The following is a 288358-nucleotide window of genomic DNA, read 5'->3' on the forward strand; positions in this document are numbered from 1 at the left end:
AGTGTTTCCACCTGTGTGTAGTTAGTTACGCTCCTTTCCCAGGTGGTTTCTTTGGGGCTAATATCACCTACTCTAATGAATAGGGGTGTTCATTTAGGTTGTTTAGGGAGTAAAACATCTCCTATTCTAGTGTATAGGAGTATTTATTGAGGTTGCTTAGGGGCTAATTTCTCCCATTCTAGTGTATAGGAGTGTTCATTTAGGTTCTGTAGGGGATAATATCTCCTATTCTAGTGTACAGAAGTGTTAATTGAGGTTGCTTTGGGGCTAATATCACCTACTCTAGTGTATAGGGGTGTTCATTTAGGTTGATTAGGGAGTAAAATATCTCCTAGTGTATAGGAGTGTTTATTGAGGTTGCTTGGGGGCTAAAATCTCCTATTCAAGTGTAAAGGAGTGTTCATTGAGGTTGCTTAGGGACTAATATCTTCTATTCTAGTGTACAGGAATGTTCATTTAGGTTGCTTAGGGGCTAATATCTCTTATTCTAGTGTATAGGAGTATTTATTTAGGTTGCTTATGGGGCTAATATCTCCTATTCTAGTATACAGAAGTGTTAATTTAGGTTGCTTAGGGTCTAATATCTCTTATTCTAGTGTATAGGAGTATTAATTGAGGTTGTTTATGGACTAATATTGCCAATTCTAGTGTGTATGACCATTTATCCAGGTTGTTAATGGACTAATATCTCATTTTCATGTTTTTATGACGCTGTTTATGGACTAATAGCTTACAGCATGGAACTGAAGCTGGTCTGTGATTTTTATTTTTTAGCAAGGTTATGGCCATGGTGGTTCTATATCAGGCAGGTTTACCTGACCTGACCTTACAAATGACCTTACGCAAAAGTTTGGGTGCCCCTGGTCAAATGACATGTTTTGTTTCATAAGTGAAAATAAGTAATGCATCCTGCCCATTTTAATGCACAATTACTGTTTATTTGCTGAATTCAGCATAAAGAAAAAAATAAAACAAACAAGAAGTAGCCTGTGCAAAAGTTATGGCACACTTTCGTATTTTATCTTTTTCCAATACCATAAACACCACAAAAAATGGAAATTGTACACTACAATTTATGGAAAAATGCCATATTTAGGTGTGTTCTATGTAGAGGATGTGTTAACTTGTTTTCACTTAGCAAATCAACAAAACATGTAATTTGACCAGGTCTGGAATTCAACATTTCATTGCATAGATTTTGCATCAAGCAGGACACAAAGCATAGTACATGATATGTTTCTTTATTTCATAAACAGAAATGGTGTCTAGACAAAAATCCGTCATTTATATAACACTAGCAATTGAAATGCATGAAAATGAGTTCTGCACAATACCGTATTTACAATGGTTAAGTAATTTAATTCATTAGGGTCATGTAGCATTTAGAAATGAAAAAAAAACAAAACAAAACAAAACAAAAAAGTAAAAACTCTACAGAATAAGCAAATAACAGCTATCTCAAATCGACAATATTAACACAAAACAGTCTCCTAGAAAAGAGGGTCTAGAAAAACAAAGATAGAGAGCGAGCAAGAAAACGAAAGAAAGAGAAAAGAAAGAAAAAACGAAACCCGACTACGAGCCGAAGAGCTATTACATTAAAAACGATGCACCAAAAACCTACTAATACAATAATCCATATAATCTGTGTAAAAAGCATGTAGAAAAAACACCTGATGCGGTTTTGCTGATACAGTCATTGACCAGTTATGAGAGGTATGAAGGATTTTCACAGGTAGATAAGAGTGAGAGAGAGAGTCCGCTCTGCTAGTCGAGAGATGGGGGGCCCGGAGACCCCTGCATACACACATTTTCACGTCAAGGTGAACTATGGCCTCTGCAAGTTCTAAGGCAAAAAAGTTGGAGGTGCACTTCTATTCATCTTTACTCTGAAACATCCCCGTCGGGCGAAAAAGACGAAACTTGAGGAAACGAGCATAGTTATCAAAGGACTTTTCTTTTTCTTCTTAAAAACATACAAAAAACTAAAACAAAAGAGAGAGAGAATACTAAACCTATCTAATCCAATTGAAACTCACAATTACTATGTACATGGCAAGTTCAATACACTCGTAAAAACGTGACACCTTTTCTTTGTAAACATTTTTGCTTTTCTATTTTTTTTTCCTCAAATGAGTTTCAGCCTGCATATTCAGCCTGGATACCGAACGGTTTATAAAGTCGAGCAAATCGTCAGACATAAAAAAAAACAAAAGGCAAGGTCTTTCTCTTTTAATCCCACCGGTGAGGAGAGAGAGCAAGCTTTGGAGAGCCAGTGTCAATGTTTCAGAGAAGCAGCACGAAACAAACCGACCGAATAAAACAGCGACGTTTAACGTAAGCTTAAAAAACAGATAAGCACTTTTTATGTATGTCTTTGTATTTCTTTGATAGCATTTATATATAGTAACAAATACTGCAAACAAACAAAAAAAAAAACCCAAAACAAACAAAACTGCATTGTCGTATTATAAGCCTGCAGATTAAAAGCTTAGTAGAGGCATTTGTCAAATATTTTTAGAATTAATTAAATTTTTTAGAGAATCTGCAGCCCTTGTTGTTCCAAAATTCTGTGCAAATTTTTTCTCTATGCATCGATTCTTAGCTTAAAAGAATGATGGGTGGACAGCCCATTAGCTTTTCCTCAGAAGACACATTTTTGTATCAGATTTTAACTTATTAGCAGGAAAAAGTAACAAAAACAAACAAGAAACTTCACCAGCTACCAGCAAAAAAACATATATTGGGAGAGAAAAAAACAACAAAAAAGGTAGAAATAGAAAAAACTGTTGGCACGCACCCTGAGACAAGATACAAGAGCAAACGTGAGACTGTTTGGATGAAGGCGACCAAAGCTGGCCGATGTGGAGTTGAATGAAGAGAGCCAACAAGCTTATTCGACTCGTGAGGTTCGGGGTAACCAGGCGAAGAAGCTTTTAGTAGCCGTTCGCTGACTGATACAGCGCCAGGCCTAATACTATCACTGCATTCGACTTGACTCAGAAGCGGGAAGCTCGGGAATGACGTCATTTCTGGCATCCAGCTACGAAGTAGGAAAAACCGGGGGCATCTCCACGAAAGCGAGTATTGTTAGCAACAAGCTAGCCAGCTAACGTTAGTGATATGAGTGATACCTTTAACGTTCCTGATGAATTCTTCTGAAAACAGGAAGCTTTATAGTTGGTGTTATACAGTCATATACAAAAGTTTGCAAAATAACCCCAGTCAAATTACACTATGTTGAATTTTGAAGTGAAAACCGGTTAACACACAAATTTTAGCGCACAATTTACAATCTAGTTTAATAAAATAATATGAGCATTAAATACCAAATGTGCCAAAACTTTCGCACAGGCCACATTTTACGCTTTATTCTTTTCCCAATGTACTAAATTCAACAAGTAAACAGTCACTGTGCATTAAAATGTGTTTCACTGTGCAGGGTGTGTGTTTATCTTCACTTTGAAAACTGACAAAACCGGGTCGTTTGACAAGAGGTGCCAAAACTTTTGCATACGGCTGCAGATTCAACCGTCTGTTGTGTCTGTATGTTGATTAAACCTCATTTAAAGGTAAAGTGATACTTCATCACTGTTGACGGTGTTAGCAGCAGTCTTGGCGAGCTGGGGTGCCAAAACTTTTGCACACGACTCTAGATTTAAACAACGACCGTGTAAAGTAGAGGAGTGGTGCTTCCTTAATGTTGACGACTGTTAGCAGCCATGGTCGCTTAATGTCGTTCACTGAACTCAGAGTTCCTGACTTTTCCGACTTTTTCGGAAATTCCGAATTACGAGCTGTAGTCGAACGCAGCGTATGTTATACGTTCACATTACACTCATCACCCAATTCCGATGATTCGTTTGCTCAAATCTGATCTTTCTGCATTTAGGGTTCACATATGAGTTCGGAAGTGACCCAGATTTGTCGTTAGTGCCTTAGGCATCCTTCTCAGTAACGTCCACGTGCATCATGAACAACAACAACAACAAACGAATGAACTAGCAGCACAAGCCTTCATCGCAGAGATTAGCAGCACTGAACAGATCTCAGCTGTTTCTGATTAGGGTGAGAAGGTGATAGAAGGCCAGATACTTTTGCAGTGTTAACTGGCGAGCTAGCCGCTGCTGCCAACGCTGGATGATGATCGGGTGCATGCGCAGCAGAAGAAATACATGAATTCCGATCTGGTTTCTCAATAATGTCTGATCTACACACTTAAAAAAGATGGCTCGTCAAGCGTTCTTTAGTAAAGGGGATGGTTCTATTTAGAGCCATGAGTTCTATACAGAAACATTTCATACAAAAAAGGTTCTTTGCTTGGTGAAATTGTTTAGATTGATGGATAATGTGTTGTATGTGGTTCTATTAATCACCAAAAAGGGTTCTGCTATTGTTACGATGTCAAGCTTGTAACGATAGAAGAACTCTTTTTGGTGCTAATAGAACCTTTTTTAAACTCTATCAATCTGAAGCACCATTGGACCATGAAAAGAACCCTTTAAGCATGAAATGGCTCCATATTGAACTTCTCCCTTTACTAAAGAACCCTTGAATAACCATTTTTTAAACGTGTAAGATGCACAACACTGAAAGTGGCTCAGGTCTGACTCGAAAAGATCAGATTTTTTGTGTTCACAGCTCTGTCCGATCTGTGTCACTTCAAGGCAAAAGCATCGGATTTGTGGCAGTCTGGTAACGTGAACGCGGCCTAAATCCTTTCATGCCTGCATCAGAATGTGAAACTAATAATCCCTCGGCTCTTAAGGCGGAGCGAAATGAGCTGCGGGTGGGCTGGGGTTGGGGTGTGAGGCGACCGTGTCGCTACAATGCAATACATTACAACAACCTTAGCTGTGCGATCACGGCTGCCCGAGAAAGCAATAACAGCGAGACGTCTGTCGCTATAGCTTTGATTTTCTTCTGGGGAGACTTTATCCCCCTTGAAATGTCATAGATACTCAAGTGTATGACAGTGTGCTTGTCTAGTGGAGCGTCATGCTTTCCACTTCTTTACTTATACAACAAATAGTACGAAGGAAAAAAAAACAACTCGTTTATAGGGATGATTTGCATATGTGTGCACAAGAAAAAGAGTCCGTCCGTCCGTAAATCCATCCGGACCGATAAATTCTTTAGTTCCTGTTTTGTACCTGATCATAATTTTTCGAAAATGGCAAATACTGTTCGTGTTCTAGGAAGAGAAATAGAGGGAGGGAGCGAGAGCGAAGCGAAAAACGTCAAGAGAAGAAAAGCAACAAGTGAAACAAGAGCACAAAACTAGCAATCACGAGGCTAGATTCTAAATCCCTACAACAGAGCACTGCGTCCAGTATTACTGTGGGTTTGCATTGTGTTCGTGTTGTGTATGTGCAAGTGTGCTGTGTGTGGGTCGCATGAAGGGCAAGAAGGGGGATTGGGCCAAGCCTTTGAAGAAGATGGGGAAGCAATAAGATTCACACAAACATGCAAACACACTTGTGGAGACTTGTTTACATCTTGCATTAACATGAGTTTCATGTCCGGATCGTATTTGGATATGCTTTGGCCCGACTGCATTTACGCTTTGTCACTAAATTGTGTCCCCCGTGTGATCGGATGAGATCAGACTGAAAAAGACCAAGAAATCACAAACGTTACTTCCAGTACCGTTACTATACGCTGTGAAATGTTTGGAGGAAATCGTTAATTCTATCAAACCGAGTGTCTCGCTGGTGAGCCACTGCTGCCAGAGAAGTCAAGGCACATGCTTGTTCTTTACATATCAAATCAATGCAACAATAATGTAAATGATGCATTTCTGCTTGAGCAATTGTATGCGGATACAGTAAATGCGTTCCATTTACACTTGCATTGAATGCGGTCAAGATTCATCTCTGACCACCTCCAAATGAATGACCCAATCATAATCCGATCACAAGGCAACCTGGGTGAATTTCCACCTGTCTACTGAAACCTCAAAGTGATCCGACCATTAAAATTGCATCTTTACGCAAGGTGTAAACAGCCTCTACATAGTTATCTCAACCAAAGCAGAGTCTAATGGGAGGATACAGTTGTTAGTGCATCATGGTTTTTTCGCACAATGTACCAAGTTATTAGACGTCAATATTAACAATATATTAATAACAGATGGTAGCTGGGTTTTGCTGTAACACAGCACGGAGAAGCTAGCATGTCTGATCGATGTCCATATTGTTGGGCTAGATTTGAAATCTGATTGAGAAAATGGATGACTTTCGATCAATAAAAGAAAGACTGAAATCGTCTTTGAGGACTACACTTTCTGGCGCAACCAACGCCTGGGACAAATAGACAAACTCTATAAAATATACAGGCAGCATGCAATCCTATCATGGATATAAGTCTCTAACAAATATACAATCAGGGCAAATACAGAAAACTGTTAAATGACTGTTAAAAACCCATTTTAAGTCAAGTTAAAATTGATTTTTTTATGTACGCATTTTTATGTTGAACCAGAGCTCTGAATTAGCTTATTAGACTCTTAGGTTATCAAATTTGTGTCATATTGCAGCATCTAATTTTTTTTCTAATTTTGGTTTTGCGTCAAGTTCTTAGACAAAGTCTTTTTTATATGACTGCAGATGCAGCATTAGATTATTAGATTATGCATTGGGGGAGGGGTCACTTTTAAGTGCCCATGTTAAGTGCTTCAGCTTCAGACTTTTAGGGTCCTGAAAGTGAAACAGACCCTGGAGGAAGTGCTAAACGGTCAAAGAGTGCACCGAGACCAGAGAGCCAAAGGTCATGCCAGCTCAAGCTGTTAGCCAGACTCGCTGACCTTCATTCAGCGTCCACCAGAGGCAGCTTCATAGATAGGGAAGGGGGTCAAAATGCTTCAGTGCATCATAATGCGCACTGAAGTGCAGTACAAAAGTCAGAGACCTTCCTTCACAGCTGTTAAGTACAAGTTATTCATCATTAGTATTTTCTAGGAGATGTTTATGAGGAGATTAGATATACAATAGTCCAAGGAAGTCTGCATTTGCAACTTAAAAGTTATTCTAAAATAGTCCAGATTAATTTAATGTTGCTGTTAATCTAATATAAATGAACAAAGTAACATAGTAAAATAATCCAAATGAATCTTAAATACAATTACAATAAGTAAAAAACATTGTAATTAAATTGTGAGAAGAGGAAATTCAACCAACTTCTAGGACTGAACTTTGGAGATATGGAGAAATATCCCTACAAATTTCTTTCAAAAACTGAAAGCAAGGCTTGAGAAAAGAAGCTGTAATAAAGGCAAAGAGTGGACACACTAAATACTGAAAAACCCAATATTATATTTAGTTGTTGACACTTCTAATTTTCTGTTAAATATATTTTCTGCTTTTTTCCCTGATGTTGAAAAATGCCATTTTGACTGAAAACCAAACAAATGAAAATTCTGACTTTTGCACAGCACCATGTGTTCAAATTTGAGCCAAAATACATTTTTCAGGCTATTTCTAAACATAAAAATCCCAAAAAATAGTTTCTATTGTCCTTATTCCACTAAGATATAAGTAGCTCCTCCAGTCACCTTTAAAAATACAGTGTAATTTCAACACTGATTCAGTGAATCACACTAAAAGAATCAAATGTGCTTGATGATGCACTGAATCAAACTAAACAACTGGAATCAAATTGAATCTTATTGGTCAGAAGCTTACACCTCTATTATCTACCCACAGCCCTGATTAGTGGACGCTGCATGAAGAGTGGCACACCAACTTAGCTGACCTCAGGTGGGGATAGTAAGTGCCAAGAGCAAACAAGGGGTCAGGAAGTGTCCATTGACAGAGCTCATGCGTAATTTCTTCTATTCTGTCGGGAAAGCTGCTTTTTTGCTGTGATGTTTTAAAAACATAACACTGAAATTACTTAAAGAACGCATATGTGTTGTCCTTGTGGCACACATGCTCACACTAAGCACCTTTAAATACTGACAACAAAGAAATTTCCCTCCGAAAACGAAAGGAGGCGGGGCTTTCTTCACATTTCGAAAGGGTAAAATGGGCCTGGAGCTTGTTTCAGTCCAAATGGCATGCAAGGGGCTTTATGTCATTGAAGTGCGTGAGATGTATGAGTGAGAAAGTGTGATGTAGGGGTGAATGTGTGTGTGTATGTGTACAGTACTGTGCGAAAGTCATAGACCCTTTATTTATTTGATTGCCAGCAAAAGTGGCTATTATGTACGCTACTCATTTTTCAGAAGATGTTTCTAAGGAGGTTCATTATACTATAAGACAATCCACTTGCATAATGAAGGAAGAAGGCCAAAAGTAGACGTTTCCAAAAGTTGTGGACAAAATGGGATTCCAGTTGTTCAGCTGTTGAGATGTTTTGGGCTTTTTTAGACCCATTGTGTTGAGTTGCCTCTGGAAGGATGGACAGAAAGTACTGTTTATCTGACAGGGACAGGTGTGTTGGTCTACCAGATCCTGCAGGTTCTTGTTAGGAGCCTCCATGTATCGTAGCCATCCAAAGAATAGTAACTTTTCAGTTAATGTAAAGAGATTTTATTCCAAGTGATTTTAAGCATTTCTATTGGTCAAATCATCATGAAATTGTCACATGACGTAAAGGACAGCTGATGTGTTAAAATGATGTAGAAAAATAAAAATCGACACAAATAGAGATACACGTTTTTTTTGGACAGCGATGATGTCACTGCTGTCGGAAGAAAACCTCATATCTCCATTTTTGTCATTTTTCAGTTTTTGTCATAATCTGAAAATGTCTGTTCCCTGTACATTGTGTGTAAATGTCATGAAGAATGAACCGAAAGAAACAACTCAAAATGGCTTGGAAAAAAGTCTGGGTCCATTGACTTACATTAAGAGTAAAGTATGTTTTTTCCTTCTTCTGGAAAGTTGTCATTTTGGATATACGAGGTTTTCTTCCAACAACAGCGATATATTCCTCTGTATCTTTTAATAATTTTTTGAACTCCAATTTTGGAAACATGGAATTTTTTACTTATTTCCTATATATTCAACTGGACCATCTTATATCTAAACTCTCAAGAAATATCTAGTAAAAAAATTAATAACCTGTGCTTAAAGGCCATAACTGGGAACAAAATAAATGACGGGTGGTCTCTGACTTTTGCACCGCAATGTGTGTGATGTGTATATATATGTGTGTGTGTGTGTGTGTGTGTGTGTGTTAAGCTGTTTTCCTGAGTTTTTAAGCACACCCACCGTCATGGGCAATTCACTTCAGACAGGAAACAGCAAACTATATTTTTTCCCTTCGCGAACCAAAAGGTGCACAACGAAAAAAGAAAGAAAAAAAAGAAAAAAGCCCAGAGAAAAGAGAGCACACCTAAAGCACTACCTGTACAACGTCACCAATACACTCGCCATGCTCCGTACTATATACATACGTTCTGCCCAGCAAGCACTTTATACATAACCGTCGAAGAAACAAACAAACAGAAAAACCCATCCGAACGCAATGGTATTGCTGATGCGAGGGGGGGACGTTAGCCATCGGTACTCAAAGTCTACAATTCCAATCCTCTTTTGTTTTCCGACTTCCTTTCCATTGTTCATTCTTTCGTTTCAGTGCTGTAGAAGGCAATAGAGGAATGTTTTTTTTTTCTTTCTTGTAGATACAACCGTCTGTACAAATTAAGTGTTGTGGAGACACTACAAATGTGTAACACAGAAGACATTTCTTTTTTGCATATGAACATTTACAGTCTAGCTGTTGTAGAAAAAAATGTATCCTTATTTTTTTTTTATGAGTTACTATATCGAACATTCAGAATATTTCCTGAGTTTGAATTTGCTGTGACAAGGGCCACAAGAGAGAGAGAGAGAGAGAGAGAGAAAGAGAGAACAGAAAGATCCGAAAATCACCAGCATTACATTATGACTGTGCACTACACAGTGTAGACAGTTTGAAAGGGGAATTCCACCAATTTTTCTAAATAATTCAGTGAAGTGTATGTAGGATCATTCAGAATGCTTCATTTTAGACATGCCGGAATTGTTCACAGTGGCGGTTGTAGGAACCAGACATGTGAAACCTCTAAAAGCTAAACGCTTACAGAAAATTGCTACGAATTTGTTTCCTCATCAATGTTTTACGATAGTTTTTCGATCAGGTTTTGGCCTAAAACATGTTCATGGTGTGCATTAGGCAAAATAGTCCACAAAGAAAAACACAATTTTACCTTTATCATTACATATAAACACCCAGACCTGTGGGTTCCTTGCTTGTTTTTGATATATCCAATAATATATTTTATATTATATATTATAGTGGCCATATTTGTGTTGTAGATATCGCAACCACTACTGTACAGAAATCTGGGCATAAAGGAGCCTGTATGTTTCACATTAAACTCTGAATGACTTTACATACGTTTACATCTCAATGGTGGATTTACACAGAAATTTTAAAAATATCAGTGGAATTCCCCTTTGTAATTTAAAGGAATACAACCTATCTGCTGCATCTGTAGCATATGGCTGATTACAGAAGGCATTGATTTTGATGCACTTCCCCATAGTAGAAAAAACAGAAAGCATCTTGAATTATACCTATAATAGAGGCCTTATAATAGAAGCCAATGGGCAGATGCTGAAGATTAGCAGTGACTTCTATTATAAATTTTGCTGAGGGGAATTATTGTTTGTGAAAATCGACCTGATGCAAAAATGCAGCAGATAGAGATTAGGTAGTAACACTTTATTAGAACCTGCTCATAACATTGACATATGCATGCTATAAGCATGTCATAACAGATGACATATGCTGTCATGAGTTATAACAGATTATGTCCAGTAATATAACAGTATCATGTCACCATTCGTGCTTATTGTCATGGCAGATGCCATAATGTTTGACGTCATGACGGCTAACAAGCACACTTAGCATGTGACATAGACTCTGATGACATCAAACATTATGGCATCTGTCATGATAATTATAGGTAATGTAGTAATATAGCATGATACTGTTATATTACAAGACATAGTCGGTCATGATGACTCATAACAGCATAGGGCATCTAGCATGGAATGCTTATAGCATGGTTATGTCAATGTTATGTAGCAGGAGCAAATAAAGAGGCCTTTATGTTGAGTATGCCTTTAATTTAACACTGCTGGTTTTGCTGGGAAAGATAGAGGGAGAGAATAGCAGGAGGAGAAGGAATAATGAGAGAGAGACATAGAGATAGAGATAGAGATAGAGAGAGCTGCTGCTAGGTCCGTGGAGGTTTGAATGCGAGATGTGGTCAGAAACCCATCCCCTTGAGTGGACTGTAATACGAAGAAGACAGCGTTTGCACTGCGGAGGTCATTGGGGGGGGGAGGGAGGTTTAGCACCATCGCAAGAGTTCTGGGAGACGCTTCAGCCACTCTGCCATGGCCGAGCTGGAGAGAACCTGGAGTAACAGTATTGCTGCTGTTAAGACAACTGTAGTGTCAACCGTATTAATAAAAAGACGACAAAAGACATAAATATATATTAAAAAAAAAAAACAAAACAAAAATATATTCATAGAACACTGGCAGAGGCTGACCATCTCAACATCCCTCAGGTTCTGAGGGTTTGTCAGAAGACTAAATTAAATAATTAAAAAATAAACACAAAAAAAACATTAAAAAAATTAAAAAAAAAAAAAAACAACAAAAAGTGGAGAAACCACCGTCATTAGGTACAGTCCTTCCTCGGCTGTTCGTCAGTGGTACATTTATCCGTCATTTCCTGGCAGAAGTCTACTGTCACCGTCTGATTGGACTGTTCCAGGGAAAGCCCCGCCTCCAGGTAGGAGGAGGAGCCGGCCTTCGTCTCGTCCCGTTCGCCCGCGTGCTCCACCCCGTTACCCGCGCCCCACCTGCCAGACGCCGGCAGACCGTCTGGTTCGGGCGTGGCCGCTCCCGAGTTGGTGGTGAGGTCGATGCTGGCGGTGGGAGGGGCCTGGCTTCCGGGAGAAGCCGAGGAGGTGGGGTTGCCGGGGCGCACAACGGGGCAGTAATGGTGAAGCGACTGGACCTGCTCAGGACTCAGCTGGACGTCCCTGCACACCTCCTGGGACAAGCAGGAGAAGTTCTCCCACAGCTCCCCCATACACGCCTTCAGCTGGTTCCTCTCCGTCAGCAGCTTCTCCTTCTCACATACCTGAGGAGGAGGACACACGAAGGTCATTTCAGTTTACATTCAGTTTCTTTGGAGTTTGAAAAGTACAGTTTTTTTTTACTATTTTTAAATAGTTTTTTATTTTAATTCATTTTTATTTAAAGGAATAAATACATTAGTCAGCAATACAGTGGATCAGACACAGCAGTGCTGCTGGAGGTTTTAAACACTGTGTCCCCTCACTGTCCACTCTTAGACACACCTTATAGATGTAAAGTCAGAGACACTAGCTCATCTGTTGCTGCACAGTGTTGGTCATCCTCTAGTCCTTGATCAGTGGTCACAGGACACTGCCCACAGGACGCCGTTGGCAGGATGTTTTTGGTTGGTGGACTATTCTCAGTCCAGCAGCGACACTGAGGTGTTTAAAAACTCCAGACATGCATTGTGTCTTATCCACTCGTACCAGCACCACATCAGTGTCACTGCAGTGCTGAGGATAATCCACCACCCAAATAACACTTGCTCTGTGGGGGTCCTGTGGGGGTCCTGACCACTGGAGAACAGGGTGAAAGAGGGCTAACAAGGTATGCAGAGAAACAGATGGACTACAAAGTGTACTTATATGGTCAGTGGAGCTGATAAAATGGACAATAAGTGTGAATACAAGGAGATGTACTTAAAAAATGGCCACTCATTTTAAGAACATGAGTAAAATCATCAAATACACAATAGACAGACATTCTAAATCAACACTGTGACTGAGAAGAATGTGAAATGTGGACTATGTGATCCTATACTGTGCAGTTTACGTAAACGTGACCCAGATTGTTGCTGTTTGATGTGATTAAGGGTCCCCTATGCCTGCTCTACCCCCGCACGCATGCCTTCATGGCAGTGTCGTACAGCGGAATTCATCCCTGAGTGTCTTCAGGGAGTGACTGAGTTATATAGGGCACTCTACAGCACAGCGCGGAGAACACGTGACACTGTCTCTATACCATCCCTGCCAGAGACACTAGCGATACGCTCAGAAGCATATGATCATATTTAAACTGCAGCGGATTCTATAACTATATTTAGATTCTGTTAAAAAAGAACATTTCACATGAATAATCTGAACGCTTATCGTTTATGAGTCACTACATGGCCCAGGCATCGTATTCTGCTGGATGGAAAGAGGAGAAAGAGGCATTTTTCCAGCCACGTGTCCACTAGAGCTTGAGATATTTGTCCAAACCCGAAAGGACTCGACCTCAGACATTATTTTCCAAAAACATATCAGGCTTGTGTTTGGTTCACATCTCACCTCCAGGTTCCCACAGCCCACCTTACACTTTTAATAGATACCCCCTCATTTTAGATTTCCACTTACACTTTTTTTCCATTACTTTTAAATAATCTAATCTGATATGGTGGGGTCGCCCACTCATACTGCTGGCAGAATTTTGCACCGGTGGTCCATGAGACAAATGTGCGGGAAGTGAAACATTCAGGTGATTTGGGAAACAGATTAGTGAAGAGTCCTGCCGGTGGCATCTTGTATAAATAAAAATAATGTGGGGCCATGACTGAGTGAAGCGTGGGAATAAGATCCTAATGTGTGGCCACCACTTAGTAAGGCGTAGGAACGAGATAATTAAGTCATGGTCATGACTTAGTAAGGCGTAGGAACGAGACACTTAAATCATGGCCACAACTTAGATAATTAAGTCATGGCCACGACTTACTAAGGCATAGGAACGCGGCACTTAAGTCACGGCCACGACTTGGTTAATTAAGTCATGGCCACGACTTACTAAGGCATAGGAACGAGACACTTAAGTCATGGCCATGACTTAGTTAATTAAGCCATGGCCACCTTAGTAAGGCAGGAAAGAGATAATTAAGTCAGAGCCACAACTTAGTGAGACCTTATTAAGCTGTGGTCAAGGCTTAATTATCTCATTCCAACATCTTACTAAGTTGTGGCCATGACTTGTTTAGTATGTTATATGCAGCATGTTCTCTATGAAGAAATTGCTTTAGCATTAAAGTTAACAAGTTGCTATATTATTTATTTATTTATTTGTTTGTTTGTTTTATTTTATTTTTTCCCCATAATTAATGATGACTATTATCGTCACCACATGGTAATTCATGCAGCACTATCATTAGAAAGAAGGTGTTATTCTGCACTTTGGGTAATGAGTGGGCCGTTCAGGTCCATTTCCGACAGAGTTTTGTCGGTTTGGGTCAGTTTCACACTCAAAATTGATGATAATCAGGTTCTGGCAGAATTTTATCGACATCTTGTTGAATTAGGACTCAAAATTTGATGATGACATTTGGGTTGGGTTGAGTTTGGACAAAATTTTGTTGAGCTCAGGTCAGCTATGGACCCAAAACTTGATGATGTGGTTCAAGGCGGGTCAGTTTTGGACGGCTCAGGTTGGTTTCTGACGTGGTTGATGATGATGTGCTTAAGGTATGGTGTGGTTTGGACAGCATCAGCTAAGGCTGATTTCGGACTCAAAACTTAATGGTGCAGTTCAGGTCCGGTCAAGTTTGGACAGAATTTGGACAGGTTCAGGTCAGTTTAGGGCTCACAACTTGATGTTGTGGTTTGGGTCAGGTCAGGTCAGACTTTTTTTGAGCTTGGGTCCATTTGGGACTCAAGTTTGGACAGAATTTTGTCAGTTCAGTTCAGATTTGGACTCAAAACTTGATGATGCGGTTCACGTCAGTTCAGGCTTGGACAGAGTTTTGTCAGCTCAGGTCAAGTTTGGACTCAAGACCTGATAATGTGGGTCAGTTTCAGTCAATTTTTCTGTGTTGTTTGGACTCAAAACTGTGGGTCAGGTCAGACTTGTATAGAAACTGCTCAGGCTGTATTAGAGTTAGGCCTGCTTACAGCTGTAATCTCTGCTGACATATGTAAGATTGTATCGTGACTGTGTGTGTGTGTGCTGTTAGTCCTCCTACGACAACGCACCACAAACACACACGTGACAACACACTTCAAAAAGATCTAGCCCCTCCCCCTGGCATGGAAAATCCATAGGGGCTGTCCCAGTGACTGACAGCAGCAGCGCTGCCATGGCAACGGGGACAGGTGGGACGGCAGACTGGAAAATGGTATGGGGGAGAAGCCCTGCCCACTTTGGTCAGAGTTTTTTTAGATTGCCGAGGTCAAACGGACTTTCCCAATGTATTAATCAGATTATCTGATACTGATGCAATCAGTAAAGGACTTTTTCTGTAATTTATCAGGCTTTTTATACATTGACTACTGAAAATCTCAGTAGGAATGTTATTACCATAATGCATCATAATGTCTTTTTAACCTTTGAAAGTCTAGAGTTTAAATTCTCATTTCGCTATACATTTATAGCTTGATGGGGAGAGAGGCTGGTCCATTCTACCCACCCAGAGTGATCGAGGCCAATTATGTTGTTTTGGACTCCCAGCAGTGGATGGCTATACATTAGTTCCCATATTACATAATGATTATTGATATGTAATTATGTAATTAGTGTACATAGTTACATAACAAATTACATTTACATTCAGTGTACATGTTGACAGGTTTAAGTCCACAGTTCTGACTCTCTCCTTGAAACAATGAGAAAAACATAGCAAATATATAATATAAATATAATATAGAAGATGAAACGAAAGCCTAATTCTCGATTTTAAATTCTGAAACAAGCAGAGACATTCTGTCAAAAGTGCATATTCAAAACATTTAATCCATGAGACCTTCATGTTTATAAGTGGACAAGGAGATGTTTTACTGTTATTTGAATTTGGAAATTTAAACCATCCATCGCCATGGCTTTGTCAATGTTTCACATCAAAAGAAGTTGGATTACGTAAGTATGCAATAACGTAGGTTAATTATGTAGTTACATATAAATAGTTCTGTAATGTGAACCAAACATAAAGCCCAAAAACAACTTTTAAACAGTTAAATCAGCACTGATATTTTATATTCTTCATACTGAGTCAGATTTTCAGTAGGGGGGGTGAGAGTTCTGGCTAAAAATGAGAAATTAGAAAGAACACAGTGCAGATTTTTAAACAAGTCTATGTGTGTAAGTGTGTATGAGTTTGTGCAGTAATCAATCACTGAAATTAGAGAAGCACTGAAATGACAATTCCAAGCTGAAACCGGAACTGAAACTCATAACACTCCGAGCCGGAAACCGAAACTGAAAACTGAAAAAAAAAAACTTGAATTTGCCATTTCTTTTTCTCTTTTGAATAAACATGCTAAGCATAAAAACTACAAGATAATAAAAAAGTACACCGTTCTTACTGATCAAATCTCTTTTCAGTAGAACAATAATGACCATAACGAAAACAGTTTACATAAAATAATCATACTAATCATACTAAATTATTACAGTATGTAGGCTAAGGTATGAAATCTAATATCCTCAACAACACAGAATGATCCATCTTTCAAGGCAATGAATTCCAATTCCGTTTTCAGATAGTATCAAACCTGTAGCGGAGAAGTTCTTTAATGATGTGTCACCTCTTGATACTCGGCCTGAACAGTGATTATAAATCTCTTGTCTATTGTTCCTCATAGAAACTGCGAAAAAAGCTCCAGCAGCAGTTCAACCACTGTTGATCTACTGCTGCTCAAATTGTTTGAACGTGTCTGTGCTGACAGAAAGTGAAGCAAACAGTGTTTGTAATCACTGTTTCTCATTTTCATTAACATTCAAATGATTTTAAAAGTTAGACTGTGAAACGTGTAGTTCTAATTAGTCTTTTGGGTTTTTTGGCTCAAATTTTCAGCCTTTTTCTTTCTCTTCTGGCCAAAAACACAAAAAACGGTCACTTTTGAGGATTTTCAGTAAAATGTTTCCCACTTCACATGGTGTATAAGCCACTGCCGAACACTTCTCATTTCTGATCTTATGATATTATTTCTTATATTTTTTACCTCCTTATTATTGTTTTTTTTTAAACCATATATGGACCATTCTACTGACCTCAACAATGTATTCAAGCCTGTTTTTGCTCTGAACAATGTTGCCATCTGTGTAAAGCTGGTGCTGAACACGCTGTTATAAGAACTTTTAAAGAATTCATAGTTTGTCTCAGCACTGCTAGAAGCCCACTTTGTGTAGTGGACCAATCACAGACAGTGAACTCTCTGCTGTGTCATGGTCACCAACCCTGTAAAGAACAGATTCTGAGGTTTGGTTGGTGTAAATCATTCCCCTTAGCACATTTACATCATAGCTACATCCTACAGTTTGGCATCCCTGTAAATATTAATGAGTAAGTCAAATCAGCGTCGCTCTGGGTAGCGTAGGGTTAAGCAAAGTGGGCAGCAAGTGTCTATGGGCAAACCTCAGCTACTTAAGGTCAATGAAGAATCAAATAGCCTATGCTAAAGCTGGTTGGATAGCCTTGGAAAACAAGCTTTTCCACATAGTACACTATCCCGAATTTTATGATTCCAAACAATCAAACCTTCCAAAACTACCAAGGCCCAGCCAACAGTGTGTTCATACCAGTTTGCGTATCTCGCACTCCAGGTTGAGGATGCAGTCGAGCTTCCTCTTTCGGCAGCGCTGGGCGGCGATGCGGTTCTTGCTGCGGCGCCGCACGTCGTGGATGAACTCCAGCTGCTCCGAGCTCAGCTTGTGCATCTTCACCATCATCTGGAAGTCGTTCCGTGGAAGATTCGTGATTTGATCGATGGGGAAAGGAAGCTTGACCTGCAAAGAGATGGAAAGTGAGAATTTAGGACTCGATCCACCTGGATTAGCATTAAAAGTATAATAGTAATTTCTGTAGGCTAATCAATGAAGTGAAGTGAATAAAATGTGGGCTTTTTATTGCAGTAGCCCACCTCTGTACAATAATAGCCAATCGGTTTCAAATATTGGGTCAGTTCCGATAAGGATTGCTCCAGTATTATCTGCCGATACTGATAAGCCTCCAATATTATCGTGCATCTCTAATGCAAAGTAAAGATTTCATACTTCAGTGCAACAATGAGGCTGAACGTTTGAACCTGAATTTGAATGAAAGACCTTGTCGTTGATTTTTTCACCACTAGATGGCAGCAGTAGCTCATGACCATTGGCATACGTTGTGACAAAGAGAAAGCCGACTTTAAAGCCTATTCATCTCATTCCACCACAGGTAATGAGAGAGAGAGAGTGTGTGAGAGAGAGAGAGAGATGACAAAGGAAAAGGAGGAAAACATTCCCTCCATCTGTCAATGTGACTGAGGCAGAGAGCAGCCAATAACAGAGACAGCAGCATCGCTTCATTATTCCTCCATCCCTCCTTCAGATTCCTGTCGAGTGATTACTAGCGGGGATGATCATGCAAATCCGAGCTGTTAACGAGGAACCGTCAGCGCATCCTGCCTGACACGCGTACACATAAACTAGTAAACAAAACAGAGTGAACAGTAGAACAGCTCGACTGAAGCTGTGTGACGAGAAAACGTGAGGCCTTTTCTTTTTAGCGCTGCTGTTTCTGCTGCTGTTGTCAGTTCGCCTCCAGTTTTGGCAGCTGTTCTGATACGAACATCACACACTGATACCTACGGATATCTACAGAGAGAGAGAGAGAGAGAGAGAGAGCGCTGGAGGGAGAGGGGAAGGAGTAAATGGCAGGAGAAAAAAGGGAAGCAGTGTTAGAGACTGGGAGAAAGAGAAAGAGAGAGAGAGAGAGAGAGAGAGAGAGAGAGAGAGAGAGTGAGAGAGAGAGAGAGAGAGCAACTTATGTTACCCTTCAGATACACTTCAGGAATTCGGCGAAGAAAAAAGTAAAACAAGATGGAATAGGGTCTCGATCTCTCTCTCTCTCTCTCTCTCTCTCTCTCTCTCTCTTTCTCTCTCTCTCTGTTTCTGCTCTCTTTCAATGTCTCTCTTTCCATCTTTCTCTGTTAATCTCTCTGTCTCCCTCTCTCTCTTTGTCCCTCAATGTCTCTCTCTCTCTTTCCATCTTTCTGTCTCTGTTTAGCTCTCTCTTTCCATCTCTCTCTCTCTCTCTCTCTCTCTCTTTTCTCTCTGTAATTCTCCCTCTTTTTGCCCCCTCTCTTTCCTTCCATAATATCTGTCTGTCTTTTTCTCTTTCTCTCTTTCTCCCTCTCTCTCTCTGTTTCTGCTCTCTTTCAATGTCTCTCTCCTTCCATCTTTGTCTGTGAATCTCTGTTTGTCTCTTTCTCTCTCTCTCTTTCTCCCTCAATGTCTCTCTCTCTTTCCATCATTCTGTCTCTGTTTATCTCTCTTTCCATCTCTCTCTCTCTCTCTCTTTCTCTTTCTCTTTCTCTTTCCCTCTGTCTTCTTTCTCCCTCTTTCCGCCCCCTCTCTTTGCATCTTTCTGTCTGTTTATCTCTCTCTTTCCATCTCTCTCTCTCTTTCTCTCTCTGTCTTCTTTCTCCCTCTTTCTGCCCCCTCTCTTTTTCCTTCCATCTCTCTCTGTTAATCTCTGTTTCTTTTTCTCTCTTTCTCCCTCTTTCTTCCTCAATGACTATCTCTCTTTCCATCTTTCTGTCTCGGTCTATCTCTATGTTTCCATCTTTCTGTCTCCATTCGACTCTCTCTCTCTCTCTCTCTCTCTCTCTCTCTCTCTCTCGATAGAACAGTGGATGATGAGAGTATTTAAATGAAGAAAAAGTGATCTTCTAGGATTGGTGCAATTTTATCCACTAAAATAACGAGGCTAAAACTGACACTGATGAAAAAACCTCACAAAAAAACCTGCCTTTCTTCACTGGTGCTAATGAGCTGTTTTCAGAACAGCGTCTAGTTGATGCTTTTTACACTGAAACACTGTGATTGAACTGTGTACATCATCCCAACATGAATAAAATACATCATCACCACAGTTACTGTACAGCGTAAGTGAGCTGAGAGACAGAGCTGTGTTGATGTAATACATTTCTGGTGAAAACTGTGTTTTTCAGTGTACGTGAATGTTACAAAGAAGAAAGGGAAAAGTGATTAAGACTGTGATTTACACCCTTTGACCCTTGAGGTTTCTTTGGTCCAGCTGAATATAAAACATGCAAACATGAATATAGCAAGTCTGTTTCACTTATTTTTGTTTACTAGTAAATCATGCCTATACATCACTATGCATCATTTTATTGGCCAGTTTTTCATTTTTAACCCTCGTAAGTCTACAGTTATTATTCTCACTTTGCTACACATTTATGTTACATGTTTATTTAAGGGCCATTTCATAATGAGTTACATAGTCTTGTAATTAATTTAATTTAGAGTTGATTTATGTTCTGTATTGAAAGGTTCTAGTCTGCACTTTGGACTCTGTTTGTTTGTTTTGATGTCATATAGTAAAAAACACATGGGATGGATTTTCTTTGTTGCAGAACATGACAACAATTTCTTAACTTTTCTAACAAAACGTTCTCAACTTTTCATGTAAGTTAATGCAAATGGATTTTATTCTTAGTACTTTTGCAGCATTTCTATTGGTCCATTCATCAAGAAATGTTCCCACGATGCAAAGGACAACTGCTGTGTTCAAATTATACTTTCAAATCATAATAATTCAAATCTTAATTGCATCTCCTCTTCTAATCACACTCTTAAAAAGGATGGTTCTTCAAGGGTTCTTTAGTAAAGATGATGGTTCTATATAAAACCATTAGCTCTATCTAGAACAATGTGCATGCTTACGTGTTTCTTTGCATGGTAAAATGTTTCTTCAGATTGATGGAGAACGGGTTCAGCTATTGTTATGATGCCAAGAACTATTTTCAAAAAGGTTCTATTAAGAACCATATACAACACACACATACACACACACACACACACACACACACATACACACACACATCTTCTAAGCCGCTTATCCTTCTGGGTTTCGGGGGGAGCTGGAGCCTATCCCAGCAGTCATTGGGCGGAAGGCAGGAAACACCCTGGCCTGGTCGCCAATCCATCGCTGGCATATACAACACATTCTCCATCGATCTGAAGAACCATTGCACCATGCAAATGGTTCTTTGAATATTCATGGTTCTATATACAGGCACTGCCTTTACTAAAGAACCTTTGAAGAACCAACTTTTTAAGAGTGTATATAGAACCATTTCATGCTTAAATGGTTCTTTGCATGGGTAAAATGGTTCTTCAGGTCAATGGAGAATGTGTTGTATATGGTTCTACGTAAAACATTTATGGTGCTACACAGAACCTTTTTCAAAAAGGTTCTACACAGAACCATATACAACACATTCTCCGTCAATGTGAAGAACCATTGAAGCATGCAAAGAACCATTTAAGCATGCAAATGGTTCTATATAGAGCTAATGGAGCCATTGCTTTTGCTATAGAACCCTAGAAGAACCATCTTTTTAAAGAGTGCACAGACACTAATTTGTAGTTTAGAATCAGCATTTTCAACAGAATTTTTCCAGTTTATTGAGCTACAAGTGAGAAATAATTGGTATAAAATCCCAGCATGCTTTGTTTGTAAATGACCAGCTCCAAAAACCCAAATCCTGATCAATCCATTTAACATGCGACGAATTTGATATCTGACTGTTCAACATTGGCCTTAAACTGGCCCAACTAGCCTACTGCATCCTGTATGTAAGCCTGTTCCAGCAGAAGATCCAGACTGGTATCAGTAGGGGAGGCATTTAATTGCCCCAGGGAGAGGTGCAAGTCACACTGCTGATCTAAAATCAGCCCCCCAATCACCCCCCCCAACTCCTACCCCAAGCCCATTTAACGGAACTCCTGAAGAGACGAAACTGTTCCCAGATCAGTGATTTGACTGTGTGAAGCTTTAGGCAGAGAGATCAAAGCTCAGAGACTCTCTCGCTCAGACCCACACTTCAGAGCGGAGCTGGCAGGCCAGAGCTCAGAGCAGCGTGGCGCCTCATTAATAAGAGATGGGCTGCAGAGCCGGGGAGAGCTACGGGGGGCCAAGCACCCAGTCACAATGGCCAAGCCTAGATACACGCCAGGGTGACCACGGTGTCATCCAAACACTGCAGGGTCAGGCTCTGCGTGAATTCATTGTCATATATTTTCAGGACAAATAAAGTGTCCTGTAGGAATTTGGAAATAGAATATAAGATGTATAAGGAATGTACTTTGCTGCAGGTGTTAACATGAGAACAAACGGAAAAATAAACTACAAGTAACGTAAAAGACATGCAGTGGTTGATATGTACAGTAACATTATAAATATTGAAGCTGTTTACTGTTAGAAAGCACACATTTGCTGCTATAACAGAATCTAGTATTTTGTTTACAGGAGAACTTTAATGTATGTTAATGTAACAAGAAGCAACTAATAGATGGGAAATTAGGTCCATTCATTATTAAACTTTCATACTATGTGAAACAGAGGTAAGATTCACAAGATTTTCATAAGAGAAAAAAAAATACATATATAGATATATATATATATATATATATATATATATATTGCTTGTTTTTTTACAACTAAAAACAAGCAAAAAAAACACACACACACACACACACACACATATCCATCTGCAGGAAAAGACAGAGGAGATGGCACATTTCCTCTGTGACCTCCCCCCTCTGGCGAGACTGGTGGAGGGGGAGATGGAGGGATGAGAAAGGAGGGAAGGGGGCACGGCGTCGGAGGGACGTCTATATTTAGAAGCGGTCCGGCAACAAGGCGGAGATGACAGAGTGAACACCAGCGGCACTCATAAATTCAAACCTGCTCCGGATTCTTCACACACACACACACACACACACACTACACTCTCTCAATGGATCATTGCTCTGGAAACGGGTCTGGACTCAAAAGTAGGTCTCATCTGTTACTTGGAGCACACAGGCCCATCTCTCTCTCTCTCTCTCTCTCTCTCTCTCTCTCTCTCTCTCTCTCTCTCTCTCTCACTCTCTTTTTCTCTCTCACTCTTTCTCTCTGTATATCTCTTTCTCCCTCTCTGTCTCTCTCTTTATCTCTCTCCCTCACCATCTTTTTGTCTCTCTCTCTCTCTCTCTCTCTCTCTCTCTCTCTCTCTCTCTCTGAGAGATTGCAGAAAAGGACAGGAAAGCAGAAAGGTCAAAGGTCACCTGTGGAGATGGGCAATGACACACACTATTGAATATTCTAGAGCGTAAAGAGAATGAATGAATAAATAAATAAATAAATAAATAAATAAATAGAATTTTGCTAAAAATTGCTTTTTATATTTGGCATGTTTGAGTTTTTTTTTTCCTGTAATTACAGTTCTATTTTTTTAAATAGTCTAACTGAGCCCACATTTGCGCTGAGAGTGATCACTCTGGATTTTCAGTTTATTCTCTTTTTCGTGAAATTTGGTGAAATTGTAAGTTTAACTTAATGTAAATAAGCTACCATTTCATATAACTTGTGTTCCTGGCTATACATTTCTTCCTACAGGGTTCAGTGGTCTGTTTGAGCAGTCAATACAACAAACAGCTCATATTAAAGCTTAATAGTTTTTTTTTTAAAATAAACATTAGATCGCTACATCATCCCGAACCTGATCATCATTCATCTCAAAAAGCTTCAGTATCTGTAGTATCTGGAATTGGCCCACCTGCCTGAGACAGCCATAGTTCAAAAACAAGTGGAGTCCCTTCAGAGATGCTCACAGAGGGCCTCTATAATAGATGACCTGCTCACTGGCCAGCACAGTTCTGTTTCATGTGGCTCCTCAGTTCAGACTCTAGCCGTCTATGGGCCACATGTGTTCAGTAATGAGGCTCACTGTGACACAGATAAGGCAAAAGAGGGGCTGTAGGGGTTTACTCTTTCTCTCACACTCCTGTTGAAACCCCCTCCTCGTTCTCCTGCTCTTACGGGAGCTCTCCACGCTGGCTGACTAATGGGGAGCTAAATCTGAGCACATACACAAATGGAATGATGGACCTGCCTCTGGTCACCACAGGACTCTCAGTCCTCTGGGACCAAAGTGTCTATGCTCTAGTGTTTGTTGTGTTTGGGAGTGATGTATTGTCCAAATTCTGTATGCAGGTTGGCACAGGCTGGCGATGGACTGCTATTTTTGGAAAACGACACTTTTTCGAAAATTGAGAATGAACGACTCCTTTCTTCCACTCTGTTTGACCTGAATCCAGCATCGCAGACTTGATAAATGTGACGAGGTGGCCTGTGGATGTATGTGGTTGGGTATACAGCACTGTGTGAAAGTCAGAGACCACCTTTTATTTATGTAATTTCCAGGCAAGATGGCAATTATGCACAAGGAAAAAACAATATACTAACTAACTATATATATATATATATATATATATATATATATAGTTAGTCATCTTGTGTGTTTGAGGTGGTAGTAATAAATTCAGACTCCTGCAGATGGTGCTGCACAAGGATGATTGGGCTATAAATACTTGCGACAGGATTCATAGATTGAGAAGAGGTGGTACAGTGCAGCGAATGTCTCGTACAATGTGTGGAAAATCAGTCACAAAGTAGATGTTAATGATTAAGGACTCTTTCATTTCTACTGAATTGTTATCTTTCAACTTGAAAAATTACATTGTCCTGAGTCTTTCTGGCAGAACTGTTTCTCTGATGGTGACAGTTTTGGTGGTCTTTCATATTTAGCGGGTGGTTGTTAGGAGCCCTACAAAACTGCGCTATTAGAAACTCCTGCTGTTTTGCCACTCATTTTCTTATGACTTCCCCCTTCCTTATTCTAATCTCTTTATATCTTCTGAAAAATGAATAACTTGTGTTTACTGTCTGGTTTGACTCTAAATTAAATAATTGAAGGGTGGTCACTTTTTCACAGTAGATCAGAATTAGGCCTGGATTGCAGGCCCCAACCCAGATTTTGACTTCAGGCATTTGGTTTAGCTAAGGATCAGCCTTAATCTGCCTTCGGAAAACCGACCCTAAGTACTTCCCCGCACATTTTCGACAGCTCTACGATCTCTTCGCAAACCATATTTTCGCTTCGAAACTAGCCGTAATATACGAGCTTGTGCTATATTAGGGCGAGACGAAACAGAGATTCGCAGATGAAAACCTCGCTCAGAGCGAACCTCTCCAGCCTGTGCATCGTGTGGTTTTGCGATCTTACCAAAGACGTGTCGCACAATAATAACCAGACCACAGTCAGCTCATAGTGAGAACAATGTACAGCTTTCACAGCCGGAACCACTTCACAGCTCACTTCCTCAGCATAAAGGGTTAAATTATCTTGCACGGTGATGCTCAAGAGTGAAAGCAAGTGAAAGGAAGAGTGGCATCTGATTGCACCCACGCGTGCACTCAGATCAATACTGAGCACACATGCACAAGGGGGAGAGTGGACACTTCCAAAGTCCTTGAAACTGGTGGTTGGGTGGTGAGTAGGGGGTTCCATAATAGAAATATATAGAAAAATAACCTATGTGATCTCTATGTGACCAATTTATTATAAAAATGCAAAACAGAAACTAGAGTTCTGCTCTGGAGACTGTAATCATCTACATCATCCATTAATGTCTGTCAATGAAGTAAAAAGGCATGAAAATCTTTCTTCCTCTCTCAAATGAAGATGTTGTGTTGACCACTTTGTACGTCTGAATTGTGCATTAACACTGTATTGTATACTGCTAGCTATAAAATGGACAAAGCTACATTGCATAGCTCAAAACAAAGCTGTACTAATGGTCATCTTTAATCCTGTATTATTGTTCTCTGTACTTTTGTCAGCCTTTTATCAATAGCAGCATGTCATACACACAGTTTGAGGTAAGTGTGAGATGATTTAAGCATGTTAGTGCTCCACCTGTAGCCTCAGGGCCCTCAAGCACCCCTGGACGCAGGTAGCATGGACATTACGCCCAAAGACAGGCATGGTTAATCTACAGTTGTATGCAAGGAGTTGAATTACCCTGGTTAAATTACGGTTTGTTGATTTTGTAAGTAAAAATAAGTTAACACATCCTCTATACACCACCTAAATATGGCATTTTCCTGTACATTTTGGTGGACAAGATTAACAGAGTGGAAAAAAATAAAGCATAAAATATAAAACGTGCCTGACTTTTGCATAGGCCACCGTTTTGGTTCTGAATTTAGCAAATAAACAGTAATTGTGCGTTAAATGTTCCCTGTTGACCAGGGGTGCCCAAACTTTTGCATACAGCTGTATGCATGTAAGTAATGCAAGTAAGGAAATTCTTATTATATCAAAAAATATAATGACTACAAGAATTTAACTGTAATGCTTTACGCTTCTTTGTTACAAGTAAAAGTAGCAACATTACTGTAATGTCTTCCCTTGTACTGTGTTATCCCAACAAAGAGTCTAAAGAGGCTATTTAGAAAATCTGTCTGCTAATTTATTTCCCCCACAAAATACAGTACATCCCTGACGCCAAGCCTGCGTTCCACCAAACTATTCCTTTAAGAAGTTCAACATTCTGCCTCTTTTATATACTCCAGAAACACAAGTCGGCCTTAAATGATAAGTACTGGGTGTAATGTACTTTGCAGTGTAATCATAGCTCATTACGCTGGCTTACGTGGTTGTTCTTGGACAGGGGTCCTCCGTATTTAAACGTGTGTAGAGTAAGCAGTCCAGGGCTGGCCTTGTATATATGTGGTGTTCCCTAACTGCGAGGTAGGGAGCTGTATGGGTTCCTGGCCACTGTCCAGTGCCTCGACTCTTTAGGCTAGCACTCCGATTAGCCTACACTTTAACAACTTCCTTCCTTCACTGAATTGATTGTTTCCAGTGGTAGGCAGCTGCTAATTTTAAAGCGACGTTTCACTCGGTCCCCCGCGTCTCTCTCTCTCTCTCTGTCTGACTATTACTCTCTCTCTCTCTCTCGTGCCATTTGCTGTGTAAACACACAGAGGCACTAGGAGCGCTCTTCCCTGGTCGCGCTGTTTGTTTGTACAGTTGGCTCACTAGGGAGAGAGGAACGAGGGAGACGGAGAGAGAGAGAGAGATAAAGAGAGAGAGAGAGAGAGAGAGAGAGAGAGAGAGAGAGAGATGTGGGGGACTGAATAAAATAAAAATAGCAGCATCCATAGAGAAAGAGAGAAAGAGAAGAGAGAGAGAGAGAGAGAGACAGAGAGAGAGAGAGAGAGAGAGAGAGAGAGAGAGAGAAAAACAACCCTCAGGGAACGTGAGCAAGCATTTTCTATGAGGCAGCAGCTAAAGGCTAGACGGCCTTCCAGTCCTTTCATTAAAGCTAATTAGATAAGCCTGGACTTCGTAATGTAGGTAATGCAGGCTAATGGGCATGACAGAGTGAGAAAGCGAGAGAGAGAGAGAGAGAGAGAGAGAGAGAGAGAGAGAGGAGAGAGAGAGAGAGAGGAAGCGTACGACGGGTCAGGATGAAGTGAAAGAATCCCAGCCGCTGAGATTAGCGAATAGCTGCAGACAGCAGTGGATTAGCCCAGCTATTCATTTCAATGGCCGCTCTCTCGCAACATGGGACGCTAAATGCTGGAGGCTGATAGCTTGGCACCGGCGCTTCGTGTGCGGTGTAAGTGTAAGAGATCCTGTGGAACCAAAACAAAATGCTATAACAACATTAGCTTCTATCAGCTTCAAAACATCAGTGCTAAGAAAGAAATTTGACTAATCTAAATCTTAAAATTGGGTGTGAAAGCTGTGAAGAACACCATTAGGCCTGCTCCTCTGGTGAACTGCTGACCACAGCGTGGGTGTGGTCGTGTCTTTAGCGCCCACAAACACTTGACATAATGAAGATTTGGCTTCTGGTTGTTTGCCTAATATGTAGCTTTTTATGTAGAAGCTAAATGATTGGCTTTGGTACCTCAGGTTAAGGTTAGGGTTAAGTAGTATTAGTATTAGGATTAGGATTAGCATTAGCATTTTGCTACAGACATACACAAAGCAATGGAAATGTCCAACAAAGACAGGAATACAATTTTGGGCTAACACTAGCATTTAACATGTTATGTGTTGTGTTATGTAATTCTGTAGCGCAGCATTGCATCCCTCAGCCTCACCAGTTCAACAGAATCCGCAATTTTGTATCGGTTTTGTGTTTTTGTCCATTATGTACTCTCACTACAATACCCAGCATGCATTACGCAAATACATTATATGGGCAATTCTCTCCACTGTGGTAAAGAAACCTGACTGCTCGCGTAGCTACTGGTGTTGAGGCTAATAAATGCAGATGGAGCTGCAACAATGGAGCTGCTATATAGTATAATACAGTAGATATGTGTGTGTATTTTATATGTCATTATATATATATATATATATATATATATATATATATATATATATATATATATATATCATTACATATAAATATAATGTATTATATATATATAGTATAGTATAGTACATTATAGTATAGTATAGTATAGTATAGTATATAGTAGCTCCATTGATGCTTTTACAGTCTTTTTTTGTTTGGGTCCTTCTATACATTGATGTGATATTACTGGTCATTTTTCCTCCGTCTGTGACTCAAACTGCCAAAACTAGCTGCCTCATCTCCGCGGGCTCCCATCACCATGGCAACGCGCCAGTTGCCTTCACACAGCCCCCCACGCGCTGTTCGAGGTGAAACCTCTCTCTCTCCTTTTCATCTCCTCTGCCTTTCTTTCACAGAAACGCACCGCTGTCTGTCCAGAAACACGTCCCTCTCTTCCTCTAGCGAAGGGCCTGACCGGTTGTCTTGGCCTCTGGTTTCACAGTTGGCCTCCACGCCTCAGTCCAGCTCAGCACAGAAAACCCAAACCACAAACCTCACCGGGCACGGCGCTTATTCATCAGAAATTTTAATGCAAGAGGGTAAACCCCTATTCTACGCTTCTGCGTGTGGGTGGGGGGGGTGGGGAGTTGTGCTGATTCCTCGCAGTAAACAGCATTGAACCACAGTCTGTCTGGCCAGGTGGATTACTGCAGAATGAGAGGATTGGCTTATCCATCCATGTCAGCAAAGTTAGAGAGAGAGAGAGAGAGAGAGAGATAAAGAGAGAGAGAGCAAGAGAGAGAGACAGATATAAAGAGAGGGGCAGAGAAAGACAGAGAGATCTGCTACTATCATCATCATTAAGACAACAAACAAACAAGACTGTCATAATTTTGCTTTGAGAGCGGGGAGAAAATCAAGCTCCATTCTTGCTTCAGTTCTGAAAAAGCTCAATGCTATGAGTCTGAAAGGATGTGTAGCTGTAAAGAAGCCACTGCTAGGAAAAGAAAATAAACAAAGAAAATTTGCTAATGGAACAAAGCAGCTGCTGACATTCTCAGAACAGTGGAGTGACCAGTCCAGCCCTCAACATCACTGAATGTGTTTGGGATTACTTGGATCCTGAGAACCAGAAAATGCAACCAACTTCTAAGACTGAACTTTGGAGGTGTGGAAAGCTTAAAGCAGAAGCCACATAGAACTCCAGTCCTAAGAGATCTCTAGCCTCCTATAGACATACAGTCTCTTCTCATAGAAGATTGCCCTAAAGCCTGTGTGCACTTGTTTGCATAGCTACAAAATGGGCCTACAACTTGTCCACTAGTTTGTATAGCTAAAAATGGACAAATAGCTTATGTGCCCGAGTTTGTATAGCTAAAAACTGGCTAGAGCATATGTGCACTTGTTTGTATAGCTACAAAATGTGGTAGTAGCTTATGTGCATAAGTTTTGTGTAGTTAAAAAAATGGGATTATAGCTTATGTGCTTCCATTTGTGTAGTTAAAATGGGCCTATAGTTTATGTGCACTTGTTTATATACCCAAAATATGGGCCTATATTTTATGTGCACCAGTTTGTATAGCTAAAAACAGCCCTATATCTTATGTGCACTGGTCTGTATAGCTAAAAATGGGTCTATAGCTTATGTGCACCCATTTGTATAGCTAAAAATGGGTATATAGCATATGTGCACTGTTTGTATAGTCAAAATGAGCCAGTAACTTGTGTGCACGGATTTGTATAGTTAAAATGGACCTATAGCTTATGTGCACCAGTTTGTATAGCTAAAAATGGTTCTATAGCTTATGTGCACCCATTTGTGTAGTTAAAATGGGCCTATAGTCTATGTGCACTGGTTTATATACCCCAAAAATGGGCCTATATTTTATGTGCACCAGTTTTTATAGCTAAAAAATGGATCTATATCTTATGTACACTGGCCTGTATAGCTAGAAATGGGTCTATAGCTTGTGTGCACCAGTTTGTATAGTTAAAATAGGCCTATAGCTTATGGGTACAATGTCAAATTTGTTATGTATATTTCCACAAACATTAGACAAAGAGTGTGTAAATTTCCCTGTGACTGAATGTAGGAAATGCACTTAAACTGTGTACAAAAAATATTCAGGCTTTTTATTATTATTGATATAAAAAAAAACATTGATTAATTGATAATATAGCATAATATTATCTATACCTAATTAGCCTGCCTAAGCTTGAACTGTTGTATTTATAACTGTACAGGGTGTCAATGTGTTCTAAACTTTCCCACAAATTGATTCAAGCAGCATAATATGATGAATATTAATAAAGTTATGTAAATCACGTTACATTCATCGGAAATTACAGATATATTTATGCATTGTTGATAAACCCCCTAACACCCACCCTTACAAGCACACATGCACCCACCCTTACAAGCACACATGCCCCCACGTACATTTTGAGATGAGTAAACAAGCATGTAATCTCCAGATTATTGTTGGCCTCACTATAAGGACAGATATGCAGAGATGGAATTTACGGTTCAGTAGGTGGGTCTAAATATAGAGGGTAAATATTGTTATTGTAATTTTTATGGGTCATTCATGTACTGGTGGGCTACTATACATTATGCAAAAGACTACAGATCTTTCTCTCTTTCCCTGTACATCTCTTTCTCTGACGTCCGGAATGAAGGATGAAGCCCAGCTTGGCCTCGGCCAATCACAGCGCTCCGTTTGCCATCGCCCCCTTATTAGTGATGCCGCGCGTAGTCAACATGAGTCAAGCTTCATTCAGCCTGCTCCTCAGCATGGCTCAGTCACATGACGAGTCTACACTACCAGCAAGCGAGTTCACTCCCGCTAATGTGCTCCATTAGCTTATCACATGACCTGCCTTTCATACTGCAGATAAATATCTAGCAGCTCATGGACGAGTAATGATACAACCGTAAATCAGGCCTGAGCCGGTGCTCTGTACATACATTATTATGTTCATTGCCACACCGTAAATTACTGTGAGGGTCTTCGGTAAATCATTCTGTTCAGCGAGACCAAGATCCAGCGCCTGACTGTTGGAACTAACAGAGATTTTGTGGATAAATAAGGGCTCAGTGATTTGACTTGATTAGACGTGTCAAGAGCTTAATCTAACCTGTGATTGACCTCAATTGGGCTGCTATAGCTGACTTATTGACAGGTTAATTCTTAGAAGGAATTGCAGGAATGTGTGCTGTAATTTCATATTGTTTATTTTTCCCATTATATCTGTATGTATGGAATATACAATAAAGAATATGTTGCCAGCAAACCCCTTAAGGGTTCTTTGGTGTGATTAAAATGAACCTTGCTGTGCTTGCTCTGTTGGTGTGGTTTGTAATATTAAGTGAGAACGCTGCCATTTGAGCTCTGAAATGGAAAAAAAAAAATTGTGTGCGTTTTAAAATGGGACTAAGGCATGTTATACGTTGCTGTAACATACTCCATATACGTACAGTACTGTTCAAAAGTTGTTCTTTTTTAGTGAGCTTTCTTAGGAGATTAGATGTAAGATAATCCACTATCATAAGAGAGATCAAAAATGATTTAAAGCTACAGAGAAAAGGGGACTCCTAACAACCACCTGCCAGACCTGGTAGACCACCAAAACTTTCCCCACCAGATAAACGGCACTTAAACCTTTCATCTTTGAGAGAAAACAAAATCAAGCTCCACTTTTGCTTTCGATCTGAAAAAATCTGCAGGTGTTTCTGTCCATCCTTCCACTGTGGGAATGCTACGAGTCTGAAAAGATGCGTAGTTGCCAAGAAGCCCTTACTGAGAAAAGAAGCTGCTGGTGTTCTGAGAATAATGGAGTGACCCCACTAGAGTCCAGACCTCAACATCAATGAATGTGTTTAGGATTACTTGGAAGCAGAGGCAAATGCAACCAACTTCTGAGACTGAACTTTGGAGGTGTGGAAAAATATCAATGCCAATTTCTTTGACGACTTGAAAGCAAGTCCTTGTTTTACTTTTGTCTTGTCATATTCATGTCATCTTCATATTCTATATATGCATCTGTATCATATGCTCCCCCATATCTAAAAAAATGCATCAAAAAGAATGCATTCTGAAGAAGTTAATTAGCTGGAGCAGATGTTTCAGATTGTGGTCAAAACTTGATTCTGCAGGAAGGCACATCTCCAGGACCAGGATTGGTGACCAATGTTCTAAAGCTATAAGCTTTCGGAGGCAGTGTGTTGTGGTTTTTGCAGAGCCAAGTATAACCACTGTAAATATATATAGTAAATGGTGTATTTAAATATGCATATAAAATCACTGGCCATATAGATATCTTTGGTGTCCATATTTCAAACAAACCACACCAGATGGCGTCTCAGGGGGTCTCAGCCCACTTGTTTTAACATAATCAATTTTGTGTGAACACAGCCTTAGGATAAATTCAGCCATGCGACAGTAGCTAATAGTTTACACATTCGTGGGAGGTGCATGGAGCAGTGAATTATGCAGTTATGTAGTCATGTTATACCAAGATAACAATAAAGACTCCTGAGATTAAAATCGCCACAGTGAGAGAACACAGATGACTTACTTCTGATCCTTGCTCCTGAACATGGCAGGACTCACTGTCCCCTTCTGAGAAGGAGCCGGACTCGTCACTCGAGTTGGTGCCGTACGCCCGCTCACACTTGATCTTGGGCCTGGCTGGGCCGAAGAGTGGCGCATCAGCGCCTGTGCCGGACTCCTGTGGGTCGGCAGGAAGGCAGCGGCTCACGCTGGAGCAGGGCGATGACGAGAACTCAAACTGGGGCAAGCTGCAAGGTGAGCCACCGCTGCCATCCTCAGCATACGAATAGGAGGAGCAGGAGCTGGAGGTGCGTGTGCGGGTCTCAGAGGGTGGCGAGCGCGGACACACCTTGATGGGCACAGGACAGCTGGCATTGGGCCGCTGGCGGCATAGGAGAAGCGCTGGAGTTGCCTCACCCTGGGGGGCGCCTGAGGAGGAGGAGTAGGCAGCCTGTGAGCTGGGTAACGACTGGCTCCCTCCAACCCACAAGCCCTTGGGCAAGTGCTCAGGTGGAAGCTCCTTGTCCGGAGGCGAGTTGCCACCACCCGGATAGGAGTGGGCAGGCGCGAAGATAACGCTGCGGCGGTCCAGCTCTGTGTCCTGCTTGCAGACGCCATCGCAGGATGCTGACCTCAGCGACAGGCCCGTGGAGAAGCCGTCTTTGGCGTCTTTGGGGAAGGCCGGCCTGTGGTCCTTTTTGTGCTCTCCCTGAGTGCTCGCCTTGCCCTGGGCGCAGGCCAGTTGGCCGGCCAAAAGCGGCCGGGAAGTATCGGGCGCGTCTGGGAACCCCCGCTTGAAGAGGGCGCGCAGGCAAGTGGGCGACTTGCCACTGTCCAGCTCCATGTCGGCCACAGTTAGATCCTTGTCCCTGCCGTCACCCTCGTTGCCTGACAGGACCGGTTCATCCTCGCCCCGTGGCTCTTGCTTGATCTGCGCCACGACCGGCCCACCCAGCAGTGTGCTTGGGAAACCTGAGGTACTACTGGTGTTTGAGGAGCTGTCGTTGTCATTGCTGTCATTGTGCTTGCTGCAGGCCCACTGGTACTTCCTGTACTTGGGGCAGCGGGGCAAGTCCGAAGCGCCCTGCCGTCCTGCATCCACCCGGCCATCTAGGAAGTCCGGACGATGGCAGGGTCGCGGCGAAGCATCCCAGGAAGCATTGACCACTGGTGCCTCGGCTTGCATGCCCTCGTCCTCCGAGTGGTTGTTCTCAGCCTCCACCTTGTGGCAGAGCACTTGAACATCGTCCTCGCTCCGCAGCTGCGCCTCCAGGAATCGGAAGCAGGAGTCCTCCAGGTTGTGCATGCGCAGAAAGTCTGCGCAGCGGATCACTTCCTGGATGTTGTCGCGGCTGAGCAGCAGCTTGGCTGTGTAGGCGAACTGCAACAATGGAGCGAAGCCCCTGGCAGTGACCTGCGCACACACAAACAAAACACAGGGGAAATTGTCAGCGTTATCATCAGCAATGCCATTGTTCTGGGCACTTGGAGTGTGCAGAGGCAACCCGACAGCTCTAATGACCACTAACAAACACAGCAAAGTTTCAGTTAATCTTTTAGAGGATCAGCACTGAACGTTCTACATGGCATGAAATAAAAAGGCCAACACTGGTCAAGGCCAGACCACAGGTCATGATTGGTCTCTGCCCCCTGCCTGGTGCTGGTGGTATGACAGGGCAGGGAGCAGGGGCAGGGCACCATATGGAACTGTCTGTAGCAGTCCATCTCTTCATTTCTAAAGTGTGAAGCATCTGCGGAGACTAACCAGGTTGTAAGAGGCTGGGTAATCTCTGCTATCACCATGCAGAGCCTGGATGACAGAGGAGGGAAGGAGGGAGGGAGGAGAGCCTTCCATATGAGCCTAATGCTGGTAATTAAGTAAATGTCTGAGTCAGCAAATGTCTCGCTGTCCCACTGCAGCCCTTAGCTGTGCACGTTAGCGTGTGCACTAAAGTAGAAGCTGCATAACGGAGCAATTTCTCTCCAACGTGTGGAATTCCCTGAGACATGTGTGGAGCAGCTCACAAACACCATAAACCTTAACTCAACTCAGCACAGTCCTCGTCTCATCCTTCTCTCTCTCTCTCTCTGTCTCTCTTTCCCTCTCTCTCTGTCTCTTCTGACTTTAAATCTCTCCCTATTTTCTTACTTTCTCTCTCCTCATTTTCTCTCCCCTCTGTCACTCTCTCGTTCTTTCTTTCCCCATTCTCTCTCTCGCTCTCTGCCCTTCCCATTCATCTTTCTCTCCTTCTCTTCCTCTCTCAACTTTCTCTCTCTTTACGTATCTTTCTCTTTTCACACTCTCTTTCCCTTGGCTATTTCTCTCTCTCTCCCACTTTATCTCTCTCTCTCTTTCTCTCTACGCACTTTCTCTTCTTATCCTTTCTCTCACTTTCTCTATCTGTATCTTTTTGTCTTCACATTCTTTTTGCCCTCTCTTCCCGTTTCTCTCTCTCCATCTCTCTCTCTCCTCACTTTTAATCTCTCCCTTCTTTCTCTCCCCTCTGTCTCTCTCCCCATTTTCTCTCTCTCTCCTTTCTCGTTCTTTTTTTCCCCGTTTTCCCCATTCATCTTTCTCTCCTTCTCTTCCTCTCTCAACTTTCTCTCTCTCTGTCTCTCTCTCTCTCTCTTTCTTTATGCTTCTTTCTCTTTCCCTAGGTTATTTCTCTCTCTCTCTCTCTCTCTCTCTCTCTCTCTCTCTCTCCGAGCTATGAGTCACTCTCTGGCCCTGTGCTGTGACTGTGCTCCACATACTCTGCTAGGTGTTCTCCTCTCTGAAGCGCATGACAATGGCTGAACTTTGATCTAGGCCTGCATTGTTCCCCATCCACAAAGCTCCCTCTCTTCTGCCTGGGTGATGCAAAGTCTCCCGCAAGCGCCCCTTAAAGGTCCAGGAGACGTGAAGGAACAATGTGTTTTCAATGAGTGAGGGGAGGGAAAAAGCCCCATTTACTCACTGTTTAGATCTATTGTTGGCTGAAATCATATTCTGGCCAGCACTGTCAGCTCTACGGAGCCTGGCTGATGACATCCTATATAAATAAAAATAATGCATGGCCAAAACTTAGTAGGGCGTGGGAACTTAGTAAGGTGGGAACAAGATAATTAAGTTGTGGCCATGATTTAGTAAGGCGTGGGAACGAGATCCTAACACGTGGCCACGATTTAGTAAGGCATGGGAACGAGATCCTAATGCGTTGCCATGACTTAGAAAGGCATGGGAACAAGATAATTAAGTCATGGCCACGACTTAGTAAGGTGTGGGAGCGAGATCCCAATGCATGGCCATGACTTAGTAAGGCATGATCTTGTTCCCATGCCTGTGACCACAACTTAAGTACCTCCTTCACACACCTTACTAAATCATGGCCACTTATTAGGATCTTGTTCCCACGTGTTAATAAGGCGTGGCCACACATTATTTGTATTTATATGCGATGTTACCAGCGGGGCTCCTTACAGTTCCTTAGTATGTTGGCAGTTCTAAACTGTAAGGCCTTCTGTCTGGCTCCTGAAGGTCTAGCCAATGGAAAAGCTCATGGCTGTATCTACCCAGACACCACAGGCAAAAGAGCCCTGATTGGACAATTTTGCTCGGGTCTTTATTTTTTTATTTCCAATCAAAAAGTAACAATAAAATAAGCATATTGATACAATCATTGCAAGGTTTAAATGCAATAAGCATGATGATACAGTTAAATGAATAAAAAAAAAAAAAATAGTTCCCAGAAATCATTACACATCATTCTCTACGAGGCCTAGGAGGTCCTGAGGGTTCCCCCCACACAAAAGCAACAAAGATGTAAACCTCAGCGCTGCATTTTTATATGAATTTTCAATGAAAAGCCTCTGGATGCTTGTGTGATTTGATTGGATAAAGACACTCGTCTGTTTGTTCGATACAGCAGCAGATGCAGGATGCAGCTTTCTTCTTTCACCTGGACGAGACCAGCTGCATGCATGATGAAGAGCGAGAGCGTGGGTTGTGGGGGGTGATGTCATGGAGGAAAGATTCTAGCAGAACGTTCAGTCCTGTTTGTGAATTCACTTTGGCAAACTCCAGAAATTACAGAGCTCCCTCCAGAGCCCAGCAGTGAGTGTGAATATTTTCCCATTTGCATGATAATTTTTACATGCACATCAGCGTTAATAAAGAGCAGCGAGAGCAACGGGACTCTGTGGGTTCCAGCAGATAACTGCAGAAAGAGAGTGAGAGAAAGAGAGAGAGAGAGAGAGAGAGAGAGAGAGAGAGAGAGAGAGAGAGAGAGAGAGAGAGAGAGAGAGAAAGAGAGAGAGAGAGAGAAAGAGAGATGCAGACAGAGGGAGAAAGCGCCGTCGGCATCAGTGATCAGTCATTGTTGAGAGGAAGCTGCTGACTCGTAATCTCTGTGGGGGGATGGAGTGTGTGCAGGCGCATATAGGAGCATGTGTGTGTGGAAAATGGGGGGAGGGGAGAGCCTCTGACTGGACACGCATGATCATGGCTCAGAGGGAGAGACAGAAGAAAAGAAAGGATAAGAGAGCGAGAGAGAGAAAAATAAACTGTGGAATTCATGGAATTCATGGAAGTGCACGACTACTGTTGTAACAACATCTAGAAAGACATTTTTGAACATGTAACATTAATGTAAAGAGGTTTAGTCCAAGTAATTTTGGTCCCATGTGGTATGAAATGTTTACATAATGTAAAGGCCATTTAAGGCTGGAGTTGAATGGAGTTATGAGGCATGATTTTTATATGACAATGACAATGAAGTTAAGTAAAACTGAGTGGAGCTGAGTTGAATTGAGTGGATTAACTTGAATGGAGTTGACTGGACTGGAGTTGAATTGAATGGAGTTAAACTGAATGGAATTGAGTTGACTTGAGTGGAATTAACTGAATGGTGTTGAGTTGATTTGAATGAAGATGAGTTCAATTGAATGTCACTGAGTTGAGACGTTGAGACGAACTGATAGGAGTTAAGTTAAACTGAGAGGAGCTGAGTTGAACTGAGTAGGGTTGAAATAAATGTCGATGAGTTGAGTTTAATTAGGTTAAGTTGCATTGGTTGGAGTTGAATTAAATTGAGTGGAGTTCAGGTAAACTGAATGCAATTGAGTCAAGTTACATTTAATTGAGTCAAGTTAAGTTCAACTGATTGAACTTGAGTGGAGTTGAACCGAATGGAGTTGAGTCGAATTGAGTAGAGCTCAACTGACTGGAAGTGAGTTGAGACTGAATGAACTTGAGTTCAACTGAGCGAAGTTGTGGTAAATTGAGTGGAGCTGAACTGAACTGAGTGGAGTTTAACTGTTAGTTGAACTGACTAACTGAATGTAGTTGAGTGGCGTTGAACTGACCTGAGTCAAATTGAGTAGAGTTGGGTTGAATTAAATGGAGTTGAGTTGAGTTTAATTCAGTGGAGTTAAATTGAGTTGAACTGATTGGAGTTGAGTTAAACTGAGTAGAGTTCAGGTGAACTGAATATTAATTAATTATTAATTATAATTAACTGAGTTAAGCTTAACTGAGAGGAGCTGAATGGAGTTGAACAGAATGGAGCTGAGTTAAGTGGATTTAAGCAGAACTGAATTTATTTGAGTTGAAACTGAACTGAACTTAAATGAATTGTATAGAATCAAATTGAGTTGAATTGAGGGTTCAGTGAAAGAGGCTGAGATGAGGCTGATACAGGCTGGAGGCAGTGAAGCTCTATGCTGAAAGTCAGTCTGCTGAACAGCTCTCAGTGCTGAAGAACAGAAGTGCTGAACATCCTCTATCTGCTTTCAGCTGACATCAGCAGCTGCAGTACACACCAGCACAGCTTTATACACTCACACACCATCTGTGAGAGCACACACACACACACGCACACACACACAGGTACATATGCAGAAACATACACATAGACAAGTGAAAGAGAGTCAGTAGGGGAGAGCTGGATGTAGAGATTTGGAGAGAAAGAGAGAGAGGGGCAAAAGAGAGGGAGGGGGGAGGGAGAGAGAATACTATGAGTGAGAAAGGGAGGGAAGTTAAAGAAAGAGAGAGGTAGAGGGAGAAGGGAGATGGAGAGAGAAACAAAGACACAAAGCCATCCATGCAGTACTGATACTACTGTACAATCCTTTAAATGGGGGGAGGGGGGTAAAGGACAAAAAGAGGAGGAGGCGAAAACAGCAGCAAAACAAGGAGGAGGAGGAAATGAAAAGGTGTTAGTGAAGGTAAAGAGGAAATTACAGAAGTGAAGCTCATTAACAGAGCAGTTCTGACATATGGAGCATTTACTACACACACACCTCCATTAATCAGCATGATAGATCTGGGCCATTTCTACTAATCTCTCTCTCTCTCTCTCTCTCTCTCACTCTCACTCTCTCTCACACACTCTCTCTGTACTCTCTCTCTCTCCCTCTCCCTCATTCTCTCTCTCCCTCATTCTCTCTCTCTCTCTGTCCCTCTGTCTCTCTCTCTGCTAGCTCTCTCTGTCCCTCTGTCTCTCTCTCTGCTAGCTCTCTCTTCTCTTTTTTCTCTCTCTGTCTCTCTTCTTCTCTCTTTCGCTCTTCTTTCCTTCTCCTTTTTCTTGTCTTCTCTGTCTCTTTCGGTACTCTTTCTCCCTCTCCCTCTCTATCTCTACTCTTTTCTCTCCCCATCCTTCCCTCTTCTCTTCTCTCTGTCTCTTTTTCTCTCCTCGTCTCTTCTCTCTTTCCTTTTTTCTCTTCTCCCTCTCTCTTCTTTTCATCTCAGTTGTCTTTTTTCTTCCTTTCTCTACCTTCTTTTTCTCCCTTTCTATTGTCCCTCCCTTCTCTGTGTCCATCCATCTCTCTCTGTACTCACTCTTTCTCTCTTGCTCGCTCTTTTATCTTTTCTCTCCCTGTCCCTACCTCTATCTTTCTATCTCTCTCTCTCCTCTTTTTTTCTCTCTCTCTGTCTCTCTCTCTCTTTGTCTCTTCTCTATTCTCTTCTCCCTCTCTTCTCTTCTTTTCTTCTTTTTTCTTTTCCTTTTTCTCTACCTCTTTTTTCCCTCCCTTTCTTTTGTCTCTCTCTCTCTCTTTCTCGCTCTCTCTCTCTCTCTGAATAGCCGTATCATATCTGAGCTCCTCTCACATTCTGACAGCTCACAGGCAGGTTTCAGGAATTCTGCCAAAATAATCCGCTCCATAAGCAGGTCATGGAATGTTGTCAGCCCCCCAAAGCCCCCCCTTGTTTGAACTGTGTCTTGCACACACTCACACACAAATGCCCTCAACTAGCACTCTCTCTCACTCTCTCTCTCTCTCTCTCTCTCTCTCTCTCTCTCTCTCTCTCTCTCTCCCATTCTCACTCGTCCTTTCTCTCCGGTCCTATGCCGGCTTCTCCCCTCTCTATAGCAGAGATGGCTAATTTATGCAAATGGGCCCAGGCAAATTCCTGCATATCATGAATGTTAATAAGTCAGATGCATGCATGACAACGACAGAGCTCGAGTACATAAATGCAAACACACACACGTCCACGGAGGCTGGAGACGAGACGTCTGCGATATCAAATCTGCTGACTAACCTGACATCAACCTTCATGTCCAGACACAATGAGGCGGGCTGTGTCTCATTTCACCACTTAGGGGCGCTCCCTTAGGTAAATAAGGGCACTGCTACTAAGACCGGGTCAGTTCCATTCCACTACAGCGGGCTGTTTATAAACAACTAAAAATGAGTCATATGACAGTTCACATAATCCAAACAGTCTATCTGAGTCCTGAATGCTCTTTCATTTTGACCATCATTTCTCATAACACTTGCTGAGGTGAAATGACATCAGAATAGACAAAAGCATGCTGGGATAAGCATTAATAACATGTTACACAGGTTGATATCAGTTGTTATGAAGGACTTGTAGATGTCATGCAAAGCAAAGCAAAAGGACGTTAACATCATGATTAACTTGGTGATTTTGTTAAGAAGCCAGTCCCAGTTTATATGAAGTGTCTCTAATAACTGTGTAGTTACACATGAATAACATATGCAACAACACTGTAACTACTGATGATTTAGTCAATGGTACAGATGGATAACAGATGTACAGCCTATGTAATTACATATGTGTATCAACTTCAGTTTTGCCTCATGTAATTACACAACTGTATCTTCTACACAGACCTTTCCTGTAGTGTAGTGTTACACTTTAAATTAAGTGGACAGTTTCTGTGTAGTTGTTATGTAGCTACTGTGTAATAATGAAGTGGTAATATAGACATTGCTTTGGGGGAAATGCTGTACTGTCACACTATAGAATAGTTTAAAGTTGAAACTGGTTACAATGTCTCAGCACTAGCAACATAAATGCTAGCTAAATGTTAGGAAAGCTGGCAGATACAGTGTAAGCAATGTCTGAATGTAAGTTATTACAAACTTAATTTTACTGCTGGAAAAGAAACCTTCTGAAAACAACTGCTGTTCCAGTCTAATTACAAACGTAATTATTTTTGTCATTACCCTTGTGTAATTACATGAGGTGTACTTCTGTAATCCAATTGTAACACTGACTAAATCTAGTAGTTACATTGTTGTTGCATATGTTGTTCACATGTAACTACACAGTTATTAGAGACACTTCATATAAAGTGGGACCAGGAAGTCTTTAGTAAGCGTACATATAGAAACATGCTGGTGGGGCTGTGGGGGGTTAGTAGTGGATTAAATCAGATAGCGTAATGAATAATCCCTTCAGACTGCAGCTTACAGTAGAGCAGACCGGGGGGAGGACATGACCTCGTAGTCCAGGGACCAGGACTTCCACTCCGTCTGCGCTTCAAGCACAGGGTTTTCACAAGACATCATGCTCTGCTGTCTGAGAGAGGCACTTCTTTTTGGATTCTCCCTATTTTACAAATGAAAGCTGTTTTTGTTACAGTATTAAATACATTTTTCCCTTTAACAGTGCCATTTTTAATGTACTTTCACTTCAGTTTCTTCCCAAATAAATCACTGCCAATTCCACCTATTAGCTAGATCTTCCCATCACATGATGCTACCAAGCCGGAAGGCTAGCATGAGCTTTGTCAGTCACAGATCTTTTTGAACTGTCACTAATGCAACAGCACAACATGCTGGGAGGAGAATGCTAAGCAGGGAGAGAAAGTTAGGGTACTTATTGCTCTCCTGGACTTTCGGACACAGATGGCTGTGGCATTGTTGGGGATTGAACTCCAGATCTAGGGCCGTGGCTTATTTCTTAAGAAGTTTTTAACTTAATATTCAACTAAAAACATCTCTTTTCACAGTTAAATTAGCTTCCAACATTAAGCAATTAAACTAACTAAGTAAGCTAATTAGCCTAACCATAGCTAAATAGCTGTGTTCTTTGTGGTTTTCTTATTATTTTACCATATTTGGATATTTTGTTAGAATAACAAGCTTGGCCGCTCTTTACTAAGCTTTATGTTGTTGCTTATATGTTCTATTAAGCTGCTTTTCCACAGCATAGTACCGGTTTGACTCGACTCTATTTGCGTAATTTGGTTTTCCAGTAGGCAAATCTGGTACCTGGTTCCAGATACTATTTTTGGTACCAACTCCGTCGAGGTTCCCAGCAAGCTAAGCCGATACTAAAAGATTACTGATTGGTTGGAGAGAATCGCTAAACACATATGCTAAAGTTTGCTACCAGGTTAGTGTATCTTCTTGGGTCTCCTTCGAGCAACCAGAATCGTCTTGTCGTCTGGACTCTAATGTAGTTTGTAATGTTTGTAATGTAGTTTTCTGTTTTTTTCCACAGACTTTTGTCTTGCTGCCTCAGCCTCTTCTGAACAAAATTTGTTTCCTTAATGTCGTGACGATCTCATGCGGCATCGCTATGATGACCACTTACATAGAGGGGGGTTCTATATCTACAGTGAAAAATAAAATAGGTGGTACCAAAATGGAGTAGAGTTGAGTAGAGTCGAGCCATGCCATGCAGTGGAAAAGCAACCTTTAGCCTTGGGTACTTTTAAAGTCTTTATAGATTATGAAAAGACTGTCTTTATGAAAAGACCCATGCGAACTCACGCAAACTCGTGTCACTCGAAGACGCAAGTACACAAAGGTGGAGCTGCTGCTGCTGTTTTCTCTGCTGTTTGTGCTTTTTCGCCATTTTTTTCTGTTTACTTGCTGTATTTTCTTCTTTCACGCACTCAGTTTTCATTGGTTGTTGCAGGAATCTGTTCAGATTGAGTCGTTGACCAGTTTACACGACTAGATCATGCTCAGGTTGAAAAAATCAAACATGTTTGATAAACTCCGACTGGTCTGAAATGCAATTGGGAGGCCAAAAATCTAAGTCAGTGCCTTTTGGACGTGACTCAATTCTCTCTCCAACTGTCGACTCAGACTGACCCAAAAATCTGCAGACTAGAGCCAACTAGCACAGACTCGGCCAGACTGACAATCGGGGCTAAAATCGGGGGGAAAAGTTTTGTAGTGTAACCCCAGCTTTAGCTAAGTGATTTAGCTCATGAATGGTTTTTAGTGTATTATTTTCTGTTACGATTTTAAAAGACACCCAATGTGTCTAAAGCTAAAACAATCCTCCTTTTAATTCCTTCAATCTTTCTTTCTTAAGAACACTTCAATGAAAGCAATGCTTCATTCAAGCCCAATGATGTCTTTTTAGCCAAAACAACATTGTTCATCATTCATTCTGAGACCCTCCCTGACCCTGATTGGTCCATATGGTGTCCGATGGTTGCCTGCATCATTGCACAGAGTCTCGAGTTCAGCGGTAGTTCATATTGTTTAGTTCTTTCACCACTACCGGCTTTACTTTCTCCTCCTCTCTTTCATTCCCTCCTACACTATCCTTCACTCTTTTCGTGTCTCTCACTTTCTCTTCCTTCTATCTCTGTTTCTGTGTTTTTCTCTCTCTTTCACTTACTCTCCGTGCGTCTCTCCCTCTCCCACCATCTGCCTACGCTAAACGTGTGATAGTCTGCTGTCTGGTCTGAGAATGTTAGTGCTAGTGCTGTGTGCTGCACTCGTCCAATCCTTGGGATTACTCTCCTCGCTGCCAGGTCTCGACCCACTCGGTAACTTGTTTGTTTGTGTTGAGGGGTCACCTGTCAAGCGTAACTCCGCCTGAAGCGGACTCTCTTACAACTCTCTCCACGTAAGGCCGGTATGTCGGACAGACTGGAGAAAAAGGATTAGTCTTTATTTAGAGTTCCACAGAGACGTGGCCTCACTCTCCTCTGCAAATCACATACTCATGGCTTGTCATCAATACCAGCACTAAGCGCCCACATACCTCGGCTAATTACTAGCGGAGGCAGGGTGAGGTGAGGCTGCAGAGGGACCAGCTTAGCTTAGCTGAGGCATAACGCTAGCTGAGTTAAGCTAAAGGCCTTATAGGTAGGACTGTCCAGTGTGTGGCAGTCTTGGCACTGTCCTCGGGCAGTTATCTCCAGCCTTTTTCATGGGCCCTCTTCACTTGAATGGAGATCTTTAAAACTAAAATTAAAAGCTAACATTTCTAAAATGTTTATAAAGTCATTTTTACATTTGTGGTCTTCGACTCAAATAACAAAAAAAAAAACATTTTTTAGGTTGTTCCATTTGCGAGGGACTAGCTTAGCTTAGATAAGACATTATGCTAGCTAGTTCTGCACCCTTCTTTATTCTGATTCTCTCCTAGAAGGTAGTTTATTTTTCCTGTGAATCACAAATGCATAGTTTGTTATTAATACTAACACTAATTGCTCACCTATCTCAGATAAGCACTAATAAAGTCAGAAGTGAGGCTATAGAGGGACTAGCTTAGCTTAGCCGAGGCATACTGTTAGCTGAGTCCTTATAGGTAAGGCTGTCCACTGTGTGGCTGTCTAAGGCTACGCTTACACAGCAGATAAAAGTGGCCCAAATCCGATCTTTTTCCTCATATGTGACACAGATGTGTCTTCTGTGTGGCTGTGTGAACAGCAAAAAATGCATTGAATCTGACATTTTCAATTCCGATTTGAGACGCTTTCATATGTGGTACTGAAATCCGATACATATCCGATCTGCGGCAATGCGACTCAGTCTGAACAGTCAGATCGGAATTTATGCGACCTTTACGTCAATCCAACTCGGCATTCGTCATAATTTTGCGATGCTGGTGAAGACGAAACTGAAAGCTCCGGGTGTGACTATTGTTCGCTGACCATCATGAATGTTTACCTCTGGATGAGCCGCCACGTAAAGCATTGTTCTTTTGCGCATGTGGGTCGGTTTGGTAGCTGATCTGTTCAGACTGGTGTCGCATACAGGTCACATTTAAAAGATAATGTGAACAGCCAAACAAAAAAAATCGGATTTGGTAAGAAAATCTGATTTGGGCCACTTTTACCTGCTGTGTAAACGTAGCCTAAGTAATGCCCACAGGTATTTCCAGTCACTTTCATAGCTCCTCTCCACTTAAATAGAAACACATCAATAACTGCAAAACCAAAGCTACGCTAATGTTTCAAAAATGTACAAGTCATTGGTAACATCAGAAAATAATAGCATAAATAAATTATGATCTTTGGCTCAAATAAAACATAAACAGTATTTTTCTGGTTGATCCAGCTGCAAAGGACTAGCTAACTTTAGCTAAAACATGATGCTAGCTGAATTTGGCCACATTCTTTGTTCTTATACTTACTGAGAAGGTAGCTAATCTTTCCTGCCAATCACACATTCATGGTTTGTCATTAATACCAACACTTACAGGGCTAACATGTCTCATACAAGACAATGGTGAGGTGACATACGGACTAGCTTAACTTAGCTGAGGTAAAATGCTAGCTAAGATACACCAAAGTCCTTGTGGTGAGTCTGTCCACTCTGTGGAAATCTTGGCAATGTCCAGTTCCAGTCATTCAGGCTCTTCTCTACTTGAATAAAGAGACATCCAAACATGAGAAACTAAAAGCTTGGCTAACATTTCAGTCTTTGGCTCAGAAAACACAAAAGTGCTGTTCTAGCTGCAGTGGACTAGCCTAGCTTAGCTAAGACATAATGCTAGCTAGTTCTGCACCCTTATTTGTTCGTAATCTTTCCTGAAGGGTAGCTAATTTTTCCTGCTAATCACAGATGCATAGTTTGTCATTAATACCAACACTAAGTGCTCAGATATCTCAGATAATTACTAATAAAGACAGAGCTGAGGCTACGGAGGGACGAGCTAGCTTAGCTGAGGCATAACGCTAGCTGAGTTCCTCTCCATCTGAAAGGAAACACGTCAATAATTGCTAAACTGAAAGCTAAGCTAATGTTTAAAGTCACTGTTAACATCTGACAAAAATAGTCTAACTATATTCTGATTTTTGGCTCAAATATCACACAAAAAACATTTTTCTGGTTGTTCCAGCTGCAGGAACCAGCTTAGTTTAGCTAAAACATAACGCTAGCTAAATTTAGCCACATTCTTTGTTGTGATTCTTAGGAGTGGGACAGCTTATCTTTCTTGCTAATCACACATTCATGGTTTGTCATTAATGTCAACACTGGTAGCTGGTGTTTTAGCACATATATGTGTGTTTATATTGCATATGTATGAGAATGAGACACTTTGTAGGTCCATATGTGAAACCGTGAGAAACGTAACCACAGCTTTCATATGAAAAACTAAAAAGCAGCCAAAGATTTCTTTTCGGTTGCTGAGGTTAAGCTAGAGGACACGGGGTCTCAGCCTCCAGTGATACACAGTTCAGTGGAAGAGCATTCTTTTTCAGTGGTGATGGAATGCATGTGGTCATTGGGTTAAAGTATGTGGAGGAGTGGGACAGTCAGGAGACTCTCAGTTCCAGTGCTGAATCACAATCACACACACACACACACACACACACACACACACAAACAAAATAAAATAAAAAACACTGCTGAATCATAGTGACACTGCTCAGCCATTAAGCTTCAACTGCGGCACACCACACTCACATACAGATATATAGTCTCTCTCTCTCTCTCTCTCTCTCTCAAGTGTCTGAGATCACAAGTCACCCTCAGTTCTCTCACACACATTTCAAGCTGCAGATAGAGAAGGAGAGAGAGAGAGAGACAAAGAGAGGGAGAGACAGAGAGAGAGACAGAGAGAGAGAGAGAGAGAAAGGGAGAGAGAGTACTCGATGTACAGAATGTACAATTGAGTAAATCCTGTGATGCAAATGAAGGAATAAAAACAAAAATGAAGGGAACAGGAAGAGATAGAAAGGGAGAAATAGATAGAAATTTAGAGGCAGGTAGAGAAGGAGAGAGTGAGAAAAAAGGGAAAGAGAGAGATAAAGACAGATAGAGATAGAAGGAGAAAGAGATTAGGAAAAACAGGTAGAAGAACAGAGAAGGAGAAACAGACAGGATGAGAAGAGTAGAGAAAGAGATGGAGATGAGAGAGAAAGTGCTGGAAAGAGAGAAAGACAGGGAGAGAAAGATAGAGATGGAGAGAGAGAGAGAGATAAGAGAGGCTGAGAAAGAGACAGAGAAGGAGAGACAGAAAAAAGGTAGATATGGAGAAACAGAGAGACAGAAAAGAAAGGAAAAGAGAGAGAGAGAGAAACAGAGGGGGAGAAATAAGAGGTAGAAAGAGAGAAAGATGGAGAGACAGAGAGGATGAGGGGGTAGAGAAAGAGTGAAGAAGGGAGAGGGAAAGACAAAGAGAAAGAGATAGAGAAAGATGGAGAATGAGACAAAAAAAAGGTAGAGGTGGAGAAATAGAGGAACACAGAAATGAACAGAAGAGATAGTGTTAGAGTGAGAGAGAAACAGATAGAGATGGAAAGAGAGAGAGTGAGAGAGAGAGAGAGAGAGAGAGAGAGCGAGAGAGGGCAAATTCAACTGAATCTTTATAATGAACTGATTCGATGTTTTTAATAGATAGGACAGAGAGACGCTGAATCAGCTGAATAAGCTGCTTTGAAAAATTACGCTGACAGTTAATATTACTTGGTCTGGACTATGCTGACCAGAGGGAACCGGGATAAGTAAGAAAGAATATTGCTCTTGATCCACAAGTATGCATCTACAAAACAGTCACAATGTTAGCTATCTAATAATAGCTATCTAATTAGCTATTATTATTATTATTATTAATAACTAATATTCAATAGTGCTAAGAGCTAACAATGACAATGTAGGCTTAATAAAGTGTTCAATACGCTCGCAAAAAATGTAACGTTAAATAAAACTACTACATTATAGGCTAATAAAGACAATAACAGTCAATTATAAAAGCCCTTGATCCACCAGATGACAAGGTAAAAACACAGCGCGGACCCCTGTTCTACACCGATATGTAGCCTGTTGTTGTGAAAGGCCTGATAGAGTGAGGGTCCTGCGCACGCCAAGGCCCTGATCGAATCTCCTGACAGGCTGCTGACACATTGCTCTTTCAGGCTCATCCGAGGCCGATCTGTCATTTCTCTCTCAGTCGGTGGCGGCAACGAGGTTTAGAGGAATGTTTCTCTTATGATCTAGTTGTTTCTTGTGCCATGGGCTTATTGACACGGCCATCAGTCTGAGAGAACAAGTCATTCTGAGCTCTTCAAAGCAGACAAGAAACCTGACGCTACGAGTGGGCTTCTGTGTCAAAGGGCCGTTTGGTTCAGGGGTGTCCAACAGGTGCCATTGAGCGTCCATATAGACTGCATTGGCCAAATACATGCTGCATGCTGTTATGGCACATATTCCTACCTAAGTCATTTTGGGCCATTTCTATTGGTCCATTCATCATGAAATGCTCACAACATAAACATTTTTAAATGCTGTAAAAAAATGCATTTTTAAATGCTGTAAAAAATCTGGAGTGAAGAGGTGTTGATGTTGACTGGCCTCTCATGACCATAAGATTTTAGATGACAATTAATCACTGTAGAGTGTTCAAAACTACACTCTTAGAAAAGATGGTCCTTAAAGGGTTCTTTAGTAAAGAGAAGGGTTCTATTTTTCTACATAGAACCATTTCATTTTCACGTTTTTGAAAAATGACTCTAGCACCAAAAAGTGGTTCTATATGGAACATTATTCATCGCCGCCCTCTAAAGGTGTTATTAACAAACATCAAATAAACAAACATTACTCACTGCCGCCCTCTAAAGGAGTTATTTAAGCAATAGAAGACGAGAGGGAGGGTGTTATTGCGAAATAACATGGCGGCTGTGATTTGGTCGCAGGCACGAGCCGCTGCATAGCCGGCAGCTCGTTCTCCTGCTCCTTACACTAAATTCCCAAATCTGTCATCACCACTGAGCAGCGTTTTGTTTTTTTATTGCGTCAGTTTTATAGCTCAGTCTGATTTGGTCAGACTCTGAAGATCAGACTACACATTTGGTGAATGGTATTCGGTTCATTTCTGGCTGATTCCAGGTTGTTTAGCTGTTCTTCTGTCACAGCTGCTAACTGAAAAGCTGCTCAGTGATAATGACAGTTTGAGAATTTAGTGTAGTCTCATCTTCAGAGTCTGACCAAATCAGCTGTCGGTCAAATGTGATGTTAAAAGTGTCCATTTTCTGTTTGTGGCAAAGTAAGAAGTAAAAACTTTCAAATGGCTTCAGCGTCTCGTACAGCTGTCAAAGTCGTTGCTTAGCAACGGCGTCTCAGTGGAGTGATACAATGTTTGTGAAAAACCCATGATGTTATGGCAAAATATCAGCACGGTTAGAATGCCTCTCAACCAATCAGTTTGCGTGGCCGGAACTAACTGTTGTATCATAACTAACATCTAATGAACAAACATTACTCGCTGCTGCCCTCTAATGGTGTTATTAACGAACATCTAATGAACAAACATTACTCACCACTGCCCTCTAATGGTGTTATTAACTAACATCTAATGAACAAACATTACTCGCTGCTGCCCTCTAATGGTGTTATTAACTAACATCTAATGAACAAACATTACTCACCACTGCCCTCTAATGGTGTTATTAATTAACATCTAATGAACCAAGATTACTCGCTGCTGCCCTCTAATGGTGTTCTTAACAAACAGCAAATAAACAAACGTTACTCACTGCTGCCCTTTAAAGGTGTTATTAACAAACAAGTAAACAATTCATTATTTGATGAAAATGCACTCAGTTCACCTGTTTTTGGAATGTAAACATGTGATTGTGAAAACTGTGGAAAATAATTGTGATCAGACAATTATGTAAGAATCATGAGAGGGTTTTACTGGCAATATAACATGTAGCACCATGTAATGTACATTATATCACATATCATGTACATACATAACGTATGTAGGTCTACTGCATGGGTCTCCAGCTCTGGTCTTGGAAGGCTAGATTTCAGCAGTGTGGTTTGAATCAAGTGTTTTCCACTAAGTGAGAAGACATATTTCTTGGAACCACACATGAATGGCACATGGCGCGACTGGGAGACAAACAAGAAGGCCAGCAGTGAAGATTGCTGCTAAGCTAAAGTGTTAAGAGCTCCACAATAACGATGCTGGTTCTGTAAAGATGTTTTTGGGGAGTCAAAACAAAACAAAGCTTCAGCACTGCTTCATTCAACAACTTCAACTCGGAATGAAATTGAACCAAAACATCGAGTCGTTCCCATTCCGGCACAGGATTCGCACGCTGTCGGCATGAGGGAGAATTCCAGCTACGCTCTGGCACTAATGCCAGCTTTCCTTTCTCTTTGTTGAGGGGGAGAGCGACTGTTTTTCAAGCTTCTGTTCAGAATCGCACTCCTAACAAAGAGCCGATTAGAGCCTCTCTCTCTCTCTCTCTCTCTCTCTCTCTCACTCGCCCTCTCTCTCTGTCTGTGCTAAATACATGCTGGCTAACAGCGATGATGTCACTAACCCAATGCGGCCCCTTCCGTTCAACAATAAACAAGGTCATCATGGGGGGGAGGAGAGAGAGAGCGAGGGAATAAGAGAGAGAGAGAGAGAGAGACAGAGAGAGAGAGAGAAAGTAAGAGAGAGAGAGAGAGAGAGAAAGAGGAGAGAGTGAAAAAGTGGGGGGTCGTGAGAAGAAAGACAGAGAAAGAGTGGGATAAGGCGAAGGAGGGGAGGGGTGGTCTTTGTTTCACATTTCATCTGCAGTGTATTTTTTCCTCAACCGCTCCCCCTACCCTCCTCCACCCCAGCCTAGTGAGACCACCCCATCCCCACCCCCACCCACCACCTCCTTCACTTGCCCTTTCTAACACGTAGGTGGCAGTCTTCTGTAGGCAAGAGCGCAACTCACATATCTTTAGCCTCACTCCGCTTCTACCAACAGCTGTTACTCATTAGCTTCGCCCTACAATGGCAGAGCATCCTAAATGATGACATTTAACCCTAATAGATGCAGTTATTACTGCTGATAATGAAAGCATGGTGTAATTTAATATGAGTTACTTCCCATTCATGACTCACTAGAACAAGCTGGAGAAATTCTCAAGTGCGCATTCTCATTCTAAACCTTCAGTCAACACCACGTTTGTGTTTGTACATAGAACACTGTTAGAAATAAAGGTTCTGTACAGGTACATTGTGCCCTCAACGGCACAACAGTGGTTTTAAGGTCCAATTTTGCACTTTCAATGCGTTTTTCCAGGTGAAAAGTTCGTATTTGTACCTTTTCATAACCTAACGTTTTAAAACAGAACAGTAAAATAAAAGGCCTGGAGACGAGACGGGGTGTGTGGAGTCAGTACAACTTAGAAAATACAATCTCAATGGATTATGGTACAATTATGTTCCCTGACTAACGGTACTGAGATGTAACTTTGAGGGTCCCACCCCAGTGACAAGAGGGGCACTGCCCCAACATTAGTTTTATATCTTTTTTCTGAGAGTGAAGAGGAGAAATTTTTCGTTATATTTGATTTTACAGTCCCTTGAGTTCTAGATATTAACCAGATGAGTCCTGCAAAACAAGAAAGTGGATACAACAATAACTTTCCCTCATATTTTAATCATAATACAATTTTGCCAATGCTTTGTTTTGAAGTCTCGCAAGTTCTACATTCTTAAAAAAGATGGTTCTTTAGCAAAGACAACAGTCATATGCAGAACCATATACAACAGATTCTCCATCAATCTGAGGAATCTTTCATGATGCAAAGAACCTTTAAATCATGTGATACGTTGAGTGTTCATTAAAATCATAGTAAAATTTCAGTAATGCTTTCTGTCACAGTCCCATGAGTTCTAGGTGACTATAAGGTACAAATTCTACAAAGAACCTATATAAAACTTATGTCAAGCTTGCAACAGTAGAAGAAACTTTCTGGACCTCATAGTTACCTAGAACTCATGGGACTGTAAAAGAAGCACTGCTGAAATTTGATTATGATTTGAATTGGCTTTGACGTTATTGGTGTCACCACAGTTTTGTTTTTTAGAAAAAGATCCTTAATATTTTGGCATGACTTTCTTTCCTTGACATCAAAACAAACAGATGTTGGAAGTGCAGATCTGACACTACTGAAACAATGTACTTTATTATATAAGACTATGTAATTCATTATGTAATTACAATTCAATAATTAGGACTATGGAATATGACTCAAATGTACAGCAAGACAAAATTCTAAGAGGAAAGTCTTTTAATTCGTCAGTATCAAATCTCAATGTTGGGAAACCATCAACTGTGACAACAGGAACATGCAAAGTACAAAAAGACCTTGTGTTGGGCTCAATCCCATTTCACCCCTCGCCCCTACCACTTAGCCTTTACCTCTCTGTTTTGCGTGTTCATGTCTAGGGGTTGGGTGTCCTGAGTTTTGTTGAGGGGGCAGGGCAAAGTGTTAGAGCTACATGGGCCTCCAAACGGAGGTTTTTCAGAGACACACTCCAAACAGAGTGTTACGAGAAGAACAGAAAAACGGTGAGATGGCTGAGCGACCAAAGAAACCCACAAATGTGAGGATTTTCTCTGTTAAAAATGATGATAACCATTGTATGTATGAAGTAGCAGTGCTAGTAGTGGCTGATGTCTCGGTAGTTAGCTAGCTAAATCCCCCCATTTCACCTTAAATGGTGCAGCAGTTACATTCTGGCACCTCAGGCATCAGAACTTCTGTTCTATTTAAGGTGGAATGGAAAGATTTGAACAAGAAGCTGGCGAATATCTGACTTCAGCTTCATATCACTGAAGAATTAGGGGTGGGCGATAATAAAACAACTGTCACACCCCTTTATTTGAAGACATATGATGTCCTAAAGCTAACTAAAGCCCAGCAGTGAGGTTGCTGAACTTCACCCTCCTCTGCTATCACTGTAGACTGGCAAGGTCGCCTACAGAGCAGCGCTAGTAGCTGTTAATGAAGTAATGTTCTTTTTATTTGAGGGTCCCATTTTGTAGGGGGAAGATTTCCACCACTACCCCTTGTAACTTAGTGCACTCGAAACACTTGACACTTGAAAACAGGGGGTAGGGGTAAGAACAAGAAATGGGATTGAGGCTTAGTCTCACTTTGTGAGAATCAGAATCACTCATATGTACTCGAAACGTGTCTTTCTCGAATTGGCACTTACATAAACAGACAATACAGAATACTAAGCGAAAGCAAATAATGCAAATGAATAATGAAATACAGCCAGAAATGATATCATAAACAATACATTTGTGAACTAATTGTACACGCACCATATAGACTGACCTCCAGCAGTAAGAAGGCCTGTTCATTTAACACTTTCACTGACAACAGTAGAACGTCTAATGGCAGTCAGTCTAGCAGGAACCGCGTCAAGCTTCTCACCAAAATAACACGTTCTCGCCTGCACCAGAGGTGAGTGTGAGCGCTCAAGGAATTTTATCCCCCCCGTTAATGAAAGATGTCACTTTCTCCTGCCGTTCTCACTCACACCTGAGTGTGGGAGCGAGGGGTGAATAATTAATGAACGACGAGAGGGAGAAGTGGATCGGCACTGTGCTCTTTACCGTGCAGACATCCTGCGAGCTGACAAACATCAGACCCGGGTCTGACAAAGGAAAACGCTGAAAAGTGACGGCTCTTATCACCTCATAACTTTCTCTGTGAACCCTAAAGATGTTGAGAGTTACTACTGTCATTACACTGTAGGTAATATTTAAACTTCTTAACATATTTACGTCTTTTTTCTAACCCTAGATGTTAATTGGCATTTGCTATTCAATTTGCATTACATACTTAGTGAAATGTAGTTATATAATTCCATATTTAATTACATAGTTATTAACCAATTACATTTGCACTGTTCTGACAGGTTTTTACTGTTTTTCTCTTTGTTTCGATGTCAACAACAGAAAAAATCGGGCACATTTTGTCTTTTTTGTTCTTTCCACCAACTTAATTTGAATATCTTCTACATATAAACACAAATGAGGCATGGACTGAACGTTTAGAATCAGAGATATGGTTGTTTTTGCCATATATTTTAAATGTAATTACATTGATATACAGCTTGTTATATATTTAGGTAATTTAGCTTTAGAATCTGTACTTTCAACATGCTTAATATTTCAATCAGCTACAAGGGAGCAAAAATAAAATGAAATGTAAGAAGAGGGTTTCATGGTGCATACAGAAACTTAACATGTCTGGTGTGATTAATGTATATGGTAATGAGCTCTTCTGTCTGCAGAATGCTCCTGCAACAACGAGACACATGTGGAACATATATTTCATATATATTATATATATATTGCTAGTGTCGGAAGAAAACCTTGTATCTCCAAAATGATAACTTTATATGAAAAGGAAAAAAACTACTTTACTTTTAATGTGAGTCAATGGAACCAGACATTTTCGGCCGTTTCTTTTGGTCCGTTCTTCATATTCTTCATATATATATAAATATACACACATATATACATACATATACCATGTGCAATGGAGTATAAATATGTGACAGTGACACTAAGTAAAAAAACTCGAATCACTTCATTTGTGTGGATGTACATGGAGCGTGTGATAGTAAGGTGATAATTGATGATAGTAGTAAGGTGATAAGTGATGATTCTACTCTTGCAACAAGACATTTTTGCTATTGCGAGCCGCCTATACAGTTTGGGCAGTACTTGTCAGATCTCACCTTTAGTTGATTTTCTAAGCGAAAAGACATTAACACCGCCTCCGCATGGAACTTCAATTTGACATATGTAAATTTTAATGCACACTTACAATTTATCTGCTGAATTGAACATATTGGAAAATAATACATCACACGTTTAGGTTGAGCGTATTTTACTTATTAGGCCTCATTTACAATCCAAATGTGTGGACAATTCCAGAGCTTAACAAGTTCTGTAATTATTTGACTCTTTTAAACTTTTCAAGGTACATGACAGCAGTGGGCTCATCTCATGATCTAAAACTAAAGATAATAGACTCTTACAAAGCAAGATATGACTTCCTGTGTAATTTTTGCCGTTTGGAATGAAATTAAGCCATGGAAGTTGAGAGAACTGTTGAAGTCAAGACAAGATTAGGAATTATAGAACTGCTCATAGACTGGTCAAGTATGCAAAGCAAAACCCCCACATTACTGCCACGGGCCTACAGGAAGATTTGGCTAGCACTAGAATAGTAATGCAACAGTCCACTGCGCAGTGCTGTTGCAAACTTGTCGACATGGAAGAATCATCAGAAGGTAACCTTAACTGTGATCTTATCACAAACAATGTCTGAAGTATGCAAAACAACATCGAGATAAGCCAGAGGCAATCTGGTTCAAGTTCTGCGGTCTGATGAAACAAAAATCGAACTACAATCACCAAAGGTATGTTTGGAGAAAAAAAGAGAAACTTTAACGAAAGCACACCTAGCCAACTGTTAGGCCAGAAAGTGGATCTATTATTGGCCACCATTCTTGACACGCACTTAATGTCTTTTGATTGCTTTTGAAGGATCTGGACGTAGCAACATTTTTAGTTAAAAAAAAGCTGCTAACACACATCAGATAACAGACTATGACATATGTGTCTGACATGAGCCACCAACGAGTGCTATATGTGTCTCTGAGAGCCAGCTGAAGTGTTTGCTAGAATGTATGTCAGCACATATGTTCAGACCACATAAGTACTCATGTGCTGTTATATGACCATGCATTAGATTTCAACATCATACTGTTGTTTATATGTTGTTGACCACATTGAAGGCTGATTGTCATTCTGGAACAATAGGCACTGGAGAGTAAAGGCCTTCGCACACAGCCTGTGTAATTTATGCACAATGAATTTATACAATGGAAAAAAATTGGGGGGATATTTTCATATGATTTTCTCCCCAATTTAGACATGTCCATTTCCATCAGCTAGCTAGGTCACCACTGATCCACATGATTCCATGAGAGTGAAAAATAGCACACATTTCCTTCATGACATGTACAGGAAGCCTTTTCGAACTGCCACTAATACAACATCATTGGACGGCTCAACACGCTTGCAGGAGAGCACTAACTGCCAATTCTGTTACATCAGCTAATAGATCACCACTCTGTCTAGCATTGCACTGAGTGATGGAGAGAGAGAGAGGACAAATTATGTTCTCTTGGACTCACAGTCACAGATGGCTGTGGCATCGCTGGTGACTTGCAGCCTCATAATGCTTAGTCAGTTGCACCATTCAGGCACCCGTACAATGTAAATTAAAGAAATATGTGCTAATCTATAGGAAACTGCACAACTAGTCTGAAAATGCCAAGCACAAAGAATTTTAGAAAAAAAATGTACAAAACTACAAAAATGAACTAAAGAACAATAGTTGGCAATGAATTGTTCAATATGTTAGCAATTCAGATGATTTATATATCTGTCAACATCTTGCACTGGTATATAGACAGCACGGATGCTAAACTGGCTAACATGTGTATGAGCGTGTGTTGTCCCGTACCTCGTCAGGCATGGTGAAGACCAGCTCCTTGTCTCCGTGAGCCACCAGGCCCTGGAGGAAGTACTCGCTACAAGCGGCCAGTACGGCCCGGTGGGCTCGGAATTCTTTGCCCTCCACCTGCACGGTGACATCACACAGCAGGCCCTGCTGCCGCTGTTCGTTCAGGCCCAGCAGGATGTTCGTGCAGTGCACCGTCGACTCATACACGTACATCGGGGCTTCAGGCTGCTCATCCACGGACATACCGCTCTCACCCTATGGAGACATGAAGGGGAAACGTTAGCAAACAGCAGCAGCACAGCAGCAGGGTGGCAACAGTGGCAAGAGTGCACACACATGTTCAACAGTGCAAAAGTGAGGAATCACAGTTCAAAATTCTGGAATCACCATTTAGAATTCTGGAATCATCATTCAAAATTCTGGAATCACCACGAAAAAGTTTGTACTCGTCATTCAAAATTCTGAAATCACCATACAAAAGTCTGGAATCATGGTTCAAAATATTACAATCACCAATAAAAAGTTTGGAAATGTCATTCCAAATGATAGAATCCAAGTTTGGAAAGTTTGGAAGTTGTTCAAAAATCCTGGAATCACCACTCCAAAGTCTGGAATTACCACTCAAACTTCTGCAATCACCACTCAAAGTCTAGAATTATCATTCAACATTCTGGAATCATGGTCCAAAAGTTTGGAATTGCTGTCCGGAAGTTTTCAATCACTGTTCAACGGAATGACCAAAATTCTAGAATCACAATTCAAAAGTTTGGAATCTTCACTCAACGTCCTAGAATCATTGTTCAAAATATTGGAATCACTGCTTAACAGTTTGGAATTACCATTCAGATCAAGATCATCATTCAGAATTCAGGAATTACATTTTGGAATATTTTCCATCGGCCATCATGAAATGTTTATACAAATAATAAAACTGTGATAATATGTATAAAATAATTATGTGCTGCTGAAACTCTATAGTTTAACAAAATGCGTCATAGTGATGATTAAATATTGATAGGAAATGACCAAAAACAGAAAAATAGTACATTATTATTGAATAAAATAACAGCGATTATTAATATGACAAGTGAATCCAAACTTTTGAACAGTACACACACACACACACACACACACACACACACACACACACACGGAAACACTACCCTGATCCCTGATCCACTCTATCACTCAGTGTTGCTATAGCAGCATGATTTAACATCTCACCATGACCACCCCCTCACAGCTTTAACCATGCAGAGAGGAAACAGATCAGACACACACACACACACACACACACACACACACACACACACACACACGCACGCACAATCTCTTCTGGAGCAACATGAAAACAAAGCCATGAATGCCTTCATACTTCATCTGAGGATGCATACACACAGTCACACACATGCACGTGCACACACACACGTGCACACACACACAAAATGTTACAGTGAATTAATAACTCGCAGACCTTCACTGTAAGACACATAGTGAATATACAATGTGAATGTGTTTTTATCCTCGCTTATCAAAGACACACACTGCGTATTGATTTTTCTTTATGTCTCATGGCAGTGTGGGGAGGTGTTCATCGTAAATGTGTGCTCTTTTCTTTGTGTGTACTTTTGCAATTCTGCTGTTTGGCTTGGCTGCTCCCACTTGCTGCCTTCACACACACACACACACACACACACACACACACACTGTCCCCTTAACTAAACAACTACCGTACTGTTTTCTCTCATCAACAAAAAAAATATTTTTCTGCTTCACCTGCAAACAAACAGTGTTTGGCTACTCTAATCAGTACAAGTTGAATGTAGAGCACAAAGCTCAATAAGAAGAGCCGAAAGCTCAGACTTAATTCTTCTTTTGAGGAAATCTCATTTACAACCACATTCAGTTACAACCTTATCTCTCTGGATGACCATCAAGCCAGAAAGAGAGAGAGAGAGAGTGAGAGAGAGAAAGGGCAAGGCAGAGAGATAAAGGGAGAAAGAAAAACAGAGAAAGAAAGGAAGAGGCTAAGAGAGCAAAGAAAGAAATGCAAAGACAGACTGAGTGAAAGAGAAAGGAATAGAAAGAGAATGAAAGACCTCAACAGATTTAGAGAGATACTACATTACAGTAGAGAGGCAGATTGAAATTCCTACCGAAGCTAAATGATCTCCACTCTCAGCCTCTGCCAGCCTTTTCCACAACACACCGAGCTATTTACATCATGCGAGGCCAATTTCTGCTCCCGACTCGGTGGGATCAGTGCATGACTAAACAGTTCCTACACTGAGTGCCCAGCCGAGCCAGGGCTACACTTTTCTTCCTACCCGCTCTCCCACAGCCAGCACTGAGGCCCAGACTAGGGCCCCCCAGGGCTGGAGATATATCCTGCGTCCTGTTCTTACAAACCGGGCCTAGATGAGCTTGCTGCAAACCTCACTAGGACCTCAAAACTCCATACAATGTTGTTGTTATAAGCAAACATTGTTTCTCTGAAATAGTGACTTTGCAAAGGAAAAGATGTTCATAAATTTTATTGTAATTTAAGTCATTTTGGAGCATCTCTGTAAGTTAATTTGTCATGAACTCTCCTCACAACGTAAAGGGCAGATACTGCTATCAAATGATGTAAAAAAGTTTCACGATTTTAATATGATAGTGACTGCAAATCATTGGTTTTAATTTAACATTGACTGTCAGTTTACATAGTCTGGCAGTTCACAGTGGAAATGGTGAAGTATTTCCACAATACTTAAGTACTTCAGGCTTTGTTTTTTGCAGAACAACTTTCTGGACCCTCTTCTTGCAAGCTAACTACTCACAGCCATTGTCCCTGACTAGTCAACAACTGCCAACAAGAAGATATATTCTTTGAATGATCCAGGAGTTCCTACCTCTGCTCCTGGAGTGCCCCGTCATGCATATTTTGGTATTTTCCCTTCCATAACACACCTAATCCAACAATTAAAAAGCCCTTTCTGAGTTAAAGTGGGTGTATTACATTAAGACAAACAACAACATGTACAGAACAGAAGATACTCCAGGACCAGGACTGAGAACCTTGGCCTTGTCAACTACGCAATCCCTAAAAGAGTGGTGTCAAACTCAGGTCCTGTAGGGCATAGCAATGCACAGATTATTATTCTCTCTCTTCTAACACTCTAGATGCAACCACTGAAGGCTTTTGGACTTTTTTGAGTTGAATCTAAAGGGGCAGGATGCTACCCTCTGCCATAATAATCATCCGAGGCCACGTCATTGCTGAAGGGGTTCTTGCTGTGGACCTTAGTCACCTTGGTACTCTCCCTGCTTGCAGGGAAGTGTTGTGGCAGGTCTGACTGCAGATTAGTGGCAGAAGACAGCCACAGAGGACCCTCTGGCCGTCAAACACTGCTCTAGGGTTGAGAGGACCAGTAGTTGTGTGATCTCGACCTTGTGTAAAAGATGGAAAGTTGTCCTGGGGTGCTGGAAACGTGCACTAATGGAAACTCCAGTGCCAAAGAAAGGAACCAGTGGGCCAGCAGCCAGTTCCTCCTCTCACACTGAGACTAGCCCTAACCACAGAGCCGAGAGCTTGCAGGCTGCTCCGTGTGGGTGTTTGTGTGAGTGTGTATGGGGTGGAGGTGGGGCCTTGTGGTTATACTGAAAAAAAAAAAAAATAGGACAAACACAAGCAGAAGTCTTTGCGGTAACTCTATTTGCAGCCACGACTGTGTTTCTAGAGCATGCATGCAGAAACACAGAGATATCAACCAGTCAAACCATTTCTGCTGACTAACCCGCTGGCCAAACCACCTTATTTCAACTACGACAGCTGCTCTAAAGCAGGGCCACTCCACAAGAAGCTCACTTTTCAAAGTGTTATCAATCAGTCTGCAACCATTTGTCAGCTTTCTGCACTTTCAAGACATGTCACTGATTCCATGACATCATTGTTCTCTCGGCTTTGGCTACCACGAACACTCTGTAGACACTACACAATTGCAAGGGCTTAGCACCCCTACACAGTTCCATTACACAGATTTGCTGCTGTTCGCACATTTTAACCTTTTAAATGTAGATCTCTGTAGGCCTGATTCTGTGTCAAATCATATTCTTTTGCAGTACACTTGCCACTTTCAGTGCACAGATCAAATTCTAGTGACTTCGCCTCAAAAATGTCTTCTGAGTTTTGATTACATCACTGTGCATCAGGCGGTGGGGATGAATAATATTAATAATACCATGATTCACCTCCCCCTCCCACCACCCTCACCTGTCATTGAGCAAAACTCTCAAATACCTCAGAGACTCTCCCTAAGACTCTCGCGTTTCTTTCTGAAATACATCCACAGTAATGAAAGAGAATATGTTCTGATCCATGTTGACTTCAGTACCCGAATGATATAACACAACTGCTAATGAGTGAAACATGAACTGTTTGTACTCGGTTGCAGGATGCCATAGGTAGAAGGGAAGGGACCACCAGAGGCTACCAAGATGTGAAATGGCCAATGCACCAGGCAAGATTACTGCTACCCTGTACAATTAAGAGTTGTCTTTGTCCTTCCATATTTGGGATTTAAAAAATGGTGGTTAGTTGATATGGTACAGATGATATTCCAACATGATTCAATGATTGTGTACGTAATTTGCCAGTTCCGCTTAGTGCAAAACATTAGTGTTTGATTTGAGACAATCCATCGCTACAACAATCCAGACAGTAGACAGCGAAGTATGTATTGCCTGGTTTGAGACACAGGGAGTGTGTCACAAACAGGATCACCGCTAATCAGAGCAAGCTCTGCATCCAGACGTCCGCAGCGGTCGTCCGTCTGACCGCTCCAATTTATTGTTTTTCACTTCATGTTTTTCTCCTCTCTGTTTTCCCCACTAGCCTCTGAAAGTTCCTATGCTGGCTAAGATGGATAATGACCTGTCTTCCAAGAATAATGTTTCCAGATGTGGTTGCAAGGTTCGTAAGAATCCAAACACAGTATTTCAGCCTCGGAATGCGCTTTTTCCATGCCGGAGCGCTCCGATGTACGAATGGCATTTTTTCACGCTTGCACACAAACCTCGCCGCAAAATGACTGGTTTGGGCTGCGTTCTGATTAGAAGTGCTGAGTGTTGCAGAGCTGTCTTTTCTCTCTCTCTCTCTCTCTCACACCCCCCTCCTCTCCCTTTTCTCTCTTTCTCATCTCGTATATTCTGAGGGCATTTTTCTCCTTCCCTGCCAAGCGTAGCAGCTAGCTGGCTTTGTGAGCGGTGCTCCCGCACGGATCAAAGCTGGATAGTGTGATGGATTTTGGACAGCCGGTGCTGCTGTTTCGCTACTCTGGCTCGAGGGGCTGGAGGACTGCGGCAGTATTATCACTGATCTGAGACCAGCATTGCGGGGTGGAAAAGGTGTAAAGCAGCTAAAACCTCATTGAAGTGGGCTGCTGGTGTGGTTCTTTCAAGCTAATTAGCACAGTGGTTTCCAAGCCTCATCCTGGAGTACCTCTGGCTTGCATATTTTGGCTTTCTATTACACGCAATTCATCTAGTCAAAAACTGCAAATCAGAAACCACTGAATTACCAATGCTCTGATTTAGATGTTCAAACATTATGAATGTTTGTGTAGAGTGTGCTGGCAACATGAATACTGCCTAGAAATTCTCTACATATAGCTTATAGCATAGAAATATAGCAAATAGATATTATATTGTGCACTGGCTGTGTATTGTATACATCGGTGGTCTCCACCCGTGGTGCTGGAGAGCTACCTTCCTGCAAAGTTTAGTTCCAACCTGTATCCAATAAGCTACACCGCCCCTTAACTCTAATACATCTGATCCAGCCAGTCAGGGACATGGGAAGAGGTTGATTAGCTGGAGCAGATAGGGTAAACTGTGGTCAGAACAAGGCTCTGCAGGAAGGTAGCTCTGCCGAACCAGGGTTGCAGGACGGAGTACATAAGTCTACTGTAGCCAACTCTATGCATTATCTGTGTTGAGTGATAGCCTTGGATTGAGAGCAACTACATCTACATAACTCACAGAATCCTGTAAAGTCTGGATAAATACCTCATCGGAATTTGGAGAAAAGGGCTACAAGTCTTCTACAAATCAAATGACGTATGTATCCGAAGCATTCCAGAGCCAGACGTCACTGAAAACTATGGTGTCTGGACTTCTTAAGACTCGTTTATGAACAAGCTTCACCCTGACCTCGATGTATGAAAGCAATATGCTTACACACTTCTCTCTCGAAGAATCTCAAGTGAGTCTTTTTACCAGCATAAATGCAGCAATGGTCTCATGTGACATGATAAACGACACAGCTGTTATCTGATACTGTTATCATATTGTGGCAGTTTCTGCCTGTGAGCAGAAGGACAAGGAGCCAACCGATGGGCAGAGAGATCACAAGCACTATTGTCCATCTTGAATAATATCAACTGCATTCAATAAATATTCTATGCAACACTTTGGCACGCAGTCTCCATAACGGCGATCTTATATGTAGTACCTTTACTTTTCCATGATAATGTCAGCAGCCTTTCATTGGTCATAGACATACTTAACCTGGGAGTCGTCTGGCAAAAAATCTCTAAATGTAGTTGGTCAGCCAGACCAAAATTGCATGCCTAATCATCAGGCACTTGCCCCAAGTTCTACAGTAATCTCAAATAGACTAGTGGTTTCTGGCACATACTGCTGTCTATAAGAATACACAGAAGTACGGCCTAAATTCAGGCTTCATAATGTTGGCTACAACTGATTTAGCTACAGAAAGTGCTTTTGTTCATGCAATGGAAAACTGTTTTAAACACCCTGTGGTATTTCAAACAACAAAATATCGAACCAGCCAGGAGACTGTCTATAAAAAACAAAGAGCTGTAGATGTAACAGCCAACAGAAATCCCAGAAAATGCTTTCCGAAGTTGCTTTGTTCCCACAGTACTTGTTTGGAATCAAAATCATGGTGAAGTCAAAAAGCTCCCCAGAACTCTACAAACACAAACAAGGCCCTGTCTTCGGGAATGAGTGTAAATGCACCATAAAACAAATCGGCTTTAAAAACGTCAGGCTTTAAAAAGCCACGAAGAACAACTCACAACACTCCAGCAGCACCAGCACCAGATATGTGTTTACTAGAAGAGGATGTGGCAGACATGCGTATTTCATGTCTGAGCTGGTGTTGTCCAGCAGCAGCAGACTCGCACCGTGGTTTATATGCCGGAGTGCGTCTGGTGTCAGGTCACTACTAAAAATTGAAATGTCATCTACAACGACTCCTATTTGAGGCTTTAAGCTGTTACGATGAGCCACCGTGGAGTAGGACGTCTCCCGAGAAAAGTGTGTGCGTGTGTGTGACAGAATCTTCCTCCCCCCACTCTCAGCGGACCCCGAGTGTGTGACTGAGCAGAGTGCTACTGACAGAACAAAGCAGCTAGCGCTCACGCACACACGCGCGCACATACAGAGTCCATCAAGCACATGTGACATCACTTCTCACTCAACCCCACCTCCCATTATGGGTGCCATGACAACAGCCTCCTCGGCTAAATCTCTGCCCACTTGAGTGCACTAATGCAGGATGGCTCAGCAGCCACTCTCGCTATTGCTCCTCTGTACACACATGCATACATACATTCATACATACATAAATACATGCAGACATATGTACATACATACATATATACATACATACAATCATATGCAAAAAACACCTCAGTCAAATAACATGCATTGTTGATTTTCTGTGTGAAAATAACATCTTCTGCAGGGAAGACGGTTAAAAAATTTAAATTTTCTACAATTCTATTAATTTGCTGAATTCAAATTCATATATATATATTTTACAAAAGGTGCCATAACTTTTGCACAGGCCACATTTTAAGTTTTTTTTTCCCTCAATGTGTTAAATTCAGCAAATAAACAGCAAACAAATACCTACTTTCACTAAGAAAATCAAGAAAACGTCGTTTGACCAGGGGTGCCAATACTTTTGCACCCCAAGCGCATATGTGAAAGCCACTTGAATGTGAATGTGTATATTTCGAAAGCCACTTGACAAACATTCAAAATAAAAACAAACAGACAAACAAACAAATATGTTTACTATTTATTATTATTATATTATTATTATATATTATTATTTATTTTTTAGAAAGCCGTCTGATATACATTTACTATATACATTTACGTACATAAATGAATAAACGTATGTCAGATAGCTTCTGAGGTCCTGGTAAGACCAATACTGCAGTAAATTTATCTAATTAATTAATTAATGAAATCCAGGCTTAATACTTACTTATTCATCTTTAGACTTACTATGCAGTAACAATTATGAATTATTCAGTGATCACTATGAAGTTAATGTGTAAGTGATGTAGCTACAAGAGTGTGGAACTTAAGTATGGACCTGTATACACACACCTTAGGGTTTAAATAAATAATTAAGTAAATAAATGTCTTCACACTCTTAAAAGCTCATTGCCTTTTCTAGGTCCTCGCAAAATTCACACCACAGTTTGCTTGATTAATTCTTTCTTTAATTGACCCCCTAAACTGCAGGCTTATTATTCAGTTTTTAATCCTAAGGCTTATTATCTAGTATCTACTATTTGTTTATTTAGTAACTACTTTAAAACTAATATGTAGGTTGTACAGTTATACGAGAGATGAGTTAGAGTCTGTAGCTGCCTGTGGTTCCTTGGAGTTTAAGGGCATTCATTTATCAAACAAACAAAAAACAAATCAATCAATCAATCAATCAATCAATCAATCAACATATTAAAGTGTGAGCAATCTCAAAGGTACATCAGATGATTTTACAGTCTGTATAATTGATTAATTAGCTAGTTCATTAACTAGTACAGGCGGTTTTTACTGTGCCTTTAAGACTGATATATGCAAATGAGCTCTGTTCTGATTGGCTGTATTGCACCTCATTCAAAAAGCAGTACGAGCTGAAACACTATTCAGAAATTGTGCACTAAAATTTAAATGTTTAAGTTTGTAAGTGTTAGCTTATTTTGACTTCAGATGTACAAAATATAATGTATTTATGTAAATATTTAGGTTTTTGTGACATCACAGCACCAATGAATTCAAAACACAGTTTTCATATATACACTAGGGAGTGTATAAAAACTTTAACAGTGTTTGTGTTCTACATCAAAATCTTTTACTTAAAAAAGCAAGGAAAATTCCGTTTCATGTGATACGGGCACCTTTAATCAACAACACAAACAAACATAAAACGTAATTGTGTGGACATACACAAAGGTGAAAAGTCTGGCAGCAGGGGTGCTGGACAAAACCTGTGAATTAACAGTAAAAGTATGTTTTCTCAAAGATGGTAAAAATCTGTAAAATTACAGTCATTAAATTTTTTTTAGAAATACCGGCTTTTACTGTAATTCAGCAGTTTCTCTAGTTCAACTTTCACTGTAAAACTGTAAATTTACAGTGTTGATTTTATAATAAAATGCTGGTGTGGTATTTTACAGCATCATACTGTAAAAAAACTGGGCATTTAGAGCAGTGCACTGGTTTACAGTACCATACCAGACAACTCAATTTACAGTAATTTACTGGCAGCAGAGTTGGTAGTAAAGTACTGTAAATGTACAGTAAATAATTGTAAAATAATATACAGAAAAATACTGTAAAATATTTACAGTAAATTTACCGTCAACTCTGCTGCTGGTAAATTATGTTTTTTTGTGAATTTACATTCTATTTCTGTAAACTAACAACAACAGTGTTAAAATAAAGTATCTGTATGGTTTATTTTCCCTCAACTTTTTTCTTTCAAAAAACGGGCATTGACCATTAAATTTGACGGTGCTTTGACAGTGAAAGTTTCTTTTACGTGTACATTAGGTTGTTTTCGGCCTATGTGTTGACACACAAGCGCACACACACCAGATTTTTGCAAAGGGAAACACCCCACCCCCCCCGCCCTGAGTGTGCGGCGATGTGATCCTGCAGTCACTCTCCTGCCTCTGAAACACACTTAATGGCTCATTACATCCCAGCGCTGCCGAGCATTAATCATCGCTCTCTATGACTAATCCTGCCGCTTCGCACACTCACACACTCGCACACTCGCACACTCGCACACACACGAACGCTGGCAAAAATGCACACTCACTAATGGTGGCCTTTTAACTGCTCCGCCTCGGCGTGCCGGAATGATTATAATGGACATTCATCCGAGCGCACGGCTGCGCGGCTCTTTGTGTGTCTATTAGCTTACGGATACTGTTGCTCAAACGCTTTATTAGGTGAATGGAAGCTAAAAGCTTTCTAATAGTGATATCTCCTCATTGAGAGACTAAAACAGTAGATGATAAGGTTATTTAGAGCGCTGCATCAGTTGCTTGTCTTGTAGCACTAGACGTTGTGGATTTTACACGGTTAGGCTGCGGAGGTTGGTGGGGGGACGAATTTTACTCATGACACCTGCTCTCCACGGTAGTAATGAAAGTGGATGGTCCTTAGGCAGTGCACACACACCTTCTCCCTCTCTCTTATGCTCCCAAGGCACTGAGTACACCTCTTTGTTGCAGGAGATGAACACTATCACTCATCTACAAGTGGCTAACACTGTCGGTTTTACGGTAAAATGGAAATCAGCAGATTCACAGTGAGGAGAGGGGGCACGGTTCGTTTTTTGCTTAATCATTTAAAAAATGTTTTGTAGTACAAACAACATCTCAGCTACACATTAAAGTCTATAAAAACTTAGTTTATAAGTAGGGTTAATTGTAACAGACTGAGGGGCTTGTTGCTATAAAAGTCTGACAACTCAAAACAAAACAGAATAAGCTTGTTTGATATATATATAACCAAGGAAATGTTTCCTCATAATTCTATTATCAGATTGTCACCATCACACTACCACCACCATGTTTCACTGTTGGTATGATGTTTATACTGTGGACAGTACAGTGTGTGTAAAATGAGCTGCTAGCAAGCAATGATGGACAAAACAGGAGGAGTGAGAGCCCCTAGTAGCTTTCTTGATATCTAAAAGCCATGTAAATAACATTTACACACAATGCAAATGATTTTATAAATGTTAACTTGTTATAAAAATGAAAAACCTGCTCACTCTCCAGTTTTATGAATCACGTTTCCATCAAAATATTCTCCATCAATGCATAACTCAACTGAGGGATGTCCACAAAGGGGAGATTGCATGTATATTTAAAAAAAAAAGAGTTTGAACCAGACCAATTTTCCAATATAAATCCATAAAATACATGCATCAAAACAAATATGATAAGTGAAAAGAGGCTGTTTCCATTTTGGTACATTTATACATGTCTACAGAGTAAAATAGCACACTAAAATTCAAATTTCATTCACACCTATGCACATTTTTAATCAGTTTTAGAAAAACTTCCAAAAATTTGCTGTTTTGCGCTTCTCTTATCGGTTCCTCTAGGAGGCTTAGTTGTAGCACTGCATTAAAGCTAACCCCCCGTGTGGAGGCCGTACTTTAGCCTGGCTAGCTCTCTCTGTGAGTTATTTACATATCTCAGAACAGTGCTGTACCAGAGCCACGAAGAATAAAATATAGGTGTGAACTCAAGAAGACAGCAGATTCACAGCAGGGATGAAAAGTTACTTTTGTGGTTCAACAAGACCTCCAGGGTGAGTCTCGAGAAATGTCTGTCTGATTGCTGCCAAAATTGGCAGACGAGGTTGCTATGGGAATCTGAGAAAAAGGACTAAAACCATCTTCTACTTGAACATGTTTAACTACACAATATTCCCATGGTTACATGTTAACTCACATGAAATTGTGCCCTGGTCTCCCCTACACTCCTGCCACCAATCAGGAAATAGACACTGTGGCGTATATCACATTAGCACCTCTAATCACTCCTTCATGCAAAATGACTTCACTGCATGACTGAGATAACTGCGTGAATGAAAGCAGTGCTTATTTGAATTCATATCTATCTTCATTACCCTATTTATCTTCTATTATCCTATCAACCTTATAAAGGCCCATTAATGATGCTCAGTTAAGGATATGATGTCGCCTACATGCAACACAGTTATTCATAGAGAATAAGGTACAGTAGGAAAACAGTATTGTGAAACCAATGGCAACTGGAAGTTATTTGCTTTTGGTGTATCATTTCTTGAATGAAGACTGCTAAAGCTGATACATGGATACGACTTACGCCATATTTTAAATATATATACAAACTTCCCAATGACTTCTGTTCTAAGTGGGTTTTGGGGTTTTCCAGGGATGTGGGAAGTGATTTCAAGATGCAAGGTGTGACGTGTGCTTGTAGGATAGAGTTTGCATTATATCATTTTATTTACCTATTTTCAAAATCGGCAACAGTGTGACACCATTTATGTTTTTCAGGAAAAAAAAGCACAGCATTTAGCCGGGATGTCCTGCATTGTGCAAACTGTAAAGTTTGGTGGAGGAGGGATAATGCTATGAGAACCCTTAGTTCCAGTGAAGGGAAATCTAAATGCTTCAGCATATCAAGACATTTTGGACAATTAAATGCTTCAAACTTTGTGGGAACAGTTTGGAGAAGAACCTTTTCTGTTCCAGCATGACTGTATCGTCGATAAAGGCATGGCTGGGTGAGTTTGGTGTGGAAGAACTTGACAGGCTTGCACAGAGCCCTGACCTCAACCCCATCAAACAGCTTTAGGATGAACTAGAACGGAGATTGTGAGCCATCATTGAGTGTGTACATATACATACACACACACACATATATATATATATATATATTTATATATATATGTGGCAAAAGTATTGGGACACCTACACATTACACCCACAGAGTCCCCCCTGTATATATATATATATATATATACAGCTTTTAGATGTACCAGCATCGATAAACTTAAGCAGCAAACCCAGACAGAGCTCTTGATACCAGATGTCTTTAATTACTCTCAGCGCGAGCGTGCAGGTTTTTTCAATTACTAAGGTGACAATATGCGCAGACTACTGCATAATTATTGCTTAAATTAGACTAATAATTGCAACTGCTTAGTGGATATGACAACACAGTGTGGGAAGGAAAGGACTATTCAATCAGTGGATGTCTCTTTCAGTGCAGTTTCCAGCTAAAAAAAGTATAGTGGTAGTAATGAGTTCTGTCAAATACTATTGATCAAGCGGTATTACACTTGGCTTCTGTGTTAACATTATTTGCTAATTAATAAACAATTTAATGTTCTTAACTGCTGCTGTAATACTGAATGTTATAACTTCAAATGTGATTTGGTTATTTGTGTAAGGCTGAAGCTAAAAGAGTCTGCTAAGAATCAATACTTCATGACATTTCCTTTTGAGACTACATGCTGACGTAAAATATCGATACAGAATGTTTGCTTTAGGAAGCAACTGTAATATATATTTTCTAAGTGTAGTGTATATTAAGTATAGGTTATTTAGGTATATAGGTTAGTATTATACATCACACCCACGGGAGCTTTTATGACAGTGGTAACAGCTTCCGCTCTTCTGGGAAGCTTTCTACAAGGTTTTGGATGAGCAGAAGAAGAGGTCGGACACTGATGTTGGACGAGAGGGCCTGGCTCGCAGTCTCTATTCTAGTTCATCCCAAAGGTGTTCGATGGGGTTGAGGTCAGGGCTCTGTGCAGGCCAGTCAAGTTCTTCCACACCAAACTCACCCAGCCATGACTTTATGGACCTTGCTTTGTGTACTGAGGCTCAGTCATGCTGGAACAGAAAAGGGTCTTCCCCAAAAATGTCTTGGTCTGCTGAAGTATTAAGATTTCCATCCACTAGAACTAATGGGCCTAGGCCATCCCCTGAAAAATAACCCAATAGTATTATTCCTCCTCCACCAAACTTTCTAGCAGGACAGACAGACCCTTCAGTATGACCCATTCTACTGCCAGTGATTGTCTATGGAGACTGTGTGGACATAAGCTTGAATTTTATCCACTTGTTAGCAATGAGTGTGGCTGAAACACCTGAACTCAATTATTAAGAGGGGTGTCCCGATATTTTTGTCTATGTGGTGTATATGTGCACACTTTTTGTCCACATATATACTTAAATGAAGTAAGTAAACTGAGTACTTACACATAGTAATCATGTTGATGTAAGCTATTTCTTTTATATGGAGCCAATGTACACGTTTAAACCTACCAAGTTCTTTTAAGACACCTTTTGGACCTCTTGGTGATCATTCTGTAGCCAGAAGATGTTTGCCTTAAAAAAAGAGCAACACTTTCATATTCCTGCTGAGTGAGCTTAAGCGTTTATTGAGTGTGAGTGTAAGAATGTGAGTATATGATGTTCATTGCTAACTGCAGTGACTGAAATCATTCTACCACTCATCTCATTAAAGATAGGGAACTGATCACAGCCACTTTATCTCTCCACCGTTTCCTTTCTTCAGCAGCTGCACCGCCCACATTTAACATCCTTGCCAGATGAGCGCTCTACTTTTCTTAAAGGTCAGGAGAGTTTACAAGATCAGGGACAGGAGACTGGAACTTTTACAAAAAGTTTCAAAATTTGTCAAAATTTTGAAGTTAGTTGTAAGTTACAGGCAGAGAAATTCCGCTGAAAGTGCAGATTCGAAGCTTTCAAACAAGGAAATCACATTTGTGTTTGTAAGTAGAGGAGATTTTTATTATGATTTGAATTTAATGAAAAGTTATGGTCAGGGTTATTGTCTGGTTTCTTGGAAAGGAAAGTCACCCTTTTCATTTTCCTGTGGTTTGTCATTAGTTGACATTTAAAGATATTTTTTACCCTCTATCTGAAAATGTAATTTATTATGTGACTGTAATTAATTGTGTAATTATGTCCTTGCATTTAAATGACAATAATAACTCTGTCGACCAACCTCATAAAGTTGAGATGACCTTGGCCTGTTGAGATGTCAAGCCGTGAATGTCCTTGACCACTGCTGCCCCATATGAAGTCACTGTCCACCCCTCAGACTGTACAACTTATAGGAAAGCATTTAACAGCTCTTTAGAGTGCTGAGCTCACTCTTGCTCTGTGTTTGGGGTCAGAGAGGAGATCTATCTCCCACATAAATCTACTACGAGGCTAATCAAAGGCTAATCAAGCTTCATTAACTTGGCCGGGTCTTATCACACTAATTCATAAACGATCATTAAAGCCCAAATCAGGAGCTGCTGAAGCCGCGCTGTGGCAGCCCAGGGGCCAGTGCTGACTCAAAGAACATAACATGATGATAAGGAAGTGAACTGTTCATTTTAGTGGTTTATGTTTACTGTGCTGTTGCTATTGTGGCTCTGGAGCTTCTGGTTCTGTGATGTTGTAGGTCAAAGTTCCACCACACCAAACGAACACTCGGCCTCATTAACTGCCTCTTGTGAAAGCGCACCTAAACCAGAACGGCTTTCGATCCTTTTAACTTCCTAACACTCCACTTTCAGTATTAGCACAAGCATGATGTGTAATAGATGGATAGATAGGTAGATAGATAGACAGACAGTTGGTTGGACAATTAGATGTCCAATTACAAATAGACATTCAAACAGATAGATAGATAGATAGATAGATAGATAGATAGATAGACGGATGGACCGTCGGCTGGACAATAAGATGTCCAATTACAAAGAAACATGCAGATAGATAGATAGATAGATAGATAGATAGATAGATAGATAGATAGATAGATAGACGGATGGACCATCAGCTGGACAATAAGATGTCCAATTACAAATAGACATGCAGATAGATAGATAGATAGATAGATAGATAGATAGATAGATAGATAGATAGAATGATGGATGCTCACAGAGACTGAAAAATGGACAGATAGATAGATAAAGTGAGAGAATTATATGAATAGATAGGTAATGAAAGAAAGATACAATATTAGAGAATTAAAGAAAAGAGAAAAAAGAAAGGCAAAGGAAGAATAGAAAAAAAACAAAGAAGACTGACAAAAAGACAATAGAATCGGAAATAAATAAATAGACGCCGCAGAAAGGGAGAGAGATGCAGTCATGATACTGACAGAAATAAATAGGCTGGCATTGAAAAAAAGCAGGAGGAAATGATTTACTTGTCTTTCTTATTTCATTGGGGATTTCCAGTGTTGCCACAGAAATAGCAGGTGAGACATGTGCGTATATCTTATTAGCAGAGTGTTAGCACTGCCTGGCACGCTGATCTGAGTCCAGCTTTACTGTCTGTGTTACCACAGGCAGGACTGAGAGTCTGGACTGAGCTTGGAGAAGCTGATTTTAGACTAGCCTGCGAGAGCAGCTTCCTCTCAGAGCCTTCAGGATCACACAGCCTGATCTCCAGACGCCTCGAAGAGGCCGATCACATCCAGCTATTGATCGGGAGATGATTCCTGAGCCAGGCGGTCGTCCCCCGGTGCCATTCAGCCTTCTCACCGAGCGTCTTTGTGCTGAATGCACAACTAGCTGCTGTAGGCTGAGAGCGCGTCAATCGAAAAATGCTTATCAGGCTGAACCCGAAAACCCCAAGTGATATTTCACGATTGTCAACCACAAGTGCGTAAAACGGATATTCTGGCGCTCTGTGATTGCAAGACGTGCCTGTTTGACCTTATTGTGAGATAAGCAGGTGGCGTTGAGAGATTTTCCAGTTGAAATTTTATAACTTTCCACCCTAAAGTGAAAAAAAGGTCAGGATGCACTGCAACTACCTTCTCATTGGGTTGCAAGATATGGGCAGATTACTCCACTGGGCCAAAAAGTGAGATACGCAAGTCTGAAATAACCTCCACATAATGTAAAGGTTCTATACTAATCAAAGGTTTAAATAGAACTGTACATCCTAGGAAAGAACCTTTTAGGAACCTTTATTTTTAAGAGTGCAGAAAGATTAAGAATGCACAGCAGAACTGATGATGTGAGCCAGTTAAAAATGACCATATTATATACTATATGATGTCTATACTGTGTATTATATACTACATATACATAACTGCACTTTATATTATTGTACATAGAGTGTAGAAAGATTATATTGCTAGATATTGTGATAAAGATATATAAAATAAGCATGCAATTAAGAATGTACTGCTGAACCAATAATGTGATTTTACATATATATACTATATATTATATGCTGTATATACATTACTGTACTAGATATTATAAGAGTGTGGAAAGATTACATTGGTTTTGATACGCCTTGCAGTATGTAATCAAGAATGCACTGCTGAACCCATAATGTGAGAAATATGTCTGTATGTTATATACTGTACATATATATTGCATATACTGTACATACATGACTGTACTGTATAACGTAAGAGTGTAGAAAAATTGCATTGTTTTTTATTGTGGTTTTGATATTCATTGGAGTATATAATCATGAATGCACTGCTGAACCAATAATATGAGACGGCTAAAAATGACTTGTTATATACTGTATATTATATATATTATTGCAATATATACAGAATGTATATTAAACACTGAATACAGTAACCATGGGCAGGATGCTCAAACCTCAGCAAAAATGTGATTAACCAATCAGCAGTCTGATTTGCATATTGCAGCCTCTTACAATATTAGCATCGTTAAGGCCAGTATCGTGATTCAGAATGATATATCGTACGCGCCCAACTTAATTATCATTAGACCACTAATCAATATTGTAGCCTTTTGATCCAAGTTGTTAAGCATGTAGCAGTTGACCCCTTTCACATCAAAAAGACACTGGTGAGCTCATTCCTGACCATTTAGACGCTTTCGCTTGAAGGCCACACGGCTGAAAGGATAACAGGGAGAATGCGTATGTGTGTTTATTAAGCCCGGCTTTAGCTCTAAATGAATCCCGTGCTGCTTCTCAGGGCAAAAAATCAATAAGATCGTCTGCCTCCACCACCTTCCTCGGGGTGAGCAAGCACAGCGCATTAACTCTCTCTCACTCTCTTTCTCTCTCTCTCTCTCTGTCTCTCCCTGCTGAGACGGCATTAATTATTCATTGTTGCGACTCCATTTGCCCCTCGCTGCATGCGCACGTTACATATTCATGCTCTACTATATCAAAGGTGATTAGCAGAAGGCTTTGAATTGGTGTCATCATCAGATTCTTCTTAGACATTACTGTGACACTTCAGGTCAGGAGGAAACAACTATAGCTGGTAAGATGCATAAATAAATCATATACAATGAGAAAATCACATACAGTGATAACCAGAATGCCGAGACCATCCTTTCCTTCCTGGCCATTATAAAGGCCGTACAAGTTATTCATTTTTCACTTTACAGTTTTCTTTGAGCTCCCACCAAAAAATAGCCAAATCAGATATTTCTGAGATCTGATATAAGATAATCCACAATCAAAGGAAAATACGTCAGAAAACAAAACTGAAATTGAGACTTGGGACATCTAACAACCATCCAAGACCTGGTAGACCACCAAAACTGTCACTCTTGCTTCAGATCTGAAAAACATCCACAGTTTCTGTCCATCCTTCCACTGTGAGAAGATAACTCAACGCTATGGGTCTAAAAGGATGTGTAGCTGCCAAGAAGCCTCACTGAGAAAGGGAAGACCAGAAAGAAGAACCAGAGCACCACAACATGTAAGATGTTGGGCAAGGTTTTATGGACCAATGAGTCTAAATTTGGGATTCCTTGGAAGGAGCTGTGAGAAGTAAAAACCAACTTCAAAGACTGAACTTTTAAGGTGCAGAGAAACATACCAGAAGGTTTCTGAAATTAACAGAAGCTGTAATAAAGGCAGACTGGACACAGTGAATATTGATATTATGAGCTTTGATATTATATTTGGTTGTTGAAGCTTCTGTTTAATATATTTTTATAGTTTTCTGCTTTTTTCTTGATGCTAAAAAATGAATAATGTGTATGTAATGACTGTTTTGACCGGAAATTTCTTAAACGAAAGACTGGCCTCTGAGTATTGTAAGTTGTCAACATACAGTTGTATGCAAAAGTTTGGGCAACCCTGGTCAAATTATATGCTTTGTTGATTTTCAACTTGAAGAACGTTGCTTATATTAAAATTGGCCTGTGCAAAAGTTATGGCACATTTTATATTTCATGTTTTATTTTTTCTCCCAAGATGTTAAACCCAGCAAATGAAAAGAACTTCTGCACTAAAACTTGCAAAAAATAGCATATAGAGTTTGCTTCAAGTAGATGACGTGTTCACTTGAAAGATCAACAAAAAATGTCTATACACTGTAATATAAAATTCAATACATAACAATACATAACTTTTCTAGTGTCAAAATCTCTTAACGTGGAGTAAATCCCATCCAAATCAAAGGTCCTGGTGTGGGACTGCATGCCAGACACATGACGTGTGTGTGCTAAACCCATCCGACTGAATCAATAGCTAATACGCATGAGATTATCCATCCAGAGATAAAAAACAACTATGAAAAGGCACTAATCATCCGCACTGAATCTCAAAGACGACGCTTAACCCAGCTAAGCCTTAAAACGCTGAATATTTCAGCACATCACTCAGCAGCCATGATCAAAACATGGGAGTCAAACAAGCATGTCAGGTCAACCACATTTCAGTGCCTTCCATTCAGCAGGGAATCAACAGTGCTATGCAATTCACAGCATGTTGATCACTACTGCAAGTCTAACCTTGGAACTAGATGCAATTCAAGTGGAATTTCAGCAACTACTCAACATTCCTGTTTAACTCCATCATTAAGATGTAAATAAAGGCATTCTGAGTGTTTTGATGCAATATTTTTCATTGTAGAGAAACGTACAGACTCTAATTTCTTTGCAGTGTTGCTGATAAGAACCTGGGGTTGCAATGTCTAAAGTGCAAATGTAGCCATTTTTTTGCTATTTGAAACAGCCAGTGAACCTGTATGTATCTTCTGAGTTTTTATATGTAATGTTGATGATGGTAAAATCATGATAAATCTGAAAATATAAATATTTATGGGTACTATTTTGCCTTACAACCAGCTACAAGTACCTCTCCACCCAGAGATATTGCCACAAAAATATTAGGCCAAAAGTTTATTACAAAACTATTTAACTATTACTACTTAAAACAAAGATATCAGTCAGTTTATGTAAAAAGTTTCCATGAGGGAGCTTTTAGAGACAAACTCTTCAGACGTCTGGTTCCTATCATCACCACTGTGAACAATTCTGACTCAGTAAGTTCCCCTAAAATGCTACATTTCACACCAAAACTACTCTGAACGATTATATTAACAAGTGAACTATGCTGAAATTTTGAAAAATAGGTGCAATTCCCCTTCCAATAATTTGCTACATCTAATGCATATCCAGTTGAACTCTGCAACAAACCCTGTACATTTACATATGGATAAATGTGCCATTTATTAATTATGAGTAAGAAAAAATGTGTAGCATCCATATCCATGTGTAGCATGCATACGTCATGGCCATATTAAAGGGGAATTCCACTGATATTTCAAAATTTCAGCCTAATTCAGTCACTGAGATGTGAACAAGGTCATTCAGAGTGGTTTGATGTGAAATGCTCCATTGTAGAGATACAGTGGAGTACAGTGATGTCTGAAGCGTCTAGATATCACCTCACAGAAAACAGTTAACAGATAATCTGAAATTATGCAGAATATGCTGAGACTCCGGAGACTCCTGTTTGATGATAGTTTTGAGAGAAAATTTTGGCCTTAATGTGTTTTTGAAGTCCATTCATGGCAGAGAGGCACATGCAAGGTGTTATAAGAAAAACATCTAATGTAGGTTCTTATGTACGTTCATAGTTGCTTTGTATTGTAAATGATATATATTGTGTTTTGCCCCCTGGTTCAAAGTAAAGAAATCAGAGTTTGTCTAGAGCATTTCACCCCAAAACACTCCGAACAGCTTCACATCTCAGTAACAGAATTCCGCAGAAATTTTGAAAAATTGGTGGAATTCCCCTTCAGAGCTTTCTATGGTCAAAACTATTAGCAAAAGTGATTGCATCATGTTTGTTTTCCTGCAGTGATGCCTTCCGAAAATGTGAGAACGGAGTCACGCAATCACGGCTGTGAATGATATTTTCTGCTTGCGCTGAACTCTTATTAAAAACAAAAACAAAAGCAAACAAAAACAAAGTTTCGACACCTTAGCCTGCGGCAAATAATCCTTCTTTAGCACACAGGATACCGAAGAAACGCAAAAGCCACTTCCTTTCCTTGCTGCCCTTACAGCAATACAAACAGGTACAGCCACAGACACAGACAGACAGACAGACAGGTGTATGCATCATTACCTCAGAAAGCTACAGTATCACTCCATCTCATTCTGCTTGGTTGAAGTCAGGGCTTCTGGGAAAGCCAAGAAACTTCCATATCTGAGCATTGAAACAGTCCATATTGTCTTTAATCGAAGCAAGCAGTTCAGTGCACGCGAAGGCCCCCACGGAGAACAATGACAAAAGTCTGCTGGTGTCATAGAGTATGTTTATGTGTGGGGTGGGGGGGTAGGGCCAGACAAGCTTGAGTATTTTTGGGCCCAGGAACATTAAACGCAGCTTGGATGAATCATGACTTCCCACATTGTAGGTCAGAAAGCAGCATGACTCACAGGCTCTCTCTTATATGCTAACAGACAGAACATGTGACGCACACACACACACACACACACACACACACACATATGAGCACACATACAAAGACTTATCTGTTAGCCCTATCTTTTTTTGGTCACAGCTCATATATTTTTGCACTGCTGAGTGTAAATACTGGGCTTCAAATCACGCTGCTATTTTGACACTGCCCATATGAGCGCTGCGAGATAGACGCAGAGCAAGAGTGGCTTATCTGAGCCAGCATGCATGACTCAGAGCGCTGCTATCCGCGCAGGCACAACCAAGGACAGCTTTGCAGCCGCTAGCCACTCATTTTATGACCACATTAGCCAGAAATATATCACTGTTATGAACCTAATATACTCCTAGACGGCTCTTCAGTATGTACCGCACTGATTGATCAATGAATTTCAGATTTAGGAAGTTACTCAGATCGGAAATGCCGGCAGCTCTACGCTAACAGAAATGTGCTAGCAATTCGAAGTACGCTAATCACTCATCGCCACTCATTTTTGGACCACATAAGCCATAAACATCACTGTTTGCAGTGTAGTAGCTTGCTAGCTAAGACTATACAGATTGATCAGTCAGATTTATGAGGCGTCTTGCACTTTGACGCTAATAAAATCGTGCTAGCCAGTGTGGACTCACTATATGTACTACGATCTTAAGCTTGACAGAAGATTGATTATGTTCAATCCACATTCTAGGACATCCACATTAGCCAGGAATAGAGCTGGCAATGATGAACTCACATTGCTACATGTTTTTCAGAGTAGGCCCATATCATGGATATTGTTACCCTGCTAGCATGGCTGGTCACCAGCAAAACCAGCATAGGTTGTGTTTTGGATGCTGGTTTTGCTGGTCAACCAGCCTGACAAGGCTGGGTGACCATCAAAACCAGCATCAGACCAGCATAAACCAGTTTAGATAAACATGTGCTAGCATTTTCTCTGGGTGGAGAGGTACATGCAGGCGGTTGTAAGGCAAAATAGTACCCGAAAGGATTTCTGATTTGCTATGATTTTATCATTATCAATGTTACATATCAAAACTCAAGACAAGTGAAAGCTCATTGGTCATTTTAGAGCATAAATAAAATGGCTATATTTGCATTGTAGACATAGCAACCCCTGGTTCCTATCACCACCACTGTAGAGAAATCAAGAGTCTTTAAGTTTCTCTACACTGACCAGTTTCATTACACGGAGAGTATAATTAGCCCTGTTTAATTGTATTTAGCGCAGTGCAGGATGTAAAGTGTAGACAGTAGGTTATGTCACATACTTGATTAATCAGTCAATGTCAGATATATGAGGATTCTTGCACTTAGAAACACATAAATAGAAACATGTTAGCCATTGTGGCTGACAATGACACAGTGGAATTCTTAGCATGTTACTCACTACTGCAAGTTTAGATTCAGATGCTTAAGATTTTCTGACCTGTCCATCCCTGATGCTGCCAGTGTGGCTGAAAACAGGACTTTGCAATTCCCAAGCATTAATCGGTACTGCACTTTAACCTTCAAAAACAGAATCAGAAGAGGCTAGCGTCCAGCTGCTAGCCACTCATTCTAAGACCATATTAGCCATTAATGTTAAGCTATTTGTTGCATCTGCTGATTCATCAGTGACTGGCAAAAGTATGGGACTTCTTGCACTTTTCACAGTGCTAAACACCTACACTCTTAAAAAGATGGATCTTAAAGAGTTATTTAGTAAAATGAATGGGCCTGTTTAGAACCATGAGTTCTACATATAACCATCTCATGCTTAAATGTTTCTTCGCATGGTGAAATGGCTCTTCAGACTGATGGAGAATGTGTTGTTCTATATAAAACCTCGTTCTATGTAGCACCAAAAATATTCCACTTTTTGGCCCTAAAAACTTCAGAACACCTTTATAACTACGACATTATTGACCTGCTAGTGGGTTTTGAGGCATTTGTTTGTATCTGAGTAGTTAAGATGCTTAATTCATCCTGCTGGTGATGCGGGCAGCCACTTCATCAATGAAGACATGTGAGTCAGTTCCACTGGAATCCATACATTCTCAAGCACGGACACTACCTCCATCATGTTTCATAGATGAAGTGGGGTGCTTTGAGTCATTAGCAGTTCTATTTCTTTTCTTCATTATACAGAAAATAGTTCTATATAGCAGCAAAAAAGGGTTCTTCTATTGTTACAAGCTTGACATTGTAACAATAGAAGAACCCTTTTTGGTGCTATAGAGAACATTTTCAAAAAGGTTCTACATAGAACCATTTAAACACATTCTCCATGAATCTGAAGAACAATTTCACCATGCAAAGGACCATTTATGCATGAAGTGGCTCTATCTTGGTTCTAAACAGGACCATTCCTTTTCATTTTAGGAGTGTGCATAACTATCATTCCATAACTACATTAGATATAAATATTACAGCTATGAGTCTAACATACTTGTTATGTGATTGGTCAGTAAATGTCAGATTTATGAAGACACTGACCCGTCCAGAACCGAAATGCTGCACTTTCTGCTGTACTAGCTACTGCCAATGCTAGCCACATTCCGACTATGTAGCCACTAATGTTACCGTAATGAACCTAATACAATCATTATTCATAATTCATTATGCATTTTACTAAGTCATTGGTGAACGTCAGATTTATGAAGCTACTCAGATCTGATCTGAAATGCATGCTGCTTACGCTAACTGAATTTTCTGCTAATACAAAACAGAAACGCACATGCCGGTGTGGCATTTTCTTGCAAATTTGATTCGGGGGTATGCTGGTGCTGCTCCTAAACGTTCTTGCCTCAGGGCAAGCAGACAGGATACAGGCTAAATCTCCTCTTCAAACCAGGAGGAAGCAGCTTTTCATACGTCTGGCACTGTCAGGGGACTCCTGCCAGTTATCACTCCTGCCAGTTATCAACAAAGCTAATCCTCACCTGGAACACATTCATGCACACGAACACAAATTCACTCACAAAGAGGCACACGCAACCACAGCCTTTCATAAACGTACGAACGCAAGGACGAAGACGAAGACGAAGACGAAGACCCTAGGTGTGCCTGCATGGCTGTAGTTTGTGCCGAATTTGGCGTGTTATGAGTGCAGACAAATGTGGTGTGGATACATGAAAAAGTAATATAATTTTCCTGTGCATATAACCTCAAACCCAGCACAGGAAACAGACACTGATGGAAAATCTCCCCATAGGAAAGAAGTGACACATAAAACCGCCTACATCTACACTCCCACGCTTTGTGTGTGTGTATGTGTATGTGTGTGTGTGTCTGTGTAAGTGTGTGTGTGTGTGTGCATGCATGTGACAGCATGATAGCGTGCGTGTGCATTTAAGGATCTTTGTGTATGAAGGAGACTAATAGACGACTAAGAAAGAAATAAGATTAAGGCAGTTCGGTGACTCTTTACTGGAGGGCAGTCATAAGGCTACGTGTGCAATTTGTAGTACGCTAATCACTCATCGCCACTCACAGCCACTCATTCTCTGACCACAAAAGCAAGTAATGTGACTGATTTGAGTCTAATATCCAGCAAGTCTGCTAATTGTTACATACTACACCAATTAATCAGTCAATTTTAGAGTTTTTTTTAAGCTTTTTTGAACTTTTACACTAGTAAAATGAGCTAGCCAGTGTGGCTGAAAACAGAACCATGCAATTAGTAGTGCATTTCCCAGCAGGCAATCAATAGTAAGTAAGCCACTCATTCTATGACCACATTAGCCATAAACATATCCCTGTTATGAACCTAATATACCAGTTTTACGTTAACAAAACTGCGCTAGTCAGTATGACTGTGAAATTCACAGTAGCCTGTGCTAATCACTTATAGCCGTTCTCTGACCACATTAGCCATAAATGTTATTGGTTTGAGCCTAACATGCAACTAGTAGGCTATTTGTACATACTGTGCCTGTTGATCAGTCAGTTTCAGATTTTTGAGGCTTCTTGCACTTTTATGCTAATAAAACACAACAGCTGCAGTTGAAAACAGGATCCTGCAATTCTTGGCACATTTCTCACTGCTGCAGTTCCAACGTTGCTAAAAGAATAAGAGAGAGTAAGTGGCTCGTGTTCAGCTGGTAGCCACTCATTCTATGACCACATCAGCCATAAATATGTCATTGTTATGAACCTAATATACTCCTCAGATCTGAAATGCTGCCAGTTTTATGCTAAAAGAGATGTGCTAGCCAGTAGAGCTGTGAAATTCATAGTAGCCTATGCTAATCATTCATAGTCATTCTCTGAAATCATTAGCCATAAATGTTACTGCTTTGAGTCTAATATACAGCTCGTACGCTATTATATACTCTTCAGATCGATCAATAAATGTCAGATTTATGGGCCTTCTAGCATGTTTAAGCTAATAAAAACACTGAGGCACAGTTTGCCAATTCATGCTTGTTTAACCGAGCATTTTCTGAGGTAAAATGAGTTTCATTTTACCATTTCTAACACTTAAGCTAGGTCAGTCATTAGCATTATGCCATTTTGATGTACAATTAGCTAGAAAACTCAGTTGTTACAACATGCCATGTGATTTTACCCACAAAAGTGTCATGACACAAACCAGTATCAGAAAAGTCTGGACACTTGACGTGGGCCTTATATCAATTTGACATAAAAGTTGATAAGCCTTAAAGACAGATGAAGCTCATTGGAATAAGCCTTTATAAACATTTATGTAGGTTTATATCAGTTTTCATGAAGTGTCATGTAACCTTATGAACACGGCCAAACAGTAAAGTGCTATCAAATATTTTAATGTTAGTCAAAGTCAAATTAACCCACAAAAATGCTGACAGTAAGCTACCAAACGTGGCTTAGCTAACACTAATAACCTGCGTTAAGCAAATAATACCACTAATAACAAGTATAAATCACAGCAAAACACAATTGTAAGGTCTACGGTGTACACTGGTGTAACTCCAGCTCACCACAGCAGGTGTTAAACTAACACTGCTGACGTTGCCGTCTACGTACAGCGGAAGCTCAGGCTCAATAAAGGGACTGATATTACGGCCTTCAAAAGTCCTAAACGGTGCCTTAGAGACCGGTAAAGCACCTTAATAATCATTTGGTTATAAATGGTGCACTCATCTGTGACATGGTTTTTAAGTGGTATTTTATCAAGGGCTTAGTGCGTCTTTGAATCCTTCTTCTGGAAAAGGTGATGATTCAAATACCAAAGGTCATTCATCGCTACAGAGACTCGATACATGGAATCAGGCTCGATGATGCAGTGTCTGATTCCTTGTTTGTGAACCTTGTTTATTGTCACCCTGTGATTCTCAAGTTGGTGCCTTGGCTTGCTTGCTAATCTCTGCCACAGTAGGCTGAACCACAATGGCTGTCCACATGGGTGTATTGTTAACACCAATGTCAGGGTACCATTACTGTAATAGGTTTTTCCCCGTAGTGATTAATACATAAAAGCAAGAGTCATAGGCCATGACAGGTCTGTTAGCATATTAGGAAAAAAGGTGTAACACTCAGCCTATCACATCATATTAAACACTTAAATCAGTGAAAACTATGATGTTTTGTACATTTATACTTCTGACGAAGGCCTCACAGACACCATGGTTTTAACAAAATAGTATTATGTGACTGAGTGAGTCTTATGCTTTATTGTTTTTGGGCTGTACCTCACTGAAAGTTGGTTTAAGCTCTGGGGTAAAGTCTTCTCTGGAATAATGTCTTTTAAAGCATTGGCTAAAGCACCTCATTTTAGCATAGCCAGCAGCATTTGATAGGCCTATCTTCAAATTTGTTGGGGATATCGAAAACTCTTAAAAAATGACATTGAGGTGCTTTGAGAATAAGCAGCCTAGGTGGATGAACGTTTTCTTCCAAATCCAAACTCAATTTTCAAATTTGACAGCTCAGCGTCATGGCTAATAAGACGCTAACTCAGACGGAGGCGAGAAGGTATGACCACAGCCCGGCAGAGGCTCAGCGAGGTTGAAGACGGTCAGAAAACGAACACAATCTCTAAGGATCAAATCACTCGCTGTTAGTGGCCTTGACAAAGCGTCAAGAGCTAATTTAGGTAGCATGATGCGCTATGTATGTGCATGTGAGAGAGTTAGCAATGCACAGTCCACAAACAACAACAGACCATCCTCTCCAGCATGAGTCACAGCTGTCTGAGAGGCAACAGACCAAATTAGATCCAGTTTATTACCAGCTCAAAAAAAAAAAACACATCACAAATGAAGACCACTGTCAACTAAAAGGTCAGATGAAAGGTTGCGACGTCACACATTAAAGCAAAATATCGCACAGATATTTGGACAGAACAGATTTTCCCCCACCCACGTGCTAAATATTGCTAAAATATAGCCCACAATCTAATCTGAATGCATGGCCTGTGTGTACCCCGAAGAAACATCAGCAACTGAAAGGTTATGAATTCCAACGTGCGCAACTGAAAAACACTGTGGGTTTGGGGTTTTGGGGCACGCACACACATCCACACACGAGTATGACTCAGAACGAGAGAAGAAAACTCTCTCTCTGTCACACACATGCGCACACACACAATGGAATATTCAGATAAGCGTAACCTTATTGACTGCAAAAGTGATGTGAGCCTGTAGGAGGTCCCTGCCCACTGAAAGCTTTGTTATGGTGACTTGTGTGTTTCCGACTACAAAAAAAAAAAAGTTGGGCACATTTAGGATGAGAGCGATGAAGATGGCAATGTCTTATCTTATGCAAATATGACCCCCAGTTCATGCAGCATGTACCCATAAAGGTTTTTACCCTTTCTGAGATATTACTGATATTTTGCTATACTGTTTAAATGTATTTACACAATTACATAATTAGCCTGATTTGAAGGTGATCCTATTTACATGAGGTCTTAGGGTTATTTCTTCTTTTACAGGTACTGTGATGTTATTTCCACATGAATCTGCCATTTACCTATGAATTACAACTTGTTTTTCATCAAACTCAGCGGTGATATGATTTGTAAATTTAAGTACCTGAAAAACATCTCCAGGTAATTGTTGCCTCACATTGAAAAAGAGGTTTTTGACAGCCACTGCTTACCATATTTAGTCCCCAAGCATGCATGGCCATGTAAAACACTAAGCAATGCATGCTTTGTCTCACAACATTTACTTGGTCTGGAAAGTAGAACCTCTAAGTAAGGTCTAAAGTAAGGTCCCATAAGCGAATCAGAGTGATTATAACATCAGCTACAGGTGTTAAGCATTACTTTTGATTCACATATTCACAGTATGGTTGACATGTGAATGGAGTGTGATAATATGAGCATTTTGGATGCAAACATCTGGGTTTGTGGAAAATACAACCCACTAGGAACGCAAAAATACAATGCACTGTTGCAGCTGTTTTAAGAAAGCATCTCTGAAAATAAAACTTTGTAGAAGAAAGAAAAAATGTTCTTAAGGAATTATGGACCATTTTGTTTGGCCCATTCGAAATGGTTTTAAATGTGAAACAAGAGCAATGAAAACTTCTGGTTCCAAAATTTCCTGGCTAAAGGTGACTGGCTCCAAAAGAATCTCACACACACATAGACCTGCCCAGACTTGCTGTGTATCGCTATAGAAACAGCATCTGTTTCAAAGGTCATTATGCGGAGACATCTGTGGAATGACTCAGTGACTCTCCCCGCTGCGGAGAAATCGATAAGCGTCTCGCAGGATATCAATTTTATCTCGATTAAAATGCTGAATCTTAACTGGGAGCAGAGTGCTTGACTGAATTGCATTACTGCTGATGCCTTCCAGGAATACAAGCTGTACACACCTGCACAAAAAAAGAAACTGCAACTACCCCCATCTGTAGGGGAAAGTGTAGAGGAATTCACTGGCTGATCGCAGCACTTAATGCTAAGGCAGTAACATTCGTTTCTGACTTTTAATCTGCTCATCTTTAACAAGATTGATCAACTAGTGCAGCCTTTTTACCAGTGTGGACCAATAAACGCCCCACAATGGTAAGGCAGCTGGTGGACATGATTCATGGGTGGGGTTGGCTGGCTATGATGCCATATGAAGTTCCATAAAATGAAAGGGAAGAAATGTTTAAAATGCTAATATAATGATAATAACCATATTAATGATTATAATAAATTAGAGGATATTAGCAGTTATCTAGTGCTAGTATCTCCCCACTGCACACTGCTGCATTGTTGCGGCCCAGAATCAAAAACACACCCAGTACTGTCAATGGGCGAGTGGTTGGGATGTATATGCAAAAGTATTTGGACAGGGGGTTTTCTTGGATGCATCCAGATGTCCTAGCTAAGCACATTGAACCAAACAATTAAGTGGTTCTTTGAGTGTTCATAGTTCTATAGCAGATGTATGTACTAAGGAACCCTTGCAGAACCATTTTTAGGGTACCACTCCAATGACGGTGTCTAGCAAATATCAGGCAAATATTAACCAACTATAATAGTTTAATTACCTTAGAATTGACTACTTTTACATTTTGAATTAAATTTTAAGGGCAAACCCTTGACAGTACGACCCCAGTCACAGTGTATCCAAAAGCAGTACAGTTTAGCTTCACTATCCCATTACTTAGGGAGGCCACAGTATTTCAGCACTGAAAATGCACCAAATATGGCCAATACACTGCTGACACAGGCAAATACCAACCAGCCTAAAACAATGAATGCACCGTGCAAAGAACCATTTATGCATTCAGATGGTTCTTTGAGTTTCCAGAGCTCTATATATAACAATTGCATTTATCAGGGAACCCATGAAGAACCATTTTAGGAGTGTACCCTTGAGGGTACCACCCCATTTACAGTGTATCCAAAAGAAGCACTGTTTAGTAGTGTATACAACCAAAATGACCTCATCCCATTACTTATGGAAGCCACAGTATTTCAGCACTGATAAAGGCACCAAATATGGTCAACCCTCAGCTCTAAACCTATAAAATTAGCTACACTTCTGTACTGAACTGATGATTGGAACAACGAGTGCCCGTATCTCCCATCAGTATTGATTCCCAGCTGCGATTCATTCTTAAAAAGTGTTCAACACAGATCACAGACCTGGCTTTTGCTCAGAGGTTGTAACACTATGCAGTGATTTCGAGAGTGTGTCAAATGTCAGTTAGTTATTTAGGGAGTCTGACTCAAAGCCTACAAACTTCTTTGATTACAGCCTGCAGTTCTCTATGAGTCACCATGAGTTCAGGAAAATCACGATTCATTAATGTAATTATCCTGAACAGGTATGAACAGAATGGAGCAAGCAAAGGTCGAGCTAACTGAAATCATCGCCAGCCCGGGTGAAGATGTTCTCAATATGAAAGTCTGCTGCTGCACTCGCATTAGAGACGATTAGAAACCACTTCCTGAGACACCTTTTTTCAACTCGGTTGTAAAGCTGCAAGCTAAGGTATGACGTAGAGATGCACAAGGCGCTGAGCTGCTTTCATGTGATTCTATCTCTTGCAGTGAATGCATTTGTACATATGGTCACAAGCAGATGTGCAGACTTGATAGACAAGGGCAACAGCCAAATATATCTGTTGTTAAGGCATTTCAACTTGTTTTGTTAGCAGTATTGTAACCGTAATGAATGATAATACTACTAATAAATAAAACTACTAAAAAATCTCACATGCATTACACAGAAAGATAAAACACTGCTGTGAATGAAATTAGCAGAACAATTATAGATCACCGGTTGAAAATGAGCTATGATCTTCTGTGCATATGCTAATCTATCCTAATCTATCTACCTATTGAGCTTGCATTCCTAATATTCTCTGGCATGCTATATAAAAGCTATAGAAGAAAAGGACCTTCCACCAACTGAGCTGTAAGAAATCCTATAAGCAGTAAACGTCAGCTGAACAAAGGCTACGTTCAGACTGCAGGCAGATCTTTTGAGATGACAGTCTGCACTGTTATTTGCAAGTGTTCGGATCAGATTTGTGTGTCCAGACATCACCATCCTTTCTGCATGGGTTGCTGTGGTAACAACATAGGCATCATTAACCACATAGTGATGCTGGTGACATGGATTTCAAACACAAATGCAGGAGAGATGGAGGTGCATCATCTTGCCTTCCAAACTCTTTGAAATTCTCTGGCCTAAGCATGAATTTTTGGTGTTCTTCTTGAATCCCAGCACTTTCGTCACTCTGGATTTGACATTGTCATTGTTTGGCGTGTTGCGAATGACATTGAAAACACTTTGAAATCTGATTTGAGCAGCCACAGTGTCCAGACTCTAGACGTATCTAAAAAAATTCAATTGGAATCACATTGGAATCGCCAAGTGTGGTTTGAATTTGATTTTGTGTAATTTTTTGCTGTCTAGACTATTAAAAATCAATCCAGATACATTCCGGATATGCCAAAAATTGGATTTGGGTTGACACTCTGAACAAGGCCTAGTGGTCTAGACAGCCTATAACATTTTAGCATATCAGAGCTTGGCCAAAGTGAAAAAACAACAAAACAAAAAAATGGAATAATATGCTGTATTTGGAACTTGTTGGGGCCTAGAAATACAGCAGAGCAACCAGCCAGTAAGATATTACAACAGTCTAATCTAGTAGTCCATAAACATGGACTAATTTATTCATAACTTGTAGGGTTAGCATGTGTTTAATTTTCAATGTTTCTCAAGTAATAAAACACAGTCTTAGAGATATGACTGATTACTCAAATGATAAACCACTATCCACTGTTACCCCAACTAGCTTTTGGTTTGAAGCCATCAAGATCAAGGATAAAAGATAAAGAATTACTACCACTGTCAATGGAAATGATCCCAATATCACCACCTTCAACGATAAGAAGGAGTCATGCCAATAAAGCAAAAACTGAATGCAATTTATAGGTACTGTTTATACTCATCATTAATATTTGATTACTGTGATCTGTTTGTGGTGATTGGATCATGACCCAATCAAGATACACCACGTCTTGGCTGCTTTCAAATACTGGTAGGATCTCTTTTTCCCATGTAATATTTAATATCTAAGGTCAAGCTGTAGAAAAGTGAGGTCAAATTAAAGCCTTAAAAGCAGTTATAGCCAGTGACTACCGCATGTCATAACTTTACATGGTTAAAATTTTGAAATGCTGGACAGAAAATGATCCAGTTCGGATTATTTGCTTTTTGGTGTCTAGGTAGATACAGCCAAGGTCTCCTAATGGTTAGACTTCAGAAGCTGAACTGAAGGCCTAATGCTTCAGATTAACCTCCTGTATGATTAGGAACCAATCCAGTTTTGATTTACCAAGGGTTGGACTAGTTTTGTGAGAAAAAAGTGCTTGTAAGTTGTCTAGAAGACCTCATCATACCCATACTCATGTCTTTTTCAAGCTTCAAACGTCCATTCAAACAGTCATGTTCTTGTTAATTGCCATTAGCTTAACACTAAGGTACTACTCGAATCCCCTAGGGATGCTAGCAGAAATTAGCATATTCTGTAAGTGTAACAATTAATAAGCCACCTCATTTGTGTGAGGATCCTCCTGATATGACTGTGCAGTAGCACCTGCGTGCAGTGCGTGTGAATTGGTTGAATGCATTTTCGGGCTTTCCCTTCACAGCCTGTGGAAGGTCATTATTTGCTTGTCTGGCTCATGATCTGCATATGTGTGCAAGTGTGCTAACTAAGCCAACTCAGGGCTTTCCCTGCACTATGCTTGGACAGTCAACACTCAGTGGGCTGGCTCATTATCACTAGGGCTAACCTAATTGGTTAGGCTAATTGCTAACATACATAAATGTTAAAAACAGATCTATTATGGAAAATGATTCAATCAGGATTGTTTTCTCTTTGGTAACAAGTAGATATAGCCAAGCTCTCCTAATGGTTAGGGCTTCAAGAGCTGAACTGAAGGCCTAATTCTTCAGGTCCACCACTAACATACCATGGGTGGGACTAGTTTTGTAGCTAGTGTTTAATTGGTTTAGTTTAGGCATCAAACACCTGCCTCAGAAGCTAAAAGAGCAAAGACGCCTAAGAAATCAAGTATGTACTTTAAATTATGGAACACTACGAAAAACATCTGATGAATCATCTCAATCTTCTCAAATATGAAAGTATAGTGACACTTCTCCGACTAGGCTGTAGAGGGGGCGACGCTAAAACGTGGGGCTCAAAGCTTCAAACACGTTTGTTGTGGTGGGTTTTGGCAGTGGATGAGGAGGGGAACGTCGGCAGTACTGCTGCTGTATGTGAGGTGGTCCTCCTCACGTTCAAACAGACCTGTGACTCCAAAAGCTCCTCGTTGGTCCGCTCCAGTCTTTGTAGCCGTGACTGAGCTCAAGTGACCCTCATGGCTGCTTTTCATAATAAAAGACTGACAAACTAGCCAAATACAATAACTTGATCATGTAAATAAAAGCAACAACCTAAACCAGAAGAGAACATGCGAGAAACATTGTGGTTTAAAGGTGAATGCTCTTTTATTGAACAGGAAGCAACAGAGAACCACTATTTAGTGCTAGCCAACACAGCTGTCACTTATAACCATACAACTCACCTTCATTGTGGACCCTTAACCCACCTGACTAGCCCACAACCCGGTGCTGAACAGCAAGAGCAACACAACACTTCATTAATTTTATTATGCACTTCTATAACCTAAGAACAGCTCAACCAGTTTGCATTGAAGTCCCTGTAGTTACTGAATAATAAGCCTTGTATGCAATAAGTCTGGGATTTTCAGTGGCTAAGCCAACAACAACAACTTCTTTACACTAAACGTCTCTCCTAGTGCGAGGATGGAGCTTCCCAAGAGCCTGTGCGCATGGCCACTCTGCATGGCTATGCCTCCAATGCTAACACAGCAGAGCGAGCCAGTAGTAGGACACTACAATATGTAATAAAATGTAAACATTAATAGATTTAAGGATTCTAAGAAGGAGAATTTGAGTACTAAACAAATATTCGAAGCCTAAATGTCACTGTCTATGTGCGTGTGCTACAGGTGTGGAGCTACTTTTCCATATAACAAAGAAACAGAACTCGAGAACAAGGAAGAGTGAGATAGATGTGCAGATAAAGACAGTGAGAGAGAGAGAAAGAGAGTAGGAGAAAGGAAGAAAAGCCCTCTCTGAGGACGCTCAGTGTGGCAGGAGGCCTCTTTGTGGTGAAACGGTTCACGCAGGCCGCTGCTATTTGAGGATGGCCGAGCAGGCAGTTTGAGACAGTGCGTCTGGCCGGCTCTGGCTGGTCCTGTCTGAAACCGCCTCCGTTCTTGGAAGGCGAGGAGCAGTAACCGTCACGTTTACATAGAACTAAGCGTTTCAGTCAACGCTGCAGCTTCCCTACGCCTACACTCTGGACACTGCCCTTTAACCCTTACGAGTCTAGAGTTACCGCATTTCTATGTAATAACTAGGGCTGTTGAAGGATTAAAATAATCGCAATTTATGACGTTATTCTGTGTAGTTAATCACGATTAATCGTGTATGTTTTGACCCTAAACTAAGTTTATTTCCAATTAAAAACCAGTGCATTTTTATAGCTATATGACTGGACAAAATATGTGTATTCAGATTCATGTATGAATCTAAAAGACTTCCATAAAGTGCAGACAGTTTGAAGTGTTCATAACCTATGTCTAGTGAGAGCAACAGCGGCTGCATGTTCTCCAACCTTCGTCCTGCCCTATTACGGACGGTTCGAAGGGTCAAATGAGGAAAATATGTTAATGGAATTAACACATTGGTGCCCCTAATAACATCATCTCAATAGCATGTTATTAATACATTATAAACATGTTATTAACAGTTTGGCAGCCTTAGTGATTAGATAATGACAAGATTCCAAAGTTGAGTTAGATCTCCATCTTCATGTAATTTGTATGTTCACCAAATTTGTTCTGAATGTCACTAGAATAACCAAATGTAATTGTGGTAAAATTCGAGATTACATGCATTGAGTCATTCTGAAGAAACTGGAATAGAATTGAATTGTCTACACTTCTATTAATGACACGTTTGAATCTGCACTGTATTGACCTTTATTGACCAGGATGTTTTGATGCCATGGTAACATGGTAAAAATGAAAGGATGGCTTTTCTAGCTGCAAAACAAGACTGTACACAACAATAACATTCTATCAAATTCAAATAATAATAAAACATCTCCTCGTCTACTTACAAACACAAATGTGGCCTCAGTTAAAAGTTTAGAATCTGGACTTTTCACAAAACATCACTTGTTTCAACAAGCCATGAGTGAACAATAATCAATATACAAAAATATAACATGGTTTTGTTATGGCTGGCAACAACTGCATCTTCTAAGGGTTAAACCAGCCGTCCACCATCCATGCGTGTGAGACTATGCCCAGCTGCCAGCTTTGGAACAAGTGGACTTGTTGCGCCGACAGCGTCCGACCGAGGTCAGTGTCCCGCAGGCCACAAATTACTCCCTGCAGTCAGGGGCAGACGGGCCAGCCCGGGCCGGCCGCGGCCCACTGCACACATCCACACTCGTTTGTTTGTGGAGGAGGAGGCGCGCTAAGTCCAACTCTGCGTAAGCTCCTATTTTTAGCCGCCTTAATCCTTCAATGGATTTGTCGTGGCTCAGACTACACAGATGAAGAAAAAAATGACATAAATAACAGAAATAGAGGGATGGGGAGCTTGATGTCAAAAGTGTGCTGGAGGTTTTTGTCTAATCTCTTATTATTTACAGGGCTGAAATATAAGGGTGGGTTTTTTTTCTCACAAAAGGCACAGGAGGTCTTAACGTGACACGTGTTTTCGTAGGTTCACAACTATGTCAAATTTAGAGTCTTAGCATTTTATTATCTGACATAAAACTAGTCCTGGGGTATGATTAGCGAGCATATGAGGGAAAAACACTCATTCAGGGCAGTGAGATGGAAAAAGCAAGGAAAAGAGAAATTGGAAAAACATGGAAGCAGCTACTTTCCATCTATGTGGCACAGGGGTGGGCAATATTGATGGAAATCTGAATCACGATCGCTTGACATCAATATCTCAGTATATTGATGGAAAATAAATAATTGTCAATAACTTTTCTGTTTACAAGTCAATAGTAATATAACAAGTGACAGATTAATGATATTCATTCATAATATAGGTTATAGAATTCTTGGCTTATGCTGATATCTGATATTTTTCATGTACATGTCCATCGACAAGGATAGGATGCTGACATACACACAATTATGAGATGCATAAGTGAATTAACATTACAGAAAAATTGTATCACTTTACAATAAGGCTTAGTTATGTATAAATAAAAAATAGCTCATTAATAGTTATTAATTAGGTCATAAACAACCAACACCTTACTGTTGTGTTCATAAGACTGCCTGACACCTACATAAGTCCTTCATGCCAATTGACAAAGACCTAAATGTATTCCAACAGTGTTTTTGTCACAAATTTCCATATAATATTAAATGTTGATAATAACTGTGTTGTTACACATTAACAACACATGTAACAACATTGTAACTACTGGTGATGTAGTCACTGTTGTAGATAAGGTCAATGCACATGTGTATTAAGTTCAGTTTTTACTCAAGTAATTACACAAATGCACCTTTATAGTTGTAACAGCATATTTTCTTCTATGTAATTAGACGTGTAATAAGCTGAGAGCCATTATATTTGTATAAACTGCTGTTTCTCCAACAAGACTTTTCTCATTATAACTGTTATATACTGTTACAATGAGAAAAGTATTATCGGAGAAACAGCAGCTAATGCAAATGTTATGACCCTCACCTTATTACACGTGCATCAACTTCTTTTTTTACTTATGTAATTACACAAATGCATCTTCATAGTTGTAACAGCATATGTTCTCTAATGTAATTACACGTGTAATAAGGTGAGGGTCATTACGTTTGTATGAACTGCTGTTTCTCAAACATGATCTTCTGGAGTACAATGAAAACATCATCAAATATCAGCTTGAATATTGGTCAAATAAATATTAAAATATTAAATATATATAAATATTTGTTCACGTTTTTTTAAACAATGATCTGCCGATGCCAATATGATTCTGATATCATCCTTCATTCTTGACTTGAGTTGACGATCCACTGGTGCACCGGTTCAGCATCTTCCTTTAACTCCAGTTAGCTTCCACTAAGGACTAGCTGACATGCTAAATTTGTGCTAATCTGTTTGCTCTTTGTTAAACAGGGACAGGAATTCCCACTGTAAGCATTATCAGGTCTTCATGCCATAATCAAAAGTGCTATTCCTCTTACTATTCCTCCATGCACACTACACTATTAAAAAAGCATTTCATGCTTAAATGGTTCTTTGCATGGTGAAATCATCCTTCAGACTGATGAAGAACGTGTTGTATCTGGTTCTGTATAGAACTTTACTTAAATTAAGTGTTCTGCTGTTGTTACAAGCTTAACATTGTAACAATAGAAGAACACTTTTTGGTGCTATACAGAACCATTTTCAAAAAAATGCATGCAAAGTTACGATGCATTTTTCCATTCATTCATGCATCTTAAACGCTTAGTCCAGATAGGGTCGCAGTAGCAGTTGGGAGAGCAGAGAATCTCAGACTACCCTGTCCCCTGCAACTTTCTTCCAGCTCATTCCGGGGGACCCTGAGCCACTCCCAGGCCAACTTGAGGATATAATCCCTCCAGCAGGTCCTAGGATGACCCTGCGGTCTCATCCCAGTAGCATGTGCCTGGCAAACCCCCACCGGGACACATCCAGGCGGCATCCTGATCAGATGCCCAAACCATCTTGACTGGTCAATGTGGAGGTGTAGCGGCTCTATTCTGAGCCTGTCACCCTGCAAAAAAAGCTAATTTCTGTCACTTCTGTTCACGGTCTCATTCTTTCAGTCATTACTCACAGCTCATGACCATAGGTAAGGGTTGGGATGTAGGCTGACCGGTAAACAGAGAGCTTTGTCTTATGGCTCAGCATCCTCGTCAGCACTACAGCCTGGTACAGTGACTGCATTACTGCTGCCGCCTGTCTCAGCCTGTGGCCGATCTCACAATACCTCTTCCCATCACTCGTGAACAAGACACTGAGATATTTAAACACCTCCACCTGGGGTAGGTCCTTTCCCCTTACCTGGAGTGGGCATGCCATCCTTTTCCGGGCTAGGAGCATGGGCTTGGAGGAGCTGATCCGCATTTTTCCAGTTTCTATTTATTTGCTGAGTTTAACATGTTGGAAAAAAATAAAACATAAAATGTGTCATAACTTTTGCACAAGCCACAGTTTGATTTTCATGTTCAGTACAGCGAATAAACAGTAAATGTGCATTACGTGTGCAAAAGTGTGTTCTCTGAAAAGGAGGTGTTAACTTATTTTTACTTAAAAAGTCAAACAAAACAGATCGTTTGACCAGAGGGGCCAAAACATCCTGGATTCATGGACAGTTTTTCCCCACTGAACTCACCATATTCTAGAGGATGTACATTGCTGACCAATTCATCAATTCGTCAATCGTAAAGCTTGTCAACATGGTTAACAAGTGGATGTCCAGTTCAATAAATTGCAGAACCTGCATGGTCCATGGCCATAAGCGCTCAATAATACATTACATGTGACTCTATGCTAACACGTGTCACGGCCATGACATTAGTAACTCGTAGCCGAGGGTGAGTAGGCCAGTGAACTTGGCCTGCAGGGTACAACTGGAGTTCAAGTCGTTCCAACTTCAGTGCCAAGTTCTTAAATGACCTGGGCTTCAACAAAAGCAAGAGTGTGTGTGTCTCTGAATGGAATGCTGAGAACAGGCATGCCGACCGGAGGCTTAGTCACCCAGCATCGGGCTATGACTGGTGTTTTTATAATGAGCGGAGCTTATTAAAAGCGCCGCTTTCACAACCTCTCCACCTGTCTGAAGTGTTCCTACGGTGAGTCACCTCACACTCTCCCTGAATGAGTCGCTGGGAACTTGCTGCAGGTCGCCTGAGGAGAACTGTGACGCAGACCCAGGTCTCACAAGACAAGTGCCTACAAGATGCTCTTTAGATCCCTGATCAGAAATGGCATCTATTGGTTTATTGCTGGTCAAGGATGTCCATTTCCTTGACCATCTTGGCTGTAAACATGCTGTAGTTGCTTTTCTCACATCTCTGACAGGAAACTTTTCTACAAAGGTAAAATGTCTCTCAATGTTTGACTTTTTATGAGGGTGAAGTCAGCTTCTTGTTTGCCAGCTACTTGCTCGAATTTTCCTGTTTCACCTTAAATGGTGCAGCAGTTCCTCAGGCACCATTTAAGGTGGAACAGGAAAGTTCAAGCAAGAAGCTGGCAAACAAGAAGCTGACTTCAGCTTTGCGACTTTTTAGTGTTTGACAGTTTCTTGTTGCAGATTAAACGTATCAGGAAACCAGCTGGACTGATTATAAATGCAAATAAGTCCATTTGTCTCCAAATTATTGTTGTTCATCTTAAATCTCTCTCTTTCTTGCCTTTTCGTTAGCTATTAGCTAGGCCAGACTATTGTCTGGATTGCTATGTGACCAGCAGTCTGCGCGCCAACCTTCAGGGTTTTATATTAAATCCAGCGTCAAATTCTGCTGTGGAGCCGCAGCAGGGCAGCAAAAGAGACGCATGTTGACCCCTGACCCCTGGGCTAGGGTAACCATGCTACGTCACAATGACATAACCAAGCCATACCATGTCATGGTAGATGATATAACAGTGTTATGATACCATTAGCGTTAAATGTTGTGGCATGTATCATAAGTTTGATGTTATGATGGCCAACTAGATCATGCTTACCAAACATTAGCATAATCAGTCACATAAGCCATCATAACATTAAACTTAAATAAATAAAATTTATGGCATCTTTATCTGTCATGGCAGTTACTCATATTACTGAGCAAAATTAGTCATGACAGCATATGATATGAATAACACGGCTAAGTCCATTAAGTAAAGGGTTGACAACTAGGGCTTAATAGCACAAAATGCTGAGTCATGCTGGAGCATTGAAATATCATTGTCTTCAATAGCAAAGCCATTTCAGAGAAAACAATGGACCGATGATGTCACTAGTAGTGCTTTCACACCCAAAAACTGGTACAATACTGGCATACCTTTCCTGGTAATATTTGAGCTTAGCATCATTTAGGCCCAGCACCAGAGCTAAATCATGGGGTATCTGAAAGCCATAAGTGGGCGAGGCTGGGGGCAGCACATCCCAAAAAAAGTAAAAAAGGAATATATGGAGCAAGAAATCTATATACAGCAGTGATTCTTAATGTCTTTTAAACAGGAATCAACAGGAAAGCCACATTTACAGTTAGTCACCAAAGGTCCAACAATTGTGGTAATCCATTAGCTAATTTGTCTTTCCACAGTGCGCAGTGAATCACTAAAATGCAGCCGATGCAAAGTAACGCATGCAAACCCTCCTTTGTTAAACAACGTGGCCTGAACAATTATGCAGCTTTTAAGCTTAAAAAAGAGTTTAACAGTTGTTAACTTATAATCTCAAATTAAATTAACCCGGTTACTCGCTTTCAAAAGCTTTAGAGGAAGTTTAAAAGCTACATAATGTTTAAACACGTACCTTTTACCTGCTGCAAACGGTGCAGCTGCAACAGCGTGCATGCTTGCGCTTGACTTTAAATCTTTTTTGACGTCCATCACTACAGAAGCCTGCACAAAATAGTGGGTTTAGCAGGTCATGGTGATTCGTGGTGGGGCGTTGCCCCACTGAATGACCCCCTGATGGCTAGCACCATTTAAGCCTTCAGGCTGGGATGCACACATGCATATCTGGAATGAAAGACCCGTTAAACAGGACGACAAGAGCTCCTTCACTTCTGAATCATGTACAAAGTGCACGCCTGAAACCTGAAAACTCGACTGTAAAAACAAAAGCGTCAAAGAAAAGTTCGGTGTCGCTGATCATGCTGCGTTGCTTTTGAGAGAGCAGCCAGGCATGCATAAAGGAACAGTTGACTTTTTTACCAGAATAATTTTCCCTTGTGAAACCTGAAAGCTCAACGGTAAAGCTGATACATTGCTCAACTTTCCAGGTAAGGTTCACACACAAGCCCTTCGCAGGAATCGAGCTGGGTCTCATGCAGGTAATTGCTGCGTCAGTAGTTCCGGGATTTCGACTGCAGCTTGTGTGCACAATGGAAGGGTAAGTGTGAAAGGGGCTTGGTTCTTTTTTTTTTAGCACTTTCAAGAATGCATGGTCTATTCACTCCCATTCAGCTTATTCCCGTCAAACTCACAGGTGATTCAATATCAGTCTCAACAACTAGGAATACAATACTAACCACAGTAGTTGAGTGTTGGAGAATATTATATTTCCCAATAAGGTAAATGCAGCATTTTATAAACATGTTTCTGTGCTGACCAGTCAAAGCAAAAGGAAGGTGGACCTTCAGTGATTATTCTTTCCCCAAAATGATAAATTCACCAAATGAACAGTAATTGTGCATTAAAATCAGCAAAACATAATTTGACCAGGGGTGCCTAAACCTTGCATACTAAATATGTCAGCACCCCCAACTTAGCCCCTTAAATTTCCATGCTTATTACATATTAAGGCTCATTTTTCAGTAACGACAGAGACTTCAGTGCACACTGGCCAAGCTATTCTTAGGTCATAGAAGTGTGTAATAAAACTTTGGGCTTGTCGGTGGGCCTGGCCATTTAAAACGTCTTCCCCTGTCCCTGTCAGGCACTCCTACAACCATCCAAGCATTCGCCACAACATTGTGTATGAACCTCAATGATGACACAGCCATCCTCAAGTTGAGAGTCCCAGCTTGTAAAATTCTATATTGTTTGCCTAACCGAGATGCAAAGTTTGAAGAACTTTATCATCCTTTACACGATCACAGTTGCCTGAAACCAAATTGCACTTGAATGCAACTCATTGGAAACTCAACCGCAACAGTTTCAATTGTCTCAACTTCATGAAACAACTTTCAAGCCAATCAAAAGGCTGATAAAGCATCATGTGGTCTTTTAAAATGACCCTATTTCAAAGGATCTTCCTGCTTTTTGATAGAGCCATTTTAAACAAAGACAATAAAAGCTGGAAAAATTATGCAATGATGATAAAAATGCTACTATATATTCATATGCACATAGATTACAAACGATACAAGTTCATGGAGTAACTAGTAACTAGTGGAGTAACTGAATTTGTTGCTTGCAACTTTTTTACAAATTGCTTTGAGATTAGGTTGCAGTCAACTCACAACATGCAACTAGTTGCATGAAACTTTCACCGTGTAAGATCAGTTACAATGCTCCTGTTGCTTAGCAACAGGGAGACATGCAGCCAGAAGCAGCCATCAGAAATCACCCCCCCTCCTTAGCCATGCAGTTGACCTAATGCTAATTGGGATACATAGGTTCCCATTACCTGTTAGCTACATTAGCCTTGTAGCTCTAACACAAAAGTAAAGCTGTAAACTTTAGCCCAAACTTGTCTTGGCTGACCAACTATGTTTGGGCTAAAATTGCATGCATTTGATTTCTCGCCACACAGTTCCTTTAGAGTGGACAGGCTGTGCGTAAAGCAGGGTCTCGCACATAATTAGGACCACAGCCCTCGTTCAAAGAAGCTCATAAACGCAGCGCACCCACCAACATACCAGGTCTGAAGCCAGGAGGCGGGAATACTCATGCTCATAAACGCACCGGTGCACATGGAAAAACACACACACACACAGTAAGGTAAGGTGGGCTTTAGGGGGGCCAGACTAATATTTCATATAAACCTGTATGGGTTCACGGAAAAAAGCAGACGCTGGTTACAAGCGTGCAACAAATTCCAAAACAGATCCAAACACATGCTCATAAATACATTGTTACTCTGAAAAAGGTAACAATTTCACTGAAAAGCACATCAACACATATGTTGTTTCTATTTTACTTCCATTTACTAAAGTGGTTTATTGAAATTTTAGTTTGGGAAGGTTTATTTAAATATGGTCTTGAAACGAGGTCAAACTCCAGCGTAGTGCTTCATCTTTGCCATTTTATCAACAAGAAAAACAGAAACAGCGCCCCCTTCTGGATGTTTGCAGTTGTAAGCAATCAAATTCCTACATCATTCTTCCAGCCCTATTACTCATAAACAGATCTGTTTGGGTTTTCTTATAATATCTAGTAGTTTAAGTAACAATTAACATTTTAGAAATATATAGACATATGCAAAAATGTGAACACCCCTGGCCAAAAAGTGGAAATTAAGGAAGAAGTTAAAGAGGTTTAACACATCATCTAAAGGGAACAAATTTAAATATGGCAATCTTCTTGCAAATGTTAAGCATACAATTTCTTTTTGTTTGTGTAGATATTAAAAAATGAAATATAAAATGTGTCATGATTTTGGACAGGCTACATTTTATGTTTTATTTCTCCCCCAATAAGATTAATTCAGCAAATAAATGGTGATTTCCCATTAACATCAACGAAACGTAATTTGACTGGGGTGCCCAAACTTTTGCACACTTCAAGTTTCAGCACCCCCAACTTAAAACACCTATCCACGTCCCTGCCAGGCACTACTGAGTGGTGCAACTGTCCAATTATTCACAATTATTCATTTGACCCAAGTGATGCCACTGCCATCTGTAAGTGGGAGCCCATGAGGATTGCTGTGTGCTGGAGAGTCCCAACTAGTGAAATCAAAAACAAGTTCTACATTGTTTTCCTAAGTGAGATGCTGAGTGTGGATTAATCAAAGAAGTTTGAACTTTAGCATCTTTCACGCAATCTCAGTTACTTGAAAGCTACATGAAACCAAACTGCACTTGAAATGCAACTCATTGGAAACTTAGCCACAACAGTTGCAACTGTCTCAAAGTTTGGAGAGCTTTTGACTAACCGAAGAAGTCTGAGTTGGGTGCACTTTAGAATAGTTTCACACAATCTCAGTTGCTTGAAACCTACATGAAACCAAATCCCAATACAACTCATTGGAAACTCACCTGCAACAGTTGCAACTGTCTCAACGTCATGGAACAAGTTTCAAGCCAATCAAAATGCAGATAATGCATCATGCGGTCACTTCAAACAACCCCATTTCAAAGGATCTCCCTGTTTTCTGAAAGAGCCATTTTAACCCCTAACAATCCAGGTTTATTTTAGACAAAGGCTTATTATTCAGTAACTACAGGGACGCCAATGCAAACTAATGGAGCTATTCTTAGGTTATAGAAGTGTGTAATAAAACTTTGACTATGACTTAAGGGGTTAAACGAAGACAACAAAAGTCTCAAGTAAACTCGAGAAAGCTCCGCTATAATTTACCTTATATTGGCTTTTGTTTGTGGACATAGAAAGCGCACACTTTACACTTGTGCCGAAATACGTCGATTGTGGTTTGTAATCCGATCATTCTCCGATCGCAGCACGTCCTGGGTTCACACCTGCCTTTTCATGCGGTCGAGGGGAATCCGAACGTGGTCCGTTCACCGAAAAGTGCACTCAAATTGATGCAAGATGCAGACAGCCTGTTAGTCTTGATGTTAGTAAATTTAGTGCATCGCTTTTTCCAGTGCATTTCCATGATTATCTCTCTTGCAGATGGAAATCTGTGAGCTCGTTTCTCTCCCCCACCCCACTACCACCCCTCCCCACACACACACACACAGACAACACAGAATCAAAGAATGCTGTGAAATGTGTGTGCCTCCTGCTCTGAGTCATCGTTTTGCAGCGGATGCCAGAGATGAGTCAGAGAATGTTCCACAACCCCGACAGCGCATTCACAATAGGACCGCATGAATGATTCTCCACGTTACTCTACTCATATTTCTACCAGCTCTGAATCAACAGCCCTGCACTGTATTCGCACTGTTTTCTCTAAAGAAACAACTCTGCGCAAGAAAGAAAAAGAACGCTGCCGATCGAACTGAGTCTATTTTCGGTTTCTGCGCCACGGGCCTGTTTCGCTGTGCCACGTGCTCGTGCTTACTACTGTATCAGTGCTTCACAGCTCAGAGCTTCAAACAGTATCGCTCTCCTTTGTAGGCTAATAGACGAGCAGAAACCCTCGACGTAAGCGTTTCTCTTTCGCCTCGTTTTTTCGCCGGAATTCTGTTCTGGGAGAGATACTAATTGGCTTTTGCGGCCGAAAAAGAGAGAAAGGCCTTGTTGAGTGCTGGGCGTTTCGTCGAGAGTGTGGGGGAACGCGTGTGACATCAAAGAGAGAGGGAAAGCGAGACTGAGAGAAAGAGAGAGAGAGAGAGGTGCTAATTACAGCAGGCATTCCCCTCTGCCTCAGTGCAGCTGATGAGGAGGGCGTGGCCAAACATGGGTCCAAACTGCTCATGTATTCAGGCCTGTTCCCCTGACTGCTGCACACGAGAGAGCGCTTACTAGGGTGAGAGAGAGAGAGAGATACCGAGAGTGACAGTGAGAGAGAGAGAGAGAGAGAGAGAGAGAGAGAGAGAGGAGGACAAAGAGAGACAGTGACAGACAGTTACAGTTAAAGATGGAGAGATACAGAGAGAGAAAGAGATAAAGTGAGAGAGACAGATTAAGAAAGAGAGAACATGAGAGATAGAGAAAGCTAAAGAGAGACAGAGAGTGACAGTGAGAGAGAGAGAAAGAGAGATACAGAGAGAGAGGTCGAGACAGCAAAACAGAGGGAGAGAGAGCTAGAGAGAGAGACAATGACAAAAGCTAGAGACAAAGAGAGACAGAGAGACTAACAGAAACCCTTGACGTAAACGCTTCACCTCGTTTTCGCCAGAATTCTGTTCTGGGCGAGATATAAATTGGGAGACAGTCCTAGGAAACAGTCCTGGGAAAGAGAGACAGTCACAGTGATACAAAGAAAGAGAGACAGAGACAGTTAGAGAGAGAGAGCGACAGCAAAAAGAAGTAAGAGAGCTGGAGAAAGAGATGGAGAGGCAGACAGAGAGTGACAGAGAGAGAGAGGGAGAGAACTAGAGAGAGAGAGAGACAGGCAGAGAGTGACAGAGAGAGAGAGACAGATACAGTGAAAGAGAGTCAGAGAGAGACAAAGTGAGAGAGACAGATTAAGAGAGAAAGAAAGTGAGAGACAGAGAGAGAGAGAGAGAGAGAGACGGTTACTCTACAACAATGGAAGCACACCTAATTCATCTCAAGAAGGTGTGGCTAATTAGCTAATAACAGCACTAATAATACCACTCAGACGTATCAGAGCAGCCAAATCACAAAGCTACAACAGTGGTTTAAGGTCCAGCTGTGCACCTGTGCGAATTTCATGATTCATCGGCTGTCGTTTGCCATGTAGTGTGAGAGGGGAAAAGATGCCCGATTAACTGGCCAAACGAGCCCAGATTGAGCAGTTGGACAATTGGATGGATTTCTGACGTGAGAAATTTTGGTCGCTTGTCTCACAGTCTGAGCACAGAGGCAAAAAAGTCCACATCAGTGTCCATATATGCTGACTTTGCTCCGTTTGACTGAGTTGAATTGTGAGGTATAAACACAGTGTTTGTTGTCTTTGAACTGTCTGTAGACCGCCTGTTCTTTAGCTTCAGTGCCCAGTGTGGCACAAGTTAGCAAAGCTGTTGTAGCGGTTTGTCAATGGCTGAAGTTCTGACTTCTACACCAAAATAGTTCACTGTTTATCCAGCATGGAATTGTGCACACATGGCTGAATCCCAAAAAGCTATTTATTAGACATGTGATCCATTGTATGGGTGCAGGGGCAACTATTTTAATATGTGGTGCACTTTGTAGGGAGCAGGGAGGAATGTGAGATTCAGCCAATGTGTTTGTTTGGGAGGTGCAGCATGTTGTTTTGAATGAAACAGCTTTATTGGAAACTGTAGACAGAGCTGACTGTAGTGGCTGCGGTTTACGCGCAGTGTGAGCACCCATGTCACATCATGTCAGTCGGACTCAGTGTTTTTATACAGTGTGAGTATATTAATAGCAGGCTTTTGTCGGTACACGATAGGTGATTCAAACGTGCAGTGTGAGTTGTCACCAAAGAGCAAGATTCCTAAAATCGTGCAGTGCATTCCTGGCTTTAGATTCTGAAGATTTGAGGCAAATCGGGGTTTAAAATCGGGCAAAAAAATCGTGCAGCGCAGGCCCGGCTTAAACAGACTCAAAAACAACAGTGTATGGTTGGTTATTTTGCATGTCAGTCAAACGGCTTTTGTCAATGTATGCAGTTCTTGGTCGTGGCAATGTATCAGACCCCCTGACGACAGGCAGAAGTCTGGCTTGCAGGACTTCTTGTTAGCTACACTATTCTCGAAGCTCCGGTGCAAAACTACAGAAGTAGAAACATGCTTACATTCTGAACTACTGCTAGGAATAATACTGAAGACGTGAAGGGGTCTTTTGTTCAAATCAAGGGGAGCCGTCAACTGGGTGTTTCCCTAGCGGCCACTTGAAACAATGCAGACTTTCTTCAGGAGGTTCTACACCTCGCGACGGGCAGGACATTCCTGGAATAATCCAAGCTAAACATGAAGTGAAAAGGCATAATTCATCCTCGTCGCTCTGCTCAGACAGATGTGGGGCTCGTCCGGGCACAACCCCAACACCACCTCCAGACCCCCCCTCCTATCCGGAAAGTTGATGTCTTACGCAGGGCTAAAGGCAGTCTGGAGGCTTCAGCCGGGCTTTAAGAGCTACTAATCTCCAATGATGGCTCAGGATTATTCCCAGACAGGCAAATTTACCGTCTCTGTGCTCTGCACCACGGCGCCTCCAGCGAGATGTCATCTAGTCAGATCCACTTGTTTCCTCTCACTCTCTCTTCGCTCAGCAATAAACATTGATTTACACTCACTGCTGGGGGACACCAGTGGGCCCACTTGTGACGTCCATTACCAGTCAAGTGTTTTCAACAAAATGAAATCAATGTGTTTGCGGATGCATGTATAAAATGCTCTTATTATGAAAGACCTGCTCCTTACACAGATTTCCAATAATTGGAACCTTAATAAATGATACATTTTAGCTGTTTCCAGAGTGAAGAACAGAGCTGTAGATTATTCTAAAGTGAGCTGTGTAACACTGAGAGTGAAGTGAAAAAATAATAATATCTATTATGCCTCATATTTAAGGCAGATGACTTGAGAAAAATATTGTAAAAGGATAATTCCGGTGTATTTTTTATCATTTCAGATTTTCTTGCTGTTCTTAAAATGCTTGAAATAGCGAAAAAAAACACATATAATAACTATTTAGGCCCAGTTTTGAGCCCAATTGTGTTATTTATGTACATAAAATTAATGTGTAATAACATTAATGTACAGTTGCATTTTGTGCAAATTCAGCAGGCCCGAAGTGGCATGTGACCCCCATTTTTTAAAAATTGTGCAAGTTAACCTTTGTGGAGTCGTAGTATGGTTGTCACTGTGAGTGTGCAGCAGTGCTTAGTGTAGGAGGTAGCCTAGCAGCTAACTTCATAACCTTTTTATTTGTATCAGCATTATGTGATTACTGTCTATCCTCATTACAAAGCATCTAAATATGTAATTCAATAAATAAAACGGTATTAGACAACATTAGAATATGCTTAATCTGTGTACCTAGTTTTATGCATCAAGTCTGCAACTTTTCTGTGGTGCTAGGCTATAGCCTCTCAGTGTTGCCTCACAATACCAATACCTGCACTTCAGTATTGATTCTTGGACGACAGTTTTCTCGAACGCTTCTTTGAAATTACAAACAAAAAGTGAGCGTGGCTTAAACCGAAAAAAAAGTGAGGCGGGTAGATTTATAGACCGCAACAGAATATAGACGAATCAAGAAGCACTCACAGATGCTAATGCCAACTACTTAGGTACTGAAATGTGGTACTAGATCAAACGATAGTACGAAAGTGCCAGAAAAATGACTGAATTTCAATATACAACCTTACAAATAATGCAAATAAATGATATAATATTGCTGAAAAGTGCATTTGTCAGTGCAATCAGTGAGCCTCCTCCAACAGCAGCACTAATTATGAAATAGCTGAATGCAGCAAAGATAGCGATTCAGTGATTCAAAGAAACAGCCATGCAACAACCTCACAACCATCCGTCAATGTCCAAAACGAACTTCGTCGTCATATTTTAACAGCAGCTCAAGCCCTGCCCACCCTACTCCCACCCACAGCACAGCAGGGCCTACAATGGAATTTGGCCAGGACACTTTCTTAAGCAATGCCTCTGTCCAGGATAACTGGCATCAACTGGCTTCCATACAAAACAGGGTTTTATATTGCGCCGGTCATACGTTAATCACAAACTTGCATTTGCACAGGGGTTCAACTTGCTAAGTCGGCCACTTCCACCTGCACAAAGTGTCAGATTAGTGTTAGTTAGCAGCGCCTCGTTAAGTAAATCTGCCCCATAAGGGGAAACTTAAGGGATGTAATAAGCCTATGGAAACATACCGATTATCACTGCAAACAGACACTTGCACATGAAATAAAACTAAAGAAACACATCATTTGTTCGTTATACAGCCTCACCCACAGCCATGTTTTAAACCCAGCATGACTACATACACAGCTGCAAATACACCGAGGCAAAATTTAGTGTCTTTGAAATGGGGCTAATTTGTAATGGGAAAACACGCTCCTACACGGCCAGCGCAACCTACAGTTAACTTACAGAGTTTAGTGTGTCGGTGGGATTTAAAAATGAAGCAGGGCCATTAAAATGCCAAGACATTTTTCCATTCCCATTGAAATGTGAACTCAATATGGAGTGTGCGCTTAAATGACTCAAAGACGAAGACACCCGAGCACGCGGGCATGGAAATTCTGTGCCGCCCTCGGTAACATTTAATGAATTATGAGAGAGAGAGGCAGAAAAAAAGGGAGGAGAATTCAAAGTGGAAGTGTGGGCTGTGGCTCACCCTCAGTGTTTCCATGAGGGCGATAACAAATACAAAACGGCAGCTGTCTTAAACTGCTGAAAATTTTATCTAAGAAAAAATCGCCTGGGGAAAACGTGGCAGACGAAAGCACAAGGCCAGTCGCGCTGCTTCAGTGATGTAACAAGCATGTTAATGATGAGGAAAATCAAGGCTCATTCCTGTTTAGTAAAGTGGATAATCCTCAGTGGCACTATTTGAAGGCAGCATTAGTCTTTATTGCATACACTGATAAAAGTGTATCTGAATGGAGGATTCTCACTCACTGAAGGTTTCTTTCTATGTAAGCAGTCACTTATGGCCCAAGCCATGATGTATAATTAAGTGGATATATTTAGTTGGCTAGAAAAAGCCAATTTACTGTCCTCTTCTTCTTATTATTATCTAGTAAAAAACCTGCAACACAGCTAGAACCTTGAAACTGCAGGATTGAGGCACCTACACCTCAGCAATAGGTTGCTTGTGCTTTTTTAACCCCTTAAAATCCCTGGCTTATTACATACTAAGGCTTATTATTCAGTAACTACAATGCAAACTGGCTAAGCTATTCTAAGCCTATAGAAGGCATGTAAAAACTTTGGGCCTGCCGGTGGGCCCTGGCCATTTAAGAGGTTGACTGATTTTTTTCCATAGGAATGAACAGGGGAATCTCAACATCCTGAAACTGTCATTCCATTTATACAATATAAAATGCTGCTATCTCTACTTCATATTCAACAGCAGTCAGTATACATTGTGTTTCCAAATGTTTTGGACACTCCTCTTCTGTCACTACCAACCTTTTGGCAAACACCTATAATAGCAGTGGCCTAGCAACACCTTAGCAACCACCTGGGAGACCATAGCAATGGCCTAGCAACACTTGGCAACCACCTGGGAGACTATAGCAATGGCCTAACAACAACTTAGTAACCACCTGGGATACCATAGCAGTGCCCTAGCAACACCTTAGCAACCACCTGGGATACAATAGCAATGGCCTAGCAACACCTTGGCAAGCACTTAGGATACAATAGCAATGGCCTAGCAACACCTTAGCAACCACCTGGGATACAACAGCAATGGCCTAGCAGCACCTTGGCAACCACTTAGGATACAATAGCAATGGCCTAGCAACACCTTAGCAACCACCTGGGATACAATAGCAATGGCCTAGCAACACCTTCACAACCACTTAGAAAACAAAAGCAATGGCCTAGCAACACCTTAGCAACCACCTGGGATACAATAGCAATGGCCTAGCAACACCTTAGCAACCACTTAGGAAACAATAGCAATGGTCAGCATGCAAACCATGTAGCAACACCATAGCAACTACCTGGAATTGCTATATAAACCCAATTAAGTTGTCAAAAACAATTCACAATGTTCTGCCACTGCTTTAACATTTGAAACATTATTAGCTATGCAATCAGGTCAAGCTGAATCAAGAAACACACCATTAACAGCAACTCAAAGGCTAACTGGTCTGGCCTTTTGTCTTAAGTGTTAAAAGCTAAATTTGTCACAATTTCTTGAATAAATTGGGAATAAAAGAGATTATTCAGCCAAACAACACTACCATGCGCTGCTGATCTCCATACCTCCAAAATGATAACTTTACAGGAGAAGGAACAAACATACTTAACTCTTAATATAAGCCAATGGAACCAGTCATTTTGGGTGTTTCTTTTGGTCCATATATCATGAAATTTACAGACAACGTAAAGGCCAACAGGCACTTCCAAATTATGTCAGAAACTGAAAACAACAAAAATGGAGATGCAATGTTTTGTTCCCACAGCAGCAGATGGCTATCAATGAATGAAAGCTAGAGTTAGCAGTTAGCATCACATCGAGGCAGCTAACAGCATTAGCTTTTCATCAACATGTAAGTACTGTTAGGTTGGACCTTTCAACCCCCAATCTATCATATTTTTCAGTTTGTAAGTAGAATAAGTACAAAAGAATTTGAATTTCATGAACAGTTATTCTTGTCACCACAGTTTTGTTTATTGTTGTCACCACAGTCTTGTTTGTTGTTATCGGCACAGTCTCGTTTTGCAAAAAGAAATAGCATCTTTTACACCTGTTTGTCATTTGTTGACACTGAAACAAAAGCAAAAGTGTAGAAAGTGCAGACTTGAAATTGTCAGTCTGGGACATAAATTGATGTAAATGTAATTCATTGTACAATGAGCTACGTAATCATGGTATAAGTGTGTAATTACATTTGAATGCTACAGCATATTGATGATAATTCTCGACAAGGGTTAAAGATGGTAAAATAGTCATCTGTGCAGAGCTCTGGTCCTCTAGAATCGGAGCCGGAAGCTGCAGGTTTGGAATATGCTGTTCTGAGTGAGTGATGGCTCTGGGGGACCATAGCTAAGCACCGCTGGGTGACCGCCCTTGCGGCGCTGGACTGTCTGGCCTACTGCCCGATTATCGTCTGGCTGAGTGTCCTCTTTCAGGCTGGGTGGTGACATCATGCATGCCCCAAGGACACTTCTCCTCTCTCCTGCCCTTACTTCTTCCCTCCATCCATCCATCCATCTGTCCATCGATGCAGCCATCCACCCATTCTAGCTCCCATTTCAAGTAATGGAAGGCGTAGTACATGCAGAATTGGTCTGGCGCGTCACACGATCCGCGTTGCTAAAAATATCCCGCGTGAGCCCTCAGGCGCACGTGCATGGGACGCCCGAGAAAGAGCGGAGGGGAAAGGATTTCATCTGGCGTACCGAGCGTGGAAAAAAAGAGCAGTAAATACGATACATATCCGAATGAACCTGGGAGCAACAACAATGCTCAAAGACGCAACTCGAACGTCACCAGAAACCTGAGCAGCACCGGAACCGGCAGCGAATTTATGCTTCAGCCAAAAGGAAAACATTGGGCTACCTTTCTCACGGACTTAGTTACAGACTTGTGGAGTTTTTTTTTCAATGAGTTGACCTCATCGTATGATGCCATCCATCAACTGGAGAATGAAATTACAGCGCAGCCTGTGACATATATGAATAGTTTGCGGGTTGTGTTATAATTCCTTTCTGAAATCCCATTCAGAGCAATGAGCGCGTCTAGATTATAGTGCTTAGCTCTGAAACAATTTGCACAATCATGGATCTTGCCTCTATTTGTTCTTGTAACAATTTAAAGAAAACAAAAGCACCCCCTCCTTGTTCCCCCCTCCCAAAATCTAATTACTCTAACCACCAGTTTGTCTTGGATAGGATATTTCGCCTTGCATAATTGCTGTGTTGTAATCGAGGCAGTGTGGAGATAAACACCCTCTTTCGCTCCGTCTGGGGCTTGGCTGTGCAGAGAGAGAGTGTATAAGGGTGAATAAGAGAGAGAGACAGAGACTGTTGCATTTTCCCACTGTCTTACTGTTGGTGTAGGTAATGACTGCCATGCCCCAAGGTCTGTTAGGAGCAGTGTATGGGCCGGCCTATGCAGGAACCTGTCAGGCGTGATCCTATCTCCACTGTCTTCGTTTTTCTGGGCGCAAACTCAAGCTCCAAACACGTCAGCCGAATATTTGGGCTGATATTTTGCAGGAGGCGGAGGGGAGGAAAGGGTCACAGAGCAGTTCAACTGAAAAGTGGTGGTGGCCTCTTTATGGCCTTGCGGAGCTAGGAGCATGTGTGTGGGTGCATGTTTGTTTTCGTTCATTCTCAGGACCAAAAAAGTCTTGTTTTTTTTTTTTGTAAAAACAGACAAAAACAAGGCTAACCTACAAGAAAAGTGATTATTAGAAAAGCTGTTTTGAACGTTAAGGTGAGGTTTAGGGTTAGAAAAGCTTGTTTGCATATAGACATTCACATACATAATATTTGCATAGGGAATGTTACTATTACGCATAGAAGTTACACACTGTAGCTGTCCACAACAAAACATGTATCTCCAAAATGGAACTTTAGAGGAGATGGAAAAATGTTCTTCATTTTTAATTTAAGTTAACCCCTTAAAATCCCAGACTTCTCACACTAAAGCTTATTATTCAGTAACTACAAGGACTTCAGTGCAAACTGGTTGAGCTATTCTTAGGTTATAGAAGTGTGTAATAAAACTTTGGGCCTTTGGGCATTTCAGGGGTTAAGGTAACAACATTTTATTACACACAATTTTGGACCTTTCCTATAGGTTTATACATCATTAAACTTTCACACAAAACAAAGCTACTGTGTTGAAATGACATGGAAAATATAAATGTTTCTTTTTGGATAGCGACAATAAATGTAATAGAAATGGGGCATTTTAATATATATATAAGTACTTAAATATACATATACAAAAAGAGTTCTTTATAGTATTAAGAAAGGTTCTGTATTGACAGCAGAGTTTTTTGGTGCTACATAGAACCATATTTAAAAGGGTGTTTAAAGAACCTTATACAACAAGTTTATATTTTATATTATATATATTAAGTTTATATTATAGAGAAGAACCATTTAACCACGTATACACACACATTTTGGAACATATTGTTTTATTTAGGTCCTTACATATAGATATACTATATATGTACTTACATAAATATAATTCATATAGTATATATTATTATATATATTTCAATACTTATATAAATAATATATATCACTATACGTGTGATCCCATGTCCTCACATTGTATAAAAACAAACTAATGGTGTGTGACCTGTCACCCTCAGTGTGGCTGACTGTGTAAGTGTGTGTGTGTGTATGTGTGTGTGTGTGTGTGTGTGTGTGCACTCGGGTCTGCCTGGCTCTGGTAGGAACGTATGTCAAACAGGAACTGAGTGTTTAACGTCTCCTGTGCAGCGGACTTCCTGAAGCAGGAGGCCTCAGCGTCTGTGTGCACGCCGAGGTGTGTGTGTGTGCGTGTGTGTGTGTGTGTGTGTGTGCGCAGAGAAAAAATGCTGCCTCATACTTCACCTCTCCACAAACCTCTCACTGACCTACCTTCTCATAAACACAGAGGAACAGCAAAAACACGTCCTGGCAAACCCAAACAACAACAACTCTACGCGCCGCTGCCAAGCAAAAAAGCACCTGCCTTCAGCAATGTCCTCACAGCAGTAATAAAACACACCTTCAGCTTCCATTACGCTTTACAAGCAGCAGCTCTGTGTTCATTCGCTAAGTGAAAGTAAGTAAACACAGGAAACAATCTTAAACATGGCGTTTTCTGCTAATATGAGCACACAATTTATTTACCGAGCTCAACATCTTAGGAAAAATCCACCACATCAGAACAGACGGAACAAAGTTAGTGCAGACTCAAACGTTTCAATACAGAATGTGAATGTAATTCACTATGTAACTAACAATGTACACTGTCAAATAAATGCTTGGAATCACTTTTCATATGAATATTTTTGGTTATTTCGCATACAAGTGCATATTTACATCATATTAATAAGTATGTCTTTCAGAATTATGCATGACGTCTGACATCATAACAAGCAGGTGTACATACACACACAGCAAAGTGACAATACAGAGCAAAACAAGTGTAAACAACTTGCTTCAATGCAAAACGTATTTATTTCTATGAAATGAACTTCTAAATATTCATTGTTTCAAGATATCATATCTTTTAGAAACTACACTTCCAAAAAATGGCATCTTTGCAAGCGCAATTATCTTAAATTGAGTCAATATATTCATTATTTTTCATTTTGAGATGGTTGTTGCCTTATCATAGGATTATCTAACTAATTTCTATATTTTTTTCTAAAATTTGTTTTCAGTGATTCTGAGAAACAATTTGAGAAATAATTTGGCTTGTTTCACAAATATTTCTTACAACAAGCAAAATTAGCTTTCAATACAGTGACATACTTTGACGTTTGTCAAATTATTTTTGGCTTATAGTGACTAAAATCACTTAAAACGAGTAAATAATGTCTAGAAATACATTACCTAATAGTATAATAAGCTTACAACAATCTTAAAATGAGAAATATCACACATACTGACTAGATTTAGGACTATTTGACATGCTAAGCTGCCCTTTTTTGCAGCGTACACAATCTGCACCCTCAGAAATGTGTGTCACTGTGTCAATTTAAAGCACCCGACTTCATTTCCTGACCAAACGAGTGCATGCTAAACTGTTTCACTGCTGCAAAAAGCTTGAAGTTCCTTGATTTCATCACTGAGTCTACACATACAGTGTGGGGAAGGGAATTTCTGTGCGTTTCTCACTCTATGAAGTGTCTTACTATGAAACACGAGTGCCTTAACAAGTCACAGACATGACTGAGAAGTCTGTAGTAACGTGCGGATAAGCTAACCATGATAGCTGACGTTGTAGAAAAGATATATATAATGGATATATAATGGATGCAGCAGAAAATAACATTATCTTGTGTGGCAGACGACCCCAGCCTCTCATCTAACCTTAAACTGTTAGCTCTAGTGTTAGCTCATGTATTGAGCCACTCATAGTGACTAAAAAGATTTCCTTTTGCTTTTGAACGGCCTGAAAAAGTAATGTTACAGCAATTTTCAGATGAGAAATGATACTCAATTGGATGAAAAACTGGCGTATGTAAATATTAACTGTTTATCTGAAATTGAGTGAACGTTTTAACTGAAAGTATTGGTCCAACACTTACGTATTCATCGGTTAATGGTTAATTAGTCAATTGTGAATATCCCTAGTACAAAGATAGGGTCACTGTCTTGTCAACAGCATCTATGGTCACTATGTTGTTAACACCTCGGCCTTTTTTTGCATTTTTTTAAACTATCTGGAACGTCCACTGTCTATTTACATTGTGTGAACATTTCATGATGAATGTACCAGCAGTATTGAGTTAAAGTGACGAAATTCTTTTTAACTTACATTAAAGTTAGGGACGTTTTTCTGTGTTCTGTAAAGTCACCATTTTAAAGATATGAAATATTACAAGAAATTGGCCCACATCCAACATTCATCTGTAAATGACCTCGATTCTCACCAGCCTCGTATTGCACCTCATTCGAAAACCAGACTGGGTTGAAACACTACTTAGAGCTTCAATGTGAATAAAAATGTAAATTTTATGATGAATGGACTGAAGGAAATGACCCAAAATTTCTTGGAAAAAATTTCTGATTCCATTGACTTACATTAAAAGTAAAGTAGGTTTTTTCCTTCTACTGTAAAGTTACCATTTTGGAGATACGATGTTTTCTTCCGACAACAGTGATACATGGATGTATGTGATTTTTTGTGACATCAATGATTCAAAATGTGTACAGAGTGGTACGTTTTGGAGCTGTCTGCTTATCCATTATACAGGCCATTTCAAGATGTTGCTACATTTGGCCCATGCTCTACGTGAAGGTAAATCCTGCATGCACAAGCTTTATTTCTTCTTTAATGTTTGTTCATCTGGAGGAATAACTTCTTCAGCATGTTCTTTGCAGCGCTAGCGACGGGATTTGTTTGGGCTGCAATCATATGCATTACATAGCTCCAGCATTCAAGCATGTAGACCTCCCACAATGTTTCAATGTCAAAGAAAAAAAAAAAAACACAACATAGGATCAGGGATGAGTTTTGGCAGGTTCTTCTTGATACGACACGTATCGCGATATGCTGTGCAGCGCGGTGTGATAGCATCCAGATGAAATTAGATTTCAAAGGCGCATGGCCTCAGACCCTTTTTCACTCTTCTGTAGACGATAAAAAAATCAACTGTAGGGTTTAATCCAAGACGGCTGTGATTCTGACGCAGCCACGTCAGCGCCGCAGTGAAATGAATGGCCATTTGATGCTGTAAACAATAATGCAAAGATCTAGATGATACACAGGCCTTGCTCATGCCTTTAATTAACTTCAGAAAGTCTAGGCTGTGGCGCATTAGAGGCAGCGCAGACTGAACCGCTGCATTCAGCACATATAGCTACACTATAGGCCAAAATTACACTATACACTATAGGCCCAAAGCATGGAAGCAAGCAGTGAACTTGCTACCATTTCACAATGAAGTCAAATTGCATGTTTGTTGACATGAAGTTCAACCCTCTGAAGGGGAATTCCACCTGTTTTTCAAAACATCTGCATAATTTAATGAGAATGTCATTTAAAATGATTTGATGTGATGCTCCTTCTGTCAGAATTGTTCACAGTGTGTAGATCACTGGTTGTTTTGGGTAGTAAATAAAATAGCTATATGTGCATTGTGGACATGGCAACCCCTGGTTCCTATTAGCACCCCTGTAGACTGTATTTCTCTACAGTGAACCGTTTTACACAAAACCACTCTGAACGAGTTTGTTTACATATTCATTACTGAATTGCACAGAAAATGTAAAAATGTCTACACAATAAGTACTTTGGCCTTTTTATCTCAGAAACTACCAATAATAAAGGCAGCATAGAGCTTCTTTGACATAGTGATAGAAAACATAGAGAGAGAGAGAGAGAGAGAGAGAGAGAGAGAGAGAGAGAGAGAGAGAAGGTCAGGGACGAGATTATTCAGGTTAAAGGGTGTGGGGGGTGGGTTCGTAGGGGTTTAGGGGGGCCAACCTTTTCTGGTGGAAAAAATAAACCTAAACAGAAGTGGGTCGCTGGTGGGTCAGTTTTGCTTTCCGCTACTGCCTCCTCTCACTCAGCCTCTTCACTGGATCTGGTTCTGATCCAGTCTAACATGCAGATATTGTTCCATCAGCCGCTTCCAGCACATGCTGAACATGACCTCAGCTCATAGCGGAGGCAGAGAGGAGGAGGGGTCAGCCGGGGGCACAGGAGGGGAGGGGCTGTTTTTGACACTCAGCCAGGAAACATGAGCCAATCAGATGCATTCTCAATCACTGTGGTGGTTTTTTTTTGGAGGCGAGGGGGCAAGAAGCAGGAAGGAATGAGAGAGAGAGAGAGAGAGAGAGAGAGAGAGAGAGAGAGAGAGAAGTGTGTAAATATCCAACAGGGGCGTAGATCTCACAACGTTTCGTTTAGATTCTGATTCATTAGGAAATGATTCAGTGAATGACTCGACTCTGTTTTGAATCGCTTAAATACGATTCAGTATTCATTTTAAAAATACACTGAATACACAATACTGATTCATTAGTGGAGCCATTTACAGTAAATTATAATTAATAAGTGATTATTTTTACATTTGAAAATTGACAGATTTTTATTTTGGCCAAAAGTGAGCACATGCTTGATAAATGTTCAATATTATTACAGTGGATTGGCCCACCCAGAGCCCACTTAATGTGTTTAGGATTACTTGGATTGTGAGAAGCAGAAAATGCAACCAACTTCTAAAACTGAACTTTTAGAGGTGTGGAAAAATGTCCAGGCAGATTTCTTTCAAAAACTGAAATATTAAGTCTCCCGTAAGGAATGGAAGCTGTATTAAAGATAAGCTAAAAACAGGGTAAAAGTATGATATAATTAATGAGGCTTCTGAGTAATATTCTGTTAAACATATACTTTTTTTTCTGATGCTGAGAAATGAATACCTTGCACTTTCTGACTCTTGCACTTCATATATATCTGAGAGAGAGAGAGAGAGAGCAGAGAGAGGACGAGGCGGAGAGGCTGGGCCACTGGTTAGGAAGTCGCTGACTCAGGCACAGTTCAGTGAGTGCAGTGTGTAAATAAGTGACTACATCCAGCGCATTCCACAGCCTCTCTCTCTCTCTCTGTCCCTCGCTCCCTCGCTCCCTCCTCCCAGCCAACAGCCGGCCCCGCCATCCGGCTGCCTTCTTCAGGGTGATCCCTGCTCTCCCTCCCCCTCTCTCTCTCTCTCTCTCTCTCTCTCTCTCTCTCTCTGTTTGTGTCAACATTTCCAGACTCGCTCACAGTCTGAGGGCTCTGGCCACTGACTGTGGCTTTTATACTGTCCAGCAGGAGGGTCCGGCTCTAGCACGGCGTGGTGTTTTCCCTGCTCAAACACACCTGATTTGACTCAGTTAGTAGCAGTTAGTCGCCAGGTTTAATAGGTGTAAACCTCAGATTGATCCAATTAGGATTTCTATGTTTTGTGTTGTTCCTTCAACATATGACTAGCTAACTTTAAAACATACAAACATGCAGAAAAGAAGAGGCCTCAGGAGTTGGGAACCTTTAGTGGGCATGTTTGTGACTGGATCGGAAACGTGGCCTGAATTTGTGGTTGGGATGTCACGAAAACCAACATATATCCACCTATACAGGCTTCAAAAGTTTGGCCCCGCCCATTCACAATGAAGTTATAAGGAGTGTTTCAGCATGGACTGCATTTCGAATGAGGATAGATACAAGGCAGCCAATCAGAACAGGGGCAGTTTACATATCGGCACTGCTGTGACAAAGCCTTGAATGTCTAAAATGGTAATTTTACAGGAGAAATTCTGTAAAATAAATTAAAAACAACAAAAATGGAGATACAAGCTTTTGTTATGACAGTCTCACAGGGAAAGTAACAAAGAGAGCGCCTTTAATTTTGGGGGTTAAAGAAAGGTTGGAGAATGGCTACTTTTAGTACATAAAACCACACAAATGTTATAAAACTCAAGAAAAATGATCTTTAAAACTGATTATAATTGATTATAACATTCCAGCCATCGATATGGGCTTCATATTAATGCATCACAATCACAAATACATTATTTCTTTTCTAGTCACCAAACTGTCTTAAACTAACTCTGCCCTCCTGGACTGGAGCTGGACGCCCCCACTACAGAGCGTCCCTCTTACAAGGGGGGAGGGGCGGGGTCTCAACAAAAACATCCTGAAGAACAGGCCTGCTCCAGCCTCCACCATGGGAAATGAGGAAACAACACCAGACAATGTATTCGGTGTGAAGAAAAGAGGACGTTCTTTGTGAGCACTGCAGTTGTGGAAGAGGTAGCATCATGCTAACCAAGGTATATAAATAGCACCAGCCTGCACCACCAGAACAAACTAGCAACATAAAGCAAGTTAGATGAGGCTGTAGGGGTGGTTTAAATGCAGACTGCAGACCCCCAAAGCTAGGAGGAGTCTAGCTGCACTGCCATCTGCCCCACCTTCCGCTAATCACTTCAAGCCAGATGGGTTAGTAGAGCTTTTCGGATGGTTGTTTTTAGCGCCGCTGCTGACATAGCTTAAGGATATGCTGGGTGTGAAAACGCAAGGATTATTTGCTCTCTTTAGCTTCTTGTCTTTGTTTCAGGGGCAGGTGTCGGTTTGCATTGCAGCAGTTTAGTCCCTTCGATCCCTTGAACAGCGAGTTACAGCTCCGAACTGAATTTTCAGTGATTTGCTAGCAAACGTGATTGATTTACGAATGCATTTTCTCCCATTTGAAGTCCATAAAGAAAGCACTGGCAGTGGGCCTTCATCAACTTTCAGATCCATGTTTCTGAGGTCACTACCCTCTGTGGTGTGCGTGAGTGTGTATATGTGTGAGTGTGTTTGTAGGGCACGGGGTCCTTGACTTACAGCCTCTGCATTCTACTCGCTCTCCAGTCAATAAGTCTGGGTTGAGTCATCACCGGCCAATGGCGAAGCCCTCCAGCCTGAGGACTAATTTAATTTCAAGACTGAATGCACAGAAACGGGCGCCGCTGAGGAACGTAAAAGCATCTGCTCACAGAAAGCTCCCCATCATGACCTCTGAGCCTCAGGGAGTCTATATTCCAGTATACAGTACAATGCACTACTGTATGATAATGCTTTACTGCCAGAATTCACATCCTAGCTACATTTCACATACAGTGCCAGTCAAAGTTTGGAACACCGGACTGAATGTGTTTTCCGTAATGTAGTTTTTGCTTAGAACTTTAGTAAAAATGTTTGGAATCTGGGTACATCTTTAGAAGGAATACCGGATTGTCTACTTCTCACAGTGAATGAATATTGACTTCCAGGTGAGGAACACAGGGTATATACTGGGGAAAGAGAACAATGAGCACCTGGAAACAATCAGAGAGCACGGCAACCGACAAGACACAGGTGAAAGAGATGATACAAGAGTGGAAAGGCCAGAACAGGAAAAACAAAACAAAAGCACGTGGCCAAAGACGTGAAGGAGGGTAAATAAGAAGGGAAAACAGACAAAGGGCCAGGCAGGGAAGGATGTTAAAACGAACAAGCATTGAAAAATTCCATACAATTCACTAACAAATTTCCTAGAATTGCCTGTCTAGTTTATGCTCTGTCCTGTTATTAGCGCTGGTGCTTCTTGTCCATTGCGGTCAGTAAATGTATCCACTTCCAGCACCTCCCATTCATTTCTGGTTTTAAAGGGGGATTCTGAAAACTACCATTTAATGTCTTAGTATTGCATCCCTCACTGGTTTTGGCAGAATTCATGATTTTATAGCATTTTCAGATTTTTGGTTCACTCCATGCCAGCATACATTACACAAATACATCATACAACATATGGGAACTAGGAAAGATATCCTAATTTGTTGGCATAGGCATTAATGCATCTTAATCTGGCTTCCTTTTGGATTAGCCAGCTAGTGGAAAAGTTTAAAAAAAACAGCCTGACCTCAACTATCCACCTAAAATTGCTTGTGGATTTCAAAGGATCATACCACCTTCAAGATACACCACCAGAAAGGGCTCTCCTAGTTGTTAGACTGGAAAATCTTGCTCCCAAGACACTGTCAGAGTATTTTTTTTTCACTTTAGCAAATGTATCTTTAAGTCACACCCACTTTAAAACTGCAATCTAAAAGCAATTGGTATCCAAGTTATTGTACGCACAGCCATCAAAACAGCAGAAGCACCCCGTAACCCCACCAGCCCAAAACTTCTGCCCTCATCTACCTAATGAAGCTCAGTTGAGCAAATGCCCATCGAAGTGAAGGCCTACGTCAACATTCAAGCTAAACACACATTCACTGGCCAGACGTTGTGGAGAGTCAGTGTGGACGCGTCTGAGCGCTGTTGCACGGCCTTCTCTTCAGAAAGGAAGTGGAGCGAAGTGAGCTTAATTACAGAAGGTCTGACAGGATCAGCGTTGGGCCTTTAGAGACTGCTAACACGTTCTCGGGTGAGAACTCCGCCGCGGCTGCCAGTTGCCACATATAGCTGTAACCATGGCGATCCTGACTTCAGCTCCAAGACGGCAGCCATTAAAAATAAACTCAGGGAACAATGCAATCTCCACATTAGTTTGCACCACCAACGCAAGAAAGAAAAGGGGTACTGTACATTCGTCACAGGAAACGGCAAAGAAATATTTTCCATCACGTCTAATTTGTAAAGCAGAAGTTGGGAGGAAAGGAAAATAGGTTTGGTGACCGTACCGTACAGTACACAAATAAAGTGTTATTAATAGATCTTAATGCATGATGGAGTGCCATGTGAAAACTCGCTCACTCCGTCCAAGTTTGTATTCCAGGCGTCTTTTCTTTTTTTTTATTTACATTCCCAGTCTCTTGTTGAGCTGTCTTTACCCTTGTGTGTTGGCTCCATCCCCAGAGGCTCCTATAGCTCCTTTCCCATGGGAATCCATCCATTCAGCCCCAGGCTTTTCAGCACGCAGCAGGACTTGACAAGGCTCATGACATCTACAGCATGGCCACTTCCACAGAAAACACTGTTTGTCAAAAAGCACGGCGCTCATACTGATGAGAGCGTTGATGGTAATATGGCATTTATCACATTGTTATAACTTTACAGCGTATATTCACTATTCATCACCTCTGTGTATCATTAAAAACCTGTTTTCTCCAGAAGAGTAACTTCACGGGAGACTTTCAATGGACAGTCATATGGAAAAGTCTGAACACCCCTGGTCATGCACAATTATTGTTTATTTGCTGAAAAACAGAAGTTATGGCATATTTAATATGTTAAGTTTATTTTTTTCCCCATATACTCAATTCAGAAAATAAGTATAACTTGTGCACTAAAATTAGTAGAAAAATGCAGAAAAATGTTCTTTTCACTTAAAAAACAACAGTGCATGTCATTTGGTCAGGGGTGCTCAGACTTTTGCATATGACTGTAGCTTAAAGTATTTTTTTTTTATTCCAGCCATTTATATCAGTTAATTTACCAAGAATTTTTGAAACATTATGAATGGCAGCTATCATTTTCAAATTATGTAAAAAAATGAAAAATAACAAATATAAGGATGCTGTTCTTTCTAATAGCGATGATATGTTTATGTATATATAACTACTGGGATAAAAAAAATATAAACATGATTCTATAAATAACTATATAGATATAGAACTTTAAGGCCACAATCAATTTATTTATTTATACATTTATTTATAGAGATATATAGTTACAACAATGATACAGTTTCTAAAAATAAATGTAATACCAATTTCAATTATATATAATTATATATTTTAATTATTTAAATGATATATTTTTAATATTAAATGTAAATAAATAAACAAAAAATACATTTACAAAAATATATTTAATATAATAAAATATTATAATATTGTAAGCATAATATAAGATTAAGTTGTTATTGTTATATGTATACACTGTACAAACTATTTTATAAATAGAAAGCTTATACAATGTGTTTTAAACATTATAAACTATTTGCCAAAAGATATTTTTAGACATTTTATGAAATATTTTAAGAATCTCTGCAGTTATATATGCCTTATCTACGCTTTTATAATATGACAATTCTGTAAAATGAATTATATAATAACTTAATACTCAATACTGTAACATTTGTCCTTTTAGAATCTTCTACAGCTCTGTTTATCATTCTAGACACATCTATCCTTTCTTCATTTTCATTTCCAGCTTTTTAGTGTCCTAATAATTATGTGCAATGTGATGTAACACAGCATTAACATGTTAGAATTATTTTACACACTTCTCCACAAAATTCTGAACAGTGATTCCAAACTTTTGAAGGTTACTGTAAATATATATATCTACACACACACACACACACACACACATATATATATATATATATATATATATATATATATACACAGTAATATCTGTCTGAAACTTGCTGTTCCTTTGGAAACCGGGGTATGCAAAACCAGTATTTTATCCACCCTCGATATCTGCATATCAAATCCACTGAAACACACAGCTTTACAGCCTGCGGTGTCAGAGAGAGTCGAAAAACTTGAGATCTGTTTGTTGTGAACATTTAAAAGTGTTGTTGTTTTTCTGTTCCTGCATGATTTCTTTGATGTGTGTCTTTGGAACTGCTCCAGCAGTCTTGGTGCTCCTTACGCGCCCGGCTGTGAAATAATTGGCAAATAAATGAGTGTGGAGCGGCCGAAAGCAGCGCTCTTCACGCTTCTGCTGAATCAAACCTTATCTAACCAAAAACCCAATAACAGCAGGAACGCACGATCGATAGGTTGGAAGTGCAGGCATGGAGCCAGAATCGTACTACAGCGGAGGAAAAAAAGCAGAAACAACAGAAAGAAAGGGGGAAGGGGTTAAAGCAGTGAGTGAAAAAATGAAGAGGAAGTGTGAGAAAAGGAGGAGAGAAAAAAACCTCCTTGTGTAATCTAAGATAAAACTGCAAAATTGTACTACTTTAAATATGACTCTTATTTAAAGCTGCTCTACTTTAATCATTTCAATACGTGCTTAAACAATAAATCTGATTCAAATTTTGTCAATGTATCTAATATTTCACACTACGAGACCGTCCTAAGAATTTTATACGATTTTTTAACCTATTTCTGTACAGGTTCACTACTTGAAAGTCATTTTTTTTTGGTGAAACGGTCTCACTCTAGTTTCACAAATTAATTCTTGAAATAAGCAAAATGATCTGCCAATGGAATAAAACACTTTCACCTAATAAAATGACCTAAAACAACAAAACTGTGTAGAAACAGGTTAAACAATGGTATAAAAATTCTTAGAACAATCTCATAATGTTCTCTCATAACGTAATATTAAATATATTGTCTAGACTTAAGCTCAGTTCACTTGCTTAGATATAATTTTTGCAGTGTTCTCTGGTTTGCGCTCAAATAAAGCCCAACAAGCTAGTTTTACTGTGTAGTGTAGCCGATGTCAGAAAATATTAGAAGAACTTTGACAAAATGCTGTGTTAAAAATATATAAAACAGAAATTAAGATCGAAATTGAGCCAAAATTTGCGCCAAACAAGAAATTGGCCAATTTATTATTTTCTTTTTTTCGGCTGATCTGTGTTGCAATTCTATTAGACTAACTTAAATATGGCATTTTTAAAATGTGCCATAACTTATGCACAGGCTACATTTTATTTCCCCCAATATGTTAAATTCAGCAAATAAGCAGTAATTGTGAATTCAAATTTGCATAAGTGTGTTGTCTGTGGAAGATGTGTTTCCTTATTTTTGCTTAGAAAATCAATAGAACGTCATTTGGCCTTTATAAAACTTTTGCAAAAACTTTTTAATACAGCTGCAAAAATAGCCAATTGTGTCACTTCTGAAATAGCACCTTATCTGATTTTTGATATTTAAATCTGCAAATTTTAAGGTTTAAGATTTAATATGTCAGTTTGGCCCTTTAAAGAGCAAATACTGTTATTTATGTTTGTGATATTGACTCACAGACAGCTCTGGAAATTTGCGAGTCTGTTCACTAAGCCCACACAGTGTGAATGCTGGGTATTAAAAAAAATTAAATAACAAAATTTGGTAACACTTTCTATGAATGTCACCTTTGTAAGCATCTATAAACACATTTATAACATGTTATACTGTATTCATAAGGCATTATAAACATGGTTATAAGTATTCATAAAAAGAATTACACTGAATTACACTTTATAGTCATGTTTATTACACATTATGAATTGTCAATATAATGCATTATAAATAGTGTTAATATGTTATAATGTCAGTGCCAAAGAAGTCAGTCCCAGCTTGGAGAGCGTAAAGTAAAGACAAATATCAAGCTAACGGTGGTGTACATTACCTTTCCCACATTGGGTAAAGCACTGATGGCAGCACTAGTTTAAACTCTGACATTTGAAGCCTGTAATGTGCTTTATTGTGTATGTTTTAGTGTTTCAGTAAATCCTTCAGTAAATACTTCAACTTCAAGCCTCACTCTTAACACTGGAGGAGGCTTTAGTACAGTACGCTTCACTTTACTTAGAGTGGACAAATACGATTTATGAGCTCTTATAATTTGATATGATCAGTACTTATAATGTATTAACAATTCATAATGCATAATAAACATAGCTGTAATGTATAATGCATTTTTATAAATAATTATAGCCATGTTTATAATGTCTTATGATTGCATTATAACATGTTATAAATGTGTTTATAGATGCTTACAAAGGTGACATTCATAGAAAGTGTTACCCAAAATTTTACCCAAAAAATTTGAGAAATCAGAAATTGGAATTTTTAGCTCCTTAAAATGGATATTAAAATTTTTTTAAACATGATGATTTTTCATTAAAATTAATATCGGAGCGATAAGAACATTTTCAATACCATTTTTAAGGAGCTAAAAATTCCAATAACTGATCATTTTGGCTGATATCATTTAATACGTCCAAAAATGAAACAGCCCAATAGCTTTGGTTAAGCAGTGCTTTCCTGCCTGTAAATACCAATATATCCAGGACTCCCCAGTATCGGCTGATATGTCACCTGATATATCGGTCAAGCCCTAGTTGAGAGATCAACCACATATGATATTATACAGCCTCATGTTTTATTGAAGTACTGTAACCTAGAAACATATTCAAGTATCACCCCACTGTGGTCAGATGGAGCTAGATACAGACACTCCTGAATGTCCACAGCTTGTCACAACCATGGTAGAGAGAATGCGACTGGACACCTACTGTCACTGCTACAGCATCTTAACGCATGCTCATGCCCCCTGTGGGCTGTTTTCTGACCCTTGCTGACCCTAACATCATCATTCAGACGAGCTGTGAGGAAACATGGCTGATTTGAGTTGAAGGTGGAAACAGTAGAGTGGAGAGAAATATCACAACACATTGAGCCACATAGAGTGTAAAGATGCAAATAAAGCTGGGGGAGACCACCAAGACAAGACAGTCATAAAGCAGAGTCATATCTCAAATTCAACCGCCACAGAAAAGCCCAAGATATCTGCATAGGCAGGATTTTTCCAGCACAAGGAGCCAGAGAAACAGGACTGACGATTGACATTTAGTAAGCATTTCACTTTTTACATTTTTCATGAATTTAGTTTTTTTTGGAATGGGCTGTGATTAAGAACAGAGCACTGTGATTATTAACCCATTTAAATAAGGCAACTACATTTCTGTCGAGAGTGGTCAAGATCTGTCTCTGACCACCTCTGAATGTGAGTGATCTGATCGTAGTCCACTCTCAAAGAATCCTGGGTGTGTTTACACTATGTATGTGCAGATGTGCTTGAATACTTGAAGCGCCAGTATTTGAATACCGAAATCAGCAATCAGGTATCCTTCATTAAGGGAAGACTGAGGCTATGATTTAGTGAAACGTGGCAGTTTTGCTCATATTTGTGAGTAAATATGTTGTTATACTTCACTACTCTAAAATGAGTGCTTTAACATGGGTGCATTGCAAAAGATAAGACTGAGAAAGCTGGTCTAACTGATGTTAGCTCGGTCCAGAAGCAGTTCAAACTGTTGATGTCTTCCACTAAGAAGAAAATAAGACGAATCCTTACCAGAATCCAGCGTGACACTGGTTAACACTGTTAGCTCAACAGCTCATCTGAAGAGGCAGCCTCCATTATTCTTTACTCAGTGCCAAACACAGAGAGAAGAAACACAGCCTCTCCAGTGCAAACAGCTAAAAACACAGCCCTCTACTCCGAAAAACCCACTACTGTATCCATATTCAAAAGCTATGGTTAACCCATGCATGCATTGTGCTTTTATTCCTTAGCCTGCTGCTAAGAGAGGCTAGTGGTCCTGGTAGATGGAGCAAAGCCTTGCTAAGAGAACCACAGAGCTACGTGGGGAAAGCAGCTAGCCTGGAGATTCGGATTTTACAGCGGATAAGGCTGCGGATGTGGATGTACATCCGAAAATTGTGGTTGGAACTGGGCTCTGCAAGAAGGTCGCTCTCCAGGGTCTCCAACAGTGGTCCTGGAGAGCAACCCTCCTGTAGTGTTAAGTTCCAACCTGTATCCAATAAGCTCAATCAAGGACTTGGGAAGAGGTTAATAAGCCAGAGCAGGTGCGGCAATTCTGGTTGGAACAGGGATCTGCAAGACAGTAGCTCTCCAGGACCAGGCTTGGGGAGCAATGCAATGCAGTCTGACTCTGTGTATCATCTAAACATTATACAGCATTACAGAGTGATTTTCCACATTGATATTTGTTAATAATGAACCATTACAGCCATTAGGGTTCTCAATGCGTTTCCCATAATACTTCCAACCAGCAGTAATGTCTGTTTCTGCTGTGGTTTAATGGTTGCACACTATGCATGATGGAAGAAATCTTGACTCACAAGGCCTGAGTGTAAATTTTGTTCGGTAATATATTTGGTTATTTTACTCAGATTTAAATTGCATACATCCTTTCCCACACCAGAATGGCTGTGGCCAATGCACAGTTATGGAAACTGAGACTAGAAATGACTCGATGCATTTGTCCCATCATAAACAGAACCATCAGACATGGTGCATTCCAATGACACGGGTTTCATTTGCCTGGTAATTTTAACTCATATTTAAATCATGGAACTCCTTCCCCTAAACAGAATGGCTTGTTTCCAGCTCACTGGTGTGACATTATGTAAACCAGGGCTAGAAATGACTAGATATTCATTGTCCCATCCTTAAGAGATCTCTCAGATGCAGTGCGTTCCAATGACGTTTCAATCGCGCCTCGAATTTCACAACCTCTAGAAGACTTGTGTTCTTATCTTCGGCACATACAACTCTCCAGCACAGTTTCACAATGAGGATCTGGAACAATTTCACTCAAGAAAACACTTTAGAGACTGCATTTGTTGCACCACTAAACCAACACCAAAATATGCACCAAGAAACTGAAGAACCCTCTGAATATTTCTATCATCAAATGTAGAGTAGGTCCCTCTTGAGTAAACGGGTTTGAAGCCAGCAGAAATTCTTTGTAGGAAAGTATTTGTACCTAAAAAGCACAAACACAAGCAATCAGTATTCCTTCAGCCTACATTCCAAGGTTCTAAGGAATCATTCCAGTACTACCATCCATTGGCATCCCTTGATCAAATTTAGACCACCCCTACTAGGCAGAAGTGGGCTGTGTGGCTCTGACCCATTTCTCCTTAACCCGCTTTCACGTCCTAATGTACCCAGAGACGAACGCTTGTAGTTACACTCGCCTGCTCCCACACGCTGTGCGTCTAGGGAGCTCCCATGTCCTTCTCAAGGACGTATCTAGAAGCTACCTATTAAGCGTGCTCAGAACAGGTGCATATTGGCAATCCAAGACCCTGGCGGCTGCAATGCAGTGTATATTTACAGCCATTCGAAAGTGGGATCTTTCCAGCTGTTTCCAGGTTTGAAGTGTCTGAAATACTGCTTTAACCCTCTGGGGTCTAAGGGTGTTTTCTCTTCTTAAATTCGCCTTCAAAGGCGCTTGCATATAAGACAATACCCTTCTGTTTCATATCAAAATGCTTGTTGCTAGTTTCCAAAGCCAGTGCAGCAAGTTCAGCAGCTGTAAACTCTTTGCAAGGATTTCACGTATCAAATGATGTCGACTGAATGAAGAGCGAAGGCTTTCCGACATGACGAGTTAGTCCTTATCGATTTCCTGAGCGTTCATTGGTCGGTTTCGTACAAAATGTTGACACACAAATCCACCAATTATACACGGTGAGAGGCAGATGATGTGTATCTCTACCCCTCTTCGTGGCCTAATAACTCCAGATGTGAGTCACATACAATCTCGCAATAAGATGGAATCGGAAGGGCAGGCTCTACAGATTCGGGAAAAGTTTGAACTATATTTCTGTGCTGTATTATTACAAAGATAGACAAGCATATATAGAGACATCAAATTTGACGAAAGGGGGGAAAATTCGTCAACTCCAGAGGTTTAACGCATACTATCAGGCCAGTTTTATTAGTACTTAAGGTATGACAAAAAGAAAGTGATAGTATTGTGCAAATGTCCACTTCATTTATTTAACTTCCAGTCAAAACACCCATTAAATTCAAGTTATTCATTTTTCAGCTTCAGGAAAAAAGCAAAAATCATATTTAACAGACAATTTCATAGAAACCTCAATTAAATGTACGGCACAATTTTCACAGCTTCTATTATTTTCAAGAGACTTGCTTTCAGACTTCCAAAGAAATCTGCAGGGATATTTTTCTAAACTTCCAAAGTCCAATTTTAGAAGTTGGTTGCTTTGTCCCAGTATTCCCAAACAATATTCCCAACATGTTGAGGTCTGGGCTTTTTTGTCTGTTTCCTTTTCTCAGTAAAGGGTTTCTTCACAGCAAGCCGCCTTTAGTATGGCTTCTAATCTTTTCGAAAGACTTGCTTTCAGGCTTGCAAAGAAATCTGCAGGGATATTTTTCCAAACTCCAAAAGTCCAATCTTAGAAGTTGGCTACATGGTCACAGTATTCCCAAACAGACTCCATCATGTTGAGGTCCGGACTCTGAGGTGGTCAGTACAATTCTCTGTTGCAAATTTAAATGTTTTTCTTTTTTGTCTGCGTCCTTTTCTCAGTAAGGGCTTCTTGACAGCCATGCATACTTTCAGACCCATAGCACTGAGCTGCCTTAGAAGGATGGACAGAAACAGCTCTTGGTTTTTCCAGATCTGAAGTAAGAGTGGAGTTTTGTGCTGTTTATCTGATAGTGACAGCTTTGGTGGTCTGCCAGATCTTGCACACACATCAGAAGGTTCATTTATCTACAACTTTTATCTAATATATTAAACTCCAGTTTTGGAAACTTCTATTAAACCACCTCATATCTTATATCCCCTCAGAATTTCTCAAGAAAAATGAACAACTTGTACATAATGGCTGTTTTGACAGGAAATAAAAGGTGCTATCTGACTTTCACACAGTATGTTGGTTGACGATGGCTTGAAACATTCTTCGTTGATTTTGACCTGGATGGCCTTTCAGAAGAACTCGGTGCCACCTGGAAATTTCAGGCTCTTATTTGCATAAGAGAAAGCATATCTTTTACTGGGAAATTGTCCTTATTTGGTAAAGTTAGCCACCTACAATGTGCAATTTTACTGGTCTGTTGAAACTCAACCATCATTTCTCTCAAAATCTCTTGAAACTGAATCTTGCAATTTAACCTCAACATGCTAAAGTACATCTAAAGCAGAATCAACACACATTTAACCAGAACTGCACTTCCACTGATTGATTTCTCTCATGCAACCTGTAAAAGAGACCCAACGCAGATAAAAACACACATATTGCATTGCATGACTCATCTCACTGTAGCGCGCTCAGAGTAGCTTTATTTACCGCGTGGAAAAGAATCCACAGTTGGACGGAAACGTGACGCTGCAGCTCAAATGACATGAAGCCATCTTAGGGGCTCCGGCCTGCTCCGCTCAGAGTCCTAATAGCACCTCCATATCTGTCCGCCAGGGTTTTAACCTCGCGGCCAGCACAAACGGCTTGGCTAGGCTATGCCAATGCAAAGTGCAGCTAAGCGCTTGGACGTTAGCATGCAGGGTTAATAGGTCAAAGTGGGGACGCACACTTGCCTCTCGGTGACTGTGCTTTTTCGGCTCGCTCAGGCTTTGCTTTTTTGCTACGTTCCTGCTCTGCTGCGAATGCTGGACTGGGTAGGTGGGAGAGAGAGAGAGGGATAGAGAGAGAGAGAGAGATAGAAAGAGAGAAAGAGAGAGAGCTGGCAGTCACCTCGCCCCCTCCCATGCCCTCTGCCTGCCTGGTGTGTGTTAAAATAAATCGGGCGCACACGTCCCTCCCCTTCACGCACGCTAGACATTACCTTATACAAGACCCACTGGGGAGCATGCCTCTGCTCTCTCGCCCACTCTCTCTCTCTCTCCCTGATCTGTCTCTCTTAGTACGCTGCCCTGACCCTCAACTCGCCGGACTCCGCCCCCTCCCTTCATCTGACACCCTCTCTTTTGCTATCTCTCTTACTGTCTCTCTCTCTCTCTCGGAATGCAGAGTTGTGTGTACATGAGCTCACATGACTCAACAGATCTGGAGGGGGGACACAGTTCACAGTCTTTCCCAGAGGGGGGGAGAGAGAGAGAGAGAGAGAGGAGAGAGAGAGAGACTTGAAGAGCAAGAGAGGGACAGATAGAGAGCTAGAAGAAGAGAAAGAAAGCTGGGAAAGTCAAACAGAAACTAAAAAACAGTATATGAGAAACAGAAATCTATACACAATAAATAGATCTCATTTTTATCAGTTATTCACTGTTACTATGGTTATTATGATTACTGTTATTAACTCTCTGACTGCTATCAGTGTCTACTACCTGAGAGACAGAGAAAGAGAAAGAAAAACATAGAAAAAGAGAGAAAATATAGAGAAAGAGAAAGAGAGTGAGAAAGAGAAAAAGAGAGAAAGATAAAGAGAGAGAGAGAAAGACAAAGAGAAAGACAGGGAAAGAAAGAAAGAAAAAAAAAGAAAGAAAAAAGTAAGAAAAAGTAAGAGAAAGAGATAGAAAGAGAAAGAGAAAGAAAGAAAGAGAAAAGGAGAAAGAGAGAAAGAGAGAGAGATAAAGAAAGAAAAAGAGAATGAGAGAAAGAGAAAGACAGAGAGAGAGAGAGAGAGAGTCACAGAAAAAGACAGTGAGAGAGACTGAGTGAGGGAAGCGGTGGGGGGGTGATGGTGGTCTGGAGCACTGGCCCAAATTAGCCGCTTGTCAGGTCTGATGCATTTGGCTAAAAATAAAAGAAAGTGGGGTCCCGCCACGGCTGGATGAATGAACCTCCCCCAAAACACCCAAACAGCCACTTGGGGTCCCTTCTGCTCCCCCTATTTTCTTTCACTGCACCCTCTCTTTTCTTCCACTTCACTCTTTTCTCCCTCTGCACCCCCTCTTTTCTTCTTCTGCACCCCCTCTTTTCTTCATTTTTTCCCATCAAAGATGTTCGGATGCCAGGCACGACCCAGAGGGGCGCATTCCAGAAACAAACGCTTCCATTCTCCGGAGAGAAAGGGGACGCCGAGTGAAAGGAGGAGTGAAAGAGTGAGAGAGAGAGATAAAGAAGAGAGGGGATGGAGGAAGGGGGGCACAGAGGAACACAACGCATGCAAGAGCGGGAATCCCTCCACTTTCACTGACTTCCTTCCTCTCCCGGGTCACTCTCACAGAGAGAGAGAGAGAGAGAGAGAGAGAGAGAGAGAGAGAGATTGTTGAGATACAGAAGAGAGAGAGAAAAATGGAAAGAGAGAGAGAGACAGAGGGAGAGAGAGGGAGAGAGAGGGGGAGTCAGTCTCAGGTAACTGTGCTTGGTCATGGTACGTGTGCTGGACTGTATACAGTTTCAGCAGTTAAACCGTGTCACAGTGAACTGTGTCTTGCTAATCCAGCGATCTGTCCTGAACTCTGGAGCTTCCTCAGATATTTCCTCTCTGTCGTTCTATCTACAGCAGCACTTATACTAAATATTTCCTCGCTGTTCTGCAGATGTGTAGGCAGCGTGTCTGAGCTGTGTGTGAGCATTCCGCCAACACATCTGGCTCGTGTCTGGGGCTGCAGCTCCAGCTGTGCTAGAGACACCGACCTGGGCTACACTGGCCTCTTCCACAGCCTGCTAGAGGAGGGACGTCCTGACCTGAGAGGGGTCAGCTCTGACTCAGAAACCTAAAACGCCTCTCGTGTGCAGTTCAACAGCGCATTCTTTTCAAATCCTAACGCAGAACCCCTGTTAGTGCTGACGTTTCATCAATAAACCAAACCAAACATGTTTAAAACTCACACACCAAACGTTCTGCAACACAGAGAACTGACAAGCCAATAGAACCAGAGTGAATAGCACGAGAATATTCTAGAACAGTACGAATGGGGTGAACGTTCTACAACAGGGTGTACAGGGTGAACACTGAATGAGGCATGACATTCTAGAACAGTGTGAATAGAGAGAACCGTGTGAAGGAAGAAAACTTTTTAGAACAGTGTCAATGGGGAAGAACATTTGAGAACATTCAAGTGTGTGTGAGCATGATTGAACATTCTAGAAACATGAGCGGGGTGAACATTCTGAAACACTGTGTGAATGGGCACAACATTCTAGAACCATGTGGAGGAGAATATTCTATTCTAGAACATTGTGAATGGTGAGAACAGTTTAGAGCAATGTGAAAGGGGAGAAGGTTCTAAAACAGTTTGAATGTGGAGAACATTCTAGAGCTATGTGAATGCGGGGAACATTCTAGAACTTTACATATCAGCGGAACATTCTAGAACATTGGGAATGGGGAGAACATTCTAGAACAGTGTGTTTGGGTGTGTATATTATAGAACAGATCGAATGTGGAGAACATTCTAGAGACGTGAGTGGGGTGAACATTCTGGAACACTGTGAATGGGCAGAACATTCTAGAACCATGTGGAGGAAAACATTCTAGAACAATTCTAGAACATTCTAGAACATTACACATGGGAGAAACATTCTAGAACATTGAGAATGGAGTGAACATTCTAGAACAGTGTTTGGGTGTGTATATTATAGACTGAACGGATGAACGTTCTAGCACGTGATGAAAAAGGGAGAAGATTCTAAAAAAATTTGAATATGGAGAACATTCTAGAGCCACGTGAATGTGGAAAACATTCTAGAATACTGTGAAGGTGGAGGACAATCTAGAACCATGTGAAGGTTTTGAACATTTTAGAGCCATGCGAGTGGGGTGAACGTTCTAGAACACTGTGTGGACGGGATGAACATTTTAGAACGGTGTAAAAAAGGGGAGAAGGTTCTAGAACAATGTAAATGTTGAGAACGTTCAAGAACCATGTGAATATGGAGAACACTCAGGAACATACATTGGAGAAACATTCTAAATATTGGAAATGGGGAGAAAATTCTATAACACTGGGAAGGGAAGAACATTCTAGAACCATGTGAATAGGGGTAAATATTCTAAAACATTTTGAAAGGGGGCCAACATTCTAGAACGTTGTGTATATGGGAGAACATTGTAGATTCACCCAATAATCAAACACCGGTACACCAACCAGACATTTCAGGTTGTTTCTGTTTGTGGTGCTCAGGCCAGTTTTCAGTTCCTCACTCTCACAACTTACAGATTAGTTTCATCGTAGTTACTGAATAAGAAACTCTAAGACTAATAACTGAATAATACGCACAGGTTTATATCATATAGGCTTAATATATAAAGATAAATCAGTAAATCAGTGGAAAGATCAGGGGTCATTTCTTCACAACAATATAAAGTATTTTCTCATCGGTATTTGCAAAGGTTGTTAATTTAATCTCTTTAATTAAAGGCTTATTATTCAGTTATTAATCTTAAGGCTAATAAATCTGTATTATTCTACAATTATGGTATTATTCTACTAATTTTTCAAATATTCTGCATAATCCAGTCATTGAGATATGAACAGTCATTCAGAGTGGTTTATAGCCATTTTTAGAATAGCTATTTTATTTACCATCCAAAACAAGGAATCTACATGTATTTCCTCAGTTTTTATATGTAATGTTCACTCTCAAAAAAGATCGTTCTTCAAGAGTTCTTTAGTAAAGGTAATGGTTCTATTTAGAACCAAGAGCTCTATATAGGACCACTTCATGCGTAAATAGTTGTTTGCATGGTGAAAAGCTTCTTTAGATTGATGGACAATGCCTTGTTCTATATAGAACCTTTTTGAAAATGGTTCTATATAGCACCAGAAAGGGTGTTGTGAGAACAAATCTTTATATCTCCAAAATGGTAATTTTACAGGAGAAGGAAAAACCTGCTTTACTTTAAGTCAATGGAACCAGAATTATTTCCAAGTTCTTCATAAAATTTACAAACAATGTAAAAAAAGGACAACAGGCATTTTCGAATTATGTGAAAAACTGAAAAACGAACTCCACAAAAATGGAGATGCGAAGTTTTGTTCCAACAGCAGTGCTATACACACATCTGAAGAACCATTTCACCATACAAAGAATGACTTAAGCATGAAATGGTTTCACATAGAACTCATGGTTCTAAACAGAACCATTGCTTGCAATATGGACAGCAAAAATGGTCAATATGTTCATCTGTAGCCGTTAGGGAGGAGCGGAGAAGCAGGCCTGGTCTCATTTGGCCCCAACAGCTACCTGAAAGCAACCCGAGTGCCCCACTCTCCCCTGACAAAAGACCAAAACAGCAAGAGGCGATACGTGATATAGCAGGGTCAAAAATAGACGCCTCTCTCTCTCTCTCTCTCTCTCTCTCTCTCCTGGCGGATGTGGCTGGTTTTTTATGACCTCTGCGCTCAGAGCTCCAGTTACAGCCCCAAAGACGCAGCAAACCCTGGGCGCGGGTGAGGGCAACTGGCACCCACCATGCACCCAGAAGGGACAGAAGGTGGTGTCACGTCCTTCTTTTTCTCGCAGGGCAGGTAACCAACTGCTGTTATTCAATATGTCAGTTTTACAAGGCTTTAAATAACAAAGCTGACCACAAAACGAGACCATTTTGACCATTTCGAACAGCAAACCTTTATTTAAACTACATTTATTTCCAGTCAATTTCCAGTCAAAATGGCAGTTAAGCACAAGTTAGTCATTTTTCAGGAGACGTTTTTGAGGAGATTAAATATAAGACAATCCACTTGCATGAAAAACAGGAAAGTCAAAGAGTTTCAAAAACTGTAGGTACAAAGACTGTTGAGGAACCACCTGGTAGACCACCGAAGCAGCCTCCATGAGTTCTATCAGTCCTGTCATATTTGAGAGGGAGGAGAAAATTAAGCTCTACTTTTGCTTCAGTTCTGAAAAATCCACAGTTTCTGTCCATCCTGTCTTCCACTGTGACACGACAACTCAATGCTATTGGTCTGAAAGGAGGTGTACTCAATGCTATGGGTCTGAAAGGATGTGTAGCTGTCAAGAAGGCCAAGTTGCAGCCAACTTCTTGCTGCAGTCAGAACAAAAAAACTGTATCTTCATTTTTGTCGTTTTTCAGTTTTTGACATAATTTGAAAATACCTGTTGCCCTTTACTTTTGTGTAGATTTCATGATGAATGGACCAAAAGAAATGGCCCAAAATTACTTGAAAAAATGTCTGGTTCCATTGACTTGCATTAAAAGTAAAGCATGTTTTATCCTTCTCCTGTAAAGTTACCAATTTGGAGATACGAGGTTTTCTTCCAACAACAGCGATGAGTATTTGCCAGGCCATTTCAGAAATAAGCATTGAACACAGCACTTTTCTGAGCACATGCTTTTGCACAGCACCGTACATGACTTTGCACCATCAGATGCTCCAATATTCCTGTTTAAGCACTATGACCATTACATCATCACGGACAGGGAACCCCTGAGGGCCGAGGAATCCTTCGCTGCTGGACTTTAATCGATCAATGGCCTCTGAGCCAGAAAATCGAGGCGAAAAAAAAAACAGGCTCCTGAATGGCGCTCATTGTGTCGGGGAGGCGAAAGCAGAAGTCTCGAGTGAAAAAAAAGGGAAAAAAAGCTACAGGCCTGTGAATCACACTCTGGAGGTGGTCCTTCTCGGGCACAAAAACAAGGCCTGTCTGAGTCACGGTGCCGAGCGGCCCTGCTGCTTCTGGGAGAAAACGAGAAGTAGCGCCAACTTCAAGAGTTCGCTGTTATGATGGACAAATCGCTTTTCCATTAGCTTCTCTCTGAGCCCCCCTACACCTCACCTCACCCCACCCCACCCCTCGCTGCTCCATTTAATATGAACCATCTGCGGCTCCGACACGAGCGGCACTCCGAAATCACATTAGTCAACGATAATAAATAGGCGGGTGTTACGTAGTGAATGTAGCACCGAGGTGAGCCCCCCCCCCAACCCCAGAAACAAAAACAGAGTCAGCGAACGACTTCGCTGCTTTTCTCGTACCACAATCCGCTCATTCAAAGGCATTCCTGGAGCATGATGGGGGAAATTCAGCCCACTCAGACTTATAAGTGCATGCAACATGCCTCACTACAACATCTACAATGGCCTCCATTCACAGGGAACGACCCCCTCCCCTTCCCCTCCCGACCCCTCGCTAGTCCTGGAGCATGCTGGGAGATGGACAGGGCAGACCGCTCACACACATGCCATGTCACTTTAGCTTTTACAGAGTCACATGTTTCGGGTAACTCCGTTCATATGGTACTACTTACACCTTCGCCACACATTCAGGATACATTCACGAAGCCTTGGAGAAATGATTATTAACGGACACGGCAACTCATTCCAAGTGTGGAGCGTCTATTTGAAAGTTAGCGGTGACTCTCCGATTAAAGGGGGCTCCTTAAGATGTATGCATAATTATATCGTTAGGATGTAAACAAAGTCATTAGGAGTGGTTCGAGTCTGGAACGCCCCAAACTACACTCTCAAAAAAGACTCTATATATATAAGGGTTCTTCTATTGTAACAATGTCAAGCTTATAACAACGTTGATATTGTAATGATGTCAAGCTTTTTTTCAAAAAGGTTCTATGTAGAACCATCTACAACACACTCTCCATCAATCTGAAGAACAATTTCATGATGCAAAGAACCCTCTAGAAATGCAAAGGGTTCTTTGAGTGTTCATGGTTCTATATAGAACCATTTTATTTACTAAGGAACCCATGAAGAGCCATCTTTTTAAGAGTGTAGAAAAACAAGTCAGAATTGTCCACATTGGTGGTGAGAAGAACCAGATGTGCGAAGCTTGATTGGTCTTAATCACCTTGTATGTCATTCTGAGACCTACCCCAGCTGTGATTGGTCCTAATCACCTTGTAGTTCATTCTGAGATCTCCTCCTGACTCTGATTGGTCTGAATCACCTTGTCGGTCATTCTGAGACCTCCTCCTGACTATGATTGGTCTGAATCACCTTGTCGGTCATTCTGAGACCTCCTCCTGACTATGATTGGTCCTAATCACCTCGTCAGCCATTCTTAGATCTCCCCCTGACTGTGATTTGTCTTAATCACCTCAATGGTCATTCTGAAACCTCTCCCTGACTGTGATTGGTCTTAATTACCTCAATGGTCATTCTGAAACCTCTCCCTGACTGTGATTGGTCTTAATCACCTCAATGGTCATTCTGAAACCTCTCCCTGACTGTGATTGGTCTTAATTACCTCAATGGTCATTCTGAAACCTCTCCCTGACTGTGATTGGTCTTAATCACCTCAATGTTCATTCTGATACCTCTCCCTGACTGTGATTGGTCTTAATCACCTCAATGTTCATTCTGATACCTCTCCCTGACTGTGATTGGTCTTAATCACCTCAATGTTCATTCTGATACCTCTCCCTGACTGTGATTGGTCTTAATCACCTCAATGTTCATTCTGATACCTCTCCCTGACTGTGATTGGTCTTAATCACCTCAATGGTCATTCTGATACCTCTCCCTGACTGTGATTGGTCCTGATCACCTCGTCAGTCATTTTGAGACCTCCCTCTGCCTGTGATTGGTCCTCATCACCTCATCAGTCATTCTGAGACCTCTCCCTGACTGCGATTGGTCCTAATCACCGCATCATTTGTTCTGAGACCTCCGCTGACTATGATTGGTCCTAATCCCTATGTAATTAATTCTGACCTCTTCCCTTGACTTCAACCGGTCAGACATTTACAAAGTTCTTTTTAAATATATATTTCAACAGTTTGTTCAGCAGTAATTCAGTTTTAGTTCTTTCATTGTTTGAAGTATCCTGCTGGCCTGATATCTGAGAAATTGTTTCATGACATTTTTGAGAAAAGCTTTTGGTTTAAGGCCATTCATGGCGGATGAGTTAGTACTCAAAATAGTACCCAAAGAAAACATCATTTTTCAGATTGACCGATGTATTATTATTACTATCACCATCTAAAATCTCATGATATGTGTAGATTCAGCGGTCATTCTTGATAATAAATAAAATGGCTACATTTACATTTTAGACATCATGACTTCTGGTTCCTATCACCCCCACTGTAAAGGAATGTGAGCAGTGTTCTTTTCCAAACTACTGTAAAAACAAGTTTTGGCCCAAAAGTGGTTTAAACACTGTAAAAGCTTAAGTGCTGAATACAGGATCATATTAAACAAGGAGATGTTTAATATGTCCAGTTGCTGCAAAGAACACATTTTGATGAGCTAGATGTACCCAAACTTTTGACAGGCAGTGCATCTGCCAGTATGAATGTGCTCTATTGCCATATTACAACCTGCTGGACCAAGATTCTAAAGTTTCTGCCTGGTTCCTCCGTTTCTCAGGATCTGTTATTCAGCAGTGAGTATACGGATCAGCCGAAACTTCAAGGAAACACTCGGGCAGCTCTTGCTTTCAAGTGGAGTAACTTTTCACAGCCTGCCATTTAACTTCCACTTTACGGCTGATAGTGAAAGAGGAGCTTGTATCCTGCTTCTGTTCAAAACGGGTTCACCAGACCAGCCTCACTTACTGTCCAGATGATCTCTGATCTAATGCTACCAGTCAGATTAACAAGCTAATAACAAACACATCATAAGTACCAATAAAATGAAGCTGGTAGTCTGAAAGAATATTTCACCACTGTAGGAACGAAACCTCATATCTCCAAAATGGTAACTTTACAGGAGAAGGAAAAACATACTTTACTTTTACTGTAAGTCAATGGAACCAGACTTTTTTCAGGTCATTTTGGGTCATTTCTTTTAGTCCATTCATCATGAAATTGCAAACAATGTAAAGAGCAACAGGTATTTTTAAAATATGTCAAAAACGTCAAAAATGAAGATACAAGGATTTCTTCCAACAACAGCAATATACCACAAATTTTAGTTATGGAATGTAGTTTACATAAAAAAAAACAAACTTTGAACTTTGACAGAAAAAAGTGTATTTTCTTTTGAGATCACCATCGCGTACCTGAAAAAATACCTGCAATTTGCCTGCATTTAAAAACAAATAAACAACAACAAAAAAACTGCCAGGTGTTACTTTAAAAAGAAGTGTCATATCCCTAAAAAATGTACTGAAATTAGATAGAAATTAAAAAAAGATTTTGCCAAATGTCATTTAAATTAAAAAAATACTTTAAATTAAATTTAAACAATATTATTGCAGAAATGTCATTTTCAGACCACAGTACTTAGAAAATGTCAAATTTACAAGCAATTAAAAAATGGAATATTTTGTTCTGAGATCATGTCTTTTACCTGAAAAATGTTTTAGAATTTGACAGATTAAAAACACTTTTGCTAAATATTATTTTAAGAAGAGTAAAGAAGAGTAAAATCCAAATTTTAAGAACAAGCCATTTAAAATTGAAATTTGCCAGTGAAAAAAAACGCTAAATTTTGTTTCGAGACCAGTGTCTTCCTGAAAAATGCTTTGAAATTTGCCAGTCATGAAAAAAATAAATAAATAAAAATGCTTTTGCCAAATGTTATTTTAGGCCCACATTAATATTACCTCAAAAATTGTTTCAGTAACAATAAAAATTGGTCATTAATAAACATGTCGTTCTGCATTCACTGAAAAACAACCAAACAATGGCTTCAAAATAAGCACATCCTCTACAGAGGATCCTCTTCAGCTTTACTTCTCTTCACTGCTTCTATTTGTTCTGGCAACCATACATGGACACACACACACACATCCTTAGTTGCCCCGCAGGTGGATGACTTGGCCGGAATAGGCCGATTGACTGCGTGCTGTCTGGTGTGACCTCAGTGACCTCTTTGACCCTTGGCTCTGAATGACCCCAGCTGTACGTGACCCTCGCCGGGTGAGCCTAACTTTACCTGCCAGCTCTCGGGTTCCTGTCGCAGCCTCGTCAACTCTAGCCTTCCCCCTTTAGGCCTGCCAGAGCAGCCCTGAGACACAGCTGGCCTTTGTGCTCCTGTAACAGCTCGCTAATCACAACGGGATATGAGGGCTGACTTTACGTCCACTCACACCCACATACGCATGTTTTGCTCTGGGATTTTAGAGTCTTTCGAAAGGATCAAAACCTTCCTCTCCTCCTTTCGCGGCCTTAGCGAGCGCTCTAGAACCGACTGTATGGAATAGACAATTAGCTTGAAGGAGATTAATATCATGAACCTTAAAACTGAAAGCACACTCAGGCTTTGTTCCATTTGACGCTGATTCAGTTACTCTGCGGGTTAATATTTATTTGTACGGTTGATATTGTACCACCTGCAGAGGAAGTCATGAAAAGGAAGCCTTGTTTCCTTTGTAAACGTTAATAGAACCGCTGTTATTAAGCAAAATAGTGCTTTTCAGAGTTGAGGCCTATATTTCGAGCTCCATTTGCGCTCAAATGGCCGAGCTTTGGGACGGCAGACGTTCCGGCCATGATCGGACCCCTGTGACCCATTCGATGGAGAACTGCTGGCCATAGCTGGGCTCAAGGTCTTTGTTCTCATCTTTCTGGGGGAGGTCACATGACTCTTGTTAAAGATTTACCTGTCATGGGCAGGCCTGTTGCCGCTTGGCTGAATCTGATCTCTGCCGTTCGATGCTTTTAACCAACCTCCCCAATAAGAATCTGCGCAGCCAAAAGGCCGAGCTGCTCTCGGACCACGTACGCCAACAAGAAGAACCCCTATAGGCCCATAATTCTCAAGCAGCATCGCCTAGCAATTAAAAAAGGTGCCATAAAGTGTTCTTTGAGCGATACCATAGAAGAACCACTTTTGGTGAAAAAGAGAGTTGTTAGTCTGAAGAACCTCTGAAAGGTTTAATTAGGAATTCCATGACTTTTTCTGCAGAATTGAGTAGTTGAGAGGTAAAAAAAAGTCATTCAGAGTGGTTTGGTGTGAGTGGGTTCATTGTACAGGAACTTCAGATTTCTTTACAGTGGTGGTGATAGGAACCAGGGGTCAAGATACGTAAAACACCAAATATAGTCTTTTTTTTAACTATCCAAAGCCACCAATGAGCCTGCACATCAGTTGCTATGTATAATGTTGATGATGGAAAATAGAGGGTTTTCTTTTGTAATAATAGTTTTCTTCTGTGACAGTTTTCCTTAGAAAGCCCTGCATGTAACTCTTTTTAAGAAATGCATTTTAGGCCAAAATCTTACCCAAAAAATACTGTAAAAGAATGTTTTAGGCATCAAGCAGCATATTTATAACCATTTCATGCAATGGTTTTCTGTGAAGTAGCTTGACGCAGTTGTGAAGTAGGCTTCAGACGTCTGGTTCCTATCACCACCACTGTAAACAATTCTGACTTGGTAAGTTCCCTAGAATGTAGCATTTCACGTCAAACCACCCTAAATGACTTTATTTACGTCTTAACCATATATTTATGCATATAATATAAATCATTGGTGAAATTTGCCTTTAAAAACCTTCCCGAAGTGTAAAGGTTTTATACCAATTTAAGGGTTCTTCATAGAAATGCTTTCTATTGAAAGCGTCTTTAGTGACGCAAGAATGGTTCTTCTATGGTATCATGCAAAGAACACTTGTTAGCACCGTTGTTTTTAAGAGTGAAGAATACAGATCCAAGATCAGGTCCACTATCCGTGTAATTACATCGTTTTTTTTTTTTAAGTTTTTGTCATTGTTTTTATGGAAAAACACAACATTTGCTGATAAATGGACCCATACAAATGCACCAAAATTACTCCGGCCTAAATTTTACACAAATTTATCTATCTCTTATAAACGTACATTTCAGATAAAAGTTTTTCTCACGACAGCAGAACGTAAAGGCCTAAAACTGATCCTAGTTCAGCCGGGATGCTTTAGAGCCCACTGACAACAACCATGTAAGTATGTAAAAGCCAACTATCCTTCGTTATCTTTAAGGCAAACACGATACACGTGGTCAGAGCAATCAAAATGCTGAATAAAAAGCGAAAGTAATAGTGGTAACTCACAGTGGCCGCTCTGAGGGGTGCTCTGAGTGACAGCTCCAGCAGCACTAGCACGTGTGGAGATGCACCTCAGTGTCTGTTTGTGTATGTGTGGTGTTCATGACTGGCAGCTTGCGAGTCTGACCTGGCTGAGTGTCACAGGTCTCGTCTGCCGGGAAGACGTCTCTGATCTGCAGTTCGGAGCTCCACCTCTAAGACTCACAGCAACAAAGCCCCCACCCCAACCTCCATCTACGATAAACCTCGATCATAACTTCCTTTCGTCTTTTAATCAAGCGCGTCTGTGCTCATAAACTGCGTATTTGTCCCCTAAATGACTACAGAGATCACACAGTAGACGGGTAATTCTCCACCTCCTGAATCCTTTGTACATCATATTAAAACTGAAAAAAGAATAAGTCACCTGTTTATACACACGTATTCATGCCCCTGGTGAAGGCATCATTAGTTTCCTTCAGAGTAGGGGTGGAATGATTCGCAGTCATACTTTGATTCGAGACAATACAGCTGTGTTCTGAAATGACATATTTTTCAATACAGCAGAATTAAGGGTGGTGTTCACATGTTAACATGAAGAGGCCTATATCTTACGTTTGCCTCGTCTTTTTCTTCTTTTTCCCTCTGAGGTCCATTTGCGATCTGTGTATGGTTACACGTACCAAAATTAATTTGTACATGGCCATTTTCAAGCTCTTTTTATCCCACTGAATCGTTACTGTACCTCTAAGACCACTATGTATAAATGAGCTCTGTTCTGATTGGCTGCCAATTGCCTCAGGCTGAAACACGGCTTACAACTACTGAGTAGGTGGAGATATGTGTGTATTATATACTTTTAATGTGAGTCAACGGAACCAGACTTTTTTCCAAGTCATTTTGGGTTGTTTCTTTTGGTCCATTCATTATGAAATTTACATACAACGTAAAAGCCAACAGGTATTTTCAAATTACGTAAAAAACTGAAAAACGATAAAATGGAGATGCGAGGTTTTGTTCTGACAGTAACATGTGCACTAGTGGCATAACAATGGGCATATTTTCAGGCTAACAGATGTCCACATTGGCTAGCACCACCCTCAGTGATGGGAAGAGGGAGGACCATCCTACCCACGCAGAGAGAGCGAGGCCAATTATGCTCACTTCTAGACACGGATGGCTGTGGCGTCACTGGGAATCGACCTATAATCTCCCAGTGATAGTGCCAACGCTTATGCTGCATTCACATGTTTGCGGTAGATGGACGACAGAAAACTAGATATACCATTGTTTTCAACAGAGCCGCGACAGAAAGTTCTGACGATGCATGCAGCAGCGTTCCACAGGCTGCAGCGATAAGCAGAACCCTCCGTTAAGAATTCAATGTTCCCAACTTTTGCCATCGACCGCAGCAGTGAAATAAACCGGATGTTGATTTTTTGTGTCGAGAGCCATTTTGTTGTTGAGTTCCAGACGAACCCAGTATTATACAAAAAGAGCATAGAGGGTGCTCCTTCATTTTTCCACCTCAAATAAACAATCCACACTGCAAAAGGTCTCCTCTGATAATCATCTGTCTTCTCCAGCACTGCAGTCACCATGCTGTTTACATGGCTTCGTGCCGCCGTCAGCCACGTACCGCTACGAGGTGCTGAATGACGTTTTTTCAAGGCAAACACGTGAACGCAGCATTAGACGGCTTAGAGCAGGGGCGCCCAAACTTTTTTTCTTGGGGGAATTTTGTCTTGTGGTGGGCTTTGTACAAACAAAGAAGGTACAAACTGAGTTTTCAATCATTTCATTTAGATTATTACACTAGTTTGTTGCTAAATTACTTACAAATAAAATTGGAAAAGAGTTAAATCTACAAGATGGTTCTTCAAGGGTTTTTCAGTAAAGGATAAAACAGTAAATGAGTTCTATATAGAACCATTTCATGCTTAAAAGGTTCTTTGCATGGTGAAATGGTTCTTCAGATTGTTGAGAATGTGTTGTATATGGTTCTATATAGCACCAAAAAGGGTTCTTGTATTGTTATGATGTCAAGCTTGTGTGTCAAACATGTAATCATTCCACAAAGAACTCACAGTGCTCAATAGATCCCTTGAAGAACCATCTTTTTTAAGTGTGTAGTCTAAAAATAGTTTTGTTCTCTCAGCGATGGAGGGGGTGGGGCTGGGGTAACTGGTGGGCCCTACTTTGGCAGCCCTTCCCTAGATGGTCTCACTTGGGAGGCCTAGATTCTCACATATTGTCATTGTACTATATGAGGTTTTAAATGAGGCAGTTCAGGTTGTTGTCTTGTTTACAACTCAGTTACAACTATTTTATATGCTGTACCTAATTACATTCTATAGAATCAAGACTTTTCAAACAAATATTGAAAATCAAATGGAATCAGAATCGTACTGAATCTGAAAACGTGTATCGTTACGCCCCTCAACTGTAAAAACTGTAAAGACAAAACCTCCACCTGGAGTTGAAACGATTATGCTTGACGTTCAGCTCAATAAACGTTACTTTGCAGTGATTTATTTATTTCTACATATCATTCTTAAATTCTTCTTTATTTAAGCAAACTGGACGTTGAGAGGCTATCAAAGCAAAGGCATAGAAATAATAGGCATTAGGACACACAAACAGATGCAAAGGTTATCACTCCTCAGTGTACGAGCACTATTTGCTTTGGGGAAACTTAAACACAGGTGGAAAGGGTTGCTCTATTGCAAGTCTGCATCAATATTAGTGGACAAATGAACCCTGTCCGTTATCTACGATCTTTATGCACCAGCACAAACAACGGCCCTTCCTGCTGCATATCATCACCAACAGTTCCAACAAAGAAATTTCAAAATATCACCATGCGAGAAATATGAGCCTGCTGTAATCTGAACACTGAGAGAAGATGGTTATTGGTTATTTATTATTAGTTTATTAGAAGATGTTTAGAAGTTGTTTGTTAGGGGTCCAAGCACTTGTTCTAGTTATTATTAATGGGGAGGTATTTCAAAGTAATACATTGAAACTGCACTAGTGAAATATGTCAATCTTGAATCCTTTTTTTTTTTACATTTTTAATCAATTTTAATTATTTTTAGTAATTGAACTCTATTATGACTTATGAACTTTCATTTAGTAGATTTTAAAAATATCTGTTTTTCTGAATGCTACTTATCTGCTTACATTCAATCTTCAGTACATGCAGTATGGAGTATTAGCTATGCAGCTAATTTTGAATTCATTGTTTCTGTGATGTCACCAAAAGCTCATTTACATACACCCCCGGGCTCAGCCTATAGCAGTGTAGCCCCACCCATCCACACTGAAGTTCTAAGCAGAATTTCACCTCTGAATGCTTTTTTGAATGAGCTACAGCCAATCAGAACAGAGCACATTTTCATATATCAGTTTTAAAAGCACATTAACAAAAACAGCCAGTTCTTCCAGATGGATTTTTGGACCCTAAGGAAAAAATACAGTACAAAATATAGGATATGAGCTCATTTAACCTCTAATAGTACATTAACAGAACAATAATGTCCTAAAAGGCACTTCATTAATTAAAACACCAAATGTTTTATTTTTATACTGCAGCAAAATGTAAACACTTAAGGTGCTAATTCTAACCTCTATGGTCTAATTTTCCTGTGATGTGGGCAGTGGTTAAGCCTTTTGGGCGACAAAGACAATCTTCAGTTAGCTTGGACTTACTGCCCTCTGGGCGCTGGCCCTTGTTGACACTAGCCTGAGGTCAGAGCGATTGACTGGGGTGCGTGTCTACCCCTCTATAAATCCGCCCCAGCCTCAGTATGAGCCCTCTCCTGTCAGATAAATCACCTCTCTCTCTGAGCGCTGGGCGGTCGGATGCGTTTAAAGATCCATTCATAAAAGCTCGGTCACTCTGACCACTGTGGTCACTGTGTTCTGTGACAAGACATTCTCCAACGCTGAGGTCTGCGGTTCAGGCCATTAGAGTCTCAGGTTGAGGATCCCTCTCTCTCCTCAGGCAAAGCAAAGCAACATTCCATACGTCAAGCTCGAGCTGTGCTTGCGGACTCAGTCCCACAAGCCTGCAAAACAAAACGAACCAGCGTTTCTCTCGACCTCACAGCGCGTTCTCTTAATTCTATTCGTTTTTCTTTCCAGCGAATCACTCAGAAAAAAGAGAGACAATGCGACTAATGAGCACTAACCACAGTGGTCTGCTGCTGACAGCAAGCAAATACAAACAGGATGCCTTCAGCTCAAAGAAGAGAGATCAAATCCTTTGTTATTATTTTCAGTCATTATTTTGTCCTTTCTTCACTTTCTTCAACTTATATGTCGATTCATCAAGATGTTTTCACCCTTTTTTGTTTGTATTAACTTCCTGCATAAAATAGACTGCAAATTTTCTCAAGAAACAACTGCAAGTGTCTTGGGAGTAACATCAGACCCCACACGTTTCTCCCACTTGTTGTGATGTCAGCATTCATCAGCCCCTAAAACCGGTCAGACTCTTTCACCTTTAGGCCCAGCAGTTTCAATATGTTTCTTTAAAGGTTAATTTTTGCATGCAATGTCATGCACCATTCTAGACTTTGTTCACAATGGTGGTGATAGGAACCGGACGTCTAAAGTGTTAAAAGTGTTGAATCCCTTTAATGGATTGGTTTTTATTGGCTTTTATTACCTAAGAATAGCTTAACTGCTTTGCACTGAAGTCTCTGTAGTTACTAATTAATAAGCCTTAGTATGTAATAAGCCTGAGATTTTAAGGGGTTAATGCTTCTAAAAGCCATCTTATAGAACGTTTTTACACAAAATTGTTCCAAATACATTCCTGACTGAGACACTGTTTTACAATCATTTTAAGGTGAGATTTTGTATTTTTGAAAGATGTAGTAATATTAGTATATTTTAGTATATTAGTATATTTTATTATACATCTTTCCTTCTTCTATTCATGCATCTCTAAATAGTGCACGGCAATACTTTTGCTCTTGTTTTGCTCTTTATTGTACTTTGTGCTGCTGTAATAGATGACTTTCCCTCTGGGATTAATAAAGTGATCTATTTTTCTCTCTATCTCTCTATCCCTCCTTAAAGAGTCACCATTACATACATAATATATTTATATATGTGTATATATTATATATATACATAATATATATATATATAATATATATATATATATATACACATGTGTGTGTGTGTGTGTGTGTATGTTTCTGTACAATAAACCATTTAACATTGAACCACTCTGAATAACTATACCTCAACAACTGTGTTATGCACAAGAATGCACTGAAAAATCTGTGGAATTCTTCTTTAGCAATAGTTTCTAAACCTCCATTTCAAGGAAAGCGCTTTGATGCCTGTGAAGCCAAGTTGTTACAAACCAACAAATGAAAACATGCCTATTAGTATTAAAGCATTTTAAAAAGCTACATGTCCACAAATTATACAGTACTGTGCGAAAGTCAGAGATCACCTTCATTCATTTAATTTCCAGCCAAAATTGCCTTTAAGTACAAGCTATTCATTTTTCAGCGTCAGAAAAAAGGAGAAATACATATTTATCAGAAAACTAAATATACTTTTTCAGTCTTTAATGTGTTCACTCTTCACCTTTATTACAGCTTCAGCTCGTTTCAGGAGTCTTGCTTTCATTCTCAAAAAATCCTGATATTTTTCCACACCTCCAAAGTTCAGTCTTAGAAGTTGGTTGCATTTTCTTCAAGTAATCCCAAACATGCTCAGTGGGGTCTCCATGAGGTCTGGACTCTGGGGTGGTCTGTCTATTGTTCTGAGATCTCTACCAGCAGCTTGTTTGTTAGATTTTCAAATGTTTCTCAGTAGCTACACATCCTTTCAGACCCATAGCGCTGAGTTGTCTTCTCACAGTGGAAGGATGGACAGAAACACCTGTGGATGTTTTCAGATCTGCAGCAGTTTGATTTTCTCCTCTCTCTCAAAGATGAAAGCTTTAAGTACTGTTTGTCTAATGGGGTCAGTTTGGTGGTCTACCAGGTCTTGAATGTGGTTGTTAGGAAGCTTATTTTCTCTATATCTTTAATTGTTTTAAACTCCACTCCTGTTTTTTTTTTTTTCTTCCAAAATTTCTTTCCTCACGCAAGTGGATTATCTTATATATCATCACTTGAGAAATATCTCCTGAAAAATCTGTGTTTAATCAGCATTTTGACTGGAAATGAAATAAATAAAGGATGCTCTCTGTCTTATGCACAGTGCCGTACATACAAAACCTCTGCATCGTATGACAATAACAAGAACAAAGCAGAAGAAGACATGCTCAGCGACCCACACCACGTCAGATCAGCCAATAGCAGCCGAGCTGAGGCAGCGCTGAGAGCGCACTTGGATGCGAGCCAAGAGACTTACTGTACTTCAGAATCAGGAAGTGGTCATGAGCCTCCACGCCTGCCTCTAACCCCTCCCCCCTGCCACCTGCGCCAGTCCCACAGGATGCATGCACACACACACAACACATGCACACAAACACCCACCCACCCACACGCACACAAAGACATACATGCAAAGACCCCCCCACACACACACACCTCCAGCTGCAAAAAGAGTAAAACCGCACAATGTGCTTGTTTTTGTTCAACCCCCCCGCCACCCCCCTCCTCACCACCGCTACCTCACAAATCACCAGTTTACCCAAAACTACAGAAACAGCCAGAGATCATCCGCCACACACACACACACACACACATACACACACACAACCTGCCACAAAAAACACGACCTGCCACAAAAAACACGACCTAACCTGAAAGGTTAGTAAGTTCATTTTTAATCGTAGCAACATTTCAATTCATATAAACACAAACAGGCGAATGCAAATGTTTGAATGACATTTTCTGTTGAATTTCTTATTGAAAAAAAGTTCACATAAGCTTTACAAGGAACTGAAATAGAACATTTTTTCAATGCAATTTCTGTGCGTTTGCTGAGTTTCACATATTGGGAAAAGAAATAAAACATAAAATATAAAATGCACCAAAACTGTTTGCATAAGCATCATTTTATGCTAGATATTTTTCCCAATATGTTCAGCAAATAAACAGTGACCGTGCATTACAGTGTGCAGATGTGTGTTCTGTGTAGAGTGTGTGTTCACTTATTTTCACTTAACGCAACAAAAATATGTCGTTTGACCAGGGGTGCACAAACTTTTGCACAAATGCATTGTGTAAATGCATTAAAGCCCTGATTGTTAAACTATCATCACTGTCCCTAAAAACCTTGTAGATCCATTTTTTTAACCCTTTTTTTTTTTACATTTTTACATCTTTTTTGCACAGTTTGAGAAGTCCAGTTACTCTTTGAATAGTGTTAAAATTTCATGCTGGACAGACGAAGAAAGATGGTCCACAATTACTTGAAAGAAGTCTGTTATCTTATCTTCCCTTGCAAGTTACAGTCTCCTGTAAAATTTCCATTTTGGAGATGAAAAAAGCGACGATAAGCAACATCAACACACATTTACAAGGACAGAAATAAAAGGAGAATTAAAGGAAAACTCGTCTCTCAACCTAATCTGTATCTGCTGCTGACATGCGGTCATTTACCATGGACAAAGACTTTCCAAGTTTTTCCCTGGACTTAGAAAAGAACACAAACCTGTTGACTCAAATTACACCTATAATAGAAGGCAATGGGAACCAGCAGCTGCCCATTGGCTTGTATTTTTGCATTAAGTGCCGTTTGAGTCATTTTGAACATTTTTTCAAGTCAATATTTTATAAAGATTTCTGTATTATGCAGGAAGACGGTTATGTTTCTTTGGAATGGAAGAATAGAAGAAGCATCACAGCCTGCCACCAAAAGCCATTATCAAATAAAAAATGGAAAAAATCAGAAAATGAAATATTTAAAAATAAAAATATTATACAGAAAACACAGTATTAGTCCAAAGTTTGGACACAACTGATTGAATGTAAGGTTTCTATTTTGATGGAAAACTTGAAATTAGTTTCTTAGACAAACACAAAGAGTGACGCAGATGACTATGCATGAATTTATTTCCAGAAAGCATATTTTTTTCCTAATATGTTCAGCAAATGAACAGTAACTGAGGACATGTTCACTTAGTTTCACTTAGCAAGTCAACACAGCATGTTAATTGACCAGGGCGCACAAACTTTTGCTTATGTACCACAGCTCCTGCTCTGCATACACCAAAACATCCACCACCAAACTCTCCCTAACAAACCCTCCCAACACACCTCCCACACCTCAGTCAACAGTTTTTTTTCTGTTCTTTTACTAAATATATAGAAGTGCATCTGATTCACTGTCCATGGTGATCGACTGTAACCTGATACAGCAGATAAACAGTGGTGTGTTGCTTTAAAGTCAAATCTCACTCTATACAGTAGATTCACTTCCAGGAATGAGTCTGTTGTATTATGAGATCAACCAAGTAACCTTATTAGCTGTAATGTAAACAAACCTTTTCCTTCTAATTGAATTAGTGTGATTGTGATGTCTTTACCACATAACTAAACCGTAACAGCTGATTCACTCAGTATTTCCTCAGTACTCTGTCAGAGAGATCAGTAACAGTAACAGTGTTGACTTGTTTATTCCAGCACTGACCGAGTTTGTTATTCACACATGATTCACTGTAAGAGTGTCTGTATGATATTCATAAAGCCATTCATCACTCTTCCTCTCACTCTCGCTTTTTCTCATCCTTTCCCTCACTTAGTAATCCCATCTCTCTCTTTCTTTCTCATCCTCTCTCTTTGTAATCCTATCTCTTACTCATCTTATCTCCCATTCTCTCTTCATCGTCCTGTCTCTCTCTCTCTCTTCCTAATCTTATCTCTCTCATTGTCTTTTTTCTCTTCCTATCTCTTTTACTTTCTCATCCTATCTCTCTTTCTCTCATTCTATCTCCCTCTCTTTCATTCTATCTCTCTCTTTCTCATCCTCTCTCTTTCTTCTTTCGTCCTATCTCTCTTTTTCTCCCTTGGCGTCTCTCTTTCTCATTCTCATCCTATCTCTCTTTTTCATCTTATCTCTCTCATTCTCTGCCTATCTCTCTCTCATTCTCATCCTCTCTTTCTCTTTGTTTTTCTCTCTTTCTCATGTTATCTCTCATTCTCCCTTTCTTACTCTTCCTATCTTTTTCTTTCTCATCCTATCGCTTTCTCTCATTCTATCTCCCTCTTTTTCATGCTATCTCTTTATTTTTCATCATCTTTCCTTTTCTCATTCTTTCTTTCTCTCTCTTCTTATCTCCCGAATCTTATCTCTCTTCCTATCGCTCTCTCTTTCTTATCCTATCTTAGATTCTCATCCTATCTCTCCCTCATCCTATCTCTCTTTCTCATCCTATCTTTCTTTCTCTTCCAATCTCTCCCTCTTTCTCATTCTATCTCTATCTCTTTCTCTTTTCCTCTTCCTCATCCTATTTCTCTCTCTTTCTTGATCAACATCTTGCTCTCTCCCTTTTCTTTCTATCTTTGTCTCTTTTCACACTTCCTTTTATTGTGTTTTTTATTGACTGTTATTGCTGTCTTTCTTTCTCTTATTATCTCTCTCTTTCTTCCTACCTCTCTTTCTTAAACTGTTTCACTCTTTCTGTTTCTATCCCTCTCCTCTTCTCCTTCTCTCTCTCTTTCTATCCCCTGTCGCTTCCTATGTGTCCCTCTCTGTCTACTCCCATCTCTCTTTCTTGTCCTATCGCTTTCCCTCTGTTTTCCCTTCTCTCTTCCTATCTCTCTCTCTTTTGCTTTCTATCTCTCTCTCTTTCTAATCCTATTGCCTTCTCTTTCTCTCTCTCGTCTCTCTCTCTCTCTCTCTATCTGCAATTGTCTGCTTCGCTTCACCTTTTAACTCCCTTTGATTTTAAAACAACACAAGAAACAAAACTCTAAGAGCTCAAACAGATGACCATCCCTCTCTCTCTTGCTTCTCTCTCTCTCTCTCTCTCTCTCTCTCTCTCTCTCTCCCTCTCTCTCTCTCTCTCCCTAAAACAATGATCTCACCCTCTTACCAGGAATCCGCTGATTGTTTTAAATACCTTCCACTCTCCATTCTACTGGACTAGAGTGACTCTTTCCCATCGCCTCCGGAAAGAAAGAGGCGGGGGGGCAGTCGGGGGGGGGTTGCACAAAAAAGACTAGGAAGAGGACTGGGAAAAAAGTGGGAGGGAGGGGGAGGAAAAAGAAAACGACCTTGGCACAAAATGTCACGCTGATGTCTGGAGCATAACTGGGACCCGCTTCACCCAGGCTTGTTTTAAATTAGCGGTGGGCCGACCGGCGCGGGACCCCTGTAATTCAATCTGGAGAGAAAGGGGAAGACGGATCACGGGGGAAGAAAGGAAGAAAGAATGAAAGAAAGAAAGAAAAAACAGATCTGCACATTTGGGCTGAGTTATTGCTGGCCACGGACCGAAGAATCCGATGATGAAACGGGTTGCCAAGGTACAGGAATACGTGGAATTTTTTGTTCCCTTTTTTTTCCGAGCTCAAGTGCTTAAAACAATTTCTCTGGCAAACGTGAAGTTGACGGAGACACTGACTGCATAGCTGTGGTATGTTCACCTGGGATAAGCCTTGACAGAGCAGTCCATGTGACGCAGGCAAAAAACTAACAGAAAAAAAAGCTTACACCTGTAAAAATCCCCCACTGGCTGAACCAGGCAGGTGGGCATTGTTCAGACAGTGATAAACGGGTGTAAATCTACGACCTCACAAAAAATTTAACTGACGATTCTTTAGAAAATGATTCAGCGCATCATGAAATCTTACAGTTTTACTTGATTCAAATACGTGTATCATTTCTGAATAATGAATAAAATTTTTTACCCCAGCACAATTATGCCAACTAATAGATAAAACTATGTTGATATACATTTTATTTATTTTTTAGATTTTATACCTCTGAGTCAAGTTGAATTAACTCTTTTTCAGTACAAGGTAGGGCTGTAGTCAAGTCCAATACTACAACTAGTCAAGACAAAGCCAAGGCCGAGATCAAATGAGATCAAGACCCCCAAAAAGTCCTTATCAAACAAATCATTTGGTGTGTTTGTTTAAAAGTGAGCTGTAACCCTTATGGGACAATTCTAGGACAACTGGGACAATTCAAGAGTCATTTTGCTATGCTGTTTAAATTAAATGAAGTAGTTACATATGAATTACATAGTTATTATAATGAATTACATCGGAATTTAACTTACATTCTCTATAAACACTTTTGAGTCTGCACTTCTGACTTTTTTTCTGTTTGGTTTGATGTTAGGGATTAATAAACATGGCAAAAATGTAAACAGTGTTTTTTTTTTCTGCAAAACAATCAGAATAAAATATCTTTTTTTACCATCCAAATGGATTAAAACATAAACAGACACAAAGATTTGGTACTGAGTTGCTTGAGGATGAGCGAGTGCTCATTGGTAACAGTCAAAAGAAAGAAAACACAAATGAATCTAAGTGTTTAAATAGTAATTGATCTCGGGACCGATGGCTAAGACCAAGACAAGGCCAGACTTGACTACACCTCTGCGCAGTACTCAAGTCTGGATTCAAGACGTTTCTTCTACCACTCAAGTATCTTAGCGAGTAAAGGAATCTACTTTTTATTCAGTTACATTTTAGCCATTCATATTTTTTACTTACTAATTGCTTTTTTTGTGTTTAATTTCATTGTGTTTATCGGTTATAACATCGCTACTGCTTTGAGATTAGTCACATCTCTCACTTTGGGTCTTTAGCTTTTTATTTTAGACCAAAAAAAAACCAAAAAGAGAAGGACAGAATCCAATATGCTTCAGTTTCTATGCTGATAGAAGCTAAGATGCCAAGATGCTAAGATTTACTAAAAGTTCCACTGCAGTTGTAGAAGTCGCTCAGCTCTTAAGTAGCTTTTTTGTACTTCTGCTCCAGTTGTTTTTGGGAAAGACACATTTTAATTTTTACATGAGCCATTATTTTACCTTTAATTGAGTATTGATTTAGACTACACTACCCACATTTGGTATTACAGGGGTGCAAATCTCTGAATCCCTAAACATTTTGATTTGTTAAGAAATGATCCAATGCACCATGAAACAAATCAACTGGGTTCAACTGAGTTTAAAAACAGACTGAAGGAACAAATGTGACGAGGAACTATTTACACAATAGTGGACAACAGACAGCAAATATTATTATTATTATACAACTGATTAGAATCAGTTCTAACATTCCAGACAGATGCAGTTGTATCACCACCTTCAGATGCACTGATGCATTTTACACCCGTTGCACTCAATAATTGATGCAAGTTTCACCAGATCCTCAGCGCTTCTGACTCCATTAGGTTGGATTTTTAATAAGTGCTCTGCTGAATGTGCAACACCGTCAATTTGTTTCCTGTCAGTGTGTGTATGAGAGACTGTGTGCTTCAGTAGTCTGAGCAGTGCAGTGTGTAGGTTATATTTAGACTAAACTCAATATCAACAAGCCAAGCTGCATATGACTCATTTGTACCAACACGGGCCAGTGACACCCCTGCTTCCCCCAAAGATTTCCTTATGAACTGTACTGTGTGTGTAATGTAATGCTTGCTCGGTTCAGCTTGGTTTCAGGGCTGTTGTGCATTGATACTTTAGGCTGATTATACAGCACAGTGTAGTACATTATAGTACTACAACGTATACTACAGTACAGTAGAGTACCACATACACTACATTACCACATAGTATTCTATAGTACATTACAATATAGTACTGCATGGTACACTTTAGAACTACACAGTATACTATAGTATGGTACAGAATCACACAGTACCATACAGTATAGTAAAGTACACTGTAGTACCACAAAGTATAATACAACAGAGTACACTATGGTACCACATAGTATACTACAGTACAGCACAATATATTACAGTATGGTATACTATAGTACCACGCAGTGTACTTGAGTACATTAAATAAAGCACAGTACACTGTAGTTCCACACAGTATACTATGGTACAGCATAATACAGCACAGTATACTATATTTCCACACAGTGTAGTACGTTAGACCACAGCACAGCACACTAGAGAAGGACTGATCAGTGTTTTTGTGGCTGATATCATTCACCGATCACCTTTCAGCGCGATCGGCTAGAAGTCAATACCGATCAAGGGTGGGGCTGAATGCCACATTTAAAGGCAGAAGTGATTCGCCAACGGAAACATAACAATACTGACCTACAGATTCTATGAAACAGCAAAGATAAGTTAATATTAGCCACCTGTCCAGCAGAAACAGAGCAACTCTTCCCTTTTCAGTCCCTTTTTAATCTTTTCAACTCTACAGGTTCAAACAGCGAGTTTACAGTGTAACAGAAGCCAAATATGTAATAGACTTCAGGAAAAATGTTTTTCGCTAGTGAAATAGATATGACGAGGCTGAAGTTGGCTTCCTATTCGCCAGATTCTTGTTTGAGTTTTCCCACTCCACCTTAAATGGTATAGCAGTTACATTCTGGCACCTGAGGTGAAATATGTCTCGTTTTACGTCACTGATCAGCTCTCAGGATCGGCTAAGTTAGAGAAAAGTTTGCATATTTTGTCTGAAAATCGTCCAATACCGATACATAGTCGATCATTCCTTCCATCTCTACAGTATCACACAACATACTGCAGTATGGTAGAGTTTGTTTAAAAGTGAGCTGTAACCCTATGGGACAATTCTAGGACAACTGGGACAATTCTAGAGTCATTTTGCTATGCTGTTTAAATTAAATGATGTAGTTACATATGAATTGCATAGTTATTATAATGAATTACGTCGGAATTGAACTTACATTCTCTATAAACACTTTTGAGTCTGCACTTCTGACTTTTTTCTGTTTGGTTTGATGTTAGGAATAAATAAACATGGCAAAAATGTAAACAGTGTTTTTTTCTGCAAAACAATCAGAATAAAATATCTATTACAAATATAAATGAATCTAAGTGTTTAAATAGTAATAGATCTCGGGACCGATGGCTAAGACCAAGACAAGGCCAAGACTATGAGTACTGTATAGTATAGCACCGTACATCATAGTACCACACAGCATACTGCAATACAGTACAGTATAGTTCAACACAGTACAGTACATCCTGCCACACTACCCCAGTACCACAGAGAACGCTACTCCCAAATTACTCCAGCATGACTGTCCAGGCAGCTTGCTAATGTAATTTGCTATGGACAAAAGCCCCAAAGCTGAGAGAGCAACAACGAGTAGAGTGCAAGAAGCTGAATGAGTGTGTGGTTCTTACTCTTTTTAGGTTGAGTAGCATGTGTGCTACATTTGTGCTACATTTAGCCTCTGGACACACTCACATACGCACACACTGGGCTGTTGTTGGACACTTTGTGGTAAAGGACTACACACACTCTGCTGAAGAAGTGAGAACCTGGTTAGGTGTGAGGCAGAAACAACCTGCAGCACCAACACACTCCCAAAAATAACCCGGTGACTAAGCCCACCCCCACACACACACTCACAAATACAGAATATAACCCGAAATAGAAAACTGACTAACTGTGCTTTTGTGTTATCTGATCAAAATAACACTGGCACTAACCGCACTTTAATTCCACCTAATGACATTCTTACAAGCTGTAATTTAAGCCAATTAAAATGAAATTCTTACTCTACAATATTCTCATGTCTTGCATTTAGCTGCAAGAAACAATGCTTAAGTACGTATTCTGACTTTAATTGGAAAAAAAATGAACATTCTTGTGAACTGTACTGTACTTAGCGGCTAACAGCACTTGCATGGAAATTCCACCAACATTTCTTTTTGATATTTTCAAAATTTCTGTATAGGTATATCATTAAGATTAATACATAAACAAAGTCATTCAGAGTGCCTTGATGTGAAATGCGCCATTGCAGATAATCTTAGCCAGACTTGTTCACGTCGTGTTGGTGGTGATAGGAACCAGACGTCTGAAGACTTTAACACCCTTAAAAAGCTACCCATCTTAAAGCTTTTGGCACAAAATGTATATTTTAAAACCATTCATGAGGTACATAGCATGGCAAAACAGCACCCAAAGAAAGCTTTCTTTTTTTTAGATTTACCACAATTTTACCATCGTCAAGCCTGTAGGTTCACTGGTCATTTCGGAAAGCAAATAAAATGGCTTGTAGACATTGTGACCTCTGGTTCCTATCACCACCACTGTAAAGAAATCAGAGTTGGTGCCACTCTGAGCGACTTTGTTTACATCTCAGCAGTTGACTTCTGCAGAAAAAGTGGTGGAATTTCAATTTAAACCTTTCAGAGGTTCTTCAAACTAACACATCTCCTTTTCACCAAAAGTGGTTCTACTACAGTATCACTCAAAGAACCCTTCATTGCGCCTTGTTTAAAGAGCAATGCTCAGAGATGCCGCTTGAGAATTCTAGGCCTGTAGGGTCTCTTCTTGTTGACGTATGTGGTCATATCAAACCACTCTGAACAACTCTGTTTACATTTTAATGACTGAATTAGGCAGGAATTTGGAAAAATGCTCTATTTCAATAGGTACAGAGGATATTTAAACTCAAGTTTTCCTCACTTGCAAACCTCTAAATGCTGTTTTCTTTCTAAATTCCACTGCATCGACAGTTCTGAATTTTGGAAAGTGGAAATGAAACGTGCTAATTGACTGTAAGAGCCAACTTATGTATCAACAGCAATGGTTATGTAGTCTCTGCTCCAAGAAGCTGGTTTAGCTTGGAAGCTAAACACTTGGAGTGTGAAAATATTGAGTGCTGTTAATCAGAACGCGTTAACAGCCTACATTAGCACTAGAACTGTAAACTTTAAAGGCATCTACACAGATCCGTCAGGGTGTAAATCTTTTGCCTTGCGGCTAGGGATGCACGATGATGTCAGAATCATATCAGTACCAGCAGACAATAACTTAAAATAATGATATGAGGTCGATGCTTAGATTTGACCACTACTTCAAACTGATATTTGATGATGTATTTATTGTAGTCTGGAATAGCAGAACGCTTAAGTGATGTTGGGCTACTACTGGGTACTTTCCTTAACGTTAACTCTAGTGGATTTAGTCCCAAAGTCTACATTTTATAAATGTTTATGCATCGATATCTGCAGGTATGTATGAAAAAAAGATCTGATATCGGCACTGAACTCGCATATTGGTGTAACGATTCAATTTGATAATGATTCTTTAGGACAGAACTGAACAATTCAGTTCGATTTGATTCTTTTTTTATTTTTGAATCATCTGCAAAAGACTGACTGCATGAATGTGACTGGGTAAACTTTTCACACATTACTGGATTGTAGAATATGATGACGAACAATAAACTAAGCTTTGTTTTTGCATTGCATCTTGCATGGTATTCAATATGAGCACATACTTTGTTTAATAGTTTTAAAATGTTGGAAAATTGATGCCTCAATGCACTTTTGAACTCCTAATAGGTACAGAAAGCGAGAGAGCTCAGCGTATCAAAACGGCAGCTGCACTGTGTGCAAGCAACAGATCCACACACACACACCTGTCCATGCAAACGCATGTTTCAATTCTAAAAAAAAAGAAAAGAATGAGCAAAACATCCATCCATTGACAAAAAGGTAGATGAACAAGTGTTTGTTTTAATATCCAAGAACTAACGCTCTTTTGGAAGCCAGCGATCACAGCATTGTTGTCCTTATGGCTGCTGTCGGAACAAAACCTTTTATCTCCAATTTTTATCGTTTTTCAGTTTTTGACAGAATTGGAAAATGCCTGTTGTCTTTTGTATTGTGTGCAAATTTCATGACCAATGGGCAAAAAGAAACGACCCAAAATGACTTGGAAAAATTCTGGTTCCACTGACTTACATTAAAAGTAAAGCAAGTTTTTTCCTTCTCCTGTAAAGTTACCATTTTGGAGATACGAGGTTTTGTTCCGACAGTTTTGTTCCATAACACATAAGAGACCAAAGACTGGCCAATAAAACAGAAGATAAGGAGATACTGCTCACCTAAAAAACTAAGTACATTTTTGCTTCTGTAAGACTGACGGCTTTGCTTCCTCTTAGCGAGGACTGTCAGCGGCTTATTTTTAGTACTGTTAGCATCCGTACTCAATTACTCGTTAAAGAAGGCATGCACAGCAAGATTGGAATTGGCAGATTTTGCTCTAAAATGCAATTAGCAAGCAGCCATTTATTATTTATTTATTTTTTTAGAGAAGTAACTAAGAGGAGAAAATAAGTGCACGTCATCGACACACGTCTGTACAATTTAATGCAAAATTACTTGTTTATTTGCTAAATTTCACATATAAAAATTAAGACTGGAGACTATCCTAACAATGCACTGTGCCTCTGTTTTGCTCTCTCTCTCTCTCTCTCTCTCTCTCTCACACACACACACACAAACACATACACGCTGTAACTCCAGTGAGCTGTGTTTAACTGGGACTTGTTTGTAAGTAAGTCTGAGACTGATCCTTTCACGCAATTAGACACTAATGAGTGGGGGATGAGCCTCTGATAGGCATTAAGGGAGAGAAAGAGAGAGAGACAGAGAGAGAGAGAGGGCCATACACACAACACAATCTTCACCTCTCGCTCCAACAGGATTTCCAAGACTGATCTGACATATATTTCACTTTTAAGGCATAGTTTAATAATTTTGTATTTTTATTGTATATTATATTATATGCATCATATCCTTAACAAAGGAAGAATATGTATGTTGCTGCTGTCGGAACAAAACCTTGTATCTCCAAAATGGTAACTTTACAGGGAAAGGAAAAAACATACCTTACTTTTTATGTAAGTCAATGGAACCAGAATTTTTTCTAAGTAATTTTGGGACATTTCTTTTGATTATGCATAGGTACCTATAGAAATGTATATGTGAGACATAATTATCTATAATTACATATTCAATATACATTAATTACATATGTGTGAATAATTAATATGTAATTAATATATAATTAATATGTAATTAATTATATATTAATATGTAATTAAGACTATAAATGACCTTGTGTCCTGTTGCTGAATAAAAACAAACTGCTGCACACACAGCTGGTCCTGGCTGGTGATAATAGCGTCTGGTCCCGAGTGGTGACTGATGATGCCAATGGGCATGAGTGTCATCCCAACACGACGTAAGGGAGCAACAACAAAAGCCCTGTCTGAACTTCAGGAGCTCCAGCGCACACACTCCGCTCCCCCTCTCCCTCTGTCAAAATCTGGAGCTCAGTCAAACATGCCTTTGTGCTGACGTGGGACGGCTATGGGAACATGTTTTCATACCCTGGGCTTGTGTTCTGAGAGCGCACTGGTGGGCTTATTCAAACAAGCAGGACGGGACAGAAATTATGCCTTCAGCATTCGCAGCTGCACTGTAGTGCACTTAACTATGGCACATGGTACAATGCAAAGAAAAATGTCTTCTAAAACGATGCTCCAGCTTGTGCAAACGTGGAGATCTAACAAAAGATAAGCCTCCAGCACTGAGTCGTGTGACGTGGAACTCACACCACCGCTTCTCCTTTGCTCACTCATTCATTATAAAGGGTGTACAAATATCAGCTCTTCGCCAGGGGAACGCACATACGACAGCACTGACGTATTAAAATAGCATTATTTTTGTCCTTAATAGATCAGTTTCAAAGGTGTATTTGTGAAATGATCATGCTAAAATGAAAGAAGGAGCCAGACTGATGGACGGACAGATGGACACAAGTATGCGTTAAGCTTGTTCTCTTTGCCGTATTTGTTTATTTATGTTTATTAACTTAAATGACTAAATGTTGTAAATCGCTGCTGTCTGAACAAAACCAGCGTCTCCAAAATCGTAACTTTACAGGAGAAGGAAAAACATGCTTTACTTTTAATGTAAGCAATACATATATATATATATATATATATATATATATATATATATATATATATATATATATTGCTTAATTCCAAAATACAGTATATTATATATAGATATATTCCATAGGCTCGATAGATAGATAGATAGATAGATAGATAGATAGATAGATAGATAGATAGATAAAGTGCATCATAACATGCAAAAAAACTTAAATGACATGAACATTAAAAACAAATAATTTTTTTTTTATCATTTATAATTAAAATATAATAATATAATTCTTATTAGCTTATTTTAAATGCCCTTATCTGTTCATGCTTATACATTTTCAAAAAAACAAAAATAACGGCGGTTGAGTTCTGTCTTTCTGCGCCAGGCAGACAAAGGAATGCAGGCTGGAACGCGTTGTCTTATTTCCCCCCACCCGTTTTCCGACAAGCCCCGCCTCCTGCGCTATGACTGGCGGGCTGCTTTGTGAGTATTCATTCCTAGCCAATACTATCCCGCGAGGCGGGAGATCACCCGCCAACCAGGAACGCTGTGTACGAACTATTAGCCAATCCCTACGTACGGAGGGGCGGGGCTTCTCCGGAATACGGGTGGTGTTGGGGGAAAAATAACGCGGCGTAAAATGCTGCATCACCGCATTGGGGGTGCACAATTTTGGATGGGAACCGAATTTCGAACAACACCAACGGCTCCCGGAGAAACGTTTAACCCACAAACGCGAGCTGATAATCGGATCAAGTCGTGACGAGAGCAGCGCTAGCGAGCACTGTATCAGCACAGCAGATGTTGTTGTAGCTCTCGGCAGCGTGTGTGTAAAATAAGGGCTAGCGGAGGCTAATGCTACATTCATTCTCTCAGCTGAAGACAAAGCCAAGTCATTCATAACGAGCGAGCTCACTGTTTACCACTGCAGGCAGCACAAACAAAGCGGCGTAGCGCAGGTTTGATTCATTCTGGCGAAATAAAATGAGGTTTGAGCTCATTTTTCGCGACGTTCGCTACAGTAGGAAGACTTAAAGGGGGATTCCACCAATGTTTTCAAAATTTCTGAATAATTCAGTCCTTGCGATGTAAACTGAGTCATTCTGAGTGGTTTGATGTGAAAGGGTTCATTGTGGACAAACCTGCCAACTCAGATTTCTTTACAGTGGTGACTGGAACCAGCTGCCTCAACGTCTACAAGACAAATATAGCCATTTTATTTACTATCCAAAACCACCAGTGAACCTACATGAGTTCATGAAAAACACAACTTTATTTTGGGGACTATTTTGCCTTACAGCGCCCTGCATATACCCCTCCACTGTGAATGGATGAAAACAAATGAGTTAAAATACATTTTGAGCCAAAACTATCATAAAACAATGTGTCAGACAAATGTGTACACATTTTTATGTAATAACCTTCTCTGAGGGAGGTTTTAGAGGAGGTCAATTCTTCGGATGTCCGGTTCCTATCACCACCACTGTGAACGATTCCGACTCTACAAGTTTCTCTAGAACAAAGCATTTTACATCAAACCACTCAACATGACTTTGTTCACATTTTTACAGTCTACTCATACAGACCTTTGGAGAAATCAGTGGAGTTCCCCTTTAAGCTGCTCGGTGCACTTGTTTACAAGCGAGTCCACGCTGACTCCCACACAGCTCCGGCTAATCACACGCCTAATCTGATCACCGGTCATCAATCACATGTGATTTTTTTCCTCTACGTTCAGCTCATCGCAGGAGAGCTTTTTGTTATTTGTGTCACATTCCGACAGATGGACCGAGGAGAAAAAGGGGTCTCTGCTGCTTTAAATGGCGCCCTCGGGCAACAGAGCTGCTGCAGCCCCCCTTACACAGCAGATATTTCTGCTGATATTTGTGTGGATTAATGGGGAGGGGGGGATTGTAATGCGGTGGCTCCGGGTTGGAGAGCACTGTGCACGGCAGAACAAAGCCAGGCAGAGAGCTGCTTTTCTGCTGCAGCAGGATAAGCACATTCCCACAGCAGCAGGCTGCCTGGACCGGGATGCACTTACACAAAACACAGTGACAGACTGTTCTCCATGTGTACAATAAGGCCAGCACTAATCAACACTGAGGATAACAGTGATGATAGCAGCAGCAACAATAGCAACAATACTAATAACAGTCTTAAAAAGGCTGGTTCTTTAGTAAAGGCAGTGGTTCTATATAGAACCATGAGTTCTGTATAGAGCCATTTGCATGCTTAGAGGGTTCTTTGCAGGGTGAAATGGTTCTTCAGACTGATGGAGAATGTATTGTTACAAACTTGAGATCGGTGCTGTATAGAGCCACTTTCAAAAAGGTTCTCTATAGAACCATATACAACACATTTCGTTCTATTTACAACCTTCTTGAAAATGGTTCTACACAGCACCAAAAAGCGTTCTTCAGTTGTTACTTGCTTGAGATTGGTGACATCTAGAACCATTCCCAAAAAGGTTCTGTATCTATCCATATACATGTTCTATGTAGAATCATATACAGAAAAATGGTTCTATTTACAATCTTTTTGAAAATGGTTCTATACAGCACCAAAGTTCTTTACTGATTCATATGCAACACTGTATAGAACCATATACAACATATATGGTTCTGTATAGCACCTTTTTGAAAATGGTTCTGTACAGCACCAAAAAGTGTTCATTAATTGTTACAAGCTTGGGCTTGGTGCTATATGGAACCATTGTCAAAAAGGTTCTATATAGAACCATAAACGACACATATGGTTCTATAAAGAACCTTTTTGAAAATGTTTCTGTAGAGCACCAAAAATGGTTCTTTGATTGTTACAAGCTTGATATTGGTGCTCAGGGGGTTCTATATAGAACTGTATACAGCACTATAGCACCTTTTTGAAAATGGTTCTGTACAGCACCAAAAAGGGTTCTACAGCTGTTACAAGCTTGAGATCAGTGCTATACAGAACCATTTTCTAAAAGGTTCTATATTGATCCATATGCAACACATTCTATATAGAACTATATAAAACACATATGGTTCTATAAAGAAAATTTGTGAATATGGTTCTATACAGCACCACACACAACACGTTCCTCATCAGTTTGAAGAACCAGTTCACTATTTAAGCATGCAAATGGTTCTATATAGAACTCATAGTTCAAAACAAAACCATTGCCTTTGCTGAAGAACCATTAAAGTAGGATCTTTGTTAGGTGTGTAGGAGAATAACAATAACAGCAGCAGCAGTAATAATAATAATAATAACGATAATGATAATAATACTCATACTGCTGCTACTAACAGACTTAATAAGCGTCCACTTTAATGTCACGTGCACTCTAGAACACCTATCTTTGATAATCTACGTTAACATATCTGTCTGAAGGCACTGCAGAAAGTGGACCACAGGGCTCTGTTTGTGCCCCCTCGGGTCGGTCAAGGCTTCAGGGCTTCCGCGAGTGACAGCTTCTGTTCCCTCCGCGAAAACAAGAGCCATGCCTGAGCCCCCCACCTCCCCCCTCTCCAAAACACACACACACACACACACACACACACACACACACACACACACACACACACACAAAAACCCTCCACCCTTCCTCCTCCTCCTCCTCCTCCTCCGGGATGGCAACGCATCCAACTCCTTTTGCGAAAACAGCCAGCCGCTCTCTGTATCGCTGCACAGCACAACAGGATGCGGCCACGTCCCAGTGCGCGCGCGCCGTTCACGTGCACGGTGTTTGGTCAGTGGTCAGTGCAATGCATTAGAAAATACAAGAAGAAGAAAAGGTTCCCTCAGAGCTTTAACCCCCCCCCACACACACACACAGACCACCAGCACCTCCTCCTCCTCCTGCACGAGCCCCGAGTTCCTAACTGCATTTCTGCGTTCGCGCTCAGGAGGCTCCACTCGAGCTCCACGCTGAAAGTGCAGTGCACGCGGAAAGAGCGCAGAAACAGCACGTACCTTCAGAAAACTCTCCTCTGTTTACGTCCCTCGTAATCCAGCCCGCTCTGTCCGCTCGCGCTCTCACACAGAAATCAGTGTCTCTCACATGATGACTTCCTCGCAGACTCCTCTAAAGCCTCCGCGCAGGAAGATCAAAGCCTGCAGACTCACTCTCTCTCTCTCTCTGTCTCTCTCTCCCTCTCTCTCTCTCCGAGCGCGAAGTTCAGGACTTCTTTAATTTTCTCTCTCCTCCTTCAGGGTGCATGCGCGCGCGTGTGTATATCTCTCTTCTGTTGATGTGTGAGCGTGCGCGCGCGCGCCTGTGTATGTGTGAGTGAGCGAGTGTGTGTGTGCGTGTGTACGTGTGCGCGCGCGCGGCGGTGATCCCGTGCAGCGTGCAAGCTCTCCGTCTCTCCTGTGTTTGGTACTGAAGTGCAACGCCTCCCCTCTCTCTCTCTCTCCTCTCTCTCTCTCTCTCTCTCTCTCTCTCTCTCTCTCTCTCTCAGCCAGGGTTGTTGACATTCGCGAGTGACGTCACCTCCCCCTGCCCTCATTCACACAAAGCGGCGCGCGGGCGCCTGCGCCAACCAGCCAACCAAATAAATAAAGAAAATAAATAAATAAATAAATAAACAAAACGGACGGTGCGCGCGCGTAGACGTCGTTGGTGAATCGAGAATGGAGAGCGCGCAGCGGTTCTATAATCGGCGCGAGGAGTTCACTACAGCGAGGCAGCCGGGGGGCGGGCCACAACGCGCGCAAACGAGGTTCGAGAATCAGCGTAGCGCTGCAGAGCTGACGTTACTTACTATAATCAGCAATAATCACAATTATTATATATATATATATATATATATATATATATATATATATATATATATATATATATATAAACAATAGTTACATAATTATGATGATAGCACTAGACGAATTAGCCATATATAATATATATATATATATATATATATATAATATATATATATACATATAATACAATACAAACCATACAATACTTCATTATACTATAAAACTACTGTAGTTACTATGTAATAACAAAAATAATTATTAATAACTCTCTTTAAAAAGACTAACGTTCTCTAATGGTTCTTTAGTAAACAAAATGGTTCTATAAAGAACCATGAACATGAATGTTCTGCATGATTAAAGGGTTCTTTGCATCACGAAATGGTTCTTCAGAATGATTTAGAATGTGCTGTAGATGGTTCTATACAGAACCTTTTTGAAGAGGGTTCTATATAGTACCCAAAAGGGTTCTTCTATTGTTACAAGCTTGACATTGTAACAAGAGAAGAACCCTTTTGGGTGATATATAGAACTCTTTTCAAATAAGGTTCAATACAGAACCATCTACAGCACATTCTGAAGAACACTTTGCTGATGCTAAGTGTTTTTTTGTTTTTTTTTAATGTTTATGGTTCTTTACAGAACCAATTTCTTTACTAAAGAACCATTAACGGACCACCTATTTAAGAGTGTATATGTAATAATTATAACTAATTATTTGAAGTATTATTATTATTACTAATCACAATAACAATATTACTACCACTACTACTAATAATAATAGTTATTATTATTATTTATAATTTATTGTTATTATTATTATTATTATTATTATTAATAATAATAATAACAATTCTTCTGACAATGTTTACTTAAGATGATTAGTTATTAAAAAAGATTGTCTTTGTATTATTGTTCTCATTCTTACTATATTATAATTATTTCTTAACGATCAACAACAACAAGAATGAGTGATAATGACATGTTGTAATGACAGTTGATAATAACAGTGTTTATCAAATGATTCCTATTAATACCTCACAATAATTAGGCTGTTTATTCATAGAAGATATTAATATTAAAGTTTATATAAACATATTGTGTTTTTCACAGCAGTGAAAAACAAACAACATTACAGAAGAGGTAAAGCTCTGAACACAGTGCACTCACTGAGCACAGACTCGCTTTGTTCTGCAGCAGCCCACACACTACAGCAGCTCCGAGGGGGAGAGCTTCGTTTGGAGTGGAGAACTCTCCCCCAGAGGAGTCTGCACACAATCGGGAACCATCACACGGGACTGTGTTCGCTTCTGCACGAGAGTCTGAGTGTCCTCTCGCTGTCAACGAGGGATGGAAGTATAACAAGCAATTCATCTCACAGAATCAGATTATAGTCCCAGAGCAGGAACAATGAAGAACCAACGATATGGGGCTCATTCTGTTAGTGTGGAGAACATGATTTGGAGTGCAAAGTTGTTTATGCTTCATATTCCACTGTATGAACTGAATTTCAACTACAATCACATTCAAATGTGTACATATATGTCCATTATATCCAAAGGTATCCAGACACCACTTCTCACATAGCTTGTATAATCTCCAAAGAAAAGAACTGACCAATAGAAACTCTCTACAGCAGTCGCACATGAGCTTAAGGTGGAGTGGTGAAGCCCAATTCATACCTTTGGGATGAGTTGGCATTTGTGATCCAGAAGTAATCATCCAACACCTCACTAATGCTCTTGTGGCTGAACGCAATCAAATACTCACAGCAATGTTCCAACATCTAGTGTAGTTTGCCCAGAACAGTAGAGGCTGTTACTGCAGCAAAGGGGAAACAAATTCTCTATTAATGCCCTGAATATCAGAAGAAACATTGTATGGGCAGGTGTCTACAAACATTTGCACACAGTTTTCCCAAATTTGGATTAAGCCTAGTCTTAGACTGCACAGCATTTAGAAGGAAGCTTCTCCTTTGAAAGGGGAATATTAACTGAGGTCGTGTCAGTGACAGTGTGAACTCAGTAGAGAAGCTGTGTTTAAACCAGGCTGATTACGGCTGTGAGAGCGACAGGTCCCATTCATGCCTCTCTGTTTGTTTTCCACACAGAAATTCTTCTATCATTACCTTCTTATGGATTAGTGTACATGAGCACCGATCACTCAGGAGGATCAACACCACAGACACACACCTTTACCCAGCCACACCTACCCACACACACACATAGCTGAACAGTTGAAGTGGTCTTTCTGCACCCTGTACTCGGTGACCTCTCCTCTGGGGCATTCCCTCATTCTCTCAAGTGGCCCAGCCAGACTGAAGAAAAAACAGATTCATACATGTGAGAGAGAGAGAGAGAAAAAAAGAGAGAGCAGAGGGAGAAATGTATATATATATATATATATATATATATATATATATATATATATATATATATATATACATATTTACAGTAAACAATAATAAAATGCTATAAATCACAGAAACATTGCTGCAAAAAGTAGTATGATATTGTTTTTAAAAAGCTGGTATTTTAAGATACTTGATTATTTATATTTATATATTCATATTATGTATTTATATATTATCTATAGTTTTAAGGTTTAAATAGCTACTTCTGTTCTAATGTTCTGAATCTATTTGTTTTTCTAAACAAACATACACTTACTGCGAAAATGAATGTTTTAAAAAGTTTCTGAGGTGCCAAATACTTTTGCACACACACACACACACACACTACAATATATCTGTACATATGATATCAGATGTACTGATAGAAGATGGAACAGTTTCCACTGCTCTATTAAACCTGCTGCTCTGTTGACTCTGGTGATGCACTGTAGTTTTAAAGTGTAGAGCATTTTTTTCTCCTTTATTAAAAGATTTATCCAAATGCACAACTGGAACCTCAGTTCTATTTACTTTTGATTTACTTATGCATTTAAAAGTATTAGTTTTTAGTAAAGTGACTCATTTGTGTTTATTACGCTTCAATTTGTTTTGCTTTGACCAAAATGAAAAGTAAAATTAATGTCAGGGTTTCTTTTTTACATTAGTATTCAAAATGTATCGTACAGTGGTGCCAAAACCACAGTACACTATATTGTGAAATGTGTGTAAAGCCCAGTGTGTGTGTGTTTAAGTGGTAGGGGAGGCAATGGTGTGTGTGTGGCAGTTTTATTTTCCCGCCCACCGTGCTGGACAAACACACACGCTTTGAGTCAGGAAGTGTAATTAGAGTTAATGCAAACAGCATGCACTGCGTCTGAGGCTCAGACAGACAGAGAAAGAGAGAGAGAGAGAGAGAGAGAGAGAGAGAGTGATAGAGAAGAATAAAGGAAGGAAAGAATTGAGAATTGAGAACGCTCAGACAGACAGAGACAGATGCACTTCCACACTTGCAGCACATGCTGGACTTCACTGGCCAGCCGACCTCCTGTACAAATTGCACAACACAAACACATTCATCTCCACTGCATGACCGAAAAACGAGAAAAAAGCACTGACCACATGCTGTTCATTAAAGCATCAAAAAGGACCATGTTTAAAATGTTATTTAATGCTTATTCACGTGTTACAACATGCCTGTGTGTCTCACCTTCAAACGGTGTCATTAAAACTATTTAAACATGATTATTGATACAGGTTTTTGTGCAGACGCGTGTTCTCTGTGGAGGACGTCTTCACTTATTTTGACTCAGAAAATCAACAACGCAGGACATGTGCCCGAGGGTGCCAAAACTTTTGCATATGACAGTATGTTCATGAGTGTTCAAAAGTTTGGAATCCATGTTTTTATAGTTGGTTGCAGATTAAAAAAAAATCTAACACATTAGTCCTTCACTAACTTCACAGCATTCAAAGAATTCATAGAACAAATCTAAAATTATAACACAGTTAATATTTAGAATTTGTCATATTTCAGAAGTGGAGATCAGAGCTGAAGGTTAATATCTTGTGCGTATTATTTTAGAAATACTGAACAAAACATGTAGAAAATCCCTTTGGTGAACAGTCCTCACTGTAGAAGTTATTATCATACCTAAAATACATTTTTGTATTGTTCTTTTTATTTTTTAATAATTTATTTTTTAATATTTTACTTTTTTATTGTTCCATTATTGCCAGATTATTGTTTAACATCTTTTATTCCTTTGTTTTATGCTTATTTGATCTGTTATTTATTACGTTACTAAATTGTTGCAATTTTAATGGCTTATTGATTTTTGACTTTTCTTAATATTAAATGTACTATTATTGTTATTATTGATTTTTTTTTAGCATTTAATATGTTTTTACTAATCCAATTTTTCAACCCCAGTTTTCTGAGTTGGCTTGGCTACATTATAAATGAGGGTCTCCCTCAATGTACTCCAAGTCTAAATAAAGGTAGACTGATTATTTGATTGATTGATTGATTGATTGAAAAAAATAGCATTGAATATAACAAATAATCTAAGAATATAAAAGATGCATTAGGGTGTGAAGCAAAGTTACAGTCATATGCAAAAGTTTTGTGCTCCTGGTCAAATAAAGTTTGAATTATAAAGTGTGAAAATAGACACACAAATGTCTCCAAAATTTTGTGCATAATTTCTACTCATTTAAACATCTTGAAAAAAATAAAACAGAAGACATTAAAAGTGCTATAACTTTTGCACAGGCCATTTTTCTCCAACATTTAAAACTCAGCAAATAAACAGTGATTGTGCATTAAATTGGGCAGAACTAAAACAATACATTTACATTCACTAAGAAAATCAACAGAATATGTAATTTAATCAAAATGTGTGCACACGACTGTACATAATTATTATGCACAGCTAAAGGCATAAGCAGTGGATAAATATATTATGTAGAAATAATATTCCATAATATTATATCGCTGATGTCGGAACAAAATCTCGCATCTCCAAAATGGTAACTTTATAGGAAAAGGAAAAAACATACTTTACTTTTAATGTAAGTCAAGCAATTTAGGGTTGTTTCTTTTGGTCAATTCTTCATGAAATTTACACACAAAAATGAAGATACAAGGTTTTGTTCCGACAGCAGTGATATGTTAGTGCATTTATGCAGCTAATTACGAAAGAGGACGCAGCAGTATATAGCAGGAGAGAAAGAAAAGAAGGGGAAACTGCGTCCCTCCGGCTGGAGGTCCCAGGGTGAGTGGACATGTAGAGACTTGAGCATGGTGTAAGTGAGCCTCGTCATCATTTTTAGCGTTTTCTACACTTTGCTCCCTCCACCACATTGAGGTAAAATGCAAAATTCAAGGCTGGGAAATCATTATACATTTCCATCTTCATATCATAGGAATTCCTGAAAGAGAAATTTCAAGGTTTCTCTCACACTTCCCAGCTGCTTTCTAAGAATCTTGGATCAGGCATGATGCATATTCTCTCCGAAGAAGAAAACATTATTTATAGATTTCTTTCTAAAGGGTATGCACTCAGATTTCATTAGGCTAGCTAAAAGTTTTAAAGGAAAAGTTCAGTTTTCCTCTTCACTCTATGTCTTAGAAGGTGGTTGCATTTTCTGTAGCTGATACTTGGACAAAGCTTCCTAGATTGCTGCTAATATTGTGTTTAACTGAGCCAAGTTCTTTTGTCCGTTTTTATAGACCACAACGTCAGAAAGTGTCAGAAATCCCAGGAAGTGGACGTAACTTGAAACTTCTTTTCAGAAGACTTGCTTTTAGTTTTGCAAAGAAATCTGCAGGTGAAACTTTTCCACTCCTCCAAAATTCAGTCATAGAAGTTAGTTGCATTTTCTGCTTCTCCAAGTAATCCCAAACATGTTCAATAATGTTGAGGTCTGGATTCTGGGGTGGTCTGAGAACACCAGCAGCTTCTTTCTTTGATTTGCTACGGCTTCTTGACAGCTACACATCTTTTCAGACTCATAGCGGTGAGTTGTCTTTCCAGATCTGAAGAGTGGAGCTTGATGGTTTCCTCCCTTTCCAAAATGAAAGTACTGCTTATCTGATGGGGACAGTTCTGTTGGTTGGACTTGCAGGTGGTTGCTAGGAGACCCATTTTCTCTGCAGCTTTTACTAATTTTCAAACTCCAGTTTTTTCCCCTTATTTTGCTTTGACTTCCCCCATCCTTATGCAAATGAATTATCTCATATCTAATGTCCCCAGAAATATCGGCTGCAAAAAAAAACCCAACTTGTATTCTCGATGGTCGTTTTCACACTGCTGTATTTCTAGGTGGCGTTTGTAAATTTGCTTGCATATCTTGCGGCTCGCTGCTCTCCTTCACACAGCAGTGCCTCGACAACTCATACAGCACATGTCAAATCCTGTAGCTGCCGAAAGAGTTGACTCATAACACTCAGGCTCGGCGTCAAATCAAAACAGCCAAACCCCCCTCCTCCTGAAACAAGGCAAACGCATCCCCGTCGGTCACGGAGTCATGCTTCAGCCGCCGATGACTCATTTGGTGGGGAGATTAATTGACATTGCGGTCGCAACAAAACAACGGCGTGCCAAGAGAGAGGGGAGGCAGGCCCCGGCAAAGGCCCGAAGACGCAAAAGGCAGCGGCGGATGCCGAGGCCTGCCAGCATGGGTTTGGGAGCCAGAGACCGTGATTACGTCAATGAGCGCAGAAAACCCCCAGAGGCGCAGAGCGCTAACCGCCATTCACAACACAGTCAACCTGCTTCAACTCAGCCAGCTCGGGTTACCTGTAGTACAAGCGGTTCCCTTGGAATCAAACAGGTGTGAGCGTGCACACCTACACACACACACATGCGTGGGCTTACAAGGGTGTTTCACAAAATGTAAGCATTAGCTCTGCTCAGTTAGTCAGAGTTTAGAGTTTAGACACAAATCTAATTTTGCCCTTTAGCCCAAATACAGTCAATCAGCGAAGACAGATTTGGTGTCTAAAGTTTGCTTCCTTAGTTTTGCACCAGAGCAATATGGGCTGATGTACACAGCTACAATAGATGGGTTCCTTAGTAAAAACAATGGTTCTATTTAGAATATGAGTTCTATATGCTTAAATGCTTCTTTGCATGGTGAACTGGTTCTTCAGACTGATGAAGAATGAGTTGTGTATGGTTGTCTATAGAAACTTTTTGAAAATGGTTCTATGTAGCACCAAGAACCGTTTTGGCATGTAAGTAACAGTTCTAAATAGAACCATTCTTTTTACTAAAGAACCTTTGAAGAACAATCTTCTCTAAGAGTGTAGATCTTGGAACATTGCTGTGAAGATTTGGGTGCATTTAGTCACAAGAGCACTCAGGAGTGGCACCACAACTGCAAAAGTGTTGGAGCAAAACTTGCTGCTTCCAATCAATCGATCGATCGATCAATCAATCAATCAATCAAAACCCAAAGTGTGCTTATGGAACATGGAAACTGTGGCTGACTGTGGTCCACTGACTGACAAAAGGCAACAAGGTCAGTGACTAACTAAAACTCAAAGAATCCTTTGCATGATTATTGGGTTCTTTGCATCATGCAAGCGCTCTTCAGATTGATGGAGAACATGCATGGATGTGCTATGACGGTGCTATATAGAACCTTTGTGGAAATGGTTCTATATAGCACCCAAATAGGGTTCTCCTACTGTTGCAAGCTTGACACCGTAACAGTACACAAACCTTTTTGGGTGCTGGAACAAAATGGTTCTCCACTGAACAATCCACAGCACATTCTCCATCAATCTGAACCCTCTCATGATGCAAAGAACCCCTTAATCATGCAAAGGGTTCTTTGAGTGATCATGGTTCTATATAGAGCCATTTTCTTTACTAAAGAACCCTTAAGAGTGTACAACTACAGACTGTAGTCCATCTGTTTCCATGCATAATTTGTTATCCCACCTTCATCCTGTTCTTCAATAGTCAGGACCACCACAGAGCAGGTACTATTTGGGTGGTGGATCGTTCTCAGCACTGCAGTAACACTGATGTGGTGGTGGTGTGTCAGTGTGCGTTGTGCTGGTACAAGCGGATCAGACACAGCAGTACTGCTGGAGTTTTTAAACACTGTGTCCACTCACTGTCCACTCTATTAGACACACGTACCTTGTTGGCCCACCTTGTAGATGTAAAGTCAGAGTTCAAAGTCCAAGTGTTGCTATTATCATTTGTTGCTATTGAGGGGCTTTATACCACTCTAGCCGACGCTTGGCATTGCAAATGTAAGCTTAGGCTCATGTGTGGCTTCTCCAAAGCATCTCCAAAGCATCCCATTCTATTAGCAATGCTTTTCTATGGAGGTTATACAAACTGGGTCAGCAATGGATTCACTGAAAACTAGCCAAATTAAGTAATTAGAAGCAGAGTTGGCATAATTTTGTCTGCTAATATGGATAAAAATCAGTTCAGAACCATGACTATGAGTGCTAGGCCTTCAGTCCGGGCCCAAAATGTGAAAAAAAAAACAGTAAATGATGCTAATTTCTCTCAACAGGATTCTAATAGTATGTTAGCGCTAAGCTAATGCTGGTGCACGTGAACATTTGGCTGTTCCTGACTAAAACACAGACATTTGCAACTTGTAAAAGACATTCTATGTTTTATTTGAAGCTTGTAACTGACATTAGTATATATTTTACCCCATACATTGCAGCTTAACACTGACTCTTTCAGTAAAAAACATTGGAAAGAGTGATTGTGGCTGTTTTCTGTTTCTAACAACTGACTTTTTGGTTAGACTACTAATAGTATTCATAGTCAGTGACATATCCAAGACTTCTAGAAGGCCTAGAGTGAAGTTTTTCCTCACAAAATAAACTTATGTTGGCACTTATTCTGACACATTGGGCCTTTAGTTCAGCTCCTTAAGGCCTAACCAATGGGACAGCTTAGCAGTATCGGCCTTGATAACATACAGTTAAAAAATTCCTGATTGGATCATTTTCCATTGAGCAGTTCAGGGGTTTAACCCATTTGTTTCCAACCAAATGTTAATGGTGAAATGAGTAGTACAATATAATTCAGATACCGAACATGTCTTGGCTGAGCAATTACATCTGGAGTAAACTGTATGAGTTTGATATTGGCTTAACTATCACTTTAAGCTAGAAGTCATCCTTGTACGATGGCAGGAGAGGCCGGACATAACAGTCCTGACTTTTAGCTTGAGTTTGAAATCCTGCATTGTGCAACAACCCCCAGGTCACATACCCAAAAAACCTGCAAATCAACATAAGAGCCGGTTGTCTGCATTCAAACGTAGGATGACAAAAACTGACAAGACGTACTCTCTCATTCTCTCAAACACACACACCCGCACACAGTCTCACGGGATGCTGCACCCACACACACACACGCCAACCCACACACACACACAAAACAAGAGGTCAGATGTTCAAACGTGTCCTTGATGACAGGTGAGTTAAGTAAGTGTCAAATGTGAGGTGTTTAGAGAGCGGCAGGCTTTGGCCCGTCTCACCAAAAGCTGTCATGGAGCTATGATGGTGCAGACCTGTTTACACTGCATTCTTCAAGCTCTTGGTTCTGCAAAACATTTACACACGGTCCCTCTCACCCTAAATGTAGTCAATCAGCCATGCTTGGTGTTTTGTTTCTTTAGCGTGGCATTGGAGCTATGAGGCGAATGAAGTAATAGAGTAAGAAAACAGATTAAGCCTTCAGCAACTGTGTTCGGTTTTGTCTACAAGTTTGGGCACCCCCCAATCAAATTTCACGCTTTACACATTGCTTTTTGAAGTGGAATTAAGCTAGCACATCCTCTACAACTTAAACATGGTATTAGTCTGCAATTTTTAGGGCACAGTTGCCAATAATTTGCTGTGTGACATATTGGAAAAAGTACAGAAGGTGCCATAACTTTTGCACAGGCCACTTTCCACCAGTTTACGTTTACTTTTGCCTTATTGCTCAAAAGTTGGCAAGCGAACAGTCTGCTGAATAGAGACAGCGCCTCGAGTGTGTGGTCAAATCAAGTGGTCCGCCCACTTGGATACGCTATCATATGACAGTAAAAACATACAAATTCCATAAAAAGTGGGAAAAATAATCCAGCTATTTGGAATAGCACACCTACGGAGCCCTGCTGGTGAAATCCCATATAAATAAAAAATAATGCGTGGCCTTATTAATGTGTGGAAACGAGATTCTAATGTGTGGCAACAACTTAGTAAGGCATAGGAAAGAGATAATTAAGTTGTGGCCACGATTTACTAAGACATGATCTCGCTCCCACGCCTTACTAAGTTAAGGCCACACATTAGGATCTCATTCCCATGCCTTACTAAGTCATGGCCATGGCTTAATTATCTTGTTCCCATGCCTTACTAAGCGGTGGCCGTGCATTACTTTTATTTATACAGAACGTCACTAGCAGGGCTCCATACGCAGCTAAAAAAAAGATCCACAACTGAGATCTTGTTGAGAGGGCGATGCCCCCTTATACCCCCCGCCACCTCCCCCCATGGCACCAGGCCTGTGTGAATAACTGAGGTGTGCAGTCGAGTTTGGGGGCCTTGGTCAAATTCCATGCTTTGTTTTCACTGAATTTAACATATTCAGAAAAAATAAAACAGAAAATGTGGCTTGTGCAAAAGTTAAATTCAGCAAATAAACAGTAATTGTGCACTAAAATCTGCAGAAAAATGCCATATTTGAGTTTGTTTTCTGTTAGTGTTGGCAGAATGTGGGCCAAGAACCTCCAACCTTTTCAGGACGATGCTGTTTGACTGGCACTCAAAGCGACCGTTCACAGCCAGCTGTTGTGGCACACTGTGTCGGGGGAGATGACTGTGAAAAATCCCATGGATATATGAGGCTCTAAAAGGCACTAAAAGGCTCTAAAATATTTTATCTCGATGTGCAGTGCAGGCAGCTGTTCGCTTTGGCAGAGTAGGATTTAGCGGGAAAAACAAAACTTGCACCATTGTGTGAAACCCCACCAGGGTATTTGGTGGGGTCTCATGTTTGCTGGCTTCTCCAGCATTGGTGGGCTGCTACCTCACTCGCCATAGTGGCACTGATTGGTTTAACACACTCCCTTCTGAAAATGCTCTTTTCTAGTTTGGTAATGGGGTCTTTCACGCATTAATTGAGATTACAAATCTCACTCTTTGTCTTCGGAAATGAATACAATTCATTTTTCCCACCAATCTCTTGGGAAACTGGGCTAGTTTTGGGATTTACAAATATACTGTGGCATACTGTAAAATTTTTCACAGGTATCCCGAGCATAGCTGCAGTTGCTAGGATATGAAGGAACAACTTGGTGAACCAGTATGCTACAGCGCCCCCCTGAGGCAGACAAGTACTGCATCTTTATTAGTTAAAAATATCAAAGACAAAAGATCTCTATTTTTGATTTTGAGACATTCATGGGGTCCAAGAGGTTAATTAGGTGGTCCCAGACCCCCCAGGACCCCCTGCATTTTGCCTGCAACAGATATGAAGGTTGAGACTTGTTCTCTGTAGATGAATCAACAATACATGTAATTTGACCGGGGTGTTCAAACCTTTGACTGTAAGCTGTAAGCTAATTAGCTAAACTAGCCTTGTAGCTCCAGTGCGGAACTAAAGAAGCAAAATTCAGACACCGAGCAAGTCTGACTGACTACATTTGACGTAAGGGGAAAATTGTGTAGGTTCGATTTTTCACCAAAATATTGCTTTAAGGGGCGTCTCCAAATACACTGAACGCAGCTGACAGGCTGTTTGACGCTCTTGAACGGAGGGCAAGCGTAGGAGGTGCTGCGTATGTGTCTGCGTGCTTGTTTGTGTGGAACTTGTAGGCCTTTGTGTGTGTGTGTGTGTGTCTGTGTGTAGGTGGGTGGTTTAAAGAGGCTTCAAGCCAACACTAAACCAATTTTGGTTTTGGCGCGTAAGAACGAGTTCTTCAATCAAGCCACTTTTGTCTTATTGTTGTGTTGCCTGTTAGCAAAGCAGAGGAACAATGATGTTACCCAATTCACAGCCGATATTCGCGCGCTGATGTGGGTGTGTGTGTGGGCGTGGGTGTGTGAATCTGCACTGCTGAGCGATTTCCAAAGCCGGCTGCCTCACTTTGAAACCCGTAATCTGCGAATCACAGTCATAATGTTAGGATTTCCGCAGCAGAACGTTGGATTTATGCTTCTGAAACCAGAAGAACCTCCGGTTTTAAATGCACACATTAGCACACAGTGAATTTAATTCAATTTACTGAAATGTACATATCATTTCCACATGAATACATATAAACCATGCCAGTGCAGTTTCGATGAAACATAAGTACATATAAAGTAATATAGTTTTGTATTCATGTAGAAGTTATGTGCACATTTGAATCAGGTACATTCAATACATTACCCTATTTCGGTGTGTAAGCTTAAAGGGGATTTCCACCCATTTATCAAAATTTGCATACATAAATAGAGAGGATGTAAACAAAGTCCTTCAGAGTGTTTTGAAGTGAAGTGCTCTGTTTTAGAGAAGCAGAGTCAGGATTGTTTACAGTGATGGTGATGATGGTAACCAGACGTCCGAAGCGTTTAATGCCTCTACATGAAAATATTGCAAGAATTGGTTATGAATATGTTATTTGATGCCTGAGACATCATTTTATGATAATTTTGAGATAAGGTTTTAGACTAAAATGTATGTTTTTAAAGGCTCATTTCATGGAAAACATGAAATGAAAAAAAAACATTTTTTTTACACATTTTATTTATTTGTTTGTTTATTTATTTGTATAAACTTTGATGTAGTACATTGTTAAATATTCAAAACAATTCACTCCAGTCCATAAAGTCCACTAAGCTAATTCTGAATTCCCTGTTTTTGTGATGTCACAAAAACCAACACATCACACACACATCTACCACAGCAGTTTAGCCCCACCCACTTTCAACAAAGTTAAGGAGTGTTACAGCCGAGAATTCTTTTTTGAATGAGGCGCAATGCAATCAGAACAGCCAATCAGAACAGGGCTCATTTACATACATGAGTACTAAAGGCACAGTAACAAAAGCAGCTGGTTTAATTGTAAGAGATAAAGAAAAGTTGGACATTTTTATATAAAAATGAATTATTTTCTCCTTTTAGTACATAAAACCACACAAAATGTCGGGGAAAAAAAAATGTAGGATATGAGCCCTTTATTTCATTCATAGTGAAAAGAAGGCAAAATAGTACCCAAAGAAAATTTTTTATTATTATTAATTTATCTGATTTACCACCGTTTTACCATCAAACACTCAGAAGATGTGTGCAGGTTCACTGGTGGTTTATATAGTAAACAAAATGGTTGTATTTGAGTTGTAGACATCACAACTCCTGGTTCCTATCACCACCACTGTACAGACTGTACAGAGTCTGCAAGTTTCTCTACAATGAACCACTTCACATCAAACCACTCTGAATGACTGTTTACATCTCAGAGATTTAATTATGTGGAAATAAAAAAAATGGTGGAATTCCCCTTTAAGGCGCTGGGTATATCACAAGACTTTCATTTACTTGGAAACTTACATGTCTTTAGGACTGCGGGGAGTGCATGAAACAATCACTCATTTACAATTACTTCAAGCTTAATTAATTACTCTGGAAAGCCCTTAAACGAGTTTAATCCGTGCACTTTGCTTTAAAGGGAAATTCCACTTTTATTTTCAAAATAATTAGCAAAATTCAGCAGCTGAGATGTAAACAGTCATTCAGAGTAATATGATGAGATGTGGTTCTTTGTTCTTTGAGAAGCTTACCGACTGATTTCTTTACAGTGGTGGTGATAGGAACCAGGGGTCAAGATGTGTACAGTGCAGATATCTGTTTTATTTACTATCCACTATGTTTCAGTAAACCTACACAAGCCTTCTGGACTTTTCTATGTAAAGCTGATAATGGTTAAATGGTAAATTCTGAATAAATAAGGGAACTATTTAGTCTTACGGCACTTTGCATGTACCACTTGTTCATTAAGGGGTTTCAAAAACACATTTCAGACCAAACATTTACTCAAAACTATCAGAAAACATCGTCTCAGGCATCAGGCAGTGTATTCCTAACCATTTCATGTAATAAGTTCCAGTGAATCTTTAATATCTTCGGACATCTGGTTCCTATCCCCTGCTCTGAACAAGTCTGACTCAGCGAGTTTCTCTAGAATGGACTAATGTCATGCCAGAAATTTTGGAAAGTTGGTAAAATTCCCCTTTAAAGGCAGCAGCCTGGCTCCCACAGTAGGTTTATTCCCACTGAGTCAGTCTGAGCGGGATTAAAAGGGATGAATTCCTGCATACATGCTCTGTAATTAGACTTCTATAGGAGGTACCATATAGCAGGCAACATAGGTGTGTTTACGTGTGAGTGAGAGAGAGAGAGAGAGAGAGAGAGAGAGAGGGCGAGAGAGAGAGAGGGCGAGTGTAAAGTGAGCAGGGTGTGAGAGATGACTCATCGTTTTTTGGAGGTCTGTGAGGTCGGCAGGCTCGAGTCGAGTCTGAGGCTCATCCGCTTCGCCAAGGGCCTCCTGTCACCGCAGACATACTTCAGCAATTACCTTCACGCCCACACGCTGCCTTTCTCCCCCTCAGACACACATTGTATGACAGCTACGGGGCTAATGTAGCTAACAAGTCATCACTGCACTTCTCACACGTTCGTGTCAAACCTTGTCGAGTCAAACAGACTTGCTTCTATGGTTTCTGACACTGTGTGACCCACTGTTATATATAAAAGTGGACAAAAAGAGGCACATCACGAAAAGACTGTCCATAACCTTTGAGCAGTATATGTGACAATTTTTTGCAGAAATCATATGAGCAAGGTGTGGCACTGTTTTTGACCTTTATTTAAAATGAAGAGGTCAATAAAGTGTGAATAAAGAGTAGTTTATCTTTTTAAGTAAAAGATTGTACAACATAAAATAGGAAATAAAGTAACTGATAATTCAAAACATTTTTGCAAACTAGTTTTCTGTATAATTTGGACTATATTCTACCCCCATTACATTGTATGCAAATTTCACGATCAATGGACCAACAGAAGTGCTCCAAAATTGCTTGTATTAAAATCCTTTTACTTTAACTTACATTATAAGTGAGGAGAGTCTTTCCCCTTTCCTGTAAAGTTTCCATTTTGGGGATAATAATCTGAGTGAACTGAATAATCTTAATTTTAACTTGAATTGCAGAATTTCTTAGTATTTGTCCACTTTTTGGCTTTACTGACAGCGTGCACTTGAGCTGGCATGGACTATCAGTGAATAAAGCCTCTGATCATCTACTTCAGTGGAAGGAAAAACAACAACAACAACAACAAAAAACCTGATCTTGTGAGGTTTTCCCGGTCAGCAGTGATGAGTTCCTACCAGCGTACGGCCCTTCATGGCAATGGCATTCCCCGATGGCAGTGGCCATAATGTTTTTAGGCTCATCAGCCAAAACATTATGTACAAAACATTATGTATATATATTTATATATACTGATATTGGTCACAGAAGGTGTGCTATAGTTGGTGTGGTACAGTCACATGATTTACTTCATGGTATACTGTATATACTGATATACTAGTATACTGATGAGCCAAAACATTATGGCCACTGCCATCAGGGAATGCCACTGCCATGAAGGGGGGTGTACGCTGTTGCTACATATATATATATATATATATATAATATAACAGAATGTAATACAAATGGCAGTGTCTATTTATAATAAGTGAAAATAACTGGGAGAAGCTGAGTTCAAGTAGGAATTAGAGAGCAAACTTATTTAATATTAACCAGAACAGAAGTGAGTGCAATTTTCCATTCAATCTACATGCATATTAAATAAACAAATCAATAAAATATCAATCTAACAGTAACAACTGTGACGAAACATTATCTAAGACAATAGAATTATGCTGGCTGGTGTAGTGTAGTGGATAACACCACTGCTTGTCTTGTTTAAGACTGGGGTATGATTCCACATCTGGGCAAAAAAGGGCTTCTGCACACTATTTTCAATAATGTCAAGATTGTTTTGGCATTATAGTTTGGCAGTTAATGCTTTGGAAAATTTGAATTAAAGGTAGTTTATGTCAAGAGAGGATGTTTGCGTTCTTATCAAGTTTCTAAATTATTATACTGTCTATTATTATTATTATTGTAAAAAAAAACACAGTTACTCCTTCAGATCAACTTAAATTGTTGAAGTCAAAATAAAAATGTACTTATTCTTGTCACTGTTCCAAAGAAAAGTATCTAAAACGGCAATTTTACAGGAGAAGGCTAAAATGTTCTTTACTTTTACTGTAAGTTAATATGAAAAGGTTTTATTCCAAGCTTTTTTTGGTCCATTCATCATGAAACCTTCACACAATGTAAAGGACAGCTGCTGATGTACAAAATCAACAAAATTGGAGATACATATTTGTCTTTGGACAGTGACGATATTAGATTAGATTATTAGATTAAATTGGATTTTTTAAAAATGCTCATATACAGATGTAAGAGTAGATCTAGGCAAAGGCAAACAGGGACAGCAACCCCAAGAGAATGTAAGAGTAAATGACATGATGTTATGAATCCTACACTAAGTGTACATAATAACATAATTCTATTTGCATTTCTATCTAAAAAAATTGGTGTCATTATTAGTTAATCGATAAATGTGTTAACACCACTAGAGTTAACATGGTTATTGATTTAACATGCTTAATTATTTGCCCCATTATTTTTTAAGTAATATTTAAAAATAAATGTATTTTCCCAGTTTGACCCTTAGGATCATCTGTGGTTTCAAAGCTCCCCCACTTCTGATAAAGAGAGAATACTTTACTAACTTTGTCCCCACTTTTCCCATTGACTTTTCCTTTTCCAGCCTTCCACCCTGTTTCACCCATCCGCCTCTTTCGCAGCTTCGCTCTTATCCACCTCTTCATCACTCGCTCTCCTCTCTTTCCCCCTTGGCACATCTGCTCTTTCTTTCTTTTTCACACTTTTTCTCCTCTTCATCTTAAGCCCTCCCCCATCCTCTGACACCTGCTCTTCCTTCACTCTTTTATATTCACTCCTTTTCTCAGTCGCTCTCTCATCCAATTATCCCTCCATCTCACCTGGACTTACATTAGCTCAACCCCTATTTTAGATCTCATTGCTTCTCTTTCTTTCTTTCACCGTCTCTTTAAAACCCTTCTCTTCATCCTCCAATATTAAAGCAGTCTACGACACTCTTACCTCTGTTTACCTTCTTTTATATCTCTCTCTCCCTTCCTGCTTCTCCATAGCCCCCATCCTCACACTGGGACACCATCGCTCAGCAGACACCCCCCTCGAAGGTCCTGTAGTGTATTTCAGTGTTGACCTGCACACATTTTGGGATTCTTTAATCAATACAATCGATTATATAACTGTTCAACAGAGCATGGCATAATTTTTTGGCCAAACATTGAAAAAATGAGCTTTTGGCCACATTTTGAGTATTTTTAAGAATAATTCTGAATCTAATCAACTATGAATGGAAGTTGAAAAGGAAATTCTTTTTCAAGATTTATGCATATTCAATCGCTAAGATGTAACATTCAGAGTGGTTTGATGTGAAATGTACTGTTCTAGAGAAACTTACCGAATTGTTTACAGTGGTGGTGATGGGAACCAGACGTCTGAAGAGTTTAAAGCCTCTTAAAACCTACCGCACAGGACGTTCTTACTTGAAAAGGTCATGAATACCATAAGCTGGTGATGAAACACTTCTATACAATCATTTTGAGGTCAAGTTCTTGTGTTTGGACAACATATTCAGGGTGGAGAGGTACATGAAGGGTGTGGTACCCACCGAAAACCAACTTTCTTTTGGATTTGCCTCTATTTATGTGCATGATAAGCATTATGAAGACTAAACATTAAAACTCAGAAGACTTGTGTAGGTTCACTGGTGGTTTTGGATGGTAAATAAAATGGCTACATCTGGGTTGTAGACATTGCGACTCCTGGTTCCTATCCCCACCACTGTAAAGGAATCTGAGTCGGTAAGTCAGTGAGGAAAATTAGACCAATTGGTGCTATTTTAACAAGACTTTGACCCCCAAAGTAATTCTGGACTACTTGTATCATAACATTTTTACACAGTGTAAAAACAGAGATACAAGATTTTGTCCCAACACTGATGACACATTGTTACTGTCATATGAAAACCTCCAAATGGAAAACAATGTTTGGGCCATTTCTACGAATCCGTTCATCATGAAACGTTCACAGAGCATAAAGAGGAGCTGGCCCGACCAAACACTATGAATGGTAGTAGAATGAATGGTAGTAGAAGCAGGATGTATGATAACAAGTAGGAGGGCTGACATCAACAGCCACTTCAGGAACACCTGATTAGACTCTCACTGAATTGATGCATCTTCCATGAACTCATGAATGACAAAGGCATTAGCAGAAGACATGAGAAATAACAAAGGCAGCAGCTCGTCAGCGAGAGGTGTTCTCTAGTCAAATAGATCATCGCACTCACACCTCCACCGCGCACATGGCTGGGTGTGAAAGCATCACAGCGCAAGCAAAACACAGTTGTTTCACTCACACAACCCATGCGGGGCGAGAAAGAGCGAGTTTCACGGCTTAAACAGCTCACGGCTTCAACTTTAAACGACGGGCCACCATGGATTCAATGAGTCCGCCGAAGACAATACACTCATAAGTCACTCGGACAGAATGATTTAGACTGTTTGGGAGGAAAAGTGCGGTACGTCTCAGAAAGGAAGAGAAACGTTTAGTCATTACAGGGAAGAAAATGAATCATAAATATGAAGCGGCCATCTCTACAGTGCTGTAAGTTAACAAAGTGCTTCCAGGGGAGAGATTTCCACTCTTGCCGTAAGAAAGAGTGACACCTCCGGCGCTAGGAGCTCTTTGTCTCGTACGCTGAGCGCGTGTAGGAAGCCATTCATCCTGCAGCTCCTCGGTAACGGCCCACAGCCACGTCTCAACGGCTGGCCGGGGATTCATTCTGATTAATGAAATAACAGATCTGGAACACGGTGCAATTTATAGAGCGATATACAGATATTCTGACCCAAATTCTGCCCATTGCTAAAAACCGCCACCGTCTCGCTGCCACTGCTAGCCTATTTCCAGGCAGTTGCCATGGTTACTCGGAGAGAAAGAGAGATAAGATCCAAACGCAAATTCCAAGTGAACTTTTCCTCTCCCGTGGAAGATGATGGAGGGAGATGATGATGAAACCTTCTAGAGCGGTTTGAAGCGCGCCATGGAGAACAAGGGTTCTCTACGCCACAACTGACGCTCAACTACAAACACAAAGCAAAACACACTATTGTCTCGTGGTCCCACTGCTTACCCAGTGATTGCATCATTCCAATCAATATGAACTGTCCTATTGCACCGTGCTGGCCATTATAGGGGTAAATAGTGAGACACTGAGATGCAATGTTTATGATCGTGAAAGTGAGGCTAGCAAGACAAATATCAGGTCCAATAGGCCTCATCCCACACAGTTTGGGCGCCCCTGGTCAAATGTCATGTTTTGTTGATTTTCCAACAGTTGATGCATCTTCTACAGTCAAAAAATGAACCACTGGGATCGTTTGACTGCCAAACTGAAAATATGTTGACAGCATAAATGCATTGTGTTGACTTAAAGTTATTTGTTTGCATAAAATGGACAAAAGTTACATTTAAATTAATGATACAGTGGATCCAAAAGTCTGAGAACATCAGTGAAGCCCTTTCAAATGTGTAACATTACAAACAATCTGAGTGAACAGTTGAATGTTTTGAAATTTTAACATGAATTTCAGAATTTCTTAGTATTTATCCCAATTTTAGCTTTAACGGCAGCAACCATTCAAGCTGGCACGGCCTCCTCTGATCATTATCAGTGACAAAAGTCTCTCATAAGCAGATCAAATCCACCTGAGACTTGGTTGCTTCAATGACAAGAAGAAGAAAAAAATCTTTTTTTGTGCATGATCAGTTTCACAAATTTGCTTCAATTTCAATAGTGACCTAGAAATAGAGAAGAATTTCTAATCTTCTTCATTTTACTTCGCTTTGCTTTCTTTCAGTTTTTCAAAATTAGAATATTTTCAGTTCTTTATTTTGAGGATTAAATGAAAATATCTCAGATTTTCACTGTGATCTCAGATTTTTTAACTCATTTCGATCCCAAGAGAATTCCATTCCAATGAAACCCGACTTAACATAAATTTCAATTTTGTTCTATCAGCGATTGAACTTCATGTTAAGGTAACTAAGTCTGTACACACTGACTCTATTTGATTAAGTGGAAATGTGTGGCATAATTCAATTAATGTTTTAAATGTTTTTCGGAGTGTACAGAGAACAGCTCTTCATTCGCAATTACTGTCCATTCACAAACAAGCAAATTTACCATATTTGGGAAAAAATAAAAACAAATTTCACCCTAACATTCGCAGAACATTCCATATTTAATGTTCCTTGTAGAGCAGGGGTGTTTGGTCATGCTCCAGGGCATGTTAAGTATGGGGTTTTGAGTCATAAACAGCTCTCAGAACAATCAGATCAAGCTTTTGACCACTCTTCTGGTCACTTTTTTTTCTTCATGACATTTGTGACATCAACGATGTAAAGAACAGCTTTTTAGCAGAGGAAGAGGAAGCAATAACTCCTCCAATGAGCACTAACATTGCTTTTTTAATATCAGAAATGCTTTACTTTAAAAATATTTACATAGATCTCTTTTCTCTGCTCATGTTTCACAGCGACTGGCTGTTCGTCGCACTTTCACGTGCACGTGATCACAACCTGGATTAACAGAGAAAGCTGTCAAGTGTCGTTGTGAAACGAGTTAACAGTGTTGAAACTTAGTCAGGAACTCAAGTTAAACTTGGGTTGTGAGACAGGCCTCAGGTGAGCTCCAGCTTGTTTGGAATGAAAACCTGCAGCCACACATCCCTGTAGAGAAGGTGTGAACTTATTTTCACTTAGAAAATCAACAAAACATGTAACTTGACCAGGGGTTTTAAAACTTTTGCACAAGACTGTGCAGAGTAACAGCACCAGGTGGTTTTACAATTATTGACTGTGCACTGGGTACGAACAATGTAAATGTTCCCTCAAAGGTACAGCAGTGGTTTAAAGGTCCAATTGTGAACCTTAAAGAAGTTTATCCCAGGTTAAAAATACATATTTGTTCCTTTTCATAAACTAATGTTTTAAAACAGAACAACAAAATAAAAAGCCTGGAGACGAGACGGGGTGTGTGGAGTCAATACAACTTAGAGAATATAATTTCAATGGATCATGGTACAGTTATGATCCCCGACTGAGGTACTGAGATGTACCCTTGAGGGTCCCACCCCAGTGACAGTTTCGTACCTTTTTTTTCTGTAGTCGCCCATCTGTTGTGGAGCAATATATTTATCAATTTATAACTGATGTCAATGGGCAGATGCTGCACCTTTCTGTCCTTTTATTAAATGTTCATTTAATATTAGTGAGGCACCGCAAAAATCCTTGAACAGAACCAAATCCGGAAAAAAAGCATACAATACATAAAAAAAACTTAAAATTATTGTAAGGCTATATAGGCTATGGTATGTGCAATGAAATCTAGTCTCCTTGACAACAGAGAACATCACCTATAGCAGTGAATCCCATTATATTTAGGTATTTTTAGCCATTATTTTTAGAGGTGAATTACTTTGGCAAAAGCTGTCGGCAGGATTTTTCAGATTCTTAGGTGTTGCATCTCCTCTTGAAACTTAGTGTGAACAGTGATAACAAATCACTCTAGCGCCCTTAACAGGAACCATGAAATAGTTCCATACGGCTGATATTTTCACTGTTGTTTTGCTGCTGCTCAAACTGTTTGAATGCATCTGTGCTTTTTCGGTCAAAATTTTAGGCCTTTTTCGACATTCCAAAATTTCTGCGCATCACTATTCAATATTGTCATGTTATGTAATATCCTGTAGCGCAGAACTGCAGCCAATTGGTTTGACAGAATTCACGATTTTGGACTTTTTTTGTTTTTGTCCATCCTACGGTACCCAGCATGCACCATGGAAAAACGTCATACAGCCACAGCAACAAGAAGTCCTGACTGCTAGCATAGCCAGTGATGTAGAGGCAGATAAATACAGATGTGATATAAAGTTTGCTAGAAGCAACATTAGATGTTTCTGCCCCAAAGTGCCTGTAGTTTTTCCCACCAAGTTTGTCCCACCTTCAAGATACATCAGATGGGGGTTTTCCCAGTCTTTAAATTGGAAAATACTGCTTTTTATACTACCGCGGGACGTGAATAGGCATGTTTACAACAAATGGAGCAATGGCAAAGTTTGTCATTGGGACTGGAGTGTCTCTTTAAATGCAGGACATGTTGAAAATGTTCTCCATGCTGATTAACCACACGTTGCAAATGCAGTAGATAAAGATAACCTGGAGTATTCCTTTAAGATGACCTCATCTTCAGCAAATTTGCCCTTTGGGTGAGATATAAGTGTGACTAATGTTTAAGGTTAGAGTTTGGGTGGGGGAAGCCACCAAGCCAACGTTTCCTCACTTCTACAATGCCACCACACATCATTCTGAGAGAGTCCTTTCAGCTTTCAGCTTGAGGATGACAACATCTCGTGCAAAACAATGCACACTCTTCCCTCTCATCCTCCGAAGACAGAACGAGCCATAGAAGACAATAATTCCCTAAAGGGGAGGAGGGAGCTTACATCATGGGTCCCTGAATGGGGGTTGATTCAGAACAGAGTCACGATGACCCGTTATTGTGCAGGTGAAAGCAGACAGCTCATAGAGCAGCAGTCGTCATATTCGCCTGAAACATACACCTGGGTTTCCCCCCCGTCAAAGGCCATGCGCTTCTATTATTAAAACTCAGGTGCAGCGGATCACTGCAGGGAGACATGAGATGATGCGCTCTGCTCACAATATGATTTATATCCTAACAGTATAACTGATGTTTACAGCATGTAAACATATTTAGTGTTTACAGCGAACAGTGCAAAGTCAGAGACCACCTTCATTTATTTAACTTCCAGCTAAAATGGCCATTAAAGACACAATTCATTCATTCATTCAGGAGATATTTCTGAGGAGATATCAGACATTCCTGACTTGCGTAAGGAAGGGGAAAGTAAAAAAAAATAATTAAAAAAGAGGGGTTTCCATAACTACGTGCGTAAAATACACCGATCAGGCATAAAATTATGACCTCCTCCTTGTTTCTACGCTCACTGTCCATTTTATCAGCTCCACTTACTATATAGGTGCACTTTGTAGTTCTACAATTACAGACTGTAGTCCATCTGTTTCTCTGCATACTTTGTTAGCCCCCTTTTACCCTGTTCTTCAGTGGTCAGGACCCCCATGGACCCTCACAGAGCAGGTACTGTTTGGGTGGTGGATCATTCTCAGCACTGCAGTTACACTGATGTGCTGGTGGTGTGTTAGTGTGTGTTGCGCTGGTCTGAGTGGATCAGAGACAGCATTGCTGACAATGTGTTTGGGATTACGTGGATTGTAAGAAGCAAACAGTGTAACCAACTTCTAGGACTGAACTTTGGAAGTGGGGAAAAATATCAATGAAAAATTGAATGCGAGTCTCCTGAAAAGAGTGGAAGGTTCAGTAAAAGCAATGTGTGGAAAAAAAATGATATTTAGTTGTTGAGGCTGTAATTTTTGTTAAATACATGTTTAATGCTTTTCCCCCGATGATGAAAAATAAATAACTTGAACTTAATAGCTGTTTTGTCTGAATATTGAATAAAAGATGAGTGGTCTCTAACTTTTGCACATTACTGTAGCTGGTGTGGTGGAATACAGCCTTAACAAGGTAAGCCTTTTATTCACACACCATTAAAAATAAAAACAAAAAGCCATATGCACCAAACTTCACTGCCTATAAGCTTTAACAAGACATCATACAAAATGGCAATGCAATAAAATGTAGCTGTTTTGCAACATCACACATTTTCACCCGCAGCTATTCGCTATGAAATTAGCAAAATACCTGAATATTCTGCATTTTTATGACTGTGATTAAAAGATAATGCATGTCCTAATTTAACTGACTGTCCTGAATATTGTTCAAGACCTCACTGAGGGACAGTACCAGGTTTCTTTGTTTGAGAAGCTGCATTTGGTCAGATTCCTTTAGTGTGAAGCAGAAGTCTCTATCGCCCTCTTGTGGTTACAGCAAACATTACATACAAGGCTGTACAAAAACTGCTCCACTTTGAAGAAACGCTTGCAGCTCGTATTTCCCAAACTCATTTACATCAGTCCTACAAAAACAAAACCCTGTTTACACGTTTCAAATGGAGATGACTGAGTATATTACCACACTGCTCTGAAAGTCCATGTCTTAATTTCCCCCCAACAAAATCAGTCGGAACACTTGGCGCTATTAATGTTCCCTTGTCTATAGTAAAAACCACAGCCTAATATGTTTCCTATGAAATAAAGGCACCATGTAGGCCTCTGTTATTACATAATCGACTGATCAGACTTTCCACAGTGATGTGTGTTCATCACAACAGTGTGGAATGGGGGTACATTTTCATTCGTTGGGTTGAGCAAAAATAACTCAGCAATCCACCTTATTTTTCGCTTGACCACTGTGTTTCGAGATCTAGTTAGGGAACGGAAGCGTTGTTTATTACCATAAGTGAAAGAAAGTGTGTTTACTTTTTAATTGCAGAGCTGTATCCAAAACTGTGCCCTATTCAATACAGTACACTCTTTTAGAGTGGTGTCCAAAAATATAGTGCAGAATATCCAGTGCACTCAAACAATCCATAATGCACTGCGTTAAGTAGTGGACAACCGATATAGGATACCCATAATGCACCAACTTGTTTGTTTAATATCATCACAAATTCTGTTCCTCATACAGTGATTCTGATTTTTGTATGGTGGGTCTCACGATTAGGCGACGATTTCAGACACAGCAATTATTTTATCTCATTAAATTAAGTGTTTCTGGGACAACTTGCAGTTTGCGGCTGTCACTACAGCCGAGTGAAGATGAAATCATAACAAGAATAGCAATGCAGTAGACCATTCTCACTCGTCCATGCTCGTTAATGTGGAAGCTGAAATAGTAGCGTTTAACAACTTCCGGTCAAATTGTAAACAATAGCTGAGACTACTGCCCGGAATGAATGCTCCATTCCTAAATGCACCAATAATTCAACCAAACAGCCTTTCCTCACTTTTCACTCAATCAAGTTGAAACAATGTTCAACTTAGGCAGTAAAGCTTCCCTCGTCAGGTGTCACTTTTAAAGGTGTGATTGAATGGAAAACTGTATTTACATTAGCACAGCTAAATAAGAAGGGTTCAAACACGGAACTGACGTACCGTGAACCTCAAACCTTTTTGTCTCGGCTGTCAAATACAAATCCTGCATTTGTAAAAGAGAGCAGTAAAACGGGCCAATTCCAAAATCCTAAACTGTTACATAACAGTCTTGACTCCCCTAAAACTTACATACAAGAGCCCATGTTCTACATCTTTTAAAAAGATGGTTCTTCAAGAGGTCTTTACTAAAGAAAATGGTTCTATAGAGAACCGTGCGCACTCAAAGAACCCTTTACAATGATTAAAGTGTTCTTTGCATCATGAAAGGGTTCTTAAGAATGTGCTCTAGGTGGTTCTATATAGAACCTTTTTGAAAACAGTTCCTCTATTGTTATGATGTCAAGCTTGTAAAAATACAAGAACCCTTTTGGCGCTATACAGAACCCTTTTCACATCTACAGCACATTCTCAATGAATCTGAATAACCCCTTCATGACGCAAAGAACCCTTTCGTCATGCAAAGGGTTCTTTGAGTGTTCATGGTTCTATACAGAACCATTTTCTTTACTAAAGAACCCCTGAAGAGCCATCTTTTTTAAGTGTGTAGTCCAACAGGACACAAGGAGAAGGGGGCAACAGCAGTGGGAACGGCTGAGCACTTGCAGATATATACTGTTTTCATTCCTTTCCCAAGGAACTGAACTGTAAGGGGCATCGTTGATGATCATCGTTAAACGAGGCTAAAGTCGGCTTCTTATTTGCCAGCTTCTTAATGTTCCGTTCCACCTTAAATGCTACAGCCTGTACAGGTGCCAGAATGTAGCAGCGCCACCATTTAAGGTGGAACGGAAAATTCTCAAAACAAGCCGGCAAATAGGAAGCCAACTTCAGCTCCAACGTGTTTAGCTCCAACTTTATTAGCATCTCAACCCCAACCGCAACCTGCAAGTAGCAGCCGTACTGTGTGATTTTATCCACTTTTTGACGATTGAAGCCAGATCATCTGAAATTGAAAGTTTCATAGCGAGCTAACAACTTAACAAATTTACTTTGTGTTGTCGTCAAGATCAAAAACAAGTAGCTAGCCAGTATAAGTAAAGTTAGCAACTAGCAAACTCCAAGTAACAAGCACAGCGAACTAAACAGTGTGATGACCTAGCTTATTTACATGGAGGTTAATTTTATCTTCCAGCCTGTTTCTATTTCAACATGTTGCTTCTGTGTTAGCCATCGTGGTGACTTGCTATAACCAGCAAATCAGACAAGAGTTTGTTAAATTATTCATGAGCCTCCAAAAAAGGGAAAACAGCTTGTTTCATTCCAGCGCCAAATCATAGGGTTAGAAATGGGAGTGTAAAACTGCATCTGAGCATTTTTTGCCCCATCCAAAGCCACATACCTTTTATGTAGACATCAGAAAACAATTTAAAATGCTGAATAAATCCATTCTATGGCACCTTTAATGAGGAAACCAATCACAAAACAGGCAGTTAAAATTGAATGCGAGTCTGTACAGTAGGACAGATTTGCTCACATCTGTGATTAAAAATGCTGAGCTTGAAGTTAAATATTAATTCACTGATATATGCACCACTCTGGAAAATGGTCTCACTGAGGTTTGCTTAACAACGTTAAGAAACAGACCTCTCACCACCGTAGTTTGGTGAATAGCTGTCTTTAATGTAGAAATACAATGCTGTGTCTCTTGTTGTGGTGTTCAGGGCACTCGCTGACATTGCTAACGTCCACATTACTGGGAAGAATTAAACTTGGTGGACTTTTTCTCCTCCTAAATGAGTTTATCTGTCTTTAGGGATGTGTAGTGTGGAGCTGAACATAAAGATCCACTCCACTCCTTCACTTTTCAACAGATTTTTTGCAGAACACAGTCCATCTGAACGCAAGCTACTTTGACACTGAGTGCGTAAAATTGACAGATGCTTTCAAATGCATTATTTACAATGGAAGAGACGTCTGATCCTGAACGATCCTGAGCTCCGCACAGCAGAAATGGAGCACACTCCCGCAGACATGCAGGGTCATACAAAGTTCAAAAGTTTTCAGCTTTTGCGTGACGTGCTTCAGCCAAGTCAAACTAGCCTTTCTTCCATGTTGGAGGGAGCTACCAGACACGCCAACTGCTGTACTACTGGCTGCATGGAGGCTGAAGGAAGAGAGGTTAAAACCGCTGACCCTCCATTGCTGCCCTGTTATAGGTCGCAGACGGAAGTTCGATAATGCTTCTATTTACAGACGGATGTGATGAAGCAGTGACTGTGAGAAAGGTATATTTTTTAAGGTCGAAATCAGTGCCCATAACATGCAACCAGATAAACTGCCCGTTGAACATCGCCGGATTCTCTTTAACTGGTTTCAACTTTATATTGTCTTTATAACTGGCTATATTCTGCCCTCATTAGATTAGGCTAAGCAGGTCAACAGAAAGCAAACCGGCCAACAGGCTACTGTATGACTGTTAATAACGCCTTTAGAGGGCAGTGGTGAGTAATGTTTGTCTACTTGAGCTCCAGCTGTTTCTACTGCGAGTTGGGATGAGAAGGAATGAAATAAAGCTCACTTTGAGTTTGACTTTTGACTTCATGCTCGTGTCCTAATGCCTAAAACTTTGCTGCCGAAAAAACAGGAACTATACAAGTAAGTTTTCTTTGCTTTTTTAGTGAAACACATCCTTCCACTTTCCAAAATTAAAGGAAGGTCCTGGACAAGTGGTTAGAAACTATTGAAACTTTTTGTTTTTAGCAGTTAAGTTCCATTCACCCCCATTTATTAAGGACTCCCTCATCTGCGCCATCTGGTGTTGTGCAGTCATGTTTCTGATATAATGGGAGAAACAAGAAGTAGCCAGGCTCCCCTTAAACTGGCTCTGGCTACTTAGTATGAACAGCTTTGCTGTGTTCGGAATCGTTTCCTATTACAGAAATAGTGCACTATATAGTGTGTCAGCCATTTTGTAGTGTTGCTCAAAATCTCAGTCAATTTCGTTGCCTGTATAGTTCACTTTTGAAGATGAAGACGCAGATGCAGTGCACTTTTTAGTGTACAGACAACAAACACTACAAATTCCAAAGTAAACCATAATGCAACGGAAGGAGATGCATCTCCACAAGACAATGCGCACAGACAGCAGAGGGCGCAAGACATTCTTTACTTTCAACGTAAGTTAACGTATAGAAATTTTTCTTCTGAGCAAATTTAGAGCATTTCTGTTGGTCCATTCATCATGGAAATTTCAGACAATGTAAAGGACATCTGTGCTAGAATGATGTAGAAAAGTAAAAATTGGAAAAAAAAATGGACATACTTGTTTTTCTTTGGACAGCGACGATAAGTCCATGTCTTTTTCACTTTTAAAACAAAAACCTTTATTTGTTAATCAGTGATGCATACTCCACATTAACATTTTCTGTGAAGCTGCTTAAAGTTTTGGAGGCATAAATTACACAGTTTTAGCAAATTTACGCCAGCTGCTCAGCTAACGTCTTTGCTTGCTCACTCTAAAGTTACCCCGCTGTACTGATATTCTTCTAGCTGGCTGTCCTCTGATAGTCAAAACTGCCATCCATGTATCATAAGAGCCAATCACGATCCTGCCTCTCTAACCTGTCTCTAATATCTCTGATTTGTCCTTTAATTTTAGCTCCAATTTTAGATTTGTACCTCATTCATTTTAACTTTAATAACAAACGCCTCACTGTTCACTTCTCTCATTTACCAAAAATATCTGGGATTGAATAATCTTTACAAGGTAATTATGAATTCTTTCACATACTGACATAATTGGGACAAATCACAAGCACAAACAGCTTTCCACTAACAAGTCCTTCCACAGTGCTGCATGCTTACATTTTTAGATGATTGCAGTTCCCAGAGGAAATATATCTTTGAGATCACATTACAGTCCTTGTGCACTTGGACTTTTTCTTGACGCATTCCGCTGATATTTCAGCTCGCCTTTGGTGGTCGTTTCCATGTTGTTATGGAAATTAAGGAACTGTACCGAACATATCGGAAGCACTGAACAATTTGATACACTGTTTGCTGTTGCAAAGAGTCTTACAATGAAACTAAAATACACACTTTTTATGATTTTATAATTTTAGAATGCACCCATCACACATACAAACTAGAACGTTCACTTGCTCAATCTCACTAGCAAGCTAGATAGCAAATAACCTAGATTTAAATTTTGCGTTGCAGCTCAAACCATGTGAATTTCATCCAGTCGAACGTCTTCTTTCCAAATCTTCACTGTCAACAGTTATAAGTATAAAACCGGATATTTTCATAATGATGTTAACTGTCATTGATTGAAAGAAAGAGAGAGAGAGCAGTAGTTTCCGTTGTGTACTCTCAGAGAAAGTCTTGTCTACTGCTGCCTGATTGGCTAAACGTAGTGCGGCGGCTGAATTCATTTGCATAAAGTTGAAAAACAGTGAACAACTTCACAGCATCACAAACCACCATGCTCTGCGGGAGCTCTCTATTGAAATGAATAGGACAAGGCGGGTGAAGTTGCAAAAGGACACTTGAACCGTTGATAAAAGAAAACACTTTGGATCCTCAATTTCTGAATTATTTCTCTTGAACTCTCCTCAGGAGAAAAGAGGGGCTTCATAAGTTATGGAGTACATTTTCTCATTTATCATCTTCTACACTGTAGATGTTGAAAGATTTCTAAGATGTAGAAGAGAGCTACTTTAAAAAGAAAATGACAAGCTGACCTCTTGGCTCTTAGAGACGTAATACTTGAACAGTGTGTGGCAAAACAGACGGAGAGAACAGTTTAATCACAGGAAACCAGTTAGCGACGATGAACTACTGTGTAGCTGGTGAATTACTAAGCTCATGACAAAATCATTGGAATATCAACCACTAAAAATACGTTATCAATAGATCTTGTACATGATTTTTGGTTTTAAGTGTATTTTCAGCTTGATGTGGAAAACTCTTAATACCAGCTAGAATTATCAAAATCAGAAATACAGTTTAACAGTTCATAGGACTATTGCATGTATTTGATTTGTTTATGCGATAGACGCATTTTTTTTTATAGAGCAGTGTTTCTGAATGTAGTGTCAGAAAAGCCATAGTCAGTTCTTCAGAGTAGTAAATGAGTTAAGGAGTAGACTATTCTGAACGCAGCTTTAGGAAGCAAGATAGCTAATCAGCCAATTTGGCCACTTTAGGTTTTTACTTTAATAGTTACATACAATTAACAAAAACAAGACAATTACATTGTTAATCGTAACTATTTATACTCCAATTACCCATCAGCTGAAATTTCATGAGTGTAACAGGCCTAACACCATAAATAAGGCATATGCTTCACGAATGGCATGGATGGCCAGTTTTTCTGCCCATGGTCACAGCATTATGCAGTTTTTCCACATCCAGAGCCAATTTAAGTAATTACCCATTAAGGAAACTGGAAGGAGCCAGCCAGTTTGGATCTAAGGAACGCGTTTCAGAGGTTTTGCTGAAGTTCAAGCGCATATCAGCAGCAAATGACAGAACACAGAATGGCCTGACTGAAAATGTACACACTTAAAAAAGATGGTTCTTTGTGGGTTCTTTAGTAAAGAAACTAATAATCTACAAATGGAGGATGTGCTGTAGATGGGTCCATATAGAACCTTTTTGAAGAGGGTTCTATATAACAGCAACAAGAGTTCCTCTATGGTTACAAGCTTGATATCATAACCCTTGAAGAACCATCTTTCTTAACAGTTTAGATCCAATTATCTTTCGCAAAAGCGCTTAAGCAATTGATAAAACAAATACATTGACATGTATAGTAATGTACTATCGTCACGTCTAAGCTCTAGTTTGTCAGTAATTAAACCATTTTCGTAACCACTGCAGGGAACTATTTAGGTTCACAATAAAGTAGAACGGATCTATTTTGGAAGTTTTCTAGAGGTGGTCATCACTAATAATCAATCAGAAAATAAACGTAAGCATGTCTAAAGGTATCCAGACAACCATTCAAGTAAGTGAACTCAACTACTTTTGCAAACCCATTGATAAAACCGGCATCAAAAAAGCATTGCCAATAGAAGGGGGCGCTCTGGAGCAGCCGCAAAGAGCCCAAAGTGTCTGTGATCTAGAATGAATCATCCAACATCAGTACCTGACCTCACTAACACTCTTGCAGCTGAATGCATTCAAATCCTCACAGCTGTTCCAGCATCCAGTCAAAAGCCTTTTCAGAAGAGTAGCTCCTGCAGCAAAGTGGAGACAAACTCCATGTTAATACCCTTGTTTTCAGAAGAAACGGTGGATGAGCAAATGTTTGGATATGTAGTGTAATCCAGGGGTGCCCAATCCTGGTCCTGGAGCCTTCACACATCAGGTATGTTAGGTTAGGCTTGGTGCAAAACTATGCTGGATGGCATCCTGTAACTCCAGGATCAGGCATCCCTAGTATAATCAATATGTAATATAAAATAGTAATTTTGAGTTGTGCAGCTCTAATACGAAGCCAAGAAAGACAGACAGCAAAGAGACCAAGTTGCAATGTCCACCTGTCCGTTTTATTTCAAGATGCAATCTTCTTCTGTGTAGTCCCACTCCCAATAGCTTAAGAAATCAGACGTCTTATGTACAGCACATAGTACAGAAACTCATCATACAAATGGAACTCCAGGAAGAAACTAAACAAAACAGTTGGTACACAATCATACCACTATATTGCTCGAAAACAATATAATAATTATAATAATAATAATAATAAACAAGGAGGAGGAACAAGTAATGAAAACTAAAGGTCACGAAGCATTCGTATCGATCTTTTCCTGTTCAGGTACCTCTCTGAGGGTGAAACTAAGTAATCGGAGGGGCAACAGGTGAACGTGCAAAACGAGGCAGGGTGGGACATTTTAAATTACAAACTCATGAAACGTATTGTGTAACACAGACAGCATCAGAGGTGGGACGTAACTAAGAAGTGACTAAATTAATAGGCATGGGGGGGGGCGACAGACATAATTGTGCCTCAGTGATTTCTGCAGCATATCGACAACGTTAACTTGGCCAGATAAACGTCTGGACGCTTCAGCTTCCTGATTCTGTTCCTTTGCATATGCAAGCCTTGCCAAAAAAATGGAGGAAAAAAAAACAAAAAACAAACAAAAAAACAAAACAGCCACTCGTGCACACCAGTTAGTTAGTCTGTTAATTACAATGAACGAGCCCATCCTAGCACAAGTAAACGCCTCACTTTCCATAATGCAACAAAATAGGTCAAGTAAATGCAAGCAATTTAAACTCTAAGGCAACATGTGAACTAAGAATACCCAAAACAGAGCAGGCAGGGATGAAGCCTGCGTGATACTACAGCTTCTACCTATCGACACCTGTGTGGAAGTCACTGTATGACGTTACTGAACGATAAATAAACAAACGCCCAAAGAATACTGAAGTCTTAATAGCCTGGTCGGCTTTACAATCACGTAACCTATACTGCAAGTCTTCCCTTGTTTCGTCGGCTGCTCTAACTGGCCTTTAAAGCTGGGCAGATGGGGGTTAAAATAAAGATAAAATGTATTAAAAGCTGAGTGACATATTGCATCTTCTTGTGAGGCTGAAGTCATTTTTATACATAAGCACATCTTCCCTTATTTCTTCATAGACAGGGTCGACGCGCAAGGCATACGCAAAATACATCCCCCTTTTTCGAACGACGGACATTAAAACGCCTTCCATCAGCAAGAATGAAGGTAATATCTTCAGAAGATATGTAGTACTTTTTTTTGCATAAAGTTAAAAATGAAAATACACTCAAAACTAAGTTTGCAAATATGAAGCAAATACGGAGACTAAAACAATAAAATTAGTTTAGAATCTATGTAACTTAAAACCACTTTGCTTTCACATTCTCGAGGATCGACAGCCTAAGCTGATCCTCCGGGGGATTCTAGGATGTCAGAGGAGTATCGAATACATAAGCAACATCCCGGGGAACCATTGGGATGAAGACAGACATGCGTCAATGTGTTCCTTCCTGACCTTTGATTGGACACTCTTACTTAGTGCCACTCAAGACAAAAGGGACCCCAACACCTTGGCCTCAAAACTAAGTGCCCCCACTTAACTTGCGAGACAAAAAACTGAACTTTGGTTCGTTAGGATCAATGGGGCACTACACTGAGCACAGACGGACTGCTCTCTTATCCCAGAATGGGCCACAGTGACTGATCTTGCAGAGCAGTGGCCACTGGGCAAAGGTAGTTCTTTGACCCACATGCTCCAGACCCCGTGCTGGACGCAAAGACGCAAGAGGCAGCATGCTCGTGCATGGGGCAAGGGGGGGGGTTAACTCTGAGGGTCGAGAGGAGAAGCGTGGGGAACCTGCGATTCGGAAATAATACGGGCTCATACAGGTGAAATGGGATATATTAGGGTAAAAGGAAAGAGAAAATGGGTATAAGAGAGGCAGTCTGTCTGTGGGTTGGCTTTGGGAGGGGGCGTCTGGGGCGCATCACGAGGTGCCCTGTCTCTTCTGCTGCTGCGCACGGATCAGCTCCAGCTGCTTCTTGCACTGCTGGTAGTAGGTGGACAGGCTTTTGTTCTCTTCTAGAAGCTTCTTGTGCTCCTGGACCAGGCGAGACGTGTTCTGCTGGTCCTTCTCGTCCTGATCGAGCTCGGCTATCAGCTCGTTCCTATACGCACGAACACAGACAAAGGTGGCTCATGATTAAAAGGCTGGAAGAGAAAGAGTCTTAAAGCAACACTTCAGCAAAAAAATCTAATTTAAGCAAATGGTAGTTTCTTTAGTTTTAGTTCACTGGAGCTACAAGGCAAACACAGCTCAAACCATGTCATGTTAACTACTCTGCTTAAACAGTACTAGCAGTTCTCTCAAACCCTGAATTTCACCCCTATTTATATAGAAGCAATATGTGAAAAAACTTAGTATCTTCAAGTAATTCCTTATGTTCTCAAATTTGATTGATTGAGACACCAAATCAAAATTTACTGTTCATACACAGTGACTTATTTTCTGAAATTTTGACAAAGTAACTCAAAATAAGTTACTTGTTTTTCTAAATTTTAATAACTTCCTTGCTCTAAATTGTGACTTTTCTCAAAATTTTGACTTGGTATCTCAAAATAATTACTTATTTTTTCTAAATTTGTACTTAGAATCTTACAGAGTCCTGCTGGTGACATTCTATATAAATAATGCCTGGCCTTGACTTAGCAAGGCATGGAAACAAGATAAGTCGTGGCCACGACTTATTAAGGCATGGGAACGAGATCCTAATGCGTGCCCAGCAGGGTGAAGAATCTTGAAATAATAACGACATTTTTCATTTTTTTTCAAATTTAATCACTCACAGTATGTTGAAATTTTGTCTTAATAACAAATACATAGTACACAGGAAAAGTAAGTCAAAATAAGTCTAGATAAAACTTTGAGTAAATAAGTCGTTATTTTAAAATACTAACACAACACTGTATGCAAGTCTGTGACAAACCAGGCATGCATCTTGCACAATGCTAATGAGTAAGTATTAGCTTTCATTACTTATTAGACACATCAGCCGTGTAGCTCAAATTTAAAACTAAAAAAGAAAACATCTAACATAAAACATGTTGGCTGATCAACTACATTTAGGGTAAGAGGGAAAACTTTGTAAATTAAATTTTTCGTCAAACTATTGCTGTAATTTTACTCTAGTGGCAACTGAACAGAAGAACCAATTAATTCAAAGAAAATGTCAGATGACTTCTAGAAAGGCAAAGAACAAATCAGTTTGTTAACATTTCTTAGATTTGCACAACTTCTGCATGTAATGTGTGCTGGAAGCATTTTGATCAGAGTGTGAAAATGCTTCCACACGCACGCACACCAGTAGATTCCTTTTTCAAGTCATTCTCTATAAATACAAAATGAGCTATTCAGTCTTAACTCTGCCAGTTGCTTCACTACCGCCTGTTTGGGCTGCTTAAAGACTCAGGGAGTTGGTGTTGATGGGGGGGCGTTTGGGTGTGTGTGCATATCCTGCTTAGTCTCCACTTCAATTGTAATGGAGATGACTTCATGACTCTGTTACTCTGTCCTAGTTCAGAAACACACTTCAAGCAAAACTGCAAACGCAATTGCTTTGAGCCAACATTTGCATGTTATGTTCTAAAAAAAAAAAAAAGTCACGATGTAATTCATAATGCAACGCAAGCACAAGATGCATTCTGAGCACTGCAGTAAGGGGCACTAGAGTTGGGTAATATGACAATATTTATTGTTATCATGATCAATTATGTCACATTTTTTCACAATATGCTGTCCTAGCATATCGTGTATATTGTCAATACAAATAGGGCACAATTAGTCATCTTCAATTAGATTTCTGCAGTGCAACACAATGGAAGTCGTACGTTTTTCCCGAAAGTATTTTTTAAGTGTGGCACTACTGTGTCAAGTCTGGTCAACTGTCGCGTACCACCAGCATACTTTTGTCCAGTTAAGTAGTTACTGTGACAAGTAGTAGTACTGGTTATTTGTAACCCACTAAGTAAACAGTTATTAATGCTAATGGTACCATTTATCAATGTGTGTTACATAACTATTGAAAGTGACTGATAAACTATTAGGTAATAAGTTACTGTTTATAAGGTTAGAGAGCTGTCTGTAGCAGTACTGTAAGAACATGGGTCGAGTGTGTACAGCAGGATCATGCGTTCGAATGCATAGATTACACAGATTCTTAAAAAAAAAACAAACAAACAAACAACAACAACAAAAAAATAGAAAACAGTCCTCACTCAGTGTCTCCAAACTTTTGACTGGCACAGTGATTTAGAAGATGGTCAAACTAGACTGTAATCAACTGCTCACTGAGTTGTTAACTGCGTGTGTGCTTGCGAACAATGCTTCAGGACAAGTGCAAAAGAATGTGTGTGTAATCAGAAGGCATGACTCACTTCCTCTGGATGAGCAGGGCGATCTCTGTCTGCACTTTCAGATACTCCTGCGCCATCTTACAGTGCTGTTCGAACACTGCCATCGACTCCTTTGAGTTCGGGCACGGGGCAAGGGGCTGCAAATCACACACACCCACCCAAGATTACCCATACGCATACACTCAATCATTAATCAGCTTCGGAGCTTAAAGCTCGTTAGCCTGCAATGCAAAATGTGTATTTATATCAGAGATTGTCTGCACTTTTAAAAATACACGCCAGAAATAGCAAAACCAGTGACCAATGCTGCATCCAGCTATTTGCCCCTGCGTATTTATAAGAACATTCCGTAATGTAAATAGCATCATTTTCTGAGTCAGTAACAAGCCATAATCCTGACTTGATTGAATTTGAAGCCTGTTTTCCATGCAATTGGCATAAGAGAGAGGGTGCCTGAAGGAGAGCACACCAGCAAAGTCGCAGAGAACGGTGTGGATCAGCGTGAAGTTAGATTAAAAATGTTAGATGCTGCATTAGACAGTTCTTGCTTTCTTTGCTTTAGAATGACTCAACCAGCTCACATATGTGTCTTTCAATATAAATCAATGAACAATTTGAATGGTAAGAATAAGTGGAAACACTAAACTACAAAGTGCAGGGATACTTTAAGAAATGCTTAAACAGTCAAGGTCTGAGCAATTTCGAAAAATAATAATTGCCACAATATTTATGAACATATGGATTACACTGACATATACACATGGTCCGGTGCAGTTTTCTATGCCATCTGTAGCTTACACGTTTTTCAACTTTAAGTAATTTAATGAAAATCTTTCAGGGAAAACATACAACAAAACATAACATGTTGTGGAAATAAACTCCACCTCCAGCTTGTTTTGAAAGCTGCAACTGCAAAAGCTGCAAAAACATGCATTTGTGTATGCTAATGGAACCTCCTGCTGGAGAAACTTCAGACTGCTAAACGTGCATGAGTAAAGTAGTGATTTCCAAAGCCACGTCCACATACTTTACACATAAACAGGTCTTTTCTGTCATTATAGCTGAGGTGCTCTGGAATTCAGCTACAGTAAACTATAAAGATAAAGGGTTATATTTCCCTCAGACAGTATGTTGAACTGAGAGAAACTAGCAGAGGCAGTGGTGACTTTTATCTACTGTAGCTTAACGGCTGATTAATGTCTTGACACAAACTACTGTTTTAACTAGTTCTCTTTCCTGACACTGTGATTGTTGCCCCTGAAGCATCAGTTTACTTGTCACTCGTCAATGATTACACCGCCCTATTGCCCAGGCCTCGAACTTTCTTGAAACTGTCTGTCTCCTGTCTGTAGGCCGCATCCTTTACATAAGCGTATCACATATATACATATACATATATGTCTATATATGCACATCACTGCAATGGACATAAGGCCAAGACTGTTGAGTGTGTACCTGTAACTGGTGATCCAGTGTCAGATAGGCCATGGGGATGGAGTTATCAGAGCCATTAGTGTCTACAGGAAAGACACAGAAGAACAGAGAACATTCAGGACAAAGAGATAGTAGGATGGCAGTGCTGGTCCTAAATGAAATGGAAAAAACTTGAGGAAAACATTGCGTCACAACTGAGAACTGAAGCTGCAGCAGCCCACACTGTTATTTATTTCTTTTATTTTCTGCATTTTACAGAAGACCTTATTTCTCTATCTACAGCAGGTTACCACTCATATCTCTGTTTCGAAGTGTATGCAGTGCAGAGCTGTTTCTAGTGGCCCCAGATAACCACAGACAGTCTGTAAATAACCCAGGCTCATCATCGTTAATGAGAGAGAGAGAGAGAGAGAGAGAGAGAGAGAGAGAGAGAGAGAGAGAGAGAGAGACTAAAACGCTGATGAGGCTTACGTAATGTCTGCACCGTCTACAGTACTGCTAGAGCTGCTACACTGAAAAGACACTAATTCTCGCACTCGTACAGCTGAAGAGGCTATTCAAGGCCATGCTGACGAGTGAGTCTGAGGGGAAAAGAACGTTCTAAGGCTTTCTGTCAAAATAATTCCTCTCGGAATTAGAGAAGACATACTAATGATCACATCCTGCAGCCATATTCATAATACATTTCTATCAACACACTCAAGGAATTCATACTGGTAGGGTTGGTTTGAATGTGTGTGTGTGTATTTTTACCTGTAGGGTCATCAGGGGAGAAACTGTAACCTCTGCTCGTCTTATCAGACGTGATCATCCTGACGCTGGGACTAGACGACCTGCTGCTGTTCCTGCTCTCCTGCAATTGACAGTAAACATTCAATAACAGGTCATTTGCAAGAATGAGTAGGAGATCTTTACAATGGCTCTGCACTACAAAAAATTAGGATGCGCCAACATGGAAACTGTGGGCTGATGCCAGTACATGAATATTTATAAAATGCAGAAAATGGGACTATATCTAACCATTACAGAGAAATCTAACATTTATTTTTACAGGGTTACAAATGCAGTAAAATTAATAAAATGCAAATGTTTATTTACAACAAATCTGTCATCGAATATCGATTATTGGTCAAATCTACACTTGTCAGATTCAAGAATCAATCTCATTGTGTGTCAAGTGATCCTGAAATCTTGAACTTATCTTAATCTAATCACCGTAATCTAGCTTAAATATCAAACATTTCTCATTTTAAGATGAGGGTGTAAGAAATCATTAAGATTTAATTTAAGTCTTTTTACAGTATCTTTAGCCAGTTAGTATCTTTATCCATTGGCTAATTATTTAGTTTTTTCTTATAATATTCTTGCTACAATCTAAACATAAGTATTTGTTATTTTGACTAGACATGAGATGATTTCATCTGCCAAGCTCAAGCTTCTTCAAGCAAAGTCCACAGCCTTCTGGAGCCCACAAAGACTGAAGACAGAAGCAAGTAATGTATATATTGGAAAGTTGGTTTCCATTAAGAAAAAGACAGCATCTCTCTCCCTGAGTGACTCCTTGGGTAGACCACTTCAGACCTTCAACTTCATCTCCATACCTGACAGACAGACTGTGTTTACTCTCTAAACTCCCCAGAGCACATTCAGCTGTCACAACTCTGCCAAAAGCCGGGAGACGTCTCTGAGACAGACGCCTTGAATTCCATAACACGGGAGGAATACAAATGGAGACGTAATCAATTACGCACAGTTCTGTGATTCTGATGTCTTTTAGCCAAACTGAAATCAAAGGCACTTCAAAGTCCATTTTCCATGTGCTTTGAAAGCCGTGCATCATCGGTATGCGCTTGGTTGCAAATATTGTCATGACACCAGAATATAAAGTGAGTTGCATGTTTGATTAGCCTGCTGATGTAAAGCCAGGCAACACCCCAGCTCACGGACCACAGTCAACCTGCAACTCCTCACCATGTTCTACCACGCCTCATGTGGCTCAGCAGTTTTCCTTTTGCCATGTTTTAACCCTCAGAATATATAGTTTTACATTACGTGCAAATTTTATAATGGAACGACCAAAAGAAGTAGCCCAAAATGACGGAGAAAAGCCTGGTTCCATTGACTTATAATAAAAGAAAAGCATGTTTTTTCGTTTTCCTGTAAAGTTAACATTTTGGAGATACAAGGTTTTGTTCCGACAACAGCGATATGAGACACAAGTTTGGAGTCACATATTCTAACTTTATTCTTAAATGTTTTACAGCTTTTGGAATCATCTATAGCTCTGCATCATGTACGCATCTAAAATTTTTCTTTGTTGTTTTTACAGCCTCCTATAAAGAATGCAGAACATTAGAATCACAATAGAAAACCATATTACTTGCACCTACAGCAAATTTAGCTTTGTATTAAAGAAAACATTATTACACATAAAATGATTCCAAACTTTTGAACGACAGTGTATTTTATTATGATCTAAATGTGTCGTTGTTCACACAGTCTTCTTTTTGCAGGAGGAGAGCGTGAAATGCCAATAAATTGCATCTACTGTGATTCATGCCAGGCGATTTAAATGTCAATGCCATCTGGAGCTTTTTGATGCGGAAGTGGTCACATAGGCCTCATGATATCTGATTTCATTTAATTTGTAGTTTATATCAGTCTAAATATGCTATCCAGCTTCAAAACATTTTGTATCAGCGCAAAACAGCATCTTGTACATTATCTTACAAGCCTATGTTTGTCATTTTTTGACCCTGAAACAAATGCAAAACTGAACCTGATGATACGGAATGTAAATCAAGTGTAAATACCATAGAATATGCAACAACGTCATTCACTATGCATTTATGCAACTCCATATAAACATTATAACCAAGGGTAGCAGCTCTACTTCAGCAACTTTCGAAACTAATACATAATGATGACTACAAAAAAGCAAACAAGTACAAATTAACAAGTACAAACTGAAGTACAAAATTCGGGGAGGGGGGGCATTGTGAGGGTCTTACCTGGCCTGACTCCGTCCCAATGGCAGGGAGGTCCTGAACTGACCTGCGTCTGTGAGGCTCACAGGTGGCTAAAGTGAGAAAGAGGGAGAGAGAGAAATGGAAAGAGTCTTGAGGGCCGAGGTTTGTCTGAGTTCATATAGGGGGTTGTAGCGGCGTGTGTGACACAGGGACAGCTGCACAGAATTACACCAACTCCCAGCACGCTGACACGTCAACAGCATTGGCTCAAACGTGGTCCGAACGTGACCACAGTCCACCACTACAAACACACACAGCTAAAAAGGCACAGACACACATCACCACTCTGATAGGACCACATGGGAGGCTTTACTTGCATTGACCACACAGCTCCTGCCACAGTTGACTGCAGTCAAAAGCAGTTGCCAGCAGATAATGTCTGCGTGCATGTGTAGGGGATCATGAGAGGGATTGACAAGAGCTGTAAGTTCCACGCATACTCCCAAAAATGGCTTTATTCCACCAAGACAGGAAAATGAAGTGGTATGACTCTCAAAGCTCCATTTAGCCCAAATTCTATTTAAAGGGGTAATCCATTGATTTTTCTTGCTTTTTCCAATTTCTGCGCAGTTCAAAGATGTAAACAAAGACATTCAAAGCAGCCTGGTGTGAAATGCTCCATTCTAGAAAAACCTACCAAGTCAGAATTCTTCACAACAGAGGAAGCAGACATCTAAATTGTTTAAAGCCTCTAAAAGCTACCTCACAGAAAGTTTTTCAACAAAATGTTTACAGGACGGGGACATTACTTTTATGACAGTTTTGCAACAAGATTTTGGCCTAACATACATTTTAGTAGGGCAAAACAGTACCTAATAAAAACATTTACTCCAGATTTATTGCTATTTTACAAGTATTAACATTACATATAAACACTTAATGCACATGCAGTTTATTTTGGATGGTAAATTAAATGGCTATATTTTTGTGTAATCCTGACCTTTGGTTCTTATTACCACCACTGTAAAGAAATCAGTGTTGGTAGGTTACTCTACAATGTACCACTGTCACATCAAACCACTCTGAATGACTCTGTTTACATCTCAAATTTTGAAAAATCAGTGCAATACCCCTTTAACAAACTAGACTGCAAAATCTACAAGGTGAAGGTTAACCACAACCCAAGAAGGAAACACTGCAAACACAAGCTAACTTGTCATGAACTGTGCACATATTAACACACAACTCATGTCCAAACACTCATTATGAGATAACTCTATAACCAGTAAGTACACTGTATTCACTAAAAAGGTAAATTCTGTAATTTCTAACCTCAACTCAAGGGATGAAAGACTGAAAACTTGTTTAACCATACGCAGCACTCACAGTCAGTGCTCTACAGTAAAACTAATTCCATCTGTATCTTAAATAAATAAATAAATAAATAAATAAATAAATAGCTATTACTTACCAACAGAGGTGGATGTAAGCAGTTATATTTTCTCAGTTCCACGTACTCAAGTGAAACTGGGACAGTACTTTTTTCATATCATAATTGCCTGCACTATTCAATATATAGTATTGTGCAGAAGTCCACCCTTCATTTATTTAGCTTCCAGTCAAAGTGGTCACTAAGTATAAGTACAAGTTCAGACATTAAAAAATAATTAAATAAATAAATAAAAACAAATAAATCAGGAGTTTCCAAAACTGGAGTTAAAAAAATAATTTAAATACACAGAGACAATGGGACTCCTAACAACTGTCCCCATCAGATAAACGGCATTTAAAGCTTTTATCTTTGGAAGAGAGGAGAAAATCAAGCTCCACTGTTGCTTCAGATCTGAAAAAACTCCACACGTGTTTCGCTCCAACTTTCCACTGAGAGAAGAAAACTCACCGAAAAATATTTACAAATGGACTGGCCACCCCACAGTCCAGACCGCAAAATCATTGAATGTGTCTGGGATTATTTGGATTGCGAGAAGCAGAAAATGCAACCAACTTGCAACCAACTGACTGGAACTTTTAAGACTGGAACTGAACTTTGGAACTTCTTAGAATGTGACAAAAATGTCCCTGCAGATTTCTTTGAAAAACTGAAAGTAAGTCACCTGAAACGAATGGAAGCTTGACTCAAATGGTGGACAAACTAAACATTGAGAAAAAAGATATATTAAGAATACTGAAGCTTGTTTTATTTTCTGTTAAACATATACTTTAACCTGACACATTACTTACTTATACAAACTGGCCATTCTGACTGGAAATTAAACAAATGAAAGGCGGACTTTTACACGGCACCATATGTGAGGAAAGTAAACTACTTTTTACCAAGATACATATAAGAGATGAACAGAACCTAATAAACTTCAGATTTCCTATGCTGATGGATACTTGATGACCTCAGCCAGCCCCATTCCCCAGTATTTCTTATCCACAATTGCGAAATTTACCATTATAAAAAAAAACAAACCCAGAAAAGAAATACTACTCCTTACCCATGTACCACAGCCTAGCTATAGTAAAAAGTGCTAGAACTGAAGGGATTCTCATGTGAATATACAACTGTCAACAATAATGAACTGACTGATGTTGAGGTGAGTAGTGTACATGCACAGGTAAGTGATGTTACTGAGAAACTGAAGCAACCTGCACAGTTTAATATGCCTTGGTAAGAGTGGCCTTTTTTCCTTTAACTCTGCCATCCTTCAACGTCCCCATTTCTTTCATTTTTATCAGGGATGGAGATAATAATAGCAATGACCTTTCAATGTGAAATAAATTAATCAAAAGGACTTCTGCAGAGTTAATGAATGTGTGTGTGCCTGTGAGTGTAAAGGGACAAAAACCAGGCAGCCGGGGGTTTGGAGCCGTCCTTCCTGCATTAGAGAGCAGACTGCAGGCTGAGAGGGAGGGCGCCGAATGCACAATCAGTGCCATTATGATGCCAAGCACTGCTCAATCGGACAGAGCAATCAAACAGCACAGCACAGCACGGTGAAGCTGGGCGATAACCAAATTTGACACTAATATTTCATCTAGCCAATATGATTTTTATTTAAACTCAATACTGTCAATAACTTGAGTGCAGCTGCAGTATTAACTCTGTGATTATCAATGAAATCGCTGACATTGACCCAGTACGAATCTTTTACAAGTCTGCCAGTAAAAAGTTCAGGACGTCCAGTTCTAAGCTCCCTCAGTAATAGGGGTACTGTTCGGGCTGCCCTCATAATAATAATGCCCATATAAGGAACGGTTTTAAACTGTTCCTGTTTCTATGCGTTTACAACATAATTTATCGCATCTCTTTTTATCAGGAGAAAAGGTTATCCACCTAACGCAGGCGTACTTGTATGCAAATGCTGGCAATATTATTAAATATTTGGCTTTGCTGGATAAAAATACATGCATGTGAATAAAGCTAGTGAGAACATATGCGGCATAAAAACAAAATGCTGTCATGCTAAGCTCAGGCAGAAGCCAGTCATACCACGAGCACCTGCGGCGAGACAAGACAATTATCTCGCGCACTTATTCACTGCATGATGACCACTTACTGACTGTATGTCACAGCAATTAATAGTGCCTCCTTTCTTCTCTTATGATGACATTTGCCGTTATTGCATAAAACACATTTTTTCCAATCACCCAGCTCTACAGCACGGCACTGAATTACATCACACAGCTCTGCATTCTAAGCCAAATCCTCTCTCTTATGCTGCGTTTACATGTTTAAAAAAAATTAATTTGCACCTCATAGCAGTAGGTGGCCAACAGTGGCATAGTGACCGTGATGCTGGAGAAAAATGATAATTATCAGAGGAGAACTAAAGCAGCATATATTCTCTATTTAAGGTGGAAAAAGGCAGGATGAAGCTCTGTACTCTTATTCTTTGTTGTGTTAGCCTGATATTCAACAGTGAGATGTTTGGCATCCATGGCTTCTCAAAACACACACCATCCAGTTTGTTCTGCTGTGGTTGAAGGAAAAAGTTGGGAAATTTTAACTGTTAATAGAACGTTCCACTTACTGCTGTAATCTGCGAAATGTTGCCACTTGCACTGGCAGAATTTTTTGCCACTGTTGCATTGAAAGCAACGGAATATGTTTGCTGTTGTCCGTTTACTGCAAACATGTGAATGCAGCATTAGTCCCTCAGTACCTCACTGCCCTGTGGTCAAATCTTCTAAAACACACCTCAATCATTTCATGAAATACTTGACAATCAGCTGTCAGAGTAGGGAAATACTTACATTGCACGGGGAAGGGATAGAACTGGGAAACACTCAACACCCAGATCCTCACTTCCTCAGCTGAGGGCAAACGACACTGCACAGTTTAGCTCTTACTCCTTTCACTGCTACTTCAAACCCAACAAGCACGTTTACATGCACACTAATAATACAATCATTAACAGTTTGGCAGCTACCAGATTACTGAAGTGTTCACGTAAACGGCAAACATCTAATAGCAGATTAAAGACGCGTAGGGTGAGGACGTTACAGAAACATCCTCTCCGAAATCTGCTCTACTGAAAAGAGAATGATAGAATCCTAGGCAATTGTCAGGCAGTGTATGTCCACTATAACTAGCACAGCAGAGTTATATTTGCTTATATGGTAAACGGTCAGTTTCACTTGTAAAAGTGATGTTTTTTTTTCTCTCTGCAGCTAAAAAATCTTGGACACTGCAGACATGTTCTCCACCATTCCTAATCATTATCTGTATGTTAATGAAGTGTGGCTTTTTATTAGCAGGAATAGTGTTAGCACAGCTCGCCCAGCAGCTAAAGCATTTGGGAAATGGAAACTGAAACTGGGGAGTGGCAATGTATGGATATGTATGTCTGCAGTGTCTGGCTAATGAAAACTTGCGTGCATTGTTGGTTGCTTGGTAACAGACATAACAATTGATTACCGTCCTAAACTGAGTAGAGTAATTCACAGCTTTTCTAACTTGAGATCAGATAATATGCAGTAACATAAGACATAATTCCTAAAAAATCTTGACTTTGTCAGATCTTAACTCCGGACTAAAGACAGGATGTTTCTGTAAAAGAGCCCCACTGGAATGCAACTTAATAACCAGGTTATCCCATTAACCTGCTATTTCTCAAAAGAAAGAAGGAAATAAAACAGATAAATAATTAAAAGATAGTAACAAAATAAAAATCGATTATTACTATTTTTAGATTAAATCTGACAATTTTGTACATGTAAACTTAGTCACTGAGTTACAAAGACTTTCTTTAGATGAATTAACTGTGTTATGGCTCCACTGAAACACTAAACTGTGCTGTGTTTTGGTTCTCCAGGACAGGGAGTGAGGACCACTGCTCTAAACCCACAAACTACCACACCAAGGCCTTTAGTCAAAAAGCAACAGAGGAGCAAGAGTGCTGATCTGAGAATAGTTTTCTTTGGTCTTTTGCACTCCTACAATGAGACGTTTTGTGAATATTAGCCCAGAAGCACAAAAATCTACACAGATCTACACACTCTTGTAATCATTGTAAGTTTTTCTTGCAGATTGATAATTAAGATTTCCTTTGATTGTCTTGAGATGAACCGTCCTTAACCCTTACACCATGTTGGTCGACGGCCATGAGGGGAAAGATGCCCTTAAGAACTGATCGAGACCCAGCTTATATCGCTTAACGGTAGATGGGACGATGGCCAAAATGTCAGAGTTCAGAGCAACGGTTCCATAAATTTGTAATGGAAATGTGATGTTAAAAGAGTAGATGAGCCACTAGTTTCTGGAAGGTGAAATGCAGGAGGCTAAGAGTAAAATTCTCATACACCACAGTCCACTACAGCCACACAGGAGAAACAGACAGAAACAGAAGAGAGAGAACCAGTGGGTGTCACTCCAGGACTTACATCAGCTCTCAAACACTGCAAGGTCACTTTTAGAGCGGCTGATATTTAAGAGACATCAAAAAAGCACTGCTTCATTTCTCAGTTAATTTAAAAACTCCTTATAGAATTAGCACGGCATTACTTCACTCAAACCTTAATTAAAGTGAATGTCAAACTCACAGATAAACAAATTTGGCAGTGATCTGTTATTTGCTGCTCTCAAGACAATTCAGTAGAACTGCCTGAAGTTGTGGATGATCCCTAATTGCTTTAATGTGATAGTTTGGCAAAATAGCAAATTTACACCTATAACCACCAGTTATCACTGTGCAAAGCACATGCCTAAAGAATCACAAACTTGCTATAAAACAACTCAAGTTTAGTTAAAAGGGAATTCAAACAATTTCTTAAAACATCTGTCATTCAGTGGTTTGATGTGAAACGGTGTACATATGCGATACCTACAACACAAAAATGGTGATTTTATTTACTACACAAAACCACCAGTGAACCTACATGTATTGAATTTTTATATGTAATGTTGATGATGGCAAAACAGTGGAAAATCCAAAAACAAGTTTTCATTGGGTACTATTTGCCTTAAGAGGTCCTGCATGTACCTCTCTGCCAAGAATTGAACTGAAAAATCAGTGGAAGTCCCCTTCAACTGACCTCAAATAGACTTGCCTATGTGATTTCTGACACTGTATGGCACACTGTAATCAATAAAATGGACAAAAATATGGTCCAAATTTAAGCTTTAGTATACCAGAGGCTTCTATTACTGTTTTAGCTATGCAACACACTTTATTCCCATTTTTGTAGATTTGAGCATGTCATGCAGTGTCAGAAAATACACATGCAGCTCTATTTATTGATTACTTGAAGGTAAATGCCATAAATCTTTCACAATTTCTGCATAATTGAATGTTTATGATGTAAGCAAAGTCATTCAGAGTGTACTGATGTGGTGGTGATGGAAACTGGACGTCTGCAGCACTTAATGCCTCTAAAAAGCTGCCTCATAGAAAGATATTATACACTTTGTTGAATGTTTTATGAACTCTGCTTTGGTTAAAACCATATTATATATATATATATATATATATATATATATATATATATATATATTATATATATATATATACATATTCAATCATTATATATATATATTCAATCATTGTGGTACATGCAGTGTGTTCTAAGGCCTAATAGTAATAAAAAAATTTTTGGATTTACCACACTTTTGGCATTACCAGCATTACAAATAAACTCAGGACATGTGTAGATCATACTGAATAGTAAATAAAACAGCGATATGCTGTACATATCTCAACTACTGATTCGTATCACCACCACTGTAAAGAAATCAGTCTGTAAGTGTCTCTACATGGACCACTTCACATCAAAAAAGTGAATGACTGTTTCTCAACATCTGAACTATTTGATTTCCCCTTTAACCAATCAGTGCGGTTTGAAGCAAGTGCAAGATGATTTAGGCAGATTGCATGAGGAGAAACGTCATCATGCAAAACTATGGAAGTCTCTAACATCATGTTTAAGCTGATTTTGTCAAACTATCACTAAATGTGCAAAGCTGCTGCCTGTGTGAGGTTTTACACTGAGGTACGTCCTGGACTGACAGCCACAGTGGGGCGCATGCCGTAGCTACAGGTCCGCCCTGCTCTGACTGGGTGAGCAGAGGGCAGTCAGGAACAGTCAACAGTCAGCAGCAGCAGCCAGCCAGGACAGCGGGGAGAGGCTCAGCCCAGCTCGGCCTGACCGTCCCGCTCCAATCCGGTACCTGTAACGACGATCTTGGGAATGTCCAGAATGGTGCCGTATGACGCCGTTTTGCGATGGCCTCGTTTATACTGCGGCCGTGCTGCAAAAACACATACATACACATAGAGCTGCGTACACAGACATGCAGACTGTACTCACATCCGCAAACAGACAAATAGGGCAGGATGCTCTTGTCTGCATGTGCACAGGCAAGACATCACAATACATATATGCATGCAAGATGCATAGTACATGCGAGACGCAGACACACCAACGCCCAATATATACATACAACACATACATAGATACAAACATTCGCATGCATGCACGGGTCAGCGCAGGGGCAGGCTACCAGGGGAGAGAGCCTTAGAGAGCAGCGCTGGAGCAGAGCTGAGGGCAGAAAGAGCCTGCAGGCTTGGCATCTCTCTTTCCAAACCATGGAAACCACGCAGGTCATGCCTGTATACTGGCCTAAGCCTCGTTTCTCAAGTTCTGTTGCAGCATGAGGTCAGAGATCAGGGCATGACTGCAGATCTAAGAGCTCTGATGTTTATGGTTTTCTAGAACTGTGTTCTCTGCTTTTAAAAAAAGCAGTTAAAGAAACACTGCAGTATTTAACTGCCACATCTGTAGCGGTTGATTACCATGACAATAATTTTCCTTATGCATAAGCCCATTGGCTTATTTTAAGTGAGTTTTGAGTCAACCGGTTTCTAATATTTGCCAAGCGGAGGCCAATTTTTCCGAGCAGTAATTGACCACACAGTCGTATGCAACATTTTGTGCATTCCAGCTCAAATAACATTACTTTTATTGTTGAAATACAGTACAGATCCTACATGGAGCATATTTTAAATGCACAAATGCAGTTCATTTTCTGAAATTAACACATGTACATGTTTTTTTTTCACCCCAGTATATTAAACTCAGCAAAAAAAACAAACAAAAAAAAAGTTCACTAACATTGGCAGAGAAATGCCATATTTAAGCTTATTCCCTGTAGAGGATATGTTAACTTACTTTCTCAACAAATCAACAAAACATTTAATTTGACTGGGGATGTTCAAACTTTTGCATATGACTATGTTACAGATGTGGCAGACAAAGATTAGACTGAAAAATGTAGGAGTACTCCTTTAAAGCACCTACTGATTTGGAAATTTCTATGTTGGTAAATCAAAGAAAATGAATTCACAACAAATTGAAAGGGAAATTCCACCGTTTAAAAAAAAAATTCTGCATAACTAAATGGCTCAGCTGTAAACAGTCATTCCGAGTGGTCTGATGTGAAATGCTCAATTCTAGAGAAACTGGCCAAGTCAAAATTATTTAGAGTGGCAGTGACAGTAATCAGATGTCTGAGGAGTTTAACGTCTACATAACAGGAAACATGGACACTGCCTCACAGTTTAGAGAAGCGCTGGCCAAAAACACGTTTTTTAATCTGTTAATGGCAGATTAAAAGTACATGCAGAATGTTACATGGGATTTCTTTCAGATAGGCTCACTGCTTGTTTTCAATAGTAGATAAAATGGCTATATCTGTGTTATACCTCTGGTTCCTGTGACCACCACTGCAAAGAAATCCCAGTTGATATGCATCTCTACAATTAAGTATTTCAGAGCAAACCACTCTAAATGACTTTGTATACATATACACATTGATTTAAATATGCAAAATTTGTAATAATCACAAAATTCCCCTTTAATTGCTGTATTTATTAGATTAAGGTTTATAGCATTGCCATTTGTAATTACAGAAAAATGTCAAATAAAAAATAGCTTAATGAACCAACAATTCAAGATGGATTTATGGAAAATTATGGAAATGTAAAGATGCTGTCTTAACTCCTTAATAAGATCAGGATGATTTTGTTTTCCTGTACTGAAAATCTGACACTCAGAGGCTTTCTAATGCAGGACAAATGCTCAAAGAACCTGTGCTTTGTATTATCTTCCAGGGCTCAGCTGCGCTTGGTGTATATGTGTGTGCTTTACCTGTAGAGAAAGGTGCCTTGTGATCGAGTTCAGAGAGGTCTGCGCTCATTCGTTTGCTGTCGGAAGAGGCCAGGCAGTGTGTTCTACCTGACAGGCTCTCAACACTGCCCCCTCTAGACAGAGGGAGCCCAGGCCTCAATGGGTCAACCTACACACAAACAGGCACAGGCCCCCACAACATAAATATACGCATTCTGAAAGTCTCAATGGTTTACGATAGTACAGAAGCTGGGAGTTGTCCTACCTTTGGTTTGATCTGTGGAAACCTGGTCTCCATGGTCTTGATGGTGTCGTTGCTGCCAGCGGAGGTGCTGTGGTCCATGCTGCCATCAATCTTGTTGCTAGTGCTGGTGTAGTCCACAATGGAGCCTGGCCAACACAACACAACAAAACACAAAGAAACAGGTGTAGTAAGGGCATTGCAATAGACCAGCTAACGATTCAGTTTCACAATACAGGGCTCACGATTTTCTCATGATAAGAGCAGTCAGAGGTGAATGACTTGGGGAAGATGTCTACTTGTGACTAATACTGCAATTGTGATTAAAATTGTAATTATTTTCTATAAATTAGTGTGTTTTTGGCCAAGAAGACCAGCATATCCATTTTTCCAGCTTGAGTCTTTAAACATAGTGTGCCAGAATACCAAGTTGTTGTGTTCAAAGCTTATGGTTGTTCTGGTTGCTTATGACTGGTCTGATTCACAAGCTCCATGTTATTAATTTAAATGCCCCAACCTTACACTTGTTAAGGAAACGCTGCTAAAACTGTAAGCTTTTATTTAAATCAAAGCTCTTGTGAATGCAATATAAGGACAATTAGTCTTTCAGCACTAGCAGGCATGCCACAGCAGACCTACTGAGTTAAGTGGTCACGTTAACCCAATCTTTTCAAGTTTATTCAATTGTATGATACTCAAAGTGTTGGTGAGGGTGAAGTTGAGGCTGGAAGTGTCTATAACAACTTTAATTTCTGGTCAGCGCATTTGTCTGTACACAGTATGAATGAATTAGTGAAAAAAAAAAGCTATTACCACGTACACATCATAAAACCCCCTGTTTTAACTACCAATACAAATAGTGTACCTGCTACAGATTGTATTTATTTATTTTCCTCTTGTAAATATATCCACTCATCCCTCATCCCCATGTTTGCAGGTACCTGTGCTGGTAGCAGAATTACTCTGGCCTTCATCTGAATACTGATAGGGGTACTGCAGAGGCTCCTCCGATCCAGGAAAATACTGCAGACATAGAAAGGGAAGAAGAGTGAGTTAGAAAAGACAAAAGAGTAAGTGAAAGCACAAGAGAAAGGCTGTCAGGCTGCAATTATCTAGTCTCAACTCCATAGTGAGTACTAAATAATGTTTTTTTTTTTTTTTGCGGTTTGCAAACCTTATTGTTGTCACCATTATTTCCATTAGTATGAGGGTGTCTGGTTTGTGTTGTATGGTTTTCCTTTTTTTAGTGTCATTTCATTTATTGTCTTTGGGTGATTTTCTTGTGTTCTTTTTTATCATATGTCAAGGGATCATGAATCTTAGAAAAAACAAATAAAACATCTTTAGTATTATTATTCTGGTCATTCTTATTACCTTCATCAAGTGGGTCATGATCTTGACTATCTCCTCCATGGAGGGCCGCTGGGAAGGGTCTTTGGACCAGCAGCGCGTCATCAGGCTCTCTATAGGCTTGGGTAGGTTCTTAATGAGTGGAGGACGAGTTCCTGAACACACAGTCAACAAAATCAACCAGTAGTACTATCATGACACGACCATCTGTTGAAAGCTGAGCAAGTTAAGAAAATATAACTGGTACGTTCATCAACTCCAATTCATCATGCAAAGTTATTTTAAATACTTCAACTACAGCCGTATGGCAAAAACTGAACAGCCCAGTTAACTGACGTTTTGTTAATTTTATTTTTACTCAGAAAATCAACATGTCCTATATAGGGAACAAACTTAAATATGGCATTTTTCTGCAAATTTTAGTGCACTTAGTACCATAACTTTGCACAAGCCACATTTCATTTCCCCCCCTCAATATGTTAAATTCAGCAAATAAACAGCAACTGTGAATTAAAATGTGTATACATATGTGTTTACTTATTTTCACTTAGAAAATCCACAAGTCATGTAATTTGACCAGAGGCATGCAAACTTTTGCACACAAATGCATATGCAAGTTGTTCGTACACTTGTTTTCATACATTTGAAAAACAAAAAAAAATGTCCTGTCTTCGGCCGGAAAAACAAAGCAAAACAGGGCTAATGTAACTTTTCAGGGCCAAAAAAAAATACTATCTTTTCACAAAAGCTTCATGGTTATTTATTATTATTTTTTATATTTTTTTTACTGAAACGGCAAGAACATTTCTTTTTAGCTACTGAGCTTATGGTTCATGGTTAGGCTTAGAGAATTCTTTTTCATTTTTACATGTAGGGCATATTATTACATATAGGTAATTACCAGGGCTGTAAAAGGATTAAAATAATCAAGATTAATTACATTATTCTGTGTGGTTAGCTGCGATTAATTGCACTTGTCTAATTTGCTCAGTTTTTACATTGTATAAACGCAGAGTTGAACCTGGACATGTAAATCAAATCATTTCCATAGAGTGGATGCAGTCCCCATAATTTTCATCACCAACAACCAGCAGGAGCAACAGTCGCTGAACGTTCCAACATAAATGGGTTTTCTCTACAACCATCACTCAAGCATGGGGGAGGATCTTTGCAAGTTTGGGAAAGTACAAGAACATCTGGGGTTTGGTTTGTTTTTTACTGAAGGAATCATGAACAATAAGTACAAATTAATTGTAGTATTTTATGCAATTCCCTCTAGAAAATGTCTGATCAGGATTAAACAAATTCTGTAACAAGATAATGAGACCAAGAACACTGCTGACAAGATCAAAATGCACTTAGCAAGCAAAGAAGCTGCTGGTGCTCTCAGAACAACAGACTGGCCCACCTATTTGTTTGGGATCGTCAGAAGCAGAAAATGCAACCAATTTCTAAGAACTTTGTATGTGTGGAAAAACTGAAAACAAGTTTCCTAAAAATAATGGAAGCTATAGTAAAGGCAAAGTGTGGACATACAAAAAAAAAAAAAAATCACAAATCTGATGTTATGTTCAGTTTTTCTGCATAATTTTAAGTTAAACATATGCTTAATTGTTTTACTGTTAAATATATTTTTTCCCTCATGCTGCAAAATGAACAACTTGTACTTAATCGCTTGATTTTCACACAGTACTGTATGAATAATACGTATGGGATACATGTATGACCCTCCACATCCTGACACAATACTGTTTGTGCATGAGAGAGAGAGAGAGAGAGAGAGAGAGAGAGACAGAGTGAGAGAGAGAGAGAGAGAGAGAGACAGAGTGAGAGAGAGAGAGACAGAGTGAGAGAGAGAGAGACAGGGTGAGAGAGAGAGACTCACCACGGTGCACAGCCCACATGATCCTAAAGGCTGGTCCTCCAATCTCATCAAAGGGCTTCCTGCGGGTGATCACTTCCCAAAGAATAATGCCCCAGCTGAACACGTCACACTTCTCGCTGTAGTTACTGCCTACGAAGTGCACACGAACACAGTGAGTCACAAAAGAAAGTGAGCAACAAAGAACGAGTGAGAGGCACAGTGCACAAATGATAAAAAGTTCAGACAAGAGCATCAAAGACAAGAAACCAGACACAGACAGAGACACCAACACAGTGAGAAAGTCGAAAGAAAGACTAAAATGAAGGCGAGAACAAGGAGGCAGACAAAAGTTATTTTCCCTGAGCATGTTTCAGATGATCCACAGCATAATCCCCTGTATCGCGTGCTTAACCCCCCTTTTGAACAGGCGAAGGGGAAAACCTGGAGGCAATTTCCTTTCGCGCTACCCTGGAGAGGTTTAATTACCCTGCTTATTATCCCTCAATTACATCGCCCATCACACATATGCTTTTAACGCCGCCTCGCTGAGGTCGTCTGCTAATTTGTTTATCAGTAAAGCAAATGAACAGTGTTGGCTTTTCTAGTTTAATGAGGAGCGTTCTAATAGCACATCAGTTTCTGTTCCTCCCTTAACAAACAAGATAATGACCCACTCCTCACAGGGACTCCCCTCATAGCTCAGCACTTTTTGTGGAAATCAAGTACATCAGTTATTGCATCATTATTGCAATACGGATGGCAAGCAGTGTTTCTGTCCATATAAAAGATCAAAATCTCCATGTTTCTTCAATTAAACTCTTATCTACTGTATTTAAGAAGGTACCAAAGGGAAAAACAAGCAAACAAAAAAGAGATTTTGTACACTGCACATTTGAAAACAAACCAAAAAAACAAAAATATTTTCATTTTGCATTTTCTGTAGTTTCTGAAACAATTCATTATTTATTGAAAGCTTGATTTTAACGTCTTTTTTTGTTTTTACAAGGCAAAGCACTAGTTCGGCAACGCTTTTAGCGTCTGTGCTGCTTTCACTTTTCTAACACTTTCACACAAACTGCAGCAACTCCTAAACAAATATTTTACAACCGGTCTGAAAACCAAAAGTGAGAGTAAAATGAGAAGAAACAAGGTTGTCTGCTGATTCACAGGGATGTGTAGTTGGTAAAGGAGGTGATTACTGGTGTTCTCACTTGATGATTGGTCAGGATGGTGGGAGGGGGAGAGAAAACATGCTAAGATATTATTGGTTAAAACAATGTTTTCCCTGTCGTTTAAACACGGTGATGCAATCAAACGTTAGGCAGTGTCTAAAGGTGTGAAAAAGTCACTACACTTCAATCAAAGATTACAGAAAAATGAGTATTATTTGTTTTGCATCATAACTCGATGGATTGTGCTTCATATGACCAAGAATATGAACTAACAAGGCAAAAATGTCCATTCTGATTTCAGGTTACTTTAAGAGGTGTCATTTTTTGGCCAAAGAAAAGTGTCTTTTTTTTGTCTAATCTGATAAGCTTCTGACTAAGAACTGCTGCCTACTTGCATCTCTAATTTCACTTTCCTTTTCCTGAAATAGATAAAATCATACATTTAGGTAAAGCTGGCCTGCATAATTCAAATGCGTGGGTGTTTAATCATTGCATTGGTATTCAGTTCCCTAGCTAACATTTAGAAACATCACCTTTTTTCACACTTTCCACATAGCAATTTACAGGAAACCCTGACTGTTAAGACTTGTAGGCCTTAAAATAGCACACAAGTGCACTAATATTAAAATATGGTATAAACCAAATGGAAATGTTTTGTTTATTACAAAAAAAAAATAATACGAGTTTCAAACAAAATCTTTTTGCCAGTAGGTCGCCACTGTCGCTCTGTGATGACGCCATATGCCAAAAACAGTCCTATGGAAAATAAAACAAGAAAATCAAAAAAGAAAGATATTTTGTTTAGTGTTCCTATGAATTTCTAATATACACTGACCAGCCGCTTTAATAAGTACACCTCTTTGTTTTTACACTCACTGTCCATTTTATCAGCTCCACTTCATCTGTTTCTCTGCATACTTTGTTAGCCCTGTTCTTCAATGGTCAGGACCCCCACTGGACCTCCACAGAGCAGGCACGATTTGGGTGGTGGATCATTCTCAGCACTGCAGTAACACTAAAATGGTGGTGGTGTGTTCGAGTGTGTTGCGCTGGTATGAGTGGATCAGACACAGCAGTGCTGCTGGAGTTTTTAAACACTGTGTCCACTCACTGCCAACTCTATTAGACACTCCCTTGTTGGTCCACCTTGTAGATGTAAAGAGACAACAGCTCATCTGTAGCTCGTGTTGGTCATCCTGTAGTCCTTCATCAGTGTTCACAGGACGCTGTTGGATGGATATTTCTGGTTGGCAGACTATTCCCAGTCCAGCAGCGACACTGAGGTGTTTAAAAACTGATCAGCACATCACACACTAACAGACCACCACCATGTCAGTGTCACTGCAGTGCTGAGAATGATCCACCGACCACTGTTCTGACCACTGAAGAACAGGGTGAAAGGGGGCTAATAAAGTATGCAGAGAAACAGATAAACTACAGTCTGTAATCGTTAAACTACAAAGTGCTCCTATATGGTAAGAGGACCTGATAAAACGAGCAAAGAGTACAGATACAAGAAAGAGTACTTAATCAAGAGGCATGTATGTACATTCCTAACATTCTGCTTACATATTTTAACAGTACTGGACATTTATACTATATTGAGTTATATGTTTCAACTTACATGTCTCAACAGTCAGGGTTCCTTCTTAAGCTAAAAGAGCAAAGATGCCCGAGAAACCGTGAGAACAATAACTTATCACTGCAAATGTGCAACAGGAGGCTGGTATACCATGGACACAGGAGCAGTTTGACGAATCATCTCAAATATGTGACTATACATGTACTTATCCAAGTACCACTAGGCTCTGGTGTGGACAACACCAAAACAGGGGGGGCTCAGAGCCTCAAATCTGTTTTTGTTGTGTATAGTTTTGGAAGCAGATGAGGGGAACACTGCCGTCATGGGCACTCTCAGGCAGAGTCTGGTGCGGGGGTGAAGCTAACTTTAGCCAGCGACCCTTTAGGCTTCAGACAGAGAGCTGCATGACTGAGCACAATCCAGCCCTTCGGCCTGTTTGTCGCCCTCAGTGCTGCTTTCCATGATCAAAAGCAAAGCAAAGCAAACTAGCCAAATAAAATACCTCGATACAAAGAAAAAAAACAACTACAAGTAAAACCGCGATGGTGATACATAAACTGATCATTTTAATTCATTAAAGCATCTAGATATTACTCCATAGCAGGGTTCCCAACCTTTTGCAACTTGCAGCGCATACAACTGAGCACAAAAGCTTTTGTGGCCTACTAAATGCTTTATTTTTAAAAATAATTAGCACAACAATAACATGTCATAGTTAGTATTTTAAATTGTTGGTTCAGTTAAGCAGTGTTCCCGCTGGCTACAAATACATATAAATATATGTTATCGGCGCCACTGCTTCAGAATTTCAGAAAATGTAACGAAACTGCAATTACAAAACTCCGCAAAGGGCTCTTAATTTGAAACGATGGTTACAGGACATGGATGGTTACAGTCAGGGCAGAGTTATGCCGAAGCGCCGAACGAAATGGCCGTCAGTGGAGCGGACTCTTCAGACAGTTTTAGCAAGCTGCAGTTAGTGAACTGGCTAACTTAGTACACCACAAGGAGGTTCGGTCGACCTTATTTTGCAATGTTATTAAGTTCAGTTTCCCAATTTGTGGAATTTTGCAGACAGTGGTGGTCTAAAATATGTATAAAGTGGGTCAAAACAGAACTGTTTATCTGAGTGGGGGGAATGGGGGCGATGCTGGCCTACAACTGCTGCTAAAAAATCCTAGAGGAAACATAGTTAAGTGTCTATTTATTGTAATTAAGTTTTATGATACAATAAAAAAACAACAGCCAACAGCTCCCTAGTAATATCACCATGGCCCACAGGCTGAAGACCCCTACTTTATACAATTGATAGAAGCGACTCATAAAAGCTGTGAGGCTACAATCGCACATCCTATGATAGCAACACACAAAAAGAAATAAACATGCTTAATTATTAATCATAAATATTCTTGCTTTTAAGGGTGAGAACGAGTATAAGGGTCTTTTAGAAATACCAACGAGGGGCAGCTCAACACATACAACATAAAATCATAGAATGGTGAAAGCTATTTAGTCTGAAACATATTACACATACAAGAGGGTAAACGCTTAAAATAAAGCACAGGTTTAATATTTTGTAATGAATGAAAGGATTTTTGAGGTTACATTTTTTTCGTTCATACCATGACCCATATGTTTGTTGCTCACAAAATGCATTTAAATTTCTGTCTTGGACAAATAGTAAACGGCGAAAAAACCAACACACACTTTGTTAGTATCAGAGACTGGATATTATGTTGGAAGTAATTCTAGCTCTACCACATTAGGATCTGTGCTGCAATGCTTTGCGGCAACTTATCCCTTAGCTGCTTGCCACTCTCCTCATACTTGCCTTCGAAAACCTCCGGAGCCATCCAGGCTGCACTGCCTTTGTTGTTGGTCATGTGTGTCTGGATGTCACACGCGGTTCCAAAGTCACAGATCTTCAGAACGGTGCCTCCGGCGACCAGCAGCAGACTGTGCAGAGAACAAAACCACGCCAATCAGACAGACGTTTGCAACTAAACAAACAGTTCAACCAAAAATGCTAATGTGGCTGACAATGAATAACAGCTTATAAGTCAACATATTATTGAGTGACCACAAGCTTTCATTTATGATTGGTCAAATTACAGTGCACTTTTGTTATGGCTTTTATATGTGACTGGAGCAAGAACATGCTGTAAACAGCTGCTTGTGGGAGGCAAATGAACATCATTCAAAGCCTGGAAAACAAGACGATCAGTTGCAGAAAAGTGTCCAGCGTCTAAGGGCTAAGAAACAGGAATGCATACCAGAACGAGCCAAAGTATCAATGGAAAGACAAGCAGAATCAACTGCACAAGTACAGAACTGCTGACCGTTAAAAAAGTTCTTTTTGAACCAAACTTCTTAAAGTGCACTTAAATGGGCTCGGAAGCAGCAGGCAAGCAACAATAGAACACCAATCCATCTTGAACTCCACTTGATGCTCAAGAACAGAAACGCATGAAAAAATAAGTTGAAATACCAAAGGAAACTAAGTCAACTCCACAAGTAAAGAACTAGTGGCAGCTTCCTGGTGCCCAAATTTAAGTCTACAAGCAGAGGTACTAACAGAGGAAAAACATTTCTTTCTAAGCCAAAACAAGCAGTAATGATCAGGAAAAACAGAAGGTGCTGATGATATTTGAACAATAACCGTAGGCCAGTGTAATCACTCACATTAAAGACCAAAAAATAAATAAAAAATAAATAGCAGTGTGTTATCAAAGAGAGGCTGATTTGTCTACTATGTTGAAGTAATATCATGATATTCAATATCATAATAGTTTAGTGACTGTATCAAGTATTAAATGACATTGCAGTTAATATTAATGAATCTAATGAACCAATACTTCGAGTGTTATGATTATATGCTAAAAAAAGTCCTACAAAGTTGACATAGTGTATTGTGTTTTAAACATTAACCAGGCAGAAGGCACATTTACAGAGGGGAAACTTACTATTTGTTTAATTTATTTTAAATTTCTGGATTTTGAACAGTGCACCCAGTAAATGGCATACATTAAAGTTACGCTACCAGTCGAACATTTGGAATCACTATTCAAGAGTTTGGAATCACAGTTTTCATAAATATGAAACCAATTTTGTTGGTTTCAGCTTTGTTTTAACTCATTGGTGAGAAGCTATAAAACATCTAAGAAAGGTTAGATGTGTTCTGAATAACAAACAGATCAGCAGATTACTCTATAATGACTGAGAAAGCTGTATAATATCAAGAATAAAGTTAAAATAAAATGAACGTCCAAAATGCCTCGCATTTGAAACACAGCGAAACACAGTGAACTCAACTTGAGGTGGACATGGACATTTATAACGGTCTCAGTGCTCATTATACATCAAATACATCACTAAAACTGTTTTACATCACATTGTTCAAGTATCACGGCATATCGGTATATGTGATACATCACCCAGCTCTAGTTGTTTGGCTGTGACCCAGTTGTTTCCTGACCCTCTGGCTCACTGCAGGAGGGGAAGCAGCTGGTTGGTCGCACTGCTGCCAGAGGCTTTTCCGATCGCAGCCCCATAAATAACCAGCTGCAACCAGACAACACAGCCGGCGTTGCCAGACACCAACAGCAAAATTACATACGGCTACATCTCATCTGGACTACAGGTTCAGAGATAGCAGCCAGGTAGGGGTCAACTTTAGGACCAGGCAATAAATATCTTTATCGTCACATGAAATAAGCTATCCTTTCTTTTAAATATCACATTGTGATACTGATCCAAGGAAACAGATTTTTCCATCAGGGAATACTGTTTTTCACTCACTGTGTTGCATACTCCTGCTTTTTTTCCCCACATTTCTAACTACCAAATGATTATAAACCAACAAAAGCGACTGGTTTGATTTAACTTGACACAAATCTGAATTACACCACTGTGGTGTTTGTATATGAAAGTGAATGAAGATAATATCAAGTATGCTGTTCACTGAAAGGATTTTTTTTTCCACAAAAAAGCCAAAACAAAAGTTATACATGTCAAAATCATCCACCGGGCAAGTGATTTAAGTCACACCTGTCAGACCTGCCTGTATTTTCCTTGCTCTGGGCAATCAGGCACTCGTTAATATTTAACCCTGTAACATCTTGACACCTAAAGGCAGTGTCATGTTACTTGATATGTATCAAGATACTGAGGCTTTTTTCAGATTTGCATGCCTTCTGGAATGTTTCAATGCAGTGTGCGCAAAAGTAAATAATTTAAGTTGAAACAGGACAAAAGAAAATTCTAATGATAAAAATAAATGAATAACATCCTGAAATCCACTCAGTCAGATGTTACTATGCAGTTTATGTACACCACTACAGTACAGGCTCTCCATAAGTGTTTAACTTTTTTTTTCTCCATAATTTGGGATCGCCAGCTGCCCTCTGCATTGTGTCAAAATTCCATGATGAATGGAGCAATTGAAATGGTTCCAAACGACTTGGAATAAAAACGTTCTCCTTTACTTCCATTAAAAGTTAAGAATGTTTTTACATTCTCCTGTAAAATTAACCTTTTTGAAGGTTTTGTTCCGATAGCAACAACTTTGTTGTTCTAGTAGTGCAGACAGTTTCTATAACATACTGAAGTGTACTGTGACAATTTACTGCAAGAACTAAAAATGACATATCAGCGTTGATGGGTATTGGTACTGGGCCAATATCAGCAGAAAATGCTGAATCAGTTATCAGTGAAAAAAAAATCTAATCTGGTGAAAAAATCTACCCTGAAATATAACACTCAAGTTGCATGAAGTCATGTTGTTAGCTGTGTCTTGCTTTCTGTGGGGTAGTAGAGTTTTTGAGGAGTTTCAGCGTAATCAGTGAAATTTTTTGGTGAAGTTTCAATTCTAAAGAACTAATTTGTGTGATCCTCAGACAAAGTCTGTCCCATTCAGAAAAGTATAATTTAGTGGTCTTCTAAGGTGGCTTATTTTGATCAAATTTGAAGGCAGCATCACATGTATCCTTCATGGCGAAGGCAACCCCATAACACTTCAGCAGCCGACAGTTCCAATGCTTCAGTCTAAAAAACATGGCGGACGGAGCAGGCATTTTAATTAACTGCCATATCTGTGTAACATATTCAACATTTTTGTGTTCACTAAAAATGGTTCATGTGGTTGAATTTAGGCAGTCCTGACAGGCTGCGTTTGTAACTCATTAGATGAAGCTAATGTTAGTTAACTGAACTTGCTGGCCCTTCAGTACAACAGACAGCCCAGTTTAAAATACTGGTTGTTCACTGTTTATTAGTCTTAAATAGTTCATCAATTTGTTCTATACTCTAAGATGCTGCTGCTAGTTTAGTTTTCTTCTGTCCTCAGGGAATAAATAGATGAACATTGACATAAAAGCTGACAGGTCCTGACGAAGGGGCTGAGGAGGGATTGTTATGGGGAAAAAACTGAACTGAATGGCTGTCAGCAGCTCACTTTTTCCAGTGTACATGGGGGGAAAAGTACGGTAGGAACCAACGCTACAGACCCAAATAATACAAAATGCTGTACTGGACGATGTAAAAGCTCTGAAATAAAATGTTTTTCTGAATAAACATAGCAAATGCTTGTTTTTGCCTGCTCTGTTTGTCTTGCATTGCTATGTTTATTACAGTCACATCAGCGTAATGTGATTACACATCTTCTAAGCCGCTTCTCCCTCTGGGTCGCAGGGGGTGCTGGAGCCTATCCCAGACTAGGAACACATACATCAGATGTAAAGGCATATTAGCCAGCTTAATTAACTCTGTGTGACTCTTTTTTTTTCCTGGGTGCATTTTGTACAAAATTATAAGCAGTTTTATGATTTGTGTGTTAGAAACGCAGGTTCCTCAAGGTGGAGGAGGACAGTGGGTGAACTAAACTTGTTTCATAAGCTAGTAGTCACGATTATTTGTAATACTGGGGCGCCCAGTGACGTATATAACGGCAGACACGACAACACATTTCCAGTGGCAATGCAAGGAAAATAGGGGCTGCATATTCAGCATCTGTCCTAATACCTTCAGGTAATCCACCAGTTGGAGGTGAGCAAGCTAATTAGCGGCCGCAAGTAAGCAGATGTCATGGCGTACAGCACAGTAACGATGGTCCTGAAGGACTGTCCCAAATATGATGCCTACTAAGGTTCCTTTTGGGTTAAAATGCTGCCCAGAGAGATGGGTGCCTATGAAGGCAGTAACTAGTTGGGCAGCTGTCTCAGGAATGGAACCCTATGTTTGTGAAATGGGTCCTCTTATACACTGTTTTCCCCACTCCACTGTGCATATCATTGTAAGTATAACTTAAATCCTTAAAAACCATGCCAGAGTTTTCAGTCAGTACTACCTGGCCTCAGCTGAAACTTTCGCAGCGATCACTTTTCTTCCCACTCTCAAAACCACTAGTGGCACACAGGCAAGTCATTTGCACTGAAAAGTCCACTGCATATCAATATAAATATGCATTTCAGAAAGAGAGAAACGAGTGCGCATTTCAAACAGACAGCAGACGGTTAGCCAGATACCTTCGAAATAAGAACAATGGTGTGTGTGTTATTTACATTGCAGACACTGTGACAGATAAGACACACTCCACTGATGTACTGAATGAGAATAAAGTAGTGAAAATAAATGACAAAGCAAAAAAGATGAAAAGGAAGTTAATACAGACAGACTCTGGGATGGAAGTGCATTCTTGGATAGCAGGAGAGGTCTAAGTGACCGTGGGCTTGAATATGCACCGAAGAGAAGGACAGTGAAGGGCATACTTAGTCTTGTAAAAGAGTGTTAGCAGTGGCAAGAAGTGAGTATGTGACAGATGGAAGGAGACAATGAAGTGCGTACTTGGGTGGCTTGAGGTCCCTGTGGATGAGAGCCTTTGGTTTCATGCCGTGGAGATAGGAGACGCCCTGTGCACACTGCAGGCACCAGCTCATGGCGTGGGATGCTGTGTAGTGGGGGAGGGGCTCCGCACCATGCAACACTGAAAGAGAGAGGACCGTCATAAACATCAAAGCATGACAGTTTGGAATCACTCGTCATCATTTTTCTTTGCTTTACACCAGGGTGTCCGATCTTATCTACGAAGGACCAGTGAGGCTGCAACTTTTTGTTCCACGTCTGATTCCATGTGTCTATCACCTGGCCTCAGCCTTCAATCAATCAGGTGTGCATCTGTCTTGTTGGAATAAAAAGCTGCAGCCACACTGGCCCTTTGTGAATAAGACTAGACACTTTGAGACAGACAGAGCTATTTTTTGACTATCTCTGGCAACACTGGTGCATCCTTAACAAATCAGGCGGAAAAAGTTTACATAAAATAAAATTACTACTACAAAATTAAATGCCGCTTGCACATCCATGGCAATGAATTTAGTTATTTTTAGTTATTCTTTGTGCTTTGGCTCTGTTGTTTGTGAATTTAATTTCAGAAATTGTGGCTACAGATGGTACCAATGTGCAAGCAGGGACTTTCCTTTGTGCTTCTGTTGTTTTGCTCTACTCTGCATGAAATTAAACCTGTAGCGGAGAAGTTCTTGAGTGTTCTCCTCCATCTTAACACTTAGAATGAACAGTGATTACAATCGACTAATCCAGTGTCCCTCACAGAAACTGTGAGACAGTCCCACACGGCTGACATTTTCATTTGTTGCTGCTCCAAATGTTAGAAGACATCTGCAATGACCAGCACAGATAGAGCAAAGGCACCCAGCAGTGTTTAATCACCATTTCTCATTTTCATTCCCATTAAAATCCTTTTTCTAAAGTCTTTGATTTTGACAACTGGTTGTAGACCTATTTAGAATCATTTTTGTCAACTCATCTGCCTGAATATTTGTTCACCGCTTCTGAAATATAAAGCATTCTTGACCATGAATTCATTATAACATCATGCTAATGTCATTTTAGGATCATCTTGACATGCATACAAGTGCTTCAGTTTTTACAGTTGCACAGTACTAGCATTAGTGTGGTACTCATGCACACAAACACACCAAACCAGCAGAATGTAAGAGTACCAAAGTTTTCAGATAAACAGATTGAGGTGCAGAACGGTTGCTCAATAATGGCACCTCAATACAACTGTGCTGGAATAAATTCTTAAATGCTGCTTTTAAAAAATAAATGTTCTATGATGGTACAATCTGCTTGGACTATCTGAACGGGAAATTTCACAGATTTTTCAAAAATCCAGTGTAATTAAATAGCTAGGATGTCATTCAGCTATTCACAGTGATTTGATGTAAAATTCTCTGTTCTAAAAAAACCTAACAAGTCAGTGTTCACAAAACAGTGACAGGAACCAGATGTCCATAGAGTTTAATGCCTATAAAAGCTCCCTCATAGAAATTTCACATGAAATGGTTACGAGTACACCGCTTGATGCCTGAAGCTGCATTCACACTGAACCCTGTATGCGCTGCGCTCGCTGCTCATGTTGGTGGCGAGCTGCTTTCACACCACCTGTAGTATGAACAGAGTTCACAGGATGGGTGCAAAACCGAGTGGCGTTAGACTTTTAGGTAGTAAAAGAAAATGCCAAACACGCCTATTGCTCTCCTACTGACTGCGCTGAGACTTTGCTGAAGTGCACTGCACAAAAGTTGAAAACATTTGAACTTCATATGACACATCCCATTAAAAACAATGTGTTTGACAGTGCAGCTGTGATTTTACCGCGTTCAGTGTGAAAGCAGCTTGAGACGCTGCTTTATGATGACTGAGATAAAATTTTAGCTTAAAACATTTTTAAATACTATTCATGGCGGAGATGTACACACAGGGCATTGTACAATAAAATTATCCCAAGAAAACTTTCTTTTTGTTTCAGATTTACATCAACATTACATATAAAAAAGACAAAGAAATATTCTCAGGTTAACTGGTCATTTTAGACCGTAAATGAAATGGCTATATTTGCGTAGCTGATATTGTAATTCTTGGTTCCCACTACCATCACTGTGAAGAAATCCAAGTCAGTAAGTTCTTCTAGAATAAACCATTTTATCTCAAACCACTCTGAAAGGCTACGTTAAAGTATTATATTCAAAATACCAAAAGGTTATTTAATAAGTAGTCCCAAAATACAAAAGGTATCACTTCAGAGTGTGCCACACTAATCACAAACAGAAAATGAGGTGATTAAAGTAACTGGCAGCCTAGCATGCCTTACCCAAATTGGAACGGTTTTACTATTTAACTGTACTTGGTGTCCGCAAACAATAAATATATAATGACTTGGATGAGAACTGAATGCAAAAATACTCGATAGGGACATGCCTAATTTAAAACTGGAGGCACTGATATCTTAGTCATTTATTAACTATCATGTGCCCTTGTGAGCAATCTTCATTATTACTAAACTGCTTTACTAGCATTTTCCAAAATTAAGGACCACAGTCCTGAGAACGAAATACTGAATCATTGGAGACAGGGATTCACAACCTTGTGCCAGTCTTTGTACTATGATGCTTTGGGGAAAGCAAAGCGCTGCTAAATGAGATTTCCAGTTTTGCTGATCAGTAATATAACTTGCAAAAGAGTGCAGGGAAATGATTGTGAGCTGAAAGCTAGGCTACTGCAACACTGCACATTGTGCACTAACGGCACAGCGCAGTAATCTAGCTTTCAGCTCACAATCATCTGATAACTTCACACACTCAAGGTATTTGTTTAAGGTCTCTGTGCCATTTATACTAGCTCATCTTTAACAGAGGTAGATTTTAGATGACTTTACATCCCAAATCAAAGAGTAGTTCGATTATCAAAATTCAACTTACCATTGTATAGAGAGCCCCCTTCTGCATATTCCATTACCAGACATACCTACAGGGAAGGAAAGAAATAGTGAGGAAAAAAAGACATCAATTGAACAATATCTAAACCCTTAAACTACCATAAGGTATGTACTGATCATGGTATGCAATACCATGGGTATTGTAACCACTACAATACCCAGCATGCATTATGCAAATACATCAAATAACCATTGGTAATCTCACTACAGGCTAATAAACACAGATGGGATATTCAGCTTCCTGGCAGTAATGTTAGCTACCTGGATTCTTCTGCTTTAGCCAGCTAGTGCTTATTGCAGCACTGCTGTAGGATGCAAGTTTGCATGTTTACAACAAACAAATCAATGCTTGCATTCTTCCTTTGGCCTGTAGTGTCCCTTTATTCCAGTACAGTCATGATTAGCACATGGGGTATAATGATCATATTTCATGTGCTTTTAGTCGTTGTCTGATTAGGTCAAGTTCCACATGTTCAGGTAAGTTACAGGTATGTGGTAACTTCATAAAGCATCTGGATTAGCATGACAATTCAGTACAAAACTGATTTCCTGATCATTTTTTATCACTTTATAAAGTAAGGCCTTAAATCAATAAGATGTTAAAAATAAGCTGGGATTACACCAAAAGGATATCACTGCGGTAGCTAAACAACACCTGATAAATGAACCTAAACTTAGAATGTCCAGGCAGACTAGTTTAGCATGGGGGACCACCACAACAGCAATTTTCTTATTAATGTAAGGTTTTTAATGCATATTCCCTTCTTCAAAGCAACAACACTGTTTTTTTCTTGTACTGAAGCTTGATTGTTAATTGTAAATAGAATGCACATACAATAAATAGGTTTCATTATCCTGGCTACAAATTCTTAGTCTTGGCCACAATATTCACAGAATTAGTGGCTTGTGTGGAAATGCAGAATGTTGATTCAGATACATGACTAGATGATGCTGAAATGCAAAGATTTGCTTTGAGAGACTTACAGGATTGTCACAGGAGCCGTACAACTTCACAATGTTGGGATGATTTACACGGGACAACTGACGAAGCTGCATAAGAAGAAGAAAGAGGTGCAGTGTGAATCAAACTGAGAAAAGAGTCAGTTTTGTGTTTTCGTTGCAGCTGAGACACATTACTAGCTAATGACAAAGTATAGTGTAGGTGGACTACAGGGCACTGTGCAAGACAAGTATCTGGTCTACTGTATGCCCATTACCAATGTACTTTAATTGACCCTGTCCAATCTCAACAACAATCAAGGCAGGCTTAAATAAGAAGAAAGCTAAAAAGCTATATGAAAAAAAAGCAAGACTGTGTTTCTACCAGGAATTAGACAGAGATGATGTGATGCCACTCTTTTTTCCAAAAAAGATACTGAAAACCTGAGTATCTAAGAGGTGCTAGGAGGTGGGTGATATGGCAAAATGTAATATCATGACACTTCAGGATATTTTTTTTTCCTGGGACACAATATGTCACACTATTTTTTCTGATATCAACATTTCACTCATTGAGCTGCATTAAATCCAATTTAACATGATAAACATGATCAGCTGAGAAGTGTTTTTGAGCACTGACACTTGCGCAGAAAAGCAAATTGTGACATAACTTGTAATTTACCACAATAACCATGAACATTGTCATACTGCCCAACTCTAGTACCTTCTGATACCAAGCCATTTTTTTTTTTTACTTTAAAATTTACTAAGCCTACTAAGTAATATCCGATTCTAGTATCTACTGCTGACATCATCCCAATACCAACACCCATTGATACAGATAGGTCATCTCTAAAATTACATGCAAATCTAGCCTCCTGTAAAATGACCTGAGGATACCTCGACTATAAAGGCAGTTCTTTCAGATTCACTCTCTATTGTTTTGATGGCCACATCTTTGCCTTTCCATTTGGCCTTACAGACGACACCAAAAGCTCCTCTGCCCACCACCTGAAAATGAGACAAATATATTGAAGCAGCCATTCAGGTTTACTGAACAGTGTACTGAACTGAGTACATTCATGATCAAGATGTAAAATAGACTCAAGAGCAAAAATTTAGAAAAAAAAGACAAAAAGAGCAGTTTACAAACATAATTCAGACATCAGCTATGCTCTTGTATAGAACCACGAGTTCTATACAGAACCACATCATGCAGGTTCTTCTGTTGTTACAAGCAAACTGTATAGGGATATGGTTCTTCTGACTGATGGAGAATGTGTTGTATAGGGTCCTACATGGAATCTGTTTTATGATGGTTCTTTATAACACCAAAACAGCCTCTTCTATGATCATTTCAAGCTTGTAACAACAGAAGAACCTGCTTTGGTGTTATATAGAACCATTATAAAACACATTCTATGTAGAACCACATATAACACATTCTCCATGCATCTGAAGAATCATTCTATACTTAAACAGTCCTTTGAATTGTGAAATTGTTCTTCAGACTGATGGAGAATATGTTGTATATGGTTCTACATAGAATCTGCTTTATAATGGTTCCATATAACACCAAAACAGCTTCTTCTAGGGTTGCAAGCTTGAAATCGTGGCCATAGAAGAACCCCTTTGGTGTTGCATAGCACCTTTTTCAAAAAGGTTCTATATAGAACCAAATGCAGCACGTTCTCAATCATTGTGGAGAACCATTTCACCATGCCAAGAACCATTTAAGGACGAAATGGATCTACATGGCTCTAAATAGGACCTTTCCTTTTACTCAAGAACCTTAGAAGAACCGTTGTTGTGAGAGCGTAGCTGGCGTTCTGCATGCAGAATCCTAAAAACAGCACGACAGACTATAAACAGTGACACTGGACTGGTTTCCAGGTAGCTAGCCAGATAAGACATCTGACCAACTGTGACAAACGGTCTGTTTTCACTGACTTTGCACAGGAATGTCAACCTCAAGCACGACAAATAATGAAAAGACAACGCCGTGACACATTTTCTTACCTCTTCCACCTCAATATCTGCATAATCAATCTCTTCAAAGGGATATCCAGGTGGTGTCTCAAGCATGTCGGCGGAGGGGACAGACATTGCTAGCCAGCTACCCGGCTAACAGCGACCATTAAAAACAACGCGAACAAAGAATGACGATTTTGGAGGCTAAACACATTCAGCAGGTCAAGTCAATGACCTCTGCTATATAAGCAGCAGCCGGGAGACTGATACTCTCAACAAGCCCCGCATTACACAGTGAATTTTGCAGAAATCTGACCACTTTAAAAACTTGGCTAGCAGTCGCCGGCTAACGCGCTGACTTAGCTCTGAACTTAGCCAGAGAGACAGAGAAAAGACAGAGAGAGCTCCGAAAATAAAAGTGCGAAGGCAATAAAAACATTACATGTCCTAATTTGGCTGGAAGGTAATGCAGAGGATTTGTTCGGATTACACCAAACCATAAAAACATGAGCTAAAGTGACAAAAAAGTGATACTGCGTTCCGTGGCTAAACTAAGCTAGGCTAGGCTAAGCTAAGCTACGCCGCTTGCTGCCGGACCGTACAGCGGAGGGAGGAGCAGCTCTCGGCCGCACACCGCTCACTCCACATCGGCGCACAGGCTCCTCACACCCGCCTCGGAATTTCTGAACATTTCCCCGCGATATAACCTACGTTAGGTGTCCGTTTCACGAGGCCGATGCCTTCGACCCATTACATGAGGTGGCGATAACTTTTAAGTTGTCTCCTCCATTGACTACTTTTGTTGTTTTTATTTTACGTGTATATATATATATATATTTTTTTTTTCCTTTCCTCCGGCGCAGTCACTGCTGTAGCTCCAGGAAGTTGAGTTCTCCTCAGAATCCTGCCCTCTCCAGTCGGTCTGAGGTAGTTATGGAGTCGAACTTTCGCCACGATTTGACACCTGAAATAAGGCGCTATTTCTTCGATGTGTAACTATTCTTCAATTATATGAGTTAATCCGTTGAAAAGACACGAATTCGTCTTGTTTTTATTGTGAATAAGGATTTCTTTTTCAAATTGAGGGAAGCTTCACCGCGGTAGAGGGCCTACATCCTATGATACAGTACCTGTAGTGGAAAAAGTACAGAGAAAATAAGGACTACTTAAAGGTGAATTACACAAAATTTTCAACATTCCTGAATAATTTAGTCATTGAGGTGTATACAAAGTCATTCAGAGTGGTTTGATGTAAAATGGTTCGTTGTAGAGAAATTTACCAGCTTAGATTTCTTTACAGTGGCGGTGATAGGAACCGGGAGTCCTGATGCCGACAAACAAATATAGCCAATTTACTTACTATCCAAAATAACATCAAATATAAAATCTGGAAAAATAAACATTTTTTTTGACTATTTTGCCTCACAATGCCCAACATGTACCCCTCCGCCATGAATGGATTAAAATAAATGGATTAACAAGACATTTTAGGCCAAAACATTATTATGAAACTATTGTGAAACACTGTCTCAGACATCAGGCAGCGTATTCATTACCATATAATTTAGTGACATTGTGAAGGTGCTTTTAGAGACATTAATCTCTTCAGACGTCTGGTTCCTATCACCACCACTGTGAACAATTCTGACGCTAAGTTTCTCTAGACCAGAGCATTTCACAACAAACCACTCTGATTTACTTTATTTACATCTTAACTATTTAATTATGCACAATTTTTGAGAAATCGAAGGAATTAAGTGAAAGTACTGGGTTCTTTTTCAAAATCTTTTTCTGTTAAAAGTGAAAGGAATATCTGAGTGAAAGACAAAAAAGTATCTACATGTAGACATACTCAAGAATGTAAAGGTAAAAAGTAAATGTTGTAACAAATACATTACATTATCTTTGTTCGGTGTGTGGTGAGGCAACTAACTGGTGCGGTACAAGTCCTCACACAAAACCAAATGACCACAGTTGTGGACAGCTTCATATTATAGTCATATGAATTCGGTTGGACATATAAACAAAAACAATAAATTAGCAAGTGAAACACAAGTGGCCACTGAGAATTGTAGCGAGTACTTTGAAAGTCTAAATGAAAGGAAAGGGAAAAAAGCTTTTTTTAGGGGTTTTATCGAGTACTTATCGAACACTTTTTGGTGCTATATAAAACCATTCTGAAAAAGGTTCTTTAAAAAACTTATACAACAAGTTTTCCATCATAAAGAAGAATCATTTGACCCTGCTAAGAACCATTTATGCAATTCAAATGGTTCTCTATAACCACTGCCTTTACAAAAGAACCTTTTTTAAAGTTGTATAGTAACAAAGTACAATTGCACAGGTATTTTGCACCCCTGTAGAGTATTATATCATAGTCTCAATGTATAGTTCATTTTAAAAAACTGTTTGTCTTCTATTATACCTTGTTAGGAGTGCACAAAAGGTAGCTACACTTACTTTTGTGAGGAGAGAAAGAGGCCTGGCCTATTATTTCAAAGATCTAATGACATCACCTACACCTTTAGTGTATTTGATGTGGAGAAAAACACTCATCTTAAGACTTAATAGTGTAAAAAAATAGTTTTTTAGTTCTCAAGTAACTGTGACTATAAGCTAGCTATTCAACTGTGTGACTTCCAGGTAATACTAGCTCAGTGGTGGCCCTGACCGGTGATGGATGGGGTAAATTATACAGAGAAACAGAGCGACTACAGTCTGTAATTGTAGAGCTACAAAATGCACCTACATAGTAAGTAGTCTTAATGAAATGAACAATGAGTGTAGATACAACATGAGTGAATGTATGTATGGCCTTTTAAAGTGTGGCAATGTACTTTCATTTGGTCCACTGCATGCAGCCTTTTTGAAGTTTTTACTATGTAAATGAATGTGAGAGTTTTCTATATTATGATGGCTTAGCTACAGTCTGCCCTCCCGCACTTGACTACCCATTAAGGAGAAGTGTGGTTTTCATTTATTCATTCTATTTATTTATTTATTGCGCCTGGTTTGAAGTGCTGACCTTGTGCACCGCGACCTGAGGTGGTGGGAAAATTATCAACAAATTGCATTTGCCCAGTAACCTGAACACACAACCTCAGTGTTCTAAAAATAAACTCAGGATTTCAACCATCATTTGGTGACAGCTGAATATGATCCCTATTAATCACTGCTGGAAAAACTCAAACAGCAGTTGTTCATATTCAGACGAGGCTGCATCTCCTCTTTGTTGACCGTGCAGACCTTTACAGGGGCATTTCGGCCTTAAAGCTGGAGTTTAATATGTTATTTGTTGTGTTATGCAGTAGTCTGTAGCTTAGCATTATATCCGTCAGCCTCATTCGTTCGATAGAATCCACAGTTTTGTATCGTTTTCATGTTTTTGTTCATTGGTGTCTTTTCACTACAGTACCCAGCATGCACTACGCAAGTACATCATACAACAATGGGGAGTCTCTGTGGAGTCAACCAGTCCTGCTAGCCTAGCCACTCATCTGTAGGCTAATAAATACAAGCTAGCATTAGTGTAACTCTTATCTCCTGATGCATTGTAAAGAAAAAAAACAAAGATATCAGATTCTGTCTTTATTCAGCACCAGACACCTGTATGTTAGCCTTTAGCCAGAGAAAAGAAGCTAAGATATCTAGTTAGCCAGCTTCTTTGCTAACTTTAGCACTTATTGTGTGATCCTCCTGAGCTCTGTTGTTTAAGTAATTAATTCTTGTAACTGTAATGACAGTTATTGCAGTTGTACAGCTGCAATAAGATATTCGGCTGCCTAGCAGTAACGCTAGCCGTCCACCTTCCTACAGCATTCATCAGCCAACAGCAAAGAAAAGCAGCTGTAGTTTTTCAAAAGTTCCTCCCATGTTTAAGATACATCATTAAAAAGGGCTTTCCCTAGTCTTTAAACTGTTAAATATCACTCTATTGACTACTGTGGCAGCACTATAGGATGTAAGCAAGCATGTTCACAGCAGATGTAGCAGTAGTTAAATGTTTCATTTTGGCAAATATGTCCCTGAACCCAATAACACACCTACTGCACAATAGGGTTTATAGGTTTTATGAGGCCAGCTTCCATATAAAGGTGGTTTCCAGATGACAGATCAGCTGCCATCATAATAAAAGATTATATTTCGAAACATTTCCTCATTTCATCCTGGTTAGTAATTTCAGTGGACAGCAGGGCTACAGCTGGGCCTACTATTCTTATTATTGGCCTAATTTTCACAACTTTCATTCCTAGCTCTTTCCCTGAGCTCAAACAGAGCATTGCAGAACTGATTAAAAAATCTTTTTTTAATCTTGTACCTCCAAGCAATAGAACTTATCATGGCGTGATGGTAATAACTGTTATAGATTGAACTGTGTGCATGCAGGTACAGCTAAACTCCCTTTGCAATAATTTGATCTAATGACTGAGCTGAATGGCTCATTAAAATGTTCTTCCATGACCGTTTGCGAGGAACGGGATCGCGCAGGCATATGGTGAGGGACCTGCGTTCTGGGCCGATGATGCCTGTTTACCTTCTGTTGCTGGGTTATCTTCATCAAGGATGCTCTCACCCCCTTTAATTTCCCTTGTCTCTGTTTACTTTGAGGAGACGTTCAAATCGAAGCGGCTAGTCGCTTTGTCAAAGCACATTTGTCTGATTGCATTACACACTGAGCTCGCGCGGGGGGAGTGCGAGTTAACCGCATTTCATTCCTCCTTTGCCAATATTGTGCCAGAAGCTCATCTAAGAGCATGCATTTGTGCTCGAACAGGCCTCCGTCAATAATGTATCAGACATTGCTGCCTTTTCTCCAAGCTTTCTGCAACTTGTCCTCCCACCACATGGTGGCGGTGGTGTTCTTTCTTCAGCACAGTGACCTCCTGAGTTTCCCTCGAGACGCCAAAGTGTTCTGCTTACCTTCACCGTGATGAAGTGTTTGGCCGGAACGAGCAGGACGCATCACAGGCGTATATGCATCGCTTATGCAATTAGAATAAATTCATTAATATATTTACGCCAGTATCAGCACTCTCCTGAAGGGGAAATAATCCTTCGCAGCGAGATTGATGGCATATTACACTTGCGCAGCTGACAAACATTTGTCTTTCGTTTATTGCTTTTTAGGTGCCACAAGCTCTTAAGTCGGAGTTATGAATATCCATGTCCCGAATAAGACTAGAGCTGTTTAATTGGAGTGGGGGGTAGGGGAGCACCGGAGAAAAGGCCGCTGAGCGTAATCTTTTTGTGGAGCCTAAGTAGAGCAATTCCCTCTGCTGCACCTAAGACAAGCAAACAGAGTGGGCATCGGGGGACAGTCATTTTGTTAAATCATTTTAACTTTATCTAAATGCGCCCATTCATTTGCTCTGAATTTGTATGACAGACAAAATAAATCAGCTGAAAAATAGCAGGCGGCTAAGTAGTTAGTACAAGTCTGCCGCGCTCGACTTTGCAGCGCTTGGACACCCATAAATAGTCCTGCGAGAAAGTGCTAGGCCCGTCGAACACGGCACTTCTGTGCGTGCACTACTTTATATAAAAGCTTCTCAGCGGAACCAGCACATCATGGATCTGCTACTGCACAGGCTGAAAAGCCCAGGCTGAGTAGGCAACATCTTTTTGTGGAGAGACAATGGGATATTCCCCCATAAACCCGACATTTTTACAAGTTTGTTTACAGGATTTGGCTGACGTTCAGGTACATAATGTACGCAGATGAAAAATGGCCTGCTATCACGGGGAACAGTAAATAATGGCTTTTGCAAGGTGGGTTTACATGGTTTTTACTGTTTATGGCCAAAAGACAAACAGCCTGCTGTATTGTAAATTTGCATTTATTTAAAGAACCCATCAACTTAAGCATAAAAAAACATGTTGAATAAGAGTTTGTTAAACATTTTTATGTATTATTATCATGTGTTATGTATTATTATGTATTATTAGTATTATTCTTATCCCCAAGAAACGAATAAAAATAGCATAGATTTAGCATCCCTAAATCTTAATACTCATTAAGAATGTGATGATCTATGAATATGCAAGATTATGCAAATTGTAAACGCTCCCTTATTGCCCTGTTTCTAAACCCCACCCCTTTCCTTCACCTACCCTGCACACGCACCCTACACATCGTCTCGATCTACGTTACCGAATGAACCGACTGAGCAGACGAGGCCGAGCAGAAAGAAAAACAACTTAAATAATCAGAAAGATTCTGTCTATATGTCACCTCAGCACCGGTCACTTGACTTCAGTCGCTCAGGTTTGGTCTTTATCTTCTAAACTTGCCTCAATGCAGCATCAGTGAGCTGGAATTGTTGGTGGTTTGGCCTTCTCACTAAGCAGCATCAGCCCATACACACACACACACACACACACGCATACATATACACACACACACACACATATATATTTATACATGTATATATATATATATATATATATATATATAAAAAAACACAGGTTTATCTGCTCAGATCTGAGTCTTTATCCTTTAAACTTGCCTCAGCGCAGCATAAGTGAGCCAAAATTGCTGGTGGTTTAGCCTTCTTGCTAGCCTCCTTGGCCTCCAGTGCTAACAAGGAGATGAATCAAAAGTAACAGCTCCACACACAAAAGCACAGACTCAGATTTGAATCTCTCTAAACTTGCATCATTGAAGCTTCAATGAGCCAAACTGAACCTGCGTGGTTGTGTGTAAAGCGTAGGTGTTCTCACCAGGCTAATGTTAGCTTCAAGCAAATGCGGAGCAAACATAGCTGGAACTAACAACCTCACACAAAAATACGCATTTTCACACTCAGATGTGAGTCTTTAGTCTCAAAACTGGCTTCAGTGAGCTGAAATGGATGTACATCATTGTGTATAAAGCATAAGCCTTCTCGCTAGGCTTACACAAGCTTCAAGTGGGGCAAAAATAGCTTAGGCTAACAGCTCCACACAAAAATACACAAGTCTTCCTGCTCAGATTTGAGTCTTTATTCTCAAAACTTGTGTCAGAGAAGCTTCAGTAAGCCTAAATAATTATGTGTTGTGATATTACTGTAGCATGCTATCTGCTACTAGATCAGTGCCAGGTGCCAGTAAGAGGCAGCATAAGGAGAGCGGCCGAGACCCAAGGGCCGACGAGAGCAGGCATGAGTCCATGGCGCAGCCTCCCCGGTTTCGCCTCACATTTAGGGGCATGGTCACGGTGGAGTCACCTTGTGACGGGAGGGCAGAGACAACGGAAGGTGGAGCAACACCTCTTGGCTCAGGCGCTCATGCTGCCCTTAAAGCGGAATTAAAAACTGTTCTGTAAAACTAATTGTTAAGATGTCAACAAAGTCATTCAGAGTAGTTTGATATGAATTGGTTTATTGTAGAAAAACTTACCAGCTCATTTGCCTTTAAAGTGGTGGTGATGGGAATGTCGCTATGTCTAATACAAATATAGCCATTTTGTTTACTGTCTAAACCACCAGTGAAGCGACATGTGTCTTCACAGTCTTTATATATAATACTGATGATAAAATAGTGGGAAATATAAAAAATACATTTTCTCTGGGGACTATTTGGCCTTACAACACCCTGCATGTACATCTCTGCCATGAACGTGCTTTAAATATACATTGTAGGCCAAAATTTCGTCTCAATCATTAGGCGACATATCCGTGTCCGTCTTTATGTAGTCACTTTCTGCATTAACTTTCAGGTAACTGTTTCCTGGTTCTTATCACAACCACCGTGAACAACTCAGTTAATTTTCTGTAGAACAAAGCATTTCGCACCAAATCACTCTGAATGACTTTGTTTACATGATAAGAATGAATTATATGGAAAATTTTTAAAAATGGTGGAATTCCTCTTTAACGGTTTGGCATCAGCAGCGTGGGCTCAGACCGCCTCGCACTGCTCTGGTTGCTGCCTGGCACGGCTTTTTAGTATATTAGAAGGTGATAGGCCCAAGCTTACTTATGACATACAGATCTAAATTGCTACGTAGCGCCCTGCGAATCATATAGTTACACCTTTCACACAATTCTCAGTTTATATAACCATAATAAGCCATCGAAGAGGAGTTAACCGTTTAAAAAGAAGCACTTTTTCGAGAGCTGGGAGTCTTTAATGTTCAAAGCTAGTTCAGATGAAGTGTTAGCATCTTGTTCCCCACGCTGTCCTCTTCAGGGCTAATCTGAGTACGGATGCCCCGCTGACGCTTGGGTGACAGAGCTGCTGTTGCTGCTCTCAGCTGGAGGCAGGCTGCAGCGGCATGCGTGCAGACTGCTGAGCACAGCGACCAGCTGTGACTGACCTTTCCGGATCGTTCCGCCTGGGCTGGGAGACATCGCGCTTGATAAGTGGTGCTGGGCAGGAGGGGGGCCTAGCAAAGCAAGACTTTAGCTTGGACCACACAGATGCCTGTGATAAGACCTCCATTGTCTCTCTCCTGTGATAATTTGTCAGACGGAGCTTAAAGAGGATGGAGGCGAATGAAAGGAGTGACCTTTTCCGTTCGGAAGCGGCTGCCGCGCCACCCTTTTTGGGGAGTTGAGGCTTTTATCCGTACCGTCAGGCACGCACGCTCATTATTAACGCCCTGAATGATGCATATGGAAGATCAGGGCGGTTAGCCTCAGTGCCCTCTTTTGTGGATGTCTGAAGCCTTTTTATGTCACAGAGTGTCTAAAAGTTATAAGTCAAGTGAAGGGTGCGAAGCGGGAGATAAATAAGGATAAATTGGATCAACAGTTTTCTTGCAGCACTGCAGTTTAGAAGTGACAAAAAAAGAAAAACACAATGCTGCACTACTAACCACAGAAAATCCACTAAGAGAAATGCTGATGCCTGCTTTTCAGACAAATGGAGCAGATTCTGCTACCGGTATGAATCTCTGACAACCGGCTTTGGGCGATACCCCTAGCTGGCTTAACAACTGTAGTACCCCAGCTCTACGCAGCATCTCTGAGTGACAGGATCCTCAGGAGGTTTTAGAGGCAAAACAGTTCTGATCAAGTTTCTACCTGAACCCCTGCAGTGCTTGGCTACATTTACCCCTTTTTAACCCTCTTCAGCTGTAAGGGTCTGTATGCGGGTCCACATTCCAAGGGTTCAACACTTACATATTAGTTTCTTAGTTACTGACTAAGTTACTTGAGTTATCTACCATATTGCTTGATTGGAATTGGCTGAATTTACACAATTTTCCACTTACCCCAGGTGTAGCCAGTCAGCCATGACATGCTTGGTGTCCAAATTTTGTTTTTTTAGTCTGGAGCTATGAGGCTAACGTTGCTCGCAAACACTAGAAGTCAATAGTCACCCAAATGTGTTCCCCTTTTTTTAATTACATCCCAAAAACATCTCTCAACCTGCTTAAACCAGCTCTTCATTAATGTCTTGCAGACTTGTCAAGGTGGTTTAGAGGACAGTATGACTTAGGCCCAATCCCATTTCACACCTTGCCCTTACCAGTTAGACCTACCCCTCTGTTTTGTGCGTTCACACCTAGGGGTAGGGTGTACCTGATTTTTGTTGAGATAGAGGGGTACGGCGAAGTGTTAGGGGTACATGGCTCTCCAAATGGAGTGTTATGAGACAGCAAGATGGCTGCAAAAGCGATTTAAGTATTTTCTCTGTTAAAAACTTTTAAAAACCATTGTATTATTTTATTTTAATGTTATTTCAATGGATTATGGTCCTTTTCTTCATAACAAGCATAAAAAGTCAGTAGTATGCTGATGTCTCAGTAGCTAGCTAGAAATGGTTAAATGGTGCAGCAGTTACATTCTAGTGCCTCAGGCAAAAAAGAAACTGGTGAATAGCTGACTTCAGCTTCATATCACTGAAGAATTAGGGGTGGGTGATAATAAATAATTGTCACATCCTGCCCTTATTGAAGGCGTATGATGCCCTAAATTTAACTTAAGCCCAGCAGTAAGGTTGCTGAACTTTACCCTCCTCTGCTATCACTGCAGACTGGCAGGGTCTACAGAGCATCGCTAGTAACCTGTTAATGAAGTAATGTTTTTTTTATTTTTTATTTGAGGGTTCATAGGGGAAGATTTCAACCACTACCCATTGTAACTCAGTTCCAAGGGGAAAGGTGACACTCCAAAACAGGGAGTAGGAGTAAAAATAAGAAATGGGATTGGGCCTTACTATGAATTAATAAAATGGACCATGTAGCTAAATACAGCGGGTGTCACGCATGTAACGAACTCTCAGGAGGAGATGGACTTCATTTCCCAGAATCCTCTGGGAGATCATGTGACTGCACGACTTCCTTCTGAGTCGGAATCCGATATGGACTCCAGTACCAACAAGTCTCCCACACACACCTATCAGCGCTCACAGTCTCCTGAGTTTTAAGTTGTTTCACCTGTGTACACCTGGGTATTGCTTCCTAGTGAACTTACTGAGCGTTTGTTCTGTTTGTACGCTCCTGATTATCGACCTTGGCTTCGTTTATTACTCTGCCTTTTGCCTGTCCCTTTTGTACCGTTGCCCAGTAATTTTGGAACCTTTTGCCTGTTTTTTGACCACGTCTTTTGCCTTGTCCTTTGGTCTTGTTCGCCTAGTATGATGATCACCATTGTGATCATTCTCCGTTTTTTGGTTTTGACCTATGCCTGTTAATTGATGACGATTGTGCCTAGAGATAATTAAACCTATTTTATCCATTTGATCCACACGCGTCTGAATTCTGCTGAAAGGTTGCAGCAGGCCACTTTAGATAACTGAGGTTGTGCCGAACTTCCCTTCAGGTTTTCACCATTTCTCTTGTTTATGAATTTAGAAATAACTGTTAATCTTGCAGTTTCCAAATATAAAAACAGAAATCACAAGTATAATCTAGCATCCATATGATTCTGCGGGGCTGCCCCCCTTGTTTAAAGAGGCTGCACTTCGCGTTCACCTAAGTGTGAAGTTTGCTTATAGTTCACATGAAGTCATATCATATGCTAAACCATATCAACAAGACTGCACAGTCTTAATGAAGAGCTGGATGTGATTTGAGCAGGTTAAGAGTGGTTTTTAGGATGTATTTAATGGAAAAGATTTGGGTGACTATTGATTTCTATTGTTTGTTAGATGTTTGATGTTAGTCTTCACATCCAGCGCTAAACTAAAGGAGCAAAATCTGAACACCAAACGTGTATTGGCCAATCGACTACATATGGGGTGACTGGAAAATTCTGCAGATATAAGCGTTATTGTAGTGTTTACTTGCAGCACTAACATCGCAGAAGGCCATATTATGCTAATTCACTCTCTAACCCATTGCTTTATTTGTTTACTGTAAGCATCTTGAGCAATCACAGTTACAGGGGAGTGTAGATGTGTCGATGAATCAAAATATTAATGTAATCCAACAAAAGTAAATAATTTTTGTTGAAGTAATGACACATTATGGATTGATTCACCATGTATACCTGTATCCTCCTGTTGTAGTTACTGAATACCGAGCTTTATCTTAAGATTCATTTCTGAATACTAAGCCTGCAGTTTACCGAGTTAACCCTGGCTGCACTATGGCCATAATGGCTGGTCATCCGATTTCCATACAGCCTTTGATTGGATGGTTGGGTAGCATAGCAGGGTTCCTCCTCGTTTCCTTTTCAGTGATCCTGTAACCAGACTATATCAGCATCTGCTAGGTCACATGCAGAATGGTTTAGTGTTTACCTACAAAAAAGACAAGAAACCCACAAAAACAATCTTCTAAAGACTATCAGAAGCTCTGAAAAGTTAGCAGACTGCAGATTGCCAGTTGTTGAGATTCAGTACGTTGAAAGGCAAAATTGCTGTGCAAACATCCCCGCTGACCTCAACCACCCAGGAAGTCTCTTCCATCTCTTTCAGAAACTACCCTGGAGGAAATGATATAGTCTATCAAAACAAGCCATGACAAAAAAAGAGAAATGTTCCATTGCTTGAGCAGTTTTCCTCACGCCTAAGCAGTCAGTCTGGCTTTGAGCACTGGAAATGAAAAGTTATTATTACTGTCAACAATTCACTATTAATACTTTCCTCAGGAAATGCTTTAAAATGATCATAGAACATATAGGGTTGAAGTAAGCCTAGTCATGGACCTGAAGCTTCGAAGGTGATTCACCACTGGAAATTCTTTAGTCTAGGCCAAAGGCTTTCAACCTGTGGGCTGCAAGCCCCCCAAGTACTGCTAGGGGGGCGCAGCCATTTCTTTTAAACTGTATTTTTTTTTTAAACAATATGTAGACATTTAATCAAATGTTAATTTGAAAAAACAGAACATCATATTTAGGTTGATCTCATTTATTAGTCTGACAAAATGTTTATTTTTTCAGTGCAAGTAAATGTAAAATGTTTCTCTTTTTGTTTGTATGAAATTCATTCATCCCGAGGCTGGGCTACCTACAAGTGCAGCAACTACCATATCTCAGACTGAGAAAAGCAAGAGAAGTATAGTATTAACCGAAACAAAGAAAGCACAGTAGCAAGTACCGAGCCTTATCGCACAGCAACAAAAACAAAGGGGCAGAATATCTTCAGACAAATATCCCCTTTGCTCCTCACAAAACAGGCAAACTGACATTGACTGGACTTCTTTCCGTTCTGGAAAATAAAAGGAGAACAGAGTTTCATGCTGAGAGAACTATGTGAGCCTTATAAGTGCTTTCGGATACAGCTTGTAACTTGTAACTTTGTTTGAGCCCCGTTTAAGCTGCTTTTGGGGATGCTAAAAGTGTTTGTGAGAAATCTGGGGACAAATTAATCTTATTACTGGCGAAAGTTCCCAGCTATCGAACAGAGCATGAATAAAATAATGTCACATTTTTGCCACTTGTGCTTGGAGTGCAGGATATCTTCAGTGAAACACGGGATCAAATTCATGTATTGTCATTCAGAAGTATTGCATGAATACATTGTGTTAGGTGTGTAAAGGCCTTTAGACTTCATATGTCCAAGAACAGAAAGCGAGCCACTGACACACTGTGCTGAACGCTCAGAAGTCTTTTTTAAAAAAAGTTTTGATGTCAAATCATGCCATCAGTTGGAGGCTAAGCACATATGCATGGAAACCTATTGAACTGAGCCAGACTTCCATTCATTTCTTCAGCATGTCATCCAGCACTTGGTAGCTGCCAAACAACATCAGCTAACTCCTTAGGTGAGGTAGAAGATGTTCAGTTATTTATTATTGTTTATTGTGTTGAGTTATATCATAAAATTAAGCAAGACTGACAGACTATATTGATTTTTGTATTATATTTGTTTTGCACGTTAAATGATCTGGTCAGTTAAATCCAGTGGGCCATGGAAGATTCTGTGGTCAGTCGTGTGGGCCGTGAGTTAGAAAAGGTTAGGAACCTCTGGTCTAGGCTAAAGCTTAATCCAGGTCTGGGAAACCGACCCATATGCTTGTGAGTTAAGCGATAACATCACTGGCACAACTTGATGTGCTGCTAATTTCTATGCAGTAGTCTTTGAGCCAGTTAGCCAGACATGGATGAAGCTCAATCTTGGACTAAGCTGTAATGCCAATGGTGATTTAACACTGAAAAACCTTTTAATATTAAAATTAAAGTATTGGTATCTCCCTTGGTCTTGTCTTGTCATAGGAAATTTGACCTTGGCCTGATTGTTGATGTCAAGGGATGCAGATTTGGGTCAGCATCTTGACCAGAGCTGTGTTATATATAAAAACTAAGCTGTTGAAATTTGTGATGTCTGCTTTCCTCAAAAGTACCTATGCTAGTAGTGAGAAGAACCCTTGAGGGTTGACTCAAACTTGCTTGTCTAACAAAAACAGGACTTAATTTGGGAACTTTGTTTACTCCGAAATGGGAGCTGCATTTGCCTACTGAGCAAATTTGAAATTCATTACGGGTCCCTGTACATCTAACACATCGAAACACTATTTTTGCCAAAGTTTGTAGAGATGCTTTCATCCAACGTTTCTTCTTAAATCAAGGGTTTGTCCTCCCTTTGCTGCAGTACCAGCCTCTACTCTTCTGGAAAGGCTTTACAGAAGATGTTGAAACATTGCTGTGAGGATTTGATTGCATTTAGCCTCAAGAGCATTAGTGAGGTCAGGTACTGATGTTGGATGGTCACTTCTGGATCACTCCAAATTATCTCAAAGCCATTGGATGGAGTTCCGTCACTCCAGAGAATGACGCTTGGCACTGGGCATGGTGATCTTATGCTCACGCGCAGCTGCTCCAGAAATGATACAAACTGTGTATAAAGATTTTTAAAGGGAAACTCCACCAATTTTGCAAAATTACTCAATCATTCTATGGTTTAGATGTATTAAAATCATTCAGAGTGGTTTGGTGTGAAATGTGCTTTGCTAGAGACAAATTTACTGAAACAAATTTGTTCACCATTGAAGTACTAGGAACCAGACATCCTTATATCTACACTACAAAATCACCATTTTATGTGCTGTCCAAAATGACCTGTGAACTTACATGTATTTTCTAAGTTGTATATGTCACACTGATAATGGTAAAATACTGCTAAATTTGAGAAATTTGTTTCCTTTGGGTACTATTTTTTCCTTACAACACCCTGTATGTACCTCTCTACCTCGCCCGCATTTTGTGTTGTTTGGGTTGGTGGCGTTGCGTCGCACAGTGCCAACAAAACTCATAGCTTATGTGAGTAACGTAGCTGTAATAGATCACAGTTGCATCTCGCTGGTGAACTGTGCTGTACCAGGATGCAGAAATAAAAGGAGAAAATACAGTATGGTGCGTTTTCACTTGGCATTACAAATACCAGAAATCCTGAAGTTGTGGCTAATTGTTTTGCAGCTACACACAAATACCAACGTTGAACAACTTCACCGATGAAGACTAACTCACTCAAGACCAGTGAAATAATGCAAAGCGCATTTCTTCAAATGCGGCTGCTAAAGAAGACTGCTGTTCCCTCTGTTGTATTTTCCACCACAGTAACTCGAATCAAGGAAAAAAATATTTGTGAGTGAAATAAATTTGTTGTCGTTAGCCACTGTACATATATCAGTGCTAGCCGTTAGCTTACAACAGACTGTCTAAAGTAGGCCATGCAATAAAATAGCTAACTGTCTTGCTGTCTTGCCTTATAAACTGGTAAGCAGAGTAGCCAGTTGTTTTGTTGTTGACACCACTAATTTCCATTCTTCCTGGGTTGTTCTTCTTAAGCGCCGGTGGGTTCAGCATCTCTCTCTCTCTCTCTCTCTGTCTCCCTTTTGGCTCTCTCTTCTTCAAGCCGCTGCAACTCATTTGTGTGTTCTGGTTCAAATCGATTTGGCTCTACGACATTTTGGAAACAGAAGTCCTTGAAGTCCTCCGCATACTTTGTCATCTTCCAAAATAGTTAAGAAAACTGTAAAAATAAACTGTAAGCAAAAGCTGCTGCTGGCGCTAGCCATGTTGAACCGTGTGTTGAAGGTGAGTAACAACAAAAGTACTTTAGCTCAGGCGCATTGATCGCAGTTGAGAATGTGGTTTTGAGAGGAAACACAGAAGCGATCCTGGAATAATATTTTATACTAACAATACATTTTACACTGGGTTAATTATCTCATTCCCACACCTTACTAACTCATGGCCACAACTTAATCATTATCTCATTCCTAAGTCTTTTTAAGTAACGGCGACAAATTATTTATCTTGTTTCCACACCCTACTAAGTCACAGCCACAACTTAATTACCTCATTATCATACAATAAGCATCAGTGAGTCAATTCATCAGTTCTTTACCTTATATGTATGTTACTCATTAATGAATGTATTTAATAAATGTTTCTAAAGGATTACATAATTGTAATGTAGTGTTACTGCACTGTTCATGAATTTGCCATGAATGCTTCATACTTGTATTTACTGTAAAGCGCTACTGTAAATTATGGCCACACATTATTTTTATTAGAAATGAACTTTTTAAATGTATGTTTGATGACTTATCTTTAGATCGACTAATCTAAATGATTTATTTTGAACTAACAGACTCTTTAAATAATACAGGACTGCAGGTTTGGAAACAGGTCCTGTTCACAGCCACTCTCTAGCAGCGGTTTCCCATCACAGCCGCAGTGGCTCATTTGTCTAAGAGATGGTGTGACCCCCCAACAAAAGAAAGTGGTCGACCTCTGTGCTCTGGATACAGCGAGTGTTTACCGTGCCAAATCCCCAAGGACGGTTTTAGAGGACTAATCTACTGCTCTGGTCGGCATCCGCTTGGCATAAATCACCTTTAAAAATGATTGATTCTCTTTGAAATGAGATATAGGGCTGCATAATATATGCAGCCGAACGAATAAAGAAAACAGGCAGGAGTGTGTCATAAAGAGCAGAACCCCAGAGCTAGAGTGGTCCAGCATGTCTGTTTCCTCTCCGAGCTTGATAATGGTGATACTCTGGCCCCCACAACTCATTACCGCACATTCCTCTCTTCCTCTGTGATTTTGGCCTGAATTCACAGCCTTGGATTGTTCCCCTATCGCATCATTATGAATACATGGTTTTTGGGCTTGTATCAAATCTCCTGGCAGGAAAAATAAAAAATACATGAATACAAATCTTTTATATATATATATATATATATATATATGCATGTGTGTGTGTGTGTAAAGATGGTTCTTTAAGGGTTCTTTAAAAAAGAAAATGAACCATGAACACTCAAAAAAAAACAAACCTTTGCACAATTAAAGAGTTGTTGACATCGTGAAACAACTACAGCATGCCTCTGCTTCAACTTTTTCACTTCTTTGGCAGCGAGGCTTGTGCAAAATAATAAATATGATCCTCCACTTGTCAAAATTTGGGTTCTCAAACTTCATACAACACAAAATGGTTAGCCAGCACCAGGGTTCTAACAATTTATCCTTCTGAGAATACACATCTTCTATACAGCATAGTAACTCAGTGTTTTAATGTGCTTTTAATTTTAACTCAGTAGAGACTCAGCTTGATATCACTACTTTGCCCCTGAAATGTATAAATATCCTAATTGTTCTTTTAATGCTTGTAACATTTTCTAATAAGGACATTCTCCAGCCTCTTGTTCAACTTTCCTGTTTCACCATAAATAATCCTGCAGTTACATTTTGGCACATGAGGGCATTATAATAACTGCTGCACCATTTAAGGTGGTGCAGCAGAAACTTTGAAGAAGAAGCTGGTGAATAAGAAGGTAGGACAAATTCAAGTTGCTGCTTCAATGTAGAAACACGAAACGCGAAAGGCACTCTGTAGAGGCAGTGCTTGGTTTGTCCGTTTTGGGTTACTGAAGCAACATGTGGGGCAGCCTCCATTGGAAGAGGATCCACTGCTATGTAGATTTGAAGGGCTACCTAGGCTAACTAGGCCAACGAAAACACTTCGTAGTTACAGGTAATTATACACTAATGAAAACTTTTGTATACTGTATTCCATTTTTGCTGATGGATTCCCCTAAATTGTACAGACTATATCATTAATGCAAAAATTTTATTAGAAGCAATTTTGGAGCATTTTCCCCTGGTCCAATCATCATTTTCCCCCAGTGTAAAGGGCAAGTGCTGTGCTCAAATGATGTAGAAAGATAAAAATCTATATGTTTGACTTATATTGATTAAAATATCTATCAAAAAGGATTAAGCCCTAAAAATCCCAAGTTAATTACATTACTATTATTATTATTATTATTCAGTAAGTGCTCTACAAAGACTACAATGCCATTTAAGGCCAACTTTTTTAAGCTGAAGGTGTTGTCAAGTCAAGTCAAAGTTTATTTATATAACGCTTTTTACAACAGACGTTGTCACAAAGAAGCTTTACAGAAAAAGAAATCTGAGTCCGAACCCCCATGAGCGTCGCCAGTTGTGACAGTAGCAAGGAAAAACTCCCTAAGAGCAGGAGGAAGAAACCTTGAGAGGAACCAAAACCCATCCTCCTCTGTTCGACACCGGATAGCAAACAGTAAAAGCAGAGAATGAGGTGTGACCATCAGAATAAGATACAAAAAAGGGGAAAAGCAGGAGTAGCAATGTCTATGATTAAAAAATGCAGCAGGATCATCAGGAGGTTCAGTTCGTGCAGGTGAGGTTTGCATAGCATTGTACAGCAGAAGTTCCATAATTTAAAAATACCTGTTGCCCTTTACATTGTGTGTAATTTTCATGATAAATGGACCAAAGAAACAGCCTACAATGACTTGGAAAAATTCTGGTTCCTTTGACTTACAGTAAAGTGGGTTATTTCCTTTTCCTGTAAAATTACCATTTTGGAGAAACGAGGTTTTCTTCCGACAACAGCGATATGTTCATTAATTCAATTAAAGCAATTTAATTTTTTTCTGTTTGAATGCATTGTAAAACTGAACATAAAGTATCAGTAGATTAGGCTGACATAAACTTGTTTTATATCAGAAATCATGTGTAATAGTGATAAATAAAGTGAAATGTTTCTGCAACCCATTTTTTTGTGTTAATATTGTTTACATTTTGAAAACATTTTACATTTCTTTCTTTTTATTAAGTCATTTATGTTTTAACTACTGTTTATGGCATAACGTGCCTTCACCAGCCCACTAAGGACCACTGGCTCCCTCTCAGTACATGCCCGAGGATGACCAGAGGATGTTTTGTGGACCACAAGTAAGCCCAGTTGTTTAGGGCAGTATTCAGTGACACCTACATGAACCCTTTATGGCAGCTGACTTGAACCTGTTATGTCCGCTCACGCATATTCTCTCTTGCAATCCCTCCCTCTTTCTTGCTCAAGCTCTCTCTCTTGCACACACACTCTTGTGCTCTCTCTTTCTAGTGGTGCTATAGTCTGGCTGTGTTCGGAATAGCAGCGGAGTTTGAGGAATGGGTCAATTTATCCCTGAATGAAACATGGATGGATGATGAGATGGATGTGCACATGAGCTGGAGTGAAACGTGTGATGGTTCGTGGCTGGTTTAAAAATATTTGTAGCTATAGCTCAGGTCAGGTGACGCCTTTGGTAACAGTCGATGCAAAATAATTAATTCCATACAGTTCTATGTCGTTTGAACAAGACAAGCTTAACAACCTAAATAATCAAAATAAATATGTTTAGTAAAGAGAGAATGGGCCAAATATTTTTATCACAAAGTAGAGCAGCAAATATAATCACAATAAAACTGAACAATGTTTTATTTACATTACATCTATGGTATGTTTTTGACAAATCTGTGCAAAAAATACCATTTTGAATTTATATGTGGACATATGGACTTGTTGCATTGTTTAGACCTAACCCCCCAGTGTGGTGGCTGCACTTTAGCCAGGCTAGCTCTCAGCAGCCACGTTTACATGCAGCCTAATAATCCGTCAACAGTCCGACTAATAGCTGAATCAAAATAGAGTAAGTCCATGTAAACACCTAAAGACCATTTGGAATACAATTTCTATCCAATTGAACGAGGTGGTTAATCCTGTAAATAATCCATTAAATAGAAAAATAATAACCATGTAAACGTCTGTATCCGATGACATTCCCAATCGGAAAGGTCAAGTACGTTCTGAGCATGTACGTCGTGTCATAGCGGAAGTTTATAACGTTCAACATGGCGGGAGCAGAAACTGGTCTGCAGAGGAGACGAAGTTTATGCTCTGATCTTTAAAAGACGGCGGTGGGACGGGCATCCAGCTTATGTGTCTCAGAACACGACGTCTTCCTCTCGGCCTTCTTTAATAAGTACATGTGAAGTGCATTGTCCTGAGTCTGACATCATTTTAAAGTAATGAAAAACACAAGCACACCAGCTGCAAACTCAGGCAAACACACTGCTGCTTGCCTCACTCTGACTGGACTCGTGTGATGGTCATTGTCATGGTAACGTCCACACCAAGTTGTTCTCTATGCATCCGCGTCATTTTTTATCAGATTACTTGTAGTGTTCACGATAACAGAGATTTTCCATCAGGTTGTTGAGTAGAATGAGCGTATAAAACCCTCAGTCTTGATCTATAAGCAGAATGTATTCAATCGGATTGGCAAACATCTTTGCATGTAAACACAGCCACTAAGTTAGTGGTGCTGTGTTACATGCACAAAGTGTGTGATTAAAATAATATAGATTTTCATTCTGTTTATATACAGAACTCAGTAATCAAAGACAGGTATGATGAAAAAATGTTCTTTTATGGTACAAAAAGTGGTCAATCCTGAGAAATACCTGTCCAATTTCTGTCAAAATTTGCAGATGACATTGCCATGGGAAAATGAGAACATGTCTAGAAGTGTGTTCTATTTAAACCTGTTTACGTACATCAAATATCCGTGTTACATTTAGCTCCATGTTAATTCTTGCATCGCCCACCTCTGCAAGTAACGCAGTGAAACATTCTGGCAAAACGTCTTTGATTAAACTCAATGTCAGATTGATTATTGGCAAATTGACTTAATTGCATAATACAGTCTGAATGTTAAAAGAATCATGGCTTATTGTGGCCTGTAGAGTAGATGACATAAACTGAAAAGAATGGAAATATGCTTCTTGAGATGACAGTGGGGTAGCGCTTACATCCGGCCCACGGGCATTAAGTTTGGGACTGGATATAAGGTAATAGGACAGGCAATCCAGGCATTACTGTGGCTTTCCAGCCAGTCTTAGTGGCACTCTAGCACTCTCATTACCGTGTCCGTCAAAGCCGGGGCACGAACGAGTCCGAGTGCCCTGAAAAAAAGAAAAACAGGTTCCTCCTGCCAAGCCCTCTCATTTCCCAGTCATTGGCACCATGTCCAGGCACGGGGCCATTTCTGTGATGAGGCGAGAGCGGCGAGCGGTAATGAACGTAGAGGCACTCGACGAAGAAAAGGGAGAAGGAGAAGAAGACAGGGAGGAGAGAAAAAAGGTGGGTCGGGTCTGGCTAGCCTGGATAAGAGCGAGGCTGTCGGGCTAACGTCTGTATCTGCAGACGCCTCCTCCGCACTCCAGACAGACATGGATCAAGGACATTCTTGTTATTTGTGATAATTCCTCTGGCTATCTCCACTCCCCCCCCTCCTCTCCCTCTCCTTTCTCCTTTGAGAGAGAGAGAGAGAGTGATAAAAAGGAGCAGGAGAGTGGAAAAAAAAGTCTTAAGAGAAGCTTTCTGCCGTGCAGGATCCAGCTGAAGAAATCTTCACAGACCAGGGAACTCATTTCCTTTCAATGCCACTGGGTCAGGTGTTGAGGCTGCAGGGGGATTTGGCAGGATTATGGCCACCCTGTTAGCGGCAGCACTACACCGCTGACTGTCGGAGCCAATGCCAGCGTCTGGGGTAAAACCCTGGCTCTTCCTTTTGGACCTGGAGAGGGGATGGTGGGCACTTTGGGGGCACCACTGTGATGTGTCAATTTGATGGCACAAATGGAACTGCATCGATTTTTGGCTTTTTTTTTCCAAAATACTTTTCTCAGACCATTTTCAAATGTAAAATTTAAGGTGAAAAACACTGAGCCGTCACTATCAGAGTAGCCTTGTGCTTGCCCTTTACATTGTGTGTAAATATCATGATGAATGGACCAAAAGAAACTGGAAACTGCTTAAAATGACTTGGAAAAAGGTCTGGTTCCATTACATTAAAAGTAAAGTAGGTGAAATGCTTCTTTAAGTGTCCATTGAATTACATGCTTTCACCTTTCATTGGTTATGCTATGGAGAGTTTGGTACAGGGCACGTACCCACTGCCAGGGTTGCCAGGTTTGTGGTAATCCTGCCAAATTGGGCTAGTTTGGAAATCCAGTCCCTGCGGAGAATTATATTTCAGCTTCTGGTGGGCAGCATTTAGCAAACTTTAGGATGGAGATTTTTGCTGGACCTGGCAACCATACTGGCCTTTTAGCAATCGCTAAATAAACAGCAAGGTCTAGACATTGCAAAAAAGAAAAACAGGCATAACCGGCATCAACCAGTGACAGACGTTTGTTTTTTTAAAAACTGAAAATTGGCACTTACAATCTTTGGGGATTATAAATATTTATTTGAATAAAAGGTGAAAATATAAAAAGGCAGCCCCAGCTGACACCACTTTCTACATTGAATTCTGCTATACATACATACATACATACACCATCTAAACCACTTATCCTTCTGGGTCGCGGTAGGGTGCTGGAGCCTATCCCAGCTGTCATTGGGTGGAAGGCAGGATACACCCCGGACAGGTTGCCAGTCCATCGCAGGGCATGAATTCTGCTATATAATAACATATATAGTTTAGGAATTTACCCGATATCACATACTTTATGTTGGTACATACTGTGCTAGGTAAGCTAACAGACTAGCTAATGCTAGAGCTAGCTAATGTTAAATAGCTAGCTAGCATTAGCTAGTATTTAAGTTGATATGTTGTTACAACAGTGTCACATGAGCCATACAGGTAGGTCTTCGATACAGTATAATCTACTGTAAAAATGATCTATAAAATTTAAAACACTTTTAAAGTATCATACTGGCTTCTGTACCGTACATTACTGTAGAAATTACAGGAATTATTTACAGTGTTGTGAATTGAGATCTTATGATGCACTGTATATTAATTGATTCGGAGGCTGGAGATTTACCCTTGGCTTCATGAGTGTCCAGGTCATCTTTCGAAAGCTGGGGAAAAGTAGAGTACCGAAGGGGGTTTGGGTGGCACTGAATGTGAGCCAGCTAGGTTGTAATATGCAAGGATCTGTCCAACAAGTTCCTCTCTTAGTCAGCCAAATATTCTGCGTGCCTTGCCAGCATATTATCATATTATTCAGCAGACGCAGGCAGAGGGCTGAAATGTTGACTAAAAAGGTTGTCAAGCTTAATATAGCCTCAGGTATCAAGCTTTAGCTCTGTAATGTCGTGCATGGGGCATTTTAAATGTTGCAGGGTCAGAAACAAGGACGAGGCAATTATTTGGCTTTCCCCCAACTTCCCATTTACATTCAATAAAATTACAGTCCTCTGTCCGTCCACCTCAGACATGCGCCAGTCTGGCCAGCTCAAGAGTTTCTTTGTGAGATGTGTTCTGCTCCGCTAGTTCAATAAGCAATGGAAACTTGTGCACATTAATAAACATTGTGAAAATCATCACATACTCATCTCAGACTGTCTCAGACCATGTTCCAAACTATGCCAAAGTTACTTTAATGACAGACTAGGGAGTCCGTGAACTTTTTGAAGCAACATAATGAGAAACATGAAGACAGTATCTCGAAAGAGGACCCAAATTCTGTGTAGGGTTCAACAACCTAAGGTTAACGTTTGCCCCTTGCAGCATAGCTGACCAGAGATTATAATGAATAGTCTACCATAACTCACTTTAACTTCTGCCATCATTTGTAATTATCTTCATTATATTTGTGATGTCAACTCATAACCTTTTCTTGGAGCTGTAATCTTGCTCATGTTCTAACCTACCATGTCCTCAAATGTAATTCAACAATCACTAGTCTAACAGATTTTTTGCTAACTTTTAACAATTGGCATCGGCTTAATTTGTGGATTTTTTCCTCTGTAAGACACATTTAACCTACTTGTATTCTAACTGCAGGCCTGGATCATCTGAAGAGTTTTATGGGTGCGTGCTGAGGGGCCCAAGCCACTAGGGGGCTCCCATGAGCACTTATAAGAAAATCTAAATAGCTGTTGTGACTCGTGTTGGGAACTTTACTAGTGACACAGCGGAGAAAATGAATATCACTGTGTTATGGCCGTTCATTATCTTGATACCATATTCTTTCTAAATGTCCATTTCATTGTCTCCTCCAACCACTGCTTAGTAACCATTACGCTGTCCGCCATTACCTCAGATTTCAGGGTTTTTAGCAGTGAGCTAACGTTTTTGTGAATGTTTTTTGATTTTGAATCTCTAGAGATCCAACATGGGGAGCTGTGAAAGTGAGACCTGATATTTGAATCCCCATTTCCAAAGCCAAATATAAAATGTCAGCCAGAGTTAAAGAGAAAAGATGGTTTGTCATCAGAGGTAAGATATAAATGAATAAATAAATAAATTTCCACACTCGCTGTGGCAGTATGCTTTTGTTAATGTATATAATCTTCGTCTCATATGAAGAAAATGATGTGTGGTTAGTGTGCTGCCATTGTGGTGTTGCATAGGCCCTGTAGTGTAACCTGCTGTGACATGATAAAATATTCACTGACCACCCAAAAAAGGTAACCAGGTAAGGGCCCGCCACATATTCGAGCCCAGGGGCTGAACATGAATCCCCTCAGTGATTCTTCCTCATGCTTTTAGGGAGCTCTTGTGGAGCTTTTTCTGCCACTTTCTTCCCTGACTTGCTCTTTAGCTGGGTGGACCTGCATTTCTGGAAAGTTGCTTTGGGACAATTTCAGTTGCACAGTGTACCGTACATATAAAACTGAATTGAATTGTGAATTATTAACAGGAGAAAACAATCCAAAATGCCACCTCATTTGAAATGAGCCAAGAAAAACAAGTAGCTTTGATTAAGCATTTGAAAGTGGAAAAAGTCATTACTTTAAAGCTACGTGATTATGGAAATGGGCTGTCACATGCTCTGTGGGACATGGAAAATGTAGCTGCAGTAGCATTTCACTTATAGACTCACCATTCGCTCACTTTATCAGGAGCACCAAACTTGTATGTCCACTCACTGGCCACTTTCTGGACACCACCTATATTATGCGTGCAGTATAGACAATCATATGGTAAAATTTTAGGTGAAATTAAATGAAGTGAAAATGAGTCTCCACAGAGAACAGTTACTGTTTATTTCCTGAATGGAATATAATTGGAAAAATAAATCAAACATAAAATGTTGCCTGTGCAAAAGCTATGGCATATTTTAGATATAGTGTTAGAATTTTCTCCCATATTTTTTCCAATTTTTTTTTAAAAAAAAAGAAAATTTGCAGTAAAATTTGCAGAAAAATGACATTTTTATTTAAGAAAATATATCATATCATATTAAAATATGTCATTTGACCAGGGGTGTTCATACTTTTGCATAGACTATAGATATACAATTGCAAACTGTGGCCCATTTGTTGTGATGCAGAATTTGCCACCCACTACACCATTGGTCATTGATCAGGTTCTGACCACAGGACCACTGTTGACCAGTCAGTGTCACTGCTAGTTTGAGAGTTGTCCACTACCCAAAATTATCCAGTTAATAATGGTCCATTTATGGAGCTGACCACTGATAAAGGCAGATGAGCTATAGTATCACTGTGAAGCAGGTGTTTCATAATAAAGTGGCCAATATTGCTGATCTCCGCTTCTTATTTCTATTATCTCACCAGAACCAAACTGTAGCTTTTGTCCTCACGTTTTACTGGCCACTGAGTGTACATAGCTTTCTCCACAATGCTGCTTACAGTATCTCTCCCATCATCTTAGGCTATCTGTAGATCTCAGTCTTTAGCCTACAGTCAGAAGTGCAGAGAGACTGCTTAGCGCTGGCTGCTTCCTCTCTAAAACCACTATATTTTCCACCTTATAATAACAGAGGCTGAAGATATTTGGCTAGTTTGCGAGCAGCAGAGGCTGGCCCTGGAGGAGGAGGAGAACTGACTATTATTCGGTGTTTACCTGCGCTGCTCCCCGCTGAGGGAGAGACGGCAGCTGTTTGTTTTTGCCCTTAACCTGGGACGGGCTGATGAACTGTGACAGCTGACGTCTGAGCAGCCAGTCAAAGAAAGTGCCTGTAATGAGAAGTCTGGCTGCTTGAGAGAAACATGTCATCATATCTCAAATAAAGTTATTCTCTCTCTCTCTTTCTCTCTCTCTCTCTCTCTTTCTCTCGCAAAGGCTTTCTTCCTCCCGTTGCTGTCTCTCTCCCTGAATCTCTCTGTCTCTCTTTCTCTCTAGGTCAGATTTCGACTGTGCTTAGATGCTACAGGTTGACACAGGGGAAGGTTTTTTTTCCCCTGTAGTTTGTTTATTTGTTTTGTTTACCGAGGCCACCATGAAACTGCTGAATTAACATGCCGGTCAGGGTGTTGAAGGCAAAGCAGGTCGCCGGTTTGGTGCCAGATGCTCACAAGGCTCTTTTAAAAAATGGAAATGCTGGATGATGGCAGGTGTACAGCGTGTGGAGGCATATACTTACATCACAAGTGTGGTAAGGATATCAGCCTCCTTCTGTTGGTTTTGATATAGGACATATCATAGGACTGGAACTGTGTTATATAATACCTGAATTTAGGATCTGATGACAGATGTATATCATATTCTAGCAGTTCAAGCGGCAGGTCATGCCAACACTATTTATTATAGCAGTGATATTAAGAAACTAGGGTTTGCATTTGGTTAATATAAGCATATAGTACGGAGTGTATACATAGTACATATATGTATCAGTGTATTACCACAGAGAGAACCAGATTTTTGACTCTCACTTGCCTCCCTTAGTGATATGAAGGCACACACAATCTCATTGAGAATTGATAAGGATTATTGCAACTGTCACTGCAGCTGTCACTGTTTATTTTGGAGGAGTGAACCTATGTGTACCACGGGCTGTGTCCAAATATCTAAATGGAACTTTATTTCTTATATTCTTTCCTTGGTTTTGCCTGATTTGTGGCCTCCATGGCCTCAATAAATATATTGGCACAGTTGGCTAGCATATGGATCCACATGGTTGCCAGACCAGGCAAAATCAAGGAAAGCAGAACAGAAAATGAAAATTTCACGGAACTATTTGGATACAGCTCGTCATTGCTAACCCAGGTTTCCTAACACAAGCATTGATATTGCTAACATAAACATTGTATTGCTAACACCATGTGCCGCTACACGGTGTTGGTTACAATGTATTGCTAGTACAGGTAACTCAGACTTTGGTACCCATTTATTCCTTACACAAGCACTGGCACCCATGAACAGCTAACACAGGCACTGGCTGAGTTTCATAACGGTTTGCAAATGTTATGCCCACTTTCAGAATTTTGGCAGAAAAAAGTGAATTAAGTCGTGTTTCCATTCACTACAGTTATGCGAAGGAAATTTAGATGACGTAGGCTACCGTAAATAGGTTGCATTGACACAAGCAAGATGGAGAGATTTAACTTAGTTTTTGCTTTGCGTAGAATCATCTTTATAACTTTACAGCCATTTACAAACGTACCAGACAATTCTGGAAGCACACTGTGCAGAGATATTTTTCAAACAAGCTTTGGATCAGCCATTTCAGAATGTTGAAAGCAACCTTCAAAAACCTGTGCACCATGATGGGACCATCTGTAGGGCTGGTTGTTCCTCACTTTTGGCTTGATACATCATCATTTTTTTGAAAAACCCTTTTCCATCACCTGTGATATTTAGGTGTTTTTTTTTGTTTGTTTTTGCACATTTTCAAATCCACTACTGCTACCCATGTATTCAAAACACAGACACTAAAACTCACATACTGCTAACACAGGCGTTGGTATTTATATATTGCCAACACAGGCACCAGTACTCATGTATTGCAAATACATACTGTGTTTACACTAAGTGCTTATGTATTGCAGGCACTGTTGTTTATGTATTGTTAACACAGGTGTTGGTCCTAATGTATTGCTAACAGGCATTGGTACTCATGTATTGCTACCACAGACATCAGTATATATACATGGTTTAAACACTCATTGGTTCTTTAAGCAATGTGTAAATGTCTCTGCTCTGCAAGATATCTAATTCACATTTTTGATTGGGTGTCTAGGATTATTTTAATATATACACTTCATTTAATACTTATACGTATGTATGTGTGTATGTATGTATGTATGTATGTATGTATGTATATTTTATATCTTTGTCATTAGTGCCCATAGACTGCTAACATTAGCATTGATTTCAGTGTATTGCTCCCATGTACATCTGTCACAAGCACTTGTACACATATATTGCTAAAACAGGCATTGGTTCCCATGTATTGCTAACACAAGCATTCAAACTCATGTATTGCTAATACAGTCATTGATTGACATGTATTGCTAATGAAGGCATTGATTGACATGTATTGCTAATGCAGACATTGATTGACACGTGTTGTTTATACAAGCATTGGTACCCTCGGTTCGATAAGACTCCATGGGTCTTGTTAAATATTAATGCACTATTTTGGGAGAATGGAAGAAAAGAGTGCAACCTTCATCAAATATGACGAAAATACAAGCACCAAATCAGAGCTATCAAACAGATCGGAGCATATGTGGTGCACATGCTGACACCGACTTGGCTATGTTCACAAAGTGCCACAAAGGTCCACCATCAGTGCAGCCTTGTCCACTCTGATCTAAGTCACTATCCATAAAGCAAAAATGATCAATATGTAGTACTACTGAAAGATGCTTGCTGAATATGGCTCTGTGTTTTTGGACTTACAGTACTCCATCAGGCTCTGATACCGTGGATCTGTTCCACTTCTTTAGAGCTTGTAGTGGAGGTACAGTCAGCGCTACACTCCTGGGTGTTAAAAACATTATCCACATAATAGGCCTTCTACCGTACCCAGCAAAAAATGCCTGCAGAGGACCCCTTAGAAACAAATTTGTAGTGACATGGAAAATTAATAAAGGAAATTGAGATTCATTTATACATGCCGGCACCAGCTAACACATCAGCAAAACTGCCAGGCAAAGGTCAAAAAAAGGAGAGCCAAACCTCGAGGGGGGGTGTAGGTTGGGGGGTGTGGGGGGTGGGCGGCATGGGGGCGGTTAGCCAGGTTCAGTCCTGCTTATTTTTCTTCCTTCTCCTGTATATGAAAGACTTCACTCCATGCAATATAGTCTGGAACACTATCTTGCATATATCCCCACTCCACCCCCACATTCTCTATGCAAAGGCCATAAATCAGGCGGTTTAAGGGGAGTTGTCAGGCCTGGTGTTTGTGGATTTTGTAGGGAAGTCAATACAGCGCTGATGGAATCACACCTCCCTGTCAAGAAACATGGGCGTTACTGTGGAGCGAAGAGCAAATCGATGGAACATTGTCTCTTACTGAGATCTCATCATTCTCACTAAGCATGCACTGAGTATTTTGGTGGATTAGCGCTGCTAAAGTACACAAGATTGGGGAATAGTCATGCTGTATTGCAAATCGATTAGACATTTTACTTTGAAAAACTTGCACTCTGAAATCATTCTGTTGCCTATTTAAAGGAGCAATAAGCAATTTTCAACTTTGCCTTATGAGACAACCAGCACGGCAATGTTCTTGTAACTGTATACTGACACCTAGTGGTGTGGGTGATACTAGATGGTGTTGTGGGGGGGGGGCAGTCACCCTCTCTTTGTTTGATAGTGGAACAAAGGTCCACAGCGATGTAATCAGTGTCGCTCAAAAGACGTGGAAGTGAGAGGTAAGTTAGAAATGATTGTTTTTGGATTCTGTATAGTCTAAACTGGTCATGGCTGTTGTACGTTAGGACAGTATTTAGTAAATGTTGTCTGGTTAAGCTGAGTTACACTACACAACTTTTACCCCAGTTTTGGCCCTGATTCTCAGTCTGGCCTACCCTTTGCTAGTTGGCTCTATTCTGCAGATTTTTGGCCTCCCGATCTCATTTCAGACCGGTCGCAGTATATCAAACATATATCAAACAGTATATCAACCCGACTCTGAGCGTGATCTAGTGGTGTAAACTGGTCAACGATTCAATCTGAACGGATTCCTGCAACAGCTAATGAAAACTGAGAGCACCAAAGAAGGAAATACAGCAAGTAAACAAAGAAAAATGGTGAAAAGTCACTCATGCGTGGAGCAAAGCTTTTTAATGAGCTGAGTTTAAGGCACAATCAAGTTTATGTACATTTAAAACTCTAAAAAAGTACCACACTGATCACATTTTTTAAATCATTCAAGGATGTTTACCTGCTGCTTCTTTACTATTCTGGCACAAATGGCAGAGAAAACAGCAGCAGCAGCTCCACCTTTGTTATTTGGGTCTTCCAGTAATGGGAGAATGTGAGAGTTCACGCGAGTTCACGCAAGTTCAGTGAGTTCCATTCGGCTGAGCAACAGCTGAAAAGTGGAGTGGTGTGTGATGCATAATCTTTCTGTCACCCAAAAAAATCTGCAGAAACCTGCCGGACAGTGTAAGATGTCTTTTTTTTAATCTGTTAAGAATTTAAAAGTCGTGTAGTGTATCCAAGGCTTTAGGACACTTCTGTAAAACTCTTTTCTTATCTAGGGTTCAGAAGAAATTATGGATTTAGGAACTGTTATTCTATAACAGCCATTGTCCTAAATTCAGTCATAAGTAAAGTTGTCGCAAGACAAGATTTCAGAGTTAGGATGGTACCTTTGGCCTGCGACACCATAATTACCAGTTACTAGATTGTGGATGGTTATCAGCAATTGGTAAATTTGTCATGTGAACAATATAGGGTAACTTGGGGGGAAGAAGCCTGATCACCGTGGTCTAATTCTCAAATTTCATCTGGATTGCCACGTTCCTGGAGTCAATTAATCTTATTTTTCTTCATTGGATAACAGTTATCTCTGTATATGGAGTAAATATTGTCCCAAAAGTACTAACATGGCTCCTGAGTGGCGTCACCGTCTAAGCGTTGGCCCTATCATCAGGAGATTGCGAGTTCGGTCCCTGGTGATGCTACAGCCATCAGTGGCCGGGAGTCCAAGAGAGCACAACTAGCCTTGCTCTCTGGGTGGGTAGGATGACCCTCCCTCTCCCCCCTTCACTCTGCGTCATGCTAGTCAGCTCAGGTGTCCATTAGCTGACGTAGCAGACCTGACGGTTGGTGCTTTCGTCTGAGCACGTTCGGCTGTACAGTGACGTTGCTTGAGTGGCAGTTTGAAAGATGCGCTGGTGCTTTACAGGTCTCGGAGGAAGCCTGTGTTAGCTTTCACTCTCCCAGTGCTGGTGGTATTGCGTGATAGAGTACTAACTAGTGGGTGGAATTGGAAACGACTAAATTGGGGAGAAAACTGGCAGAAAAAAAGTAGTAACATAATAAAATAGATCAGATTTGGAGGTAATTCTTCTCTTTTAAACTCTTACAAACTTATCTCCAGCAACACGGTGAAAAATGTTGCCTAGTTCTAGTTAACAGTGGTCTCAGTTGAGCCTCAAAAAACATTTGGCAAGACCGTTGGCTGAGACTGAGACAGCAAATACAAACACAAACACTGCCAGTCCAAGGCAAGGCTGAGACAATAACAAAGCCTTGAGTTGCTCAAGTAATACAGCCCTACAAAGTAGTGAAGAATAAAGTAAGGAGAAAAAGTAAAGCAGTGGGAGGCTGTGAGAACTCAAATGTGAAATTTGACCCCAAGCCGAGCCCAACATGAGCAGTCGGGTCCCTTCGGGCTTGGATAGATATCTTTAAGCTTTAAGTTGGGGTTGTGGTAGTCTGGGTTTTAGAGACTGAGTAGATGCTGCAAGTGTAATGCAATCTAAATAGAGTGTACAATCACACAGACCGATGTCCCTAAGTCCCTCATTTTCACCCTCATATCTTGCTTTGCAATTTAATTAGACTGGATTCCTCCATTACTCCCAAGTTCAATCACATCCCTGAACCATGTAAGCAACTAATTGATTCGGAGAGTGCAGCTCGCCCAGCTGCTGATAGTCCAGAAGATTCTCGAGATTGTCTTGAGACTTAGATCAGAGAAATTTGGTCAAAAGGCTGTTTTCGCATTAGATTAGGCCAATGAATCTCATTTAGAACCAGAGGTGTTTTATTGTGTGGCTCTCCAGGGTCTCGTGGGCATCGGCACACACACACAAACATGCGCCACAGGAAGACGATGCAGCAGCAAGACGGCCCTTTGTCAGCACACTGTCTCACCCCGCTGCTTGTGCAAAATATATGTCAATTAGATGCTAGCACAGATGGTAGGCCTGACGCCTCATCCTGAATTTTACTCAGCTGCGCTATTGATTGCTTCATACATCCAGGCTGTAACTGCAATCGCAGTACTTGTTTATTCTTACGTCAAAATGAGGGCTGTTGAGCGAAATAAATCCACTAGCAATTGGTTCATCTTTAAAGTACCTCTTGAGTTCCAGTGGAGCCAGCTGGAAAATGAAACTCTTCCCAAGCTGTGCGATGAGAGGTCTGCAAACTTCTGGGCCACAACGACATGTATCCGGATATTTTTGAAAACGGCATTTTTCCGCTGAGTTTTGGCCTCCTGTCCACATGAAAACATTAATTTAGGGTCACTAAAACTGGAAAACGCTCATTTTTGAGAAGTTTTTGGCGTTTTCATATGAATGGACAAAATTCTGGAATCACGGCGTTAACCTAAGCATGCTTGTTACTGTTTTCACAGAATTTTTCTTTGTGGGGGTTCATAAAATATTTCAAACTTTGGAAATTTAGCTTGACTTTTTCGTTACACCATAATGCCTGCAGTGCTCATTTCTTTTAAATGTGTGGATGTTTAAGAGAAAGTGACATAGCCATGATGCCATAAACCAGAGTGGAGTGGATTGACAGGCATTCTCATTCAAAGCATTCTTTATTCACTCTGCTCTCAATCTGGTCCAAGTTTTCTATTTTGCCTTCTTCGCTCACACATTAGAAAAAAAAACAATCACTATGTCTGCTCCATATCTTTTCTTTAATATTTAAAGAATTAAAAGTCTTCAATGTTTGGACAAGATACTACACACTCCATTTCATTCATTATACAGTTTATGTCTGTTATTAAACGAAAAACTAGACATTCTCTGCTACACAGACTTTTTGGAAGGTACAGGCTTTAATCAACGGTCCAATCACGAGCCAGAAAACTGCAAAAACAAATTTCCATGCTTTTAACAAGATATTCTTTATCGTTCACGCAGAAAAATAGACAAAACAAGATGAATTGTGAGTAATGTCTAAAAAATTTTGTTGCTGTCATTAAGAATTTCCAGTATGTAGGTCTGCTGACCAGTTCGGCAGCACAGACACTGTGTATAAATATCTGTTGTGTGTGAGCTGTAGTGATCACGTTGCCACATTATTGATGTCATGCAGAGATAGTCAATGTGGGGAAGAAAAGATTTGCCCTAGCTCTAGCAACCTCAAGAGATACCATAGCAACCACCGAGGAACATCTACTAGAAACCACCATGGGTACCATAGCAACTACATAGCAACACCCTAGTCACCCCTTGAGATACCATAGCAACCAATTAGCAACACCCTAGCGAACACCTGGAATACCATAGAAACTGATTAGCAACCACCGAGCAACACTTTAGCAACCACGTGAAAAACCATAGCCACCACCTATCAAAACCCATGCAACCACTAGAGATACCAAACCCACCCCCTTTGGTACCACCTAAAATACCATGGCAGCCACCTGGCAACATCCTAGCAACCATCTGGGAATTGCTTAAGTTTTGGAATCACTCTGCATGTTCTTCAGGAGATGCACTTTTCTAGTTATTATTATTATTATACAGTAGGCTAATGCTGAATCTGTGGTCATGTGACTGGATGACTTATATATAGGAAAGTGACTGCTGACCTTGGGAAAAAATAGATTTGAGAAGGAAGAAATTCAGTCCAGCTAAAAATGGACACATGCACATGCGGACTGCTGGCTAAGGTAGATGTCTGCCATCTCTGCAAATTACAGCCAAGTCATTTTTGCAGATTTTTGTGGAAAATGTATTCCCTCTGCAAGGCCAGACTGATTGGTGATAATAGCTTACTCTATATGAACTGGTGCCCCCTGGTGATATGATGCATTAACATCTTGTGAAAATGTACAGCTGCGTGCAACCTTAAGGGACTACAGTGACACATGGAGACCTATGCACATTTACTGCAGCATACTTGGTTTTAGGTTCACCTACAATACAAAAGCCGGAGACCATCTTTGATTTTTACGGAAAAAAAAATCCATTAAGTACACTCTCAGAAAAAAAGGTACTAAACTGTCACTGGGGCAGTGGCTCTTTTGTCACTGGGGTGGTACCTTCAAGGATACATCTCAGTACCTTTAGTCAGGGAACATAACTGTACAATAATCCATTGAAATTACTTTTCTAAGTTGTATTGACTCCACACACCCCGTCTCGCCTCCAGGCTTTTTATTTCATTGTTCTGTTTTAAAATATTAGGTTATGAAAAGGTAAAAACATGTGTTTTTCACTTGGGAAAAACGTATTTAAGGCTCACAGTTGGACTTTAAAACCACTGTTGTACTTTTGAGGGAACATTTATATTGTTTGTACCTTGATGAGTGAAAAATGTATCTGCATAGAACCTTTATTTCTTAGGCTATGTTGACACAGCAGGTTAAAGTGGTCCGAATCCAATCTTTTTCTTCATATGTGACCCAGATGTGTGTCTGTGTGTCAGTGTGAACATCAACAAACACACTGTATTGGACATTTTCAATTCCGATTTGAAACGCTTTCATGCGTGGTGCTGAAATCCGATATGTATCCGATATGCGGGAATGCGACTCGGAATTCACGCAACTTTTTTATGTCAATCCAGCTGAACATTCATCATCATTTCATGGTGCTGAGACTGCATAAACATTCTGTACCAAAAAATTAGAAGGCACTTATGGCAACCGCAAGAACGAGGCTGCAGCGTCAAGGAAAAGTTTGAAAGCAAAGGTTGAAGAATCTGAGGGACACGAACCAAAGAAGTGACCGTGTCCAAATAATGTGCCCTTTTTACGGTGAGCTTGAACACATTCTGGGTGATGAGCCCAGCTGTCAGTCAATAAAGCTTCATAATGGCTCCTGTGATGCTGGCGAAGATGAAACTAAACCTCCTGGGATGACTGGCATTCATTGGCAGCTATGATTGTTTACCTTTGGATGAACCATGTGAAGCATTGTTCTTTTGTGCATGCGGGTCAGTTTAGGGCCGTGATCTGTTAAGACTGATGTCGCATACAGGTCACATTTAAAAGATATTGTGAACAGCCAGACAAAAAAATTGGATTTGGTGAGAAAATCAGATTTGGGCCACTTTTACCTGCTGTGTGAACGTAACCTGACAGTGTTTAGGTTTTTCATTTTTCGGTGTCAGAAAAAAAGGAAACATTTAACAGAAAATTACACAGAAACCTCAACAACTAAACATGTTGTTTTCAGTATTCAGTGTTTCCACATTTTGCCTTTATTACACCTTTTATTCTTTTCAGAAGTCTGGTTTTTGTTTTTTCAAAGAAATCTGTAGAGATATTTTTCCACACCTCCAGAAGTTCAGTCTTAGAAGTTGATCACTTTTTCTGCTTCTCACAAGACAAGTAATCCCAAACACATTCAGTGGTGTTGAGCTCTGGACTCTGGGGTGGTCAGTCCATTGTTCTGTTCAGCAGCTTCTTTGTTTGATTTGTCTATTTCCTTTTCTCAGAGCTTCTTGACAGCTACTCATGGTTTCAGACTCGTAGCGTTGAGCTGTCTTTTCAAATTGGAAGGATGGACAGAAAACTCTATGGATTTTTCAGATCTGTAGCAAGAGTGGAGCTTGACTGATGGTGATGGTATTGGTGGTCACTTTCACTGGGACAGTACCCCTCTTGTCACTGGGGTGGTTCCCTCAAGGGTACATCTCAGTACCTTTAGTCAGGGAACATAATTGTACCATAATCCATTGAAATATTATGATAAAAGAAAAATTAGGCCACTCCTTGACCATCCAAACCCCAGAAGAGGCTGAGGCAGCCGATAAATGGAGGGGGAAGGGGATTAGATGAAATATGTCTGAAAGGACCATGCTTTAAATTTAAATCTAAAAGCATAATCCCATCTCCTTTCTAGCACAGACAGCGAGAGAAAGGAAACCGGCCACTTTTTGTTTGTCACATCTGAAATTTCAAAGTGCCAAGGCTCTTCTCATTATTGCGACACAAAAGGAAATGACAGCATGAGAGAAAGAGCGAGGGATGGAGACGGAGGAGAAGAGGAGAAGAAAGCTGACGGCTCTAAGCCAGGCTTTGGTCCGCAGGCATGAAACTGACAATAACAGGAGCGGATTCATTTTCGAAGTGGCCGCATAGGGCCGACCTGAAGTCACTCAAAGACAGCCGCAATTGGACTTTCGTCTTTAACGAGAGCATTAGAGGATCTCCGCCAGCTTAGCAACTCTTTTCTTACAAGCGCATTCTTTTTCAGCAAACAATCAGTCTGGAGGATTTCTGTTGTGCACTGAAGTGCACCATCAAGCCGGAGCATTTTCTCCACTCTTTTTTTTTTACCCTCCCTCCTAAACATCACAGTTCAGAGGGCAGCCAATCCCCATGAATAAAATTATCTGCTTTGTCATCTTATCGAGCCACATGTGCCATCCTTCTTGCGCGCTGCCAGGATGTGAAGAGACAGTAACAAAAGGATAAAGATGTGTTCAGGGTCACTCTTGCCATGCTAAACAATGTTTGGTCCCACAGACAAAAGGCAGCGGCTGAGGGAACCCAAAAGCCTTAAGGCGCAGCCGCCATTTAAACGCACCCTTTATCTCGCCAGTGTCTGTTTACAGATACGAGCATTTAAAGTGTTTAATTCTGTGCTTTGAGGAAGGGTCTCAAGACGACTGCACGACTGTGCCTTAGCAGGATTGCTAGTGGCTAAGTCTCTCTGTTCTTATTGCTAACCACACTAAGACTTTTTATCATTATTATGATATTGTTTCATAGCCTGTAATTTATACGTTTTTATTAAGTTGGCTTTACTGTTCTTTATTTTCTTCTTCTTCTTCCTCAGCCAAAATTTGTGATGTTTCTCCATCCACAGCTTTCAAGATAGAACCACCATGATCATCAATCCTATACTCAAATAGGTTGCTTGTGCATTTTGAACAGATCTGACTTAAGATTTTCTTACAGTTTGTTCAAACTTGATTTTTTTTTCCCATAGGAAAGATGAAACACCCTAATAAACACATTGGATATCATAGCACCCATCTAGCAAAACCCTAACAACCACCTGGAATACCAAAGCAAACATCTAGCAGCTCCCTAATAACCACCAGAACCACCATTGCAAACACATAGCAAGACCCTAGCAACCACCTGGAACACCACAGCAACTACCTAGCAAATGCCCATTTACTAGCAGAGATAGCCTAGCAACCACCTAACTTCAGCAACAACCTCTAATAGTATAGCAACCACTTAGCAATACCCTAACAACCACCTGAAAAACCATAGCAACTGCCCAGCAACACCTTAGCAACATCATGGTATAAGATAGCAACCACCTCGCAACACTCTAGCAACCACTTGAGAAACCATAGCAACCCCCTAGCAACCACCTTGGATATCGTAGAAACTAAAGTTACCAACAACAATCAACAGCTGTAACTTTTGAAGTGTTATTAGCTTATTGGCAGGCTTTTTAGACTGAGCATGGCATTTTTAAGTACCTACCTTGCTAATATTTATAACCTTGCATTCTTAATGATATTTATCCAATACCAAGGTACAAAGTAAAAATTGTTCATTGTGGCCCATGGAATTTATTACGTTAATTTCTTGTTGTGCAGGATTGTGTCCCCTCATTGGTTTTGTATGCACTGTTTTGTATCCTTTCTCCCAATTTAATGTCTATAATGCATTATGCAAATGTCATACAAACACTGGAAATCCCCCAAGGCAATAAAGAAATCCTGACTGCGAGTGTAGCCACTGATGTAGAGGTTAAAAACAACAGACATAAGATTCTGCTTCCTAGCTGTAACATGAGCTATCTGGCTTCCTTCTGCATTAGCCAGCCTTCAGGAAAAAAGCCTTCAGATATCTGGCCAAGGCCCTCCTACTTTTAAGAAACGTCATTAGACTATAAACCCCAGTCTTTAACTCATGTAGCAGCACCGTAGGATGCGAGTATGCATGCAGTGATGGCTACATTTTTCATTTTGTTTCCGAGTGCCCCATTTAGAATATCTTACGTAAAACAGGCCTGTTCATGTGTCATAGCAATGTTTTGGGTTTTGGTTGCATAATTATTTTTTTTTAAATATCAACCAAGAATTTGTTACATTTTGTTATTTTTTTATGTCTGTGGTGTTTGTCAAATGTTGTTGATGTTTATTTGAGAAAAGCCAAAAGTCAGATTTCATTATAAATGGGGTTTTACAACATTTCGATTAAGTCTTTTCTGTAGATTCTGAAAGACGATTGTTTAAATCTTGATTTTTAAAGTTGGTGAGGCGAAGTACCAGTTAACAGGTGTGCCATGCGCCTGTCCCCTGGGCCCCAATTACAGCCGCGAGAGCCGGCGGAAATTCGGGGCCCGAACCCCACACACCCCTGAGGGACGTAAATGACAGGGGGCGGAGGACGTCAGCCGCCAGTGAGGGGGGACAACAATGACGAGAGGCACTAAGGCAGGATACGAGTCCTGAACTTCACCGCCTAGGCCCCACCTTCCCGCCAATTCTGGTGGCTGTCATCAGGGCCTGGGGGGACGGGCGCAGGGTACAACAGGCTAGTCTGTTAGCATTTGTCATACGATCGTTTCTCTTATACTTTCATCAAAAAGAAGTAAGTACTGTAATACTATATGTTTATAAAGAAAAACATAAAATGTGCCATAACACTTAAGTCAAATTTTAAGCTTTATTTTTTCCTGATATCTTCAGTTCAGCAAATAAACAGTAATTGTACATTAAAATGGACAGAAGTGTGTTCTCTGTATGTTCTCTGATTTTCCCTTTGATGATCAACAGAACATGAACATGCCATTTGACCAGGGTTGCCCAAACGTTTACAAACAACTATATATAATTAAAGTATAGTTTCCAGTCAGTCACTAGCATATTAGCATAGAGCAGTCATCCACAAGTACATGAGATCTAACCTGTCTCCCTCTCTATCCTCCCCTCTTTTTCATTCTTCCAGACTGAAGTAGGCCACATATTGTAATTAATTCGGCTCCGAGGGGGGACGGCACATGTTGTCATGGGCCCAAAACTCAAGGGGACCATGGGAGCAGGGAAGCTGGGGATGCTGGGAAACGCTATACTGCATGAAGCATTTAATTAAAAGACACAGGCTAAGGCGGAGACTGTGAGTGCGCTGAGGAACGAGAGAGACAGAGAGAGCAAGAGAGAGCGAGTCATTAGCACCTTTGCCACCGACTAGGCCTGGCACGAGAAGCAATTAGGCAATTTCTAACACTTATTAGGAATTAATTACCAGTTGATTTGCATGGGTGGAATGTTAAGTAGAAGAGGGGCAGAACCAGGTGCAGCAGAAAAGAGGAGCCGCTCCACTTTTATTGATATTGATGATTAAAGTGGGCGACTGGGCGGTAATCACTAGGACCTTTTTCGATATGACACATTCACTGGGTCTCATTACGGGATGAAATATGTTCCTTTCTCCGCCTGTAAATAAAACCTGTGAGACGCTTTAGGGAGTGCTGCTCTGAGTGAGGGGAATAGTTCAAAAACAGGAAATCTTAATGTGACAGGGGAAAAAAAGGTAGACAGATAAAAAGAGGGAAAGGAGGCAGTGTTTAGCTTTTTAGATATATCTTCATGATTTAGTGTGCCATTGTTTTTTATGCCGTTCCCAAACTAGGGCCCATTAAAAGACCACTCTGCCCAAAATAAACCTTTAACCATCACTACAACTGTTGTAAACATGGCTACTGGGATTCTACAGCTGTACCACAGAGGTAAATCTTCAGGTTTAAAGACTAGGAAAACCACCTTCTGATGATGTAACGCCTTCCTCAAACCCAAGTACACTTTATACAAGTAAGGAAATACATAATCAACAGTAAACAAAACTACATAACGCACACCCACACGCACTTACCTAGCTTGCATGGGGGGAAACTCCCAGACTGCAGTATAGAGTCATATAACTAGCTCGGAAAGAGTCCTTAGCTGTTAGGGGGAACGTCTTTCCATGCCTGGAAGGACTCGTAACTACAGAGTAGCGTTCCACTGGTGGCCAGCCCTGGCAGCCTCGTAACTGTGGTGTAGCGTCATTCATGTGGTTGATCAGCACCGGTCCGGACAGCCTCACTGCTGCAGTGTAGAGGCACTCAAGCAGTTGGCCCAGGCAGTCGCATGACTGTGGTATAATGTTGCTCAAGCAGCCAGCCCAGGCATACAGCTTGTCCCAAGAAGCCAGCCCAGGCAGCCATGTAGCAGTGGTGTACCAGCATTCAAGTATCCAGTCCAAGCAGCCATGTAGCTCCTGTGTAGTATTGCTCAAGCAACCAGTCCAGGCAGCTATGTAGCTCCAGGGTTGTATTGATCAATGGACACATGTAGCGTCACTTAAACAGCTAACCAGAAAGAACAAAACAGATGTAAAGCAGCGGCCATATTGCACCAATGTATTTCCACCAGAACACACACAGCGTATGAGGAGGGCAACTAGCTGAAAATTAAATTAGCAAGGTAGCTACCTGGCTATCTAGATACCGTACCTCAGTATGGCTTCTTTCTCTAGCTAAAGAGTAAACAACTTGTCTGTGGTGTCTGTTGTGAGCTGAATAAACATAGAATTATTGTTTTCTTTATGATTTTGTTCAACAATCAGCTTCTATTTATTATTTATAGTTTATATTTATTAGCCTACAGATCAGTGGCTAGGCTAGCAGTCAACATTAGTTGACACCACAGGGATTCCCAATGGTTATATGATGAAAGAAACTTGTGAATTCTGTCAAACCAGTGAGACTGAGGTCACCAGTGCTGTGCAAACTATAGATTTAGACAGTTAAGCCCGCCTAAGATTGCTTTCCATTGCTTGAAACTCAGAAACAAAAAACATTTTGCTTACCTTACCCATGCAACAGAAAATGGTCCTCTCCTATCAATACATATGGAAATTGTCATGGTTAGGCTCATGCCAATTTCATTACCAACCACAGAGGCGAGTGCATGTAATCTCTCTTGGAGTAGAACACAGTTATCGAGTCACATTGCTTCCGTTCGGGTTGCAGTCACAGTAAAATGACTGAAAGTAAAACACAGGTGCTGAAACCGAGAGAGCGGGCCAAAAAACATTATGTCTGAATGGACAGACGCGGTACGCGTTGACCCCCCCCACTCTATAAAGAACAACTCGAGTCAAATCCTTTCCAGTCTAGTTGTTCTAAGATGCACATTCCTGGTGAAAAATGACTCGTTTCTGTGTACTTAAATTTATTTTCTTCTCACGCTTAAAAGTGGTAGTTCTGAATGCAGTAGATGAGCTGCATGCATGGCATAATTTGTTATAAGGCGTACCTGCGCATGATATGTATCATATTTTGCAAATGGTGCAGTCTCAATGCTTCACTTTGGTTAATATATCTTTAAAATAGAAGCACTGGGAATAACACTGAATGTGTTTTTCCATTTGTTTCAGTCCCTTAATGTCATCTAGCTAACCCTCTGGGCCTTAGATAGTTTGGGGCAATGTATACCTCCTATGTTTTTTCATTTTTGCTTTTTCAAATGTATGTTTTCCAGCATACACTGCCAAAAAATGCCGAACCCCCCAAATAATAATAATAGGTAACACTTATTATAAGGGTATTTAGGGGCATTAGGGAAGTATAAAGCCTTTGTAATACCCTGATTAAAATTTATCAAGCCAGTAGCAGCTTATTAATTGGCTCCTTATTACAATACAATTAAAAGAAGATGGTTCTTCAAGTGTTCTTTAGTAAAGACAGTTATATAAAATGGTTCTATAAAACTATGAACACTCAAAGAACCATTTGCATGCTTAATTGGCTCTTTGCATGGTGAAATGGTTCTTTAGATTGACAGAGAATGTGTTTTATATGGTCCTAAATAGCTCCGAAAAGGGTTCTGCTATTGTTACAATGTCAAGCTTGTAACAATGGACGAACCCTTTTGGTGCTATATGGAATCATTTTTAAACCGGTTCTATATAGAACCGTATAAAACACGTTGTCCATCCTGTTGAAGAACGATTTCACCATACAAAGAACCATTTAAGCATGCAAATAGTTCTTTGTTCAAGGTTCTATACAGAGCCAATGTCTTCACTGAAGAACACTAGAAGCTCCATCTTTCTTAAGAGTGTATTAAGCAATAGCCAGAGTGAATTAATTTCCAGAGCACTTTGATTTGTATTTGCATAAATCATAATCTTTTGCACATCATTGATTAATATGATGACGTCCAGTTCTTTGCTAAGACAATCTGATGATGCAATCTGACAGGTCAGGTATTGATTAGAAGCTGTTAATAAGCACAGTTCTTGCAGACCCCACATTCAAATAAAGCCTATAAATTAGAAGGCAACTCTCTCTTAGTACAAGTTAACAGAGTTGAGTGGTTACGGAATACATAACAGCATTACATGATAAAAATGGAACTCTATTCTGTTACAGTTAACAGGAATCATACTACCGATACATTATAAGACAGGGTGACTACTCTCAGGATTACAGTCATATGCAAAAGTCTGGGCACCCTTGGTCAAATGATATGAAAGTAAGTTCACACCTTCAACAGAGAACACATTTCTGCCCATTTTAGAGCACAATCACTGTTCATCTGCTGACGTTTACCTATTAGGAAAATATAAACACATACAATGTGGCCTGTGCAAAAGGCATATGTTACATTTTATGTTTTTATTTTATTTTATGTATTTTATTTTTCCAATATAGTGTATGTGTGGAAATGTATATGTCTGTGTGTCTGCCCTGCAATGGACTGTCGACCTGTCCAGGGTGTCGTGACCCAGAAGGATAAGCATCTTAGAAAGTCTGTGTGTGTGTGTGTGTGTGTGTGTGTGTGTGTGTGTATGTATGTATGTGTGTGTGTGTGTGTGTGTGTGTGTGTGTGTGTGTTTTCCAAAATGTTAAACTCAGCAAATAAATAGCCACTATTCTGTTTGCACTATAATTGGCAGACAAATGCAGTATTTAATCTTATTTTCACTTAGAAAATCAATAAAATGTGTAATTTGACCAGGGGTGATCAAACTTATGAATATGACTGTGCAATTAAACCACTCTTATCACTGATGGAGAAGCTGAATCACCAGCGGTAAACTTGGTAAGCACTCACCAAAGAAAAAATCTCACAATAAACAATGTATATACTATGGCAACTGTGATAAAGCTGGTACTTTTCAATTTTCTTCCATGGTTTCTTTTGCCATTGTTCATTGGGAGTGATGTAGGTTTATATTCTTGTTGGAACATTTTAACTTAGACTTTAAAAATCGAGCTTGGATGAAAATCTTTCCATTGTTCATAAAAAATGAACCAGACTGAGAACTGTAGTCTAAATGATTTGCTCAGCTTGGAAGTCTATGCAAATACTGTGAGTTTGGTTTAAAGGGTTGCTTTGCATGATAAAATTGTAATGTAAAACTGAGGCAGCTTGAAATTCCAATATTTCATTTTTTATTCCAAACTATCCATGCCTTACCCGAACATCTAACACAGACTAATATACATCACCTGCATTGTTTGTTTGACCAGGGAAGTTTTCTTGTTTACCTTATGTTGATTCAAATGTGTTATGTACACAAAGTGTCTTCCACACAAATAAAAGGGCCCTGAAAAAGCTTAATTCACTGTAGTTACTGCTTAATAAAGTAGTAATGAGCAGCCATGATGTTTAATATAGAAATTAAAGTGCTCTGAAAATATAAAAAAGATCAATTCACTCTAGTTACTGCTTAATAGTAATAAATGAAGTCAGTTAATCACCAGCTACTGGCTTTTCTTAAGGCATAATGGCATCATAATGGACACCTAAAATGCTGTGATGTATAATATATAAATAAAAGTGCTCTGGAAAATGCTTAATTCTATCTAGTTACTGCCTAATGAAGTTGTAATGAGAAGCCAGTTGAGGACCAGCTACTGGCTTAATTGGGCTTAATAGCTGAAATGAATATAATTGAAGCTACTGGTTTAATAAGGCTTAATAACAGCATCAAAATGGACACTTAAAATGCTGGGCAAAACATTGTTTACTACAGAAATAAGAGTGCTTTGATAAAGATTAATAATAATTCACTCTAAATACACCTTTATAAAGATGTAATGTGCAGCCAGGTAATTACCAGCTACTGTCTTAATAAGGATTAATACTGCATCAATAGAAGCAGATTATGATTTAATATACAAACAAAAAAAAATCACTTGTTACTCCTTAATAAAGTAGTAATAGGTAGTTATTTAGCAGTTATTGGCTTAATAAGCCTTTATAAGGGCACTACAAGGGCATTATAATACTATTATGCTATTATACAATACTGTTACCAAAAATAAATACACTGGAGGGAATAAAATAAATAAAATGAGGCTTTTCTTTAACCCAACTCAGTAGTAGCTCCCAAAGGTTTTACATTGGCCTTTGATCCCTGAACTACGTGGAGGACAAACAGAGCCACAATTACTGTCACTGTTTTAAGATCATATTATTGAGTGTCTGAAGGTTTTTTTTTTTGCTTCTACTTCAGCTCTTATGTATCAGTGAAACAGATATTCAACTCCGATCAGTAAAATAATACAGTCACGAAGCTGGAATATTCCTGGTGCCGGATTTGAGAGCGGCCAGGAGTCTTAGCACCTTAACACCTAATAAGCAGCGGAAAGAGGAGAAAATCTCGTTTGCCGTGTGATTCATCTTTTCACACAAGATGGCTTGCTGTTAATAAACAGCTTAATTTAGAGCGCATGCACTTCAGCACGTCTTCGCGTCCTGAAGTTTTACTCTTCAAATTCCAGTTGCGCTAAATGAAGCTTTACCTGGAAGCACGAGTCAGGATACCGTGGAGACTCACTGTGTTTAGTCTAGGGTTGTCTGCTTGCACGAGAGAACTGAGGCTAGGCCGTTTGAAGGTGGGGGGTGAGGGCGTGTGTGTGTGTGTGGGGGGGTAAATAGTACTATTTTCTTCCCAGGCAATCAAAACACTATCTCTGTGAAAAATGGCAAGAGCCCTCGTGACATGATTGCCCTGGTTTTGTGGAAGAAAACCATGGGCCCGGCCCGGGGTAATTGTCAAAAGCCACAGACGGCACCGCTCCCAGCCAACATCCATCATGGGGCCGCTGGTAAAGAGATACTTCAGATTAGAAGCAAGGCAAACAGACACAGTCTGGTCCTTTAGTGTGAAATGTAATATGAAATGTGCTCACAGGGCCTGCGCTTTCTTAATAGAAAAGATGTCAGAAGGCATTTCTTATGGAAACCGGCACTCGTTTTTCTCTGATCCTGATGAGTTCATTATAGGAAAAGCCAATACAATCTAAAAAAAAAAGTTTCTATTAACTTTTTTTTTTTTCTCCAACTGGCTCAACTGGTTTGTAGCAGCTTTATCTTAAAGAACTCCACAAAAAATGTAACAACAAGGAATCAGATTTCTTCATCGTTCTTGCGAGAACGGTCCATGAATACAGAAAAAGGAATAAACTCAGTGGTGCGGTGGCTTGAGTTCTGTTTTAGCAGTGTAAAAATATGATTGTGTTTTAACTTAAAAGAAGGAACTTGGGGTCGTATTACAGAAACTTCTTAACTCTGAAATCTTATCTGTTTAGTCACCATGACAACTTTAGTTAGGACTGGATTTAAGACAGAAGCTATTACAGAACAACAGTTCTTAAGTTCAGAATCTTATCCTAACTCTAGATAGGAAAACAATATTCCAGAAACATCTTAACTAGACAAAACTTCCTCAATTCTGTCCTAACTTTAAGATAAACCCCAGAGCATCTTAACTTCTGTCTTAACCATCTGTTTCTACTGTTTTGCACAGTGACAGGCAGCATAGTTCACTATAACTGACATAATCACGCCACATTTATCTATAGTGAAAACTGAGCTTTGACTTGTGAGTTTTTTTTTTCTAACCGCATTTTTAAGATCTCAGTCACTGCAGACATGATCTCCACCATCCCTCTTATTACCTTTGTGTGCCTATGTTGACGAGAACTCATCAGATAAAATATTGCAGTGATGGTGGTGAATAATGAGGAGACAGAGCTGAATGTGTGGCTGTGTATTGGGAGGAATAACGTTAGCATGCTCAGCTAAAGCGTTTGGGAATTGAAACTGAAACCGTGGAGCGGTGATGCTCTGATAAACAGCACAAAGCGCTGTCACAGTATTCTTAACTTAACTTTATCCTTAGTTTTGTTTGGCCTTTTTGTATATCAGTAATGGTAGCTAACTAGCTTGATTACTTTGATTACATGTTTACATTTCAGCTGTGCGCATATGGTCAGTTGCTAGGTAACAGACATGCCAGTTGATTGTCAACTTTGAGTGAGTTAACTTGAGATATGATGCTGTAAGATAAGATTCCTAAATCAAGAGAAGATTTGCTTCTGTAATACAAATTTGTGAAAAATGTTATCTTGACATCTTAAGTTAAGACAAAACAATAGGACGTTTCTGTAATACGGGCCCTGCTTGCCTTAAAATTTCTCATAAATTTTAATTGAACTTCTAATAATAAGTTAACAGGATGTTAACGTGTTTTAGATCCTGTTAAGTTATTACTTGATGCTCAGTGAATTCAAAATTTGAAGGCATCCAGCAGCCGTATTACAGAACCTTCCTATCATTTTGACTTAGGATCTGATGGGTCAAGATAAGATTTTTCACAAATTCTTATTAGATTAGCAAATTTTATATTAACTTAGGAATCTTATCTTACAGCATCTTATCTTAAATTAGGAAATCTTAACCTACTCGATTAGAGTCAACAATGAACTGTCATATCTGTAACCTAGCAACCAACCATACACACACAGCTGAAACGTAAACATGGCATCAAAATAATCAAGTTAGTTAGCCAGACAGCTAATGTTAGCTACCGATGTAATAAAAATCAAACGAAACTAAAGTGCGATAATCTGAAAGTTAAGAATATTAAGTGCTTTGTGCTGTTTATCAGAGCGTCCTGCTCCCCAGTTTCAGTTTCAGTTTCCCAAATGCTTTAGCTGAGCGCACAACGTTATTCCTCCTAATAAACAGCAACTCTGTCAACTCTGTCTCCTCAGTATTCACTGTGCATTTCACTGTAATATTTTATCTGACAAGTTTTCATCAGCATTAACACAGAAAGGTAATAAGAGGGGACAGTGGAGATCGTGTCTACAGTGACTGAGATTTAAAAAAACTCACAAGTCAAAGCAGAGTTTTCAGTGTAGATAAATGTAACATTTTTATGCCAGTTATAGTGAACTATGCTGCCTGTCACTGTATAAAATGATAGAAACAGACAGTTAAAGCATAAGTTAAGACACCTCTGGTGTTTTCTTAAAGTTAGGACAGACGTTTGGAGATTTAGTCTAGTTAGGACGTTTCTGTAATACTGTTTTCTTATCTGGAGTTAGGATAAGATTATGAACTTAAAAACTGTTGCTCTGTAGTAGCTTCTGTCCTAAATTCAGTCCTTACTGAAGTTGTCATGGTGACTAAGCAGATAAGATTTCATATTTAAGAAGTTTCTGCAGGAAATTATTTAATGTTTAAACCTAAATGTGCCAACTATGTACCAGCCGCCCAGTATAGAAAAGAGTTTTCCATGGCAGGACATGCCCTGAACCAACTTCACTCTCAACTGCACTTTCAGCATGTTGATATGTAAATCTTTCTTGCTAAGAATGTTAAGATATAGGCTGGTGTGCAAGAACATTGCATTATTAAAATGCAGTGACAGACCATGACCATTAAAGCTGGGCCTTCTTTTCGGCCTATAAAAGTCAAAACTTCCCAATGCTAATGCTAATGCTAATTTCTGCTAGCCACTCCATTAGGTTACTAATCATATGTTTGTTTTTTTGGTTGTTCTACATCAAATTAGAACATTTGATGCTCGTGTGACCGTCCATATGTTTTATCTGAAGCTAGAAACAGACATTAACATACATATTTTACCTTGTAAGTGGCAGTTTAACTGTCACTCTTTCAGTAAAGAACCTCAGCATAAAGCTGCTGCTATTTTCCATTTCTAAAAAGCGGCTTGTACAGTCAATGACATATCTAGGACTTTCAAAAGACCTATAGCAGTGTTTTTCAAAACGGTCCTCAGGGAGCCTCCAGATTTTGACTCCAACCTAATGTGCAACACATAAAGGAGTAAAAATTTGGACTGTCTGGGTGTCCTTGAGGACCAGTTTGAGATCCACTGGCCTAGGAATGATGTTTTGTCTCATAAAATTGGTCAGAGCCATTGGAAATCAGAACCATCATTGGTTGATTCAATTGACTTTTTCTAGTTATGTTGGTTAATGTAACATATAAGGCCTTCTGTCCAGCTCCTGAAGGCCTAACCAATGAGAGAGCAAACTTGGCTATATCTTCCTGGATACCACACAAAAAAAAAAAAAAATTAGATTGGACAATTTTCTCTTGGATTTCAAGATTTTAGCCTTTTTATTTCTAACAAAAACTTAGCAATTAAATAAAAGTTGAACTACAATACTTGCAGAGTTAAAATACAACAAATCTGATGATACTGTTAAGTAAAAATTAGCTATACACTTCCCAGAAACTTCCAATTTATAGATATACACTTCCCAGAAATCATCAGGCCTTCTCCAGAGGCCTAGAAGGCCCTGAGAGTTCCCCCTTATTGAAATGTTACTAGACTAGCCTAAAAAGAACAGGCTTTAGAATATTTTGCTAAATAAAATGCCTGTCCCTATTACAAAGACAGCCACTGTTTGTTTTTGGTACCATTTGCTGTGATAGCAGAGACTGATTCCTTGTTATCTCTGATCTACATGTTTTCCCCACGCTTGAGAGAAACGGACTTTGTGTTTGGCATCGCCTACGAGGAAGAAGCTGATCAAACGCTGATGTTTCTTAACTTCCCCCATTAAGGATGAGTTGAAAATAGACACCTCTACTTTCCCCCACACTTCACCGCTCCAGAAAGGGGGCTGTTCAAACCAATCAAAGCCTCCGATCGCCCGTCTCACTTTTCAGCCTCTCTCCAAACTGTTGGCACCTCCGTCAGAGCGGAGGAGTAAACTCAGACACTCGCGCGAGGCATTACCAAGTGCAGCTGCGGCTTCAAAGATAGCAACAAACACAGGCTTTTTTTCTCTCCCTCTGCCTTTTTCACAGCAATTATGCCCCGTTTGGACCAAGAAGGAAGACGGTGAAGTGTCTCAATTAGTGTGTGGAGGGTGTGCTGGAGCTGCGGAGGCAGGGAGGGTTGCTGGGCGGCGCAGCTCAGCTAGCCGGAGCAGATGGCACTTCTCTGAATAGCAGCCCATCGGCGGGAGATTGCGCTTCCTCCGAATCAGTGAGATGAATTCGCTGTGATTTAGGCTGGGACGGCGGTCCCTCGTTCCTGCTCTCTGGCAGCCTGCAGACCCTGTATACAAACCAGTAAGAGCACCATGAGGGACAACATAAAAAGCCTGGAAAGTTTTATAATGTAAAACTAGCATAGTAGCTGTGACTTCCATAAAATGTTTGGGGTGCACAAACAGAAATGGCCAATTTTTGCTGCAAACTGCCAATCAGCAATTGGCCAACTTTCTTTTTTTATTTTGCCTGATCTGCGATGTAATTTTGTGGTGTAAATCATGTAAGTCAGTGAAGTGTGCTTAAGACCAGAGACTACTGAGTACAAGTTATTGCGCTGTGATAGCATAACAATGGCCTAGCAGCGCCTTAACAACCACCTGGGATACTGTAGCAATGACCTAACAACACCTTACCAACCACATGGGATAGCATAGCAATGGCTTAGCAACACCTTTGTAACCATCTGGAATACCATAACAATGGCCTAGCAACACCTTTGCAACCACCTGGGATACCATAATAATGGCCTGGCAACATTTTAGCAACCACTTGGGATACCATAGCAAAAGCCTAGCAACACCTTAGCAACCAGCTAACAACCAACAAGCAACACCCTAACAACAAGCTGGAATACTATTGCAACCTTGTAGCAGCACTCAAGACCAGAGACCATTTCATGGAAGTCTCCAAAACTGCATGTCACATTTTTCAGTATTTAGTTTTTCCACTCTTCACCTTTATTACGGATTCCATTCTTTTCAGGAGACTTGCTTTCAGTTTTTAAAGAAATCCGCAAACAAGTTCAGTCTTAGAAACTGGTTGCATTTTTTGCTTCTCACAATCTAAATAATCCCAAACACATTCAAAAATGTTGGGGTCTGGAATCAGGAGCGGTCAGTTCATTATTCTGAGAAACAAAAGCAGTTTCTTTGATTTGCACATGTTCTCTTTTGTCTCTTTCCATTTCTCAGTTATGGCTTCTTGACAGTTACACGTCCCTTCAGGCCCATAGTGCTGAGTTGTCCTCTCACAGTGGAAGGATGGACAGAAACACCTGTGTAGTTTGTCAGGTATGAAGCGAGAAGGAAGCTTGATTGTCTGTACAAGATGAAAGCTTTAAGTGCTGTTTATCTGATGTGGACAGTTTTTGGTGTCTACCAGGTCATGCATGGTTGTTAGGAGTCCCATGTTCACTATATCTTTGAAGAATTTTTTGAACTCCAGCTTTGGAAACTCCTCTTTTTTGCTTGTTTTCCTTTGAGTTTCCTCTTCCTTATGCAAGAGGATATCTTATGTCTAATCTTAGGAAAATCTCCTGAATAATGGTGGTTTGTGACTGTAAATTGTGACCTACAAACATAACAGGAAGAATGTAGATGAACGTAATGAAATAAAAGTATATTTTGTCCTTATAAGTGTTCTAGAGTAGGAGTATAAAACGGCATCTATTAAAACAGCTCGTACAAATAGTTTTAAAGTAACTTAAGTGATTGTTAGAGATTGTAAGAACACATCTAATGTGCTACTATTCACCTTAAATGGTACAATATGAAACAATACAATATAGTAAAATCCAAGACACCACAACACACTAAAATACAATGCTATGCTGTATGCTACAATATGATTTGATGCATCAGGATATGATATGGTACAATACCATTCACTTTATAAACAACTGAAGAGAAATGAGGGGAGGATGGCACAAAAGCTGAAATGACTTCAAATCAACATCCTGATTAAACTTTCAAATCAATAAGAAGAAAAATGACCTATCATCAGGGGATTGTGTGTTTAGGAGTGCAAAGTTGGCTTTGCTCTGTCTGGGTGGGTTGGACAGGACTAAACTGGGGAGAAAAATGGAGGGGGGGTGGGTTGCCCAAAAAAGATCAATTATGAACAATAAGCGGAGAGAAAAAAAAAGAATTGGGAATAACTGCACAGCTAAAAGACCATCTGAATCTATTGCCCATGTCAAATGTTACATTAAGTGTTCTATTGTATCTATTGCACATATCCACTGGAACAAGCCAGGCATAAAAGGCAAATAGCCATGTCAGAGCTGGAAAGTGTAAAATGTCGATTTTCTCAGGCAGGGGTCGGCATTACTAAGAAGCCTTATGGCTGTATAATAGAAGATGTCCTGAAGTGCTCATTGGTCTGCAGCAGTGCATTGCTGAATGAACTACAGCGCTTGGCCACATCTTGGAGACGGCCACTAACTCCACTCTAATAAGTCTAAATCAGTCCCAAAAACAGCTTGACTTTACTGGAAACAATAGCCTGAGCATTTGAAGGAATTAAAGCTTGATCTGAACCTTTTTCGCTAGGCAACTACATCTAAATGCACATCAATGGTTCCATAATAATGTTCCATAAAAATGTTAACTAACTAACATTTGCCATGAAAGTGCAAAAGAGGATGCAGCATCCTCAGCACGGATGGCAAACAGCGCTTTGTTTCTAAATTATGGAAGGGTGTTTGCAAAATCTCTGGTCAAATTACATGTTTTATTGACCTCTACATTAAACACTTTTAAATATGACATTTTGGTACCACTTTATATTCAGTGTCTCTAATTACTGTGTAATTACACATTAACAGCTACATGTGATGTATTTACAGTTACAGAAGGATTATCATAACACAGCTTATGTAAACATACACATATCTGGATAGTTGCAACAGCATATTTTCTCTTATGTAATAAGTTGAGGGTAATTACATTCATAAGAGCTGCTCTTCTTCCAACAATATTTTGCTGTTTTACTGCTCCAATAGCAGTGTCTGAAATCTGTAATTACACTATAACTACATAACAACTGCACAGGAGCTGTCCACTTATTTTAAAGTGTAACCTCTACATAGTTACTGTGGAATTTGTGGGTTGTAAGACAGTAATCTGATCAAATCACATGATTCAATAGCAATCTATGAGTTCATGGTACCAACATAAAGATAAATAGTGATCTGCTGTTGCTGGAAATACTGTCATATTACAGAGTGGTTTAAAGTAATGTCACAATATTTAAAGAAATTTTACAATACATATGTAATTTTTTTTTTTTACAATGTTATTTTTTAAACTGGTTACCATGTCGCAGCACACATGTACTGCTACAGCTAAATGCTAAGGAAGTAGGCATTTCCTGTGCAGATGCACTGCAAGTACTCAATACTGGTAATTACACATCTGTTACAGTCAGAACAGTCTTGCTGGAAAAAGATCCACCTTATTACACAAGTGTAGTTACATAAGAGAAAAGAGACACTTGTGTTATTACATGACTTACAACTGAAGTTGACACACATGTATTTTAATAAGCTGTATTGCTGTAATCCATCTATATCAGTGAATACATCATTAGCTGTTACACTGTTGTTGCATGTATTGTTAATGTGTAACTACACAGTTATTGGAGATACTTCATTTAAAGTGGGACTGGCCTTTTTTAATTTAAGTTCAAATTAAGTTTGACTCATTGGGAAAAATGAAATATAAAACGTGCCATAACTTTTGCGCAAGCCACATTTTATGTTTTAGTTTTTTCCCCCCAAATACGCTAAATTCAGCAAATAAACAGTAACTGTGCATTAACATGTTCTCTGCAGAGGATGTGTACTAATTTCCATTTGACCAGGGGTGCCCACACTTTTGCATATGACTGTACAAAATATACTTTTTTCTCATGTGAAAACTGAGAACCTGATTGCAACAGCATTGCCATAGTAATGTTGCACTTTGCCAGTTATGCCATACCACTTTTAGCTTAGCCTTCATATTTAAAAAGATTTTTTAAAAGTAATTTTAATAAAAACAAAAAGTTTAGTGGTATAAAAGGAATCTATGTAACTACACATGTGTAGCTAACGGCTTGCAGAGTGTTACAGTCAGTGGTGGTACACAGACAAGAGGGGATTTACAGATCATCGGTATGAAGAAGTTAATTTAAAGGTAAGGCAGTGGGTGTCATATGTATGAAAACCACTGGAGTAGTTAAACAATATACATATATACCAGTAGTCCACAAAAATGTAAGGCTGGCCAGCTGTTTTGTCTGTTTTGGCCCTCTGTTCACCACAGATATTACACTTTGGCTCCCCAAGACAAACCCTTGGCACAGATATACAGAAAGTGGTCTGGAAATACAGTATTCAGTTTTCAACAATGGTTATCATGCTGGGTGCTCAGGGCAAGAGGGTAGCATATGGCATCTGCCATGACATGCTTATGGCATGGTTATGTCAGTGTTGTGTAACAGCATGCAAGTAAATGTTACCAACATTTAATATATAGAAATATATAGAAATCACTTGGGATTGGATAGCAACAGGCTAGCAGCACTTTAGAAACCACCTGGGATAGCAAAGCAATAGCCTAGCGTGACCTTAGAAACCACCTGGGATAGCATAGCAGCAGTTTAGCGGCATCTTAGCAACCACTTTGAATACTATAACACCTTAGAATCCACCTGGGATGCCATAGCAATGGTTTAGCAGTACCTTAGCAACCGCTTGGAATACTGTAGCAATGATCAAGCAACACCTTACCAACCACATGGGATAGCGGGCAATGGCTTAGCAACACCTTAGCAACCACTTGGAATACTGTAGCCATAACCTAGCAACACCTTAGTAACCATCTGGGATAGCATAGCAATGGCCTAGCAACATTATAACAACCACCTTGGCTACCATAACAATTGCCTAGCAATATCTTAGCAACCACCTGGGATACCATAGTAATGGCCTAGCAACATTTCAGCAACCACCTGGGATGGTACAGCAAT

General features: G+C 40.0%; 2 protein-coding genes across 3 annotated transcripts; both read right to left on the minus strand.

Annotated features, from left to right (window-relative positions):
* Window positions 1-11496: 11496 nt before the first annotated feature.
* Window positions 11497-164789, minus strand: bach2b (BTB and CNC homology 1, basic leucine zipper transcription factor 2b). The gene is made up of 5 exons (XM_036581366.1): window positions 164568-164789; window positions 56573-56827; window positions 32835-34223; window positions 17625-17831; window positions 11497-12150 (listed from the first exon to the last, which is right to left on the minus strand). Exons 2-5 carry the CDS (start codon window positions 56813-56815, stop codon window positions 11683-11685), a joined length of 2307 nt encoding a protein of 768 aa, XP_036437259.1. The 5' UTR covers window positions 56816-56827; window positions 164568-164789; the 3' UTR covers window positions 11497-11682.
* Window positions 164790-197116: 32327 nt separating this feature from the next.
* map3k7 (mitogen-activated protein kinase kinase kinase 7) lies at window positions 197117-235551 on the minus strand. 2 transcript variants are annotated; one of them, XM_036581367.1, is made up of 17 exons: window positions 234508-235551; window positions 233389-233499; window positions 232534-232599; window positions 231533-231578; window positions 228597-228735; window positions 223588-223712; window positions 219024-219152; window positions 217163-217293; window positions 216730-216811; window positions 215813-215937; window positions 215569-215716; window positions 213590-213670; window positions 205960-206027; window positions 203702-203801; window positions 202970-203031; window positions 201536-201651; window positions 197117-199269 (listed from the first exon to the last, which is right to left on the minus strand). In XM_036581367.1, exons 1-17 carry the CDS (start codon window positions 234592-234594, stop codon window positions 199089-199091), a joined length of 1797 nt encoding a protein of 598 aa, XP_036437260.1. In that variant the 5' UTR covers window positions 234595-235551; the 3' UTR covers window positions 197117-199088. The 2 variants fall into 2 exon arrangements, with proteins under 2 accessions (XP_036437260.1, XP_036437261.1); XM_036581368.1 differs by lacking the exon at window positions 213590-213670 and having other exon boundaries at window positions 198922-199269; window positions 234508-235549.
* Between the last annotated feature and the right edge of the window lie 52807 nt (window positions 235552-288358).

Source organism: Colossoma macropomum, unplaced genomic scaffold, assembly GCF_904425465.1.
Source record: "Colossoma macropomum unplaced genomic scaffold, Colossoma_macropomum, whole genome shotgun sequence".
NCBI lineage: Eukaryota > Metazoa > Chordata > Actinopteri > Characiformes > Serrasalmidae > Colossoma > Colossoma macropomum.

Coding starts and splice junctions, on each gene's coding strand:
- bach2b (XM_036581366.1), bottom strand. CDS start 56,815: ATGTCCGTGGATGAGCAGCCTGAAGCCCCGATGTACGTGTATGAGTCG. Junction 17,832..32,834: donor TTCAGGAGCAAGGATCAGAA/GTAAGTCATCTG, acceptor ATCTCTTTGCAG/GTCAAGCTTCCTTTCCCCAT. Junction 12,151..17,624: donor AGTGCGAGATACGCAAACTG/GTATGAACACAC, acceptor CCTCCTCCTCAG/GTATGTGAGAAGGAGAAGCT.
- map3k7 (XM_036581367.1), bottom strand. CDS start 234,594: ATGTCTGTCCCCTCCGCCGACATGCTTGAGACACCACCTGGATATCCC. Junction 231,579..232,533: donor ACGGCTCCTGTGACAATCCT/GTAAGTCTCTCA, acceptor CCTTCCCTGTAG/GTATGTCTGGTAATGGAATA. Junction 199,270..201,535: donor GCCCTGCTCATCCAGAGGAA/GTGAGTCATGCC, acceptor TCGTGCGTATAG/GAACGAGCTGATAGCCGAGC.